This window comes from Panthera onca, chromosome C1, assembly GCF_046562875.1.
Source record: "Panthera onca isolate mPanOnc1 chromosome C1, mPanOnc1 haplotype 2, whole genome shotgun sequence".
Lineage (NCBI taxonomy): Eukaryota > Metazoa > Chordata > Mammalia > Carnivora > Felidae > Panthera > Panthera onca.
The window spans coordinates 184,908,315-185,135,641 of record NC_138346.1 but is presented as its reverse complement, the minus strand read 5'-3'; the positions used below and the strand labels follow the sequence as shown (position 1 = coordinate 185,135,641).

At 41.1% G+C, this 227,327-nt stretch overlaps 5 protein-coding genes and 2 long non-coding RNA genes across 11 annotated transcripts; 4 read left to right on the top strand and 3 right to left on the bottom strand.

The window, feature by feature from the left end:
- Positions 1-949: 949 nt before the first annotated feature.
- Positions 950-136,382, bottom strand: PIK3R3 (phosphoinositide-3-kinase regulatory subunit 3). 2 transcript variants are annotated; one of them, XM_078451971.2, is made up of 10 exons: positions 135,538-136,382; positions 49,146-49,254; positions 46,913-47,011; positions 32,253-32,433; positions 31,673-31,798; positions 17,406-17,548; positions 14,786-14,962; positions 11,489-11,563; positions 10,896-11,066; positions 950-4,473 (listed from the first exon to the last, which is right to left on the bottom strand). In XM_078451971.2, the coding sequence occupies exons 1-10, from the start codon at positions 135,641-135,643 to the stop codon at positions 4,275-4,277; spliced, it is 1,386 nt and encodes a 461-aa protein (XP_078308097.1). In that variant the 5' UTR covers positions 135,644-136,382; the 3' UTR covers positions 950-4,274. The 2 variants fall into 2 exon arrangements, with proteins under 2 accessions (XP_078308097.1, XP_078308098.1); XM_078451972.2 differs by lacking the exons at positions 49,146-49,254; positions 135,538-136,382 and adding an exon at positions 45,876-45,930.
- Positions 136,383-139,407: 3,025 nt separating this feature from the next.
- On the top strand, positions 139,408-143,810 carry LOC132673177 (uncharacterized). The gene is made up of 2 exons (XR_009607897.3): positions 139,408-140,161; positions 143,458-143,810. It is a non-coding gene; the product is annotated as an uncharacterized LOC132673177 (long non-coding RNA).
- A 29,405-nt stretch (positions 143,811-173,215) lies between these two features.
- Positions 173,216-173,952, bottom strand: P3R3URF (PIK3R3 upstream open reading frame). The gene is made up of 2 exons (XM_060625602.2): positions 173,646-173,952; positions 173,216-173,362 (listed from the first exon to the last, which is right to left on the bottom strand). Exons 1-2 carry the CDS (start codon positions 173,890-173,892, stop codon positions 173,319-173,321), a joined length of 291 nt encoding a protein of 96 aa, XP_060481585.1. The 5' UTR covers positions 173,893-173,952; the 3' UTR covers positions 173,216-173,318.
- Positions 173,953-177,788: 3,836 nt separating this feature from the next.
- TSPAN1 (tetraspanin 1) lies at positions 177,789-182,694 on the top strand. Its single transcript, XM_060625600.3, has 8 exons — positions 177,789-177,931; positions 178,376-178,440; positions 180,900-181,106; positions 181,314-181,388; positions 181,505-181,603; positions 181,683-181,838; positions 181,939-182,022; positions 182,206-182,694. The coding sequence occupies exons 2-8, from the start codon at positions 178,384-178,386 to the stop codon at positions 182,251-182,253; spliced, it is 726 nt and encodes a 241-aa protein (XP_060481583.2). The 5' UTR covers positions 177,789-177,931; positions 178,376-178,383; the 3' UTR covers positions 182,254-182,694.
- Positions 182,695-185,620: 2,926 nt separating this feature from the next.
- On the bottom strand, positions 185,621-195,137 carry POMGNT1 (protein O-linked mannose N-acetylglucosaminyltransferase 1 (beta 1,2-)). 3 transcript variants are annotated; one of them, XM_060626324.3, is made up of 22 exons: positions 195,026-195,137; positions 194,330-194,499; positions 193,591-193,705; positions 193,321-193,439; positions 192,607-192,672; positions 192,404-192,517; positions 191,465-191,582; positions 191,173-191,271; positions 190,878-191,005; positions 190,453-190,523; positions 190,151-190,226; positions 189,887-189,970; positions 189,756-189,797; positions 189,485-189,543; positions 189,073-189,145; positions 188,856-188,984; positions 188,646-188,771; positions 187,369-187,433; positions 187,131-187,175; positions 186,764-186,899; positions 186,390-186,499; positions 185,621-186,290 (listed from the first exon to the last, which is right to left on the bottom strand). In XM_060626324.3, exons 2-22 carry the CDS (start codon positions 194,447-194,449, stop codon positions 186,203-186,205), a joined length of 1,983 nt encoding a protein of 660 aa, XP_060482307.1. In that variant the 5' UTR covers positions 194,450-194,499; positions 195,026-195,137; the 3' UTR covers positions 185,621-186,202. The 3 variants fall into 3 exon arrangements, with proteins under 3 accessions (XP_060482307.1, XP_060482308.1, XP_060482309.1); XM_060626325.3 differs by having other exon boundaries at positions 193,630-193,705; XM_060626326.2 differs by lacking the exons at positions 194,330-194,499; positions 195,026-195,137 and adding an exon at positions 193,930-193,957.
- On the top strand, positions 194,030-196,798 carry LOC144617253 (uncharacterized). 2 transcript variants are annotated; one of them, XR_013557612.2, is made up of 3 exons: positions 194,030-194,252; positions 194,561-194,663; positions 194,948-196,798. It is a non-coding gene; the product is annotated as an uncharacterized LOC144617253 (long non-coding RNA). The 2 variants fall into 2 exon arrangements; XR_013557613.2 differs by having other exon boundaries at positions 194,561-194,697.
- Positions 196,799-198,381: 1,583 nt separating this feature from the next.
- Positions 198,382-211,924, top strand: LURAP1 (leucine rich adaptor protein 1). The gene is made up of 2 exons (XM_060625487.3): positions 198,382-198,799; positions 208,296-211,924. Exons 1-2 carry the CDS (start codon positions 198,602-198,604, stop codon positions 208,815-208,817), a joined length of 720 nt encoding a protein of 239 aa, XP_060481470.1. The 5' UTR covers positions 198,382-198,601; the 3' UTR covers positions 208,818-211,924.
- Positions 211,925-227,327: the final 15,403 nt, after the last annotated feature.

Below are 227,327 nucleotides of genomic sequence, written 5' to 3'. Positions count from 1 at the left end.
GGTGAAGTTCAGAAGACAGGACTAGGCTGGAGACAGTAATTTGAGTGTCCTATACAGAGAGTGGGAACAACTCAGGATCTGGGAAGATCCTCTATCAGTTCCTAGCGTATGGGGAGAAAGGACATAGGCAAGATCATTTAGGGCAATGGACTACCCACTACCCAATCTGATTTGTAATTCACTACACACCTGGGTGGGGCCTGAGAGACTGCATGAAAACTGCAATGTCCTTTGGAAAGAAGTGGTCACATTTTGTTAATTATGTCCCTAACATAGAGAAATCTTAACAAAGTGCTGTGGCAGGAGGGTGACAAGGGCCTTGGGCAACATTTACCCCCAGAATAGACTCTGGAAACACTTTTATTTCCGGGTAGAAAGGTGTGATGAGAATCTGTAAGCTGGACTTTCTAGTAGTTAGGAATGGGGCGAGAAGGAAACAGCTCTCAGATTTAACTTTCTCGGGGTTGGTTTCTGAGTGTCCCTGTGTCCTGTGCTGGATGGAGATGTTGGCATCATGCCTGTTAGGGGTGACTTCCTCTTCTTGTTGAGGGGAGGAGGAGCGCCTTTCATGGCCCCAGTTCAGCCCCAGGACCAATCTTTTGGTGCTCATGACAGAGAAGGTTTGGGAGTTTCAGGACTTTCAACACCCTAATCCTCTGCTTGCCTCCCACCCCTAGGCCACCCCTTCATAGCATGAGGACAAAAGGTGCTTTATTGCAATGTTTTTATTGCATTACTGGAGCAAGTTGGCCAGACTGTTCCCTCTTGGGGAAGATAAACAAAAGACTGAAAAGTATCTCCCCCATCACTTTCCCCCCACCCTCCCCCACAACTGCACAGCAATGTCTGAACACATCTGGTGACAAGAACAATTTGCAAAAGTGGTCTAGGAACTACATTATGAACTGTCCCAACACAAGACATATAGTTGGCTTCTTTGTGAATCATATTTTTACATAAACTACATGGTTGGGATTTTTTTTTTGTTGTTTTTTTTGTTTTTTTGTTTTTTTTGTTTTTGACTACATCAAAGACAGTAGAAGAATAGTTTTTCACAAGTAACAACAGGGCACCAAAGTCACATGCTGGAATTTGTAAGGAAACAAGGTTTGTCACAAGTGGCTGCAGCTACAGCAAGGATGAGCAGTTGGCAGCAGAGAGCTCAGCCAGGCCTCCGTCTGCACCCTCTGCTTTGAGGCCACAGAAGCCTTAATAGAGGCCTACTCTGGAGCCTTAACTGGCAACAAAGACCACCTCAAAAACCAAGAATTGTCCAGATGCAATTCTTGGCCCAAGAGGACCCATGGGGCTGGTTCCTTGCAGCAAGAAGAGGAGACCTATGGAAGACACCACATTTGGCTATCAATGCCTTTAGAGCACATGAGGTCCAAGGTAAGTGGGAGGTCCCAACAAGGCTTGGAGATGGAGTAAAGGTGGTATTAGGAAGTCCTCAACCTTGGCCAAATCAGTGGTAAGGGGACAGCCTATACAGTCCTGAGGCCTGGCCAAAATTTAGCATCTGTGATCAGGAGGAGACCAAGAGGACTGTTCTGTGATGAAATCTGTGCCTGGAAAAGATGGGCCTAGGACCTGTGTTCAGCAAGCCTCAAGCTGCTTCCATGCTGGTGGCTGGCTTCCCTAGCCAGAAAAACAACAAGCCCCTCTGGTCTTTGTCTCTTTACTCCCTGCTTCAGTGAGGCTGTAGTTAAGATGCCGAGAGAGAGTCCCAGGGTCCAAATCATGGGACAGGACACAGAGCTACACTCAGATGAAGGACCATGGAGTAAAAGAGCTGCATGCTACCCCTCCAAGTGGCTAGTAGACTGGTCCCCTATGCCATTTCCACTGGCTCAGGATCAAGCAAGTCATGTGGCAACTAGTCAGAAAAGATAGTTTCCAATTTCTCAAATGATCCCTAAGGCCTTAGTTCCCACAAAGCAACAAATTCAAGAATAAAAAAACAGGGAAGAAAAAAGTGAAGGAATGTAGGACTAAAAAAGAAGAGTCCTTCTCTACAAGCCAGCCCTTATTCGAAGTGTAAATATTAGATGGTGCTAGCTCTCTCCCTACACACCCTTAATGTCTGCCTGAAAAGGAGCAACACATGGTTCAATGTCACAGGCATGTATCCTTACTCCTGTTTTATTTTAGAAGAGACACTTGGAACTCACTAAATTTTAGTACCAGAAAGGAGGGATTTCTTGCACCCAATCTTGAGCACCCAACTGCTTAAGCGGGTTCAATACCAGGTACAAGGCCTAGCAGCAACTAAGCTGATACTACTCAGTAAAACTTGCAAGATTTCAAGCTGGCAATGTGGAGAAGGGATGTGCAGTTGGCTATCGTTAAGGGCTTAAGTCAGAATGGGACACTGGAGGGAGGGGTTCATTTGTCTGCCTCACCTAATCCTGAAACTGCTATGTAACCAAAGAAAAACCAAAGATATGCCCTTTTCTTCCTATCCTCATTGTTAGTAACTCTGGAGGTCTTTCCAAAAATTGTAAGCTATTTTTGCATCATGGTCCATTCTAGACCCTGTCACCAAGATAAGTGCTCAGGAAAAGCAGTATTTCTTTCTTTCATCCCACAAACTAGAACTTTCCTAGGTAAGCCTTATGTACCAAGACCCAGATATTGGCTGCTTCTGTAGCTCAGCCAGGATGCCTGACTGCACAGCTTTGGACTCAAACAGCTGACTCACTCTGAACCTATTATGGTTCCAGGACTGGCTTGGAGGCAGCTGGACTCTATTTGTTGAATGAGTGTGGACTGATGGGGGTGGGGCATAATGGAGGTAGGAGTAGATGCCTGCCTCCAACTCTGCTCGCTAGCTTCACTCAGCTGGAAGGTTTAAACCACATGGAGCAGAAGATTCCTGGCCTAAAATCAGGGCCACTGAAGCATGAGGACAGTCTGTGCACATCATCTTAATGGCAGGCTCACAAAAAGGCAAAGTGAAAAACTTCCAGATGGCTTTTACTAACAGTCTAAACTCCAAGCCATTATTTCCTCTCCTTGCAAAAGTTTCAGAAACCACCGTATGGAAGCACATGGGTGATGTAGATGACCCCCAGCCTCTGGGTCTGTGAATTATTGAGGTCCCTGACAACAGTCTGGCTCCCTTCCTGCTACAACCTTAGCCACCTAGATCTCCCCTAAGCCTTACCCAGCAAAGGAGAGGGAGATGAAGGGAAATTAAACCACGTTTACTGTTTCTGCAGGGCATTTAAACTTGGGGAAGCACATGTAAGACTGTTGTTCTATATCATTATTTGGTATATCAAGCCATCTAAAAGCACTGGATTGCACCTTTTCTTTACTCATACAAACAAGTTACAAAGGTTTCAAACAATAGATCATTCTTTTAAGGAAACACCACACAAGCACCAACTTCATTTTATGATTCAAAGCTCACCATGCCCACAAAAAGAACACTATTCCTCATCTCTGAGAAACAAGGGTGGGGCAGAAGGAGTTGCACTGACCAATTTTAGTGTTTGCTAAAACTAACAAATTCTAGTTTTCCTTTCAAGTTTTGGTACAGAAGTGTGCATTCAGATACTAGTGCTGTCTTTTCCATCAGACCTTAGTCTGGCAACAAATATTATTCTGCTGAGATCAATTTGGTTTCTAAACATAATGCTTCTTTAGAGGAAGGAGCCACTGAGATGCTGACGCCTAACTTGTGTTAGTTAATAAAGTACCTCCAGTTGAAGGTGTTTTTACCCCCTTGACTAAGATTCTCTAAATGAAATCCCAAGCCTCCTCATTTTCCTTTGGTTGTCTTTTTCACCAAATGCCATTCTACCACAGAACCAAAACAGACTTCTTTTTGGGAGGAAGTTAAGAGAGACTGCCAGATCAAAACAGAACTCCCCAAAGAGCCATGCCCCTGCCACATTCTCAGAGTCGAAGACCAAAAGAGGACAAGGACTCTTCAGAGATTTCCAAGATATAAACCCCCACCCCCATCAAACCTAATACGTTCCGCTGAGGGTGCCTGGCTAAACAAAACAAAAACCCCAATGAAATAGGCTTTCCAGAAAACAACATCTGCTTCCAGCTCCCTATGTCGGTGCAGCGGCAGAGCGGAGTCTCAGAGAAGCTCAGGCTTCTTGTGCCCCCATCCTGGCAGGCTGCTTCTCGGCCTCTCCACATTCACAGGATCACTTCTTGTGCAAAACAAGCAGTCTACGTAGAAAGAATGCCCTCATAGTCTAATAAAAACTGTAGGAAAAAAATGCTAGAGAGCCACCTCTCTTCCCACTCCCTCTTTATCTGCAGAACGAGGGCATCTGTGCATGGACAGGGTAGGCAAGCCTGACATTGAGGGAGTCGTTGTGCTGAACAAGGGACGTCTGCTGGTAATGGAGCACCAGCTCCTTCAGCGAGCTGTACAGGTTGTAGGGCTCTGCGAAGCCATAGCCCCGAGCAGTACTGTAGATCACACAGTGCTTCACTTCCCCATCGGCACTGCCAAGACACAACACACAAACACCACAGGGAATTAGAGCAGGGATGATAAAGAGACCCTAAATGACCAAAAGTCTGAACAATTTTTCTGCAAAGGAAGAGGTTTAGCAGTAAATTTGTAAAATGTCACATCCATGTGTGTCCCCTCACCCCCCTTACAGACTTATCACAGCGGCACCTTTCACCTCCCACCAAGACATGGCAGAAGGAAAATGGATGGTGGCATATAATCACTAAGTTGTGAAGCTTCGTGAGGCAAGATTGCACTAGAAAGAGAACCTTTTTTTTTTTTTAAGTATACAAATCAGTGATTTTTAGAATATTCACAAGGTTGTGGAAAAATTTCCAGAATATTGTCACTACCCTAAAAGAAACCATGTACTCATTAGCAGTCACACTGTATCCCTCCTCCCCCTGGACCCTAGCAAACACTAACCTACTTTCTGTCTCTATATGGATTTGCCTATTCTGGAATTTCACATAAATAGAACACACAATATTGTACAACCTTCTGTATCTGGTTTCTTTCACACTTAGCACATTTTCGAAGTTCGTCCATGTTGTAGCCTGTATCAGTTACTTCATCTTGTGGCCGCATAATATTCTGTCTGGATATACCACATTTTATTTATCCATTCATTGACTGATGGGACAAGTGGATTGTTTCTATTTTTTACTATTATGAATAATGTTGCTCAAACATTTGCCAAGTTTTTGTATGGATTATGTTTTTAATTCTCTTGGATACAGAGCTAGGATATAGAGCTAGGGGTGGAACTGCTGAGTCATATGGTAACTCTTTTTAACTTTTTGAGAAACTGCCAAACTGTTTTCCAAAGTGGTTACACCATTTCATATTCCTGCCAGCAGTGTATGAGGGTTCCAATTGCTTTACATCCTTGTCAACACTTGTTATTGTCCATCCTTTTTATTATAATCATCCCAGTAGTATCTCATTGTGGTTCTGATTTGCACTTCCCTAAGGACTAATGATGTGAAGCATCTTTTCATAGACTTACTGACCATTTATATATCTTCTTTACAGGAATGTCTATCCATTTCCTTTGGATAAGTACCCAGTAGTGGAATTACTGGATCATATGGTAGTTCTATTTTTGAGGAACCACTGCCATACTGTTTTCCAGAGTAGCTGTATGAATTTGCATTCCCACCAACAATGTATAAGGGTTCCTTTTTCTCCATGTCTTCACCAACACTTGCTGATTCTTGCATTTTTTATTTTAGCCATTCTGACAAGTGTAAAGTGATAGCTCATTGGGGCTTTAATTTGCATTTCCCTGATGATGAGTGGTGTTAAGCACCTTTTCATGTGTCTGTTGGCCATCTATATTTCTTCTTTGCAAAAATGTCTATTCATGTTCCCTGCCCATTTTTAATTGCATTATTTGGGTTTTTTTTGTGTGTGTGTGTTGAATTGTATAAATTCTTTATATATTTTGGATATTAACCCCTTATCAGATATGTCATTTGCAAATGCCTTCTCCCATTCAGTAGGTTGCCTTTTTGTTCTGTTGATGATTTCCTTTGCTGTTTAAAAAGACAGGCTTGGGGCGCCTGGGTGGCTCAGTCGGTTAAGCGTCCGACTTCGGCTCAGGTCACGATCTCACGGTATGTGAGTTCGAGCCCCGCGTCAGGCTCCGTGCTGACTGCTCAGAGCCTGGAGCCTGTTTCAGATTCTGTGTCTCCCTCTCTCTCTGACCCTCCCCCGTTCATGCTCTGTCTCTCTCTGTCTCAAAAATAAATAAACGTTAAAAAAAACAAAAATTAAAAAAAAAAAAAAAGACAGGCTTACTGCAGCATTATTTACAATAGCCAAGATATGGAAGCAACCCAAGTCCATCGATACATGAATGAAGAAGATATGGGAGATACATACACATACATACAAAATGGAATATTAGCCATTAAAGAACGAGATCTTACCATCTGCAAAAACATGGACGGACCTGGAAGGTATGATTCGAAGTGAAATCAGAGTAAGACAAATACTATATATGATTTCACTCATATATGGAATTTAAGAAACAAAACAAATGAACAAAGGGAAAAAAGAGATTAAAAAAAACCCCAGAACCTTAAGTACAGAGAACTGGTGGTTACCAGAGGTAAGGTGGGTAGGGGGATGGGTGAAATACATGAAGAAGATTAAGAGTACACTTCTCTTGGTGAATTTTGAGAAATGTATACAATTGTTGGATTATATAATACACCTGAAACTAATAACACTGTATGTTAATTGTATGTGACATTTTGTTTAAATGTCTATCCAAATCACCCATTTTTAAATTGGAACATTTGTTTTTTTCCTGTTAAGAGTTATGATTTAGACATTAGTTGCTTCACAGATATATGATTTACAAATATTTTCTCCTATTCTGTGGGTTTTTTCACTTTGATAGTGCCCTTTGATATAAAAAGTTTTTAGGGGTGCCTGGGTGGCTCAGTCAGTTGAGTGTCCAACCTCAAGCTCTGCACTGGGCTCTCTGCTGTCAGTGCAGAGCCCACTTGAGATCCTCTGTCCCCTTCTCTCTCTGCCCCTCCCCTGCTCATGTTTGCTCTCTCTCAAAAATAAAACATTAAAAAGAATAAAAAAGTTTTTAGTTATGGTGAAATCGAATTTATTTCTTCTTTTTTTATTTATTTTTTTAAGGTTTATTCATTTTTGAGAGAGACAGCACAAACAGGGGAGGGGCAGAGAGAGAGGGAGACACAGAATCTGAAGCAGGCTCCAGGCTCTGAGCTGTCTGCACAGAGCCTGACGCGGGGCCCAAACCCACAAAACACGAAATCATGACCTGAGCCGAAATCGGATGCCTAACCAACTGAGCCACCCAGGTGCCCCTATTTATTTCTTCTTTTGTTGTTTGTGCTTTTGGTTTGTAAGAAACCATTGCCTAATCCAAAGTCACAAGGATTTTTATGCCTATGTTTTCTAAGTATTCTGTACCTTTAGCTCTTACATTTAAGTCTGTAATCCATTTTATTTATATTATTTTTTAATGTTTATTTATTTTTGAGAGAGACCACAAGTGGGGGAAGGGCAGAGAGAGAGGGAGACACAGAATATAAGGCAGGCTCCAGGGTCTGAGCTGTCAGCACAGAGCCCCATGTGGGGCTCAAACCCACGAACCATGAGATCGTGACCGGAGCTGAAGTCAGACACTTAACCAACTGAGAGTCACTCAGGTGCCCCACTGAGTTATTTTTTATATATGGTGTGAGGCAAGGGTCCAACTTTATTCTTTTGCATGGCTCTCCCATTGTTCCAGCTCCATGTGTTAGAAATGACTATTTTCTCCACATTGAATTGTCCTGAGACCCTTACTGAAAACCAACTGACCATGAATGTAAGAGTTTATTTCTTGTTTCTCAATTCTATTCATTGATCTACATCTGTATCCTTGTTAGCACCTCAGGATTTTTATTACTAAACCTTTGTTGAGTTTTGAATCAGGATTTCAACTTTTTTCTATTCTTTCAAAGACCATTTTGGCTGTGCTAGATCCCTTGCTCTCTCATGACATTTTGTCAATTTCTGCAAAAATCCAGCTAGGATTTTTTTTTTTTTTAACTTTTTAAGTTTATTTTGAGGGAGAGAGCACACACGTGTGCACAAGCAGGGTAGGGGCAGAGAGAGAGGAAGAGAGAATCCTAAGCAGGCTCCATGCTATCAACACAGATCCCAATGCAGGGCTCGATTTTGCGAACTGTGAGATCATGACCTGAGCCAAAATCAAGAGTCAGATGCTCAACCAACTGAGCCACACAGATGCCCCTGGGATTTTTGATAGGGATTACATTGAACATGTAGATCAATTTGGGAAGTTATTTCCATCTTAACAATATTAAGTCTTTTAATCCATGAGCAGAGGAGGTCTTTCCACTTATTTAAGGTGTCCCTTTAAGTTCTTTTAATAACATTTTATAGTTTTAATCCTAGGTATTTTTGATGATATTACAAATGATATTATATGCCTTCTTCATTTTGTTTTCAGATTGTTTATTACTGGTATTTAGAATCCTGATCTTTTAACCTGCAACCCTGCCGAACTTTAGCTCTAATAGTTTATATTTTCTTTACCAAACTGGATGCTTTTTATTTTTATTTTTCTTGCCCAATTACCCTAACTAGAACCTTGTATACAATGATAATTAGAAGTGGTGAGAGTGGATATCTTTGTCTTCTTCCCGACCTTAGGGGAAAGGATTCTTTCACCATTAAGTATATTAGCTCTGGGTTTTTCATAGATACCCTTTATCAGGTTGAGGAAGTACCCTCCTATTCCTAGTTTGTTCAGTGCTTTTTTAACTTGAAAGAACACTAGATTTTGTCAAATGCTTTTTGTGAGTCTACTGAAATAATCATGTAATTTTTGTCCATTATCCTATTAATGCAGTATATATTCTGTTGATTTTTTTTTAATGTTTGTTTATTTTTGAGAGAGAGAGAGCACAAGCAGGGGAAGGGCAGAGGGAGAGAGGGAGACACAGAATCCTAAGCAGGCTCCAGGCTCTGAACTGTCAGCACAGAGCCCGACACGGGGCTTGAACCCACGAACTGCAAGATCATGACCTGAGCTGAAGTCGGACATTTGAGGATTTCCCAAATTTCTGTTTTTGATTTCCAGTTTCTTTGCATTGTGGTTAGAAATCATATTTTGTGATATTTCAACATACCTCACAATGTTTGAGACATATTAACATTTTAAACATACTCTGAGACTCGTGACCTATGGTTAGGCTGAGTCTCTTGCGAAGGTGTACTCTTTTTCTCCTTCCTTTAGCCTCAGACTTGACCACATTGAAGTCCACAGCAATGTAGAGCTCCCTTGCTTATGAAAACTACCTGCAGTCAAATATCATGCTGGCATTCATGCTGAGGATGGCTGTAAGCAAAAGTCTGGCAACACAAAGACTTCCACTTGTTTACCAGCCATTCTGCCTACAGTAATCTCCCAATATACCTAGAACATTTGCTTAAGTAGTTTTTTAGGAGATTCTTATAGCAAAATTCACATGATTATGTAGTAGGAAGTCACACATGGAACTCACTCGTTTTTCCATTTTAATTTGTTAATGACATCATAAAGAAGCTTAAGAAGAAATTGCTTAACTCTACAGCCTTCTCAGGCTAAAGACCTGCAGCCAGCAATGCCTGTATTCGTAGGTTAGGGATTCAACTCTGATCCTTATTGCCATTTGGGATAAAAAATTTGATTAGGGGTAGATCTAGATCAAAAAGGAAGCAGAAGGCTTGAACAATACTATAAAACAACTAGACCTCACTGATCTATCCAGAACACTACACCTAACAACTGCAGAATACACATTCTTCTCAAGTGCACGTGAAACATCATCCAGGATAGACCAGAGGTTAGGCCACGAGTCTCAATACGTTTAAAACGTTAATACGTCTCAAACGTTGAGAGATATGTTGAAATCTCACAAAATATGATTTCTAACCACAATGCAAAGAAACTGGAAATCAAGCGTCCAACTTCAGCTCAGGTCATGATCTCACGGTTTGGGAGTTCGAGCCCCACATTGGGCTCTGTGCTGATAGCTCAGAGCCTGGAGCCTGCACTGGATTCTGTGTCTCCCTCTCTCTCTGCCCCTTCCTCACTCTCATTCTGTCTCTCTCATAAACATTAAAAACTGTTTTTAAAAAAGGAAACTAATAGAATAGACTTTTCCAAACAAAGTCATAAAATCATCTTATGGAAAATACCCAATATTTTCTATCAGTACCCCAACAGAATACTATTTAAGTATAAAATTTATATAGTTTTTCTTCTGAAGTAAAAACAGTTCTTAATCAAGCCTTACTTAAACTGACACTGAAGCCCAAATTAGACATGAGGAGACTACTAAAGAATTATGTGATCTTTTCAATTGAAGAACTCATTACTTTTCACAAATACCTGAAATCCAGTAGTAACATTGCAGGGCCTAATCTACTTACCATTTAAATTAAATTCCCCCAGGCGTGCCTGGGGCTCAGTTGGTTAAGCTCCGACTCAGGTTATGATCTCATGGTTTGTGAGTTGGAGCTCCACAGCATGGGACTCTATGCTGACAGCTTGGAGCCTGGAGCCTGCTTCAGATGCTGTGTCTCCCTCTCTCTCTCTACCCCTCCCCCACTCATTCTCTCTCCCTCTCTCAAAAATGAATAAACATTAAAAAAATTTTAATTTTTTCAAAAAATTAAAATCCCCTAAAGAATTTCAGATATCATTTCTCCTAAAGCAACAAACTGTTTTCCTTGTACAAATATTAATGGTCTAAGCCATGGGTCCTCATTACTGTACTTGAAATAATTTTAACTGAATTTGATGAGGGGCTGAGTTTCTATTAATCAATGCAAACGTTTTCAAAAGGTTAACCCCCCAGAGAAGACTTACACCACAGAGCAAGCATAACATCCTTTCTTGCTACTCTCACGAATTAAGAATGCACCATCAGGTTTCCCATAAAGCAAGTCCTCTGCTTGTACTCGATTGATATCCTCAACAAACCAGGTTTTCTCATCATAATGGGGCAGGTTTTCATCTTCCTCATTGATAAAATAGGTCCTAAAAATTAAATGTTAAAATGTTATTCTAACAATCAGGTTACTTTATATCTAAAAGCAAACTCATGAATAAGACACTCTTCTAAATCTTTAACCACAAAATGACAAAGTGAAACAATAATTACTTATATGGTTTTTAACAGCTTCATTATTTGCTATGGTGCAGAAAGCACAAAATTCACATGTCTCATCCAATCAGCTGACACATGAATGTCTGAATGAGCAATGCTTATGCACCTAGGTTTCATGTGGCTCAGCAGGTCTCTGACCTTAAGTACTCTTCAAGTAATTCAATTCAAGAGGTGCAAAGTTCTTGATTCAATGTCCTCAAGTGACAATGAGAACCAACATTTAGCATGTATGAAGAGGGCTCATGTCTTATATTGGGAACAAAACCCTCTGACAGAAAGGTAAATAACTTACTCATCAGCATCTTCATTCTTGATTCCCAGCCAGGCATTTAGGCGTTTCTGTCTGACTCCTTTGTGATTGAGCCATCTGCCAGAGGGAAGACACCAGTGTCAGTATCTGTGCCAACTCTGCCCAAAGTAGACATGTCCAAGCCAACCAAATTTCCAGAGTCCAGGAACCTTTTATTTTAACCCATTCCCACTAAGAATGGCCAGAGATTTCCTTAAACTAGTTTCTCCTTAACTTTTCCTTCAACTTTCTGCAAAAAAGCAGAAACACAGGGAGGTACCTGAAATTAGGCACTTACCTCATTTTTCAATTTTCCTTTTCTAGAAGGCCATAAGCACACATACCATAAGCACATATGTACCACCATAAGCACACATACACTTGCACTCAAACAGAGGGTGACACGTGTTTCTGAAATCATTAGTTACATGAGCATGGTGTCACATTAGCAATCTCCACTAAGCCAGAAGACTGAAGTCCTGGATGGCCTACTATATTGAGTTAAACATTCCAAAACAATTTCAAGGCCTATTATTTGCACCTAAGCAAGCCACAAGAAATTCAGGGTGACAATCTGAGTAATTAATACAAATTTACTTTATCACTAGGCAAATCATAGTATTTTTAAATATACCAAACCAACACTTTAGATGCAAAACAACATAAACCATTACATTCAGTTCTTTTGACATGGCCACTGGTCTAAAACTTGAGTATAAAAACTCTTTCATCACCATCCTCCAACCAGGCTCCTGATCACTCAGGTCTCATCATAAACATATCTCTCTGGGAGGACTGCCCTAATCATCCCAATGAATGCTATCCCCTTGCTATTCTCTATACTTTACCTTATCACCTTCATAGCACTTTCCTGACATTATTTTATATTTTCACTTATGTTTGTCTTCCCCACTAAAATGTAAGCTGCTTTAAAGAAAGGAGTCTGTCCTGTTGTTCATGTCCCCACTGCTGAAAACAGTGCCAGCATCTAGTAGATATTCAACAAATACCTCCCTAAAAACCCTATGTGTCTTTACCACCAGGTGATGATTTATCACACATGATGTGAGCTCTCTTTTATATTTAGCCTACATTATTTGTTAAAGGAGCTTTCAAGGTTTAGTTTGCCATACTTATTCATGCCTCTTGGGATGGTATATTTCTTTTTTTTTTTTTTTAACTTTTTTTTTTTTTTTTATTTTTGAGACAGAGAGAGACAGAGCATGAATGGGGGAGGGGCAGAGAGAGAGGGAGACACAGAATCGGAAGCAGGCTCCAGGCTCTGAGCCATCAGCCCAGAGCCCGACGCGGGGCTCAAACTCACGGACCACGAGATCGTGACCTGAGCTGAAGTCGGACGCTCAACCGACTGAGCCACCCAGGTGCCCCAAGGGATGGTATATTTCTTAATCTCATCACTTTCCAGAGAAAACAAGGGCTTCCATTCATTCCATTGGTCCATGGCATAAGTCTTCTTCTTGGGCCTTTCTTCAGTTTCACTATGTGACCAGAACCACATAAGCTTTCCAAGAGCAGACACACCCTAAATTTTAGACAAGGGTACTTCCTTGCCTTCTTTCCAAAGTTCTTCTGTATGCTAGGTGTACTTGCTGGACTTTTTTTTTTTTTTTTTTTGGCCACAATAGCAAACTGAAATGATCCCTAAAGAGGAGTTACTAAAAACTATTCAGCACAGCATAGTTGTAATTGTTTGCCCTCAAAACTTATCACCTTAAATTTTACTCTACTGAAACTCAACAGCTACTGTTCCAACCTCTAAGCTTTTATTTTCTCCCCACTCTCTTTCTCACACAAAGAAACCCTGAAGCCTACAGAAAACCCAGTCAGAGGTTTTTACTCTGTCTTCTGCCATGAGTTTGAATAAAGTTATGTTACATGCTTGAAAGTCACCCATAAACATATTTCATAACAGTCCATTCATTACCTAGAACAAAACCTATTTTCCTTTTTCATGGATTCTTTCCTTCTATAAAAGTCATTTGTTCTAAAAATCTAACACCTTGTTCTGATGATATATCTTTCAATCTATATTTAAATAATGTCCCTATATCTAACTAAACCATGTAGTTTTCCATAATTTTAAATAGTTGGGTTTTAACTATTTAAATCCTTAGGTCAAATTATCTTGCATGCCTGCCATCAGCACATTTCTATTACTTGACTACAGAGTTTCATTTCTTAAATATAAAAACCCTTTAATAGACTGTCCTATATACTTATTTGTAGGCCCCCACTATTAGTGTCCTTGTCTATGCCTATGAGGGGTAGTTTCTATTTCTGTGGTTCTATGTAATCAAAGATTCTGGTTTTTGTATGTAGGTGTCACAGATTATGAGTCTGGAGTTCTCTCTTGTGCAAGAGAGTGGACACAGAATTGAATATGAGGAAGGCTAATGTCCAGGAGAAGACAAGAGCCCTGAACAGGGGCTTCATCTCCGTATTTATTGGGCTCACAAGATATTACCCATGTGGTGAACATGAAGAAAACAAAATCTTACACACATGGCCATGGAGAAAACAGTCAGTAATCGTAAACTTGTGTGTGTAAGAAGCAAAGGATCTGAGGGGCAAATGGAGTTTGTGATTAAAGTACAATAGTATTCTGGCGTCAGACAGAAATTTCACTCATGATCCCATTTACAGTATCTCGCTAGCTAACCTCGGGAGTTTTCACCCCATGGTGGTGGCTTTCCACCCTAAGCCCCATTTATAGGCAAACATTATTTCCCCACATATAGGCAAACATTAACCTGTACTTTTTAAGCTACACCACACTGCCCACACCACACCCACCCTCTGAAATTTCCATTTGTATGGACTGGAGTCTAGAATGCTACATTCTGATTTGCCCCACACGCTGACTTTAGGTAAACTCTGGTATTGCCAACTACTAACCAGGATTGCTTTCCTAAATTCTTATAATCTCACTGGCTGGTTTCTTTTTTTTTTTTTTTTTTTTTTTTTTCAACGTTTTTTATTTATTTTTGGGACAGAGAGAGACAGAGCATGAACGGGGGAGGGGCAGAGAGAGAGGGAGACACAGAATCGGAAACAGGCTCCAGGCTCCAGGCTCCGAGCCATCAGCCCAGAGCCTGACGCGGGGCTCGAACTCACCGACCGCGAGATCGTGACCTGGCTGAAGTCGGACGCTTAACCGACTGCGCCACCCAGGCGCCCCAGCTGGTTTCTTAATTACAAATCTTTTCTACCTCTAACATGTCTAGTGCCAGCAGTAATGTGGTGCTGGGGTTTTCTCCCATACGGGCTCAGATTACTCACACAAGGTGCTGATCTCGGATCTTGCGCAGCTGGATCAGGTCAGGTTTGATACTGTTCATTTTTTTATCTATTTCTCGGTTGTCCAAAGCTTGTTTCTTCAAATCTTGCTCTAGACGCATTTTGCTATCATGAATCTCACCCAGACGTGATTTCAATTTGTCATAATTCATCATAATTCTGTGAAAACATTTGACATATTAAGGCTAAACCAGGAACCAAACAGAAGCATTCTATAGTATGAGCATAGTCCTAGTATCTTAGGTGTGGTGGATATTTGTTGTTTTTGCCTGGTCCATATCCATTCTCGCTCTTGGTAATGGCACCTTGATGTTCCCTGTAGGTAAGGGCTCCCTGCCCCCATCTCAGAGTCATGATGAATATTCACACAACCCAGCCTGGGCAATAAAAGTATTCCACCATTACATCCTATTGCCACACTCAGACCACAGTGACTAGTTCACAAATGAGAATAATACCCGAATTGACCCAATGAGAGTCAATTCTAGGACTTTTGCTAGAACTATTATAAACAGAGATTCTCTCTTTCCACTCAATTGCTAAGTTATAAATATGTGATTCTAGGACTCCCAGCAGCTATACCACCAACCTCATAGGGAAAGCCTGCCTAAGGATGAAGCCAACACAGAGAAAACCTAAGGCAAAATACAGGGTATAAGAGAGAATACTGATGACCTTGTTTGGGCCCTGGATCCAGCCATGACTAAACAAGTAAACCTCTATGTATGATATTCAAGAGGTAGCACAATATAACAGTTAAGAGCAACAGCTTTGGAGTCAGGCTGCCTAAGTTTGAATCTCTGCCCTGCCACTTGTGTGGCTATGGGCAAGTTACCTAACCTCTTTGTGCCTTTATCTCCTCATTTGTTTAAATGGGCCCTATAATAGTACCTACTTCACTAAATTATTATGTGAATTAAATGTAGTAATACATCTAAAAGGACTAAACAGTGCCTGGTACATCCTGGTAAGCACTCAGCAGATAATGGCCCTAAGCTTTTCTAGCACACAAAGTTTTGCTGTGCTCTGAAGACAATTTCTGTGTCACTCATTTGTCACTTAATATAATACATGGTTTTATATTCATGTTAAAATTTCTTCTTCAGATACTTTACCTCCCTTTGCAACTGAACCACAAGTTCTTTTCTATTTCTTCATCTTAATAATGCCATTTATTGATATCATATGCCAAGATACATACATACACACACATGCCTTTCTGCAACATAAGTATACATGTATGTGTCTATCACTTGATTCTCAACGCATTTCAAAAAGATATTATCCAGTTTACGGAGGAGGAAATGGGCTTAGAGAATTAAGTAACTTACCCAAGGTTACACAACTAGTAAGTGGTCAATACAGAATCCAAGCCCATGGTTTTAATGGTTTTAACCATTAAGCTATCCTGCCTCAACAGCACTTAGCCCTATTCTTATGCACACAGAAGTTCACTGACACTTTGATACTAGTATGAGAAGTAATTATGCCTTTCCCTTGCAAATGATTCATTTTTATCTACTATCCACTTTTTCTTTCCTCATCCCACTGTTACTTGGCTCGGTCTCCCAATATTCCACTAAATTTACTATGATAAAGGCTTCCAATATCCTTTTAGTTGCCAGACCCAATATTTCTCATGCTGCACACTCTCTGTGTAATCTCATTCTTAGTATAACTTTACACTTATAACCTTAGTATAACCTACACACTTATGCCTCCCAAATCCTTTCTGTACCTTGAGTTCCAAAACCAAATAACCAGCTGCCTGCTTCTCAGACAACTCCATTTGGTTTCTCACAGGAACTTCAAATTCATTGGTTCCAACCCTGAACTTTCCTCACGTACTTTCTATTTTAGTAAATAACACCATTCCTTAGTCTAAGAAATAATCTAGGAATCCTAGAAATCTAGGAGTAATCTTTGACTTCTCCCACACCTACCATATCTAGTCAGGTATCAAGTCCTCAGTATTTCCATTAATTCCCCCTCCTTTCCTGCCATTGCTCTGGTTCAGGCCCTCACCATCATTTAACCTGATGACCACAAACACTGCAGTCACCTGCAAGAGTCAAGCTGGTCTTCCTGCCCATAGTCTTGTTCAGCCTCCAATTTATTCTCAGACTGCTGCTATTTATTTTCAGTTCAACAAATATTCAGTGAGCATCACCATGTGCGTTCAGGTACCATAACAGATGCTGGAGCTATCAGGGAAAATAAGCCACCATCCTTATTTCACCAACAAGCTTGCAGTTTAGTGGGTGTGACATCTGGCAAAGTCACGGTAGGAATCAGGACCAGATACTGTAGGGGTAGGGACAAAAAGCTCCTAAACCAGTCTAGAAAATCAGGGAAATTTTTCTTAAAAAAGTCACGTGTAAGCTAAATCCTAAAGGATGAGCAGGAGTTAAAAATTTGGAAGGACATAGAAGGAACACAGAACAGAGGCAGTTCAATTTGGTGCCATTAGTGGGAACAGCAAATAGTTCCATATAGCAGGACTGTGAAGTTTACAGGGGTAAAAGCAGACACAACAGAGATTATTGGGGAAGAAAAGAAGTCTCTTCTCATTGATGCACTTGGAAGTGTTAGATAGATTTACCGTTCAATTTCCTTTTCATTCCCCTCTCTGCGAAATCGCTCGATATATTCTTTGCTATGCTGTTCTTGTGTGTGACACTGCTCTTCAAATATTTTAATTGTTTCATTAAAAGCTTCAATTGCAGTCCTTTTCATCTGTATTTCCTACAAAGGAGAAAAAGAAAAGACATACACTTTATCTTTTTTTTTTTTTTCTGGTAACCTTGGTCTTAAATCTTGTAATTCTAATTACAATTCCATAGAAAATGAAAGATGGCTAAAACAACTCTTACTTATTTAACTCCCACTCTTAATACTTATATCAAAATACATCACTCAAACCCTAAAATAGAAGAAAAAAAAACTATTACTTGAAATATAGCTGAGATCCACAAAAAGGCCTGAGTTGGTTAGATTAACCCTAAACACTTTCAGATATTTTTTTTTAATGTTTGTTTATTTTGATATAGAGAGAAAACATGTGTGCACAAGCGGAAGAGAGGAAGAGAGAGAATCCCAAGGAGGCTCCATGCTGTCAGAGAAGAGCCCAACAAGGGGCTCAATCTCACAAACCGTGAGTTCATGACCTGAGTTGAAATCAAGAGTCCAATGCTTAACCGACTGAGCCACCCAAGTGCCCTGAACACTTTGAAGACAAAGATAAAATTATGTTTTTGCACTTATTGTAGTGCTGACCCCCAAAAGGCGCTGAAGAAGTGAATGGATACAGTGGAGGAGTCCATACACCAACGTACAAAGTCTTATTCCCAGAAAAGTCCTATAGAGTCTATTTATTCTTATTATCATTTCTAAAACATGTAGTTTTTCTAAACAGATTCATCAGTAGATTAATCTCAGAAGCAGAAAATGAGGGGTGCCTGGATGGTTCAATCAGTAGAGCATCAGACGCTTAACCTCAGGGTTATAAATTTGAGCCCCACATTGGGCATACAAATTACTTAACAATAAAAAAAATCTTAAATTTTTTTTTAATGTTTATTCTTGAGAGAGACAGAGACAGAGCATGAGTCGGGGAGGGGCAGAGAGAGAGGGAGACAAATCTGAAGCAACTTCCAGGCCCCACACTGCCAGCACAGAGCCCGACACAGGGTTCAAACCCACAAACTGTGAGATCATGACCTGATCCAAAGTCGGACACTTAACCGACTGAGCCACCCAGACGCTCCCCAAAAAATCTTTAAAAAGAAAAGGAAAAGCAGAAAATGAAAGGGGGAAGAATAGCAGCTAAGTCAGATGCAGAGGAGCATCTGGGTGGCTCAGTAGGTTAAACGTCTGACTTCGGCTCAGGTCATGATCCCAAGGTTTGGGAGTTCGAGCTCTACATCAGGCACTCTACTGTCAGCGCACAGCCCGTTTCTCTCTCTGCCCCTCCCCTGCTGGTTTGCTCTCTCTCTCAAAATAAATAAACTTAAAAAAAAATAAAATTATATGCAGAATAAGATGAAAAACTAAAAACTTCACAAACAAATGCCCAGTAGGCTAAGCCATTTAGCACTAGGATAAGTAGTCCTATACATTTTGATGAGCTCTGAGGTTTTTTTTAGACTTCAGCATCTGAACTCAGATTCCCCCAAGTCTTCAGAGCGTTAAAATTTTGTACAATTTATATTAGAAAGTCAAGAAATATTTTAAAGGTCTAGAAAATTGCTATCCTGAATATTTACAGTTTTTAAAGTTGTGGTGTTTATGGGATAATTCCTCAAAACTATCCAGCATTGATTAATTTTAACAAATGATTACCGAGAATCCACTATACAGAAAGTACAGTGTGGTGGTAAAGAGATTAATAAAACATGAAGTCTGCCCTCCAGGTTTCAGAACACACAGGTGAAACAGATTTCCGAACTCTGATAAGGTTTTGTTCCATGTCATGGCAGAGACAATCAAATCAGGGTGAATTACTTCTTTACAGAGGCTTCATGGAGGCTACAAGAACCTTATGATGTTCCATGTGCTTGAAGTTATACATATCTCAAATAGTGCTGTAAACTTATTGGAATGCCCATATCTAAATATCTAGCTACAAATTCTGCAACTCTTAAATTACAGTGGAGGGTCTTGGCTCCCTTGCAAGATCAAAAATTACCTATGAAGCCCTGGCCCTATATCCTTAAAGAAGACACTAATAATTTAGACTTTACTATAACTGGTGTTTGTGTTGGTAGGTAAAGCAGCAAAGGGAAAAGTATTTATAGCATTGCCGAAGCAGCAGCTGCCCCATAAACAATGTCACAATACCTACCACAAAAAAACTGTAAATCTACCTATATCTACACCCCTTCTCTGCTTTCTCCTCTCCAGCCCTTCTTATGGTTCCTTCTCATCAGCATACAAACAGGTTCTAGTAACACCACTTTGAAAAAATAATCCCTTAACCCTAAATTCTCTTCCAGTCAATTAAGTTCCTTGAACAAACTATCTATATAGGCTGTCTCTCTTTCCTCATCTCTCATTCTCGCTCCAACTCACTCTTTTCCGGCTTCTGTACCTACCATTCCACAGAGACTGTCTTTCCAAGGTTATCAATGATCTCATTGCCCAATTCCTGTCCCCTATCCCAATCCATCCCTAAATCCTATCAATTCCTCCTAATTACATGTAATCCAGATGTCAAATATCCCCACATGCAATCTATTCTCATCCTGTGCCAACTATGACTCAGGATACACCATCTCTTCCCATTCTCTGGGAAGAATTCACTTCCAACAAAGCAATCCAAATTTTATCTAAGGTTTCAAGAAACCTTAGGCAGTCTATAACACTTATAAATATTAAAACATTTATAAACAGAGGAGATCAATTCTTTAAATTCCCTTTAACACTCACTATCCTCACTGTCCCAGCACATCTCCTGTACTGCTAATAATCACTGGATCTTCCTCTTCCTCCACCTCCCAAAGCCTTAAACCTCATGGCTCTTCTCTGCTCAGCCATCTTACGTCTTTCTCTCAGTTCTCGCACACCCAGATTTAGCCCTCTCCTAGCTTCAACTTAGTGGTTTTTGCAGTTTCCTCCATCTACTCCCATACCCAGCTCCCCAACCAAGGATTCCAAGTCCAGAATGCAGTCTCACACCAGCTGCTCAGAACTCATACTCTGTGGTTAAATCCCCAGTATTACTGAGCATGCGGACAACACGTGGAGCCTTCTTTGCTTCCTCCAGTCATGACAAGAAAGCGGAAATGCAGTTCTAGGGGCACCTGGGTGACTCAGTCACTGAAGCATCTGACTCTTCATTTCAGCTCAGGTCATGATCCTCACAGTTGGTAAGATCAAGCCCCACATCGGGCTCTGAGCTGACAGTATGGCACCTGCTTGAGATTCTCTCCCTCTTTCTCTGCTGTTCCCCAGCTCATGTGCACACCTTGTTGAGATGACAACCTTTGAGCAAAGACTTGAAGGAGGGGAGGGGGTTAGCCAGCTGACTATCTGGGCAGGCGGTGCAGTGGGGGAGTGTTTCAGGCAAGGAAGTGGCCAGTAAAACACTCAAAGGTAGGAAGCAGGTCTAGTATATTCGAAGAACACCAAAGAGGATAGCATGGTTGGAGAAGAAGAGAGAAGTAATGAGGCCAGAGAGGAAGAGGAGCACAGATTATGCTGGGCACTGTAGAAAGCACTCTGGCTTTCCTATGTGTAAACCGTGGAACCACAGACAGGTGTTAAAGGAGTACTGTGATCCTACCTAGGTTTTACAAGTATAGGTTTCCCCTACATAGAGTTCCTATGAAACCTTTCACAAGCCAAAATGGCATAAAGCAAAGAAACAATTAACATTAATTTACATGGAAAAAATTTTTGCAGTGTTCCCAAACTCAAAAATAACTTCTCTTGGGCTTTTTTTTTCCGAATACCTTAGGATACATCTTACTAACAGGTGCACAAAGTAAATGGAGAGAAGCACAGATGCTCACAGACACAGTTCAAAGCTACAGCGGCTTGATGCTGAGATGCTGAGTGTAGTTCCCGGGGAGGCAACTTGGCAGCACCATTCCCACTGCTTGGGGTGCACACTGCCTTTGTAACAGCTTGATGCAAAACAAACTCTGAATGCTATTGTCACTTTTTGCCTTTTTTTGTAAAAGCAGAACTCTTCAGATTTATTTCAGTTAGTGAAAACAAGTACTAATGTAGGTCTTTCATAAAAGCCAAGTGGTGTAATGAGAACTTGCAAAATGCAGGGCACACCTGCATCTCCTAGCTGCTCTGTTGAGAATTGATCAGGGAGAGTGAAGCATGGATAAGGGCAAGAAGATCAGTTAGGAGGTTTCTGGGGTAAATCAAAGTAAGAAATGATAGTGACTTAGATCAAGGTATCAGCAGTGGATGTGAGGAGAAGGGGTTGCATTCTGGCTATATGCTAAAGGTAAAGTCAACAGAAATTCTTACTGGATTTGATGGAAGGTGTACAAGAAAGAGTCTGGGATGGCTTCAAGGCTTTTTACCTAAGAGAGGACATGACTTCTCTCAACTCCGACAGGTAAGGCAAAGGATAGAACAGCCCTGAGTTCAACTTTGTTCATGAATTCAGTTTGACATGTTAAGTCTGAGAGATATCTATTAAACATCCAAATGGAGCTGTTGGAAAGGCAATTGGATATATATGAGTCTACAATTAAGAGAAGTTAGAAGAAGCAGAGACATAAATTTGGGAGTTACCAGCATATAGATCATATGTAAAGCCATGAGGCTGTTTGAGATCACCAGACAGTGAATAAATAACCAGAAAAAAGAAAAGGCCCAAGGTCAAAGATGAGAAATCAGCAAAGATGACCAAGAAGGAACCACCAGGGAGGTCAAACTCTCCGTTCTCAGTTGTCTCTGCTTATTTCCAGATCTGCAAATTCCATTTATAATTTTTATTATGGTTTTCTGTTCCACCTCTTATCTACAGAAATAATCGTATTGTTTTTGCATACAGCCATGTGTTTTCAATGTTTACCAATTTTTTAGTATGAGATAATGTAAGTGCATAAAAAAAATGCAGAGCTTAACAAATTATTATAAAATGAACATTCACTACCAGCAACCCCAGAAATTCCTTATGTATCCTTTCTGGATCATAACTCCCTGTCTCTGCCCACTCTACTTCCCCCACCTTGGTAATAACACTATCCTGCCCTTTATGAGGATCATTTCCTTGTTATTCTTTATGATTTTACCACTTTATGTTCCCAACCAAAATCAAAAAGTTAACGTTTACCTTGTTTTGTACCTTCTATGAATAGACCCATAGAATACGTATATGTATTCCTTCACTCAATATTCTTTGTGAGATTAAACAGTGTTATATGTTGCCCTTTAAATAAATATACATACACAAATATAGTCATCCATCAATGTTTTGTTTGATGGAGAGAAAAGGGATCAAAACATGCCTTTTTGGCTAATGTACATTGTGTTTGACAAATGCTGTCAGAGTACTTCAACCTTGTGTAGAACAGAGTCTCATCTCTCCCTCTGTGCTTCTAGAGTCAAGCACAGTATCATGCCTAGATGCTACAAAGGAACTGAGTTTGAATTTAGGAGATTTATAATCTAATCTTGGTAATGTTAAAAACTGGTTATGTCCCTTAAGAGAGTCTTTCTATGCTTTAAGTTCCCATCTATAAGATGGAGATAATGGCAACCCCAACTATATTTGAGAGAGAGAGAGAGAGAGAGAGAGAGAGAGAGAGAGAGTGAATGAATGAATGACAAAAGGATAGAAAGAAATGGAAACAGGGAATCAGGAAAAAAAAAAAAAAAGGTGGGGTGGGGGGACTATACATCCAAAAACATTTACTGAATACATTAGTCATGATATATTTTAACAATAAATGATAGTATACCACATACATTTTTTTCCTACCTTGCTTTTTTTACTTAATGTATCTTAGAAATCACTCAGAATCCGTAAATATAGACCTTACCTCATTTTTTTGATGGTAATAGAATAACTGCATATCATTTTGTTTTTTTAAAAAAGGTCATTTTTGTTATATATATTATTGTTATTAATGTGTATATTATTTCTATTATTTCCTCCTTTCTGTTTTTAACTGTAGTTTTCCCAAATCCTGTTAATTCTATCACCCCAAACATTCCAGCATATTTTTATAAAGTTTTCCTTCAGATTAGTGAGTACACCCACAGCTGAAATCACTGTTCACACACTTCTACATGCTGTTTCCTTTGCCTGCAACTATATCATAAGCATTTCTCAGGTCATTAGGAATTCCTAAAAAGCACATAGTTAGCAGCAGTTGACTCCAAGAAATCAGGACTTTTATTCTGTATGCAATAATTCATAATAATAATTCAGCAATAATTTATACTGAATTTAATAATTCAGCAATAATCTATATTGAATTTAGCATACATATTTATATAACCTTTGTACTTTTTAAAAATCAAAGTTAAAATAATTTCTGAAAACCTATTTTAATAGTTGTATAATGTTCTATTATATGTATGATCATTTCACCATCCCCTAATGTTGCCCACTTATGTTGATTCAATCTAAAGAGGCTTCAGTAACTTTTTCCCCATTCTACCCCAAACACTGGCCTCATCACAGATAATTCATCTGGAAAAGCTAAAGGAATACAGAGAGAAAATGAAATTAGCAAGGTAAAAAAAGCATACACACACAGGCACACCAGAGATATAGCTCAAGTATCATGAAGAAAGAAAAAGTATTAAGATCATTCTGAATAACTAACTAATAAAATTCAACCTGAAAATAAAATGGAAGTAAACTTCTCATATAGGAAAATAGACCATTACAGCATTTCTGGCTGTAATCCCATACCTTTTCCCAGTCAGTACTATAGCTCATTCCTAATCTGTAATCCTCATAGGGTAGTATCCCCTAATACCCTGAAGATCCAGTTGCAGTATCTACCTTAACACTGCCCACCATGGACACTACCCTGGAAATAAGATCAGTGGCTATGAGGCTGGAAAAATCAATAATATAAATACTAGGGTCAAACAGGAAACCGTGAGTTACGGTTATACTAGAATAGCTCCCTGCTGACTACACCTTCCACAGATAACTATAAACTATAGACAAAGATATAAGAAACATGTATTTCACATTATAGTCAAATTGTCAAAAGAGAATCTTGAAAGAAGCAAGAGAGAAGAAATGTGTCATGTACAAAGATCTTCAATAAAATTAATAGCTGTTTTCCTGTCAGAAACCATGGAGGCCAGAAGGCGGTGGGATGGCATAGAAATCTTAAAAGAAAAAAAACTGTCAACCAAGAAGTCTATATTCAAGCAGTACTATCCTTCAACTAGAAAAAGAAGAGCAAACTAAACCCAAAGCTAGCAGAAGGAAATAATAAAGATTAAAAAGGTAAATGAAATAGAAAATAGAAAAATAGAGAAAATCGACAAAACTAAAAAGTGGTTCTTTAACAAGATCACCAAAATTGACAAACCTTTAGTTAGATTAAGGGGAAAAAAAGACTCAAATTACTACATTGTTAAGTTTAAAGGGGGCCATACTACCCACTTTACAGAAATAAAAATTGTTAAGAGAATGCTGCATAAAATTTATGCCAATAGACTGGATAACCTAGATGAAATGGACAAATTCCTAGAAACACACAACTACCAAAACTGACTCAAAAAGAAAATCTAAATAGACCAATAATCAATAAGAAAATTGAAGCAGTAAACAAAAACTTCCCAACAAAGGAAAGCCCAGGATCAGATAGCTTCACTAGTGAAGTTTACCAAACATTTAAAGAAGAATTAACACCAACCCTTCCCAAAAACTAGAAGGAGGAAGGAACACTTGCTAACTCATTCACAAGGCCATCATTACTCTGATCCTGAAGCTAAATCAAGAGACTGCAAGAAAACTACAGAACAACATGCCTTTTGAATACAGATGCAAAAATCCTCAACAAAATACTAGTCAACTAAATTTAGCAGTGTATTGAAAGGACTTTAACTGTATACGATTACCACATGGAATTTATCCCAGGAATGCAAGGGTGGTTCAACATATGAAAATCAGTCAATACACAACATTAATAGGCTGAAGGAAAAAAAAACAAACCACGATCATCTTAATTGATGCAGACAAAACATCTGACAAAATCCAACATCCTTGCATGATAAAAACCATAAACTAGAAATAAAAGGAAACTTCTTCATCACATAAAGGCCATTGTTATAGATTGAATTGTGTTCCCACATAAGATATGATCAGTCCTAATCCTCAGGACCTTGGAATGTGATCTTACTAGGAAAGAGAGTCTTTAGTGAATTATGATGAGGTGATACTGGAAGTGGATGGGCCCTAATCCAATGACTGGTTAGTATCCTTATAAAAAAGAAAGCAGAGACACAGAGGGAGAATGCTACTGATAATGAAGGCATAAACAGAAGTGGTATGTCCAACCCAAAGAATGCCAAGGACTGCCAGCAACCAACAGAAGCTAAGAAAAACAAGGAATGGTCTTCCCCAGAGCCTCCAGAAAGAGAGGGCCCTACCAACACCTTGATTTTGGACTTGGAGTCCCTAGAACAGTGAAACAATAAATTTCTGTTGTTTTAGGACACCCAGTTTGTTGTACTTTGTTTTCGTTTTTTGGGTTTTTTAAAAAAAAATTCTTTTAATGTTTATTCATCCTTGGGAGACACAGAGTGAGTGGGGGAGGGGCAGAGAGAGAGGGAGACAGAATCCAAAGCAGGCTCTAGGCTCTGAGCTGTCAGCACAGAGCCCAACGCGGTGCTCAAACCCACGAACCACGAGATCATGACCTGAGCTGAAGTTAGATGCTCAACCGACTGAGCCACCCAGGTACCTCTTGTGTGTTGTACTTTGTTACAACAGACCTAGGAAACTAATACAGCTATATATAAAAAACACAAGCTTAACATCATACTCAATGGTGAAATGGGCTAACTTTCTCCTAAGTCATGAACGAGACAAGGATATCCATCCACTTTCTCCACTTTTATTTAACAAAGTACTTAAATTTCTAGCCAAAGCAATTAGGCAATGAAAAGAAATATGGGACATTCATGGGGCATCTGGGTGGCTCAGTCAGTTGAGTGTCTGACTTCGGCTCGGGTCATGATCTCATGGTTTGTGGGTTCAGGCCCTGCGTCGGGCTCTGTGCTGACAGCTCAGAGCCTGGAGCCTGCTTCGAATTCTGTGTCTCCCTCTCTCTCTTCCCCTCCCCCACTCACACTCTGTCGCTCGCTCACTCTCTCTCTCACAAATAAATAAACATTAAAAAATTAAAAAAAAAATACAGGACATTCATATTGGAGAGGAAGAAGTAAAATTATCTCAAATGACATTATCTTATAGGTACAAAATCCTAAAGAATCCATCAAAAACTGTTAGAGCTAATAAATTTAGCAAAGTTGCAGAATACAAAATCAACACACAAAATCAACTGTATTCTATACACTAGCAACTGTGTATAGAATATTCTGTATTCTATATACTAGCAGGGAAAGTAAGGATATAATCCCATCAACAACAGCATCAAAAAGAATAAAATATTTAGGAATAAATTTAACCAAGGAGGTAAGAAACTCATACACTGAAAACTATAAAACAATACTGAAAGAAATTAAAGAAGACCTACATAAATGGAAAGACATCTCCTTGTTCATGGATTGGAAGACTTAATATTGTTAAGATAACAATACTTACCCAAAATAATATACAGATTCAATGCAATCTCTATCAAAATCCCAACTGCATTTTTTTTAGAAACAGAAAAACTCAACCTCAAATTCATATGGAATTGAAAGGGACCTAGAATAGCCAAAACAATCTTGAAAAAGAACGAAGTTGGAAGATTCACACCTGCTGATTTCAAAGCTTATTAAGAAGCTATGTTAATAGTTTAACATATTTTGAATATGGTAACGACATAAGGATAGACATGCAGACCAAGAGAGTGCAATAGGAAGCCCAAAAATAAACCCTCACACCTATGATCTATGTCTCAATTCAGTAAATATCGCAAGACCATTCAATGGAGAAATGGTGTTGGGACCACAGTGCAGGGAAAATGTATTTTCACATGTACAACAATAAAGCTGGGACCTTAACTCACATCACATATAAAAGTTAACTCAAAATGGATCAAAGACCTAAATTTAAGAGTAAAAACAATAAACTCTTAGAAGTAGACACTGGAGAAAATATGACATTGGATTTGGCAACAACTTCATGAATATGATAACAAAAGCATAGGCAACAAAAGAAAAAAATTGGACTTAATCAAAATTAAGAACATTTGCACATCAAAGGATGATATTAAAAAAGCAAAACAACCTACAAAATGGGGAAAATATCTGATAATCATAGATCTGATAAGGGATTTAAAAAAAAAGCTCCAAGGGGGGTGCCTCGGTGGTTCAGTCGGTTAAGCAGCTGACTCTTGGTTTCGGCTCAGGTCATGATCTCATGGTTCACGAGTTTGAGTCTCACATCCGGCTTTGCACTTAGCGTGGAACCTGCTTGGGATTCTCTCTGTCTCCCTCTCTCTGTGCCCCTCCCCCACTCACATTCTCTCTCAAAATAAATAAACATAAAAAAAAAAAAGAAATTCCTTTAAAAAAAAAAAAACTCCTAAAACTCAACAATAACAAAAACAATATTACTTCATGACTACTAGGGTGGCTATAAAAAATTAAAGATAAAAAAAAATAGTAACAAGTCTCAGAATGTGGAAAAACTGGAATCTTCATGCATTAATGATAGGAATGTAAAATAGTTTTGCCAGCGTGGAAAACAGTTTGTCAGTTTCTTAAAAGGTTAAACATAGTACCATATGATCCAGCAATTCCACTCCTAGGTATATATCCAAAAGAAATGAAAGCAGAGACTTGAACAGTTATTTGCACAGCAGGTTCATAAGCAGGATTATTCACAATGGCTGGAAACTGGAAAATGACCCAATGCCATCAACAGATGAATGGATAAACAAAATGCCATATTTCCCTTCAAATGCAATATCATTCAGCCATAAAAAGTGACATTTTGATATATGCTACAACATGTATTTTCCTTGAAAACATTGTAATTAGTGAAGTAAGCCAAAGAACAATTATTATATGATTTCATTTATATAAGGTACTTAGAATAGACAAATATAACAAGAATGAATTATGGGGGGTAACATAGGTAAATATAAAATATATGATAACAATAAGAGATAAAAACAGAATGATATAAAACAGGGTTATTATATTTATATGCTACATGACACGATATGAAGTTAAATAACTATGATTAAGAATGCATGCTGTAATCCTTAGAACAACTTCCTATGGGGGAAAAAAAAAAAGACAGTCATAGCAAAAAAGCCAGATGAGGAATCAAAATGGAATACTAAAAAATGTTTGACCCAGGGGTGCCTGGGTGACTCAGTCAATTAAGTGTCCAACTTCGGCTCAGGTCATGATCTCACAGTTTGTGGGTTCGAGCCCCGCATCAGGCTCTGTGCTGACAGCTCAGAGCCTGGAGTCTGCTTCAGATTCTGTGTGTGTGTGTGTCTCTCTCTGCCCCTCCCCTGCTCATGCTCTCTCTCAAAAATAGACATTAAAAAAAAAAAATGTTTGACCCAAAAGACAACCGTGAAAGAGTTGTTGAGGAACAAAAAACAGATAAAGCAAATAGAAAACAAATAGCAAAAAAGTAAACATAAACCCAACCATACCAATAATTATAAGACATACAAATGGATTACACACTCCAATTAAAAGGCAGAAATTGTCAGGCTGGATTTTTTACAAAGCCATACCCAACTATATATTATTATCTATAAGAGATGCACTTTAACTATAATATAGACACAAACAGATGGAAAATAAAAGGACAGAAAGAGATATATCCTGAAAATAACAAGTATATGAAAGCTGATGGGGATATATTAGAAAAAGTAGACTTTAAGACCAGGAGGATTACCAGATATAAAGAGGAACATTTCATATTGATAAAGGAAAAAATTTACTATAAATACGTAAGCACTTAATAGAATTTCAATACACATAAAGCAAAAGCTAACAAAACTAAAAAGATAAATAGACAAACCTACAATTGTAAGTAGAGACTTTAAGATTCCTTCTAATTAACTGAAAGTACAGGCAAAAAAGAAAATTCAGTAAAGATATGGAATATCTGAATGACACTATGAATCACCTTGACCAAACTGATACTTGGAGAGGACTACACCAACAACTACAAGGGCACTATCCCAACAACTTTACTAGTCTTTGTCAGTGCACAAGTTTACTAAGATAAGGCAGATTAACTAGGTCGTAAGTCAATAAATTTCAAAACACCATAACCTTAATGAATATGTTCACTGACTACAATGAATTAGAAGATATACTAGAAGTAATATATCTAGAGAAGCCTCAAATATTTAGAAATTGAAGAACATATGGCCAAAGAAGAAATCACAAGGGAAATTAGAAAATATTTAAAACTGAATAAGGAAAATAACAGTATAACAAAATTTGTAGGATGTACCTATAGCAATGCTTAGAAGGAAATTTATAGCTTTAAGTGCTTATATTAGAAAATAAAGTTTTGGGGGCACCTGGATGGCTCAGTCAGTTAAGCATCCGACCTCGGCTCAGGTCATGATCTCGCGGTTCACCCACTTCAGGTGAGCGGCAGCCCTGCTTTGGGGGAACTTGAGCCCCACTTCGGGGCTCCGTACTCTCTCTGCCTCTCTGTCCCTCACTCACTCGTGCTCTCTCCCTCTCTCAAAATAAATAAATGAATGAATGAATAAATAACTGTAAAAAAAAAAAAGTTTTAAAGCCAGTGAACAAAATTCACCTCAAGCTAGTAAAAGAAGAGCAAATTAAATTGAAAGCAAAAATAAAAATAAAAAGGAAATAATAAAGAGCAGTAATAATAACACAATAGAAAACAAACACTAGAAAAAACCCACTTACTGTTATGTTCGATAAAGGACTTAGGCAAGTTATTACTGCACTGAGGATTCACTATGAATTTAGTAGAATGGACTAATGCCACCATAACATGGACTAATCAACATAGACTAAAGCTTCTGTAAGTTATTTGACGTTCAAATAACCTGTGTTTCAAAAGAATGTGCATAAGAAACCCAGTTAGATATATTTTCTTAGGCCACCAATGACCCAAATACTGCAATGGATAAACTCCCCTGAAGACTTGCACCTTCATAAAAATTCCTAGCACCTTTTATATATTATATAATAACTTAGGGCAAATTAAGCCAATCCAAATGTAACTAAAAAAAATCAAAAACATTTCTAGGAAAAGAACTAGGAAAAAACAGATCTAGGAAAAGAACTAGATTACTCTTCAGAATTTTGTTCTATCACATATATAAGATAAAAGAAATATTATTAAGCTTTATGATCCAGAAACTGTGTGGTTAAGACTAGTAGTGGTCTTGGGCGTCTGGGTAGCTCAGTTGCTTGGGCATCTGATTCTTGATTTCGGCTCAAGTCATGATCTCATGGTTTGGGAGTTCGAGCCCCGAGTCAGGCTCTGCAGTGATAGAGGATTCTCTCTCTACCCCTTCCCAGCTCATGGCATTTTCTCTCTCGCTCTCTCTCAAAATAAATTTTAAAAATAAATAAAATAAACAAACAAACAAAAAAAAGACTACCAGTGGTCTCATAATTACATTAGTTCCTTCTTCCTCAGAAAACTCTCAAATGTTAGTCGGGCACACCTGACCAAATAACTAGCTTTCTTCACCTCCACTACAGCGTTGTGACCTGCAGCTGCCTTGCCAGTAGGATGAAAGTAGAAGCAGTGTGTACTTCTTCTAGGAAGTAGCCTTAAAAACAGGAAAGTGCTTTCTGTTTCTATTCTTCCTTCTTGTTTGCTAGAATATTGTTGTGATGACTGATACTGGAGTAAGCCAACTTCTACAGATAGCAAAGCATCAAAACAGAAGAACCCTAACCCCTAATGACTGTGGAGTTGACATAATATCCTTGGCACTGCCTATACATGACAGAAAAATGAATTTCTATCTGAAGCCTTTGCTATTTTGTTATTTTTTATCACCTGCAGTCAAACCTTATCCTAGTTAATACTAACTGAAAAAAAATTATGCCCTTAACCAATAAGAAAGTGATTTACAAATGAGAGAAGAATTTGTATCACTCCAAAGTCTCAAAAAGGTTGTGTAAGATATTAAAACAGCTAAAGATTGTCAGGTGAATTACAGAAAATCTAATGTAACTATAACATTGCATACTTGCTGGGCTAACCAACAAAAATATACTAACCTGTGATGTTCTGGTATATTCCTCATATAGCCTGTCATACTCCTTACTCTTTTCCTGATACTGAGAGTGGTACTCTTGGAGTTTTTTACCTACTGCATCAATGTTATCTTCTTTTACCAATTGATCCTATACAGTTAAAAAAAAAAAGAAATAAAGAATGTTAAGAATTCTGACACATGAATTTTTCCACACCTATTTATTTTTAAATTGCATTTCTACTATAAGTTTAAGTCACTGTATTAATATCAAGCATCCAAAAGCACTAAATTCTTTTGTTAACACTATTATCAGCCTTTAGATTATATCAAAATAGTTAATATTTTAAAAATTAAGAAATGAAGTATAAATAGGAAACAAACAGAAGTATTTTTATATAAAGTTAGTAAATACATGCAACCAGCTATTAAGGAATAGTAGCCACAGAATAAGTTCCAAAAATACCTTACATATTAAGTAGGAAATTTAAAATGACTACATTTCTTTTTTTTTTTTTTCTTTTTTTAAACTGATAAGCCTGGTAAATTAAAATGAAATGATGTTAAAAATGACTTGTTGAATAACTATCAAGAACTAATCATACCTGTTGGTATCTGGACACTGGGTACATGAGCTTCACATCAAGTTTGGGATTGTACTGAGCAAGAGATTCATGATGATAGTGGTTAATGAGCTCCACCACAGAATTAAATGTCAGAGGATCAGAAAAGCCGTATTTACCATCTCGATGATAGATCTTTATTAACTTATTATTGCCTCCCTTCCTGTGAACAAAACAACAACTGTAGATTTTTTTTCCAAAAATTCTATCAAAGTACTATTTTCATATATATTTCCATATAATTATGTGTGTAAAAGTACATACAATATCTTATCATTTTAACAACTATTTCTTTTGTCTATAAAATATCTTGGTTACTAAAGGTCAATATACCTGACCAGAGAAATAACTAAAACAAAAGTAAATTATATCTTTTGTTTATTTTCTGAATGAATTTTTAAATTTAAATTCGATTAATATTTTTTCAGGAAGAACAGAGATAATCTCTTTAGGACCTAAAGATATGTGATTGTGTGTCTTTGAAGGGAAGCAGAAGCAATTTCTGTATGAAGGGGGATGATAAACATTTGTCACACAGAAATCACCAACACATTCAAGGTTTTATTGTGAATGCCCAAACATAATTAAGCTCCTTGAATGATTTATAACTGAGTAATTTAATCTAGTACCTTGCATTATTTTGTCTTTTATATTTGCTTATAATTCTTGGAAGTGACTATTTATTTAAACCATCACAATAAGTAAATGATTCAATTGTCATTCAACTGTTTTATAAGGTATAGCTTTTGAAGAATCGTTTATATTAGAATGGGGTAATTTGACTCTTAAATAGTTTAGACCACTTTTGTTTACTGAGTCATATCCAATGTTTCCTTAAAGATAATATATAACCAAAGCTTAAAATGGCAGTGTTTTCCAAGTCCCACACAGTATAATCAAACCACAGCAGGTTGATTCATTCTATCAAGCAAAACACTGCACCATTCCCACTCAACTCTTCTTATAATACATGCGGACTTAATGGGGGGAAAATATGTCTCTACATCTCTTTCTGCCATGCTCTTACACATGATAAAAGAGACACTGGGATTTGTCAATGCCTCATTGACAAATGAAAGGTCAAACACAATAGGTTCAATCTATGGATTGATTTAATAATGCTTATAGAAAGTCAAGATTTAGATGGATGAAGAACTATTCCTACAAAATACGTATCGGAAGGACCACCTAATCTTATGTAGTTACTACAGGTGTGTACACCCACACATATATTCACAATAAATACAACCTGGTCTCTCTAGAGAAAAGTAAAAAAGGCACTCATTTGTTCAAAAATTTTGAATATCTGCTATATGCCAGGAACTGTACAAGGTACAGTGCATATAATGATGAACAAGCCAGACTTCCAATTTAGGAGCATGAGGAACGTATTTCTATCTTTAAGTTTATAAAGAAGATGAAGAATTTCTCATTAAGATAGAATATAACAACAAACAGCTAGATATATCAAATGGTAATACGTCCTACGGAAAAAAATAAAGCAGAGTAAAGGCAAGAGATAGTTCTGGGGGTGCAGGGATTTCTTTTTTATATATATTGCACAAAGAAAACCGCTCTATTCAGGTGACATTTAAGCAGAGTCCTAAATGAAGTGAGGGAACTAGCACAGCAGGTATATAAGGGTCCAAGCAGAGGGAACAGCAAGTGCAGAGCCCCCGAGGTAGAAGCATGTTTGGCATGTTCAAGGAACAGCAAGGAGGCCAATGACACTGGGGCTGAATGAGCAAAAGGGAGAATACTAGTAGGAGAGAAGTAAGAGATGTAAAAGGAGCTCATATCATGTAACAACCTGTAAGCCATCTTAAGGGTACTGACTTTTACTGAATAAGATGGGAAAACACAAGAGGATTCTGAGCCGAATGATACCATCTCTCATGTATTTTAAAAGGCTCACTCTAGCTGCTGGAGTGAGAAGAAACCATTCAAAATGAGCAGGTGTAGAAGTAGAAAGATCAGTTGGGAGACTATTAAAATAATCTAGGCAAGAGAGACGGCATCCATCCTGAACAAAGAAAATATAGTGAGAAATGGTGGGACTCGGAATATATTTTGAAGAGAGAGCCTACCAGACATGCTGATGGCATAGACATAGATGGGTAGAAGAGAGAGAAACAACATAAGGATGATTTCAAGTTTTTTATCTTAAGCAATTAGAAGAATGGAATTGTTATTTATCAAAATGAAGAAGGCTGTATAAAAAGAACATGTTTAAAGGGGAAAAATATTTTGCTTTTAGACATGTTAAGATTGAGATGCCTAATGAATGTACAAGAGTAGACAATCCAGCAACCTATTTGAAGAATCTAAAGTTCAGGAGAAAGGTCTGGGCTAGAGTTATAGAATCAAGAGCTGTCAGTCTACAGATGTTATTTGAAATGAGTACAGTCAAATAAGAGAAGAGGTCCAAGGTCTAAGTCCTGGGGTTCACCAATGGTTAGCAGTTAGGAAGATGAGGAAGAACCAGCAAAAGAAACCAAGAGAGAGCAATTAATAAAGTAAAAGGAGAACTAAGAACATGATATATATATATATAATATATATCATGTGATATATATATCATATATATATGATATATATCATATGATATATGATATATATCATATATATGTGATATATATCACATGATATATATATGATATATATATCATATATATTATTTTGAAAGAGACAGGGTGAGTGGGGGAGGGGCAGAGAGAGAGAGAGAGAGAGAGAGAGAATCTCAAGCAGACCCCACACTGTCCATAAACAAGATCATGAGCAAGCCAAAACCAAAAGTCAGACCTTAACAGACTGAGCTACTCAGGCGCCCCAGCATGGTACATTTTTAAGAAAGCATTTCAACCCAGAGAAAATGATCAACCAGATAAATGATCACAGGTTTTGATAAAGAAGGGATCATTAAGTGATCTGGACAAAATGGTTTCAATGGGATGCTAAGGTGAAAGCCTGACTAGAATGGACTAAAGAGAATGAAATAAGAAGGAAAAGAAATGCCAACAGACAACTGTCTTGAGGAGTACTGCTGTAAACAGGGAGCAGAGAAATAGGGAAGTATTTGGAAAGGGATACGGTCAAGGGAATTTTCCTTCTTTATTATTCTTAAATGGGAGATAGTATCACATATTTATATGCTGATGAGAATGGCTCAGTAGAGAGATAAAAACTGATGATCACCAAGAGGACCGACAAGATAATTCCTAATGTATGTCCTTGAGAAGAATAGAGGGATTTGGCCCACAAGTAGTGAGATGGATCTTGGACAAAACTTGAACAGTCATCCACTGGAACAGGAGAAAGGGTATTCACATTCAGATGCAAATATGTTGATAGCTGTGGCAACAGGACCAATGGGGAGTTAGGTATCTTCCGACAACTTCAATGTTACCAGTGAAACAGGAAGCAATTTCCTTAGGTAGAAAGGGGAAAATGAGTTGTTCAAAGAAAAAAAAAAAGAAAGAATATGTGAAATTGTCATCTTGGGGGGCACCTGAGTGGCTCAGTCGGTTAAGAATCGGACTTCGGCTCAGGTCATGATTTCACGGTTCATGAGTTCGAGCCCTGCTTTGGGTGAGCACGAGCCCCACTCTGGGTGAGCTTGAGCTCCACTTTGGGTGAGCTCCGCTTCAGGTATGCCCCTTTTTTCTCTCCCTCTCCCTCTCTCACTTTTGCCCTCTCTCTCTCTCAAAAAAAAAAAAAAAAAAAAAAAAGAGAGAGAGAGAAAAATTGTCATCTAGGAAAGTGAGAGAGCAAACAGATTGCAGAGATGCAGAAATTCAGCTAAGCAGTACTAAACGCCCATGTAAGATTAATAGTCATGAATTTTAAGTGAAGCCAGTGAGCATAGTGTATTTTTCTTCACATTCAGCTACTTAGGTATAGGCAAGGAATAGATAAAGAGTTGAATTTAACAAGTGTAGGAATACAGTTAGGGAACTACAACGGAGGGGAAAAAAGAGCAAGTTTATTGAGGATATATTCATAAGGCTAATTTTAATAATAGACCATGGACTCTAAGCAGAGAGGGAAGAAAGTGAGGACATGAAGGAACTAAATAATGGTCAATTTTTAATTATATGTCTCTCTCCCTCACTATACCCTTCTTATACAGAAGAATTATGCTATCCCTTCTTGTATTCTACCACCTGGCCTAATGCCTGGCATATAGCAAATTCCTAAAGATTTAACTATCCAGATTTTCTACAATGAATTCTATTTACGATGGTTTACTAAATTGGAAAACTTCTATTTATTTCCTTATCACCTACCCTTTACAGTCTGATTTCACTCTCATTTGAGAGTCACCAACTTTTATTAAATTCAGACTCTGCCTGCCTCCTCCCTCCACCCCAGGCTTAGATTCTTTGCAATGGCTTAAGATTTCTACTCTCCCTACTTTCTCTCCCTACCCATTTAATATTTTGTCCTCCCATTACTTATACGACATTACAGTTTTTTAAATTTTTATTTACTTATTTTGAGAGAGAGAGAGAGAGTGAGCAGGAGAGGGGCAGACAGAGGAAGAGACAGAATCCCAACCAGGCTCTGTACTGTCATCATAGTGCCCAATGCAGGACTTGAACTCATGAACTGTGAGATCATGACCTGAGCTGAGATCAAGAATTGGACAGTTAGCCAACTGAGCTACCCAGGTGCCCCATTACACTTTTGCCTCAACTTCTTAGACTGTTCTTCCTCAGCTCCTTCCTGTTGGTAAACACAGTCTCTAAAAATACTTGCCTTCAGCCTCTACCTTTTCTTCCCTATATATATTCTTTCCTTAAAATCCCATTTATTCTATGGAGATGGTACCTGAATCTTTTTCTAGTTCTATGCTCTCCTCTAAGCATTAAACCTACATTTCTAGCTCTACTCTAGATACACTTTTTCTGGAAGTTCTGGAGCAGCTAAAAACCAACATCTTTCCCCTGTTCTCTATAAAACAACTGCTTCTGACTTGCCTATTTCTATAAATGGCACATTCATTCTAAGCCCAACAGGCTCAAATGAATCATCTTTAACTACTCCACCCCAACCTCATACCTACTCTATTATTAAATCCCTTGGCTCTTAGCTCCATATTGCCTCTTACTTTGATTCCTCAACTCCTTTCCTAGAGCCACTATCCCAGCTAATAGTGTATTCCATCTTTCCATCATATCATTCCCCTGCTTAAAAAACCATTCTTGGGTTTGATTTTTTGGTTGCTGTTGTGTTTTTTTTTTTCACTTAGAAATAAAATTAGGGGTGCCTGGGTGGCTCAGTTGGTTAAGCATCTGACTGTTGGTTTCAGGTCATGATCTCACAGTTGATGGGCCTGAGCCTTGTGTTGGGCTCTGTGCTGACAGCATGGAGCCTGCTTGGGCTTCTCTCTCTCTCTGCTCCTCCCCTACTCCCACAAAGGAAGGAAGGAAGGAAGGAAGGAAGGAAGGAAGGAAGGAAGGAAGGAAGAAAGAAAGAAAGAAAGAAAGAAAGAAAGAAAGAAAGAAAAAAGGAAGGAAGGAAGAAAGAAGAAAGGAAGGAAGGAAGGAAGGAAGGAAGGAAGAAGAAAGGAAGGAAAGAAGGAAGGAAGGAAGGAAGGAAGGAAGGAAGGAAGGAAGAAAGAAGAAAGGAAGGAAGGAAGGAAGAAAAAAGAAAGAAAGAAAGAAAGAAAGGAAGTGAGGGAGGTAGAGAGAAAGAAAGAAAAGAAAGAAAATAAGGAAGAAAGAAAGAAAGAAAGAAAGAAAGAAAGGGAGGGAGATAGAAAAGAAAGAAAAAGAAAGAAAGAAAGAAAAAGAAAGAAAGAAAGAAAGAAAGAAAGAAAGAAAGAAAGAAAAGAAGAAAGAAAGAGAAAGAGAGAGAGAGGGAGGGAGAAAATTCCTTACCATGGCTCACAAGGCTCTGTGCATCTGTCTCCTTTCCACTTTCAACTTTATCTTCTACCACTCTATGGTTCACACTGTAAGCCAGTCACAGCAGTCTTTGTATTCACTGGATCCACCAAATCTTTCCAAAATTCAGCGTCTTTGCATTTTCTGTTCCCTCTTCCTAGAACACTTTTCTGGCTGGTTCTCACATATCCTTCAGTTTTCAGAGGTCACATCCTCAGAGAGGCCCACCTTCTCAAAACTATCTTAAATTCCCTTTCCCTATATTCTCTATCACATAACCCTGTGTATTTCCTATATAGCATTTCATATACTGGAAGTTATTTCTTTTTTTTTTTTTTTTTTTTTTTTTTTTTTTTTTTATTTTTGGGACAGAGAGAGACAGAGCATGAACCGGGGAGGGGCAGAGAGAGAGGGAGACACAGAATCGGAAACAGGCTCCAGGCTCCGAGCCATCAGCCCAGAGCCTGACGCGGGGCTCGAACTCACGGACCGCGAGATCGTGACCTGGCTGAAGTCCGACGCTTAACCGACTGCGCCACCCAGGCGCCCAAGTTATTTCTTTTTTATGTGTTTGTCTCCTCTCCTCTACTCCTATCTCTACCTCCAAATATATAGAAGACCATGTATAGATAGGAAATGTTCATCGTTTCCTTTTCCTAGAATAGTACCTAGAACATTGTGGGCACTCAATAAATATTAAATGATTAAAGAATAAATTCTATTTTTGATCACCATTACCTCTCAATTGATAATATTCTACGGTTTTTTGTTTTGTTTTTAAGTAAGCTCTATACCCAATGTGGGGCTTAAACTCACGACCATGAGATCAAGAGTCACATACTCTACCAACTGAGCCAGCCAGGTACCCTGACATTTCATAATATCCTAACTCTTTGCTAGTATCTATCCTCTTTTATTCTTTCTATTCAAATATAGTCTGATCACATAATTGCTAAAAAAAAAAAAAATGCAGTGGTTCCCTCTGCCTACCTATGATATTAAATGCAGGGGCACTTGGGTGGCTCAGTCCATTCGCTGAACATCCAACTCTTGATTTCAGCTTAGGTCATGATCCCAGGGTCATGGGATCAAGCCCCATATCAGGCTCTACACTGAGTATGGAGCCTGCTTAATATTCTCTTTCTCTCTCCTTCTGCCCTTCTTCCCGCTCACTCTCTCTCTAAAATAATAAAATAAAATTAAAATGAAATAAATGCAAACTCCAAATTTTAGAATTCAAAGCCCTCTTCAACATGACCCTTTTCCAACCATCCATCCCCTACCACTTGGTTCCTCTTTATGGACTTTATCCTCTGGCCAAATTGGGACTGCATCTTTCAAGAACAGGGCACTCTAGTTTCTCACCAGCTTATCTCTGTTCCTATTGCTACCTAATCCTGCAACCTCCCCTCCCACTTTCTACATGCCCAAATCTATTCCCTTCTTCCAGATACACTGCAATGCAATTTCTTCCATGAAGGACACCTCTGTATATCCTCTCAACAAGATATTTCTTTCCCATTTTTTGAATTTCTCCTATTATTTTAGTTTAATTCAAAGCAGTTTTCTTATTCCTATTGCCCTCAACACACTATGGCTTCTTTGAGACAAAAATTTTTAACTCATTATCAGATCCTATGCAGAGTAACTAGCACTGAACTATGGATTTTACTAAACTCCAGTAAGACCATCACTTTTCTGTCTAACAAAATCTGTCAGGGCTCAGTTAAACTATTATTTCCTCTGAGAAAACTTCCCTTTACCTTTCTCTCATTTATTTTTTCCTTTCAGATATTCACTGAGTACCTACTACATGTCAGACATTTTGCTAGATACATGAAAGCTTTAAAATATTCTTGCTGGGGAGCCTGAGTGGCTCAGCCAGTTAAGCGTCTGACTCTTTATTTCAGCTCAGGTTATGATCTTATAGTTCACCAACAGCGTGGGGCCTACTTGGGATTCTCTGTCTCTCTGCCCCTACCCCACTTGGCTCTCTCTTCCTCCTCTCTCTCTCAAAATAAATAAATAAATAAATAAATAAATAAATAAATAAATAAATAAATTTATTTTAAATAAAATATTCTTGCCAATGTCCACTGAACAATGGATAAACAAAATGTAGTATACATATGCCTTAAAAAGGAAGAATATGCTACAATATGGATGAACCTTAAAACTATTATTCTTAAAAATAAGCCAGACACAAAAGGATAAATATTGTAGGATTCTACCTTTTTTTTTTTTTTTTTGGTATGATTCTACTTATATGAAGTACCTAGAATAGTCAAATTAAATTCACAAACTAAAACAATGGTTACCAGGAGTTAGGAGAAGGAGTAAATGGGGAGAACTCAAATATAACACCACAATGTTATATTATGTGTTATATTAAAAGCATTCAAGTATAGTATATATGTGTCTCTCCTACACCATTACACATTGGGATTATGAACTCTTAAGGGTAAAACCGCATCTTCTTATTCATGTCCACATTCCTGGTCCTACCATAATATCCACCACAAAGATAACCCTCTAAATTTTAAAGCTGCCCCAAAATAAAATGGGCTGTCTCAAAGGAAGATGCTAGCTCCCTCTGACTGAAAGATCACATGGAAGCTCAGTGGCCCTTTCTGAAAAATGTTATGCAGAGAATTATTACATCTGCAGAAACCCCAGCTGAACCAAGTAGTATTAACAATCTTCCAGCTGCAGGTCTCTAAGCATAAGAATTCTCAAGGTGGTTCTAGACTAGACTGTCATTGGGACCCCTTTCCAGCCTTTGTTCTTAAACAGTGCTGCAGGGGCGCCTGGGTGGCGCAGTCGGTTAAGCGTCCGACTTCAGCCAGGTCACGATCTCGCGGTCCGTGAGTTCGAGCCCCGCGTCGGGCTCTGGGCTGATGGCTCGGAGCCTGGAGCCTGTTTCCGATTCTGTGTCTCCCTCTCTCTCTGCCCCTCCCCTGTTCATGCTCTGTCTCTCTCTGTCCCAAAAATAAATAAAAACGTTGAAAAAAAAAATTTAAAAACAGTGCTGCAACTTCAGGTAAGTAATATAACTTCTGCAGGCTCTTTTCCTCATCCCAAGATGCAAAAATTGTTGCCTTTAGTTAGCTGCACTTAGGAATCTACCCATCATAAAACAACTTAGTGTGGGATTAAAACCATTTTTCAGATCAGACATTTATCTGTTAGTATTTATTATCCACTGTCTAATGTCTATCCATTATCACACACTAAAGTCTGGAGATGCAACAATGATTAAACAATGATTATCAGAGAACTTAAATTCTATGGGGTGAGATAGACAAGGTGGAAGAGGAAAAGAAAATATAGGAGCAGATTATAGAGAATTAAATTGAGGCAATATATATCCTTGGATGGCTACTTTGGATTGAGAGTTTAAGAGAGTTTAAGAGTTAACAGGTGGCAACTGTGCAGAGATCTGATCGACAAAAAGGAACCGAGGATGCGAAGACCAGAAAGAACAGCTATTGCAAAGGCCCTGAGACAGGAATAAGCTTCACTTATCTGAGGTACAAAAAGGATAGTGGGATTGAATGTAGTGGAAGGGAGAGAAGAGGGCAAGATATGAGGTGTAAAAAGTAGACTGAGACCAGGGTGCCTGGGTGGCTCAGTCGATTAAGCGTCCAACTCTTAGTTTCAGCTCAGGTCATGATCTCACGGTTCGTGAGTTTGAGCCCAGCATCAGGCTCTGCTCTGACAGCACAAAACCTGCCTGGGATTCTCTCTCTCCCCCTCTCTCTGCCCCTCCTCTGCTCTGTCTCTCAAAATAAATAAACTTAGAAAAAAAAAAGTAGACCAAAACCAGGTCAAATAGAATTTTGTAAGTTAGAATAAAATCCAAATTCTTTTACCTTAAGTGCAGTAGGGAAACTCTTAAAAAAGAATTTTAAGTGGGTGCCTGGGTGGCTCAGTTGGTTAAGCATCCAGCTTCAGCTCAAGTCATGATCTCACAGTTTGTGAGTTTGAGTCCCACATCGGGCTCTGTGCTGACAGCTTAGAGCCTGGAGCCTGCTTTGAATTCTGTGTCTCCCTCTCTCTCTGCTTCTCCCCCACTCATGCTCTGTCTCTCTCTCTCTCATTCAAAAATAAATTAAAATATTTTTAAAAATAATAAAAAAAAAGAATTTTAAGCAAAGGAGTAATCAGACTCATACCTTAAAACGATCACTACGGGTTGCTGTGCAGAAAATGGTCAAAAAGGGTGGGGAAGACTAGAAATTATAAGATGCTGAGAGGCCTGTCATGAAATGACTGTAAAAGATCAAGCAAGATGATGGTGGCTTAGTGTTGAGTGGCAGACAAGTGTGACAAGATTATGAATATAGATTTGGAGGTAAAGTTGAGATTACAAATACAGATTTGGGGGTAAAGTTGGCAGGATTGTTTAATGATGGATTCTAATGTGTTAGGGAAAAAGAGAGGAAAAAGAGTTGTGACTTGAGTACTGTAGAGATGGTGGTTCTATTTCTGTTTTTTTTTTTTAATTTTTTTAACATTTATTCATTTTTGAGAGACAGAGAGAGACAGAGCATGAGTGGAAGAGGGGCAAAGAGAGAGGGAGATACAAAATCTGAAGCAGCCTCCAGGCTTGAGCTATCAGCACAGAGCCCAACACGGGGCTTGAACTCACAGACTGTGAGATCATCACCTGAACTGAACTTGGATGCCTAACTGACTAAGCCACTCAGGTGCCCCAATGGTGGTTCTATTTCTGAAAGAAAAAAAAAAAAAAAACAAAACAAAACAGAGAAACAAAGAAAAGGAAAGACTAAAAGAGAAATCGTTTGAGTAGGAGGAGTCGGGTTAGAAATAAAAAATTCTGGGACACCTGGGTGGCTCTGTCAGTTGAGCATCTGACTTCAGCACAGATCATGATCTCACAGTTCCGTAGGTTTGAGTCCCACATCAGGCTCTGTGCTGACAGCAAGAAGCCTGCTTCGGATTCTCTGTCTCCCTCTCTCTCTGCCCCTTCCCCACTTGTGTTCTCTCTCTCTCTCTCTCAAACATTTAAAAAAATAAAGAAATAAAAAGAAATAAAACATTTTGCTTTGACCATGTTAAAATTAATATGTTCCCTAGTTATCTAAATGGCAAAGTCAAATAGGCAACGGGATATATGCATGTGGAGTTCTGGAGGTCAGAGTTGGAGATGAGGTTTATGAATCACCACCATATAACTGCCTGTTAAAGCCATGGAATAGGACAAACTCACCTTGGGAGAATGAATACAGAGACCCAACTCTGAGCCTTGAACACTTAAAATTTAGATACTGAGCAAAGGAGTGGCTAGTCTAGAGTTAGGAAGAAAATCAGAAGAGTGTGATGTCACCACAGCCAAGACAATAAACTGTTTCTAGGAAAAAGTGCCTAGGACTAATGCTACTAAGAAGTCAGGTGAGTTAAAAAGAGAAGTGGTTGTAGACAACATGATACTCTATAGAAAAAACCCAAAATATTCCACCAAAAAACTGCTAGAACTGATCCATGAATTGAGCAAAGTTGCAGGATATAAAATCAATGCACAGAAATCAGTTGCATTCCTTTACACAAATAATGAAGCAACAGAAAGAGAAATCAATGAATCGATCCCACTTACAATTGCAAAAAACCCCATAAAATACCTAGGAATAAACCTAAACAAAGAAATGAAAAATCTAAACACTGAAAACTATAGAAAGCTTATCAATGAAACTGAAGGCACAAAAAAATGGAAAAATACTCCATGCTCCTGGATTGGAAGAATATTGTTAAAATGTGGACACTACCCAAAGCAATCTATATTCAATGCAATCCCTATCGAAATAACACCAGCATTCTTCACAGAGCTAGAACAAACAATCCTAAAATTTGTATGGAACCAGAAAAGACCCCGAATAGCCAAAGTAATTTTGAAGAAGACCAAAGCAGGAGGCATCACAATCCCAGACTTCAAGCTATACTACAAAGCTGTAACCATCAAGACAGTATGGTACTGGCACAAGAACAGACACTCATATCAGACTACAGAACCCAGAAATGGACCCACAAAAGTATGGCCAACTAATCTTTGATAAAGCAGAAAAGAATATCCAATGGAATAAAGACAATCTCTTCAGCAGTGACATGCAGAAAAATGAACCTGGACCACTTTCTTACACCATACATAAAATAAAGCCAAAATGGATGAAAGACCTAAACGTAAGACAGGAAACCATCAAAATCCTAGAGGAGAAAGCAGGCAAAAACCTCTTTGACTTTGGCTGCAGCAACTTCTTACTCAAGGGAGGCAAGGGAAACAAAAGCAAAAATGAACTACTGGGACCTCATCAAAATAAATAGCTTCTGCACAGCAAAGGACACAATCAGCAAAACTAAAAGGCAACCAACAGAATGGGAGAAGATTATTTGCAAATGACATAACAGATAAAGGGTTAGTATCCAAAAGCTATAAAGAACTTCTCAAACTCAACACCCAAAAAACAAATAAGCCAGTGAGGAAATGGGCAAAAGACATGAATAGACACGTCTCCAAAGAAGGCATCCAGATGGCTAACAGACACATGAAAAGATGCTCAACATCACTCATCATCAGGGAAATACAAATCAAAACCACAATGAGATGCCACTTCACACTAGTCAGAATGGCTTAAAATTAACAACTCACGCAACAACAGATGTTGGCGAGGATGTGGAGAAAAAGAATCTCTTTTGCACTGCTGGTGGGAATGCAAACTGGTGCAGCCACTCTGGAAAACAGTATGGAAGTTCCTCAAAAAGCTAAAAACAGAAGTACCCTACAACCCAGCAATTGCACTACTAGGTATTTATCCAAGGGATACAGCTGTGCTGTTCGAAGGGGTGCATGCAACCCCAATGTCTATAGCAGAGCTATTGACAATAGCCAAAGTATGGAAAGAGCCCAAATGTCCATCGATGGATGAATGGATAAAGAAGATGTGGTATATATATACAATGGAGTATTACTCAGCAATCAAAAAGAATGAAATCTTGCCATTTGCAACCACATGGATGGAACTAGAGGGTATTATACTAAGCAAAATTAGTCAGAGAAAGACATATCATATGACTTCACTCATATGAGGAATTTAAGATACAAAACAAATGAACATAAAGGGAGGGAAGCAAAAATAATATAAAAACAAGGAGGGGAACAAAATATAAGAGACTTTTAAATACAAAAAACAAACTGAAGGTTGCCGGAGTGGTTGTGGGGTGGGAGGATGGGCTAAATGGGTAAGGGGCATTAAGGAAGACACTTATTGGGATGAGCACTGAGTGTTATACATAGTGGATGAATCACTGGAATCTACTCCTGAAATCATTATTGCACTATATGGTAACAAACTTGGATGTAAATAAATAAATAACATTAATTAGACACACACACACACACACACACACACAGAAGAAAGAAGTGGCCATTGGTTTTGTAGTCCCTGTAGACTGGAAGAGACAGAAGCCTGACTGGAGCGGTGGGGGGGGGGAAGGGGGGGGGTACAGAATCAAATGAATCATTGTAGCACACTGATTATTCCTCAGCACAACTAAAAGTCCCAAGGTATTAACTTCTTATAATATCTTTACCAGAAACTCCAAATTTCTAGCATAAACTACATGATTTTTCCTAAAGATAGTAGGTAGAAAGACAATAAAGAGTCAGATAAATCTGGATCTGTACCCATCCTCTGCCACTTACTAGCTATGTGTCTTCAGGTAAGTTTCTTAACCAGGTTAAGCTTCAGTTGCCTCATCTATAAAATGGAAATATGAATAATACCTATCTCATAAGGTTGTGAATAATAAGATATTGCACGTAAAATGTTTAGTACAAGGGAGCTATTATCATTACTGTTTTCATTATATTTTTCTTTAGATAGTTCCTTTATAAAAAAATCACAATACTTTATTGTAATTAGGCTATTTTAATTGTTAAAATTGAATATAAAAAAATTAAATGTAAAAATATCTAATGCCGTTTTCCTAATCTTTTAAAATATATTTGTAAATATATCTTTGTAAATATAAAAGGTGATACACCCACCACTTAGAAAATTCTAATATGCCCATATGGATGGCATGATATAGGCTGAGAATTGCCTTATCTTCTACATATCCTCATCAGCCTAAACTATGTTGAGTTTTACTCTCTGAAGTCTGCATTGAGAAAAATAATAGGATTATTAGAGGGGTGGATTCCCAACATATCATTAATAACCTCAAACTGTGCCCAGGACTTCTTTTTCACTCACAGGTCTTCTTCCTTCCTTACTTTTAGGGATCTTAGCCTTTTTTTTTTTTAATTCCTTCATAAAAATAAAAATTGTGGCCATTTTCATATAAGACATTTAAATATTTAATGTACAGAGAAAGAATAGTCAGCCAAACAATTAAAAATTATGTATCTAGGGGCACCTAGGTGCTCCCTGGTGGCTCAAATAGGTTAAGCATCTGACTCTTGGTTTCAGCTCAGGTCATGACTTCACGGTTTGTGAGTTTGAGCCCTGCACTGGGCTCTGCACTGGGCTCTGCACTGGGATTCTTTCTGTCTCCCCCCCTCTCTCCCCTCCCCAGCTCGTGCTCTTTCTCAAACTAAATGAACTTAAAAAAACTATATATCTAAATTAACTTCTTTTTAAATGTGTAAATAAACATTTAAATAAATACAAAAATCTCTCTATACCCAGAAATAAATAATGGTAGTAGAACACTAGTCAAATGCTGAAAAATACTCACCGCAAAGTCAAAGTGTAATCTCCCTGCATTTTTGTTGAGGCATCTCTGACCAAGAACGTACCATCTGGCATATCCCGTAATTTGTCATTTACCTCCTCCCTGAAAAACAGAATTATAGGAAAACAAAAAAAATGTAATCACTGATTGTTCTCTTCACATTAATCGATTAGTTGATTAGTCAATTGTTTTCTTCACATATTACTACTAAGACTAGTTAGGAGGGGATATGTCTAAGGTCACAGAATTATGGGGGCCCTCAGAGGTCATTTAGTTCCTCCCACTAGATATGATCTTTCTGTTTTGATTTTTGGAATTATGCAACCTAAGGACAGGCTATTTGCTTTTTAAACTCTTCCAGATTTCAAACGTCTGTAGGGGATAGTGTTTCCATTAAGCCTTTAGGGCTTCCTTAGGCAAGTCTGAACTTGTACAGTTTCAGGAGAAACCAGCAGCTGTTTAGAAAGAAGGTTATGTTTAAGGAACAGTGGCAGCTGTGTCTGATCAGAAGGGGAAAATTTCACTAAGTTCACAACCTTTCAATATAATCTTCTCCAATTTGAATTTATACTGATGATAAACTCCTCCCGCAGAGTTGGTTTAGAACTTTAAGAATACTAGAACACTCAGGAAAGGAGGGCATAGAAGACTCTTGAGTTACAGACCCACATGGTCTTAGAATGTAAGTTTAAGGGATGACTGGGTAGCTCAGTCAGTTAAGCAACTGACTCTTGGTTTTGACTCAGGTCATGATCTCACAGTTCAGTTAGTGGGTTCAAGTCCTGTGCTTGATTCTCTCACTGCCCCTTTCCCCCACATGCTTGTGCTCCCCCTCCTCTCAAAATAAAACTTAAAAAAACTTAAAAAAAAGAATATAAATTTAAATGATATTTAAATCTAAAATCATTTTATTATATAATTACAAAATAAAAATTTTCTGATCCATTTTAATATAAAAATATATTAAGTCTCCTCCCAAAAATTAAACATAGAATTACCATATAACTCAGAAATTCCACTTCAGGGCATGCACCCAAAAGAACTAAAAGCAGGGACTTGAATAAACATTTATACACCAATGTTCATGGCAGCATTATTCACAATAGCCAAAAGCTGTAAACAATCCAAATGTTCAAAGCCAAATGTCCAGATGAATGAATAAATAAAAATGTGGTGTATATACACATAATGGAATATTATTCAGCCTTAAAAAAGAAGAAAATACTGACACATGCTGTAACACGGATGAACCTTGAAGACATTTTGTTAAGTGAAATAAGCCAGTCACAAAAGGATAAATATGGTAAGATTCCACTTATGTGAGGTACCTAGAGTAGTCAAATTCATAGAAACAGAAAGTAGGATGGTGGTTTCCAGGCGCTGGGGAGAATAGGAGGAAAAGGCAGTTAGTGTTTAACGAGTACAAAGTTATGCTTTGGGAAGATGAAATAGTTCCAGAGACGGATGGTGGTGAGGGTTGAACAATACTGTCAATGTACTTTATGCCACTAAGCTGGACATTTAAAGATGGTTAAAATGGTAACAAAGGGGAAAAAAAAGAAATGAGTGGCACTCTGGGAATTAAAGAAAACAGACAAGAGAAAGAGAAACACAAGCATATTAAAGAATACACCATCAGCCTGGAACCTAATTTGACAGAAATGGATAGGTCTTTTCTAAAACAAAATTCAAGAAAAACAAGAAATTTGAAAATTCAAATTCAATATATATATTTCCCTTCTCTAGGCTCAGATTTTTCCAAAACCACATTTTACCCAAAAAGTAAACCTGTTCTAGAGTCCTGTTTCTCAAAATGAGGTATGTGAAGACTACATCAAAATCACCTGGGGAAACTGTTAAATGCAGATTCCTGGGCCCCACCTCAATTGGTTCTTGTGCATGCAAAGATTATGGAACCACTGACTTAGACACAGAAAGGTAAAGAAAATTAAGTACCTGTAACTATCTTTTATCCTAAAACACATGTAGCCATCCTATTCAGAAATCTATCCTCAATACAGTATTAAAAGTAATGATCACACCTGTAATAAAGATTTTCTTGTCACTTTTTTGGGAAGGACAGCATTTAGAAACTTTTGAAATGTTCTCACATATGATTTTCAAAATGGTAATCTTTAACAACTAGTAGTGCATTAAAATGTTTTATCTTTAACTAATTCTCAAAAATGATTTGTTTTTCAACTGCATTGAATTATAGTAGTATTCTAGTTATTACCTTGAAATATCCCCCCAGTACCATTCTGCATCCTGAAGAGAAACAGAACTGTCCTTCATTCCATTTGTAACAGCTGAAGTCATTGGCTTAGGTGGCTTTGGTGGAAGAGCTAGAAGAAAAATGAATATTATTTTGTAGATGTAAATTACTATTTCTTTTCTAATTTCCTCAGTCAGGAACAGCTCGTTAACCAATGTACATTAAGATTCAGATAATTATAAATCAAGTGCTATTTTATATTAAATGTTAGCCAAAGAAGGAATCCTTTTAGAACTCTACCAATAACTGCCTAAAATGTGAAATTTTCAAGCTACCTGGGTTTTTTTTTCCTTCTTATAAAGTGCTAACTTTTAATTCTGAACAGATGCCACCCAAAACTTCATCTTCTCTCAAAAGACAGTATGAAGCCCCTTCACCAACAATTCAGCCCAAAAGCCATTACATGAGACTGGTCATGATGGCCAAGAGTTAGTATCAGAGCCCAAAGCAGGTGAAGAAGGATTATGTCCATATAAGGGGACAGCAGCACAGCACAGGATCTCAGAGCCAGAGGAGGGTAAGAAGGAGATCCTCACAGGGACAGCCTGGCACAAGGTGTTAAATAAAGCTAAATGAAATAAGAAGCACAGCAGCACAGGGCCCGGTGGCACAGTGTAGTGGAGACCAAGCCAATGAGGACACAGTCCTCAGAAGTGGGCATACCAGTGCAATGAGACAAAGCCAGATAAGGGTGAAAAGAGTTTCTACTTGGGGGAGGGGAGGCTGGGAGGGGTTGGGGGAATGCAGCAATAGCTGTAAGAGATTAGGTACATACAGAGATATGGACCAAATAAGTAAAACTATTAAAATTAATAAGACCCAGTTTTCTCATAGTCTAAAAAGGAAGTTACAAATATGGAAAAGTGAAAAAATAGAACGATCCCTCGAGTTTGAACTGGAATTGCAGCTATTGATAATGAACTCATGAAATTCAATAGAAAGAGAGATGCAAATGTCTGTACATACTGGGAATGAAATTATTCCCAAGCTCTGTCCTGAGAGGTCCTGAGATCAGCCACACCCCCAATATGCATAACCAGTACCCGTATCTTTATTTCTAGTGCCATCCTCTACTAAAAACAATCTGGGCTCTTTGAAGAAAGGCTGATTCCAGGGCTGGGGCAGAGCAAGAACCAAATGAACCTCAAACATCATGTTAAGCCAAAAAGCAAGCAAGTGCTCAAAGAATGAGGGGCCACGACAAAAAATAAAGGAGCCAACTGAAGGGGCTCCCACTACCAAATATGGAGCATCAATATGAATAATGATAGTAAGGAAATATAAGTCATCAAACAAAATAAGAATCCACGTGTCCATGCAGGCAGATATAAAAAATAAATAAATAATTGAAAAATTAATGAGGAGGATTTACAAAATCTCAGAAGGCTTTCCTACAAAATGCTTATTAGTCACAAAAGTAGAAAGACAAGAAGTGGAGAAGTCTGGCAAATACCACCTTAATCAAATAATCAATTAAGTTAATACCACTAGTAATGATAAAATCTTGGGCCCCCAACAGGATGCAATGAGAAGGATAAAACATCACTTCTGTGATATTCCTGCCAAATACGCACAAACTGAATTTAATCATGAGGAGACATCAGACAAGCCACCATTGAGAGATATTCTACAAAAAAAAAAAAAAAAAAAAGGCCTGTAATCTTCAAAAAAGTCAAGGTTGTGAAAATCAAGAAAGATTGATGAACTGTTCCAGATTGAAGAAAACTAGAGAATTGTGACAATTAAATGCAGTTTGTGACTTTGTTACAAAGAATATTACTGGAGGAAGGACAAAACTTGAATGGGAGCTGAGAATAAGATTGGTGTTATAATACATCAACGTGAATATTCTGATTTTGTATAGGAGAATGTTCTTGGTGGTGGGAAATACAGACAAATATGATCATTGTGGGGTATCATGTCAGCAACTTACTCTCAATGATTCAAGAAAATAAATTATTTGTACTATACTTCTTTTTTTTTCAATATATGAAATTTATTGTCAAATTGGTTTCCATACAACACCCAGTGCTCATCCCAAAAGGTGCCCTCCTCAATACCCATCACCCATCCTTCCCTCCCTCCCACCCCCCATCAACCCTCAGTTTGTTCTCAGTTTTTAAGAGTCTCTTATACTTTAGCTCTCTCCCACTCTAACCTCTTTTTATACTTCTAACTTTTCTATAAGTTTGAGATGGTTTCTAAATATTTTTTTAATAAAAAAGAGACAATATAGAGGGAAAAGGGGGAAAATGTGAATATATTCTTCAAAACAGAAACTGTTAAGTATCTCTCAATAAGAATGTCAAAAAATTCAATGGTAGAAGAATAGTCTTTTTAACAAATGGTGCTAGGATAACTGGTTATCCTTATTCAAAAGAACACAATCAGACCCCTATATCACACCATATGCAAAAATTAACTCAAAATGAATCAAAGATCTAAAAATAAGAGCTAAAACTAAAAAACTTTTCAAAGAAAACAGGCTTAAATCTTCATGACTCTGGATTAGGCATTAGTTTCTTAGAAACCAAAAGCACAAATGACTAAAAGAAAAAAAACAGATAGACTGGAGTTGATCAAAATTAAAATTTTTTGTGCTTCAGATGACATCAAGAAAGTGCAAAGACAACACACAGAACTGCAGGAAATCTTTGTAAATCATGTATCTGATTTTATTTATTTAAAAAAATTTTTTAATGTTTATTTATTTTTGACAGAGAGAGAGAGAGAGAGAGAGAGAGAGAGAGAGAGAGATGGAGCATGAGTGGGGGGTGGGCAGAGAGAGACAGGGAGACACAGAATCCAAAGCAAGCTCCAGGCTCTAAGCTGTCAGCACAGGGCTCAACGCGGGGCTCAAACTCACGGACCGCGAGATCACAACCTGAGCTGAAGTCGGACAATTAACGGACTGAGCCACCCAGGTGCACCATATATCTGATTTTAAAAACTGTATCCAGAACACAGAAAGAACTCTTGCAACTTAACAAAAAGGCAAATGATTAATTAAAAATGGGCACCGGATCTGAATAGACATTTCTCCAAAGACAATATACACATGGCCAGTAGCACATGAAAAAATAAGATCATCAGCCATCAAGGAAATCAAAATCAAAATAACGGAGCACCTAGGTAGCTCAGTTGGTTAAGCGTCTGACTCTTGCTTTCTGCTCAGGTCATGATTTCACGGTTCGTGAGACTGAGCCCCAGGTGGGGCTCTGCGCTAACAGCATGGAACCTGCTTGGGATTCTCGCTCCCTCGTTCTCTGTCCCTCCCCTGCTCTCTCTCTCTCTCTCTCTCTCATTCACTCCCTCTCTCTCTCTCAAATAAACTAACTTAAATTCAAAAAAATAAAATAAAAATCACAATAGATATCACTTCACACCCTCTAGGATTTGACTATACAGTTCACCCTTTGACAACAGGGGTTTGAAATGCACAAGTCCTCTTTTTTTTTTTTTTTTTTTTCAACGTTTTTTATTTATTTTTGGGACAGAGAGAGACAGAGCATGAACGGGGGAGGGGCAGAGAGAGAGGGAGACACAGAATCGGAAACAGGCTCCAGGCTCCGAGCCATCAGCCCAGAGCCTGACGCGGGGCTCGAACTCACGGACCGCAAGATCGTGACCTGGCTGAAGTCGGACGCTTAACCGACTGCGCCACCCAGGCGCCCCGCACAAGTCCTCTTATACACAGATTTTTTGGAAAATTTCTTGGAGATTTCCAACAGCTTGAAAAACTTCACAAACCACATAAGTCTAGAAACATAACAGCCTGAGAAAACATTAGATATGTCATGAATGCATAAAATACATGTATACACTAGTCTATTTTATCATTTACTACCATAAAATATACACAAATCATAAAAAGTTAAAATTCATCAAAATTTTGTGCCACCACTTACAGATTGTACATGGTGCCATTTGTGGTTGAGAGAAATGTTAAACAAAGGTAAAAATATAGTACTAAATCATAACTGCATAAAATTAACTGTAGTACATGTTGTACTACTGTAATAATTTTGTAGCCATCTCCTGTTGCTATTGCAGTAAGCTCAAGTGTTGTAAGTATCCACTTAAAATGCCCTGTGACACTAATCATCTCTGCATGAACAGTTCATTTCTCTCTAGTGAATTACATATCACAGTAAAAAGTAATCTCCCGTGGTTCTTGCATATTTTTTGTGTTTAGTGCAATACCTTAAACCTTGAATAACACCAAAGGACCCACACAAAGTGCCGCTAGTGATGTTGGAAGCTCCCAAGAAGCAAGTTGGAAGCTCCCAAGAAGCAAAGAAAAGTCGTAACATTACAAGAAAAAGTTGAATTGTTTGAGGTCTGCAGTTGCCCACCAGCCTAAAAGACCATTGTTTTAAAAAAAAAAAAAAAAGGATATTTGTGAAGCCGTCACTGCTGCTATGCCAGCAGATGCAAAAACCTCACACTTCTTGCAAAATACTTTTTTATCCTGTATTGCAAGTGCAGCTTTTATAGCAGGACAGCTATAAGAAAGGCATACCTATAGACTCTAATATTATTCAAAGAAAAGCTAAGTCTTTATATGACAACTGAAAGCAAAAGGAAGGTGAAGGATCTAAAGCCAGAGAATTTAACCAGCAAAGGATGGTTTGATAATTTTAGAAAGAAGTTTGGCTTTAAAAACATTAAAATAACAGAAGCAGCAGCTTCTGCCAACCAAGAGGCAGCAGACAAGTTCCCAGAACCATTAAGAAAATCATGGAGGAGAAAGGAGGTCTGCCTGAACAGGTTTTTAATGCAGACAAAAGTGCCCTTTTCTTGGGGGGGGGGGGGGGGGGGCGCGGGGGAGCCACAAAGGACATTCATTAGAAAGAGAAGTGAGAGCCAGGATTTAAGACAGGAAGGGATTAAAAAAAAAAAAAAAAAAAAAAAGACAAGAAGGGACAGGCTAACTCTATCCTTTGGTGCAAATGCAGTTGGATTTATGATCAAGATCGGGCACCTGGGTGGCTCAGTCGGTTGGGCGTCTGACTTCAGCTCAGGTCATGATCTTGTGGTCTGTGAGCTCAAGCCCCACGTCAGGGTCTGTGCTGACAGCTCAGAGCCTGGAGCCTGCTTCGGATTCTGTGTTTCCCTCTCTTTGGCCCTCCCCACTCACACTCTGTCTCACTCTCTCTCTCAAAAATAAGTAAACATTAAAGAAAAAAAAAAGATTGTCCTTATCTATATAAAGCTGCTAACCCCAAGCCTTGAAGAGAAAAAATAAATACCAGATACCAGTCTTTTGATTATACAACAAGAAAGCCTAGATAATAAGAACACTTTTTCTAGACTGGTTTCATCAATGCTTGTCCCTGAAGCCAGGTACTTTCCTGGCTTTTACCTTGCCAGGCTTTTACCTTGCCAGGCTTTTACCTTGCCAGGCTTTTACCTTTTACTGGCTTTTACCTTGCCAGTAAAAGACTGCCTTTTAAAGTTCTTTTGATATTGGACAGCGCCCCTGGCCACCCAGAACCCAACAAATCCAACACCAAAAGTGTTAAAATGGTCTACTTGCCCCCAAACACAACATCACTAATTCAGCCTCTAGATCAGGGGGTCATAAAGACCTTAAAGGCTCGTGATGCACAGTAGTCTTTGGAAAGAATTGTCAATGATATGGAAGAGAACCCTGATAGAGAGAACATCATGATAGTCTAGAAGGATTACATCACTAAAGAGGCGCCTGGGTGGCTCAGTTGGTTAAGCGTCCAACTTCGGCTCAGATCATGATCTTGGCAATTTGTGGGTTTGAGCCCCGTGTTGGGGCTCTGTGATGACAGCTCAGGGAGCATGGAGCCTGCTTCAGATTCTGTGTCTCCCTCTCTCTCTGCCCCTCCCCCACTCATGCTGTCTGTCTCTCTCTCTCTCAAAAATAAACATTAAAAAAATATTTTAGAAGGATTACATCACTAAAGATGCCATCACTGTTACAGAAAAAGCCATGAAAACTATCAAGCCCAGAACAATAAATTCCTCCTGGAGAAAATAGTGTCCAGATGTTGTACATGACTTCACAGGATTTACAATAGAGACAATCAAGGAAATCATGAAAGAGATCGTAGATATGGGGGGGAGGGGGAAGCAGCGAGTGAAGGGTTTCAAGATATGGATCTTAGAGAAAAAATGCTATCACAATGGAGGAATTAACAGAAGACGTGATGGAGATGAGTGCTTCTGAACCAATGTCAGATGATGAAGAAGAAGATGAAGCAGCAGCAGTTCCAGAAAACAAAGTGACATTAGACAATCTGGCAAAAGAGTTCCAAATATCCAAGACTGCTTTTGACTTCATTTAGGATATGGACCCTTGTATGATACAAGCAACGAAACAAAACAAATGGTAGAAGGATTGATACTGTATAGAAATTTTTAGAGAAATGAAAAAGCAAAAATGTCAGATAGAAATTACTACAGGGGCGCCTGGGTGGCTCAGTCAGTTAAGCGCTCAACTCTTGCCCTCAGCTCAGATCATGGTCTCATAGTTTGTGAGTTCAAGCCCCGCATCAGGCTCTGTGCTGACAGCATGGAGCCTGTTTGGGAATCTCTCTCTCTCCCTCTCTCTCAAACTAAATAAACTTAAAAAAAAAATTACTACATATTTCTGTAAAATTACACCGAGTGTGCCTGCCTCTCCTGCCTCCACTTCTACCTCCTCCTCCACCTCTTTCGCCTCTGCCACCCCAGGGCAGCAAGATCAACTCTCCTTCTTCCTCCTCCTTTTCAGCCTACTCAACATGAAGATAACATGGATGAAAATCTTTATGATGATTCAATTCCACTTAACAGCAAATAATCATCATACTGTACAGTTAATAAACTGTTGTGCATGTGTCTTGATATGAAAACTTAGTAACTGTATAGCAAGAGCTATGACATTTTTGTCATCATTGCCAATCATATTTATGTTTCATTATCAATGCATGAATTGTTATATCTGTAAATAAATGAGTTTTTTCACATTATCTTTTCATTTTTGATGTCTAGTGTAAAAGGTATAACATCTTATAGTATTTTTGTATCATATAATATTAATGTAGTTACTGAAAGACAGATGATTTATCTTATGAACAGACAACATAAACTCACACTGTCAATAAATATATTACAGTACTGTAAATGTATTTTCCCTTATGATTTTCTTACTAACATTTTTTCTCTAGCTTATTTTATGGTAAAAATGCAGTATGTAATACATACAACATACAAAATATGTGTTAATCTGTTTCTGTCATCAGTAAGGCTTCTGGTCAACAGTAGGCTATCAGTAGTTAAGTTTTTGGGGAGTCAAAAGTTATACACAGATTTTTAACTGCACAGGGGATTTGCACCTCTAACTCCCACATTATTCAAGGATAAACTATAATCAAAAAGACAGACAAGTGTTGGTAAGAATGTGAAGAAACTGGAACTCTCATACACTGCTAATAGAAACATAAAATGATGTAACTGTTTTGAAAACAATCTATCAGCTCCTCAAAAGGTTAAACTTAGAGGGGTGTCTGGCTGGCTCAGTCAGTGGAGCATGCAACTCTTGATCTTGGGGTTTTGAGTTCAAGCCCAACGTTGGGTGTGGAGATTACTTAAAAACAAAAAAATAAATAAATATTTTAAAAAGGTTAAACCTAGTAGGGACGCCTAAGTGGCTCAGTCGGTTAAGCATCTGACTTCGGCTCAGGTCATGATCTCACAGTCTGCAAGTTGGAGCCCCGCATCAGGCTCTGTGCTGACAGCTCAGAGCCTGGAGCCTGCTTCAGATTCTGTGTCTCCCTCTCTCTCTGCCCCTCCCCCACTCATACACTGTATCTCTCTCTCAAAAAAAAAATAAACATTAAAAAATAATTTTTTTTAAAAAGGTTAAACCTAGAGTCACCATATTACCCAGCAACTTCAATCCTAGCTATATACTTAAGAAAAACAAAATCTACATCCACACAAAAACTTGTGTATCAGTGTTTATAACAGTATTGTTTATAATAGCCAAAAAGTGGAAACAACCCAATATCCATCAACGGATGGATAGGGGTGCCTAGGTGGCTCAGTTAAGCATTCAACTCTTGATCCCAGCTCAGGTCATGATCTCATGGGTTCGTGAGCTCGAGCCCCACACTGGGCTCTGTGCTGACAGTGTGGAGCCTGCCTGGGATTCTCTCTCCTCCTCTCTCCGCATCTACCGCATTTGCTCGCTCTCTCTCTCTCTCAAAATAAATAAATAAGCTTAAAAGAAAGATGAATGGATAAATAAGATGTATATATCCATACAGTGGAATATTATTTGGCAGTAAAAAGGAATGAAATATTCCATAAAATGTATGAACCATGAAAACATTTAGGCTACCTGAAAGAAGCCAGTCACAAAAGACCACAAATTAGAGGATTTCACTGTCTAGAACAGGCAAACTTACAGAGAAAATAAATTAACGGTTGCCTAGGGTGGTATTAAAGGGGAAAGGGGAAGGAGAGCCAATGTGTGCAGAGTGGGGCAATGAAAATGTTCCAAAATTGCTTGTGGTGATGGTTGCAGAACTCTGTGAATGTACTAAAACCTATGGCATTATACACTCTTAAGTGGGTGAATTGTATGCTGTGTGAACTTTATCTCAATAAAGCTGTTCTTTTAAAAAAACTATCAGGCTTCTGAAATTGTTAGATGAAGGAAGAACTTGTTATAATCCATACTTTTTTCTAAATGCTACTTATTTATACCTATCTTGTTTGGAAAGGATTTGATGTGGCTTACAAAAAATAGCTACAATTGGAACTATAATTTTGCAAAATTTAAAATTCTTCTACTTCTCCACTTATAAGAATTAACAGTTTAAACTTGTGCTATACAAAGTATTGTGCTATAGCTATGAAAGGTACAAAGACAAGGTGTTCCCAGCACTCAAATGAACCAACCTAGAGGGAATAACACATAGAAACACCTAACCGTACCACTCGGCAGAGTGAAGTAAATACTATAATAAAGGTAAAAGCAAAGTGTAATGGAAACCCAGCAAAAGGAGCATTTGATTCCCTCCTGGGGAAACTTCAGTTCAAACACTAAGCTTCTCAAACCTAGAACTTCCTGAACTAAGAGCTGTGACCAGCAGGGCCCAAAAAGAACCAATATGCTTCCTTGAGTCAGCAGTGGGTTACACTCTAATCACCAAAAGGAATCACAAAGACTTGGTACTATCTATATCCCTTCTCTGGAAGAGCTCTATGCTAAACTGAGTTGACCAAGCTGCATGGGGAAGATGCTATTTATGGATAATAATAGTTCACTGGTAGCTCTACCACCAACAAACATATAATGACCATTTCATCTATTACAGAGGGCTGCCCAGAGCCTCCTTGTATCTTACTTTTCTTATCTACAGAAATAAGAATGAAATGACTACAAAGCAGTTTCTACATAAAGTTCTTAAAACAACACAACTATAATGAACTATAAGATCGGAAATGAATGCAATACTGGCCTATTTATATATTCTTATCTATCATTATATACATAAAATATTCAATACCTCCTATGTTCTATAAGTGGGGAATTATAGCAATAAACTAGAGAGACACAGTCCCTATACTTACAGACTTTATAGTCCAAAAGGATAAATTTCAAGATAATTCATTATTCCTAAAATCTGAGTATGTTCAAATTTATCCCAATTAGAGTCTTCAAACTAAATGTCTTGCCTTCTCTGGTATTTGATCCCCATCATCATGTAAATTATAGAATTTACTGAACACAAGCAAAACAAAAAAATTATCTTAACCTTGTAATTCTATGGAGACAAGGAGATTTATATCTATATGTTGCTTCCAAATTATGATATTATAAATAATATGATATTATAAATAAGGCTTAAAAAATTCCAAATCACTTAACACTTTAAGTAGGTCAAGTGGAACATATGGAGAGAAAAGCTAATTAGGGTACATTAATGATCTTTTAACCACTTGATAAGGTAGTTCTTGCACTGGTGAGCACTGCAGTGCTAGGTGATGTTAAATACACCTGAACAAATATCTTCCTAAATAAGTATTCATAAAATGCCTAGGAGTTTTATTTCTGTTTAGTAGATGATAAAAAGGACTTTTGTTTCCACTTTCATAAATTATGAGTTTTAAATTTAAGCAACACACAAAGATTTTTAAATTCAATTTTAATATGCAGATATACGAGCAAACATCTACACACAAATGTACATGTTTGCTTTGGGGTGTGTGTGTGTGTGTGTGTGTGTGTATGTGTGTGTGTGTGTGTATACATACATAAAGACATCTGGAAAAATACAGAAACTTAATAGTGTATATAACAGGGATGGAGAAGCAGCACAGGAGAGTATGTATGTATGTTTTCTTTAGGTATATTTTAATAAAAACAAAAAATGATGGTTATGAGTAACTTTTTATTTTAATTCATTGTGTTTTCTGACTTTTTTTCAGGTTTTCATTTAAATTCTAGTTAACCTAGGGGCGCCTGGGTGGCTCATTCAGCTAAGCATCCGACTTCAGCTGAGGTCATGATTTCGTGGTCCATGGGTTCAAGCCCCACGTGGGGCTCTGTGCTGACAGCTCAGAGCCTGGAGCCTGCTTTGGATGATGTGTCTCCCTCTCTCTCTGCCCCTCCCCCACTTACACTCTGTCTCTCAAAAATGAATAAATGTTAAAAAAAATTTAAATTCTAGTTAACCTATATGATAAAATTGGTTTCAGGTATAGAATCTAGCATTTCATCACTTATATGTAACACCCAGTGCTCATCACAACAAGTGCACTCCTTAATACCCATCACCCATTTAGTCCACCCCACCCACCCACTTCCTTCCATCAACCCTCAGTTTGTTCTCTATAGTTAAGAGTCTATTTTCCGACTTTTTAAAAGAAGTTTCAAAAATTCACTTTGGTATTTTTTAATTAAAGAAAGCATTCAGGATCTACAGCACTATAAAAAGATTATTTCTTTAGTCGTGGTCTATAATTAGTATTTTATAAATGCTATTTATAAATGAACAGTAAAGTATCAAAGTTAAAAGTGCTAAAGTTGATAACTGTAGCATACTGTGGAATGTAAAGGAACATTCCTATTCTTAGGAAATCTATATTAAAGCATTCAGGGGTTAAGGGTCAGGATGAATGTAACTTATTCTCAAGCAGTTCAGAAAAAAGCAGTAGGACTTTATATAATAAACAGAGAACACGAATGATAAAGTAAATGGAATAAAATGTTAGCAAGTAAACCTGAGTAAAGAACATATAGGTATTCTTTATATTCCTATTTTTGCAACTTTTCTGTAAGTTTTAAATTATTTCCAAATAAAATACTTAATTAAAAAAAAAAGAGTCAGAGTTAGGTACTTATTAAAACCAGGGAGGAATGACAGATCTCAGCCCTAATAGTCCATGCTGGGATTTGACTTTACAAAGGATGGTTTCAAACAAAAAATGGTAGATAAAAGGCTAAAACGACATTCGAATGTATGTCTCCAGTCTGTGCTGGGGGGAGAAGGGGCACATCTAATTATATAAGCATATAGGCCTTTCAACCTTTTAATTCCAAATACTACAAAACTCAGAGCCAGCTATATTTCCCTCATCTCAGGGTGAAGTTTTTTGTTGTTGTTTTTGTTTTTTACATTTATTTGATAGAGAGAGAGCGAGAGCACAATCAGGGTAAGGGGAGAAAGACAGAGAGAGAGAATCCCAAGCAGGCTCTGCACTGTCAATACAAAGCTCAATGCAAGGCTCGAACTCATGAACTGTGAGATCATGACCTGAGCTGAAATCAAGAGCTGGATGCTTCACCAACTGAGCCACCCAGGCTCCTCTCAGGGTAAAGTTTTAACTAACATTCTGTCTGAAACTCTGACCAAAGACTTTCTTAACTCTGTAACCCAAAATTACAGCACAGTGCCTGATACACACAATAAATGTTCATTCAACAGTGACTGACCTACTTATTCTAGGCCTTTATTTCCTCCATCCATAAAATAGGGCCAAAGTAGTACCTACATCCTATGAGGGTTAAATGAGTCAATACATTTGTAAACTTAAAACAGTGTACAACACACAGCAACCAAGAAATATTAGCTGTTAGATATAGGTGCTAGGTTAGATGCCAAAGATAGTAACAAAACAAACAGTCCAGTGGGCAATTCAAGTAAGTAAAACATATAATTATTGGGCCAAGATTAAACACAGTGAAAGTATTTTTTTTTAATTTTTTTTTAAACGTTTTTATTTATTTTTGAGACAGAGACAGACAGAGCATGAACGGGGGAGGGTCACAGAGAGAGGGAGGCACAGAATCTGAAACAGGCTCCAGGCTCTGAGCTGTCAGCACAGAGCCCGACGCGGGGCTCGAACTCATGGACCGTGAGATCATGACCTGAGCCGAAGTCGGACACTCAACCGACCAAGCCACCCAGGCGCCCCGAAAGTATTTTTAAAGTATGATTTACATCTTAATTTTTAAAAAAGACACAGAAAGAAACGGATGCCATGGAACACAAAGTAAGGGCACTGAATCTAGAGAGTCAAGGAAGACAATCTAGTGTCCCAGACTAAAGGAACAGTGTTTATATAAAAGAAAGAAAGAAAGAAAGAAAGAAAGAAAGAAAGAAAGAAAGAAAGAAAGAGAAAGAAAGAAAGAAAAAGAAAGAAAGAAAGAAAGAAAGAAAGAAAGAAAGAAAGAAAGATCCAAGAGACAATTTAAACAAATGCCTGAAACATGGAGAGAAGAAGGTAGGGAACAGTGGAAGTTCCTTTTAGCTACTTGTCGTCTCCTATGTTCTCACCCCAATATAGCTGCCTCCCCACTAACTAAACCATCTTCTCATTCCTCATCATTCCATTATATACTCTGGGGCTTCCTCCCTGAACATTCTCCCTACATTGTAATTAAACTATTTTATAATTTCAGTATGTTCCCAGAATGTGTTTTTTCCCTAATTCCTAGCCTTCTCTGAAATCTGGCTCTCCCTAAAGAACACTACTAATCTTGAAGCCCTTGTTCTTGGAAGGTTGCTCATTTTCCCACACCTATGTACTCTGGGCTTCTTTCTTCCTTAGCTCTCAATTTTCTTCCTTCATCCACACCTTAAAACTGGTATTTCCTTGATCCACTGTTCATACTCTCATCTACTCCCATAGCTTCAAATAATACCTATACTCTGACCCCAAAACAGTATTTATAACTACAAGGTCCTTCCTAAATTTCTGACTATGCCACAGAAGACAGTGCTTCTCACACTTCATTAAATTATAAATCACCTAGGGATCTCGTAAAAATGTAAAATATGGTTTTCTAGGTATGGATTGGTGCCTGGAATTCTGCAATTCTAACATGCTTCCAGGTGATACCAATGCTGCTGGTCCAAACTGTAGCAAGAAGCTTACAGATGTCTCTTGGAAAACTTCTATGGGGTAAGGAAAAAAAAAATTAGGCAAGTAGATTATAGCAGGTAATATACAGTTGATTAAATACATGTGATTCTTCACTACATCTAAAATCATCCAAATTGGCAATAAAAAATATATATTTATTTAAATTCCAGTTAGTTAACATACAGTGTAATATTAGTGTCAGGTGTACAATATAGTTATTCAACACTTCCATACATCACCCAGCGCTCATTACAAGTGCAATCCTTGGGGCGCCTGGGTGGCTTAGTCGGTTAAGCAGCCGACTTTGGCTCAGGTCATGATTTCACGGTCCGTGAGTTCAAGCCCTGCGTTGGGCTCTGTGCTGACAGCTCAGAGCCTGGAGCCTGTTTCAGATTCTGTGTGTCCCTCTCTCTGACCCTCCTCCATTCATGCTCTGTCTCTCTCTGTCTCAAAAATAAAACTGAAACTTAAGCCTGAAGAAAGTCCAATAAAAAAACAATCTGAGTCGCATCACTGTACTCTGGGAAGGCCAGAAATTGAAGGCACGATGCATCTCCTAAAGGCAGGAATGAGGGATGGGGCCATAACCAGAAGGACTGGCTGACAGTCTACAGAAAGAGCAGTTAGATCCTTAGTTCTCCACCCCAACCCCCAAGCAACTGGGCAACTACCCCTGCCCCACCCCACACAAAGGCTGCCTGTCAACTCAGGGAACACCAAGCACAGCTGAGATTAGGGGTAAGTCCTTTATTGAAAACAGAATTATCCCCCTTTCCCACCTCAGTTTTCTGAACACTGAACTACCAGCCTTCTATTTCCAGGGAGAAGTCACAGAGATTTTTCTCTGGAGAAACTGACAAAGACCCCAAAAAAGATCTAAAAATATGGATATTTGGGTTACCAATGAAAAAGATATTCATCTTATCAACTTTCACTAAAGGTCTCCAATTAACAAGCTGGCCACTGACATGGAACTTCCAATCAGTTTTTTAGTATGTCACTTTTAAATAAGAAAACACTTTATAAAGGAAGGAAATTGACACATCCTACAACATGGATGAACGTTGAAGCCACATCTTCATGAAGACATGAACAACTTAGAGAAATAAGCCAGTCACAAAAGGACAAATACTGTGTTATTTCTCTTATCTGAGGTAGCCAGAGTAGTCAAATTCACACAGAACGAATGGTGGCTGCCAGAGGCTGGGGGGAAGGTGAATTGGAAGTTAGTGTTTAATAAGTACAGAATTCCAGGGGCATTCACTTTTGGGTATTCCCTCTCTGTAAAGAGAGCGTTCCTAATATTCTTTCTTTCTAATCTTATACTCTAATAAAATTTTGCCTGCTGCTCAAAAAAAGAAAAAATAGACTCTATGAAGCCAGCATTACCTTGATTCCAAAACCAGACAGAGACCCCGCTAAAAAGGAGAACTACAGACCAATTTCCCTGATAAACATGAATGCAAAAATCCTCGACAAGATATTAGCCAACCGGCTCCAACAATAACATTAAAAAAATTATTCACCACGACCAAGTGGGATTTATACCTGGGATGCAGGGCTGGTTTAATATCCACAAAACAATTAACGTGATTCATCACATCAATAAAAGAAAGGACAAGAGCCATATGATCCTCTCAATAGATGCAGAGAAAGCATATACAGCATCCTTTCTTGATAAAAACCCTCAAGAAAGTAGGGATAGAAGGAGCATACCTTTAGATCACAAAAGCCACATATAACGACCCAACACTAATATCTTCCTCAATGGGGAAAAACTGACAGCTTTCCCCCTAAGGTCAGGAACAAGACAGGGATGTCCACTCTTGCCACTATTATTCAACATAGTATTGGAAGTCTTAGCCTCTGCAATCAGACAACACAAAGAAATAAAAGGCATCCAAAAAGGCCAGGAGGAGGTCAAACTTTCACTCTTTGCAGATGACATGATACTCTATATGGAAAACCCAAAAGATCCCACCAAAAAACTGCTAGAATTGATTCATGAATTCAGCAAAGTTGCAGGATATAAAATCAACACACAGAAATCAGTTGCATTCCTATACACCAACAATGAAGCAACAGAAAGAGAAATCAGGGAATCGATCCCATTTACAGATGCACAAAAAAACCATAAAATACCTAGGAATAAACCTAACCAAAGAGGTGAAAAATCTATACACTGAAAACTATAGAAAGCTTATGAAAGAAATTGAAGAAGACACAAAAAAATGGAAAAAGATTCCATGCTCCTAGATAGGAAGAACAAATATTGTTAAAATGTTGATACTACCCTAAGCAATCTACATATTCAATGCAATCCCTATCAAAGTAACACCAGCATTCTTCACAGAGCTAGAACAAATAATCCTAAAATTTGTATAGAACCAGAAAAGACCCCGAATAACCAAAGTAATTTTGAAGAAGAAGACCAAAGCAGGAGGCATCACAATCCCAGACTTTAAGCTATACTACAAAGCTGTAACCATCAAAACAGTATGGTACTGGCACAAGAACAGACACTCAGATCAATGGAACAGAATAGAGAACCCAGAAATGGACTCACAAACGTATGGCCAACTAATCTTTGACAAAGCAGGAAAGAACATCCAATGGAAAAAGACAGTTTCTTCAACAAATGGTGCTGGGAAAACTGGACAGCGACATGCAGAAGAATGAACCTGGACCACTTTCTTACACCATATACAAAAATAAACTCAAAATGGATGAAAGACCTAAAGGTAAGACAGGAAGCCATAAAAATCCTCGAGGAGAAAGCAGGCAAAAACCTCTTTGATCTTGGCCGCAGCAACTTCTTACTCAACACGTCTCTGGAGGCAAGGGAAACAAAAGCAAAAATGAACTACTGGGACCTCATCAAAATAAAAAGCTTCTGCACAGTGAAGGAAACAATCAGCAAAACTAAAAGGCAACCAACAGAATGGGAGAAGATATTTGCAAATGACATATCAGATAAAGGGTTAGTATCCAAAATCTATAAAGAACTTGTCAAACTCAACACCCAAAAAACAAATAAGCCAGTGAAGAAATGGGCAAAAGACATGAATAGACATTTCTCCAAAGAAGACATCCAGATGGCCAACCGACACATGAAAAAATGCTCAACATCACTCATCGTCAGGGAAATACAAACCAAAACCACCATGAGATACCACGTTACACCTGTCAGAATGGCTAACATTAACAACTCAGGCAACAACAGATGTTGGTGAGGATGCGGAGAAAGAGGATCTCTTTTGCATTTTGTTGGTGGCAATGCAAGCTGGTACAGCCACTCTGGAAAACAGTATGGAGGTTCCTCAAAAAACTGAAAATAGAACTGCCCTATGACCCAGCAATTGCACTACTAGGCATTTATCCACGGGATACAAGTCAGCTGTTTGGAAGGGACACATGCACCCCCATGTTTATAGCAGCACTGTCAACAATAGCCAAAGTATGGAAAGAGCCCAAATGTCCATCGATGGATGAATGGATAAAGAAGATGTGGTATATATATATACAACAGAGTATTGCCAAGTAGGCAATCAAAAAGAATGAAATCTTGCCATTTGCAACTACATGGATGGAACTGGAGGGTATTATGCGAAGTGAAATTAGTCAGAGAAAGACAAAAACCATATGACTTCACTCATGAGGACTTCAAGTGACAAAACATGAACATAAGAGAAGGGAAACAAAAATAATATAAAAACAGGGAGGGGAACAAAACAGAAGAGACTCATAAATATGGAGAACAAACTGAGGGCTACTGGAGGGGTTGTGGGAGGGGGGACGGGCTAAATGGGTAAGGGGCACTAAGGAATCTACTCCTGATATCATTGTTGCACTATATGCTAACTAATTTGGATGTAAATTTAAAAAATTAAAAATTAAATTAAAAAAAAAGAAAAAATAGGTACAGAATTCCAGCTACATAAAATGAAGAAGTTCTAGAGATGAAGGAGTTATGGTTGCATAACAACATGAATGTACTTAATGCCAAAGAACTGTACACTTAAAAATGATTAAAATGACAAAATTTTGTTATGTATGCTTACCACAATTTAAAAAAAAAAACCCACAAGACATTTAAAGAAAGCTATCAAAATTAAAGACCAAAACAAAGGAAGTAAGGAAGTTAGGAGATACACAAAAAAGTGTAACATCTTCAGAAATATAAAAGGAAATACTGCATCCATGAAACACAAGATCTACAATAAACATTAAAGAACAACAGCCCTGGGGTGCTTGGGTGGCTCAGTCGGTTAAGTATCCAACTTCCATTCAGGTCATGATCTCACGGTTTGTGAGTTCAAGCCCCGTGTCAGGCCCTGTGCTGACAGCTCGGGGCCTGGAGCCTGCTTCAGATTGTGCCTCCCTCTCTCTGCCCCTCCCCCGTTAATGCTCTGTCTCTCCAATAAAAACACTAAAGAAAAAAATTTAAAAAAAAAGAACAACAGCCCTTATATATATTAAAAGAATGACAGAGGCTTTTAAAAAAACCTCAATTGACAAGCTGGCAGATAACATTGAGGAAATCTCCCAAGAAGTGCAACAAAAAGAGAAAGTAATGAAAAGTAGATGGGGCACCTGGGTGACTCAGTCCATTGAGAGTCCAACTTATTTTTATTAATATGTTATTTTTTCTTTTTTTAAGGTTTATCTATTTATTTGGAGAAAGACACAGCATGAGCAGGAAAGGAGAGAGAAAGGAAGAGAGAGAATCCCAAGAGAGATCTGCACCATCAGTGCAGAGCCTAATGCAGGGTCAAACTCATAGACTGAGATCACGACCTGAGGCGAAAACCAAGAGTCAGACACTTAATTTAGTCACCCAGGTGCCCTGAACGTCCATCTCTTGATTTTGGCCCAGGTCATGATATCAGGGTCGTGAGATGGAGCCCCGCATCAGGCTCTGTGCTGAGCATGGAACCCTCTTGGAATTCTCTCTTCCTCTCTCTACCCCTCTCCTGCTTGTGCTCTCTCAAAATAAATAAATATTAGGGGCACTTGGGTGGCTCAATCAAAGTCTGAGTTCAGCTTAGGTCATGATCTCATGGTTTGTGAGTTCAAGTCCTGCATCAGGCTCTGTGTTGACAGCTCTGGAGCCTGCTTCAGATTCTGTGTCTCCCTCTCTCTCTGCCCCTCCCCTGCTTGTGCTCTTTCTCTCTCTCAAAAAATAAAGATTTAATAAATAAATAAATATTAAAAAAAAAAAAAAGAATTAGAGGATAAACCCAGAAGACCCAACATTGAACTAACAGAAGTTCCAGAAAGCAGAAACTTTTAAAATAAATATGAGAAAAAAATGTTCAGAAATTAAGGACATACATATCCAGAATGAAAGCCCACAGCATGTGGATCTCACGTCAGGTCATAATCTTACAGTTCATGAGTTTGAGCCCTGCATTGGGCTCTGCACTGACAGAGTAGCGACTGCCTCTGTCTCTCCCTCTCTCTACCCCTCCCCCACTCTCTCTGTCTCAAAATATATAAACTTTAAAACCCACAAATGTTTAAAAATTATGGCAATTTGGGGTGCCTGGGTGGCTCAATGGTTAAGTGTCCAACTCTTGGTTTTGGCTCCGGTCATGATCTTGCAGTTTGTGAGTTCAAACTCCACATCAGGTTCTGCACTGACAGTGTGGAGCCTGCTTGGGATTCTCTCTCTCCCTCTCTGCCCCTCCCATGCTCTCTCTCTCCCTCAAAATAAACTTAAAAAAAAAAAAAAGCAGAAAAAGAGTTTACAGTTGCAAATTTAAAAATAAATAAAAATTATGGCAATTATTAATTCTAAAAAATTATGTAAGAAGAACATGTAATCATAATATACTAATGGCCTGTCTGTGAGCACTGGTTACATGATCATAACACATAAATACTAAAGACAATTTATGGGGCTCCTGGCTATCTCAGTCAGTACAGCATGAAAATCTTAATTTCAAGGTTTAAGCCCGAGCCCCACGTTGGGTGTAGAAATTACTTAAAAATAAAATCTGGGGCACCTGGGTGGCCCAGACGGTTAAGTGTCTGACTTCAGCTCAGGTCATGATCTCATGGCTCATGAATTCGAGCCCTGCGTCAGGCTCTGTGCTGACAGCTCAGAGCCTGGAGCCTGCTTCATATTCTGTGTCTCCCTCTCTCTGCCCCTCGCCTGCTCACACTCTCTCTCTCTCCAAAGTAAATAAACATTAAAATATTAATTAAAAAAAAAAATCTCAGGGGTGCCTGGGTAGCTCAGTCAGTTAGTGTCTGACTTCAGTTCATGTCATGATCTCACAGTTTGGGAGTTCAAGCCCCATGGTGGGCTCTGCACTGACAGCTCAGGGCTGACAGTGTAGAGCCTGCTTGGGCTTCTCTCTCTCTCTCCCTCTCTCTCTCCCTCTTCTCTCTGCCACTCCCTGTCCTCCCTGCTCACTCTTTCTCAAAATAAATAAATAAAAATAATTTTTAGGGGGGATCCTAGGTGGCTCAGTTGGTTAAACTTCAGACTTCGGCTCAGGTCATGAAGTTGCAGTTCACAAGTTCCAGACTCATGTCAGGCTCTGTGCTGACATCCTGGAGGCTGGAGCCTGCTTTGGATTCTATGTCTCCCTCTCTCTCTGACCCTCCCCCGCTCACTCTCTCTCTTTCTCGAAAATAAACACACAAAAATAAATAAAAATTAAAAAATAAAATAAAATCTTAGGGCCCCCTGGGTGGCTCAGTCAGTTGAGTGTCCAAGTCTGGATCTTAGCTAAGGTCTTGATCCCAGGGTTGTGTGTACAGGCATGACACCTACTTAAAAAATAATAATAAAATAAAATCTTAAAAAGATAAATTAAGAAGCAATTATAATTGTCATATAAATACATTGGAAAAATGAGTAAAGGAGAATAGCATGTATGACATAAGAGACCTAAATCCCCATCTAAGAAGGAATCAGTAATAAAAGTGAAAAAAATTAAAATAGAAGTATAAGCACATTATGAAAAATAGGGAGATAAAACTAGAAGAAAAAGCTGAGTTAAATGTTGGCTCTGTAGACTAGAAATGGAGGATAGAGAGGGTAGATCAGGGAACTGCTGGGATTTTGGCGGGAGGGGTCCCACTATAAACCTTGAAGTACCTTTTGACTTTTTAAATTATGAACTTATATTGCTTTGATGAAAATGAAAATCAAATTAAAAGAAACTTAAGAGCTTATCTGATTCTGGCACTTAAAATCGATTTGGTAAATGATCTCACCTAAGCTCTAGCTTCAATGATATGTTTAAGTCAACTCATATAGGCTAGCAAGAGCTGATTGTTACAGTTCCAAGAATTTTGCAAGCCACAGTTATACACAATCATTATTAAGAATTAAATCCTATGAATGCATAATGAAGTTATATTAAAAATAAAGGGGGGAGAACCTGAGTGGCTCAGTTGCTTAAGTGTCCAACTCTTGATCTCAGCTGAAATCTTGATTTCAGAGTCCTGAGTTCAAGCCCATGTTGGGCTCTGTGCTGGGCTCGGGGCCTACTTAAAAAAAAAAAAAAAAAAAAAAAAAGGGCGGAGCACCTGACTGGCTCAGTTGGTAGAACATCCAACTCTTGATCTTAGGGCTGTGAGTTCAAGCCCTACATGTAGAGTAGAAATTACTTTTTTAAAAAAGAAAGGTAATAAGCACTCAAAATTCATTATTTCATTAATATCTTATTACTATGTTTTACTACCTATCTATAACTGTTGTATTATATAGTAGAAATACTTCATGCACATCTTTTTCAAACTCTGCATTCAGTATAACACATGGGTAGCTTAAAACCAGCCACAGTGGGAGTATTTACATTTCAGAAATCAGCAAACGCTACAGGTCAGAGTTTATTGTTGTATTTATTATCTACCAGGGGTCAGCAAACTATGGTCCTCTAACAGTTTCTTTACAGTGTAAAGAATGGTTTTTATATGTTTTAATCACTGGAAACACACACAAAGAATATGCAACAGAGACCACATGAGCTACAAAGCCTAAAATTTTCACTATCTGGTTCTTTACCAAAAAAAAAAAAAAAAAGTGTCCAGTCCTGATCTAAACTTGAGAAAATATTAATTCAGTATAATAATCTTACTCCATGGCTGCAGCTTTAGTGTAATAAGAAATTAGATGGTGTTTAAAAATAAATATCTTCCTCACCAAAACTATTCCTCCTGTCTACTCTATCCTAATAAAGGGTATCACTGTGCATTTGTCAAACTCCTAGAACTATACACCAAAAAGAGCAAATTTTATAATATGTAATTTTTAAAAACTTTAAGTCACATGTGAAACTTTTTAAGTTTATTTATTTATTTATTTTGAGAGAGAGTGCACACATGCAAGAGCTGGGCAGAGAGAGGGAGAGAGAGAATCCCAAGCAGGCTCTGTGACATGGGGCTCAATCTCACAAACCATGAGATTGTGACCTCAGTCAAAAATCAAGAGTCGGAGGCTTAACTGACTAAGCCACCCAGGTGCCCCCACTTGTGACACGTTTTAAATGAAGGTGTCTCATTCCAACTCCCTAGAAATTCTGATTTAGTTGATCCAGAATGAGTCCTGAAGTTTTTTAAACACAGCTGGCAATTCTGATTTAAAAAAAAGAACCCTGTTCCTTTTTTTAATTTTTATTTTAATTCCAGTTAGTTAGCATACAGTGTTATATTAGTTTCAGATGAACAATATAGTGATTCAACAATTCCATACATCACTTGGTGCTTATCACAAGTGTGCTTCTTAATCACCATCACCTATTTAACCCATCCCCCCCCCACCTCCCCTCTGTTATCCATCGGTTTGTTCTCTATAATTAAGAATCTATATCTTTGTCTTTTTCCCTTTGCTCATTTTTAAATTTTTTTTTTTCAACGTTTTTTTATTTATTTGTGGGACAGAGAGAGACAGAGCATGAACGGGGGAGGGACAGAGAGAGAGGGAGACACAGAATCGGAAACAGGCTCCAGGCTCTGAGCCATCAGCCCAGAGCCTGACGCGGGGCTCGAACTCACGGACCGTGAGATCGTGACCTGGCTGAAGTCGGACGCTTAACCGACTGCGCCACCCAGGCGCCCCAGCCTTTGCTCATTTTTTAAATTCCATATGAGTGAAATCATATGGTATTTTTTCTTTCTCTGAATTAATTAGGTTAGCATTATACTCTCTAGCTCCATCCATGTCATTGCAAATGATAAGATTTCATTCTCTTTTATGGCTGAATAATATTCTATTATATTCTATTATATATACATACATACATGCACACACATACATATACCACATCTTCTTTACCCATTTATCAATCAATGGACACCTGGGCTGATTCCATAACTTGGCTATTATAGATAATGCTACTATAAACATCAGGGTGCATGTATCCCTTTGAATTAATGTTTTTGTATTCTTTGGGTAAATACCTAGTAGTGTGAATTGTTGTAGGGTAGTTCTATTTTTAACTTTATGAAGAACCTCCATACTATTTTCCAGAGTGGCTGCACTAATTCCCACCAACAATGTACAAGTGTTCCTTTTTTTCCACATTCATGCCAATCTGTTGTTTCTTGTGTTGTTAAGTTTAACCATTCTGACAAGGGTGAGGTCATATCTCATTGTAGTTTTGATTTGCATTTCCCTGATGGTTAGTGATGATGAACACCCTTCATGTGTCTATTGGCCATCCAGATGTCTTCTTTGGAGAAACGTCTGTTCATGTCTTCTGCCCTTTTTTAATTGGATTATTTGTTTTTTTGGTGTTGAGTTTTGTAAGTTCTTTATATATTCTGGATACTAACCCTTTATCAGATATGTCATTTACAAATGTCTTCTCCCATTCCATAGCTGCTTTTTAGTCTTGTTGATTGTTTCCTTTGTGTACAGAAGCTTTTTATTTTGATGTAGTCCCAACAGTTTATTTTTTGCTCTTATTTTCCTTGCCTCAAGAAACACATCTAGAAAAACACTGGTACGGCGGCCAATGTCAAAGAGGTTACTGCCTGTGTTCTCTAGGATTTACATGGTTTGAGGTCTCATATTTTAATCCATTTTGTATTTAATTTTGTATATGGTGGAAGAAAGTGGTCCGGGGGGGGGGGGCGGGGGGGGGGTGCCTGGCTGGCTCAGTTGATAGAGCCTGCAACTCTTGATCTCAGCGTTGTGAGTTTAAGCCCCACTGAGTGCAGAGTTTACTTAAAAATAAAATTTAAATTAAAAAAAGTGGTCTTCTTTCTTTCTTTTGCATGTTGGTGTCCAGTTTTCCCAACAGCACTTGTTGAAGAGACTGTCCTTTTCCCATTGGATATTCTTTTCAATTTGTTGAAGATTAATTGACCATATAGTTGTGGATTTATTTGTGGGCTTTCTATTCTATTCCATTGATCTATGTGTCTATTTTTGTGCCAGTTCCATACTGTTTTGATTACTGTGTAATCAACTTTGTAATGTAATGTAATGTGATATAATGTAATGTAATGTAACTTGAAGCTTTATAATGTAACTTAAAGTCCTGAATTATGATGCCTCCAGCTTTGCTTTTCTTTTTCAACATTGCTTTGGCTATCTGGGAGGAGAACCCTGTTCCTAATCCCACAAATATACTCTGGCTTCTATCTCTACAGCTTTCTCACTCCAATACTCCCCTGTTCTCTCTAGGAGACCTCCAATTCCTCAAACTCATTACTTTCTATACTATACTGGTCTTCACACACACTCTCTCTCTCTCTCTCTCAACTAATGCCCTCATTTCTTTTGTCCTTCTTATCCTCCCAACAGCACCTGCCTGGCAAGACACCACCAAAAGCTCAATCCATTTTCATTTTTCTGCTCTTTCCTTCGGTGGTTACAGGGGGTGAAAAAAGCTATACCATTTTCAGTTTGGTTTCACTAGTAATGACCTTCAATCACAAGTAGACCCTCCACATGATCCAAATATCTTTCTCTAGATTTCCCTCTCTCCCATTCTTTACTACTGGTATTTCAAAACTTCTCCACCTTTCTCAAACATGATATTCCACCTCTCTTCACTTTTTTTTTTTTAATCAAACCCCATTACACCCCCTATATAATAGAGAAAATAAAAATTGTGTGCAGAGAGCTACTTCGGCTTCCTGTCATTCACATATAAATGGTATGCATCTACACCCATTTTTTTTCTTTCCTATCTAAATTAGTGCCTCTATCAAATGCTCTAGATCTCATCTCCTTTTACCACCAGAGAAACTTCAGCCCTCCACCAACCTATTCCTACTCTCTCGCTCTCCTGCTTTACTGGCTCCTTTTCCTACCAGTTTATAAGTATGCCCAATCCATTCAATTACATGTCCCCTGACAGAGTTGTGCTTTTGGGTTATAAACTCTTTTGAAGAACAAGGGCACCTGGGTGGCTCAGTCGGTTCCATATCCAACTCTTGATTTCGGCTCAGGTCATGATCTCACAGTTCATGACTTCAAGACCCATGTCGTGCTCTGCAGAGACAGTGCAGAGTCTGCTTGGGAATCTCTCTCTCTCCCTCTCTCTCTGCCTCTCCCCCACTTCTCTCTCTCTCTCTCTCAAAGTAAATAAACATTAAAAACATTCAAAAATTTAAAAAAATAAACTCTTTTGAAGAACTGATAAAAGCTTTATTCCTTCTCTCCAAAAAAATGTACATACACACAAAATTTGCATGTAATACTGAGGGTGGGGTATCCATAAATACCTGGTTAAGAACCCATATTCTTTAAAAGTTTTTTAAATGTTACTTAGTTTTGAGAGAAATAGAGACAGTGTGAGTAGGAGAGGGGGAGAGAAAGAGGGAGACACAGAATCCAAAGCAGGCTCCAGGCTCTGCACTGTCAGCACAGAGCCCAATGTGGGGCATGAACCCATGAGCCATGAGATCATGAACTGAGCTGGAGTCTACTGAGCCACCCAGGTGCCCTGTTAAGAACCCATGTTCTATAACTTCTGGTCTCTTATCTCCTTCATACCCAAGTTTTTTCAAAAAGCTGTACACTCTCTCTCTCTACTTAAATTCTCTCATGAATCTATTGCAGTCCTGCCTCCCAATCTCACAACTCCACTAACAACACTCTTGCCAAGAGTCAGTGACCCTTTTTGCTAAATTTAGTAGACATTTTTCAGTCCTCACCTGCAGAATTTGATGCTAATAATTCCCTCCTTTTCGAAACACTATCTTTACTCAGCATATGAGACCCTCTACTCCCCTATACTTTTTCCACTTCTCTGGAAATTCCTTCTAAACCTGTCATAAGCAACTTTTCCCAGGCCAACTGAGGTATCATCAGGGATTTATCTTTGGTTGCCTCCTTACCCACCACTCTACAGCGAAGACATCACAGACTGGCAGTCCACAAGGCTGATTTTAATGGTCAGAACTATATACCTTACAAAGCATTTTCTCCCCCACCAACTCCACTCTCAGAATGTTTTGATTTGCCAACACTTAAAAATTAGGGAATTCCACATAAAAATTTTCATTCATGACTTCTCTCAAAAAACAGGTCTGGAAATCCAGAGCCCATTACCACAAAGAAACATTCCCTAGAGACTCCCAAATACCTAAGGCCAAGAATCAGTTGTCATTTTCATTTTGCTGGTGTAGCATTTTTAAAAAATATTCAGCCTGTTTCCCTCATTGTTACTTATAGACATGCAAGTTTGCAACACTATGCTCTGTATACTTTCCTGGGGTGATTTCATGCTGTAGACCTCCAAATCTTATCTCCAGCCATCCAGTCTAGCCACTGGCTAATTTCTATGTGAATTCATTCTCAGTACCTCTTTAGGGAATCTTCTCAGATATCCCCTTCCACTATAAGGCTAAAGTGCCCCTCTATTTGATACCATAAGTATTTCCTACTTACCCATAGTACTTCTCAATCTCTATAAAAATAATTTTTTTTTTGTGGTCCTTACTAGCCTGCAAGCTCCTAGATAGCAGTGTATACTGGTCATCACTATAACCTCTGTACCTAATATAGTGCTGAATCTCCACAAGAATTTTGTAGTTAGTAATGCAATTTCCTGATATACTAATTCACCCTAAGTTTATCAAATCAAACAATGACTAAAAATCCACTCTATAGGGCTTAATAAAAATATTTGGACCAATATTCCTCTTCATTGGGGACATTGTACTACCATTTACTAAATGTTCACTCACTATATCAGACATTGTTCTAAATGCTTTATACTATTAATTTATGCCATGTTACAAATGGAAAATTGAGGCACAAAGAAATTAAGTAACTAGCCCTTGCCCGACTAGTAAGGATTAGAGCTGGGAAATTAATCCAAGCAGTCTTGCTTTGCTCCGGATTCTATCACTTTAACCATTTTGAAGACCACTTCTTATTCGTACAGAAATGAATGATGCTTTTCTAAGCCAATAATTTACAACATGCTTTAGGAGAGGACTTTGAATGAAAGTGGTCATTTCTTCATAAGTCAACATCTTGAACAAATAAAACAATTAGGAAAATGTTTAAACATGAGTACCAAAACGAAGTTTTGATACTGCAAGAATGTCATGAGCAATTCTTACTGGATGGAGAGTAAAAACTTAACATAAAACGCTATATACACATATTCAACATAAACTTTTAGATTAATTTAGGGGCCTTTGAAAGAATTCAACATTACCCATTAAGTTTTTCTATGTAATAGAAAATGCTGTTTTAAAACTATCTCATTAAATTGTGTAAACTGTTAACCATGAAAATTCAAACCTATTGAACTATTCTAAGAAAATTAATTTGTGGTTAAAATGTAACAAAGAGGGGCGCCTGGGTGGCTCAGTCGGTTGAGTGTCCGACTTCGGCTCAGGTCATGATCTCGCATGAGTTCAAGCCCTGTGTCGGGCTCTGTGCTGATGGCTCGGAGCCTGGAGCCTGCTTAGGATTCTGTGTCTCCCTCTCTCTGACTTTCCCCCGTTCATGCTCTGTCTCTCTCTGTCTCAAAAATAAATAAACATTTAAAAAAAAAATTTTTTTTAATGTAACAAAGAATGCTGGAACACTGGACAAAAATATGGCCTATGAATCAAGAAACCTGGGTTCTGGCCATAGATTTGCCATAACCAATTAGGACCAAATAGGGCCTTGGAGTCAACAGCTGTTTGTTTTCTGGCTACTGAGCATCCATGTCCCCTTCTTTGGTAACAGTACCACAATTTCATCTAGTAGAATAACCCTTTCCCTATGTACACATCTTGGTAAATCAAGGTCTCCACCTCTCCCCTAGGCTAAGGGGCTAAGGGAGAGGCACATAATCTGAATAAAGCAAACTAGATCTTTTCTTTCTTTTTTTAAATGTTTATTTTTGAGAGAGACATAGTGTGAGTGGGGGAGGGACAGAGAGGGAGGGAGACAGAGAATCTGAAGCAGGCTCCAGGCTCCAAGATGTCAGCACAGAGCCTGCCTGACACAGGGCTCAAACTCACAAACCATGAGATCATGACCTGAGCCAAAGTCAAACATTTAACCGACTGAGCCACGCAGGCATCCCTGGATCTTTTTTCGCAGGACTTTGAAACCTGAGCAAATGATGCAAAAATGGAATGGGACTGGAAGTTCTAGCCAAAGTAATTAGGCAAGAAAAAGAAGTAAAAGACATCCCAATTAGGAAGGAAAAAGCAAAACTATTTCTATTTGCAGATGACACAATCCTAAATATCCAAAAATTCAAAAAATATTATAGGGCTCCAAGATCAACACACAAAAATTCATGTTTCTATAAATAGCAATGAATTCAGCAATGAACAATTGTAAAGGAAATTAAGAAAGCAACTCCATTTATAACAGCACCCAAAAGAATAAAATATCAACCCTCATGCAGTTGGAAATCTGTGTTAAGCCAAAAGCTTAACTACTAATAGCCTACTGTTGACTGAAAGCCTTACTGATAATATAAACAGTTGATTAATACATATTTTGTATATTATATGTACTGTATACTGCATTCTTACAATAAAGTAAGCTAAAGAAAATGTTATTAAGAAAAGTATAAGGAAGGAGTAACAAATTTACAATCCTGTACTGGATGGACCCACACACTTGACACTTGAGTTCTTCAAAAGATCCACTGTATTTGCAAATCATAAATCTGATAAGGGCTTAATATCCAGAATATACAGAGAACAAATCAAGAAGAAAAGTAAGCAACTGAATCAAAAAATGGGCAAAGGACTTGAATAGAATTTTCCAAAACACAACATACAAAGGGCACAGAAGCACATGAAGAAATGCTCCACATCAATAGTCATTAGGGGAAATGTAAATCAAAACCACACTGAGTTATCAGTTCACACCAGAAGAATGGTGGCTATTATCAAAATAATGGAAAATAACAAGTACTGGTAAGGGTCTGGAGAAACTGTAACCCTGGTGCATTGCTGGTGCATTACATTCGTAAAAATGGTGCAGATGCTGTGAAAACAGTTTGATGGCTCCTCAAAAAGTTAAACATCAAATTACAATATGATCCAGCAAGTCCACCTCTAAATATATGCCCCAAAGAATTAAAAGCAGAGACTCAAACAGATACCCAAGATACCAATATCCATAGCAGCATTATTCATAATCACCAAAAACTGGAAACAACCCCATTTACATCAGAAGAACAAATAAAATGTGGTATATACATATAATGAAATATATGTCTTAAAAAAGAATGAAATTCTGATAGATTACAACATGAATGTATCTTGAAAACATTATCCTAATAAGCCAGACCAAAAAAAAGAACAAATATTTTATGATTCAGCTTATATGAGGGACCTAGAAAAGATAAAATTTATAAAGACAGAAAGTAGAACAGAGGTTACCAGGAGCTGCAAGGTAGGGAAAATGGGTAATTATTAATCCATACAGAGTTTCTGCTAGGGATAATGAAAAGTTCTGGAAATGGATAGTGGTAATAATGGCGCAACATTGTAAATGTACTTAATGCCACTGAATTGCACACTTTAAAAATGGCTAAAATAATAAATTTTACATTTGTATATATTAGAAAAAATCTTTTAATTCACAACCAGAATCATTTCATCTTCCTATACAGTACCAAAAAAAAAAAAAAAATTCCCAGGGTGATTTTTCACTAAAACAGTCATGACACAGATAAAGAAAGCATTCTTCTCTTGATTTGGTGTAGCAGTTTTCAAAGTATTCCACAAACCCTTGAGAGTCCCTGGGACTTTTTAGGGAATATACAAGGTCAAAATTATTTTCATATTAATATTTTCTTTTTCAATGTGTCATGGTTCAGAGATAGCGTAAAAGCACCTTGGATAAAAATGAATTCAAAGCAGTGGCATCAAACAACTATTTCATCAGTATAAGCACTCTATTCTTCACTATCACACACCTGGAGTTTGTTTGTTTGTTTGTTTTAAAGTCAATGGCCTGGGTGGCTCGTCAGTTACACTTCTGACTCTTGATTTCAGCTCAGGTAATGATCTTGTGGTTCATGAGATCACGCCCCACGTGATCTGCACCATTAGTGCAGAGCCTGCTTGGGATTCTCTCTCTCCCTCTCTCTGATCCTTCCCCACTCAGACTGGCGCATGTGCTTTCTCTCTCTCAAAATAAATAACTTAAAAAAAAAAAAAAAAAAAAGAATGCTAAAGACAATGTTTGTATCCCCAGAGAATTCGTATGTTAAATCCTAACTCCCACAGTGATGTTATTTGGAGGTGGGGTCTCTAAGAAGTGGTTAGGCCATGAGGGTAGGGTCTCCATGAATGAGATTAGTGCCCTTATAAAAGAGAACTCAGAGAGCTCCCTTGTCCCTTCCACCAAGTGAGGATACAGTGCGAACACAGCCTGGAAGTGTGCCTTCATCAAATACCAAATCTGATGGCACCCTGATCATGGACTTCTCAGCCTCAAGACTGTGAATAAATGTCTGTTGTTGATAAGACATACAGTCTACAGTATTTTTGTTACTGCAGCCCAAATGGACTACAACAATGACCAATTCATTATGTTACAAAATCAGGCATGGGTAAGAAATCCATTAAAGTGTAAGACAGACCAATGGATTATAATACAACAGAGTATGAAAAGTTCTTTGATATAGTTTCTGATTCCACATTTCAAATAACCTTTAAGAAACTACAACTTAGAAAGTTTTGGTGTAGTATCAAGGAAGAATTTAAATATTAATATTAATAGATATTAAAATAGTCCTCCTGTTTGCAACTATGTATCTGTATGAGGCAAGATTTTTCTTCACAGACTTCAACCAAAACATCACAACAGATTGAAAGAAGCTATGAGAATCCATCTGCCTTTTATTAAACCAGAGATTAAGAGATTTGAAAAAATGTAAACTGGGGCACCAGGGTGGCTTAGTTAAGCATCTGACTCTTGATTTTGGCTCAGGTCATGATCTCACGGTTTGTGAGATCAAGTCCCAGGCTGGGCTCTGTGTTGACAGCACGGAACCTGCTTAGGATTCTATCCTCTCTCTGCTCCTCCCCTGCTCATGTTCACTGGACTCGCTTGCTTTCTCTCAAAATAAACATTAAAATAATAAAATAAAATAAAATTCTTTTAAAAAGTGTAAACCAATACCACTTTTCTAACTAATTTGTTTTGGAAATTAAATTATTTTTTATTAAAAATATGCCATTTATGTTACATGTAACAGTTTTATTATGTTATTTATATATAAAACATTTTAAAATTTTCTCAGTTTTAATTTCTAATATAGTAACAACAGATATAACTCACATAAACAATAAGTATGTAGGGTTTTTGGTAATGTTTGGTTTTCTCAAAATGTTTGAGAACTGCTGATCTAGTCAGACCTTTGTTTCAAAATGGCACTTTTTTCATTACCTCCATTGTTCAGGCACTAAAAGGGTATATGTATAACTGAACTGTACCCTGAAACCAAAAAACAGGGCGGGGGCGGGGAGCGGATAGAATAAAGAAGAGGCTGAAGTTCTGATCCTACAACCTATTCAGAAAGCTGTATTTGTTAAGGAACAAAACATGTTCAGCGAAGGGGATGATAATATGCCCAGGCCAAAATATGCCACTTTGGCATAAGAATTACTTTGAGCTAATGGCAATTAAGAAATAGCAAACACAGGAGGAACTCTGTGCCCTCCTCCTTTCAGCCTAAAAAGCAGGGCATATATTTCCATTTATAAAGATGTCTCCCTCTCCCATACCAGGAAGAGGAGAGTCTTACTCAGTGGAGATGATTCTTATCACAGATGACAACCAACTTGTGTCCGCATAAAACAAACTTTACTGAAATAACCCTTATCTTCCGTTAGTTTCTCCTACATTTTCTACCCATAGTTTACTGCCCCCACAAGCCTAAACCTCTTTTACTTTGTTTAATCACTTCTCCACAATTTATCACTCTTTCTTAAAATGATATACAAATTCTCACTGTTTGTTTTTTTTAAAGATAAACAAAATGGACAAACCTTTAGCTAGTCTTAGAGCTAAAAGAGTTCAAATAAAATCAGAAATGAAAGAGGAAATGTTACAACTGATACCACAGAAATACAAAGGATCACGGGAGACTACTATGAACAAAAAATTGCCCCCAAAATTAGGCAACCTAGAAATATGGATAAATTTCTAGAAATATATAACTTGTCATCACTGAATCATGAAGAAATAGAAAACCTGAACAGATTGATTACTCAGTAAGGAGACTGAGTCAGTAATCAAAAGCCCCCCAACAAAAGTCCAGTACCTGATAACTCCACTGGTGAATTCTACCAAACATTTAAAGAAGAATACCACTCCTGAAACTCTTCCAAAAAACAGAAGAGGGAATTGGGTGCCTGGGTGGCTCAGTCCATTAAGCATGCAACTTCAGCTCAGCTCATGATCTAGCAGTTTGTGAGTTTAACAGTCCCACATCAGGCTTGCTGCTGTTAGTCTGGAACCCACTTCAGAACCTCTGTCTCCCTCTTTCTGCCCCTCCACCACGTGTGCCCTCTCTCAAAAATAAATATTTAACAAAATTAAAATAAATAAATGAATAAATAAATAAATAAATAAATAAATAACATTTTTAAAAAACAGAAGAGGGAAGACATCTAAACTCATTTTTCAAGGCCACCATTACCTTGATACTCCAACTAGACAAGGATACTGAAAAGAAAATTACAGCCCAATATCTCTGATGAAAATAGCCACAAAAATCCTCAACAAAGTATTAGCAAACCTAATTCAACAAGACATGAAAAGGATCATACACCATGATAAAATGTGATTTATTCTAGGGATGCAAGGATGGTTCAATATGCAGAAATCAATGTGATATACCACATTAACAAAATGAAGGATAAAAATCGTACAATCATCTCAATAGACGCAGAAAAACATCTGACAGAATTCAACATCTATTCATGATAAATTCTCTCAATAAAGTGGGTATAGAGAGAACAAAACTCAATATAATAAATACCTTATATGATAAGCCCATAGCTAATATCACACTCAATGAAAAGCTGAAAGCTCTTCCTCTCAGATCAGAAATAAGATGCCCAACTATTCTTTTATATTTTGCTTTTTTTAAATTAGAAATGGGTCATTATATATAATTAAAAAAAAAAAAAAGATGTCCACTCTTACCACTTTTATTCAGCACAGTATTGGAAGTCCTAGCCAGAGCAATTAGCCAAGAAAAAGAAATAAAGGTATCCAAATCAGAAAAGAAGTAAAACGGTCTCTATTTGCAGATGACGATGTATTATATATAGAAAACCCTAAACTCTCCACAAAAAAACTGTTATAATAAACAAATTCAGTAAAGTTGCAAGATACAAAATCAGAACACAAAAATCAGTTGCATTTCTATGTACTAACAACAAGCTATCAGAAAATTAGGGAAATACAATTTACAACTACATCAAAAAGAATTAATTACTTAAGAATAGATTTAACCACAGAGATGAAAGCTCTGTATGCTGAAAACTATAGGGCACTGATGAAAGAAACTGAACACACAGATAAATGTAAAGATTTCCACGATCATGGATTAGAAGACTTACTACTGTTAAAATGTCCATACAAACCAAAGCAATCTACAGATTCAGTGCAATTCCTAACAAAATTCCAATGGCATTTTTCATAGAACAAACAACCCTAAAATTTGTACAGAACCACAAAAGACCTCAAATAGGCAAAGCAATCTTAAGAAAATCACTTCCTGATTTTTAACAATATTACAAAACTAAAGTAATCAAAACAGTATGGTATTGGCATAAAAACAGACACACAGATCAACAGAAAGGAATAGAGAGACCCAAAATAAACCCACATATATATGTCAATTAATTTAAGAGAAAGGAGCCATGAATATACAATGGGTAAAGAACAGTCTCTTCAGGACAGCACTGGGAAAATTGGACAGCCACATGCCAAAAAATAAAACCGGACCACTATCTTACACCATACACAAAAATCAAGTCAAAATGGATTACAGATTTGAGTCTAAGACCTGAAACCATAAACTTCCTAGAAGAAAACACAGGTGGTAAAATCCTTCACACTGGTCTTGGTGATAATTTTTTTTTTTTTAATTTGACACCAAAAGCAAAGGCTACAAAAGCAAAAGGTGGGACTATAGCAAACTAAAAAGCTTATGTACAGCAAAGGAAAGCATCAACAAAATGAAAGAGCAACCTATCAAATGAGAGAAAATATTGCAAATCATATATCTGACAGAGGGTTAATATCCAAAATATATAAAGAACTAACGTAACTCAATAACAAAAAATAATCTGATTAAATGGGTAGGGGATCTGAATAGATATTTTCCTAAGACATACAGATGGCCAATAGGTACATTAAAAGGTGTTCAACATTATTAATTATCAGGGAAATGCAAGTCAAGACCACAATGAGGTATTATCTAACACCTGTTAGAATGGCTGTTCTCAAAACGACTAGAAATAACAAGTGTTAGAGATGATGTGGAGAAAAGGGAGTCCTTGTGTACTATTGGTGGGAATGTAAATTGGTGCAGCCATTATGGAAACAGTGTGGAGATTCCTTAAAAAGTTAAAAATGGAATTATTGTATGATCCAGCAATTCCACTTCTGTGTATTTAGTGAAGAAAACAGGAACACTAACTCAAAAAGGTATCTGCATTCTCATGTTCAATGCAGAATTATTGACAATAACCAAGATATGAAAACAACCTAAGGATGAATGGATAAAATGTGATATATATACCACATTTGTGTGTACACACACACACACACACACACACACAAGAATATTATTTGGCCATTAAAAAAAAGGTAGTCTTGCCATTTGTGACAACATGAATGGACCTCAAGGGCACTATGCTAAATGAAGTCAGACAGAGAAAGACACATACTGTATAATCTCACTTACATATGGAATCTAAAAAAAAAACTCACAGATACAGAGAACCAATTGGTAGTTGCTAGCAGGGGGTGGGAGATGGATGAAGGTAGTCAAAAGGTACAAACTTCCAGCTATAAAAGAAGTCACAGGGATATAATGTACATCATGGTGACTATAGTTAATAATACTGTATTTGAAAGTTGCTAAGAGAGTAAATCTTAAAAATTCTCATCACAAGAAAAAAAAGTCTGTTGGGGCGCCTGGGTGGCTCAGTCAGTTAAGCGTCTGACTTCGGTTCAGGTCATGATCTCACAGTTCCTGAGTTTGAGCCTCACTTCGGGCTCTGTGCTGACAGTGCAGGGCCTGGAGCCCGCTTTGAGTTTTGTGTCTCCCTCTCTCTCTGCTCCTCCCCTGCTCATGCTCGCTCTCTCTCTCTCTCAAAACTAAATAAATTAAAAAAAAAAAAAAAAAAAACCTTTCCTTAAAAAAAAAAAAAACTATTATGAGATGATGCATGTTAACTAGACTTACTGTGGTGATCACTTTGCAATATATACAGGTATCAAATTGTTATGCTGTACACCTGAAACTAATATGTTATATTCAATTATAGCTCAGCAAAAAAGAAAAAATGGCATACAAACTATCAATCTTAACTGCTTCTTTGGGTTTCCACTTGTTTCCTATGAAGCTTCCTGATATATGAGTAGTAAATCTTTTCTCCTGTTAACCTAGTGTTTGTCAGTTTAATCTGCAGACCCCAGAAACAACCTATGAGAGTAAAGATTTTTTTTTCCTCCACTACACTTAAGCAAAGTAGTAGACACCAAAAATACTAGCCATTCATAGGATATTTCAGTTATCACTAAACCAGACCCAAGTAACACATGCACAAACAGAAAGCCATCATCTCTGTATTAGTAAAAGCTCCAAGCACTTCTGGCTTAGTTACTGGTAGTGCAGAATAACTAGAAATGGTGAACAAGTAGAACAGAAATTATCTTTAATTTCATAAAAAGGAAGAAATAAAGAAACCCCTATTAATTTATGTTTCCCTTTTGCAGTTAAGTCATTTAAGCTACTTTTAGTTACTGGTTCTGACCAATCAACTAAAAAGAAAGGAATTTGTAATGCTTTAATATCTCCCTTTCTTTTTCAAATTCTTACATTTGATTCTAATTCTTAATATTTATCCTCCAAATAGTAAATCCTATCTTCTACAAATATCCTTGACATAAAAATTCTCAGTTTAAGAAAAGTATTTCATTTATATAAATGTTTGCTATAGGGTACTGATGTATTATACCTAAATACTAAGTACAGGGGCGCCTGGGTGGCTCAGTCAGGTTGGGCCTCTGACTTTGGCTCAGGTCATGAGCCTGAGTTAGAGCCTTGTGAGTTCGAGCCCCACGTCCACGTCAGGCTCTGTGCTGACAGCTCAGAGCCTAGAGCCTGCTTTGGACTCTGTGTCCCCCTCTCTCTCTTCCCCTCCCCTGCTCACTCTCTCTCTCTCTCTCTCAAAAATAAATAAAACATAAAAAAAAAATTTAATACTAAGTACATAGAGTTATCCTGTTAAATATTGCCAAAGTCAATGACATTATCAAAGACACATGACAAACCTGAAATATTTTATTAGATGATAAATTGTGTCTACCTGAATAGAAAGTTTTAATTCTGGTACTCTGACCACATTAGTAGAAAGGTATTTTAAATTTCTGGAAATGTTAAACCAGCTTTGACTACCCACTGCTAAGGGAAACAGGGAATGAGAAAAACAAAAACAAAAACAAAAAACCAGTACATATATTTGTGAATAATCAAATTATAAGGCTTCAAATACAAAAACAAAACTAAATAATTTCATTAGAATAAATTTCCTAAACTCACAATCTATTTTATTTTAGAGGAATACAAATAATTATACTGAAATTAATAGAACACTATGTCAATTACACTTGAATAAAATAACAAGAAGAAAATAAAATAAATTAAAACTATCCTAGATGTTATGATATAATCTTAGATGCAGAAAAATGCTTAGAAAAAAATGACTGGCTGATAAAACTATCCAGAGGAAAATAACAATTATCTTCAGGGGAAAGAAAAAAAATTTATTTAAATCTTCAGCTTTTTGAAAGGCTAAAAATAAAATTAGGAAACGGGGAAATAAAAACATTTTTATCTCTCTAAAAGGGAAACAACTGACAGCTTTAACAAACTTCTTTTTAAAAGACAATGATTAAACACAATTTCCCCCCCAGCATCAGTGAGCTGCCACACTCAAATCCAGACTTCACCATTTGGCATGCAGTACTGAATTACTGAACAATTTTGCTCATGCATGGACAAATGCTATTTTTCCCCACTGAAATGATTTATCTGTAGCTGCTCATTAGTAAGACTAACCCCCCTTCCTATGTCCCAACAACCAACCTGCTTTGTGAGCTAAATCCCAATCCCAAATCAGATGTTGTTGGCAAAACTAATCTCTGAATGAAAACAGTACAACAGCCAATCAGAACACAGACTTCGGATCGTATGTTACTGACGTTGACAGAGAAAACTATGCGGTTTCCAGCAGGTAATTTTAGTTGCGTTTCTTGGCTCAGCAAAATTGAAATATCATCTTATCTTTGGAGACATACGTGATATTTCCTTAAAATTATATTGCTGATTTTTTTCTTTGAAAATATTTTTCTAAAAGACGGTCTCACAACCAAAGTAATGATTTCAACAATTAGGAGAAATAATATTTAATAATTAGTTAATTAAAAGTTAAAAGATTTAGGTTGAAACAGTAATATGATTTTCTCTCCCTCTGTGCTTTTCCCCAAAATAGAAACAGAGCTCCTTCGGATTTCAATTTATTTTGACACTGCCTTTTTTTGCCCACTCATGTGATATAATTTAGGTAAACAGAAGTTTCTTCAGTTAATGTTAACTGCTCTGAAGATATAAAAAATGCTAATAATAATTTCTTCCTGAGAGCAATGAATTAATTATATTTTCAGGGACTTGTGCAGCTGAGGAATAGGATGATTATGGTATGATAAGTCTTAGACATGTTCCATTCAAATAAATAGAATACTGTTTCTTACCACTGCTCACAAACACACAGATGGAAATGAAACAATTTTTTTTAACTTATTCTTTTCACAGATTACTAATCACTGGTAAATAAAAGCTACCGGTTTAAAATAAAATCTCCTGGGTCGGCCATAACCTAGCAATGTAATTTTGGACAGTTCTCTTAAACTTTCTTACCTGCTTATCTATAAAATGTTTGATTACATCTACATAGTTCCTCCTGGCCCTAATTTTTATATGAGCCTTTGTAATTGGCCAACCAAGAGAGATAGTATAGTAGGCAGATTTCACTGGAATTTCAGAAATTTCATTAAAACTTTACTGAGTATCACAAGTCATATTCCCAACTAGTAACCTAAATACAATTATGAAGACCACAAAGTTTTTCTGGGTGTTCATAAAAAGAATAACCAGAACCCAAAAGAAAAGCATAAATATTTTTTAATGGGTAATAAAACTGAAGAAAACTGGGATTAGACTTGGAAGTAGGGGAATGGAGAAGCAAAACAGAGGAGGGAACACTTTCCAAATTGTTGCATGAGGCCAGGATTACCCAGTGCCAGTACCAGAAAAAGACAATATAAGAGAAGAAAACTATAGACCAATACCAATATCCCTTAGGAAAACAGACACAAAAATCCTCAACAAAATACTAGCAAACCAACTCCAGCAAGACATAAGAAGGATTATATATCATGATCACGTGAGGTTTATTCCAGTAACACAAGGTTAGTTCAACTAACAAAGATTAATCAATATATACACTACATTAACAGAACAATAGAATAAAGGTTTGGTTATCACAATAGATGCAGAAGAAGCATCTGACAAAAATCAAACACCCTTTCCCAATAAAAAAAAATGCTCACCAACTAGGAAGAGAAGGGCATTTCCTCATCCTGATAAAGGGCATCTACAAAAATCCCACAGCTATCATACAAAATGGTGAAAAACTGAATGCTTTCTCCTAAGGTCAGAAACAATACAAGGATGTCTTCTCTTGCCAATTCTATTCAACACTGTACTCAAGGTTCTAGCCAGAGCAATTAGGGAAATAAAATAAATAAAAGGCATCCAGATTAGAAAGAAGTAAAACTATCTCTATCTCTATTTGCACATAGAAAATTAAAAAGAACACACACACACACACACACACACACACACACACTAGTCAATAAACAAACTCAGCAAGATTGAAAGATACAGAAAATCAACACAAAAATCAATTGAATTTCTATACACTAGCAATTAACAATCCAAAAATGAAATTAAGAAAACAATGGTCTTTGTGATAGCCCTCCCAGAGAATAAAAAATTGAATAGATATTTCAACAAAGAATACAAATGTCCAACAAGCACATGAAAAAATGTTCAACATTATTAGTCATTAGGGAAGTGCAAATCAAAACCACAATGGTATGCACTTCACAACCACCAGGATGGCTATAATAAAAAGAGAGGATAGACTGAAAAATATAAAAATAACAAGTGTTGGTGAGGATACAGAAAAAGTGAAACCCTCATAAAAACTGGCGAAAATGTAAAATCATACATGATTTTACTGTAGTAAACAGTTTGGCAGTTCTTCAAAAAGTTAAAGGTACCATCTGACCCAGCAATTCCACTCCCAGCTATATACCCAAGAGAACTGAAAATGTCCATACAAAAATTTGTACATGAATGTTCACAGCAGCATTCTTCACAACAGCTGAAAAGTGGGAACAACCCACATAGCCACCAACTGATAAGTGGATAAACAAATGTGTTACATCCATAAAGTGGAATGTTATTTAGTCATAAAAAGAAATGAAGTACCGTTACAGGCAACAACTGGTAGAACCTTGGAAACATTATGCTATGTGAAAAAAGTCAAACACAATAGGCCATATACTGTACCATTTCACTTATATGAAATGTCTGGGGGCACCTGGGTGGCTCAGTCGGTTAAGCAACCAACTTCAGCTCATGTCATGATCTCATGGTTTGTGAGTTTGAGCCTCAAGTCAGGCTCTGTGCTGACAGCTCGGAGCCTGGAGCCTGCTTCAGATTCTGTGTTTCCCTCTCTCTCTCACTGCTCCTCCCACCACTAGCACTCTGTGTTTTTCTCTCAAATAAATAAACAATAAATTGTTTTTAATTAGAGGGGAACCTGGGTGGCTCAGTCAGTTAAGCATCCGACTTTTGATTTCAGCTCAGGTCACAATCTCACAGTTCACAAGTTCAAGCCCTGCATCGGGCTCTACACTAACAGTGTGGAGCCTACTTGGGATTCTCTCTCCCTCCCTCTCTGCCCCTCCCCACTTGCATTCTCACTCTCAAAATAAATAAATAAAAATAAATGTTAAAAAAAATTCTTTTTTCAAAACTACAAGGCAACCGACAGAATGAGAGAAGATATTTGCAAACAACATATCAGATAAACAGTTAGTATCCAAAATCTATAAAGAACTTATCAAACTCAACACCCAAAAAAACAAATAAGCCAGTGAAGAAATGGGCAAAAGACATGAATAGACACTTCTCCAAAGAAGACATCCAGATGGCCAAACGACACATGAAAAAATGCTCAACATCACTCATCATCAGGGAAATACAAATCAAAATCACAATGAGATAGCACCTCACACCTGTCAGAATGGCTAACATTAACTACTCAGGCAACAACAGATGTTGGTGAGGATGCGGAGAAAGAAGATCTCTTTTGCATTGTTGGTGGGAATGCAAGCTGGTGCAGCCACTCTGGAAAACAGTATGGAGTTTCCTCAAAAAACTAAAAATAGAACTATCCTACGACCCAGCAATTGCACTACTAGGCATTTATCCATGGGATACAGGTGTGCTGTTTCGAAGGGACACATGCACCCCATGTTTATAGCAGCACTGTCAACAATAGCCAAAGTATGGAAAGAGCCCAAATGTCCATCAATGGATGAATGGATAAAGAAGATGTGGTATATATATACAATGGAGTATTACTTGGTAATCAAAAAGAATAAAATCTTGCCATTTGCAACTACGTGGATGGAACTGGAGGGTATTATGCTAAGTGAAATTGGTCAGTCAGAGAAAGGCAAAAATCATATGACTTCACTCATATGAGGACTTTACGAGACAAAACATGAACATAAGGGAAGGGAAACAAAAATAATACAAAAACAGGGAGGGGGACAAAACAGAAGAGACTCATAAATATGGAGAACAAACTGAGGGTTACTGGAGGGGCTGGGGGGGGGGGGGGATGAGCTAAATGGGTAAGGGACATTAAGGAATCTACTCCTGAAATAATTGTTGCACTATATGCTAACTAATTTGGATGTAAATTTAAAAAATAAAATTAAATTTAAAAAAATGTTCTGGAATTAGATGGTAGTGATAGTTGCACAGCTTCGTGAACATACTAAAAATCACTGAATTATATACTTTAAAAGAATTAATATTATTAAGGTATGTAAATGAGATCTCAATAAAGGAGAGAAAAAGCCAAACAAATGTACTTTTTTTTTTTTTAATGTTTATCTTTGAGAGAGAGTGAGTGAGCAGAGGAGAGAGGAGAAGACGGGAGATCTGAAACAGGCTCTGAAGCTGTCACCACAGAGCCCAATGTGGAGCTCGAACTCAAAAACCATGAGATTACGACCTGAGCTGAATGAAGTCGGATACTTAACCAACTGAGCCACCCAGGTGCCCCAGCAAAAGTACTTTTAAAATTCCATCTGGGTAACATTAACAACTCAGGCAACAACAGATGCTGATGAGGATGCCGAGAAAGAGGATCTCTTTTGCACTACTGGTAGGAATGCAAACTGATACAGCCACTTTGGAAAACGGTACAGAGGTTCCTCAAAAAATTAAAAATACAACTACCTTACGACCCAGCAATTGCACTAGTAGGTATTTATCCAAGGGATACAGGTATGCTGTTTTGAAGGGACACTTGCACTCCCATGTTTATAGCAGCACTATCAATAACAGCCAAAGTACGCAAAGAGCCCAAATGTCCATTGATGGATGAATGGATAAAGAAGAGGTGGTATACACACACACACACACACACACACACACACACAATGGAGTATTACTTGGCAATCAAAAAGAATTAAATCTTTCCATTTGCAACTACGTGGATGGAACTAGAGGGTATTATGCTAAGGAAATTAGAGAAAGACAAATATATGACTTCACTCATATGAGGACTTTAAGACACAGATGAACATAAGGGAAGGGAAGCAAAAATAGTATAAAAACAGGGAGGGGGACAAAACGTAAGAGACTCTCAAATATGGAAAACAAACTGAGGGTTACTGGAGGAATTGTGGGAGGGGGGATGGGCTAAACGGGTAAGGGGCATTAAGAAATCTACTCCTGAAATCATTGTTGCACTATATGCTAATTTGGATGTAAATTAAAAAATAAAATTTAGGGGCCCCTGGATGGCTCAGTCGGTTGAGCATCTGACTTCAGCTCAGGTCATGATCTCACACTCTGTGAGTTCAAGCCCCGCATCGGGCTCTGTGCTGACAGCTTGGAGCCTGGAGCCTGCTTCAGAATCTGTGTCTCCCTCTCTCTCTGCCCCTTCCCTGCTCATGCTCTGTCTCTCTCTGTCTCAAAAATAAATAAAAACATTAAGGAAAAAAAATCTTTAATAAAATTTAAAAAAAAAAACAAACAAAAAAAGATGTGGTATATATCTACAACGGAGTATTACTTGGGAATCAAAAGGAATGAAATCTTGCCATTTGCAACTATGTGGATGGAACTAGAGGGTATTATGCTAAGCGAAATTAGTCAGAGAAAGACAAATATCATAGGACTTCACTCAAATGAGGACTTTAAGATACAAAACAGATGAACATGAGGGAAAGCAAAAATAATATAAAAACAGGGAGGAGGACAAAACTTAAGAGACTCTTAAATATGGAGGACTAACAGAGGGTTACTGGAGGGGTTGTGGGAGGGGGGATGGGCTAAATGGGTAAGGGGCATTTAAGGAATCTACTCCTGAAATCATTGTTGCACTGTATGCCAACTAATTTGGATGTAAATTAAAAAAACAAAATTAAATAAATAAAATAAAAAATAAATTTTAAAAAGGAATCCTTTAAAAAAAAATTCCACCTAGGGCACCTGGGTGGCTCAGTTGGTTGATTGTCCAACTGTTGATTTCAGCTCAGGTCATGATCTCCCAGTTTGGTTTGTGGGATTAAGCCACACATGGGCTCTGCTCGGACAGTGCAGAGCCTGCTTGGGATTCTCTCTCTCCCTGTCTCTGCTCTTTCCCCTCTCATGTTCACTCTCTATCAAAATAAAAAAATAGACATTTTAAAAACTTTTAAATTCCACCTCATTTAAAACAGCCTTTTTTAGACCTTTTAAGTACTAGCAAAGAAAAAATAAAAATACATAAGAAGACCATGGGTGTCTGAGTGGTTCAGTTGATTGGCATCCAGCTTTGGCTCAGGTCAGGATCTCACTATTCACGAGTTTGGGCCCCACATCGGGCTCTGTGCTGTCAGCGCAGAGCTCACATCAGATCCTGTCTCCCTCTCTCTGCCCCTCCCCTGCTTGTGTGCACAGGCACTGTCTCTTGCTCTCTCAAAAGTAAACATTTTTTAAAAAATACATAAAAAAGACTAATCACAGAGAGGAGGATGTTTCAATTCAGGGCTTACTTTCAACCTATTACCACAATTTTATATATAACAGAAAAACTACCTGGTTCTAAACCTTTTTAGTTATATGTTTAGTTATATGTTCTGGTTGCTCCTTTTTAAGCTCCTAGCCTCACTTTCCTTCCTCTGCCACTGTTTTTCACCTCTCCCAAGTCTCCTTATTGTTCCCCAGGAGCTCTATCTCCTAACATACTTTGTTTCCAGAGGAACCACTACATAATATTTCGTTCTTTTTAAAAACAATTTTTTTAATATTTATTTATATTTGAGAGAGAGTGCACAAGTGTGGGGGAGGGGCAGAGAGCGACGGAGACAGAATCTGAAGTAGACTCCAAGCTCTGAGCTGTCAGCACAGAGCCCAACGCAGGGCTTGAACTCACAAGCTGTGAGATCATGACCTGAGCCAGTCAGACACTTAACCGACTGACCCACCCAGGCGCCCCCATAATATTTCATTCTGCATTGTTTTTAAGATTCATTTACACTGATATTTAACTGTGGTTATTTTCAGTGCTCTCTACCATTATAGGACTATTCTTTAATGTATTCATTCTATTACTGATGGATTTTTTAGTTGTTTCCAGTTTTTTGCTTTAACAAATAATGTTACGGGGCACATAGATGTCTCAGTTGGTTACGCATCCAACCTTGGCTCAGGTCATGATCTCACAGTTCACAAGTTCAAGCCCAACGATGAGCTCTGTGCTGACAGCTCAGAGGCCTGGAGCGTGCTTCAGATTCCATGTTTCTTCTCTCTGTCCCTCCCCCCACTCGCACTCAGTCTCTCTCAAAAATAAACATTAAAAAAATAATAATGTTGCTATGAACTTTCTCCTAGTCGTCATAGGTACAAACTCTGCCCACTTCTGGAGTTAGCACTGGGTGTATACTTTACCAGATACTGCTAAATTATCCTCTAAAGTGGGGTTCCAATTTGATAACTCCACTCCCCACAACAATGTATGATGAATTTTCATTATTCCACATCTTCGACAAAATGGTGGGATTAAAATATTGAGATTTTAACCTACACTTTCAAAACAACTAAGGAGACTGAAATCTTTCACATGTCCACAGGTCATTTGTGTTTCCTCTTCTATGAATTTCTAACCCGCTATATATTATTATTGGTTTATAAAATCCTCTTTATACATCTGAATATTAATCCTTTTTACTTAAATGTCCTGCAAACATTATCTCCCAGATAGTATTTTTCATTGCATATTGTCTTTTGATAACTGTACTTTTTAAATTTTGATCTAGACCTATTTATTGATCTCTTCCTTTACAATTCAAATTTGAAATCTTATTGAAGAAATCCTTCCTACCTTCACTTTGATATCATAAAAACATTCTTCCATGTTTTTTCTGTAAGTTTTGCTTTTCACATTTACATCTTTAATCATTAGAAACTTACTTGCATATATGGTGTGAGTAGAAATTGCATTTTGTTATTTCCCATATAACCAATTGTTTCATGAGTATCGTGTATTGTTTAGTCAATCCATCATTGCCTCAGTTGTCTGCAAAGCTCTCACTATCCTATATTAAGTTTCCTCATATGAAGATCAGTTTCTGGCATCTTTTTTCTGGTAATGGCACAAGTGCCATTACCACATTGTTAGCATGGCTTTAAAAGTCATACTATCGGGGCGCCTGGGTGGCTCAGTCAGTTAAGCGTCGACTCCGGCTCAGGTCATGATCTCGCGGTCCGTGAGTTCGAGACCCGCATTGGGCTCTGTGCTGACAGCTCAGAGCCTGGAGCTTGTTTCAGATTCTGTGTCTCCCTCTCTCTCTGACCCTCCCCTGTTCATGCTCTGTCTCTCTCTGTTTCAAAAATAAATAAACGTTAAAATTAAAAAAATTTAAAAAAAAAGTCATACTATCTGTATAAGTAAATTCTTATTTTTCTTGCCAGTTTGCTCTATTATAAATTTTTGGACAGGACTTTTTACATTACATGAAATACCCTATCATTATATTAAATAGAATATTACACTTATAAATTAATTTGGAAAGAACTAATGTGTTAATGATACTAAGTCTTCCTATCCATTAATACAGTATCCCAATTTAGATCTTCTCTAATGTCTTTTAATAAAATTTTATAATTTTCTCCATAAAAGGTCATATGCATCTTTTGTTGGTTGTGTTCCTAAATACTTTTTCAATTGTTGTTGTTGCCGTAATAAATTTTATCTTTGTAGGGGCGCCTGGGTGGCTCAGTCAGTTAAGCGTCCAACTTCGGCTCAGGTCATGATCTCACGGTTCGTGGGTTCGAGCCCCGCATCGGGCTCTGTGCTGACAGCTCAGAGCCTGGAGCCTGTTTCAGATTCTGTGTCTCCCTCTCTCTTTGCCCCTCCCCCACTCGCACTCTGTCTTCCTCTGTCTCAAAAATAAATAAACATTAAAAAAATAAATTTTATCTTTTTAAATTACATGTGGGGGGTGGCACCTGGGTGGCTCAGTTGGTTAAGCAACCAAATCTTGATTTTGGTCTGGTCATGATCCCAATCTCAACCATGGGATTAAGCCCTGTGTCAGGCTCTCCACTGAGCGTGGAACCTGCTTAAGATTCTCTCTCTTTCTCTCCCTCTGCCCCTCTCCCCTGCTCACACTCTGTCTTGCTCTCTCTCTTAGAAAGTAAAAATAAATAAAATAAAATAAAATTACATGTGTTGTGAAAACACAAGTGTCCATCAACAGATCAATGGATATATAAAAGGCAGTGTACATGCATAATGGGAGTATTATTCAGCCATAAAAAGTGAAGTTCTGATATATACTACAATATGGATAAACCTTGGAAACATTATGCTAAGTGAAATAAGCCAGACAAAAAAAGACAAAAATTTATGATTCTACATTTATGAAATACCTAGAACAGGCAAATTCATAATTATTTTTCTAGACTAAGGAAGAGTTTATCTTAAATTATGATTATCCATAAATATTTTATTGCACTCACTTATAGAATTATATAAACCTGATTAGGGTGACTACTATTAAAAAATAAATAAATAAAACAAGTGTTAGTGAATTATGGAGAAATTGGAACCCTGATGCACTGTTGGTAGAATTGTAAAAATGGCACAATTACTCTGGACAACAGTATGGAGGTACCTCAAAAAATTAAAAATAGAAATACCATATGGGGGGCGTCTGGGTGGCTCAGTCAGTTAAGTGTTTGACTCTTGATTTCAGCTCAGGTCATGATCTCACAGCTTAGGAGTTCAAGCCCTGCATCAGACTCTGCACTGACAGCACAGAGCCTGCTTGGGATTCTCTCTTCCCCCCTCTCTCTCTGCCCCTCCCCTGCTTGCACTCTCACTCTCAAAATAAATAAATGTAAAAAAAAAAGAAAGAAAAGAAAAAAGATACCACATGATCCAGCAATCCCAATTTGGTCTATCCAGAAGAACTGAAAGCAGGATCTAGAAGAGACAGATAGACGCCCACGCTCACAGCTGCACTATTCACATTAGCCATTGGTGGAAGGAATCCAAATGGCCCTTGTTGGGATGAATGAATAAACGAAATGTAGTATATATGGACAACGGAATATTAGCCAGCCTTAAAAAGGAAGGAAATCCTGTCACATGTTACAACAAAGATGAACCTTGAGGACATTATATGAAGTAAAATAAACCAGTCACAAAAAGACAATCACTGTATGATTGCATCTATATGAAGTAACCAAAGTAGTAAAATACACAGAAACAGAAAATAGAATGGTTTTTCTGGGGGCTGAGAAAAGGAGGAAAAGGAAATTAATGGGTACAGCATTTCAAATTTGCAAGATGAAAAAGTCCTAGAGGTATGTTCTACGACAATGTGAATATGCTTAATACTACTCAACTGCACACGTAAAAATGGTTAAGATGGTAAATTTTATGGGTTTTTTTTTTATTACAATTAAAAAAAAACCTACATGGCCCTGGAATTGTTTTGGTAGGCAGGTTTTTTTTTTTTTTTATTACTAATTCAATTTATTTTATGGTTAAAAGACTATAAATTGGTTTTTAGATTAGACTTCTAATTTCTTCTTAAGTCAGTTTTGGTAAGTTATTGTTATTTTTTTTAAATGTGCTTTTGCTATTGAAACTACCTTTTCATAGGTCATTAAAATGTCTATATTAATTTTACTTCTTTGTAGTTATCAGATGAGCCCTATTAAAAAGTATCAAGTATTCATGCTGAAAACTATAGAAAGCTTATGCAGGTAATTGAAGAAGATATAAAGAAATGGAAAGACATTCCCTGCTCATGGATTGGAAGAATAAATATTGTCAAAATGTCAATACTACCCAAAGCTATCTACACATTCAATGCAATCCCAATCAAAATTGCACCAGCATTCTTCTCGAAACTAGAACAAGCAATCCTAAAATTCATATGGAACCACAAAAGGCCCCGAATAGCCAAAGTAATTTTGAAGAAGAAGACCAAAGCAGGAGGCATCACAATCCCAGACTTTAGCCTCCACTACAAAGCTGTCATCATCAAGACAGCATGGTATTGGCATAAAAACAGACACATAGACCAATGGAATAGAATAGAAACCCCAGAACTAGACCCACAAACGTATGGCCAACTCATCTTTGACAAAGCAGGAAAGAACATCCAATGGAAAAAAGACAGTCTCTTTAACAAATGGTGCTGGGAGAACTGGACAGCAACATGCAGAAGGTTGAAACTAGACCACTTTCTCACACCATTCACAAAAATAAACTCAAAATGGATAAAGGACCTGAATGTGAGACAGGAAACCATCAAAACCTTAGAGGAGAAAGCAGGAAAAGACCTCTCTGACCTCAGCCGTAGCAATCTCTTACTCGGCACATCCCCAAAGGCAAGGGAATTAAAAGCAAAAGTGAATTACTGGGACCTTATGAAGATAAAAAGCTTCTGCACAGCAAAGGAAACAACCAACAAAACTAAAAGGCAACCAACGGAATGGGAAAAGATATTTGCAAATGACACATCGGACAAAGGGCTAGTATCCAAAATCTATAAAGAGCTCATCAAACTCCACACCCGAAAAACAAATAACCCAGTGAAGAAATGGGCAGAAAACATGAATAGACACTTCTCTAAAGAAGACATCCGGATGGCCAACAGGCACATGAAAAGATGTTCAACGTCGCTCCTTATCAGGGAAATACAAATCAAAACCACACTCAGATAACACCTCACGCCAGTCAGAGTGGCCAAAATGAACAAATCAGGAGACTATAGATGCTGGAGAGGATGTGGAGAAACAGGAACCCTCTTGCACTGTTGGTGGGAATGCAAATTGGTGCAGCCGCTCTGGAAAGCAGTGTGGAGGTTCCTCAGAAAATTAAAAATAGACCTACCCTATGACCCAGCAATAGCACTGCTAGGAATTTATCCAAGGGATACAGGAGTACTGATGCATAGGGGCACCTGTACCCCAATGTTTATAGCAGCACTCTCAACAATAGCCAAATTATGGAAAGAGCCTAAATGTCCATCAACTGATGAATGGATAAAGAAATTGTGGTTTATATACACAATGGAATACTACGTGGCAATGAGAAAAAATGAAATATGGCCTTTTGTAGCAACATGGATGGAACTGGAGAGTGTGATGCTAAGTGAAATAAGCCATACAGAGAAAGACAGATACCATATGGTTTCACTCTTATGTGGATCCTGAGAAACGTAACAGAAACCCATGGGGGAGGGGAAGGAAAAAAAAAAAAAAAGAGGTTAGAGTGGGAGAGAGCCAAAGCATAAGAGACTGTTAAAAACTGAGAACAAACTGAGGGTTGATGGGGGGTGGGAGGGAGGGCAGGGTGGGTGATGGGTATTGAGGAGGGCACCTTTTGGGATGAGCACTGGGTGTTGTATGGAAACCAATTTGACAGTAAATTTCATATATTAAAAAATAAAAAAAATTAAAAAAAAAAAAAAAACAAACAACAACAAAAAAAAAACTCCACAACCAATTTGGTAATTCCTTCCATTAATCTCCTAGGAGCACAGGATGATGGTTAGAACTTTGGAGCAGATTGCCCAAGTTGGAATTCTGGCTCTGTGTGCTTGCTGTCTGTGTGACCCTGCCTCATTTTCCCCATCTGATAATTTGGAATAATAAAGAAACCTGACAGAAAGAAAAAAAAAAAAAAATAACATATCACACTATAATACTAATAAAAATTCTGTCTACCAAAGTGTACAGGGAATCATGTACTAGTGGAAATTATACAGGATTAGTCAAATACCAAGTAAACAGAAGACATTGAGAAATCAAGGGTTAAAAGTACCTTAAATAATACTTATTGCTAATAATGGTAAGTTGTAGTGGAAGTAGTTCCTCACCAATATGCCCATCTCTTACTCCACCTCTTAAAATGAGGTGTACCCATGACATATTCTGGTATAGGTCACTTTACTGGAGAAGCAGGTTAGCACATAAAGAGCATAATTCAAAACACTCACACTGATGAATGGATAAAGAAGTTGTGGTTTATATATACAATGGAATACTACTTGGCAATGCCAAAGAATGAAATATAGCCTTTTGTAGCAACGTGGATGGAACTGGAGAGTGTTATGCTAAGTGAAATAAGTCATACAGAGAAGGACAGTTTCCATATGTTTTCACTCCTATGTGGATCCTGAGAAACTTGACAGAAGACCATGGGGGAAGGGAAGGGGGAAAAAAAAGTTAGAGAGGGAGGGAGCCAAACCATAAGAGACTCTTAAAGACTGAGAATAAGCTGAGGGAAGATGGGTAGTGGAAGGGAGGGGAAAGTGAGCGATGGGCACTGAGTAGGGCACCTGTTGGGAAGACCACTGGGTGTTGTATGGAAACCAATTTGATAATAAATTTCATATTAAAAATTAATAATAAAAAAAAAAAAAAGTATCAAGTATTCATTGAAAGCCATAGCCATTACATATGAACTGGATCTAAAAACTATACAAATTACAAAGGTGACTACTTTTTCTTCTTTCAAGTTTATTTATGAGACAGCAGCATGCATATGTGAGTCAGAGAGGGGCAGAGAAAGAATCCCAAGCAGGCTCCCCAATGTCCGCACAGAGCCCTACACGGGGCTCAATCTTATGAACCATGAGATTATGACCTGAGCCAAGATCAAGGGTCGGATGCCTAACCATCTGAGCCACCCAGGTACCCTATAGTGGCTACTTCTTGTAGAAATTTACAGATGCCAATTACAGACATCTTTAAATATAAAAACTGATAACTGTATCTACACATAGTGATCCCTACTTTATGAGTAAAGTGAGATCATTCTTATTAAGTACTTTCTGATAATTCTTAAAAATTCCTTATATGTAAAATGCCTTATATTCAAATGCCTCTTCCACTGAAACCACAGAATGAAAAGTGCTAAGACTGGAGAAAAAGGTAAGTGGAATTTAAACTATCCTACAAAAAGCCCTACTTTTCCCATTTCAGCTCAGCATGAAAGAACTAAATCCTTGATTTCAGTGGCCTTTTAGCTGTTGTATCAAATGAAATGTTTTCTTCCATTAACCAGAATACTCAAATATAAATGATTGTGTAAGGGGAAAAATAACTAGGCAGACAGATTTATATTTATTTTGAAACCTATTCTAGAAGGCCTACCAATGAGTTCATGATTCAACTTGCAAAGTTAGTTGGAAGACATTATTTCTTCCTTTCTCTCCAAAGTAGTCTCAAAACTGATGTACTAGAGATCCAGAAATTATGGTGGTTCCCTTTATGACATCTACCAATAGCCTTGATCTTTCACTAAAAATAAGAAAAGGGGTGCCTAGCTGACTCAGTTGGTGGAGCATGTGACTCTTGATCTTGGGGTTGTGAGTTCGAGCCCCATGCTGGTATGCAGATTGCTTAGAAATAAAATCTTTAAAAGTAATAATAAGCAAGCAAAAAAAAAAAAGGCAAGAATATTTTTTTCTTACCTGAGCAAAAGGCTTTAGAAACATGATATTCTAGACTATTATAGAGAACCTTTTTTAAACATGAAAAAAGCAATCCAAAGAGACCAAAAAAAAATACTACTAGCCTACCTGTCCTTCAGTCCAAGTTCAAATATCATCATTTCCAAAGTTTCTCTTCTATCCTATTCCACAATACCTTCTTCTGCTACACTTCTAAAGCACTTGTTGACACTCTTTTGATAGTTATCTATTGCTCATATTATTTACTTCTGAATGTTTTATTTTATTCATTTATTTTAGAGAGCACACCCATGCACTCAAGTTGGGGAGGGACAGAGGGGGAGAGAGAGGTTTTTTTTTTTGTTTTTTGAGAGAGACAGAGAGAGACAGAGTACGAGCAGGGAGGGGCAGAGAGAGAAGGAGACACAAAATCCAAGCCAGGCTCCAGGCTCCGAGGTGTAAGCATAGAGCCCGACTCAGGGCTTGAACTCACAAACCATGAGATCATGACTTGAGCTGAAGTTGGACGCTTAACCGACTGAGCCACCAGGCGCCCTGAGAATTTTTTTAAGTTTATTTAGAGAGAGCATGTGAGTGCGAGCAGAGAAGGGGCAGAAGGACAGAGAAAGAATCTTTTTTTTTTTTAATGTTTATTTATTTTGAGAGAGAGAGAGAGAAAACATGAGAGAGAGTCAGAGAGAGAGAGAGAGAGAGAGAGAGAGAGAGAGAGAGAATCCCAAGCAGGCTCCATGCTCTCAGCACAGAGCCCAATGTGGGGCTCAATCCCAGAAACCACGAGATCATCACCTGAGCTGAAATCCAGAGCCCGAGGTTTAACCAACTGAGCCACCCATGCACCCTGACAATCTCTGTTGTTGTTTTTTTAAGTTTATTTTGAGAGAGAGTGTGCACACACACAAGCACAAGTGGGGGAAGGGCAGAGAGAGAGAGAAAATCCCAGGTAGACTCTGCAAAGCTATGGCAGCGCAGAGCCCAATGCAGGGCTTAATCCCACAAACTGTGAAACCATGACCTGAGCTGAGAGTCAGGAGTTAACCGACTGAGCCACCCAGGTGGCCCTGAATCTATCCTCTTTACTGGAAAATAAAAATTAGAGCAATACATGAAGAAAATATTAAGTAAAACTGAATATATAAAACAAAGCTTGACACAGTATCTATTCAATAAGTACTATAAAGGACATCTCTGCCATTTATCAAATTTATGACTCTAAACAAGTCATTTTATTCAACTGTAAAGTAGAAATAATAATCCCTGTCAAATGGCCTGCTTTGGATTCTGTATCTCTCTGCCCCTCTCTCTGCCCCTCCCCAGCTTGTGCTGTTTCTGTCTTTCAAAAATAAATAAATGTTTAATAATCCCTGTCAAATGATGGTCTATGTGCTAATAGGGAAGATCAATACTCTCTGGTTTTCAGACTATTTTTTCATCATTTTCATTCACAATCCCTTGACTATTACAGTTGATCATTACTAAACCTTAGTACAACATAACACTGTTTTATGTTTTTATTTAAGAACTCTCTAAACCCCAGTGGAGCTTGAACTCATGACCCCAAGATCAAGAGTCTCATACTCTTCCATCTGAGCCAGCCAGGTGCCCACAACATATAACATTTTTATTACCTTACTATTATAAAATAAGCATTTTATAAACTCTTTTTAATTTTTTTTAATGTTTATTTATTTTTGAGAGACAGAGGCAGTGTTAGCAGGGGAGGGGCAGAGAGAGAAAGAGAGTCTGAAGCAGGCTCCAGGCTCTAAGATGTCAGCACAGAGCATGACGGCGAGGCTCCAACTCATGAACCACGAGATCATGACCTGAGCTGAAGTCAGATGCTTAACCAACTGAGCCACCCAGACACCCCTAAACTCTTCATAAACATAAATTTCAATAGCTACAAAATAGTTTACATGAATGTGTCATAATTTACTTAACTATCCCCTCAATGTTGGGCATCAACCACTCTCTTGTCAATATCTCCACCAAGCTTTTTTTTTTTTTTTTTTAAACCACACCAGCCCAGTAAATCTCTCAACCATGGGGAATCAATCTAACCATCTGCTTCTGCTGTTCCCACACCACAGCTGCAAATTCTGAAGAAAATCACAAGCTGGAAATTTGTGCCACTACAAATTTAGTCTCTAATCTGAGATCAACTATCCTATTAGTATTTATCTACATGCCTCTCATCAGTGACCTACTCCATTCCATACAGTGATCAGTGACTTCCCCATATCTAAAACCTAACACTGTATCTACCTCCTCTCACAATTGCCCTCTACCAGAAAAAAGAAACCTGACCTCCTCCAATTTTCCAATCCACACTCTTCTTCAAGCCCATCTCTTTCCTTCCAAGTCTTAGACAAAAGTATCTCTCCTCATTCCCTGGGGTCATAATCTCTTCAACAACCAAACCCATTATCTTCCTGGTCCATCAAATCACACACTCCCATATACTCAACCTTATCTCTAATTTATCATCTCCACTAAAACATAACACATGTAGAACTTTTTTTTTATCTTTAAAACAAAAAAATGTTTCTCAGATCTACATCTCTCTCTAGCTACATCTTACTTTTGCTTCACAGCAAGTTTTCTAAGAGTGGTCTATACTTGTAGTCTTTATTTTCTTACCTTTCATTCACTCTTCAATCTGTTGTAATTTGATTTCTACCCCATTCACTAAATATAGTGTTGTTAAGGTTTTCTCAGTAAGAGTCCAGCAGAAACTTTACTATCTTTATTTCACAATCACTTTAAGTTTTACACTGTTAGCCACTTTTTCCTTCTTGAAAATCTTTCCCTGGGTTTCTCAGAGACCAATGTCTTTGTTCATTTCCAACCTTCCCTGATTCTTAGGAGTCTCGAATCTAATCATGTTAACTTAGCATATAATTATTCCAAGAGTTCCCCACCACCTATAGTATAAAGTACAAACTCTTCATTCAGCATGGCATATAAGGCCCTTCATGGTCTGGTCTCCACTTATTCTCCTAAGCTTATTCTATTACTTTCCCACAGGCACCTTTCACCCTAGCCACAACAAAAACACCCAAGCTCATCCAAACATCCAACATTTTCTCATGTATTTGTACCTAGGGTTCCCTGTACTTCACAGAACACCCATTCCTTCCACCCTCTTCTCCACGCCTCTCCCTCACCACACTCCCTTATATCCAGCTACCCTTTTTTTCCTTTTTTTTTTTTTAAAAGGACTCATGTCATGCGTACTTTTTTCTTGAAACCTTCTCACATCTTTAGGTCCAAACACTGTCTCTTCTTTGATTCCACAGAGCTTTTCTCAACCTTCTAATATAAAGCTTATGCATTATAGTTTAGCTATTGACCTGTCTTTGTACTAAAACTGTGAGCTCCTTGAGGACACACCTTTTTTTATTTATTTTTTTGCATCATCAGCACCAAGTGTCTCACAGAGAGAAGGTACTTAAATATTTGTTGAATTAATGCATGAGATGATCAGCATTTAGGCTTACCACAGAGAGGAAGTGAATATCCAAAAACAATCATGCTGAAAGTATAGCAGTGGAATTTTACTGAAGGCAGTAAAAGAAAAAAGATCAGCCTAGAGAAACAAATGTTATATTTGAATTTCCCACAGAAAAAGGTAAAACGAGCCACAGAAAAAGAATGATAATCAGTCACAAGGTTTAAACCATTGGTTCTTTTTGCCCAAAATTTTACCCATACTGATTTTAGAGCCAGATACACATTAGAATCAGGTAGCTTCTAGGAAGTGAGATGTGCAGCAGACTCTAGCAAAACTTCTAGCATAAGCATAAGCCCTTCACCTTAAAAAAAAAAAAAAAGAAAAGTTAGGTTAAGTTTATCTATTTTGAGAGCGAGTGAGCAGGGAAGGGGCAGAGAGAGAAAGGAGAGACAGATTCCCAAGAACGTTCCACACCAGCAGCCCAGAGCCCGACATGGGGCTCAAACTCACAAACCAGCAGATCATGACCTGAGCCAAAACCAAGAGTCAGATGCTTAACCAACTGAGCCATCCAGATGCCCCTTTCTAACATTTTCTCATCACTGTATCACAAAAACATGGACCTTCCAGAAAAGTGAGTACCTGCTATATACCAGATACAAGCTAAGTATTACTTCATTATATGTATATTTGTGTATATATATTTTTATAATTGTTATAAAAATCTTTGTTAATTATTACTACTCCCATTTTATAGATGAGAACTGTTCAGTGCCATACCATTGTTAAGACCAAATTCAAACCAGTGTTCTAACAAAGTAAAGGGGTGCCTGGGTGGCTCAGTCGGTTGAGCGTATGACTTCGGCACAGGTCATGATCTTGAGATTCTTGAGATCAAGCCCTGCGTCGGGCTCTGTGCTGACAGCTCAGAGCCTGAAGACTGCTTCAGATTCTGTGTCTCTCTCTCTCTGTTCCTCCCCTGCTCACCCTCTGTCTCTCTCTCTCTCTCAAAAATAAATAAAGATTAAAAAAACAAAGTACAATCCTCTTTCCTCTCATGGGACTTGAAATTTTCCAGTTGTCTTTCAGGCATCCCTCACATCATGTGTAAGGCTAACTTTAAGCTAGCCTCTATGGCAGATGTTGTAGAATATTCAAGATAGGACACTGACCAAGTTTATTCTCTGCTAGTAAGGGTCCTCTCTCTTTTATCTGTACTTCCAATTCCTCATTCATCAAACCCTAAGAAACAGGGTTAGTGAAAGTTTTATTCCCAAATTTACAGTCTGTAATGTAGATAGAATAATAGCCCGACAAAGATGTCCACACCCCGACCCCTGGAACCTGTGAATATATCCTATTACATGGCAAAAGGGCTTTGCAGATGTGATGAAGTTAAGAACATTGACAAAGGAAGACTATTTTGTATTATTCATGTAGGCCAAAAAAATCACAAAAGTCATTACAAGAGGGAGGCAAGAGTATCAGAGTCAGAGAAACAGATAGGACAACAGGTGCAGAGGTCAGAGAAAGAAATATGTACTACTGGCTTTGAAATGGAGTTAGCGGCCAGAAGCCAAGGAATGCGAGCAGCTTCTAGAACATGGAAAAGGCAAGAAAATGGATTCTTCTCTAGGGCCTCCAAAAGGAATACAACCTGCTGACATCTTGATTTTAGGACTTTTAACCTCCAAAACTGCAATATGATAGATTTGAGTTGTTGTAAGCCATTAACTTTATGGTAATTCATTATGGCAACAATAAGAAACTAACAGAGTTTCTACTTATCAGTGCCTGAGAATAAAAGGCAGCGCTAAGCCTATCTTTCTGAAGATTAATTTTTTGTATTTAGTATTTACTTGCCAATCTTTTAACTTTTTGTACCTATTTTTAGCATTGTTTTTGCTTATATAAACAAATCTAAGACAAAAATTGTCCACAATCCTTTCATCAATGTTTTCATTTGATCATATGCTAGTTCTTTTCCTCCACCATATTCTATTTTTACATATTTGTGATAATATCAAGGAATGGATTTAATAATCTATATTTTTACTAGTAACATGCCAGAAGATTTTTCCCATTTTGCTTCATTTTTTTCTGAGATCTTCTTACCTGTTCTCCTTTCCAACCTCAGGTAAGCATCTTTTTGCTGCTCCTGCAACATTTCAAAAATACTCCTCCATCAAGTTCTTTGTAATTGCCTTTCACCCTACCTCAAATACCCTTCATTCAGCCATCTCCACAACCCACTCCTTCACTTCCTCCAGTTCTCTGCTCAAAATGTCACCTTAAGAGAAGATATTTGCAATACATGTAATAGACAACAATATCCAGAATCTTTAACTCCCATAAACAAATTAAAGACAATCCAATAGAAAAATAGGCAAAAGACATGAAAAGGCATTTCATAAAAGATAATAACCAAATGGCCAACATATGAAAAGATGACCAACCTCATTAGGAATGAAAAAAATGCAAATGAATTTAAACCATAATGATATACCACTACACACTTACGAGATTTGCAAAAACGTAAATGTCTCACAATACCTACGGTTACTGTAGATGTACAGTTAACTGTCATATGCTATTATAGATGGAAATAATTTGGCATTCTCTAGAAGGGCTGAGATACACATATTTTATAAACCAGAATTCTGAATCCTAGATATACCATACAAAAATGCATTCATGTAGAACATATATGCAAAATGCTCACAGCAGCATTTTCCATAATAGCCAAAATAGAAACTACCCAAATGTCTATTAAAAGTAGAAATAAACTGTTCTACAATATCAGATAACAAAAAAAAAAAGGAAACTACAGCTACATAAAGACAGTATAGATGACTCAGCATAATGGTGAGCAAAACCCACAAAAGAATAAATACAGTGTGATTCCATACATATCATATTCAAAAACAGGCAAAACTAAAATATAGCATTTAGGAATACAACTATAAAGAAAAACAAGGAAATAATTACCATTAAAAGTTAAGTCAATGGGAATGCAAGCTGGTGCAGCTACTGTGGAAAACAGTATGGAGGTTCCTCAAAAAACTAAAAATAGAACTACCCTACAACCCAGCAATTGCATACTAGACATTTATCCACGGGATACAGGTGTGCTGCTTCGAAGGGACACATGCACCCCCATGTTTATAGCAGCACTGTCAACAATAGCCAAAGTATGGAAAGAGCCCAAATGTCCATTGAGGGATGAATGGATAAAGAAGATGTGGTATATATATATACAATGGAGTATTACTCGGCAATCAAAAAAAATGAAAACTTGCCATTTGCAACTACATGGATGGAACTGGAGGGTATTATGCTAAATGAAATTAGTCACAGAAGGACAAAAATCATATGACTTCACTCATATGAGGACTTTTAAGAGACAAAACAGATAAACATAAGGGAAGGGAAACAAAAATAATATAAAAACAGGGAGGGGGACAAAACAGAAGAGACTCATAAATATGGAGAACAAACTGAGGGTTACTGGAGGGGTTGTGGGAGGGGGGATGGGCTAAATGGGTAAGGGGCACTAAGGAATCTATTCCTGAAATCATTGTTGCACTATATGCTAACTAATTTGGATGTAAATTTTAAAAAATAAAAAATAAAAAAAAATAACTGTGAACAAAAAAAAAAGTTAAGTCAATGGTTTACTCTGGTGCAAAGAAGGGGGTTATAATTGGAAAGGGGCATGATTTTGGCTACTGGGAAGCTGGCCATCTTCAGCATCTTTATCCAGGTGGTAGTTACATAATTGTTCACCAATGTCAGTAAACTATGCTTATTAGCATATGTTTTATTTCACAATAAAAAGGTTGTATCACCATATCAGTGAGGCTTCCTCTGACTAACCAGAATAAAACAGTCATTCCTCTCTGCCCCCCATCCCCTTTCACCAGCAGGGGTTTTTTTCTCTATATTATTAATCTTCACCTAACATACTATATATTTACTTCTTAATTTGTTTGTTGTCATACCTCCTCTACATAAAGCAAAGACTTTGTTTTGTTCACTGCTATATTCCCAGCAATGAGAAGAATACCTAGAATAAAATGCACCTTGGGGTGTCTGGGTGGCTCAGTTGGTTAAGTATCCGACTTCGGCTCAGGTCATGATCTCACAGCTCGTGAGTTCAAGTCCCGCGACAGGCTCTGTGCTGACAGTGCAGAGACTGGAACCTGCGTTGGAGTCTGTGTCTCCCTCTCTCTCTGCTCTTCCCCCACTCCTGCTCTTTCTCTCTTTCAAAAATAAATAAACATTAAAAAAAAATTTTAAATGCACCTTTACACCTTTCTCCATGTTCATACAATCCCCAAATAAAACTACATATTTATATCTTTATTTTATAAAAGATATATATTTTTTTAAGTTCGTTTATTTTGAGAAAGAGCATGCACGAGGGGGAAGGGGTGGAGAGAGGGACAGGGAGAAGGAGAGGGAGAGGGGAAGAGGGGGAGAGAGGAGAGGGAGGGAGGGAGGGAGAGGGAGAGGGAGAGGGGGAGAGAGAGAGAGAGAGAGAGAGAGAGAGAGAGAGAGAGAGAATCCCAAGTAGGCTCCACACTGTCAGTGCGGAGCCCAATGCAGGGCTAGAACTCCCAAACCGCGAGATCATGACCTGAGCTGAAATCAAGAGTCAGACATTTCACCAAATGAACCACCTAGACTCAAATGTATAAATGTTATTATACACATTTCTTTATAATTTTCCTGTCTTAATCTACAACCTAGCACAGATATTCTTCTAGGTCAAGATATACAGATGTAACTCATTCTCTTTGAGTTGCATAATATTCTACAATATAAGTACGTCACAGTCTATATATTCATACCCCCTACTGATAGACATTCAGGCTGTTTCCAATTTTTGCCATTAAACACAATATTGCAGGCATTCATTTTCAAATTCCCCCTCTCTGTAGAGAGCTTTCATGTTATTCTTATTTCCTGATCTTATACTTAATAAACTTTTTCCTGCTGCTCATTTAAAAATAAAAATATGGGCACCTGGGTGGCTCAGTCGGTTGGGCATCTGACTTCAGCTCAGGTCATGATCTCACAGTTCATGAGTTTGAGTCCCACACTGGGCTCTGCACTGAAAGCTCGGAGCCTAGAGCCTGCTTCAGATTCTGTCTCCCTCTCCCTCTGCCCCTCCCCCGCTCACGCTCTGTCTCTCTCTCTTAAAAATAAACAAATTAAAAAATAAAATAAAAATAAAAATATTGCATACATATACTTTTCATGTTGATACTTTCATTTCCAGAGAATAGATTTCTAGGAGAGGAATCTAATTATTATTGCCTTCCACCAATTTTTATAAACCTTCCAAAATGGCTATAGTAATTCATATTTCCACCAATACTGAACCTAACTCATGAATCAAGCTTCCTTGCTGGGGAAGGTGTGGCAGATGCCATGTCAAATCGCAAAAGTGTCAAGAAGCAGCTCCTGAAGCAGCTCTAGAAGCAGGCCAAAGAGACAGATGAGGAAGAGAATGCATCCAACCAGAAACAGAAAAGAGGAGCAGAAGAAACTTGAGGAGCTAAAAGCCAAAACTGCAGAAGGGTCCCCTGGCCACAGATGGATTTAAGAAATTTGGCAAAAAGTAAGGTATTCCTTGTGCCTGAGGGAATGGTGATCCTTAATTCCATTCTTGTTTAAACATCTGGACTCCCTGACATAGCATCTGTTACCCCTATAGCTAGAATAAAGTATTGTCTTAGATGCTGCTGTACATTTAAGAATAAACTTTAGTTAAAAAAAATAATAAATCAATCATAAAAAAAGTTTTCTTATAACTTATGCCCACTTGTGCTGCAGCAAAAGTGATCCTAAGAGGAAAGTATATAGCAATACAGGCCTACCTAAAGAAGAAAAATCTCAAACAACCTAACCTTACACCTAAAGGAACTAGAAAAAGAACACCAAATGATGCCTAAAGCCAACTGAAGGAAGGAAATAATAAAGATTAGAGCAGAAATAAATTGATACAGAAACAAAAAAAGAACATATCAATGAAACCAAAAGCTGGTTCTTTGAAAAGATTAACAAAATTGATAAACACCTAGTCAGACTTATCAAAAGAGAGAAAAAGGACCCAAACAAACAAGATCACAAACGAGAAAGAAATAACAACCAAAGAAATACAAACAATTATAATATTATAATAAACTATATGCCAACAAATTGGACAACCTACAAGAAATGTGTAAATTCCTAGAAACATATATTACCAAAACTGAAACAGGAAAAAAATAGAAAACGCGAACAGACCAATAGCCAACAAAGAAACTGAATCAATAATTAAAACAAACAAAAAAAAAAAATCACAACAAACAAAAGTCCAGGACCAGATCGCTTCACAGGTGAATTCTACCAAATGTTTAAGTCAGAGTTAATACCTATTATTCTCAAATTATTCCTAAAAAGAGAAAAAAAAGGAAAACTTCCAAAATTTCTTCTATGAGGCCAGCATTACCCTGATTCCAAAACCAGATAAAGACAACACTAAAAAAAAGAGAAATACAGGTTAATATCCCTGATGAACACAGATGCAAAAATTCTCAATAAAATATTAGCACATCAGATCCAACAGTACATTAAAAAAAAAATCATTCACCATGATCAAGTGGGATTTATTCCTGGGTTTCAAGGGTGGTTCAGTATTTGCAAATCAATCTGATATATCACATTGATAAAAGAAAGTATAAGAACCATATGATCACTTCAACAGATGCAGAAAGAGCATTTGACAAAGCACAACATCCATTCATGATAAAAACCCTCAACAAGGTAGGTTTAAAGGGAACATACCTCAACATAATAAAGGCCATATATGAAAACCCACAGAAAACAGCATACACAGTGGGGGAAAACTGAGAGCTTTCCCAAGATCAGGAGCAAGACAAGAATGTCCACTCTTACCACTTTTATTCAACAAAATACCGGAAGTCCTAACTACAGCAATCAGACAACAAAAAGAAAGAAAACGCATCCAAATCAGCAAGGAAGAAGTAAAACTTTCACTAGCTGCAGATGACATGACATTCTATATAGAAAACCTGAAAGACTCCACCAAAACACTGCTCGAACTGATAAACAAATTCAGTAAAGTCACATGATACAAAATCAACGTACAGAAATTGGTTGTATTTCTATACACTAATAATAAAGCAGCAGAAAAAAAAATTAAGGAATCAACCCCATTCACAACTGCATCAAAAATAAGAAGATACCTAGAAATAAACCTAACCCAAAGAGGTGAAAGACCTATACTCTGAAAACTATAAAACATTGATGAAATTAAAGACGACACAAAGAAATGGAAGGACATTCCATGTTCCTATATTGGAAGAGCAAATATTATTAAAATGTCTAAGCTACCCAAAGCAATCTATACATTTACTCCAATCTCTATCAAAATACCAACAGCATTTTCACAAAGCTATAACAATCCTAAAATTTGCACGGAATGACGAAAGACCCTAAATAGCTAAAACAACCTTGAAAAAGAAAAGCAAAGCTGGAAGCATCACAATTCCAGACATCAAGTTATGTTACAAAGATGTCATAAACAAAACAGTATGGTAATGGCACAAAAATAGACACATAGATCAATGGAACAGAGTAAAAAGCCCAAAAATGAACCCACAACTATATGGTCAATTAATCTTCGACAAAGCAGGCAAGAATGTCCAGTGGGTGGGAGGTCTGGGTGGCTCAGCTAGTTAAGTATCTGACTTCAGCTCAGGTCATGATCTCACAGTTCACGAGTTCAAGCCCCGCATGGATCCTGCTTCGGATTCTGGGTCTCACTCTCTCTCTCTGCCCCTCCCCCACTCACACTATGTCTCCCTCTCTCTCAAAAATAAACATTTAAAAAAAAAAAAAAAAAAAAAAAGAACATCCAATGGGAAAAAGACAGTCTCATTTTTCCAAAGAAGACATACAGATGACTAACAGACACATGAAAAGATACTCAACATCATTCATCAACAGGGAAATGCAAATTAAAACTAAAATAAGCTATCAACTCACACCTGTTAGAATGGCTAAAATTAACAACATGGGTGGAGAGGTGTTAAGATGGAGAAGAGGTAGGGGGACCAGGATTTCCTTCATCCCTCAAACACAGCTGAGGTCAAATCACTTGAAACAACCCAGGAAATCAAACTGCAGAGTGGCAGAAGGACCTCTACAGGTGGAGGGAGACAGCTTGGCAGGATGGAGATACTTGTATGTGAATTTGGAGAGATAAAATGGCGCAGGCACAGAGGGAAGGAAACCCCTTCTGTGGAGAGGCTAAAGGAAGAGAAAGACGGAGGGACTCTGGAATTGCAGCATTGAGTTAGCACAAGAGGAAAACCTCTGCAGACCATGGACTAGGCAACAAGAAGTATGGAGAGTTCCAACTTTTATTACAGTTTTAGGAGCTGAAGATCAGAAGTTTCAAAAGTGCATGACTTTCTCTGGACTGGAGCTGACCCTGTGAACACACCTGGGGGTCAGGGGGAGCCAGCGCTGGGGCGTGACAGCAATCTCATACTCGGAGAGGAGTCCCCTTCCTCAAGGACTGTAAGAGGGCTTATTGCCCCCGCAAGGAGAAAAGACCCTACAGGTGCCAGCCAAAGGCCTTTTATCAGCAGGGAGGAGTGGCACTACACCAGAATAGGGTCTGTGCAGTACAGGGACCTTTAAAACATTGGGTTTTGAATCCCGGCCAAGGGCCTAGGAAGCCTAGGAGAACTGTGAAGCAGGGCAAGTTGACTGCCTGAGCTATTCTGTGAGGGCTGCCTGAACAGGGTGGTTTGAGATACTCAGTCTGGGGAGGAGGAGAGATTGGGGTGTCACCATTTTTCTTCCCAACACCAACACAGTGGGACTTCAGGGAGCAGCACAGAGGCCCCCAGTGGAAGCAGACCTGCTTACACCAAACCCCACCCCTCCATGCTTGCTAACCACTTATGTGCTGGAGGAAGACTGACACTGAGCCAACCAGACTGCCTCTTCTCCAGACCAGCACAGCCACAGGTCCCAGGCACCAACAGACAACTGTTTTTTGTTTTTGTCTGTCTTTGTTGGTTCTTGTCTTCTTTCTACCCTCTTCTTTTTTCCTTTTGGAATCAGGCTCATAGTTTCTGATTTGTTTTTGGTCAATTCTTATTTTATACCTACACACACACACACAATTGTTTTTTCTTTTTATGTTTTGTTTGTTTAATCAGGCATTTTTACTCCATTCTTTTTACGCCTTTTCTATATCTTTTTCTTCTTCGTTTTCCTTTCTCTTTCTCTGGATTAAGCCTTATGGGTTTTTTGACTCTCTGCTTGGTCTTCTTTTCCCCCCTTTCATTTTTCTCTTTATATGAGATTGGGCTTCTCCCAACCCTTTCCCTTTTTTCCAGAGTTATTTCGATGAACAAATCAAATTACACCTAGTTGAAGATCCAAACACTCCACCACTACAAGCAAAAAGGAACTTTGCAGGGGACTGACCAGTGGGATAGAGCAACCAAAACCCACCAGTGGAGTGCATGCAACACACTCCAAAAACACTTCCTGAAGTGCCAGGCCCTGGACAGTGTATGATCCCTTTTCAATGTAGTAGTACTCGCAGGTGCAGGACATATAACAAGCTATTAAAACACATAAAAGACAAAAACCTAGCCAAAATGACAAAACAGAAGAATTCTCCTCAAAAGAAAATTCAGGAAGAAATGACAAAGAAATGCTCAAACAGATATAAGCAATATATCTGAACAAGAATTTAGAATAACAGTCATAAGACTAACAGCTGGGCTTGAAAAAAAGCATAGAAAACAGCAGAAAATCTATGGCTGCAGAGATCAAAGACCTAAGAAATAGTCATGATGAATTAAGAAATGCCATAAATGAGATGCAAAATAAACTGGAAACAGTGACAGTGAGGATGGAAAAAGCAGAGGAGAGAATAGGTGAAATAGAAGATAAAAGTATGGAAAATGATGAAGTTGAAAAAAAGAGGGAAAGGAAATTACTAGATCATGAGGGGAGAATTAGAGAACTAAGTGATTCCATAAAATGAAACAATATCCATATCATAGGAATTCCAGAAGAAGAAGAGCAAGAGAAAGGGGCAGAAGATTTATTTGAACAAATTATGGCTGAGAACTTCCCTAATCTGGGGAAGAAAACAGTCATCCAAGTCCAACAGGCACAGAGAACTCCCTTCACAATCAACAAAAACAGATCAACACCATGGCATATCATAGTGAAACCAGCAAAATACACAGATAAAGAGAGAATTCTGAAAGCAGCTAGAGACAAATGGTCCTTAACCTACAAGGGTAGACACATAAGGGTAGTAGCAGACCTATCCATTGAAACTTGGCAGGCCAGAAGGGAGCGGCATTTCAGGAAATATTCAATGTGCTCAATAGGAAAAATATGCAGCCAAGAATCCTTTATCCAGCAAGGCTGTCATTCAGAATAGCAGGAGAGATAAAGGTTTTCCCAAACAAAAACTAAAGGAATTCATGACCATTAAACCAGTCCTGTAGGAGATCCTAAGGGGGACTCTGTGAGTGGAAAGCAGCAAAGACTACAAAGGACCAGAGACAGAGACATCACCACAAGCACGAAACCTACATATAACACAATGGCACTAAACCCATATCTTTAAATCACCACTCTGAACATAAATGGACACAATGCGCCAATGAAAAGACATAAGGTATCAGAACGGATTAAAAAACAAGATCCATCTATATGCTGCCTACAAGAGATTCATTTTAGACCTGAAGACATCTGCATATTGAAAGTGATGGAGAACCATATATCCATGTTACTGAATGTCAAAAGAAAGCCTGAGTAGCCATACTTATACCAGACAAAATACATGTTACAACAAAGACTGTAACAAGAGATGAAGAAAGACGTTATATCATAATTAAGGGGTCTATCCATCAAGAGGAGCTGACAATTATAAATGTTTATGCCCCTAACATGAAAGAACCCAAATATATAAATCAATTAATCACAAATGTAAATAAATGTATAGACAATAATACCATAATTATAGGGGACTTTAATACTCCACTTACAACAAAGGACAGATCATCTAGGCAGAAAATCAATAAGGAAATAACAGCTCTGAATGACACACTGGACCAGATGGACTTAACAAATGTATTCAAAACTTTTCATCCGAAAGCAGAATACACATTCTTCTTGAGTGCATATAGAACATTTTCCAAAATCGATCACATACTGGGTCACAAAACAGCCCTCAACAAGTATAAAAAGATTGAGATCATATCATGCATATTTTCAGATCACAACACTATGACACTTGAAATCAACCGCAAGAAAAAATTTGGAAAGCCCCCAAATACATGGAGGTTAAAGAACATCCTATTAAAGAATGAATGGGTCAGCCAGGAAATTAAAGAAGAAATTAAAAAATAAATGGAAGCAAATGAAAATGAAAACATGACAGTCCAAACTCTTTGGACTGCAGCAAAGGCAGTCCTAAGAGGAAAATACATTGCAATCCAGGCCTACCTCAAGAAGCAAGAAAGGTCCCAAATATACAACCTAGCCTTACTAAAGAAGCTAGAAAGGTAGCAACAAAGAAAGCCCAAAGCCAGCAGAAGAAGAGACACAATAAAGATTAGAGCAGAAATAAACAATATAGAATCCAAAAAAAAAAAAACAAAAAAAAAAACAGTAGAACAGATCAATGAATCTAAGAGCTGGTTTTTTGAAAGAATAAATAAAACTGATAAACCCCTAACCAGACTTCCCAAAAAGAAAAAAGACCCAAATAGATAAAATCATGAATGAAAGAGATCAGAACCAACACCCCAGAAATACAAACAATTATTAGAGAATCCTATGAAAAATTATATGCCAACAAACTAGACGATTTGGAAGAAAAGTACAAATTCCTAGACACTCACACCCTACCAAAACTCAAATGGGAAAAAATTGAAAATTTGAACAGACCTGTAACTAGCAAAGAAATTGAATCGGTTATCAAAAATCTCCCAACAAATAAGAGTCCTGGGCCAGATGGCTTCCTAGAGGGAATTCTACCATACAATTAAAGGAGAGATAATATCTATTCTTCTCAAACTGTTTCAAAAAATAGGAACAGAAGGAAAACTTCAGACTCATGCTATGAAGCCAGCATTACCTTGATTCCCAAACCAAAGATCCCACTAAAAGAATTACAGGCCAATATTCCTAATGAATATGGATGCAAAAATTCCCAACAAGATACTAGCAAATTAAATTCAACAGTACATTTAAAGAATTATCCACCATGATCAAGTGGGATTCATTCCTGGGCTGCAGGGCTGGTTCAATATTCACAAATCAATCAACATGATACATCACATTAATAGAAGAAAGGATAAGAATCATAGGATCCTGCCAATAGATGCAGAAAAAACATTTGACAAAATACAGCATCCTTTCTTAATAAACACCCTCAAGAAAGTTGGGATAGAAGGAATATACCTTAATATCATAAAAGTCATATTATGAAGGCTCACAGCTAATATCATCCTCAATGAGGAAAACTGAGAGCTTTCCCTGAGATCAGGAACATGACTGGGATGTCTGCTCTCACCACTGCTGTTTAACATAGTGTTGGAAGTCCTAGCCTCAGCAGACAACAAAACAACATAAAATATGGGGAAATAGGTTCTACTTCCATAAATCAGTTAGAAAAAAGCTTAGGGCAGAAAGCCACCACCACGGGGTGAAAGCGCCCAAGGTTAGCTAGTGAGATATTGTGATGGGATCATGAGTAACTTGTTATATCACCTGCAGGAACTTACTTCCCATCTGGCACCAATGTATGTTAATCACAAACTCCACTTGCCCCACAGACCCCTTACTTACACATACAAGTTAATGATTACTATCTGATTGTTTTCTTCACATTTACCACGTGTGTAAGATCTGGTTTGCTTCATGTTCCCCATGTGTGTAAGATCTTGTGCGCTCAATAAATACAGAGACAAGACCCCTGTTCAGGGCTACTGCCTCCTCCTGGACATTAGCCTCTCTCGTATTCAATTCTGTGTCTGCTCTCTTGCTGGACGAGAGAAGACTCCAGACTCACAGTCTAAAACAATAAAAAGCATCCAAATTGGCAAAGAAGAAGTCAAACTTTCACTCTTCACAGATGACATGATACTCTACATGGAAAATCCAAAAGAGGGGTGCCTGGGTGGTTCAGTCAGTTAAACATCCGACTTTGGCTCAGGTCACGATCTCACACTCTGTGAGTTCGAGCCCCGTGTCAGGGTCTGTGCTGACAGCCCAGAGCCTGCTTCGGATTCTGTGTCTCCTTCTCTCTCTGCCCCTCCCCAGCTTATGCTCTGTCTCTCTATGTCTCTCAAAATAAAAAAATAAATAAATGTTTAAAAAAAAAATCCAAAAGACTCCACCAAAAAACTGCTAGAGCTGATACAGGAATTCAGCAAAGTCGCAGGATATAAAATCAATGTACAGAAATCGGTTGTATTTCTATACACCAATAATGAAGCAACAGAGATATCAGGGAATCAATCCCATTTATAAATACATCAAAAACTATAAAATATCTAGGAATAAACCTAACCAAAGAGGTAAGAGATCTATAGAAAACTATCCAAAGCTTATGAAAGAAATTGAAGAAGACACAAAGAAATGGAAAAACATTCCATGTTCTTAGATCAGAAAAACAAATATTGTTAAAATGTTGATACTAACTAAAGCAATCTACACATTCAATGCAATCCCAATCGAAATAGCACCAGCAGCCACTCTGGAAAACAGTGTGGAGGTTCCTCAAAAAATTAAAAATAGATCTACCCTATGACCCAGCAATAGCACTGCTAGGAATTTACGCAAGGGATACAGGAGTGCTGATGCATAGGGGCACTTGCACCCCAATGTCCATCAACTGATGAATGGATAAAGAAATTGTGGTTTATATATACAATGGAATACTACTTGGCAATGAGAAAGAATGAAATACGGCTTTTTGTAGCAATGTGGATGAAACTGGAGAGTGTTATGCTAAGTGAAATAAGTCATGCAGAGAAAGACAGATACCATATGTTTTTACTCTTATGTGGATCTTGAGAAACTTAACAAAACCATGAGGGAGGGGAAGGGAAAAAAAAAAAAAGAGAGGGACGGAGCCAAACCATAAGAGACTCTTAAAAACTGAGAATAAACTGAGGGTTGATGGGGGGAGGGAGGGAGGGGAAAGTGGGTGATGGGCACTGAGGAGGGCACCTGTTGGGATGAGTACTGGGTATTGTATGGAAACCAATTTGACAATAAATTTCATATTAAAAAAAAAACACCTACAAATCTTAAAAAGTTACTGATAATCTAATTAGAATAAACAATGCAAATAAATAAACACTTTAAAAAAAATAGCACCAGCATTCTTCACAGAACTAGAACAATCCATCCTAAAAACTGTATGGAACCACAAAAGACCCAAAATTGCCAAAATGTTGAAAAAGAAAACCAAAGCTGGAGGCATCACAGTCCCAGACTTTAACCTGTATTACAAAGTTGTAATCATCAAGACAGTAAGGTACTGGCACAAAAACAGACATAGATCAATGGAATGGAGAACCCAGAAATAGACCCACAAATGTATGGCCAACTAATCTTCAACAAAGCAGGAAAGAGTTATCCAATGAAAAAAAAGACCATCTCTTTAAGAAATGGTTTTGGGAGAACTGGACAGCAACATGCAGAAGAATGAAACTGGACCACTGGACCACTTTCTTACACCATACACAAAAATAAATTCAAATTGGATAAAAGACCTAAATGTGAGAAAGGAAACCATCAAAATCCTACAGAAAAAAACAGGCAGCAACCTCTTTGACCTCAGCCACAGCAACTGCTTACTTGACATGTCTCCAGAGGCAAGGGAAACAAAAGCAAAACTGAACTATTGGGACCTCACCAAGATAAAAAGCTTCTGTACAACAAAGGAAACAATCAACTGATGGAATGGGAAGCTACTTGCAAATGAAGGGTTAGTGCCAAAAATCTATAAAGAACTTATCAAACTCAACATCCAAAAAACAAATAATCCAGTGAAGAAATGGGCAGAAGACATGAAATAGACACTTTTCCAAAGAAGACATCCAGATGGCAAATAGATACATGAAAAGATCCTCAACATTGCTCATCATCAGGGAAATGCAAATCAAAACTACAATGAGGTATAAACTCACACCTGTCAGAATGGTTAAAATCAACAACACAAATAACAGGTATTAGTGAGGATGTGGAGAAAGGGGAACCTTCTTGCACTGTTGGTGCGAAAGCAAACTGGCGCAGCCACTCTGGAAAACAGTGTGAAGGTTCCTCAAAAAATTAAAAATAGAATTACCTTATGACCCAGCAATTGTACTACTAGGAATTGATCCAAAGGATACAGGAGTGCTGATTGGAAGGGGCACGTGCACCCCAATGTTTATGGCAGCACCATCAACAATAGCCAAATCATGGGAAAAGCCCAAATGTCCACCAACTGATGAATGGATTAAGATGATGTCATACAAGGGTGCCTGGGTGGCTCTGTCAGTTAAGTGTCCAACTTCTGCTCAGGTCATGATCTCGAGGTTCGTGGGTTCAGGCCCTGTGTTAGGCTCTGTGCCGACAGCTCAGAGCCTGGAGCTTGCTTTGGATTCTGCGTCTCCCTCTCTCTGCCCCTCCCCCACTCATGCTCTGTCTCTCAAAAATAAATGAAAACATTACAAAAAATTAAAAAGATGTCACACATACATACATACGTTGTAATGCTACTCACCAATGAAAAACAATGAAGTCATGCCATTTGCAACAACGGATGGAACTGGAGGGTATTATGCTAAACTGAAATAATTCAGTCAGAGAAAGACATTTATCACATGATTTCACTCATATGTGGAATCTAAGAAACTTAACAGACAATCGTAGGAGAAGGGAAGGAAAAATAAGGTACAAACAGAGAGGGAGGCAAACCATAAAAGACTCTTAAATACAGAGAACAAACAGGGTTGATGGGGGTAGGGAAAATGGGTAATGGGCATTAAGGAGGGCACTCGCTGGGAAGAGCACTGGGTGTTATATGTAAGTGATGAATCACTGGATTCTACTCCTAAAGCCAAGACTACACTGTATGCTAACTATCTTGAGAATAAACACACACACACACACACACACACACACACACACACACACACACACAGGAAACAACAGGTGCTGGTGAGGATGTGGAGAAAGAGGAGCCTTCCTGCACTACTGGCAGGAATGCAAACTGGTACAGCCACTGTGGAAAACAGCACGGATGTTCCCTAAAAAGTTAAAAATAGAACAACCCTACCATCCAAAATTGCACACCAGGTATTTGCCCAAAGAATACAAAAATACTAATTTCAAGGGATACATGCAACCTGATATTTACAGCAGCATTATCTACAATAACCAAATTATGGAAAGAGCCCAAATGTCCATCGACTGATGAACGGATAAAGATATGGTATGTGCGTATGTATACGTATATAAATATCATATATACAATAACGAAATATTTTTCAGCCATAAAAAAAAACAATGAAATCTTGCCATTTGCAACAACATGGATGAAGCTAGAGAGTATTATGCAAAGCAAAATAACGCAGGTCAGAGAAAGACAAATATCGTATGATTTCACTCATGTGGAATTTAAGAAACAAACATAGGGTGAGAAAAAAAAAAAGAGAGAGAGGCAAACCAAGAAAGAGATTCTTAACTATAGAGAACAAACTGATGGTTACTGGAGGGGAGGTGGGTGGAGGGGATGGGTTAGACAGGTGATGAGTATTAAGGAGGGCACTTGTGATGAGCACTGTATGCTGTATGTAAGCGATGAATCACTGAATTCTACAACTGAAACTAATATTGCACTGTATGTTAACTAGCTGGAATTTATTTTTTTAATGTTATTTTTGAGAGAGAGAGAGAGAGAGTGAGTGAGAGAGAGAGGGCACAAAGGAGGGGCAGAGAGAGAGGGAGACACAGAATCCGAAGCAGGCTCCAGGCTCTGAGCTGTCAGCACACAGCCTGACATGGGGCTCGAACTCACAAACCGCGAGATCATGACCTGAGACGAAGTCAGATGCTTAGCCCACTGACCCAGGCGCCCCTTAACTAGCTGGAATTTAAATAAATACTTGGAAAAGAAAAAGATGGGTTTCTTTAACAAATGGTTCTGGGAAAACTAGACAGCAACATGCAAAAGGATGAAAGTAGACCACTTTCTTACACCATGCAGAAAAATAAATTCAAAACGGATTAAAGAACTAAATGTGAGACCTGAAACCATGAAAATCCTAGAGAACGCGGGCAGTAACTTCTTTGACATCAACTATAGCAACTTCTTTTTAGATATGAAAGAAGATATTTCTTTTTTTTTTTCATTAAAAAAATTTTTTTTTAACATTTATTTATTTTTGAGACAGAGAGAGACAGAGCATGAACGGGGGAGGGTCAGAGAGAGGGAGACACAGAATCTGAAACAGGCTCCAGACTCTGAGCTGTCAGCACAGAGCCCAACGCAGGGCTCGAACTCACGGACCGTGAGATCATGACCTGAGCCGAAGTCGGCCGCTTAACTGACTGAGCTACCCAGGCACCCCTGAAAGAAGCTATTTCTAGACAATGAAAGAAGATATTTGCAAAGGACATATATAAAAGGTTAGCATCCAGGGGTGCCTGGAGTTTGGCTTGGGTCATGATCTCCCAGTTTGTGAGTTTGAGCCCCACATTGGGCTCTGTGCTCACAAAGAGGAGCCTGCTTGGGATTCTGTCTCCCTCTCTCGGCTCCTCCCCAACTTGAGTGCACACACAGAATCTCCCTCTCTCTGCTCCTCAACTTGAGTGCACACACTTGCTCTCTCAAAAATAAATAAATGTGAAAAAAAAAAATTAGGATCACCTGAGTGACTCAGTTGGTTAAGCATCTGATGTAGACTCAGGTCATGATCTCATGGTTTGTGGGTTGGAGCCCCAAGTTGGGCTCTGTGCTGACAGCTCAGAGCCTGGAGCCTGCTTCAGATTCTGTGTCTCCCTCTCTCTCTGCCCCTCCCCTCCCCTGCTCAGGCTCTGTCTCTTTCTCTCTCAAAATAAACATTTAAAAATTTTTATAAAAAAAAGTTTTTAAAAAGGTTAATATTCAAAATATATAAAGAACTTATTAAAATCAACACGAAAAAACAATCCAATTAAAAAATGGGCAGAAGATATGACATTTTTCCAAAGAAGACATTCAGATGGCCAACAGACACATGAAAAGATGCTCAACATCAGTCATCGTCAGGGAAAATCCAAATCAAAACTACAATGAGATATCAACTCACACCTGTCCAAATGACTAAAATCAACAACACAAACAACAATGGGTACTGGCGAGGATGTGGAGAAAGGGGAACCCTCTTGCACTGCTGGTAGGAAAGCAAACTGGTGCAGTTGCTGTGGAAAACAGTACGGAGGTTCCTCAGAAAGTTAAAAATAGAACTACTCTTTACCCAAAGAATAAAAGAATACTAATTCAAAGGGATACATGCACCCTGATGTTAATAGCAGCATTATCTATCACAGCCAAATTATGGAATCAGCCCAAGTATCCATCAATTGATGAATAAAGAAGATTTTTATTCATCCATAAAAAAAGAATGAAATCTTGCTATCTGCAACAACATGGATGGAGCCAGAGTATTATGCTAAGTGAAGTAAGTCAGAGAAAGACAAATACCATATGATTTCACTCATGTGGAATTTTAGAAACAAAACAAATGAGCAAAGAGGGGAAAAAAGAGATAGAGGCAAACCAAGAAAGTTCTTAACTATAGAGAACAAACTGATGGATACCAAAAGGGAGTTGGGAGGGGAGGGGCAGGATGGATAGGTTAAACAAGTGATGAGGATTAAGGAGTGCACTTGTGATGAGCACTGGGTGATATATGGAAGTATTGAATCACTATATTTTACACCTGAAACTAATACTACACTGTATTATTAGAAATATTACACTGCAATTTAAATAAAAACTTTGTTTTAAAGTTTATTTATTTTGAGAAAGACAGAGACAGCCGTGAGTGGGGGAGAGGCAGAGAGAGAGAGGGAGACAGAGAATCCCAAGCAGCCTCCGAACTGTCAGCGAAGAGTCCATTGCAGAGTTTGGAACTCACAAAAGCGGGAGATCATTACCTGAGCCGAAACCAAGAGTCGGATGTTTAACCTACTGAGCCACCCAGGTGTCCTTAAATAAAAACTTTTTTTAAAAGACCATACAAAAAAAGTTATGCATACTTGCTTTCAAAAAGCTGCTTAAATAAGATGAGGCAGCTTAAACATCTGGGAAAAAATTTTTTTAAGTAAACTCTATCCCCAATGTGGGGCTCAAACTCATGACCCCATAATCAAGAATCACATTCTCTAACAACTGAGCCAGCCAGGTGCCCTACATCTGCAACTTTAAATTGACCTCAGCAACTAATACCCTGGGAGTAGTCAAAGACCTACTGCAAATCTCTCCCACACCTTTAGTTTTTTTTTTTTTTTTTTTTTCTTCAACGTTTTTTATTTATTTTTGGGACAGAGAGAGACAGAGCATGAACGGGGGAGGGGCAGAGAGAGAGGGAGACACAGAATCGGAAACAGGCTCCAGGCTCCGAGCCATCGGCCCAGAGCCTGACGCGGGGCTCGAACTCACGGACCGCGAGATCGTGACCTGGCTGAAGTCGGAGGCTTAACCGACTGCGCCACCCAGGCGCCCCTCTCCCACACCTTTAGGAACTCAAAAGCATCTGATTTACTACCATCTGCTCTGGGTTCAAAACCTAAAAGCAATAGAAGGCATTTCCCTTTCCTCCCCCACTAAAGCCTAAGAGAAAAAGAACCCCTCCAAAAGAAAAGCTTTTTTATTTAACCTCTGTCTCACTTTAAGAAGCCATATGATCCAAACCTGTCCTTCCTTCTTAAATTGCGTCTCTTGGTTTATAGTACCATCTCCTAAGCCAGTAAAATAAGTCATTCTAGATTCTTTCATTTTTCTCAAGATAGTCTCTATGTCCCTTCAATTCTACTTTTTAAACAACTCTCCTATTTATTCTCAATGCCGCTACTTTATCTTAGGCTTTTGTGGGGGGAGGGGAGGGGGAGGGAGTATATTTCTTTTATTTAATGATTAGAAAATAAAAATACAATCTCCAGTTACAAATATTAAGTAGGTGTGGATGCAGAGCTAGGGTCAGTAGTTAAGACTGGCTAATACAATGTCTCTGTTGCTAAAACAAATTTACAGTGGAAACCTCCATATGAGTCCACATGAATTCTGTGCACAGGGTCTCCATCTCCCTGCTTCTTGCATATTTTTTTTTTCGCCTTACGTTTTCATAGCATCTTTCATCTCTACTGAAATACCCTCCTAACCAGTTTTCCTTCTTTAATCTCACTTTCCTCCCATCTATTTTTCACTTTGCAGCTAATATATTCTTTTCCCTAATTGAAATCAGTCCATGGCTCCCCAACCTGTAGGTGTAAGCATTCAGGGCTTTTCATGATTTGGCCCTCACCTACTTCTCCACACTCCTCTACCACCACTTCCCACCTCATACATCATGTTTTAACAAAACTGAATTACTTTCAGTTCTCAAAATACATCAAGTGTTTTAATAACCCTGTGCCTTTTACCTAGGCTGTTCTATCTGCGGTACCCACTAGTAAACCAATCATCCCCTTTGTTTCTATATTTTTCGATTATAAACATAACTTAAAACATTCATTCATATTTAAAACATTCATTCAATCCTGGGCTCCTCTATGTGCCACAGACAGTGCTAGTTACAGGAGATCCAGCAGTTAATTATGGACTCAGCCCTTATCCTGATGGAATTTATAATCTAATGACTATAATCTAATCTAGTGCCTAAAGACACTAAACAACTGATAATAAATGTGGTTAAGAATTATAAAGGAAGCAATACAGTATATAATGGAAATGTATATTAGATGAAAGCCAGGAGAAAGGGAGTTATCAAGAGAAATACTACATGCATTTGTCTACATCCTTCTTACAGTCTGAACTCCTTAAAGGCAGGGATTATGCTATCTTTATATCAATAACCAGGACAATAAATAGTAATGTATAGTAATGTGCATTGACTATCTTATAAAGATCACTGCCCTATTAGAGATATCACTGAGGCCAGGTGAATGCAATAATCTTATTGGCCAGGCCTGAATCATGTGCCCATCATTAAAGCCAATGGGTTAGATCAACTCTACTCAAGCCACACTGATTACAAATGGGGAATGAGTGGTTCCAAGAGAAAAATCAGGAAGCTGTTATCTAAATAAGAGGGCAGGAAAGCTAGATAGACAAAAAACAGCAGCCCTTTCCTTAGTGGACATTGTAATTATCTCCTCAAAAGGTATCTAATTCCTTCCCACACTAGTAAGGTATTTATGTGGGACTGACCCCTTCCCCAGCTCCAGGAGTAGGCCATGATTTGACACAACAGTGGTTCTCAAAGTGTTTGCAGACCAGCCAAATCAGTAAACCTGTTGCAGCTACAAATTCTTACAACCCAATCCCAAACCAACTAAAACCAGAAACTCTGGGGGTACGGCCTACCAGTCTGTGTTTTAACAACTTCTCCAGGTGGTTCTGATGCATGCTCAAATTTAAGAGCCACTGGTCTAGACAGAGAAAGCTGTAATTAATAGTTGAGATTTTAAGAGTGATCCTTGGGAACATGGGGATAATCTAATGTCAAGCTCAGGATTTTTGTGTTATATTTGTGGGAACCATCCTTTTTATCCCCGAGAAATTAGGAAACATGTAATCCCAGCAGCCAAAGGCAGTTATCCTGTCCTGGCAAGGAAGCCTGCCTGAGAAAGAAGCTGATAGAGAATGCAGAAAAAAGAGAAATGCAGAAAAATAGGACCAAAGCCTGATAGTCTTGATCCAACTATGTCAGGGGCCTTCATTCCCTTAGGACTTTTCAATTACATGAACCTATAAATTCTCTTTGTTTAAACCAATTTCAGTTGGATTTATCATGTAAACTGAAAGTATCCGGATACCCACTACATCAAGTTACACATCTATCCCTAAACACCATAGGGAAAGTAGACTAGGAAATACTGTCAACTGTCTAGCCTCTCTCTATATTAGGGTTGCCAGATTTAGCAAACAAAAATACAGGACACCCAGTTAAATTTGAATTTCAGATAACAACAAACAATTTTTCAGTAGAAGTATATCACAAATATTGCATGGGACATTACATGTATTTTATCCAGCAACTCTACTCTAAATGCTCATGGTTGATCCCTAGCAATCAAAAAAGTAGCTCTGGTCAGTTTCAGTCAGACAGATGTGATAGCTGCTCTTACAGTTTATTACTAGTAGGAGAAAAGACTACACCCAAGTCCTGAACTAATGGCCTGCAACAGGTTTGAACCACCTGATAGTCCTTTTAAAACTAACCAGACTTCTTTCTAAAAGCCAAAACAGGGGCACCTGGGTGACTCAGTCAGGCATCCAACCCCTGATATCTGCTCAGGTCATGATCTCACAGTTCATTTTTCCAGCCCCGCATCAGGCTGCTCTGAGAGTGCAGAGCCTGCTTGGGATTCCCTGTCTCCCTCTCTCCTTGCCCTTCCTTGCTCACCATCTCTCTCTCTCAAAATAAATAAACATTCTTAAAAAGTTAGAATATTTCACATGAAAGAACAAATTCTAAAGTAGTATTTTTCAAGCACAAACATTTCCATATGGCATTTCCAAAACAATTCACATACAAATTTTAAATTTTGATTTGTGATTGGGAGCACCTGGGTGGTTCAGTGGGTTAAGTGTCCAACTCTTGATTTTGGCTCAGGTCATGATCTCACAGTTCGTGGAATCAAGCCCTGCTTCGGGCTCTATGCTGACAGTGTGGAGTCTGCTTGGGATTTTCTCTCCCTCCCTCCCTCCCTCCCTCCCTCCCTCCCTCCCTCTCTCTCTCTCTCTCTCTCTGCCCCTCTCCTGCTTGCACATGCACTCTTGCTTTCTCTCTCTCAAAACAAATAAACTTAGAAAAAATGTGTAAAAATAAATTTTGATTTGTGATTGAATTTTCTTCTTAGAAAATTTAAACATGAAAACTAAAACAAAAAACGAAAAAACAATAAATGGCCATCACCTGGGTGGCTGACTCTTGGTTTTAGGTCAGGTCACAATCCCAAGGTCATGGGCTTGAGCCCCATATTAGGCTCTGCGTGGAGTATGGAGCCTGCTTAAGATTCTTTCTCGGGGCACCTGGGTAGCTCAGTCGGTTAATCGGCTGACTTCAGCTCATGTCATGATCTGGCAATTCGTGTGTTTGACCCCATGTGGGGCTCTGTGCTGACAGCTCAGAGTCTGGAGCCTGCCTCAGATTCTGTGTCTCCTTCTCTCTCTGCCCCTCCCCACAAATGCTTGCACACTCGCTCTCTCTCTCTCTCTCTCAAAATTAAAAAAAGATTATCTCTGTCCCTCTGCCCCTCTCCCCCATGTGCATGCTCTCTCCAAAACAAATATAAAAATAAATAAAAACTGTAACAGTAAGTACTTAAGACGACATAGCCACAAGCTCTGGAGGTGTAGCCCTATACCCTTAGACAAGGGTAAACAATTAATCTGGCCCACAAACAGAATGTACAAGGCTGGATAGTGGTGGATGGTATGACATCATGGTATTGACTTTAGTTTTGCATTGGCTTATGTTTACAGGCCCCAGAGCAGTTTTTATACTGACAAGACACATGTAAAATAGTAGGATGTGGCAGACTGGACCTAGCCTACTGTCTCTTTTATAAAAAAAATAATAAGATAACCCTCTTACTTTATACAAACTTACAAAATATTTGCAAAAAACAACAAATATACCATTTACCAGCAATTTGGAAACTGATCCTATAAGGCTACATGGCAGACCTTACCTTTTAATCCCAAATCAAGTCCTACACATTCTAAATTTAATTGGTGTAACATACTGGGAAACTTAAATCTACATTTTGCCCAGTGCTATGTAAAACTAGCCGAACAAACGTTCAAAAACTTACTACTCACTTCTAATTCTTCGAAATTTCAAAAATGACTTTTACTCAAAACCATAAAATTTTGCTAACAATATTAAGTATTGTACTTTTTCATTATTCCCTTTGTTAGAATAAATTATAAGTTTGAAGGTCCACGTTGATTAATAAATATTATCAACATTTTAAAACTTAAGCCACAAAATGAAGCTGGTTGGGTCCACAGGTCTAAGACCACAAAATATTTGGGAACAGGGTATTTAAAGAAAAAAATACAAAAGAAATTTGATAGCTTGACCTCAAAAAGCTGATCTTGTTTGGGAGAGACAAAGTATACTCACAAAACAATTAAATGCCTTAACATATGATTTTATGTCAAAACAATAGACCATTGCCCCAGATAATTACAGGATTCAGTGCTAGAATTTTTAGAGGAAGAAAGAAGACTTACAAAAGATCCTGATTTGTAGATTGGAGAGGGATGGACACAATCTAACAGAAGATGCAGCATAAGCAAAAGGTTGGAGATGGGAATAAGCAAAGTGTAGTCAGTGGATAGCAAGGAACTGGGCTAAAAGTAAGAATGAGAATAGATGGGGGCACCTGGCTAGCTCAGTCAGTAGAGCATGTGACAATCTCAGGGTCATGAGGTTGACGCCCACGTTGAGGGTAGAGTTTACTTAAAAAAAATGACAATAGAGGATTAATAATTAAGTTGGAAATGTAAATTGGTGCTAAAGACCATGTATGCCTAGTTTAAGAATATGGCCTCTGCTTAAAAAAATGGATAGCTGCTAATTATGCCAAAAATTATTTCAAAATAACATTTGAGCAGGATTAACCTGAAGAGTTCAGGATAAATTTACGGGGGAGGAGAAGAAGAAATTAAAAATAGAGCAACCAGTTTTAGGAGGTACTGGTTAAGAACCAGGGTGTTAGCAAGACAGACCTGCTCTGCCACTTGCTAGCTGTGAGGCTCTTGATTAAGTTATTAAACACATCAGAGTCTCAGTTTCCTGTCTGTAAAGTGGGGTAATAATAGTGCCTATTTCATAAGGTTGTTATGTAGCTAACAGAAATAGTACAGGTAAAAATATTTAACACAGCACTTGGTCTAAAATAATTATTCAACAATATTGAACAAATAATTATTCAACAAATTATTCAACAAAAGTATTACCTTCATTATAAATCATTTCAAATGTGTGGTGATGAGGAACCAGACAAGGGCAACAGAAACTAAAGAGAAAGGATGACTTGGAGTGACATTTCCATAGACTCATGAGATGCCATAATTAGAAAAGACCCTAGAGAACTCTTCCAAGAACAAAATGGCCCCAGTTTAAATGTCAGGGATGAAGAAAAAAAAATGGAGCAAGTCAAAAGGTTTTGACTGCAAGATTATTCAAAGAGGTAGACCTGAAGTAATTACATGTTATCAACATACTTTAAGATACAGGCTACAAGTAGGGTGCCTGGCTGGCTCATTCAGAGGAGTATGTGACCTTTGATCTTGGGGATGTGAGTTTGAGCCCCATGTTGGGTGTAGTGATGACTAAAAAAAATAAACAAACAAACTTAAAAAAAAAAGACATGTTACAATGAATTGGGTACAGTAGGTGCCAAACACTGTGCTAGATGTTGATATAGTACATCTAATCCCCAGAACAACTCTGAAAAGTAGAGTATTAAAATTCAATTTTTCAAGAGCACTGGCATCTTGCTTCTCAATGCTCAAAGAGGTTAAGTTCTAGCCATATAACCTTGGTAATCATAAGACACAGAGCTAGGTTTGGAACCCATATTATGTTTCCAAGCCTGTGTCCTTTCTACTCCACTCGTGCTGCATCCCCCTTTAAATCAATAAGATTATACAGTATCACACAGACATACTTGTAATTATTTTTCTACCTACCTTCCTAAATATGGTGACCATAAACACGTCCAATCTTTTCTACATTCTAAGAAAAATATAAAGGTATTCAGCATGAAAACAATGATGAGAATGAATTTAAAAAGCATTATTAAATGGAGAATTACCATATTCTAATGAAATATAAGTATACTATAAACTATGTTAAATGAAAGGAATGACTAGTCTTTTTCAATAAGAAATTGTAAACAAATTTGGCATGGCTTTTACATCATTTGATTATACTAACATTTGTCCCACACTACAGTATTATTTTAAAAAGGACACTAACCTCATAAAAGAAATATCTTACCACACAGAGGAGAAGAATTTATATAATATTAGCTCATCAAATATGTTTTCACTCTTATATGGATCCTGAGAAACTTAACAGAAGAAACCCATAGGGGAGGGGAAGGGAAAAAAAAAAAAAAAAGAGATTAGAGTGGGAGAGAGCCAAAGCATAAGAGACTCTTAAAAACTGAGAACAAACTGAGGGTTGATGGGGGGTGGGAGGGAGGGGAGGGTAGGTGATGGGTATTGAAGAGGGCATCTTTTGGGATGAGCACTGGGTGTTGTATGGAAACCAATTTGACAATAAATTTCATATATTAAAAAAAAAAATTAGCTCATCAAATGTTCAGTTACAGGGAAATACTCAACCACAGAAGTAGAATGACCAACCTGCTAACAGTAAGGACCACATGGTGGCAGGTGACCTATTTATTCAGTGTGTTTCTCAGCAAATATTTTCCCAACCACAGGGCCAGTATGCCAGTTCTCCACCAGAATGTTACTTAATCTACATTTCACCAGGATGAAAATACCAAGTATGCCAGAATAAGCAAGTAAGTTTCCTGAAACAACCTTTTCATCTGACTTCAAAAAAGTCAGAAAATACTTTCCTAGGTTGACCATCAAACTATGTAGTCACAAACTATGTAACCTCTAGACTAGTAGTTCTCAAAGTGTAATCCAGAGACCACTCTGTATCCCCAAGACTCTTTCAGAGGGTCCAAGAGGTCAAAAATATTTTCATAGTAATACTAAAACATTATTTGTCTTTTGCACCCTCATTCTCTCACATCTGTACAGTGGAGTTTTCCAGAGACTAAGACCTGTGGTATCTCAACAGATTGAATACAGGCAGAAACATGGGAACTGAGAGGTCTTCTATTAAGGCAGACATTAAAGTTATTTGCAAAAAATCGGGGTGCCTGGGTGGCTCAGTCGGTTAAGCGTCTGACTTCAACTCAGGTCATGATCTCACAGTTTGTGGGTTCGAGCCCTGCGTCAAGCTCTGTGCTGACAGCTCAGAGCCTGGAGCCTACTTTGTATTCTGTGTCTCCTTCCCTCTCTGCCCCTCCCATGCTCATGCTCTGTCTCTCTCGGTCTCTCAATAATAAATAAACCTTTAAAAAAAAATTTTTTTTAAAGTTATTTGCAAAAAATGTAAAACAATGCCACTCTTCTTACTTTTGTTTTTTTAATATAGTTATTTTTACATTAAAAGATGTTAACATGTAATGTTTTTAATGAATTAAATTTTTTTTAATTTCTGTTTTTGCTAATTTCTCAGTTTTGTTTTACTGTATTATGCTAATACAGTAAATATCAGTAAATAGCTCTTTGAGATCCTCAATAATTTGTAAGAGTATAAAAGGGGTACTGAGACCAAAAAAATATTGAGAACCACTTTCCTAGACCTTCCTATACATACTTTACCAATAAATGCTTTTAATTTTCTAATTACTACTGAAGAGATGTTGCTGCCGTACAGATAATTTCAGAAATTCTTCTTGATAAGAACAAAAAAAGTCTACAATCTTTAGCAAAAGAATTCATTTAAATAATAAAATCATTTGTTAGATCTTCCCCCCAAAAAACCAATAACAATGTCAAAACTACAGTGCTAGCTAATACACCACTATCTATAAGCTTTGGATATGAGTTTATGATCAGTTGTATATCTGTAATCTTCCAATAATTCCTATACCAGAGACAGGGCTCTTTGAGAAGCCTACCCAGCAACTGTTCTATCACGGAATAATCCTGATTCCCAAATCACAACAGGACTAATCAAGATGCTCATAAGCAATTCTCTGTACCACACTCTTAACATTTCCAAAATAAAAACTTTTGTTTCATCTAAACAGTTCAGTATTTCTATTGCTTCTGAAAAATACATAAAGATTGACATCAAACTCCCATTTGGAGTTTGTCTTACTTACATTGTCAGTAAATTATAGTAGATATAGCAATCCATGCAGTTATTAGAAACCTTTAGGATGTATGGTAATGGTAGTTTTTGAAAATAGGCTAAAGAAACACCTTTGGAAAATAGTTTTTCAGGCAACTGAAAGCAATAATAGGTAAATTATAAACTGCATTTATGGTTTAGTCTAAAATGGAGATGAAAACCGTATTTTTAAAACTGTAATATTTGTTACAGTTAAGGGCCCTAAGTCAACAGCTGTCGAAATCAAGTCCTTTAACTATAGGCTACTGCAATAGCCAAGGAATGCGATGACCAAGGACCTTAAGTAGAAAAGCACTTACAGGCTAGAAAGAAATGGTGCTCCTTAGGTATTTATTAATTCAACACATATTTATTAAATTGTCTATGCTTGCGAGACCCTGAGCAAGCTAAGAAGCTCATAATTTGATGGGAAGACAATTCCACTGGGGCAAGTATACGTAAATGCAGAAGCTAGCTACTCCACAGACAGAATGTAAAGTTCTGAGAGGTGCTAGAAAAGAAAGGAAAAGGAAATGATGTCTTCTAACAGAAGGGATCAGGAAACATATATCCTGGCAAAGAAGGCATATAATGTAGACCCTAAACATATAGAAGATTTCAACAAGTAACCAATGGAAGTGAAAAGCAACACCAGAGGAAAAAGCATACATTCAAGAAACAGCAAGTATAAAATAGCTTCCACAGAACTTGTGATGGACTCCACAAAGAGACCAGACTAGAAAATTAGGTTGGAAGCAAAAAAGACGGACTTATATGACAAGATAAGCAATCTGGGACTCTTTTTAATAGGCAAAGGAAAGCCACTGAAGCATTTTCAAAGTCATTGGAAGATTTACCACTGGGACGCAAATCATCGGATGGTACTTTAATGATACTGTGGATTGAACAAAGTAGAAACAAGAACAGTTAGTACACTATCAGTCCAGTTCAGGGAATAATAAGAGCTTGATCTGGGATAGACGGTAGGAAAATGAAGATACAAGACATGCTGCAACCTACTCACTAATAATTTACTTAGTTTTAAATGTTTCAAAACCTTAATTTACCACACAAAACAAGGCCGGCGTCCACATTATTTCCATTAAAAACCATTTACATCACAGAAAATATTCCAGCATACTCAAGTGTGCATCCTTTATAAAAAGCTGTTAGGCATAACCAACCATAATCTACATTAAGGTTACAACATGGGTAATAAAGAAGAGCACATGCATATTTCCAATATTCTGAATAGAATCTCTGTATGCAAAATTTTATCCAAGGATGATCATTTTAAAACTCAAAAGTTTATTTCTATGTAATGCACAAAGTTTGGATCAGAATTTTATATGCAACCTTGTAAGACCCACATCACTACATAATTACAATAGTCAACTTTTTTTAAAATCATTTTTGGACAACTCGGCAGATATTTTTCTGAGGCCCATATTTTTCAAACATTAGTGCCTTCTTCATTTTCTCCCCTCCTCCCCACTCACCTCTCCGCCCAACAAATTCCCTTTGTATGTCTGCAAGGCAAGATACTAGGATACAGTATGATTCTGAGGCAGTGTGAATATATAATTCTTATAACAGAAATCTAGAATTATTAACTTTACTTTTTACAAGAGGAACCAATGATGTACTAAATTTCCATTTACATGAATGACAAATGCATCTAATAGAAAGGATGCTTTACCGTTAAGGGGGAACAAAGAGGAAAATACACACAATAGATGGGTGGCAAATCTTACAAACTTTGCAAAACACTGAAAAGCTGCATCTGGATTGCAGTCACAATTACAAAAGCAAATAAAGAAGGCTCCAAAATGAAGGGAAAAGAGAAAAATTCTAAGGAATCATTAAGAGTAAAAAAGGTTGATTTAATATTAGTTTTTATATAGCATCATTCAACACTCTAATTGGAAAAAAAACAAAGGATAATTTACTGCTCACAAGAACACAAGAAATAATTTCTATATACATTCTACAACAGTTATACCTCATTACACTTGCATGGGCTCCAAATCCTTTCAAAGGTTCCAGAAATATACAGTCTTATAATGATTGAGGTTCCCCAATGACACATGATTTATATTGTAAGCTTAGCTATGACACATTTTTAAAAGACATAATCAAGTCATCCTAAACAAAAATAAGGACTCACAAAGGCCCTCTACTTATTCAAAATCATTATGTAAAGCACTATCTATAACTGCAAAAAAGGGTTTGAAAATCTGACAATTAATAATGATAAAACGAGGTTAGACTTTAAAGAAAAAAAATGACCCAACTTTTCCATTTTCTCTTCCTTTTCCTTTCCTACCAGATACACAAAATGTCTGTAAGGGTCTCAGACAAAGCTCTGAACTAAAAATACAGTATATGTATACTTTACATTATGTGTATTTGAACCTATAACATAGATGTACACATCACATATATTCACACACAAAAAAGAAGGTTCCTCCTTTTTTTGCTCTAAGAATTGAAGTTACATTAAACCCTAGCCCATAAATTAAATTACCATAAATTAAAGAGTAATAAAATACTGCACGCAGATCTCTCTAAGCGACTATATTCCGAGAAGAAAAACCTCACGCTAAGACCATGACTGAATAAAAACGCCCAATCCCTGAAAATCACTAACCAGCATTTGGTTTCTGTAAGAGAAAAAAAAAAAAGGGCGGGGGGGTCTTAAAATGAATTATCACATAGGCAACCCAGTTTCAGAAGTTAACGAAGGTAGAACACAACGAATCAAATAAGACGAACGTATGAAACGACAAGCTTTAAAGAATTTCCCTAAAGGGAAAGGCTGACTTCAAGGCTCCGATATAAAGCATCCTATGCAGGTAGAAGATCTTTAAGGGGGGGGGGGGGGGAGGACCGGGGGGTGCACAACAAAAACCTGAACGACACGCATAGGCAAAAAGAAGTAAAAGAAATGAGTCTCTCCTCCCACCCCCACTCCAGCCCCCACCCCCACCCTCGCAGGACAATAGGATCGGGGTCCTAACTGCAAACTTTAAACGGGTAAACCAGAAGCAGTTTTACTGCAGCTCTAACTGCAAATCTGCCCCTCATCCCAAACCTAGAGCTCCCAGGAACACTTCTGCCCTGAAAACATCACTAAGGTCTTGTTATATACCAATCAGACCCATCACAAGATTCTTTTTCTCTCCCAAGTACCTGGAGGATCCATTTCAATATAAAATATCAGTTCTGTCGAATAGGGCATCATCACCTCCCTCCAGTCTGCGTCATCGCGGTCCATACTCCACACCGTATTGTACATCGCGCTGTCAGGGGCAGGTCGTCAGGAAATATATAGAAAGCATATATATATATATATATATTTTTTTTTTTATCTGATATTTAAAAATCTAAAAATATAGATCTATAAAAGTCCCACACGGAAATGCACTTCGGGGTTTCCAACGGCCGGTACAAGTCCAGCCAACTACCGGGACGAGGACGGGGTCCTCCCCCACTTTCCTCTTACAGCACCCAGCAAGATGCCCCCCGAACTTTCAATCTACGGGCTTTTTCTCCTCAGAGAGGTAAAGAGAGGCTCGGGGGGGGGCAGGAGGGCTGAGGTGTTAGAAAGCTGCTTCCCAAAAATCCTTTCCACACGGTCGCTCTCCGAAGAGAAAAGCTCCCACTGCCTCCAAATCTTTCCTCGGCAGCCACTTTTGTGTCCTTCGAGGGAGGGAGAACGAAAAGGGGGGAAAAAGAACGCGCTGGGAGAAAGGTGAGGAAGTGACAAAGGAAGGCATAAAAAGGGAGTAGGTATTGCGTTCAAGTTTCGGGGTCCCACTGGTCTGCAGAGAGCGATCCCCTCAGGGGCCGGGACTCGGGCTCCGTTCCAGTCAGTCTCGGAACCGAAGCTGCCGCAGCCTCGGGATGGGGGCCCGTCGGAAAGTCCAGCTAGTTCTGCCCGGCTGGCCGCTCCCGCTGGGCTGCAAGCAAGCCCGCCTGTGCCGGCTCCCCTCACGCTCTGCCCTGACTCCAGCCACTAGAGTTTCATTTTAACGGCGCGGAGGGGGACACCCTCCCCCGCCTCACGCTCCCCCGCTGAGGCGCCACCCAACCGCACCCGGCAGGGGGGACAGGCAACATAACTACTGTTCCTCCCCTCTATTCCGACCGAAGTACTGGGGATTCCATCAGGTGCCTGAGAAATTGTTCAGAAAACCGTCCTTCATCTCGACTTTCAACTCTCCCCAACGATTTCTGGGCTTTGGCTTCTTAATCATCGATCCTCTCTTCCCCCCAGCCTCAATCAAAATGGTACAGTCCGGGCGCTGGCCGCACGCCAGGAGTCAGTGCCGGGAGCACGCGAGCCAGGCCGGGGGGGAAGCTGCGAGAGAAAAGGAGGGGGTAGAAAGAAAGGATAAGGTGCGTGGTGATTGGCTGAGCCGGGTTGCCGGAGCCCGGAGCCTGCGTCTTTTGTCTGCCTTGCTCCAGCGAAGGAGCGGGAGACGGCTGCGCGCCCCAAGTAGGCCAATCAGGATCCAGCCGGCGCTGGCCGGTAAGGCGGCGATTGGTCGAAGCCCAGTTACTAAGCGGGACAAAGGCAGAAGGGGGAAAGAAAAGAAGAGGAGGAAAAAAAAAAGAAAGAAAGAAAGAAAGAAAGAAAGCGCAAACGGCGGTTACTGACAGGCTGGGCGAGTGCTCAGGGGCTCTGGCTGCCCGGAGACAGGCGGGGCTCCCGCTGAGGCTGGGACGGGCCGGACGAGTTGGGGAGGTGGGGGGGAGGGAGACGGGCTGGAGCAAGACACCTCTGCCCGGAGATTGGCCGCGGAGGAGGGGAGCGGACGGAGAGAGGCGCCTGCTGTCACCTGGAGGGATTTGGGCTCCTCCGGTCCTTAGGAGGTCCCCGGGCAGAATCCCTCCCCACAGACCTCTTCACTGTGCTGGGCAGCCCCCACTCCTCGCGATAAGTTGCCATATAAAGAAAAGGTCCCCCAAACCCACTTGCAGGACTGTTACCACTCCGTGAGATGAGATGCCCATGCCCCCCTGTAGCTTTCCCAGGCAGCTACCGGAACCCAATCCCGGCTTCTCCCCTTGAGCGGTTAGACTTTTCTTAAGGAGGTATTTCGCAGTTCCTCTGCGCTTCCCACGCAAGGACTTTTGAACTCAGAGGTAACTCCCCACACCTGAAATAAATAGTGAGGAGCCACAGCAGGCCCCTCAGCTCGAGTGCTCACGGCAGAAAACATGCCTTGAAATTACAGTGCGTCTGTGATTTAAGACAAATCACAGGTGTTAGAATCCCCAGCCAAAAAGGCTTTATTCTGTTTCCCTGACAGACCCCCTTCCACATACACCGAGGCCCTTCCCCAAACTTAAAACTATGATAGACTATGAAAAACTGTGACTATTTCCATGCATTTCAGAGACAGCTAAATAACTTGCTGGGGAACACTGAATAGCCAAAAGCAGATTTGTGTCTCCTAAAGGTTATGCTTGGAATTGCCATCCTGCATACCGTACAATACAGTCTGTGGAGGCCAAAAACTGTCCCATTTCCTCTTTACACAGGAGTAACAAAGCCCATTGTGTTTGGGTTGACAACCCGCTTTAAGCCCTAGCAAAACCTCCTACCCTGAATGGCTCTGCTATATTGATTCGTTCCTGTCGAAAAGTTGCCACGTTTCACCCTCTACCTCCTAAAGTGATTCTGCCTTCCCTAACGGTGCTGTAAGTTGAGACAGTTCCTGGAAGCAGTCAAAATATGTATAGGCTCTGTATAGAGTCTTGGATTAAAAAAGGGCTAGTAAGACTAAATGGACAAGGTTGAACTGACAAAAGACATCAAGATTCTTACATGCTTTCTTTTTCACATTTCTGAAATCCCAAACATGATTCAGAAGCCAGATCAACTTTGGGGCAGGGCATGTTGTTAATTTGAATGTCCTGAACCATTTCTCTAGGTAGAAGATACTGGAAGATCAGCTCTAATTTGTGTCTGGCTTCCCAGCAGTCTCTTTACTTCACCATATCTGGGAGCCAGAAGTACTCACATGTGATAACTCAAAAGGCAGAACAATCAGTCAAGGGCAAGTTGGTTTATTTTTGTTCACGGGTGTCCCTGTGCATTCCCAAACAAAATGAAGGTGAAGAGAGGAAGTGTGGAAAAGATAATGGCTTTCAGATGTCCACAGCAGTTTTTGCCTGGACCATTTTTCACCATTTAGTGGTGGGGTTTCAATTTCTAATATGCAGAGCAATCACCCAGCCTTTCCCACAGCTAAGACTTTGAGAGATGTAGTAAAGCAGCACAGTGTATAATCTGGTCCTCAACACTGGCACACAGAGTAAGGCTTGATTCAACCTTGCCACCTAAAATTATATGCTCCAACTATCCAACAAATAAAGCTTTGAATAGGAGACCTCCAAAAAATAACAGTGATGCAAGAAGCAATGATGAATCAAGGGGAAACACATTTCCTTTGGATGGGCTTGAATCAGTGCCCTGTCATGGTGGGAAGTGCCTGTCATATGATGCTGGCCTTACTTTCCTTCAGTTGAGAAATAAAAGTGAGGTTCTGACTGCATGTCATCAAACCGCCTCAGGCTCTTTGGCAAAGGTAGAGAATGTTAGCTCTGGTGTCCTGGACCGTTTCCATCCTGGAGAATTATATTTGGCCTGGGCATGGATTAAATTCAGCTCTAAGAGCTCAAACTCCTGGGTCACAACCTGCTACTTTGGGATTTTTTTTCCCCTTTGCCTCCCTCCTTTCTTTTTTTAATTTAAAGTAGTTTTAGATAAATCACAAAATCTGTATGCCTTTATTTATATATAGGAGATTTATATGAAATAGGAGATTGCCTTCAGATTTATACAAGCTTCTTAGCTTATTCTGAAACACTAAGAATGAAAACAAAAATGCCACTTAACTACTTAGAATTAATAGTACCTTTCTGTAGCTCCAAATAGATAGGGTGTCCTTCACTTTTCACCCTGGTATGGTCTTGCTATCAAACTGTTCAAATATGCTCCATTTCCCCCTCTTTATTTCAGAGATGGATGAAATATTTCTCTTCTGCACTGAATATAGGGTATGATCTCAGAGCTCTCTGTGCCAGCAGAATCAGCCTGGAACTCAGCCAAAAGTTCTTCGTGATTAAAGGTGCCATCTGAGCACACAATATTTTTTTAAAAGCCTTGCAAAATGGAAACACACTTTTATTATTTTTTTAACGTCACTAGCTTTAACACCAGGACTGACTTGAGCCTTTAGGGAAGGATCACAGGCCTTAATCCCTCTCTTCTTTCCCCCTGCCCTCTCATCATGTTTCTTGATCAAATGTCTTATGATAAGGCCAAGTCCATACAGCTAAATAAACTCAATAAATGGAGTTCCAAGACAACTCCACGAATCATCAGTTGCAGATTCAAGGACCTCCTGAACCACATGCCTTATAAGTTGGGATACAGCAAGATTTGATGGTAAAGTTGGCCTTTATTTATTTATTTTTTTAGCTTATTTTTTGTAATCTCTACACCCTATGTGGGGCTCAAACTCACAACCCTGAGATCAAGAGTTGCGTGCTGTTCCAAGAGAGAGCCAGCCAGGTGCCCAGAAAAGTTTGGCTTTATAATGCAAACAATGCTAGTGGATCTTCTAGAAAGACCTCTCACTTGAGAATTGATAGTCATCTCTTGAGATGGTAGTGTCTACAATCATGATTTTCCATTTTTTTCAAAATGGTATTCCTTTTACTTGCTTTTGCAATTTTTTACCTCTCTTGTACATCCCAAACTATGTGATGGGGATTAAGGAGTGCGCTTGTGGTGATGTAGGTAAGTGTTGAATCACTATATTGTACACCTGAAACTAATATTACACTGTATGTTAACTAACTGCAATTTAAATAAAACTTTTTTAAAAAAGGAAAGAAAAAAGAAAATCTCTGATACTGTTAATTACATCATCCCAAGGCACTGAAAAATTGTAACATTGGATGAATGAATGGTCTTCATGGAAGTGGCATTCCTCCAGATGCTGCTAAACTCCTGGGCTTAGGGGGCACTGTTAGAGGGCTTCCTCAGACCCCTCAGCACATGATAATGATCTTCTCTGCCTCCCTCACCCTACTTTGGGTCCTCCCACAGGTTTAGGGGTCACAAAAAATCAGATCTCTCTCTCTAGCCTAACATGCTCCCCTCTTTTTGTCATCTGCCCTTCCAGCAACACAGGGGTCACCTGGATGATCCACATGCTGCTGCCCTAAACTTCCCCTCCATCAAGGCAACAGCTTTCAGCTCAGCTCTCACCAGGAGAGAGAGAGCAAATGAGATCCAAATGACAGGAACAATAGTCTAGGCTGTTTGACAAGGGCAGGGCACAAACAGGGCAGGCAGCTGGTGAGTTCTGTTACCTCATTTAATCTCCATAACCCTGAGGAAGAGGGTTGTATTTTTATTCTCATTTTACAGATGAGGAAATTGAGACCCAGAGCAGTGAGGGGACTTGTTCAAAGCCACTCAGGTACTTAGTAGCAGAGCCAGTATTAGAGCCCCAGGTCCCAACAGCCAGGTAAGTACCTTTTCCAATGTACCACAGCTTGCCTCTCCTTTTCATTCGCTTGGCAAGTGTTAATGGATGCTTCTAAACACTGGGGATACAAAAATGAATAAGACAGAGTGTCTAACATTGAGTCCAGAGCTCACAGAGGAGGGGCCAACAAAGGAATAAATAATTATAGGCATGTAAGGGCTATAATAGAGAAATTGACAAAGTGCTATGTGAGCCTCCAAAACAGTGATGATCTCTTCCCACATGCAGGTAATAACATCAAGGAGGTGACATTTGAGCTGTCCCAAACTTATATACACCTGCTTTAAACATTTGGTCTGTTTGTTTCTGTTTTCCGAATCTGTAGCATTAGCTCCAAGCCTGAAAACGTTTCAGTGAAAGCTGACCCAAATATCAGGTCACCAAAAAGTCCCTCATCATCTTTGATCAGATTGCAACAACCTCCTCATAATCTTCCTGTCTTGTCCTCCTCCAGTCCATACTCTGCACAGAATGATGGCTCTAAAAAATCTGATCATACTACTTCCTTGCACAAACCCTGCCGTGATTCCTTTTGCCTATAGGCTAAATTTTGAATCTCTCAGACTGGCATTCAAGGCTTTGATGATCTAGCCCCTGTCTACCTCTTCCATCTCTTCTCACACAGTTCTATCCTGTCACTCCTAAGACTAATCATACTGAAGTACTGAAGTCCTCAGAACAGGAGAAATTTCTCCTCACAAAACACACTCCACTGTCAAGTGGCAAACTCCCACTTCCATGCATCTGATCGTGCAGACTCTGCTCATGCAGCCCCCTGTACCGGCCTCTGCACAGCCCTTGGCACACCATGTTCAAAGTGTCTTTTTCTAGGTCTATCTCTCCCCCACCATGAGGGAGATCTTCATGGGTGGAGAATGTGTTCTTGAATCATTAATGCCAAATATCAGGCCTGGCACACAGTGGGTAGCCAGTGAATGTTCTTTGAGCAAATAAACAAAAATTGTAGAAACTAAACTCTCCAAGAAGTTTCTGGGGCAGTCTAAGTTCAGGTTACCCCGATAATCAGAAAGGATTAGGTCTTCAGCTGATTCCCGTTTATTTAAGAGGACAAAAAGAAAATTTAAAAATTGTACAGTTTTTGGTTACAGAAATCCAAGAGGCAGACAGTGACCCTTCTCTCCTGCTGGCTGCCTCTAGGGTCTTCACCACAGACACTCAGTTCTGCTGCTCTTTTATTTTATCAGCTGTGAATTGTTTGCAAAATTCCAAGCAGCTTGTAGGAAATTCAGGAAAACTCAGCAGCGAGAAGAGAAGCTGGTTTCACTTTCCAACCCAGCTCATTTCTGAAATGTAACACCATATAGGGTTTTTAAAGTATGCTCACTTCCTGTGGCCATGATTTCAATAGTTTGGAACAATTTGCAGTTCATGCCTCCCTTCTGGAATGTACAATAATTACCCTATCATTCCACAGGTCTCAAATCTAAACTGTCTTATATGTTTCATTGTTAGAGGGCAAAATCAGTCCAGTTCCTGTTTTGGACATTTTGGTTTAAAAAATTTTTTTAAATCAACAACTAATAGCATTTTTCTTTGCTTCTATGAACAATAAAGTCACAAGCATCCTCTAGAAGTATTTTATAAAATCGATATGTTAAGACAAGGCCTCCTGCATCCTCCTCTGACACATTTACGGGAGCATCATCCTTGAAATCTGAGAAAATGATGCAGCCTCTGGGGCTTAAGGATCACCACTGAGTAAGAAAAGTACAAGTATAGAATGTGAAAGACCTCATCATTTATATCTTCAGCTCTGGGAATTTGAAAAATGATACACCCACAGTGAAATTCTTTTCATTCAAGGATAGAGACTACCTTGTGCTCTGCTCATCTTATGCTTCTTGCAAAGGAGGCACTCAGTGAGGATCACTGTTATTCCCCAAAATCATTCAGGATCGTGTTTCTCCCCCTCTTGATGCCAATTTGTGAAATTCTAAATTATGTAATGTTGGGGCTAAGTAAAGGTACCTAAGGTGCTGGGGGTATGTATTCAAAATCAACATCTTTTCTTATTGTAAACAAAAAAAAAAATGTAATTGGTCATCACATACACCAAGTATGTAATATGGTAGTTACACTTAAAGTAGATTTATCAAATGTTAAAGATAGAAGGGAAGAACTCTCCAAAATGACAAGCCCTTTCAGTTCAGTTCACCCAGACCCTTCATGGGCTAGACCTTGTGCTGAGTGCTCAGTAAAACACTATTCCTGTCCTTGATGAGCCCACCACTGAGTAAGAGGCTCAAGTGAAAAAGCAATAACAGTTTCATTGACCCCTATGCTTTCAAACTGGCTAACTCCCTGAGGCTGTAAGATCAGGGCAAGATAGCATCCTTTATTTACCCTCTCCATCAGGTTTCCTCTCCAACAAGTTCACTCTGTTTCCTAGCCTCTTCCTGACCTCCTGGACTGCTGAGTCTTAACTTCACACTCCTCACTGATTCTGTACTTATAGCATGGACTGCTGGCTTGTGTTCCCTAACCACAACTCAAATCTGTTCCTTGTCTTCTTTTTCAGGACAATGGAGAAATCTGGCCCATTATCCTACCCTAACACAGGGCCTGTGGTTGGTGTTTCTCCTGAGTTCCCCCAGAAATCTGCAAACAAGAACCAGACAATACTATACCCATGAACCGCTCTCTCTTTGAAATCTCAACTCTAATGATGCCACTCTCTGACCTTCCTCCACCTCTTTTTTTTTCAAGCACAGACATGAGGGAAAATAATTACCATCTAATACCACTGTAGTGAGTTGAACAGTGGCCCCCAAAAATGATATATACAAATCCTAACCCTTCAGAAGCTCTGAATGTGACCTTGTTTAGGAAAAGTGTCTTTGCAGATATAAATTAAAGATTTTGAGACAAGGAGCTCCTGGGTGGCTCACTTGGTTGAGCATCAGACTCTTGATTTCGGCTCAGGTGATGATCACACGGTTCATGGGATTGAGCCATGTGTCAGGCTCATGCTGAGTGTGGAGCCAGCTTGAGATTCTCTCTCTAACCCTCTGCCCCTCCCCAATTGGCTCACACACTCTTTACAATAAAATTAAAAATAAAAAAAGATTTTGAGGGGCACCTGGGTGGCTCAGTCAATTAAGCTTCCAACTTTTGGTTTCAGCTCAGGTCATGATCTCATGATTCATGAGTTCCAGCCTCGCACTGGGCTCTGTGCTGACATTACAGAGGCTGCTTGGGATTTTCTGCCTCCCTCTCTCCCTGACTCCCGCCCCACCCCGCCCCCGCCCGCACACACTCTCTCTCTCTGAAAAAAATAATAAATGAACTTTAAAAAATAAAAAATAAATAAAGATTTTGAGATGAGAGCATCCTGGATTTAGGTGGGCCCTAGATCCAAAGGCAGGTGTCCTTATAATGAAAGGCAGAGGGGGCGCCTGGGTGGCTCAGTCAGTTGAACATCCAACTCTTGATTTCGGCTTGGGTCATGATCTCTCAGTTGGTGGGATCAAGCCCCATGTCAGGCTCTGAGATGCCAGTGGAGAGGCTGCTTGGGATTCTCCCTCTCCCTCTCTGCCCCACCCCTGCGCGAGCATACATGCACGTGCTCTCTCTCTCTCAAAATAAATAAATAAACTTAAAAACAAACAAACAAAAAAAGAAAGGCAGAGGAAGATTTGAGACACAGACACAGAGGGGAAGGCAAGATGAAGACAAAGGCAGAGATTGGAGGGATACATCTACAAGCCAATAAACACCAACAATTGCCTACAATCAGACTTTCAGACTTCTAACTTCCAAAACTGTGAGAGGATATCTGTTGCTTTAAGCCACCTGGTTTGTGGTAACTCATTATGGCTGCCCTAGGAAACTAATACACCCACCATAATTTAATTTTTTAAAACATTTTAATATCAAGATGTAGGGAGAATATAATTTCAAAATAAAAAAGCATCTTTCCCAGATAATTCTAAATCACCTTAAACTAAACATGGTGCTCAAACTGATGAAATTTTGTCATAGACTAGCTCCAGTACTAGAAACCACAGTCCCAACCCCAAGGTAGATATTTGTAACCATTTTCTCCCAGTTCCTTCAACTGTGCCTCCCTTCTGTCCTTCCAAAGAAGTCATCCTGCCAAAGCCAAATCCCAGACCAAAACAAGAGTCCTCTGTCTGCTCTTATACGCAGGCAGCTAGGCTTTGGTAAAGAAAAACCAAATTTACCGACTTCACTCTGGGCTGATCTCTGGTGATAACTGGGATTCCTTTTGCTTATCCTGGATCTGCTTCCTCTGACATTCCAACCCTTCACTCCTCATCTCAAATGACCGCCCTCCATCCTCAGATCAGTAAATTTGAGCTGGCCTTTTACTCCACAGAGACCAACAGGCATAATGCCTTCCACCCCTTAAATCCCCTCCAGAGCCTATAAACTGGACCCATCCTTGCTTCCTCCTCTCTGAGGAGGCCTGTCTTTCCTCCAGTAGAAAGTTGATCACCCATTCTGGCCTCTGGATGCCACCCTCTTTAGCCTCCTAAAGTACCATTCTTGTCCATCTCCTATCTATCCAAATGCCTACTTTTGGATGTCCCCAAAATACCTCCAAAATCATCATATCTTAACTCCTTTTCTAGTTAGATGACAGGACCAGAAATATGGGCCAACAGAGAGAACAGCACGTGTAAAGGCCCAGAAGAGAGCATATGTCTCTTAAAGGCACTGAAAATTGTGCAGGCTGGTCTAAGATTGAAGAAGATGGTGAGCGATGAAGCTACAAGGTAAGCATAAAGAGTCTTGTAAACCAAGATAAGGCATGTGTGCTCAAAGCAAGGGAGAAAGGGGGTAAGGCATTGGACATTAAAGAGTTAAGCAGAGAAGTGGCACAGTCAGATTTGCACCTGAGAATCATCATAGATTGCAGAGTAAAAGGGGAAGACTCTGGGGGCATCTGGGTGGCTCAGTAGGTTAAGTGCCGACTCTTGATTTCAGCTCAGGTCAAGATCTCATGGTCATATGTGAGATCTTGTTGGGTCCTAAGCTGGGCGCTGGGCATGGAGCCTGCTTAAGGTTTGCGCGTGCTCTCCTTCACTCTCGGAAGAAAGAAAAGAAAAGAAAAGAAAAGAAAAGAGAAAAGAAAAGAAAGAGGAAGAAAAGAAAGAGGAAGAAAAGAAGATAAAGGGGCAGACTCTAAAAACATTTGAAGACAAAATACTATTGAAACAATGTAGGCAAAAAGGTGGAGAGCCCTGTGTATATCTGAGAGACATTTAGAGGATAGAAAAGCCCACACTTGATGAATGATTAGGTAACCAGTATACCCCTATTCTAAAAAATAGATCACTGCAGGGGTGCCTGGGTGGCTCAGTCAGTTGAGTGTCTGACTTCGGCTCAGGTAATGATCTTACAGCTCATGAGTTGGACCCCGCATTGGGCTCTGTGCTGACAGCTTGGAGACTGGAGCCTGATTCAGACTCTGTGTCTTCCTCTCTCTCTGCCCCTAACCCACTCTTATTCTGTCTCTGTATGTCTCAAAAATAAATAAACATTAAAAAAAATTTTTTTTAAATAGATCACTGCAAAATGAGATTACAACCTTTCTGGTTGAGAATCTTTCCCTTTATTGGTAGTATTCTCCTCTGCTTCTGCAGATGATTCACTCACTACCAGGACTCCATTGGGTGGATCAACCAGCCCCAAGAGCACTGTTTATGGGTTAAGACCTAAGGGTGTGAGTGGATTAATGACCCAGGGTGGTTGGTCAATTGCCTCATTTTAATGGACACATTTTAATACCTCTGCCCAGTTCACCATGATATTCTTCTTCCCAATTTGTACATGACCTGCTTGCCCCTGTCCATAGTTGATGGGACACAGGCTGAATCAAAGTTTCTTTCATAAGTATTTAGGGGCATCAGGGTGGCTCAGTCGGTTAAGCATCCAACTTCAGCTCAGGTCATGATTTCACGGTTCATGAGTTTGAGCCCCTCATTGGCCTCTGTGCTGACAGTTCAGAGCCTAGAGCCTGCTTCGGATTCTGTGTCTCCCTCTCTCTCTGCCCCTCCCCTGCTTGTGTTCTCTCTCTCTCAAAAATAAATAAACATTAAAAAAATTTTTTTTAAGTATTTAGAAATAGTACCTCAAACAGGGACTGGTCTCTCCAGGGGTCTAGACCTATAGCATAGAATCTCTGGAGCTGACTGTGGCCACTCTACTATGAGAGCTGAGTTCAAAGGAAATCAGTGTTCAAAGTGAAGAAAAATGAAGGAAATGCTCTGAAAGGGGTAGGGATGAGGAATGGAAAGGACACAAGCAATGGTCAATCTCTTGAGTCTGTGGCTCCCTAATACCCAGCTTTGTCCCTGTCCCTGTTACAGGCTTACCTGTAACCTTTGCAGGGCCCAGAGCAAGAATGTAAATGGAGGCTCACATAAAATATGTCAAAATACTTGAAAGTTATAAATCAAGTTAACAAACAATTAAATAAAATATATTAAATCATCTTATCTTGACAAATATACTTTCATACAAAGGTTCTGGAAGACCTTTTTTTGGAAGACCAGTTCAAATTCAGGATTCATGGGTCCTTAGAGTTCTGACAGATACAACATGGTAGTTGGGAGAGAGCAGACTCCCATCTCTTCCCACCCCTGGTTTCATCCTGCACTGTGAAGAGGGCCCTTGTGCATATGTCCAAGCCTCTCCCATCGATCCACAAACAGCTATCCCTTTACCACCCCTGTGGTCTAAAGGTATTGACACTGACATTCCTGTCCATCCTTAGGAGAACAGATCCATGGAAAAGGCCCAATGCAGATCTTGAAACAAGTTTCTTGCGGTCATTTGGGCACAATTCCAAGAGTATGATTAAGAAGAGGGAAGTAAGGGCTCTGGATGAATAAATTTCCTTGACTCCACTGATTTCTCATTGTCTGAGGCTAGGTGGGCTTAGAGCCCTTTAGATCCTGTCCTGGGCCTCCTCTTACCCAGGTCTATTAGGGGTTCCTTGTATGAATTCTTTGTTTAAACAGGGTCTGACTAGATACTACTACTTGCAACCCAAGAATTCTAACTAAGGCCATTACCTTTATCCTCTGAACCACTGTCCAGTTTTCTCACTCTTTCCCGAAGGGGCCTGTAGTAGTGCCTGAGAGGGCTTTCTCATGAACCCTAATGCTTACCAAGTGGGCCAGAAACAGGGAAGCAGCTCTTTTCATAGGTTCTCCCACCAGTGGTAAGTTATTTTGATCAATCTCTGTGACTTCCTCTCCCTCTTTCAGGTCATACATTATACTTCCAATTAGCCACTTTGAGTTTAATGGGCAGCCCCAAATCCTAAAACAGCATTGTATTTCATTCTTGTCTCTTCTGGCACCACACTCAACATCATATTAGAGTTTATGGGCCTCGCCTCCCATCTGATTTGGGAGTCCTCCAAAATGGGAAGGGTGTTCAAATGCTAGGCAGCCAAAAATGTCAAATTTCTGTATAACCCTATTAATCAGGACTTGAAGCCATCTCCTTTGGAGGATGCTCTGGTCCTCTCCCTTGGGAAACTTTGAGCATTGTCTTTGGGGACAACCCCCATACACATATACTTGGCTTGGATCCTACCCATCACTCCTCTCTCCAAACTCTACATTCACAGTTAGGGTAGTAATGATTTGCTCTGGACTATACAGTCAAATGCTACCATAATAAGCATGGTACCCAAGGCTTCCTGATAGACCTCTTTCAGATCCTGACTCTCAGTGGCCTAAGTATAGCTAGTGAAGAGAAAGCACCAGCCTGCTCACAGGCCTATAATAGCCAGTTGCCAGAAGCAACTAGCCTAGCACTGGGAAACAAATGAGCAAGTGAGGTGTATGTAGTCTAATACCTGACTCACGTGCTCTGTCTCAGAACTTACCTGTGATTTCCCACTTTTGATCCAGGAACTCTTTTTTTTTTTTAAGTTTATTTCTTTATTTTGATAGAGAGAATGTGAGCAAGGGAGGGGCAGAGAGAATCCCAAGCAGGCTCGGCACTATCAGCTCAGAGCCCAACGCAGGGCTCTAACTCACAAACTGTGAGATCATGACCTGAGCCAAAACGCTTAACCAAATGGCCCACCCAGGCACCCGCCCCAGGAATTCTTTTTTTAATAGTGTTGTACCTCACTATTAGACAAAGTAACTTGACATCCCTGGAAGCAAAGTTAACAAAACTATAAACACTCTCTCATCTTCATTTTTCTAACATAGTACCTACTCTGATGCCCTTAAAATTGATATCAATGCAGGGGATCAATTGCTAGGACAAGCCTGAACTGAGTAGCTCACCAAGGTTACCAAGGCCATGGACTCCAGCAAGGGGTCAAGGGAGTGAGAGAATTGATTTCCTTCTGGATTTTAAGCTGACTTCTGAATCGGTGCTCTGGGTCTGTCTTGATAATGCCGAGTTAGAAAACAAAAGATGTGTGTAGCCCTGGAAGAATTTTTCATAAACATAAACATTGTGAATATTACTAGTTTTCCATATTTGATAGGGTGGGACTAGTTATTAAAAATGGATATCTTCTCATGGCCTGTGTTTATCCCCATGTGATATTACATGCCATCCTCTTTTATTGAGATCAAAAAAAATGACTCAAGTTGCAAAATCTCCCACATGGTCTAGTATCACCATTGTAATAGCATGACTTTTTTAGGTATAAGTGACAGAAAACTAACTTAAACCAAATAAAAGCATAGTCTTACTTGACAAACAGCTAAGTAAAGGTGCTCAAACAACATTATCAGGAACCAGATTCATTCTCATTTCTCATTCCCTCTGATGTTTCCCCAGGTGGTGCCAAGGATAGTCTCCAGCAGCTGCAGGCTACATTCCATCTGCTTAACAACCCCATCCAGCAGAGTGCAAGTTTCTCCACAGAATTGTGGGAAAATTCTGGGGGTTAAGTCTCATTGGCCTAGCGTGGGTCACATGCTCACGCCTGAACCAATCACGAGTCCAGTAAGATGGAATGTTCTAATTGGATGGGCCTAGGTCATGTGGCACCCTTAGAAGCAGAGTATGAGATCAGCTGCACCCAAGCTACATAGATTGAGAACTGGGGAGGAGGGGCAGTTTCTCAGAGAAAATATGGGCAGACCAAAAACACTTTACTCTTGAAGAGCCACTGTTTATGCTTTTTCAAGGTTTTGGAGAATTTACATATGTGTGTATATGCATAATGAATATATAAATATTACATATAAATGAGTAAATAAAACACTTCAGATAAATTCACATGACCAATCATGTTCTCCAGTAACCTCTGAGCAGTAACAGGAGTTACTGAAATGACCATCCCTTCATTTTGGTAGACCTACACAAAATAGATAAAATCCACCCTGTTTATGTCCTCCACAGTCATAGGGATTTTATAATACCTGCTCTGACATCCAATGCTGGAAACAATGGACTCCATAGGAAGTGGCTAAGCCATCCTGTATAAGGAACACAGTGTGCTGGACTATTTTGGACTGTCTATTCAGAGCCAAGAAATCCACACAAACCCAGATCCTACATGATTTTTTTTCTTCACTATCACAAAAGGAAATCTATGGGGTATGAACCCCAAAGATGATGCAGTTCATCAGTAGGTCTTCAAAATGATCTAAAAAATCATCCATCTCAGACAATATAGGCTTCCTGCACTGTTTTCTAAAGAGCCTGGGTTTCCAACCTCAAGCTTTCATTACTTACCCTCAGCCCAGTCAGTCTCCATTCTTGGAGAGAGAAAACTGTTCCTTAAAGCTTTAAGATAGAGGACCCAGAGTGGAAGCAGACAAGTTGGGAATTTTTGGCTCTTCCTTGCCTTGATTTTCCTATGGCTTCCACATCTGAATGAGGGTAGAACATCCCAGATGCTCTGTCCCTGCATACTTCTGATAAACACTTTAAAGAGTCTAGACTTGATCCCTACCAATATACCTAACTCTCCTGAACACTGTGAGGGTCCAACATATAACTATAGATTTTTCACCTCTTCCCTTATCTCCATAAGAACTGGAGCCCCACAATCAGTACTAAAACCACATCTGACCCATTTGATTTCTGTCATGGAGGGTGGCTTGGGTGCTTGCTACTTGTGAATTCACCATCAAACAGAATTTATGACTTGATGCTTTTCTTGGCTGCCCCTCTTCCTAGGATTCTGCCTCCAGATGACAAAGATGGGATCTTCTAGGAGGCCTTGAGCCTCCTGTTTTGAGGGTTGAAAATAGCTCAAACTCCAAGAACATCTTCACTTCCTCTTTCTTTGATGCTCTTCAGCTTTAGGAATGCTATAGCCAGGATTTCTTCTTGGCCAAGAGCCCCTTCACCTCCAACTTCCTCCAGTGTTCTGCCTTTCAGAGGCTCAGAAGTGTCCATTATGATACCCTTTCCCTAAACCTATAGGGCCATCATTAGTGCTTTCATCTGTCCCATTTAGTCCTCATGTATGGTAGTCATTGGAGTCTTTGCTTGATATCTACAATCACCTCAGCTGATTGAGTTTCCTTTACTCCAAGACTTGAGCTGCCTCCCATCCTCCTTTTCCCATGTTAGTTGGAAGAATCTAAAAGACCACTGTGAGTCTGGCAGCTGGAATTTTCCCCAAAGCCTTACCCTGGGACAACCCTAGTCCTTGCCTGTTATGCAGGGGACCTGATTCATACTGTTTGGATCTTTGGCTCCTATTTCCTCTGCCTTCTATAAGAGTGTCTCCGCCCCCAATTCAAAAGCAGGTATCTCTTGTCACACTCTCTGATAGAGCAGAGGGGAAAAAATCTGAGCAACTCTGTGGTTATAAACCCTCCAAACTGTTCAATTGGTTGGAACATTCAGTACTCGACCAACTGACACTGAAGCCTCGGTAGCCTTGAAAATGTCCCTGTCACTCAGACGTTCTGCTATCACTGCTCCACATCAGGTATCCACCACTCACAGCATCTCAGCAATGTGCCCAACCAAGAACACACTTTCCTCATGCCAGGGGTGGCCTTCCTCAAAAATACTCCCAACTTTTGGATCCTCATAAACCTCTGTATTAGCCAAATGGAGTTTCCTTTCACCCATCTCCAGTCACTAGGCCAATAATTCTGGTGGCAGGTGGGGCTCTTTCATTAGAGGAGAACTTCTAATCATATCCAAGACTGAAACTCTGTTCCCTGTTATTTCCCTGAGACTGCAAACTAGTTAACATCTTTAGCAAACTTGAGGAGGGCTGTGTTCTCACCGCTCCTAAAGACCTCTTTGGGCCCTCTTTATCTGCTCAAAGACCTAACAGAAGTTCACACAGCCTCTTCAATTTCAGGTTTTTCATGGTTCTTTTTGAATCTCACAATTCATAGAGGCTTCTAGTCTATATCTACCTCCGTGTGCAATTTTCTAGTGTTATCTTGGTCACTGTCCTAAACATTTAGTTGGCTTTATCTTTATTAGTGATGAGTCCATGGTACAGATATAAACTTAAGTTAGATAAAAAGATACACAGATACAGATATACAGTAGCATGTAGAAATCCCAGATAGAACCCCCAAAGCATAACCCACATGTCTTCAGGTCATTTGCCTGTAAAAAAAAATGAGATTATATTATTTAATAACCTTTTTATACCAAAAGGTATAAACACCCATTTCCCTACGTATGGGAATTAACCCCACCTCAAAATGTCTTTCAGCTATTTCTGAGGGTCTCTCCAGGGCCCCTTGAGTCCTCAAGAATAAGTTCAAAAGCTAGTCATCTTGCCACCATACTTTTTCAGCTTTCGTGGCAGATGACTCCCAGGAGTCTCCAATAGTGGCCACAAGCAGGGACCCATTCTGGCCTCCAGGAGAAACAATGCATTCTATCTTGGCTGTTGCCACCTTTGCTGACGGTGCTGGAATCTACCCTCTCGAGGCTGGTATGACTTACTACTGATGTCCTGATGCCACCTACCTTCCTCTTTCTCTCCTTCCCATTATGTTAGTTTCCCAAGATCTGGGTTATACAGCCTTACTCTCCCCGATATCTCGTTAGAATTGGATGTGGGAGTTGAGGAGGAAGGAAGAATGAGGGATACCTGTGCTCCCCTACCACTCAATCTTCACAGAGAGTGTACTATCACTACTTTGCAATTATTCCATCACGTGTCTGTTTTTCTCTCTAGACCATAAACTCCTTATTTACCACAGTGCATGACTTACATTAGGCTCCTAGTCAGTGCTCACTGACTGAACAGAATACGATGGTAGCTGTACATGCAAAGTACTATGAGGTCACAGAGGAAGAAACAATTAACTTTCCCTGGAGAGGATGCAAAAAGTAGTACTTAAGGCTTGGTCTTGAAGGATAAATAAGCGTTCAAGAGGCAGATGAGAAAAAGGAAGAATAGAGGCTAAAGTGCTATAAGTCACCAAATAGCATAGCAAACAAGACAGAAGTTTATTTGTCTGTCATGGAATAGTCTGGAGGTAGGCAAGTAGTCCAGGTCGAGTAGGACTCTCTATCCAAATGCCCGGCTAAAAACTCAGGGAAATCCTATTACTCAAAGGAATGGGAGAATGGATCCAGCCCCACATTCTGACTTGAGAGGACAGACTATGCAAATCTCAAGAAAAGAACAACTTGTTTGGAGAACAGAAAAGTTCAGGATGCCTGGAAAGTGGAATGTGAGGGGCAGAAGAGCAGGAGATGAGGAGGAGGCACAGTGGAGGTTTGATTGTGAAGGTCCACTATCTATCTCTTGCCTATCTTCTTACCCATCTCCCCACACACACTCAGTCCTTTACATCAGCTTTGGTCTTTTCCCTGTCAGAGTCAGAAAGGTCTCAGGGAACCTCTATGTGGAATATTCTTTATCCCAGATCTTTACTGTAACCTTTCATCATTCATCATCAGGTCTCAGCTCAAACGTCACCTCCTCAAAGTGGCCTTCCATGATGATGCTAGTCTAGCCAAAGTTGTTCCCTCCACATCAGCTTTTATTCCATTACTCTATTTTCATTTATTACTATCATTTACCAAACCTGAAATAATGTTGCTTATTTTTGTTTATTGACTATATCTCCAGATAGAAAGTAAATTCTATGAAGTCAGATATATGGTTTGTATTTCTATATAACCAATACCTAGAACACTGCTCCATAAATGTTTAATGAGTGCACTTAGTTTAATTCCTTTGTTTTTTCTAAGTTTACTTATTTATTTTGAGAGAGAGAGAAAGAAAGCAGGAGAGGGCAGGGAGAGAGGGAGAGAGAGAGAGAGAGAGAGAGAGAGAGAGAGAGAGAGAGAGAATCCCAAGCAGGCTCCACACTATCAGCACAGAGCCCAACATGGGGCTCAGTCTCACAAACCGTAAGATCATGACCTGAGCAGAAATCAAGAGTTGAATGGGTAACCGACTGAGCCACCCAGGTGTCCCTCCTTTGTTATTTTTAATTGTGACTTAGAGAAGCTATGGGATTTGCTTGAAGCCAAAGGTATCTCAGTGTCCTCTCAGTGCCCTTACATGTCTGAGTCACCAACTCTGTCACCCTCCAACTTTGACCCAAGATTCCCACCAAAATAATTGTTTTGGGTTTTAAGTATTTCACAATATTGAATGTGTTCAGCATGCCAGAACACTTATCAGATACATAATTGTTCCAAAAGAATTCACCTTTAGGAATTTTATTTAAAATGTGAGATTAGACAGTTTGGTGTTAGCAAAATTAGCATTGACACATAGATCAATGGAAGAGAATAGTGATCACAGAAATAGTCCCACACATATAAGCTCATTAACTTTTGACAAAAGTGCAAAGGCAATTCAATGGAAAAAGGATAGTCTTTTCAACAATGGTGCTAGAACAATTAGATGTCCACACACCAAAAAAAAAAATGAAAAAAAGAACCCCAACACACACCTCACACCTTATATAAAAATTAACTTAAAATGGATAACAGGGGCTCCTGGGTGGTTCAGTTGGTTAAACGTCCGAATTTGGCTTAGGTCATGATCTCACAGCTTGTGGGTTCGAGCCCCGCATCAGGCTCTCTGCCCTCAGCACAGAGTCCTCTTCAGATCCTCTGTCTCCCTCTCTCTGCTCCTACCCCACTTGCACTCTCTGTCTCTCAAAAATAAATAAACATTTTTAAAAAATGGATCATAGACCTAAATGTAAAACCTAAAACTGTAACATTTCTAGAATAAACATAAGAGAAAATCTTTGTGACCTTGGGTGAGACAAAGACTTCTTAGAAATGACATAAAGTACAATCTATAAAATTAGAAAATTGATAAACTAGACCTCCTCAAAATTAAAATTTTCTGCTTGCAAAGGATAATGTTGAGAATAAAAGAAAAGAAAAAATATTGGGAAATCACTTACCCAACAAAGGTCTTATATCTAAAGATTTCTTTCTTTCTTTTTTTTTTTTTTTTGATGTTTATTTTTGAGAGAAAGAGAACATGCAAGTTGGGGAGGGTCAAAGAGACAGAGAGAGACAGAGACAGAGGATCCAAAGCAGGCTCTGTGCTGACAGCAGTGAGCCAGATGTGGGGCTCAAACTCACAAACTGCAAGATCATGACCTGAGCTGAATTCACTCAACCGACTGAGCCACCTATGTGCCCCAAGGTCTTATATCTAGAGTACATAAAGAACTTAGCAATAAGAAGGGTGCTGGGGGGGTCTCGGTTAAGCATCCCACTCTTTTTTTAATTTTTTTTTTTTTACATTTATTTGTTTTTGAGAGACAGAGCACAAGTCGGGGAGGGGCAGAGAGAGGAGACACAATCTGAAGCAGGGACCAGGCTCTGAGCTGTCAGCACAGAGCCCAACACAGGGATTGAACTCACAAACTGTGAGATCATGACCTGAGCCGAAGTCGGACACTTAACCAACTGAGCCACCCAGGCGCCCTGTGTCCCACTCTTGATTTCAGCTCAGGTCATGATCTCATGGTGGTGAGATTGAGCCCCGCATCGGGTTCCACGCTAACAGCCCAGAGCCTGCTTGGGATACTTTCTCTCTTTCTCTCAAAACAAACTAACAAACAAACAAACATTAAAAAAAAGAATTTAAGGTACCTGGGTGGCTCAGTTGGTTAAGCATCCAACTTCAGCTCAGGTTCGTGAGTTGGATCCCTGCATCAGGCTCTGTGCTGACAGCTCAGAGCCTGGAGCCTGCTTTGGATTCTATGTCTCCCTCTCTCTCTGCCCCTCTCCTGCTCGCACTCTCTCTCTTTCTCAAAAAAATAAAATAAAATAAATTTTTAAAATGTAAAAAAACTTTAAAAAAAGAAGTTAGGGGCGCCTGGGTGGCTCAGTCGGTTAAGTAGCTGACTTCAGCTCAGGTCATGATCTTGCAGTCCGTGGGTTCGAGCCCTGCGTCGGGCTCTGTGCTGACCGTTCAGAGCCTGGAGCCTGTTTCAGATTCTGTGTCTCCCTCTCTCTCTGACCCTCCCCTGTTCATGCTCTCTCTCTCTCTCTCTCTCTCTGTCTCAAAAATAAATAAACGTTAAAAAAAATTTTTTTTAATAAAATAAAATAAAAATAAAAAAAGAAGTTAGTAATAAGAAAACAAACCACTTCATTAAAAATGAGCAAAATTATTAACACTTCATCAAAGAAGATATGCAGATAGCACATAAAATGATGCTCAACATCATTAACCATTAGAGAAAGTTAAATTAAAACCACAATGAGACACCACTCCACACGTATTAGAATGGCTACAAAGAAAAACAACCCTAATAATACTGAGGGCTGGTGAGAATATGGAGCAGATGAAACTCTCTTACATGGTCAGTGTAAATTTAAAATTGTACAGCCATGGGGTGCCTGGGTGGCTCAGTCGGTTAAGCGCCTGACTTTGGCTCAGGTCATGATCTCGCAGTTTGTGAGTTTGAGCCCCATGTCAGGCTCTGTGCTGACAGCTCAGAGCCTGGAGCCTGGTTTGGATTCTGTGTCTCCCTCTCTCTCTGCCCCTCCCCTAATCACCCTCTGTCTCTGTCTCTGTCTCTCTCTATCTCTCAAAAATAAACATTTAAAAAATTTAAAAAAATAAAAATTAAAAAAGATAAAATGGTACAGCCACTTTGGAAAACAGTTTAACAGTTTATTATAAAATTAAACATACAATTATCATATGACCCATAAATTCCACTCCTAGGTACTTACCTAAGAAAAATGAAGATTTACATTCACACAAAAACCTGCACACAAATGTGTAAAGCAGCTTCATCATAATCACAAAAAACTGGAAACACAAATATCTTTTAACTGGTGAGTAGACAAACTGGTATATCCATATAGACAAATACTACTCAGCAATAAGAAAGAATAAATTACTGATACACTCAACAACCTAAATGAACGTCAAATGCATTACACTGGGTAAAAGAAGCCAAACTCAAGGGGCATCTGGGTGGCTCAGTTGGTTAAGCAACCAACTTCGGCCCAGATCATGATCTTGCGGTTTGTGAGTTCAAGCCCCACATCGGGCTCTCTGCTGTCAGCACAGAGCCTGCTTTGGATCCTCTGTCCTCCTGCCCTGGCCTCCCCCACTCTCTCGCAAAAATAAATAAACATTTAAAAAAAGAAGAGACCAAACTCAAAAGACGACTTGCTGTATGATTCTATTTATATGTTGTTCAGAAAATTATAAAATTATAGGAACAGAAAATAATGACTACCAGGAACTGGGATGAAGGGAGGTATTGGCTATAAAAGGGTAGTACGAGAGACATTTTTCTGGATAATAGAACTGTTCTGTATCTTGAGAGCTTGTTTGGAGGTTCTAGCACAGGAGCTCAGCTACTCGTATACTCTTGACCAAAAATCTCTCCTCCTCTATTGGGGAAGATTGTCCTCTTCCACTGAGTGTGCAGCTTCTGGAGGGATGCACCTGGAGCAGTGAGGGTGGAAGGGGACACCCGCCAAGCTACCCAGATCAGCCAAATCAACCCTGGAGATAAATGGAGTGACAGATGTCGCAGCCAGATCATCCTAACATCCAAGAACTGCTCTGTATCTTGACTGTAGTGGTGGTTAGATGGCTGTATACAATTGTTTAAACCAATGATTCTCAACTGGGAGCAATTCTGCTCCTTAGGAGACATTTGGCAAGGGCTAGAAACATTTTTACTTACCACAACTCAAAGGGAGAGGGGATGCTATTGGCACCTTTGGGTAGAGGCCAGGGATGCTGCTAAACATTCTACAAGACAACAGAGCAAGCCCTGCAGCCAAGAATTATCTGGCCCCAAATGTCAATAGTGCCAAGGCTGAGAAACCCCGGCTTAAGCCAGAGGTCAGAAAGCTATAGCCCAAGGGCTAAATTCAGCCCACCACCTGTCTTTGTATGCCCCACAAGCTAAGAATAGTTTTTAGATTTTTTAATGATTGGGGGAAAAAAATAAAAAAATCAAAAGAAGAATATTTCATGAAAATTATATAAATTCAAATTTCAGTGTGCATAAAGTCACGCTCATTTATTTATGTATTATCTGTGGATGTTGTGGCATTCCAAAGGCAAAGTTGAGTATTTATGACAGAGATTGTATATCCACAAAGCCTAAAATATTTACTACCTAGCTCTTTATAGTTAAGTTCGCTAACGCTTGGTCTATATCCATGGAAATGTACACAAAAATTGGTAGGTTTTACTTACATAAAATTTTTTAAAGTGAATTTTAAAATGTGAAACTATAGATGCCTACACTGATTTAGTATGAGCTGTGCTAACACACTCATTTCTGTAAATGTGCATGTCCTTTCTGGTTTTTCTGACAGAAGATAAATAGTGAATAATAGGAATTTATCACTGACTGGGTTCTGATGTGAAATTTTCCTATTTAAAAAAAAATCATATGCACCATCTCTGACCGTGAAGAATCTCATTCAGTTTCCTGGACACAGAGACAGTTCTCCAGAGAAGACATCTGTGATGAAGCAGCTAATACCCCGTGCACTTGTCATCAGATCAGTAACGGGGTCTGACTGGGTCTCTCTGACCGTGAATGCTCCCGGACTGAATGGGGCATTTATCACCCTGTCTCGGGCAAACCAGCTGACCATCATGCACATGGGCCCAAGAGCCTGTGAATTAGCTCCTGTCCATTAGCCCCTGTCCAAACACTCTGGCCCTAGTACTGCAGTCACGTTATCAGTCCCCTCCAGACCCTGGAAGCGTGATCAGGCATGAGCTCCCTGTCTCCTGCCATCCCTCATCTCCACTTGGACAAACCGTCAGTTAATTAGCTAATGTGGGTAAAAATGCTCGAAGCTGAAAAATGCTCAGCTGGGCTATTATGATTATCATCTGCCGGATCCCCTCCCTCTAATTCCTTCCACCCCAGAGTCAGCCCACACGACACCTTGCCGTCTGTGGATGGGAAAATTCCAGAGGAGGTCACTAAGTAGTCACCCATGTTTAAGGCCAGAGCCCCCCAGCCTCCTGATACTGATACTATGCCAAATGGTACCATAAATCCTGAAGCCCAGGGTCTGGCTTGACTTTCCTCATTTAAAGGAATTGCAGCATGGCAGATCTCGGATTCCCCCAAATTATCGAATTTTGGATGATCTTTGATTTCTTTCTTCAGCTAGATAGATCATTTAGAAAGTCAAAACAGCCTTTTGAAAAGATTATGTGGGAATCATAGCATTATCTGCTCCCAGTTTACAGAGATTTAAGCCTGACATTCCTAGGGCCAAAACTCAATTCCCCACATCTCTCAATTCAAGCCGCTTCAAGAACTCCCTGTCCAGAAAGTTGACCCCTGAAGGACAGAGTGATGGCTAGAGTGCCCCAAGCTGCTAAAGTTTCATGCAGTTATCAAATCCCAAAACAGGAAGGTGCCCGGGCAGACACATGTTACTCCTATCCATCTCCCCTTTCTGAAAAATCTTTCTGTGGGGTGGGACTGAAAATAGCTGACCTTAATTGCCAAAGCCCGATTTCAGAAGAGTTAAAAGCATAATTTCATTGTAACCATATTTGGGTGATTCCTATATGTTCCCTGATGATCCTTAGAGACCAGTTAGAGTATCCTGTTTCTCCCTGCACATCTATCATCCTTCCTCTCCATCTCCATTTCTAGGTCTCATCAGTTCTCACCAGGGCAGCTGTTATAGCCTCTGCACTGGGTCCCTGCTACCATCCCTTGTATCCCTGTAAGCTGACTTAAGCCCTCCTCCTTTATAGCCAGACAGATCATTCTAAAACACAGTCATGACCATATCACTCCCCGCCTAAAAATGTTTAACAGCTCTATATCATTGACAAAGTCCAAACTCCTTGACAGTAAATCCCTTCAAAATTTTGTCCCTACTTCTCACCTTCCAACACATTATGCTTACACCATACCAGGCAATTCCCCCTTCCCCATGTGACTTGGGCATGCCAGCCTCTGTGCCCATGCTCATACCTTTTTCTTCCTTCTGGAATGTCCTTTCCTCCTCATCTGCATCCATGAAAAACCTTTCTTCAAAGGTCAGCCCAAATGCCACCTCCTCCAGGAAGCCTTCCATAAACTCACCCCTGAAGGGCCACAGCACTTTACCAGTTATTCTCTTGGGCCTGTTTTGCTTTCTATGGTGGTTATTAATGTACAGATGCCCTCTCCCTCATGGAACAATAAGAATATTAAAAAATCCCTATAACCTAGTGTAGCATATAGTAGGTGCTGGTAATCATTAGTGACTGATGAACAAACTGCAACAGACCGATTATAGGTTAATGAAAGCATGAATCAGAGGAAGGGAACTGGGATGCAGGGAGAAGCGCATGTCATAAAAAAAAAGTGGTCAACAAGGTCGAAGACTTAGCTGTCATCTTAATAACAACAGCTTGCAAGCCCTTGGTAATTATGCTAAGCATTATCACATTTATTCAACACATCACTCTAAGACCAGGTACTATTATCATCTCCATTTAGTAGGTGAGAAACTGAGGCTCAGAGACACCAAATTCATTGTTTCAGCCACTGGCCTCTTTGTTGATCTTTAAATACATCCCACATACTCCCACTTCTGAGTCTTTACACTTGCTCTACCCTTTGCCTGAAACATTCTTCCCCCAAATGCAGGCAGGGCTGGCTTCTTCCCTTCTTGTAGGTCTCTGATCAAATATCACTTTACCAATGAAGTCTCCTCTGTCCACCCTATATAAAATGGCATATATTCCCCTGGTTAGGGGCAAAGCCCAGATTTAAAACCAGTTCTGACTCCAAAGCCAGATGACAAGGTAATAGTCATGAGGGTCAAAGGGAATAGAAGTCTCCATCACTAAACCAATCACTGTGATGATTGGTCAGGCCAGGGTCTCAATGCTCATTCCTGGAATTCAGGGGTGGGGCAAACCCATTTAAACCACATGGACCAAAATAGAGAAGGGATGTTCCTCAAAGGAAAATTGTCCTTTCCACCTCATCTGCATCCATGAAAAACCTTTCTTCAAAGGTCAGCCCAAGTGCCACCTCCTCCAGGAAGCCTTCCATGAACTCACCTCTGAAGTGCCACAGCACTTTGCCAGTTATTCTCTTGGGCCTGCTTTGCTCGAAAAACCTTTCTTCAAAGGTCAGCCCAATGCCACTTCCTCCAGGAAGCCTTCCATGAACTCACCTCTGAAGTGAATGAAGACTATAACCAAAAGGAAGAGAGAATTCCAGGCAGGTAAAAGCAATACATGTTCACAACAATGGCCAAACCCTACCAGTTTCTCAACAGTAGATGAATTTGCCAGATTGGACCAAATCATTGACCTAGTAGATTTATGTTGCTCTGACCTTCAAGAAACTGCTCAGCACCAAAAAACTGAGATTCCATTTTTCACTTAACAAATTAGCAAGATCTTTGTTTTTAATGTTAACACTTCTGTCAGGGTGATGGAGTGTAAGTGGCAGAACCATTCTTTCTGGAAAGCATTTTGGAAATACATATCAAGATCTCTAAAAATATTTTTTAAAGTTTCTTTATTTATTTTTGAGAGAGAGAGAGAGAGCATACAAGCAGGGGAGGAGCAGAGAGAGAGAATCCAAGCAGGATCTGCACTGTCAGCACTGAGCCTGATGCAGGGCTGGATGCAGGGCTTGGTGTGGGGTTCAGTGCCAGGCTTGAACTCATGAAGCATGAGATCATGACCTGAGCCGAAATCAAGAGTTGGATATGCTTAACTGACTGAGCCATGCAGGTACCCCTAAAAATACTTTGATCCTCTAACCCAGTAATTCCACTTCTAGAAAAATTTGTAAAAAAATTATATATATATATATATATATATATATATATATATATATATATATATGTCATCTGAGGGGCATATAATATATAATTATATATAATTATAATAATGCAAAATACGGATAAAGATTTATGCATCAAGATTTTCATCACAGAGTTCTTATAATAACAAAAAAGAAAGAAAGAAAAAGGGAAAAGAAGGGCACCTGGGTGGCTCAGTCAGTTAAGCATCTGACTCTTGATTTTGGCTCAGGTCATGATCTCATGGGTTCGTCAGATCGAGCCCCGCATTGGGCTCTGAGCTGATGGTGAGAAGCCTGCTTGGGATACTCTCTCTCCCTCTCTCCCTCTGTCCCCCCCCCCCAAAATAAATAAACATTAAAGTAACTTGTTTTTTAAAAAAGAGGGAAAAGAAGAAGGAAAGAAAATCTCTAATTGTAAGAATTAGAGATTGGTAAAATAAAATATAGCAACTCCATATAGTAGAAGATTGTGCAGTGACCAAATTAAATGATGTGAGATAGTTCATATAAATTCATTGAGTAAGAAAGCAAGATACAAAATTGTCTACACAGTGTATTAACCATGTAGAAGAAAGCCACATGTGCCCAGAAATGAAAAAGAATAAATATATAAAAATGCTAGTACTGTTTATCTCTACTTGCTGGATGCTTTATATATATTTTTTTCTTCTTACTTGCTTATGTTTTCCACAATGAGCAAAAATTATTTAAACCTTGTTTGAAAGTAACCCCTTCTTAGCTCCCAAGAATTTGGCTGCCCACTTACCATGTCAGTCTGTCTCAGTCATTTGGACACCTGGGGAAAAACACTTGGTGGGTGACAGATTAAGATCAGCAATATTTAGGGGCGCCTTGGTGGCTCAGTTGGTTAAGGGTCTGACTTCGGCTCAGGTCATGATCTCACAGTTCATGAGTTTGAGCCCCGCGTCGGGCTCTGTGCTGACAGCTCAGAGCCTGGAGCCTGCTTCAGATTCTGTATCTCCCTTTCACTCTGCCCCTCCCCTGCTCATGCTCTGTCTCTCTCTGTCTCAAAAATAAACATTTAAAAATTAAAAAAAAAAAAAGATCAGCAATATTTTTTGTGTCTTACAACTTTTCTCCCATCATTCACAGGAAGATCAGTTTTTCCTGTATTTGCCAGTCCTCCCTTAAAATCCATCACTTCATCACATGATGCCTCTTTTTTTTTTTTTTTTTCTAAGTAAAACAAAACCTGGGAATGGAACATAAACTTGTGCTGAACCCTGATATGAAAATGAGTAGGCACTGGGCTTCCAACTGCCAGTGAAGTGCCAGTGCAGAAGGGCTGTCCAGGCTGATGGATGCCAGAGACAGGTAAATGTGCCCCCATTTCAGGCCTGAAATGCCTGCAAGAATTCCAACCTACCACTTTTTGGGTTCTGTGGACACATTCTACCTAGAGGCCCCTCAGATGACAAGGTCTCCCTCACTGCAGGCAATGGCTGGTTGCCAAAGATTGCTGGACTGGGAGACAGAAAACTAGATTATGTTTCTATGACAACACAAATGGTACCACCTCCAGGAAGCTTTCTGTGCCTCCTTCCCTGATCCCCACTGCCTCTCCATATTACATTTCTCCCCCAAGGAGTCATGGCTCTGGGTACTTTCCTTGCCCCTCTTAGAGCAAATGTGGTGATGTGGCAGCTGGTACTGTGAGAAGACATCACACAGACCTTGGTTCACTTCCTGACTCTTGTCACTCAATTCCTGAACCTCAGTTTCCTCAGCTGTAAAATGGAGACAGTAATCTCAGCAGCACACAGAACTGCCCCCATCCCGGGACCTGACAACCCGATCCTCAAGCTCCTGTAACATGATTGTGCCCAAAGAAACTGCCTAGCAGCCCAGAACCACAAGAGAATACTCACTAGGCCCAGCATTGTGGTGGCAGGCACCCCCCCCCAACCTCCCCACCCAGATCTCCAGCCAGCCGCAGCCAGGGAACAGACAGCCAGCAGTGGCTAATGATACCTCTCCCATCTTCTGGACAGAGTAATTGCCAGGTGGGATGGCAAGACCCCAATTATTAAGGGTCTGTCCAGGGGTGTGGCCACAGACATGTCCAAAACTGAATTCAGCTTCCCCTCAAACGTATTACCCTTCCTGCTCCCTATCTCAGAGAATAGCATCACCCAGGGCACTCAAATTGGAGATCAGGATATGGTCCTCACAACTCCTTCTCACTTATGTCTCTCATTCCATCACCAAGTCCTGTCATTTCTACCTCTCAAATCCATCCATTTCCTCCCATCCCAGGGCTGCTGCTGTAGTTCGTGCCACTACCCACCTCTTCACAGGTCTCCTGGCCTCTACCCTGCACATCTCCTCCTGCCACTGATGAAGATGCCTCAATAGCTCTCAGAAAACCAGCCTCAGTAATTGTAAGTCCCCCACCTTGCCCCAGTTTGGTCCCAGCTTACCTTTCTAACCTCATCTCCACTCCTTGCCTCATGTCTGTAGTTTCCCCAAATTCACTGTCCTGTTTCTCACCTGCCTGTTTTTGCTCATGTCATTCCCTGTCATTAATGTTCTTCTCTTCCTCTCTTTTCCACTGACTAGCTCCTTTTCATATAAGACTTAGCTCAGATTTCCATTCTTCCAGAAGGCTTTTTGCTCCTCCATTCCCCACACACTCCCAAACTAGATTAAGTGTTCCCCTTGTTGCCACTTACTGAGCACTGTTCCAAGCACCTTTGATGCCTTAACTCATCTAATCTTCACAGCAAACCCTGTGTCTAGGCTCTCCTATTACTACTTTACAGGTAAGAGAACTGAAGCTTATAGAAGTTGAAGCAAAACTACCAAGGCCAAATAAGTGCCTAGTAGTCTATTTACTTTTTTTTTTTCCTTAATAAAAAAATCTGCATTGTTCTTTTCTGATTATGAAAGTACCAAGAAAAAGGTAAGAATTACTCTTCTTTTTGTCATTTTGGTGAATTCCCTTGGTCTGGCATGCAGTAGGCAAAGTAAGCGCCAGTTCTCTATGCCTATATATACATGCTGATTTGGATAGCATTTTATATAAACTGTTCACACCCTTCCTGCAGTTTCCTGAATCTGGAGCTCTTGGGAGTGCACCGAGCACCCCCCTCCCGCTTCCATCCAGTCCCTAGTAGTACCAGGCTCTCGGTCCTCTGAGGTGTAACTACAGCTTACTTTCCCGGCGAGATGAGGACAGGGACGGGTCGAATTGGTTCTTAGTGCACAGACCACATCTGTACACAAACCAGAGTCCAGAGACCAGGCGAGGTGACGAGCGGCGCTCAGGCTTGGGGCGGCCCCTCCCAAGGCCCGGGATTCCCCCTCGCTCCACCCCCACGCTCTCCAGCCCCACACCTTCTCACCTCTGTACCCAAACCTCAGGCCCGGACCTCGAGGCCACGGTCCCGCCCGCCCCAGGTGCCCCCCACCCCCACACTCCTACGCCTCGGGTCTTCCGCACCGCGGCTTCCGGCTGCCCACTCAGCGCACCTGAGGCAGCCGGCTCGGTTAATTACAGCCCCGCCCCCAGGCCCCTGGCTGCCTCAGCAGCCCAACTCCCGGGCTCCCACCGCGTCCCCGGCTGCAACCGCGGAAGCTGCTAACTGGGAAACTACCGGCCCCGTCCCCCACCCAGTTCAAGGCCCTGGCGCCCTTGGGTCAGGGCCGGAGGAGGCAGGCACTTCCAGACAAGTGCTGGCGCCGGGTGCGTCGCACTTGACGGAAAGGACGCCTGAGAATAAATCCGGAGCGGATTTGCATCACATCAGCAGGGGAGGGCTCGCTGCCACCGAAGTTCCAAAGCGGAGGACGTCCCCGACCTGTCCCGGCCCAGTGGCGGGTTTAGGAGCAGTGGGGAGTGGGAGGGAAGCTGCTTAAAGGGAAGAGGTGTGTGCCCTGGCCGCGAAAGCTGGGGCAGGAAGCCAGCTAGTGGGGAGTAATCTCCTCTCCTTGGCTGGGCTGGACCTCAGCCTGGGCTTGGGTCCTCGTGGAAGGAAGTGGGGACAGAGGTTTTCTGTGCATGTGTGTAACTTGGATGAAAGGAAACAGCGCGGCCCGGACTGGTGGGAGAGCCTAGCAATCCCCACCCATACTGCTAAGACTCTCCCAGCCGTGGTCTTCTGAGATCCCCCTACCGCCGCGGGAGCCCTTGTATCCCGGTGGCCTGAACCTCTGTGACTACTGTGTGCTCATAGAGCAGACAGTCCTGACCTCAGGTCCTAGCCTTGGCTTAGACTATAGGCCATCAGACTTCCACTCCACCCACATGGCCAGTCTTTGCAGGGCAACTCATTCATGTCTTTCTGTGAGGCTGCTCATGCTGTCTCTCAGCCACAAAGTCTTTTACCCCTTTTTATCAGCTAAAATATTGCTCCCTCTTTAAGCCCAGCTCTAAAACCACCTAAAGATCTTCACTGAAGCCTAAGGGTCAGTGCCCCTGCCTCTCTAGGCCCCCAGTGTACAAAGTCTGGACTTCTCTTTTAGCCCTGACACTTCTCTTGGTGTATCTACCAAGCCTGTTTTCTCTGTTAGACTGCAAGTTTTCAAGAAAAAGAGTCAGGACCGATTCAACTGTGTCCTCAGTGCCAATGGGAGTGTCTGGGACTTGGTGGGGACAGCACTGGCTGCTGTGTGATCTTTGGCAAGTCCTCTCCCTTTCTGAACTTCAAACTCCTCCCTCACCCTTACAGTGAAGGATTTGGATGAAACCGTCCCCAGGGTTGCCTCCAGCTCTGACCCTGTGAGCCAGTGACTTCCTGGATCCCCAAGCCTCATATAATGACCAATATTGGGAAGGGCAGGGGTCAGGGTTCCATTTGAAATTCTTCCACTTCCACTTGAGTCAGTTAACAGAGGCAACTGTAGGAGCCCCTGGGTGACTCAGAGAGTTAAGCATCAGCCCTTGGTTCAGTTCGTGATCTCATAGTTCGTGAGTTTGAGGCCTGCATCGAGTGAACAAGAGCTACACTTCTCTCTCTCTCCCTCTCTCTCCGTCCCTGGCTCACTTGTGCCCTCTCTCTCTTAAAAAAAAACAAAACAAAACAGAAACAAAAAAACAGAGGCAACTGTGCAAGGTTGATGAAGCTTAGGAATCCAAAAGTTTCTAGGAACTTCAAGGAGGTGAGTCTAGTGACAACACACCATGATGCTAACCCAGCTGGAAAGTCCCCTGCCCCCAAGGTTCCAGGGGCCTGACAACCAGTGCCAGCAGGGGTGGGGGTGTGTAGTGGGGGTGGGGGTGTGGGGTTGGTTAGGCCATCCCAGAAAGTGAAGAACCCCCCCATTCACAGCCCCTCTCCAACCGATACACACTATCTCCAGGAACAGTGGCAGCAGTCCCTTAACCCCCTGAAGACCAGCCCAGGACCACCCTACTCTCCACTCCAACCCCCTACACACCCACCCCACCCCAGCTCTCTCCAATCTGAGTTGAGAATACCCAGAGTCCCCAAGAGGAGACTCAGTTCAGCTCTCTCATAGCACAGGCTGTCAGCCCCCATTGCACACTTCCTTAAAAGGAACTCCTTAAATTCGGGGTCAGCCACATGGATTACCTTCACTTTACCCGTTGAAGCCACATGGATTAATGCTAATCTGAAAACACAGCCCTCAAATTAGGACAGACCTAGCTGAGTTTCCAGTCCTCCCTAGCTGAATGACCTTAGGCATGTTATTTATCTTCTTCGAGCCTCAGTTCCTTCATCTATAAAATGGCAGCAATGATTTATATACACAGTGGTTGTGAGCATCCTATAAGATTTATAAAACACCTGTCATAGGAACTGACATATGTAGGATGGCAAATGTAAGTATTATTTATATTCCCTATTCCCTCCATTTTCCCTGAAGCTGCCTGACCCTTTCTCTGGAAGCTGGGAATGCAGACGTCTAAAATGGAACTGATCTGGACAAAACCAGGACTATGAAATAATAAAACCTGTGCATAGGACTCAATTATAGACTTCAAAAGAAAGCAAAGGATGTTTGAGGGACACAATTTGCCAAAGGTCATATAGCAGATGGAGGTAGGTAGAATGGCAGGCAAGCAGGGAGAGGGAGGCAAATGGGGATGTGGGCCGAGGTCGGGGCTGAGGTCGGGGCTGAGGTATTGAGCTGAATCCAAGGACTAACAGCCGAACAAGAGGGTCTCCAACTGACATTGCCCTGTTTCCCATGCCCAGAAGGGCTTGGCATTTGCCTCTCTCTGGAACTGCTCCTTCTGGGTTCCTGAGTTTGCAGTAGTTTTCCAGAAATGCTAGGTAAATATCCCTGTTGTTTACTGAGTTCCCATACTGACAAGAGTCCCCATACCAAGTGCTGCCTCATCTTTGGCTCCTTCTTCGGAGATACTTCTCCCAGCACCACCCCAGGCAGATGCCCTCCACAAGGTCCCTTACCAAGGCCTTGCTAGGGGCTCTGCACCCCACCTACCCCACAGCATGATCTTGTTCACGGGTCAGCATCTTCTTTGGAGAGTCTGCTCTTCCCAGCAGCTCCAAGAAATTGTGGTATATGAAATATTTTCTACTTAGTACTTTTCTTCCCAAAAAAGTCAGACGTGGCTTGCCATTCCATTACTAACCTTTGAAAATGTCTTGGGGCTGGTGTTATTCCCACTCTTGGAGAAATCGGAGGAATTGTGGCTGGTGTACTTGCGACTTGATAATTTTTTCTCTAGGCTAGGTTTTCTTCTTCTTCTTCTTCTTCTTCTTCTTCTTCTTCTTCTTCTTCTTCTTCTTTTAGTTCCCCTCTCTTTCTCCCCCTCCTGCCACCCCACCCCCCTCATCGTCAGGAACCAAGATATGTCCTCTTGGAAGTTGTCTGTTCTGTCTGGTTTATTACAGGCTTCTTAACTTATCCTAAGCTCATATGTCCTGAGCTCTCCGCCTCCTTCTTAGTGTTCATGTGTGAACTCCTTTGCCCATCCCCAATGGGGGAACCTCTAGTTTATTTATTTATTTTTTAAGTTCATTTATTTTGAGAGAGAGAGAGAGAGAGAATGGGCAGATAGAGGGAGAGAGAGCGAATCCCAAGCAGGCTCTGCACATCAGCACAGAGCCCCATGTGGGACTCAAACCCACAAACTGAGAGATCATGACCTGAGCTGAAATCAAGAGTCAGAGGCTTAATGGACTGAGCCACTCAGGTACCCGGGAATCCTCTAGCTTAGACATTCACCTGAAGGTAAGGATTTCACTAATTGATTTCTCAAGACTTCTAATTCAAGGATACTCTAAACTTGTGATCTGGGAGTCAGTGATGCCAGAATTCTATATTCCTGATTCTGTAACTCAGATTTCACCATGCTAGAATTCTGTGATGCTAAGATTCCATGACTCTGGATTCTATGCATTTAGAATTTTATGTTTTTTTGTGTTTCATGAATTTGTCATTGACTTAGTGACAATAACCAGGATTCACTTGTCCTGGGTTTCTGTGTTTGTTTTCCACAGGATGGAAGTCTCAGTTCTGGGCTCCCTCCTCTGAATTCACTGAAGGCAGGGAAGGAGATGATTATATAGGTAAAGGTAACATTCCCACTTCCCCTGGGGCTTCAGGGCAGCCCAGCATTCAGTCCACCTCCCTCCCCCCAAGTCATTTGGGCTGCAAGTATTTGAGTGTAGCAGGAAAAGCAGGCTCCTTTGCAGCCCTTCCACCCAGCTTTCTTTCCTCCCTGGCCTGCCCCGCCCCAGGATCCGGGAAAGAAAGTTAACTGGGAGGCTGGCCCGGTCAAATGGGCAGAGGGGGAGGGAGGGCTGAGTACAGGGCAGGGCAGGTAGCCAATGAAGTAGGTATGGGAGATTCCCCAGGGAGCCCTGTAGCTTTCTCCGAAGGTGAGGAAGGAACAGAGGACGGAAGTGGGGGTGTGGGTGAGGGTACTGGTCAGGGTGGGGTGACCGGTATTGCATTGTAAGGCTGGAGCTGGGCTTCCTGCCATTGACCCATTGGTGACAAGGGACCTCCAGCCTGGCGCCCTGGGAGTGGTCTGGTCTGGTCCCTACCCATTGACTTTGTGTTTCTGTGTCTGACTCAGACTCCCAGGAAAACCCAGAGGGCAGAAATTGGGGATGGAGAAACTGATCCTCCAGGGGTCCTTCCTGGGAGGGCCACCTGAGGCCAAGAAAGGGGACAGGACTTTCCAAGGATCACACTAGGGTTTGGGACAGAGCAAGGACTGGAATTCTGAGCTCCAGCTTGCAGCCCAGAGCTGTTCTCCCAACACTCCAAAAGGTCCCAGTTTTACAAAATGCTCCCACAACAGGACAGCTTGGCCGGACTCTGGGATGGAGGACGGGCCCGCCCCCAGGCAGCCTCCCCAGAGCTGTCTGGACCCCTCCTCCAGCCCCCAGGCGCTTGGCTGAAGCTGCCAAACCCGATTTTCCGGTGGCTGCCCAGAAGCTGGCTGGAGCGGGAAGCCTTCTCTGGGCCGGGACCCCTCAGGCCACTGTCCTCTTCCTCGTGCCCTTCTGCCCCCACCACTTGCTCTTACTCGGAGCTGTGCCACCACCACTTCCTCCTCTGTCAGCCAGCAGTCTCCCCTGCCCAGCACCAGGAGGTGTGATCCAGCACTGCCCCTCTCTGTTTCAGTTTTCTCATCTGCAGATGGAGGACTAAGGACTGGCTTGACTCCCAGGGATCAACTGTGAGGAGGCTCCAGAACAAAGGGGCTGTGAATAACAGTGGCTCCCCACTTGGGTGGTGGGTTGGTGCAATGTTGGAAGCACAGCCTGGGGTGTGAGAAGGAAGCTCTGTTCTGGAGTGTGCTTTTGGGGTAGAAGGTGCAAGGTAAAGGAGGGTGCCCCTCTGGTGTCCTCAGGCTATCTCATGAGACAGAAAGAGACAGAGAACATCCATCATCCCGGACTGAGTCCCCTTGTTACTAATGTTCAGAGTTCTTGCCACAGTTTGGTGCCGTGCCTGTGTGGTCTGTTTAATGTCTGTCTCCCACCGAGCTGTAACACCCACCAGGAAGAACTCCTGCTGTCTTGCACACTGCTCTATCTCCAGAACTTGGCACCCTCCCTGGCACATGGCAGGCACTACTGCCTGAGACAGAGTTTCAGACTGAAAAGCAGAAGCAGAGGCACCCTAGGGGCTGGAGACCAGCCGGGTGTGCTCACCTAACCAGGCTCCTGCTCCAGGCTGCCACATGGCCCAGGCCTCTTCCTCTGGGGTTCTCAACCTCCAGGGAGCCCTGCTGGGGTGGGAATGAGTGAGCTGTACCCAGTCATCTAGGGGTCACCTAGACTGGAGTGGTGGGTGCCCTCTGGCTGCAGCTGCCTCTGGGAGCCTGGAGGGGGAGGGGCCAAGGAGAAGCCCGTCATTGCAGAGGGAGCTAAAAATAGCCAGAAGAGATGATGTCATCAGGTTCCCACAGCTCAGCACCCCCCTCACTCACACACACACACACATCCTCACAGACACAGATACACACAGACACAAGTGTGGACATACACACACACACACACACATACATACACACACACATACACACACACACACACACACACACACACACACACACACACTCTGCTAGGGGAGGGAAGTTTCTGGGTTCCTGGGCTGCAGGGGCAGGGAAGTCTGGTGAGTGTGTCTGCACGTGTGCAGGTGTCTATGTGTGCCTGGGTTTGCATGAGTGTGATTGCATGTTTCTATCTATATGCTTATGTGCTTGTCCAGATGCATGCATGTCTGTGTGTTCATTTGTAGGCATGTGTATGTGCTGTTACATATGCCATGTGGGGAGGGCCATGTGCATTAGTGTCAGTGTTTATCTCTGTTTATAAGTATGTACTTGCATGCACCTGTGTTTGTTGCTTTGTGTGTCTGTGAGTCTACTTATATTTACATGTCTGCATATGTTCATGGACTGTGGCATGTGTCTTTATATGTGTGGGCCCCTCTGTGGATCTTGGGCACTAGCCCAGCCACCTTGCTGCCTCCCCCTTCCCCCCACCCCAGCCAGCACTGTCTGGGCATGATGTGTCAGTGAATTCTCTGCCGCTTCCTCCTCTCAGGGTCCCAGTCTCCGGCAAGCCTTAGAGTGGAAGGACACAGACACAGTTCATTTTTTCCTCACAGGCTTCTTAAACCCCAGGAGGCCAGGCCAAAGCTCTCAGACTTCACTCTCACCCCCACCCCGCAGGGAAGAGAGCCCTGGACACACACCCAGGCATAAAGTGACACCTCAGAGACCGAGTCCCTCACAACGTTTCCCACCACTGAGACACAATTCCATGGAGATACACCCCACAGAAATGCAGCTACACCTGATGACACATGGGCACACACTCAGAAATCCAAATGGAAAATCCCCAGGCCAGAGTGCTTAACACCCTCCCCCTTTCTGGACTCAAACTCAGTCTTGCCCCACCCCTAACCACCACAGCTCAGCTGACAGTCCTGGAAAACACTGGCCTCGGGGAACAGCTAGGGGGCTGAAGGTGACCAGTCCTCCTCAGAAGCAACCCTCTCCTCCTTCAGGCTGCCCCTCACCCTCTCTCCTGACCTTCATTCCTCTTAGCTGAAGCCTCTGTCTGGCACACCAGTAGCCTTACCCTCGACACACAGACGGCCACAAAGTCACAATCTATTGCAGAGGCACACTCAGCCACATGTCTGCTCAGACTCCCATCTCCACACACACTCAGACACACACACCAACAGCTACTTCTGCACACTGGCCATCATAGGCACAGAGCCACATAACATCTCACATTCAAGCACTCGTGGAGTTACACTCAAGTAGTGAAATCTCTTTCATCCTATCTCTTTCTGATCTGTGCCTCTACCTCCCTCCTCAAGGATCTGGCTCCCTATAACTTCCAAGATGTCTATGGAGACCCTTTTCCCTGTGCAGTGCAGGAAGGATCCCTACCTCCCAGGGCAGATCAAAAGCTGAGGCCAAAGATGGAGAAATGGTGTGTGTTGCCGACCTTGTCCTGTCCTTCCATTGCCTAACTGTGATCCCTGCTGTTGTCACTAAAGCCCGCCCCTGGGAGCATTCAGCCCCAACCCTGCCCTCATACCCTGATGCATATTTATCTGGAAACACCTTGGAATGGAGTAAGGCAGTTGGAGCAGAATTGATTGTATTTGTCTGCTGTTAACCACCCAGGGCCCTTAGGAGATGCAGGTCCGGAGACAGCCAAGCTTCTGGACTAGTTTCTGGACATTTCTAGAAGATCAGAAAGCTGCCAGGTTGACAGAGGTGTCTGAGAACTAAGGAGAAGAAGGAAAGGGAAGAGTGTGAGGAAGACAGCAGTTCTGGAAGCTCTACTGCTCTTAGATTCACAGTCTCCCAAGCCCTCTGCTTTTAGTCAATATGCCCTCCATTAAGGCTCTGAGCCTTTAGGATGTCTACTATCAAGACCCCACCATACTTTTGGGGTGGTATTTCTCACAGAGTGTGCCTCCTAGAATGCCTATGCGGGGCTAAAGTGGGGGAAAACTAATGGCTCTATTTTGCCAACCCCCCCACCCTGCCTCAGGGCCCTTGGCTAACCTGGTGGTGGAAGGATCCACACACTGGTGGTGGTGACGGTGTGAGTGTTGTTGATATCTGTGGCCAGGGTGGCAAAATTGGTGGCTGCAGTGGTAGGAGTTCTGCCTTGGGGTTTCTGCCGATACCTTCTACGGCTACACTTGAACATCCTGGGAAATTGAGGCCTAGGCCAGCCCATCCCTGGCCTGCGGTAGCGGAATCTTAAGCCCCGGGGCCGAGGGGCACGGGCAAGCTGAGAAGGGCCCATGGGCACAGGGAGCTTCTGTAGTGTGCCTGAGGGCACTACTGGCCAGGGCAGCTGGGGCCTCTATGACATAGAGTCTGCATAAGGGCGGTGCTCTTTATTATAGGTCCTGGTCCCCAGCCCATCCCCATGGGTCAGACTTCCTCACAATTCTCTCCACAGGTCCAGCCCAAGGGCCAGAAAACCTCAGCTTGGCCCCTAGGGAAAAGGAACTCTGAGTAGGGGAAAATTACTCCCTCACTTTCTCATTTATCCGCATTAACAATATTAACAATATTTATTAAGCATTTACTGTGTGTCAAACAGTACTGACTACTTTACAAACACTATCTCTTTAATCCCACAAAGTTTAAACTCTATCATTATTCCTATTTCATATACAGTCGATTCTCATTATTCATAGTAGTTAATAAAGTCGTCACCACAAATAGTGCATTAGTAAATTGAGCCAATGCATCTACAGGGTTAGATTCCTACCAGTCTCTGGTCACAATTTTTTCGTCAACTGATCAATCAGAACATGACCTTGTTTTATGTGTTTCTGTTTAAAGACACCTAATTCAGGGGTGCCTGGGTGGCACAGTCGGTTAAGTGTCCCGACTCTTGAGCTCCGCTCGGGTCATGATCTCAGTTTGTGAGTTCAAGCCCCCACATTGGGCTCTGCGTTGATGGTTCAGAGCCTGCTTGGGATTCTGTCTCTCCCTCTCTCTGCCCCACCCCAGCTTGTGCGCACTCTCTCTCTCAAAATAAATAAATAAACTTAAAAAAAAAGGTACCTAATTTAAAATATACTGTTGAATCATTAACATTGAACTCATAGCCAACACCACTATAGCTTGTACCTGGATGACATATCATATGTCCTCTGTAAGGCACATCACAGGCTTCTTGTGCTTAGCAACACTAGACAACACTTCAGCATTATTTGATAAATGGCAAAATCATCAACAAAACACAGAAATGCATAAAATGTGACACTAAATAGCCCACAAGAAGAACATGTGTTTATATTATAAGAGGTGAAACAAGAAGGTAGAGTATCCTCTTGTTCAACCTCAGCTGAGAACAAGAAAATGAGGCAGCTCAAAATTTTTACAAATGTCCATGAATGACCACCAAAGTGACACGAGTATTGGTTTGGGGTTACAGATGAATTTTAGTCAGTAGGCAAATTCACAGATATGGAAGCCATGAATAATGAGGATTGACTGTATAAGGAAACTGAGGCTCAGTTAGGTGAGGTCACACAATTAGAGACAGGGAGGGGTTCAAATCCATGATGGCTCTAGGGCCCAAAGCCCAGACAGTTAACTCTTGCTGTTCTGCACTCATTTATTCATTTAATCATCCAGGAGATGTTCACTAACAACTTCATATGTGCTGGGCTCTGGGGATGTAGATGGAGGTGACATGGCCCCGATTCTTCTTGAGTGGGAAGAGAAAGCCATGTGGATAATCAGTGCAGGTGGAGGAACAGCTAGGTCCCCAGGGGATGTAAGTTGCGTCAACCCGGGGTTTATTTCCTTTCTTGTAGGTGACAGTGTTGTCAATGGTTCTGCCAGGCCTTGCACTGAGTTGTTGTGGGACTATGGACTTGTCCTTTCTCCCTCCACAATCTCTTTCCCTCCTATTTCACCTCTAGTCCTCCTTCCCAGCCTCTGCTGTTTCTCTGTTCCTGCAGGAGCCTGCCAGCAGATTTTAGGGTCCTCAGCACCACCCTATACAGCCTCACACCTACCTACTCCCCCTCTAGCCTCTTCTCTTGCTATCCTCAGTCTTAGAAAATGGACCTTTCTCCCATCAACTTCTAGCCACTACACCCATAAACCCACTTTGCCCTTGGCCTTCTTCCTCAAGTCCCAGACCAAGGCCTCTTCCTCTGCTCTTTCTGGATGTCAGCTCTTCCTGCCTTCTCAGAGATTCTATCAATATAGACAGTCTGCTTGGTGGTTAAGATACAGACTCTGGCACCAGGCTGACTAGGGTTGAATCCTGGCTCTGCCACTTATGAGCTGTGTGATCATGGCAAGTGCCTAACCTTCCTGTGCCTCTGTTTCCCCGTATTTAAAAAGGGGATAAAAGAGAATCTATCTCATAGAATGGTTGTGAAGAGGGGAAAAAAGACTATATATGTAATGCATTTAAAACACGATCTACACAACTATTAGTGTCATCAGCCCTCCTCTCTCCCCTGTTTCTTCACTGCCTCTTCCCATTATAAAAAAACAAAACAAAGTGTCAACTATATTCAAATTTTTAAAAAAATTTTAAAAGTCCACTTCATCCAACTCATACCCCCTCTGGTGATGATTCTTCCCACTCTGACCTCCCACTCTGTGGTCATTCTCATTTGTCCCAGAGTGGTGAGAAAATCTTATTTTAAAACTCTATATAACTATTCTGTTATACAGACCAGGACACAGAGGCTTGAAACTGAGTCTAAGAAGGGGCGCCTGGGTGGCTCAGTAGGTCAAGTGTCTACCTCTTGATTTCGGCTCAGATCATGGTCTCACAGTATTAAGCCCCGTGTCTGGCTCTGCGCTGATAGCATGGAACCTACCTGTGATTCTCTCTTTGCTCCTCTCCCATGCTTTCCCTCTCCCTCTCTCTCTCTCAAGATACATTTTAAAAATAAAAAGAAAAATAAACGAGTCTAAGAAATGCCCCTGGGGTTGCACAGCTAAGAAGCAGTAGAACCAGCATTGGAGTACCTGGTCTGAGTGATTCCAAGGCCAGAACTTCCCCAGCACCTCAATGTCGGGCGGCAGCATTAGAGTGGAAAGTAGGACCAGCAGCGGAAAGAGGCAGGCAGGAGTTCAAATTAAACCCTGAGGGATTAGGGGCGCCTGGGTGGCGCAGTCGGTTGAGCATCCGACTTCAGCCAGGTCACGATCTCGCGGTCCGTGAGTTCGAGCCCCGCATCAGGCTCTGGGCTGATGGCTCGGAGCCTGGAAACTGTTTCCGATTCTGTGTCTCCCTCTCTCTCTGCCCCTCCCCCGTTCATGCTCTGTCTCCCTCTGTCCCAAAAATAAATAAAAAACGTAAACCCTGAGGGATTTTTGTAGAACGGGATTGCTGAGCCTTCAAATTGGGGTGATGTTTTTGTGGGACCACGGTGCCACCTGCTGGCAGAAAAGAAAAGGGTGCTTAACGCAGATTGCTTAGAATACTGGATCGCAGCGGAGGGCGGGGGAGCAAGAGAAAGGATGGGAAGGGAGCCGAGTAAGGAGGAAAGAAGGGAGGAGAAAGATGGGGAAATTGAGATTTTGCAGAGGGAAAAGGACTAGGAGTCATTTGCTGCTCAGAAGAGGGGACAGAAGCTACTAAACCTTGGCCATTTCCTTGAAAGTATAGATGTGCTTGAGTGTGTGTGTGTGTGAGAAACAGAGACAAAGAAACACAGAGAGACTTTAAGAATGTACCTCAGATGTTGCTTTGTTGTTTCTTAGTTGCTGGGATCCGTCCACACATAGGTCAGAGTATGTGTGTTTGCATGTGTTTGTGTGCACGCTCACGAGAGCTGGTAGGTGTTTATGTACATATCTCTGTGTGTGTATACAAATGGCAGCTTGGGCAGAGGTGTGCGTGCCTGTGAGCACACAGGGTGTATGAATGTATCAGCAGATGAGGGCTAAGAAGCATATGTGCCCGGTGGTGGTGGAGGGCACCCAGAAATTCTGTGAGCTGCTTGTTTACCCTCAGATTTCTCTTCCTTCTTCAGATCAGGAAAGGTGTTGCTGCGGTTGGTGTTGCCAGGCCGACGAGGCCCGCTGCTCCAGTGGCTGTGGGGACAGATCTCCAGGCAGCAGGGGGCAGCAGGGCAAGAGGAGGCTGAGTGACTGCTGGGTGGGGCAGACGGGAAGGCAAGCAGAGGAGGAGGCCTTGAAAAGCCCTGCCCCGCCTACAGGTGAGCAGTGGTGTGTGAGAGCCAGCCCCTTCTCACTGCCTGCCCACTCAAGTGGCAATTCCCTGGAGTTGCCTGTCCCCTCTGGAGCCTCAGCAGATTCTTCTTTCAGAACTCACTACCAAGAGCCCTGAACAGGTGATGGTATAGGATAGGGATTATCCTATAAAGTGAAATCAACCTGTAAACAGGTTTGGGAAGCTGGGAGGCCAATGGAGAGGGTCCGGAAAGAGTCTAGGGCTGGGTTGGGAGAGAGGTCCAGGACATAGTGGTGCCAAGGAAGGGCATGAAGTAATCTGTAGTGTGGGGGCTAGGTTTGGGGCGCCAGCGGGGAAACCTGGGTGTTAGTATCTCAGAATGTCAGGTGCTGGTAGAGGTCTGGGGCAGTACAAAGAGGTAGGGGTGTCAGGAGGATTTGGGAAAAGTCCTGAGGTGTCAGAGTCTAGATTCAGGGGAATTTTGGTGATTTATGGGTCCTGGATGCTGGAGTCTGCTATGTCAGGGTCCAAATGGCAGAGCCAGTCCAGGGGCCAGTGGAGGCACGTGGCACTAATTCCTAACTCACACTTGTCTGCCTCTCAGGAGCCACCATGCAGTGCTTCAGCTTCATTAAAACCATGATGACCCTCTTCAATTTCCTCATCTTTGTAAGTATGGGGGTTGTGGGCTCTTCGGGGCTCCCTATAAGAGTGGGTCACAACCTAAGCAGAGCCCAAGCTGGGAAATAGGACACTGCTGTGTCCAGACTCTGTGGTGCAAATTTCCCATTATGATAGGGTGCAGAATTCTCCCCAAATGCCAAGTCCTGGTCTCAGGAGCAGCCTGGCTGCTACACAAGTTGGGGAGGAGAAGCGTAGGAGAAGGTCCTCCCTTCCAGGAAGCTTCAGCCCAGATTTAGCGCAGGGCAGTGTAGGCTAACAGGAGCGATTGTCCCCTTTTATAGGGACTGGGGGCCCAGTGAGAGGGAGAGGTTTGCCCAAGCTTACCTAGTGATCAAGGAAATTCAGTGGCCTCTGTAGGACAGGCAGCTGAAAGGAGAAATGCCTGAAGACCTCAGAGCAGAGAGTCGGCCTCAAGCAGCCTTTATTCATTCAACAAACCTCAAGCAGCCTTTATTCATTCAACAAACATTTATGTGCTAAGACTGTGCTAAGTGCTGGGGTGAAAGGTGAGCAAGCCCTTTCTCTGCCCTTGAGGATCTCAGATCCAGCAAAGCAGATAGGCAGACGGTGGCAACGTACTGTGTCTGGCCTTAGCAGAGGGGCTATGGGAGCCCACAGGAGGGGCCTGAACCCTGGTCAGAGAAGACTATCTGGAGGAAATAGGTGAGGCTGGGAATTTGCACTGGGTGAGGAGGTTGTAAAGCATGCAAAAAGACCCAGAGGCAATGAAATTGGATATTGTTCAGAAAACCAGGAACAGATTGTATAGGGCATGTTTGAGGAAGCTGAGTAATGAGGCATGAACCCTGGAGATGGTGGTGGAGATGGGGAGAGATGGACAAAGACAAAGGCCTCAGATGGTGGCCAAGGGGCAGAAGGGGGGCAAGGCAGACAGAGGTTTTGGAGGTAATGTCTGTGGTTCTGGTATGAGCAACCTGGGGGATGTCCCACAGGCAGCTGCATACCCAATGGGGCTGCAGCTCTGGTTGGAGCTGGACATGGATATTTGGAAGTCATGTGACCACAAATGGTCAGTGAAGCCACTGAGTGGGTAAGAGCACTCAGGCAGAGTGACCTCTGAGAAACCCAACTTACAAGGATTATGTGGAGAAACGGCCACCAGGAAGCAGATAGAGAAAGAGCAGTGGAAAGAAATCAAGGAGAGCACAATCTCAGAGAGATCAGAAGGGCATGGCACATGAAGTGTCCACCAGATTTAGCACAGCATGGCACCACAGACCTTGGAGCCACACTAGAGTGGCTTAGAGTCAGTGAAAAGTGAGGAAGTAGAGACAGGAAGTGTAGATGGATTTTTGGAGAAATTGGGCTAGAGGTGAATAACCTGACTCCAATATGGTCCATGCCTTGGGCTTCTTTTAGCTTCAGGGCACTAGCCTTTATCCATATATCTGGAGAAGGCAAAGGGATCCCAGCAATATGGAGATAGTAGGGGCTCCGGTACGAGGGGGTTAAAGGCAAATCCGGTTTGGTTTCTGGCCTCTGTTGGTCAGGCTTTGCCAGGCTGGGCAGGGCAGGGCAGGTCTCAACCTCCTTGAAATTTGACCCTTGTAGGCTGGGAGCCCAGCTCTCTGTCCTTGGGCAAACATGCCTGGGATCCAGCCACAATCTGCCACCTGGTTCTAGCCTCAGTTTCTATAGCTGGGCACCAAGGTGATGTCAGGCTGATTCATCTGCTAATACTCTGGATCAGGATGGCTTTGCTCTAAGAGGTGTGGCGTCTGGACAGTGTACCTCCTGCCCAGTCTGGGCCTCAGAATCCCCTGAGGTTTGGGGTTGAGCAAGAGAGAGCCTCTAAAAGAAACCCTGGCTGTACTCCCCCTCTGGTGCCTCAGTTTTCCTGTGAGGCAAAGAGAGGTCTAGGTTAGATGAAGGGCAGGCCTGGAGTTTGATCCTGGAGAGGGGCCAAATGGGGCCTCAAGGTAGGTGTCCCTTCTCCCAGAGTCCCTCTCCAAGGTTGGAAGCAGGTGTAAACCTCAGCCCCACCTCTGTTGCCATGGTGACTGTTGAGCCTGCTCAAGCTACAACCCCACTGTTTCACCTATCAGAAGACAGAGGCGTTTCACTCTGCAAGGAAATGGGGTGGGGGGGGGGGGCGGGGATACCCTGCTGCCCTCACCTGCTTGTTTTCACTCCTAGCTATGTGGCTTGACCCTGACAGCAGTGAGGAAAAGTCTTGCCCTTCTCCCATCCTGTAGATATTTCTGAACCCCTGATCCCATTTATATCTGCATAGGTGCTGGCTATGGGTGGCCCAGCTCCCATTTTTCTGGCTCTACAGAATATTTTCCTCCGTGCAGGATGAGTTTTTAAGACTCCTTAGCCAATAAAGGGAGAAACTTTCTCATTTCCCATCTTCCTGACTCAGCTGCATGGTAAGGAGCTGCTTGCCCACACTGTTTTATGGTCTGCCTCTCTGTCCCCAGCTGTGTGGTGTTGCCCTGTTGGCAGTGGGCATCTGGGTGTCCGTCGATGGGTCATCCTTCCTGAAGATCTTCGGGCCGCTGTCATCCAGTGCCATGCAGTTTGTCAACGTGGGCTACTTCCTCATCGCAGCTGGTGCTGTGCTCTTTGCTCTTGGTTTCCTGGGCTGCTACGGTGCTCAGACTGAGAACAAGTGTGCCCTCATGATGGTGTGTCAAACCCAGCTCCATAGGCCCATAACCGAGACCCGGGGCCCCCTCACCCTTGACACCAGGCTCTGGGGATCCCCAAACCGTGCTCTGGACTCCAGACGCCTCAGCAGAGGGGGCAACTGCCTTGTTTTAATGGGTGGTGGGTTACAATAAGTGAGGCAGGAGGGACTGTCTCTAAAATTCAGACCTCTGTTCCCCATTCAGTTCTTCTTGATCCTCCTCATCATCTTCATCGCTGAGGTTGCAGCTGCTGTGGTTGCCTTGGTGTATACCACCATGGTGAGGAGTGGGGATAGGGCAAGGGGGAAAGATCGGGAAAAACCCTGCAAGTGGGCTGTGGCCTGTGAATGGCCACCTTCCCTACCAGGCCCTAAGCATTGACCTGCCCCATCCAGGCTGAGCACTTCCTGACGTTGCTGGTAGTGCCTACCATCAAGAAAGACTATGGTTCTCAGAAGGACTTCACCCAAGTGTGGAACACCACCATGGCAGGGGTAAGGTGGGCTGGGGGAGATTTTGGAGTGGGGAGAAAAAACGAGGCCCCACTGACCACCCTTCCCTCCTCATTTCCAGCTCAAGTGCTGTGGCTTTAACAACTACACGGATTTTGAGGGCTCTCCCTATTTCATGAAGAACCATACCTTTCCCCCATACTGTTGCCTTGACGATGGCAATGGCACAGCCACAGAACCCTGCACCAAGGAGAAGGCTAATGACAACATTGTACAGGTGTGGTATGGAAGGTTGGGGGCTGCTTTAATGTCCTCAAAGTGCTGAAAGAGGGAGGGGTGCAGCTGCTGACTATAGCCCCTCTCTTCCCTCCCCCAAGGGCTGCTTCAATCAGCTTCTGTATGACATCCGAACCAACGCAGTCACTGTGGGTGCTGTGGCAGCTGGAATTGGGGGCTTGGAGGTAAGGGGCATGAGGAGGTTGGGGCAGGATATCCCCACTGGATCAGGGTGCTTGACCCATCTTGGAGGCCTTGCAGGAGACAGACTTCTAACAGAGCTTCATGTAGAGTGTCTGGGAGGCAGGAGACTGAAGCGTAAGGACCCTGATCATATCCCTCATCTCTACCTATTCCTTTCCCACCAGCTGTCAGCCATGATCGTGTCCATGTATCTGTACTGCAATTTGAAGTAAGTCTGCTTCTGCCTCCGCCACTGCTGCTGCCACATAAGAACTGGGAAGAGGCATCCTGGCACTGTCAAGCGGCAGTGCTTGGGCTGAGGACAGGATCTAACAGTTTCATTTGGGCCAGAGTGGGCCCAGCCTTGCTGCTCTGGACTTGGGGCCAAATAGGGGACCACCCCCTTCCAGCTGTGCCTCAGTTTTCCTTCCAATGGTGGGGTTGGGGTCAGAACCTCTAAGGCAGTCAGTTCTCCTGCCCATACTTCCAGTCTGTCCCTTAAACCCTTGACACCCTTTCAAGCCAACGGGGCTCTCAGTGATCCCAGCAGCCCCGCTGCGGGATGAGAGAAAGGCACCCTAAAACATGGGCACATGCAAAATCAGCAGTCACCAGGCGGATGTGTAGAAGGCTCTTCAGAACTCATAACCCAATTAAAATGTCTCTGTTTGGAACTCTTTTCGCGTATCCTTGGAGAGGCAGGCCCATCTTGCCTCACTTGGCCTCAGATTCCTATGGGGCTGGTGACTCAGAAGGCCCCTGGAAAGGTCACAAGGGTGGAGGTAGATGCCTATTTTCCCCGTTCATTTGGATTCCAGGCCTGGGAGGGAGCCTAACAGGGATGACCAAGAGGGCACTCGGGGAGGAACTGGGGGCTGGGCCAGTCTGCCTTCCCATAATGTCGGAGGACTTTGGCCTGAAACTACCCCCTCCTGGGTGGGGGCAGTGGACTGGAAAGCTATGAAAATAACAAGCCTGTGCCCAGGTGGGGGTGGAGAGACAAGAAATACTGCCAAGGCAATGGGAGGGTCACTTCTTAGGCTCTGGAATCCCTCCAGAAGCCCCCATCAGAGGATCCAAGCTGCCTACCCTTCTCACTCAGGCAAAGCCCATACCTGTCCTTGCCTTGGGGATTTTAGAAAGAACTTTGTTTATTTTGGTCTTGGCTTGCCTCTGGGACTCTACAGATCTGATCTCTTAATCTTAACCACCCCCAAGCTCTAGAAACTGTGCCTAGAAAGGCCAAGTGACTTGTTCCACGTCCACAACCTTCCCTGAAGGGCTGAGCCTTGACTTGGGCCCAGACTGTCTGACTCCAGAGTCTGGTGGGGTCCTGGCTGATGTGGAGTCCAATTTACCTGAAGGCCAGAATATCCCAGACATAGATCTGATTGCTGCTGAACCAGGACGGACAACACTAAGGAGGGAGGCTACAGCCAGCAAAACCCAGACTAGCAAACCAGTCCTCCTTACTCCCCACCTGGTTTTCCTAGGGCAGTCCAGAACTATTACCCCTTGCTGAGCCCACGAAGGAACAGCAACCTGGACAGAACCACACAGTGCCTGAGAGCTAGTCCCAGGTCCAGATCAGGAGCCTGCTGGGGGGCTGGGCAGGGAGAGCAACTAGTCCCTCTCCCCACCTTCACAACCTTACCATCTCTCACACACCACCCTTCCCCAGGTACCTACATGGAGGCTGCAGGGGATTTGTTTGCCCAGGGCGGGCCTCCACCACCTCGTGAGCTAACTGCTCCTCAACTTGACTGTTGTGGCACCTCAAGCAATATCTCTAGCTCCAGCAAACACTGAAGGCGTCAGGGTGGCGAGAAATGTCGGAGCACCTGTGCCATGGTGGAGGGAGGGGTAGAGCTGATAAAAGGGCAGGAGTTCTAGTCAGTTCCTGCCTCCCTGGCCAAGGCTCTACATAAGGCACTCACCACTTACCTTGAACAGACTCTGCAGGCTGACCCATCTCAAGAGGTGTGGTCTACACTAGATCCCTTAAATGTCCTGCCACCTGCCTTAGACTTTCTTATCCACTCCTTCTAGACAGTCCTATCCATTTCCTGGTGCTTCTATGACTAAGTTAGATCTTTCTAACTTCTTTGGATCACTGGCTAGGTGAGAATCTGATGAAAATGATGGCTTTTCAGGCTATCTGGGTGGCTCAGTTGGTTGAATATCCGACTTCGGCTCAGATCATGATCTCACAGTTTGTAAGTTTGAGCCCCACATCAGGTTTGCTGCTGTCAGCTCAGAGCTGCTTCAGTTCTTTTATTCCCCCCTATCTACCTCTCCCTTGCTCATGCTTTCTCAAAGATAAACATTAAAAAATAAGAAGAAACGGGGGTGCCTGGGTGGCTCAGTTGGTTAAGCATCTGACTTCAGCTCAGGTCATGATTTTATGGTTCATGAGTTCGAGCCCCACATCGGGCTCTGTGCTGACAGCTCAGAGCCTGGAGCCTGCAGCCTGCTTCAGATTCTGTGTCTCCCTCTCTCTGTCCCTCCCCCACTTATGCTCTCTCTCTCTCCCAAAAATAAACATTAAAAAAAATTTTTTTAAGAAGAAATTGATAGCTTTTCTCCAGAAAAATTTATAGATATGGAATCTGCTTACAAAGTACCCAAAGGGGGGCGCCTGGGTGGCTCAGTTTGTTAAGTGTCTGACTTTGGCTCAGGTCATGATCTTGCAGTTCATGAGTCTGAGCCTTACATCAGGCACTCTGCTATCAATGCAGAGCCTGCTTATGATACTCTGTCTCCATCTCTCTCTGCCCCTCTCCCACTTGCTTGCTCTCGCTCTCTCTCAAAAATAAACAAACATTAAAGGGTGCCTGGGTGGCTCAGTTAGTTAAATGTCCGATTTCAGCTCAGGTCATGATCTTGCGGTTCATGGGTTTGAGCCCCGTGTCGGGCTCTGTGCTGACAGCTCAGTGCCTGGAGCCTGTTTCAGATTCTATGTCTCCCTCTCCCTCTGCCCCTCCCCTGCTCATGCGCTCGCTCTCTCTCTCTCTCTCTCTCTCAAAAATAAATAAAACATAAAAAAATTTAAAATAATAAACATTAAAAAAAAAAAGTACCCTAAGGACCACAGATCCTTGTTCCTACAACTCCATCTTCAGCCCAGTCATAGCCTCCTGAATGATGCCACCCCAGTTCTGTTTCACTCACTTCCTTTCCAACCCCCTTAGACTCACCTGCTCTCCCATCACCTCCCCTAACGCCAAGTATCCCTTTTGCTCTGTTGCTTCATCTCTGGAGACCGGTACCTAAACAGACAAGCTAGGCAGGTTAACTGCCTGATGGGAAGAGGCTTGGGGTGGCTTCTGTAAGCTCAGCCCCAAGTACAGTGAGGCTAAGGTCAGGCTCAGCTGTCCTAAGGTGGAGCTTAGGGAAAAACCTTGGTGTTTGAGACTGGGGCATCCCCTGGTGGCCAAATGGTGCCAAATGGAAGCTAAACTCTGTGGAGGACAGTAAGGAAAACTCATTATCCATCATGACCATTCTCTCTCCTACCCATCTCTCTCTCTTCCCCCTCCCTCCCCCTCCCCCCCCCCCCCCCCCCCCCCCACAGTCACACCATCATAAAACACATCCCCAGAGGTTTTCTTCTTTTTTAATCAATGACCACCTTATCCAGCTTTGGAAACCTGGACAAAGAGGAGGCTGAGAAGAGGCCTGGTTCAGTGTCTGAGGGTCTCTGAGTGAGTCTGCATCAGCAGGTGGGCCCCAGAGGGCCTGTCCATGGGTTGGGCACAGCAGTTTCCTGAGTAAGAGCCAGCCCCACCCTCAGGGCAGCACCCAGCCAAGAAAGGAATCAAGGCCCTCCAGGCTTCAGCCTTTTCCCAAGGTCCTCAGGACAGTCAATAAATAGGTTAGATTCTGAGCCAGGCTTGGGAGGAGGGAGTGTGCAAAGGGCAGGATCAGCTGCCCAGGGACCCCGATGATTCCCAGGTACTATCCTGCCCCTTCCCACAAGGAAGTAAATAAATAGACCTCCAACTCAAGAACAGGGGCGTTGGAGCAGGGGAAGCCTCCCCTTGAGTTAGTAATTAAGTCTCATGTTAAAAACAAACCAGCCCCAATCCCTGCCAGTGTCTACAAAATCCTACAGGATGGGGTGAAGGGCTAGCCTGCCTGGGGGTACACAGTACCCAGCCCTGCAGGGTCCTGGAAGAGGTCTCATGTCTGTTCTGCAGCTCCTGGGGCTCCCTCTTCCTTTGGGGGTGGCTCCAGGAAAATTGGGATGATGGATGGTGGCTTCTTCACCCTGGAAAGATAATTTGAAAATGTATAGGGAAAAGGTAATTAGCTATGCCTGCTAATCCCACTAGACTCTCATGTCCCAGGGCAGAAAAGAGTCACTCACGAGTAGGGGGAGGCTGGGACGCCCACCACCAGGAAGTGATTCTTCTTCCGAAACAATCTCCACAGGCCCCGGTGGTTGCCACGCACATCCAGGTCCCAGATATGGAGGCACTGGTAGGAGTGGGACAGAGTGAGAGGCAAGGGTCAGAGAGCTGTGGGGAGGGGCCACTGAGGACCCTTGGCTCAGCCTCCAGCCCCTCAACAGTCTCAATTTGTAAAAGGTAGCATCTTCTAGAATATGGAATTGGACAAAGGGTTTGAAAGAGGGGTTCCCAGAGGATGAAGAGAAGGTTCTGAGGTAGAAGATTCCAGAACAAAGGCTCCCTGTATCTGGTGGGGAGGAGTAAGCCTGGGGTGGGTATGTTAGTGGGGCACCTTGGCAAGCTGGGTCCAGGTGATAAAGTCATCATCTTTCTCCATTCGGATGAAGGCCACATAGGTGTGGCCCTCTGTGTCTGGCAGGAAAGAGTCTTCACAAGGGTTCTTGCTGTGGTCCAGAACCTCAGCTTCGCTGCAGCAGAGGGTAGGGGAGAAAGGCCACGACAGAGCCTGCTTCATGGGTGTGTTTTACAAGGCCCTGTGCTTAGTTTAAAGCTCTGCTATTGCTGCCTTGAAATTCTTAATTTTTCAACAAGGTGTCCTGCTTTTCATTTTGCAGCAGGACCCAAAAATAATGGGGCCAAGACCCCCAGTATTTGCCTCCTCACTCCCTGCCATATATCCCTACTGCCATAGGCCATACCTGAGCAGCCTGTGAATTTCTGCTTCATAAGCTTCCTTCTTCAGACTGAAGGAGAAGGAAAAATGGGTCAGGGGAAGGGGTAACCCCTCAGTTCCAGGGGCAAGGCAAGGGATTACATGGGAATTGGGTGGCAGCAAGCCTGGGGTAAACAGCAGGCCCCAGGGTTGGAGGGGAATATTGGGGATTGGTCATCAAGGCTCCTAGATATCCTCCCCTCTGTTCTGTCCCCATCCCTGACCTGTCCACGTTCCTGAGCTGGACACCTGGAACCGTGTTGAACTTGTGCTTCTTGAAGTAGGCCTCCTAAAGTGGGTGTGAGGGTGAACATCAGGGCATTACACTGTCAGGCCCACACCCGCCCATTGACCCACCACGTAGCCACAAGGCCCACAGATGAAGTCCTGGACCCACAGAGGTCCCCCTAATTTCCCTCCATCTTCCCTATCCTCCTCTTTGTAGCATCCTTGGCCGGCTCTCATAGCCTTTTTTTTTTTTTTTTTTTAAGTTTATTTATTTATTTTGAGAGAGAGAAAGACTGTGAACAGGGGAGGGGCAGAGAGAGAGGGAGAATCTCAAGCAGGCTCTGCACTGTGAGTGCAGAGCCCAATGCAGGGCTCAAAGAAACTGTGAGATCATGACTTGAGCCAAAATCAAGAGTCAGATGCTTAACTGATGGAGCCACCCAGGCGCTCCTGCTCTTACTAGCTTTAATTTCAGCTCCCCCATTGCTAGAGACCTCATGCCCACACCAGCAGCTCATGCTCCTGACCCCTGGGTTAGTCCCTATTCCCAGTGGTTCTCCCCGGGTCTGCTGTTGTAGAGCCACAGAAGCCAGAAGCAGGCCCTGTGGGGACCAGAGGGCAAAAGGCCAGGCTGAGCTGAGACGGAGGAAAGTGCTAAGACCAAGTAAGTTACTGAAAGTGTCAATGCCTGCCCCTCTCTGGGAGATGAGCAGGGTCTTGTATAAGCCAATCTTTCAGGGTCCTTCTGGAATCTAGGAGGTTCTAAGCTGACCATATGTTCCTTTGGGCTGGCCTGTCTCAATGCATACTCTTGCTTAACCCTAACCCTTTGGACACAGCCATGTAAAGCATGGAGGCCTGGGGACCTCCCTGTTCACTTTGGGCTGAGGCTTGGGCCCCTCCACTTGCAAGGACAGGAGAGGGCAAAGCTTCCAGGGCTGCATAAGCGCCTGGTGGCAGAAATCCCCTCCCCACACCCACAGTCGGGTGCTAAGAATAGTAATAATAAAAAATATACGAGCTAACCCTTATATAATGCTTGCAGTTCAAAGCATTTTACATATATTAACTCATTTAAGCCTCGTAACCTGGAACCCTTGTGATAGGTAGTATCTTTATCCTCATTTTACAAATAAGGAAACTGAGGCCAATGAAGATAAGGAATTTTCCCCAAAGTTAATAAGTGGCAGAGCTGGGACTGCTCTAGAGTCCATGTTCTTGCTCTATCTACTATTCTGTGCCCACCTCCACAATATCCCTGCCTCCCACTCACATGGAAGTAGCCATTCATGTTGAGGCCAACAATGCCGAAGTGGTAGGATCTGGAAACATCAGGGATGATGCACTCTCGGCCTCGGCGTTGTTCAGGCATCCGCATCCACATGTCCCAGTCCCAGAGCTGGGGGCATGGAAGATTATAATGGTTAAGAGGTTTGGAGCTGGGAGGGGACTCCAGCCCACTCACCCTACCCTGCCAGGGCACCTTTTCCGGTGTGGGCCACTTGGGCTCAAGCTCCTCCTTATACAGGGACTTCCTGAGCACCCAGCCCAGGCCAGGCATGGTCTCCACACGGTACAGCAGTGCTGGGTCCTCAGCTGTGTGTTCATATCCCTGGGGACAGGGGTGTCGTGGTGGGAGGTATCAGCTTGGTGCTTGTGCTGTACCAACACCCCAGCGGACCCCTGGCCACTTGGCTTACCTGGTCGTTCCAGGCAGAGATACAGTACAGGCTGTCATCCTCTTCTAGTAGGTGGATGGACTGGCTCAGGAAACTGAGACAGGCAGGGTCCAAGGGTTCAGGGAAGGACAAGGACAAACCCAGTCACACAGTGATGCTGGAGGAGCTAGAGATGGGACTCAGGAGTCATGCCTGCTTGTCCCTTTCCCCAAATCCCCACTGTCTCTACCCATCCTTCTACTCTCTACTCCAACCCCAACACCTGCTGTCCTACCTTTGCAGGCTTTCCCCCCACTTTTAAGCTTATTTCCCTCAGAAAGCTCTCCCAGACACCCCACTGTCTTCTTCCCTGGAGACCCAGTTAAGCAAAGAGGCCCAAGGAAGCCTATAGGAGCTGAGTGGAGAGGTACTTATGGAAGGGCACTCCCCTCACCTGAAAAAGTCCACAGCAATGTCCAGGTCCTCTTCCAGAACCACGGCAAACCTGGCTTCCTGCAGGGGGAGGGGGACAGCATGACCCCAAGGGGGCCTTTCCCATCCTGTGCCTCCTCCACCCCCATCTTATTTCTCAAGCAGCACTACCCCTGTTTTCCAGATCAGGAAGCTGAGGTCCAGAGAGGAGAAGAGCTTGCTATATAATAAGACCAGAACTTATACCCATGTTTCTCCTCCCTAGGTCCAAGGACTTTGTCCTTACTACTCACCGGAAACAGGTTGAAAGTGGCAGTGAGGCTGGCTTTGTAGTGCTGGGTGGGGAGCGGAAAGAGGGCACGTGAGCTTTGGGGTGGATGGCAGGGTCAGGTGTCTGCCCCTTCCATCCTTGCCTAGGCAGTACCTGAGACACACGGGCATTCTTGATGCTGATAGGAGTGTGCTGGATGCCCCTTAGACCAAACAGGGCCACCACATCCATTGGCTCCTAGAAGGCATGGCCACTGGTCACCATGTGAGCCACCTCCCCCTGCCCACCTTGCAGGCTCCACCATGCCAAACCATTCACATTTCACAGCCCTTGCCTCGGCCGTCTCTTGTGATCATTGCTACTCAGCACCCACGGCCCTGAGCTCTGCTCTTCCCATAGCCCCCAAACCCCACTCACCTCATAGTAGCCATCGATGAAAACCGTTATCATCTGGGGAGACACCCCCTGGGCTGAGAGTAGAGAGCGCAGCATCCTGGGGAGCCCAGGGATGGGTTAGGTCTCTGTCACCCAACTCTGGGTTCCCCTGTGCTTATAGATGGGTCCACATCCCCCTGTTCACCCACATGGGTGAATGGGCCTAGAATCTGTTGCCTTTCTGCCCACCTCAAGAGTTCCTCCTGCAGGCAGATAAGCTTGAGGGTCCCACTTGCTAAGCACCCTCCTGTTCAGTGCTGGATACAGCCCACTCCCAGGCTCACCTGTACAAGTAATTGGGCCGGTTCCCTGCAATCACAGCCACAGGCACATTAAGGACCTTGTTGTCTGGGAGCTGAGGGAGAAACAGCTTTTAGTTCTTGCCTCACTCCCTCTTCACATTGGGATGCCCACCTAGGGAAGAGTTCTTTGGGGAGAAGGCGACTCCAGAGTAGAGAGGGAAAAGGCAGAGGGTCTCCCTGTCCTGGCCCTCCCATACACTCAACCCACATCCAACTCCAGGCCTTTGTTCACATGGCCTACTCTTCCCCCCAACAGGATGCCCCCCCGTCTTTCAGAGCTCAGCACAGATCCTCAGGTCCTGGTTCCCTCTCAGACTGAGGTAGGGAAAGCCCAACCTGGCTCTTTCCTAGGGCCTCTGGCCAAGTTGAGAAGGAGTCCAAGCCTCACTGTCTAAGGCTGCACTCACTGGGTCAGGGCTGAACTCGATGGGTGTGGGGTCCTTGCAGCTGCACACACTCCCATAGCCTTCAACTTTGCTGCAGAAGCGCCGGCGGCGACGGTTCAGCTCTGTGTCTGCCCAGTGGCACTCAGCCTCTGAGGGAGGGATGGGGTCAACAGGATGAGGCATGTAGGGGCAGAAGACCAGTGTGGTTTACAAAACCCCAGGCACTCAGTCAAGAGAATAAAGCTCCATTAAGAGGACCCAAATCCCCACCTCCAGCCCAGGCACTGCCCTGGAGCCCAGACCCCACTAACCCCACCTTCAGCTGAGCTCAGCGGCACATCTGTCTTCAGCAGGACTGGGTCCCCCCAGGAGGAGAGGGCAGGTGACTTAGAATGTTTCTCCCCAAGGACAGGACCTAGCAGGGGGCAGGAATGAGGGGCAATGGGGGCCCAGGCTCCAGTTTGAAAGCTTCTTCCCAACTCTCTGCCCACTTTCATCCAGCCCACCACTTCTGGCTCTTATTTGCCCCCAACCCCACCCCATCTCTTGGTGTTCTGTTCCTTCCAGACCCGTGATACTTTAGGGTGGATGGCCCATGGTGCCGGTACCTCCTTTCCGTCCCACGAAGGCCCAAGTGTCCCTCCAGCCCAGGGCAGGGCCAGCCTGACTGCCCAGGCTCCTCAGCAGAGCCTTGGCCGTGTCCTTGAGGTGGAAGGAGCCCTCGTCCTGGGAGACCAGAGAAAGTGGTCAGCCTGCCTGCCATGGTTCCAGGTGACCTGGCTTCATGGAGCACTCGCTATGTGTCAAGCATCACACAAAACCTTTTATTTAAATTAGCTCGTTAAATTATCCCAACAACCCTCTGAGGATAGTAACCACAGTTAAGAAAACTGAAGGTTTAGAGAGATTCTGAGAATTATCCAAGACGGCCATGCTAGTAAATCCTTACCATGATCCCATACAATCTGCATCTCTCTGCTCTTTTCCCACCACTCCCCTCCCCTCCCTTAGTTTGCTCCAGCTCCACTGGCATCCCTGCAATTCCTCAAGCATGCTAAGCACCTTCCCACTTCAGGGCCTTTGCACTCGTCAATCTTCTTCTCTAGAACACTCTTCCTCCAGATAGCCACCTGGCCCTCTCCTTACTTCCTCCAGCTTTCTGTTCACATGTCACTTAACAGACACCTTCCCTTTCTAAAATGCATCACCCATTATTCTGTCTTCCCTGCTTCACTATCTTCAGTAAGTTATCATTTCCTGACATCACACGTTTATCTGGCTTTTTTGTTGTTGATCTTGCCCCGCAGAATGTAAGCTCCATAAAGGTTGCTTCTGATTGTAGCTCTAGCACCCAGATCAGTGCCTGGCATGCAGTAGTTGCTCAATAACTATTTGCTAAATAAAAATGACAAGGCTAAGATTGGAACCTGTATTACCTTCCTCCAGAGGTTCTTCCCACTATGCTTTATGAGGGGTATAGAACCCAGGGCCATGAGCAAAGTTGGAATTGGGGGCATTGGGAGAAGGACCAGGGCAGAGTCACTGACCTTGACAGTGCAGATGAGCACTCGGCCAGGTGCCACCATGTTGAGGAACAGCACCATGGCCTCATCCTCATGAGGTGAGTATGTGTCAAACACACGCTTTGCCATCACATGGCCCTGGCAGGGACATACCTCTCATGAGTTAATGTCACCAGCAAGGTGGGCTCAGCTTCAGCCCTCCAGGTCCCCCACCCCTAGAACCTCACCGTGGCCTGGTTGAGAACGATGACATGGATGCCCCGGCCTTGCTCCCGAGCCTCGTCCTCTAGCACCTACAGAGTGGCAGAGACAAAATCCAACTCTTCATGGTGGCATTCAAGGTCTCTCTGTCTTATGGGAATTTAAAAAATCAGCTGCATGAAACCTCTCCTCCTGCCTATGCCTCTGTTAACAGTTCTTTTGTGACCCAGCCTGAATGCCACCTCTTCCAGAAAACCTCCTTAAGTTATCCATTAGAGAGATCAGATCTTTCTAGAACCCTCCTCTCTACGGCTTTCAGACTCTTAGAGCCCTAACGTCTCTTCCTCGTGCTGGAGATATTATAATCCATCAGATTAAGCCCCTCGAACTGGGGCCAGCTCTGATTACCTCTAGGTCCCCAATGCCTGGAACTAGGCTGAGGTCAAAGAAGGGACCAGAAAGCAGTTATGGGATAAGTCAATGAATTATCTACCTACTGATACTAACGATCACTTTGCATAATATTCCACTACATGCAACACATTTCACATACTTTTCTTTTAATCCTGACAAGGAGAAATCATTAGTCTCAGCCTTTAGATAAGGAACTGAGGCCTCCAGAGCCACATAGTTTGAAAGTGGCAGAGATGCAGTACCCACTTAGGCAGTGGATCCCAGAGCCACGGACCCACACCCTGAGTAGAATACAATGACTGTACACCCGACACTGGCCCACTTACCGTAGTGCCATCCACAGCTACATATACTTTGCTGCGGCTTGAGTACACCTCCACATCCAGAACCCGTCGGGGACCACTGCCCCTGCGCCGTGACGGCTCTAATCGGCCCAGGGCCTCATCTGTAGAGGTGCAAAGGTCAGGGAGATGGTCTTTCCAGCAGCATCTCATCCCTTGGGATCTGCCTACCATTTCAGCTGTGAGATCCCGGGGGACCCCTCCCCCACCACCACTCCACCTCAACAGCCAATCCCATCCTCAGCCTGGCCCCACCATAGTCTTGTTCTGGCTCCGAGTCTCCATTGGCCTCACTGATTGCTCGACGCGTGTCCAGGATCAACTTGATGTTGACAATGACGGTCACCAGTAGGAAAAGCACTGCCCCTGTCTGAGAGGAGCGGTAGGGATGACTAAAGAGGGGCACCCCCTCCAGATCATTGAGGGTCTTCCTGAAAGGAGGGCCCTGGCTGCAGTGAGGACACAGGGAGATCCTGGGGCCTCTTGTCCCTCTGTCCACCCAGTTCTACTCCCCCCAGCCAGGGTCCAGTTTCACAACCACCTCCTCCTGGGAACCACCCCTGACCCTTCTCTCTTCATCAGGGCCCTTCCTACCCAGAGCTCCTGTATTCTTCCATTTGAGGCCCTGATTTCCTTGGTCCCCTCCACAATTAGTTCCTAGAGGTGGAGCCAGTCCCAGAGAACCAAGCTGGGGATCAGAAGACCTGGGTCTTAGCTCTGACTGCCTGACAGGTGTGTGTACCCCTGGGCAAAGCCTTCCTGATTAGACTTCAGGTTTTTGTCAGAAGCCTAGGAGGTTGTACTTGGGTTCTGATTCTAGAACTCTGGGCCCATACCACCACCTCGTAGCGACGTGACACAAAGAGGTTTCCTCTCTAGGAACCTGCCGCCCCTTTCCAGGGTTGGGGGTAGCCAAGGTAAGTCCCAGTGCCAATAGTCTAGGCTAGGGTAAAGCTGGGAGGGAACCCCTAGGAGGTTTGGTACATTTCTATACCTGACAGAATCTCCGCAGGGCCCGCTGGTTGGTCAGTTTATACTTCCAGGTAAGATACCAGCTCCGCTTCTTCCGAGCCCCAAAGGGCTTGATGAGGGAGCTGGGGTTCCAGTCGTCCATGCCGGATTGGGGAGTCACCACTGTCCTGGCCAACCCATGCCTTCAGGAATCTGAGAAGACCAGAGGGTCACATGGAGTAAGGTGTTCCTCCCAAAGTCTGATGCCTTCTAGGGAGACCAGGGAGGACCTCCCAGCAACGCTTCCCTGAAGACATCCACGCTGTGTGACCTGAGAAAAGTGGCTCAACTTCTCTGGAGAGGAAACCTTCAGAGGGGTCAGATCACCTGGAAACTCCCCCTGGGGCTGGGGTAACTGACACAGCTGCTCGGGGACCTTCCCCCCCCCCGCCCCCCCCCCCCCCCCCCGCCGCCCCCCGCGCCGGAGAAGGGGCCAAATAATCGGCTCTCGAGGTTTATCAGCTCCTAAAAGGGCCAAGCTCCAGGTCTTCCTAGTCCTGTTGTGGGCAAAGGGCGGAGACAACCCCCTTCCCCAGCCCCCAATCCTCCACCCCCTTGCGCCCTCGCCCTCTCCTATCTGGCCCCATTCTTCTCCTCCCAGGGCTCGGGCCGCCTGAGGACTCGGGAGACCTGCCCCGGCCGCGCCACCCCTCCCGGACTCTTGCCCAGAGGCACTCACGGCTCAGAGGGCCCGGGCCCCACTCGGGCCCCTCTCGGGCCCGCACTGCTCGGCCCGGCGCGCCGCGGCCTCCGCCTCCTCCATGCCGTTCGCGGCCCCGCCCGGACCCGGCCCGGCCCGCCTCCCCGCTTCCGCCGCCGCCGCCGCGGGGTGAGAGGGCGGCGGGCGGCGCTTAGGGCGGCGGCGACGAGTGTCAGCAGCCCACGAGTGCCGCGAATACTCAGCAGCCCCTGGCTCGCAACCAGCGGGCGGGGTGGCTGCTGGGGGAGAGCAGATCCGCCCCCCCCCCCCCCCCCACTCCCGATGTCTTGGTCCCCAGCATCGCCGATGGCAAACTGGATTAAAGTCGGAGTCCTAGAGCTTTGGACTAGACCACTCGGGATTCCAGGGTCATAGGGCCTACAGGCCTCGGACACAGCTACCTGCTCCCCTTGCTTGGCCAAGGCTGCATGCACCTAGGTCTAGGGTATGCAGGCCTAGGGTATGCGTTTGGAGGCTGAGGGGAATTAAAAACCTGCTTCTACCACGACCCGAGACCTTGGGCAAGTCACTGCAAGTCTCAGCCTAGGTTCCCTCATCTGTGAAATGCTTACTCTATATGATGCTTACTCTATGCCAGTCACTGTTCAAGCACTTTACTTCCATCAACTCATTGAATTCCACAACCCTATGAGTTAGGTGCTATTACTAATGAGGCCCAATGTCACAAAGCTGGGAGAGCTAGAATTCAAACCTAGGCATCCCAGCTCCGGATTTTACTCACAACCCCTGCCCTATACTGACAAGAAAAATACAGAGTTGTTGTGAAGGTTTAATGAGATAATACATATAAAGCACTTAGCTTAATATAGTAATTCTCAAACTTTACCTTGCATCAGAATCAGTTGGAGGGTGTCTTAAAACACAAATTGCTGGGCCCCATTCTAAGAGTTTTTGATTCATAGTCTGGGGTAGAGCAGAATACTGCATTTCTAACAAGTTTCTAGGTGATGGAGATGCTTATTTGAAGTGAATGGGTAGCTATGCAAGTTGTAAGCAGAGGAGCAATATAGTCCCATTTAAGAGAAGCTTTACTGTTTTGTGAAGACTGTTTTAAAAGGAAACAGAGGAAGCCAGACCAGTTAGATTTTTTTTTTTTGAGCTCTCCATATTCCACCTGCTCCCTACGTGGTGGGATGGTATCCCCCCACACACACACACCAAATGTTAACAGTACTTATCTTAGAAGCTAAGATAATAGGTGATTTTTCCTAATAAGTATGTATTAGAGAACAGAAGAAAATGCAACACATTTTATTAGCATTTGAAAAAGATGTCCCTCAGGGCTCCTTCCTGATCTTCACTCCTCAATCTCACTTTCTATGGAAGATCATATCCACTCTCTTGACCTCTGTAACCACCTAGATTCTTACACTCATATCTGCAGTCCTAATATTTCCTGAGCTCCAGGCTGACCTGTATCTAATTGCCTGCTGGACATCTTCACAGGCCCCTCCAACTCAATGTGACCCCTGCTGTAATCATCTCTTCCCACTCTTAGATCTCTTTTGGGGTTCCCTTCCTTGGTGAATGACAGCAGGAACAGCTGAAATCATCCTTGACTCCTCATCTCCAACAACCAGCCGAGGTGTCTTTACTCACCAGCATACTCTCTGCACCACGCGCAATGGCTAGCAAATGGTAGATGCTCCATAATATTTATTGAAATCACTCGTTTCCTGAGCAAATACTCATGAATGCCACTATAAACAAATAAATGTAACCAGTCACCAACTCTTGTCAGTCTTACCTCCTTAAGAGTCCTCCATTGTGGTCTAACTGTTCTCCAATCTCACAACCTGCCCCTCCCTGGTCCAGGACATTTCAGTTTCTTCCCTTCCAACCAGGTTCCTTGACTCCAGATTTGTACCCCTCCAATCCTTTCTCCTTGCAAAATCCAGAGCAGTTTTCCAAAAAGGTAAAATCTGATTTTTAACCTCTGATTTAAAACTCTTCTGTGGATCAAGAGATATCAAGGAAAAACACATTACTTAAGGTTACAAGGTAACCATTAGATGACCTAAAAATAGTGATAGAAATATTTAGGGTCAGTGGAAGAAGGGAAGTACAGAGTGTGAGATAAATCTATATTTATCATAATAGAAGTCAGTAGATGATATTTAAAATTAATAAATAGTAGTACTATATAAGCATATGTAGAGTTATGTGTATAAACACCAGAAAAAAAAAAAAAGCTGAACATCATTGTCTTTGGGGTGTGGGTATAGAGGTGGGAAAAGATAAAGCAGGGTTTGCATTGTAAATCCTTCTGTGACCATGGGCTGAAATAATTTGTATTAAAAACCCAAATCAAGCCAAAACAACAACAAAAAAAGTTTTTTATGGCTCCTCATTGCTTATAAAACATAATCCAAGCACTATAGAACTATCTTCTACAGTTCTACAGCAGCATGGCCATTGCCTGGGAGCTTGTTAGAAAAGAAGAATCTCAGACCCCATCCCAGATCTACAGAATTACAATCTGCATTTTAACAAGATGTGCAGATAATTCATATGCACAGTCAAGCTTAAGAAGCATCAGTCTACAGGATCTGATCTGGCTGGCCCATGTGGACCTTTCATCTTTCATACTGATTACTTCTCAGTGGCCAGAAGAACGTTACTTTCTTTCTTTCTTGTTTGTTTGTTTGTTTGTTTGTTTGTTTAGAGCAAGCAGGGAAGGGACAGACAGAAAGGGAGAGAGAGAATCCCAAGCAGGTTCTACACTGTCATTACAGAGCCAGATACGGGGCTTGAACCAACAAAACGTGAGATCATGACCTGAGTCTAAACCAAGAGTCCCTTGCATAACCAACTGAGCCACAAGGCACAGAATGTTACTTTCTATTTCTTTAATCTAAACTCAGTGGCTGGGAGGGGTGGTGGTGGTGCCTGACTGACTCCCTCTTGATCCCCGGTTGTGAGTCTGAACTCCACCTTGGATGAAGAGATTACTTACAAACAAACAAACAAACTTAAAAAAATAAATTCAGTGGCTACACTGAAAGTGGTGTGTGTGTGTGTGTGTGTGTGTGTGTGTGTGTAGGTAGCTAAATTCTGACCACTGTTTTAGACCCAGCCCTTCTACTCCAGGAAGTCTTTCAAAAACCTCTGCAGATCTCTTAATTTCCCAAATTCCTGAGGATGCTTATTTAGCCTTTGTTCTGCAACACTTACGGGGCGCCTGCTGTGTGCCTGGCTAGATTTAGTTGGAAGAGTGGGCAGAAGGCACTGAACTCTCCTAGCGCCCCTTCAAGTACAAATCCAAGTACAAATCGCCGACCCCCACCCATTCCAGGGCCAGACGTTCAGACGTGTGCACAGCCCTCGACCGACACACACACATACACACGCACACGCACACGCGCGCGCGGCTCTGCGCTGCTTTTCTGAGTGTTACGGCGCCCTTCGACCGCCCCCGCGCGGCGCGGGCGGGGACCCACCGGTTCCGCTCGGCGCTAGCCGCGGAGAAAGGAGGACCCCTGGGAACAAGATCCCGCCGTCCGGTCTCCCAGCACTTTTAAGCGGTAGGCCGGCATGGAGGGGACTGCGGAGTCCCAATCGCCTGACCTTCGAGATGTGGAGGGCAAGGTGGGCAGGAAGACCCCTGAAGGGCTGCTCCGCGGGCTGCGAGGCGAATGGGAGCCAGGAACCTCTGGCGCCCTGCTGCTCCCGGGGGCGCCCAACACGGGCCACGGCCTGGGGGACAAGATCATTGCGCTGAGGATGGAGCTGGTGAGTGTGGGCTCCATGGGCCAGGGGATGGAATCCCCAGCTAGGGCTGAGGGACAGACTTATGCCCCCAGAGTTGGACAGGAGAGGAGAACATTAAAATTCCCCACCTTACTCCTCAGGGTCCCTTCCAGATCAATCCTTAAACCCTGGGGTCCATTAATTGCCCCTCCCAAGGGTAAGTGGGGTGTTGATGGGTCCTGAAGACTTGAGGTGGGAGGCATGGGCTCTAGGAAGTTTTTACTGCCAAATAATTGGGAGGGGAGAGGTGAGGATTGGGAAACACTGAGAACCTAGCACAGCCCAAATCTCCTCCACCCCACCCCTCCACCAGGTGCCGTCTATCCCCCGGCCACCATTAAAGGGCAACCAGTTTCTTCTCTTCCTGCAAACTGGGTTGCTCCTCTGAGGCCTCAGTGTTCATGACAGGATTTAGCACAGAAGAGATCTGGGTGAAAACCTCCTGGACTAGGGCCACTAAAGACATCCTCCCTTCCTGCAATGTTCTCCCACCCCCACTTAAAATATTTGGAAGTTCCTAGAACCTGAGCAGTCAGAGTAGCAGCACCATCAGCATTGGCTCCATCATCTCCGAGCCCCCCAAGGATATTTATATTTTATCTGTAACTTCTTGGGGAGAAGAGAAGGAAACAGGCACCCTCCCCCTCCCCTGTTGCTGCTGGTCTAGATTCAGAGCCAGAAGGGCATCTGGGGCTGCCTAGGCTCCCCAAGGCCCTGGTTCCGGTGAAGGGGGTGATTCACACCTGCCACCACTTTGCAGCCAGTTCTGGGGATCCGAAGAATTTTCTCTGGCTTAGAACCAGGAGGCCATGGTGAGTGTGTCAGTTAATAGGTTTTCCTGGAGCCCTACTGTCTGCCCAGTTCTGTGCCAGGCTGGGCTGTGAGAGAGCAGAGAAGGAGGGCATGGGAGCTCCTAGACAGCCTGCAAGTCTGAGAGGAGAGCCTTGTGGGCAGAGTAATCAGGGAAGGCTCGTGGGGGAAGGATTCGAATGCCATGTGTGCACTTGGCCCTGAAGGTTGGAGGTGAGTGCCAGATTCTTCAGGGCAGGGCTGTGACTGCCCACCTAAGGGAGGGGCTCGAATTTGCCTCATTTTACAGAGTGGTGCCAGGTATCATGTTGAGCACTTTACAAAATATTCGCTTAATACTCACAGCAACCCTATTTGGCAAGTGATCTTTTATAGATAAAGAAACTGAGGCACAGAGAGGTTAAATAACTACTCAAGGTCATATAAAAAGTAAAATGCAGAGCCAGGCTTTGAATCCAGATGATCTGCCTGCACTTTACATTTTTACCGTTGAGATCTGCTTTGTGCCAGACACTTTAAAGACATTTTACGTCATTGAAGTGAGAAGAGCAGTCATCATTCCTCCATAGGATGAAGCATGCTTGCAGGTGTTCAGGGGCTTGCCTGGGCTCACTCAGGAGCTCCATGGTGGAGCCATGCCTCCTCTCTGGCTCAGAACTCTTCTGCCTTTGATGGAGATTTTCTGGTTGTAAACTTTAAGGGGGTGCATTTAACTTCTGATCAGGTCTCTGCATTCTGTTTTTTAAATTTTTTAATGTTTATTTTTGAGACAGAGAGAGAGAGAGAGAGAGACAGGGTGTGAGTGGGGGAGGGGCAGAGAGAGAGGGAGACGCAGAATCTGAAGCAGGCTCCAGCCCCAGCTGTTGGGCACAGAGCCAGACCCTGGTAATGACCTGAGCCTAAATTGGAGCTTAACTGACTGAGCCACCCAGGAGCCCCAGGTCTCTTGCATTCTTGACCCAGCCTGGTCTAGGACCCTAGGCTGCCCATTAAAGGCACAAAGGAGGGCGCTTGCTTGGGGGCCCAAACAGTGAAAGGTCACTACCTACCCCATTCCTTTCTCTCCTTGGTCAAGGTGTCATTGATATATTTGCGTACTCTGCCCTGCCCACTGGGTTGCACCTAGGGAGGACAGGACAGGGCAAGGGGTTTCCCTTGGAGCAACTGGTGGCAGTACTGGTCCAAGCCCTCTAAGCACTGTCTTTCAACTGTCCCTCTCCCAGCAATCCTGCAGGGAGGGGACAGGCCTGCTCTTGAGGCCAAGGTTATTCCTGCTTCTAGGCTCCTTTCCTCTTGGTTCCCTCCCCCTCTCACACGTTGAGTGAACCAGCCAGAGTCTGGGGTATGTAGGAAAGGAAAACAATAGCAACCTTCCCTACTTAATCCACCCAAAGAACTGTTGCCCCCACAGAGCCCCCACAGAGCAGCTTGAGAAAAAGCTTCAGGCAAGAAGGGGGAGAAGACCTGGGTTCAAGTCCTGGCTCAGCTCCTGAATCATTTTGAGATCTTGAGCAGGGCCCTGACTTTCTTTTGGCCTCAGTTTTTCTGCCTCTTGGAAGATGAGAGGACAGGAGCTTGTGGGACCAGATAGTCCTAGTAAGAATAGTCTGAGAATCTCAATCTGTGGCCGGGGAGCTGGGCCTGGAATCTCCGGGCTTTACCCCAGGGCCTGATTTGTATTGAGTGATGAGGGAGCCATACTTGTGACCCCAGGGCTGGGCCGAGAGTCTAATATGTATGTGTTAAGTTGGGGAGTGGGGAACCTGAATCCCCCTGGGAAGAGAATTGGATTGTGGTGGCCTTTAAGGCTGCATCTCTCTGAGCTATTTATACCTTTCTGTTTCCAAAGAGACGGTGTGGAATGAGTGTTTCTTTTTCTGGCAAGAAAAGCCTTGCTTTTTTCTATTCTGGGGAGTGATGCTGTCACAGTCAGGGAATCCCACTGTCACAGAACTCATTTTTCATCAGCATGGTAAAACCCAACCCCCTGAATCCTGGAGACCTCCAGAGGGGCCAAGGATGGTAAAGGCAATAGAATCACAAAGTCTAATATGACCTAGGCTAAGCACCATAAATGAACTGTGCAGGACCTACTCTCGGGGAGCTCACAGTCTGAATTCACAGGAAGGAGGGAGAGAGACTAATAACTCTGGTACAGGACCATAAGTGTTATTGGAACACAGCATGGGCTTCCTGGAAGAGTTTTCATTAAGGAGTGACATGGTCAGATTTGTACTCTGGAAAGGCTACTTTTTTTTTTTTATGATTTACTTTTTAAGTAATGTCTGCATCTATCATGGGGTTTGAACCCTCAACCCTGAGATCAAGATCCTTACACTCTACTGACTGAGCCAGCCAGGCACCCCTGGAAAGGCCACTTTGAATTGGAGGGGTTACATGCTGTTTACTCTGGTTGGAATGTCTCTCTCCACCGCTTAGTCTGGCTAAGTCCTACTTAACCTTCATGCCTCGGCTGATGTGCCTTATTCTAGGAAGCATTTTCTTACCTCCCTTTGTTGGGTTAGGGCCCTCTAGGTACCTGTGACCCTCTATATAGCAGTTGTTTCCCCTAGCATTTACTACATTGAATTTTTAGTGCTTGTGTCATTGTCTTATCTTACCCATAGATTGTGAACTCCCTGAAGCTAAGAAATGGTATCTTTTCTTCCTTTAACACAATGCAATGCCTATAAGAAACACCCAGTAAATATTGTTTCATAACTGAATGGATTAATTACATCGTGAGGAAGAGCAGGGAAGACTTCCTAGAGGAGGTGGCATTTGAGGCTGGGGCTTGAAAAATGAATAAAGTCAGTGGGAATTCCAATTCAAGATGGCAGATTGAACACATGCATTTACCTTCATTTCCTTCTGAAACTTCACTAAAAAGCCAATAGAAGGATTATTTTAAAGGCCATGAAACCATTATGACAACAAAAATAGGAGAGAAGATGATAGGAATAAAATTTTGGAAGCTAAAGATCAGAAGGAAGACTTGTAACTTAGTAGACCTGAAAAAAAAAGCTGAATTTCAAGCTAGCAGCAAGGAAAGCTGAAAAGCAACACATTTTGCACTACAGAAACCCTCAAAGGTCACAGGAGTTGGAAGCACTGGGTATTTCTAGAACTGAGGGGCACAAGTGAAGCTGAAAACAGAAGGGTTTGTGAATGTCTGTTTAAGAATCATATTCTAAGATGGGGCGCCTGGGTGGCTCAGTTGGTTGAGCGTCCGACTTCGGCTCAGGTCATGATCTCACAGCTCGTGAGTTTGAGTCCTGCGTCGGGCTCTGTGCTGACGGCCTGGAGCCTTCTTCAGATTCTGTGTCTCCCTCTCTCTCTGCCCCAACCCACTCACATTCTGTCTCTGTCTCTCTCAAAAATAAATAAACATTAAAAAAAATTTTTAATAAAAATAAAAAAAAAGAATCATATTCTAAGATCTCCTCCCTAACTGGGCAACCAGGTGCCAGCCACTTCTTTATCCTAACAGAAGATTGGAGATGTAAGTTTTGGAAAAGAATAGTACAGAAGGAAGGGAAGAAGGGGAAGGAAGGAGAGAAGAAAGGAAGAAAGGAGGAATTATAGCAGGAGAAGCATTTTTAGTATGAGAAGTTTTATTTAATACATCTAGTTTGGTTTTGGACTAGGGCTGTTGGTTTCACTGTTAACTTATTTGTCCCCAGTATGAAACAATTGAAGATAATCTTCTTTATCATATGTCAATAATCTGTATAGTCTGTGGCATTTCAGTTGTTCATGTTTATATCTCTTTATTTAAAAAAAAATTTTTTTAATGTTTATTTATTTTTGAGAGACAGAGACAGAGCATGTGCAGGGGAGGGGCAGAGAGAGAGGGAGACACAGAAGCTGAAGCACGCTCCAGGCTCTGAGCTGTCAGCACAGAGCCCGATGTGAGGTTCGAACTCACAGACTGCAAGATCATGACCTGAGCAGAAGTTGGATGCTTAACCAATTGAGCCACCCAGTTGCCCCTGTTCATATCTCTTTATTGAAACTGCAAGTTTCTGTTAAGTAGGGACAGTTTCTCCATTATCTTTGTAATCATTAGACAACTCAGGAACCAAATAACCATCTGTTTCATTGAATTAGAGTTGTGATATTATTCCAAAGTCACAAATAATTTCAGGTACAGAATTTTGTTCTGTGCTTATGCCATGGTAATTAGGTTTACCATAGTAATATGTAAAGTTAAATAGCTACCATTTATGAACTAATACTTGTCAGGCAGTATCTTGTGCATGTTAATGCATTCCTTCCATTTATTTTTATTTTTTAAATGTTTATTTATTTATAATGAAGGAGAGAGAGCAAGAGGGGGAGGGGCAGAGAGAGAGGAAGAGAAAAATCCCAATCAGGCTCTATGCTCAGCACAGAGCCCAACACAGGGCCATCTCATGAACCATGAGATCATGACCTGGGCCGAAATCAAGAGTCAGACGCTTAACTAACTGAGCCACCTAGGGACAACCTTCCGTTTTTTAAAATAAACTTTTTAATTAGGTAGTGTCCTCGGTGCACCTGGCTGGCTCAGTTGGTAGGGCATGTGACTCTTAATCTCAGGGTTGTGAGTTCAAGCCCCATGTTGGGTGTGGAGACTTTTTAATTAAAAATAAATAAGTTAATTAATTAAATAAAAATTTAAAAAAATAGTATCCTCATTTTACAATGAAGAAATGAAGGTTTAAAGGGGAATAAAAATTCCAAAATCATATGGTTCATTAATGGCATAACTGGAGTTTGAATCCAGATCTGTTTAATTCCAGTGCCTATATTTTTCTCAGTGTACAAATACTTGGTTATATTCTGGTTTATCATTCTAGATGTAAAACAATCATTTACTGAATAATTCAATAAACATTTATAAATTGTTATTAAAAAAAGAACACCTAGAACCAAAGGTCTCCAGATTGAGAGACAACAAAGTTGAAGGCAAGAGGGATTAAGTAAAAATGTATTAAATGTTATGATATACCCTTCTAGCATTTCCCCCTACTTGGCAGCTTTCCTTATATTCTCAAGATGGGTATAATATGGTGAATATGGTGAACCTGAGAGAAAGTAACCATAAGAGATACTGACTCAGGGCTAACCCAAATAGCCCAGCCAGATAATTGCCAGTTTGCAACCAGCTTTTTAGAGACCACTCTGAAGTATGAGCAGCTACTAAACACTGTAAGAGACCTGATGAGACCCTCTAACTGTACAGATGTAGATAAACAGAAAAAAACAACTTGAATGAAATGGAGATAATATTGGAAGATGAGAACTTATAAAAAAATCATTAACTATATCCCTAAAAAGATAAGATAATATTGCAGCCATATCAGGAAGCTATAAACAGGAAAACATTCAGAGAACTAGAACAACTCTTAGAAATAAAAACATGATAGGAAAATATGAAAAACTCAGTAGAAGGGTTGATAATGTTGAAATATTTCAGAAACTAGAACAAATATAGAAAAAGATGGAAGAGGATTAAAAAAAAAAAAAGAGAGAGGATCTGTCCAGGACACCCTCTATTCAAATAATAGGATTTCCAGAAAGATCATAGAAATAGTGGAGGAGAAATCAAGAAAGAAATAAAGAAAATCTCTCAGAACTGAAGGATATGAGCCTCCAGATTAAAAGGACCCATCAAGTGGCCAATTCAATGTATGAAAATAGACCCATGCCATGGCAAATTATTGGGATAATTTAGAACACTGGGAACAGGGTGCCTGGGTGGCTCAGTTGGTTAAGCGTACAACTCTTGATTTCAGCTCAGGTCATGATCTCACAGTTCATGGGATCAAGCCCCACTTTGCTAGCACAGAGCCTACTTGGGATTCTCTCTCTCCCTATCTCTCTGCCCCTCCCTCACTCATACTCTCTTTCTTTCAAAATCAATAAATAAACTTAAAGACAACAAATAAAAATTAAAAAAAAAAAAACAACATTGGGAACAAAGAGAAGATCCTAAAAACTTCCAGAAAGAAAAGGAAGATGGATACATACAATCAGGAATCATAATGGCATCATACTTTTAAGTTTAACACTGGAAACTAAAAGACAATGGAACAATGCCTTAAATCCTGAGGAAAATTTATTTTCAACCTGGAATTCTATACCCATCAACTGTCTATGAGGGGAGGGGAGGAAAACAGCATTTTAAACATGTGAAGCTTCAACAAATGTACCTCCTATGTAGATTGTTGCAGGAAGCTACTGAAGGAAAAGCACCACACACACGATAAAGGAGTGAATCAAGAAAGAAGAAGACATAGGATCAGGAAACAAGGGATCCAACTCAGGAAAGAGGCAAAGGGAGTCCCTAGGATGAGAGTGAAGGGGGATCCCTGGAGGATAGTTGTGCAGCAGGTACAGATTGGGGCAGATCAGAAGGCTCCTGGGGCGCCTGGGCAGCTCAGGTCATGATCTCATGGTGCATGAATTCCATCCCCACTTGGGATTCTCTGTCTCCCTCTCTCTCTGCCCCTCCCCTACTTGCTCATGCTCTCTCTTTCTCAAAAATAAATAGATAAGGGCGTCCTAGTGGCTCAGTAGGTTAAACATCCAACTTCAGCTCAGGTCATCATCTCACAGTTCATGGGTTTGAGCTTCAGATTCTGTCTCTCCCTCTCTCTCTGCCCCTCCTCCACTCACACGCTGTCTCTCTCTTTCAAAAATAAATAAACATTAAAAGTTTTTTAAAAATAATAAATATTAGAAATTTTATATATAAAAAAGAAGGCTCCTGAAGAGCTGTCTCTAAGAACATGGAATAGATGGAAGATGTGATATGTTTAAAAGCCTTGAGAGGAAAATTCAGACAATTGGGAGAGGGTTTGAGGCTGACTTACTGATGATTATATAGCAAACTAAGCAAAAGAGTAGTAGTAGTGTATGTAGTAGTAATAATATGATAATAACGTAATAATTATGTAAGATGATATATATCATTTATTATTATTCTAAGGCATAATTACAATAATATTATTATTCTAAGGAAAACATGAAGTAAGAAATGAAAAGTAGCCATAGTAAACTGTACAACTTGGCCGCGAATAGCATTTCCAAATCCTAATAAGGTAAATACTGAATAATTCATTTTATCGCGTATGTTGGAATACAGAGAGAAAGGTGTCTGTATGGCAGAGGATCGGGGAGTAGGATGAAAAAGTTAAATCCTTAACCTTCTATCGTATGGGAAGGCAGTAGAAAACACCTAAAACTTAAAAGTCAGTAAGTGGAATGTTATTTGGAGATTAGAATCTAAGTACCAAAATAAGCAGATAAAAAAATGAATAATGGTTGTTTCTGGGAAGAAAGATTTAGGATTAGGATGGGGGACTATTACTTTCATGATAAATCTCACAGAACTCTTTGTGTCTTTAATCTATGTGCATCCATTACTTTGCCTAAAAGGAAAATTAAATAAATATGAAATCAGAAAGTCATGTGTGACGGGACTGGGGGGCTTCCAGGGAAGTATGCTAAAAGTGAAGCGGAGAGACAGGCAGGGGATGTATTATGACAGCTTTTGAATGCCTGCTGCTAAAATATTTAGATTTTATTCTCTAAGAGCTGTGCAAAGCCCAGAAAGTTTCTTGAGCAAGGGAGGGACAGATTCAGATCGGTATTTGCGGAAGATAACTTAGGGGATCTGAGGTGGGAGGGACCTAAAGATTACCTGGTAAGTCAGATTTACTCCCAGTACAGACACCCTAGACTAGTGTGTGGTGAAGAGAAGCCCTGCATCTGTAGCCAACAGGATTCTGACCCTTTGAACAACTGCTACCCACACCCTGAAGGGACTGTGGGGCCAGGTGAGCTCCCTCTTTATTCCCCAGCTCCTGCCTCCTTTTGGCTCAGTCTACTTCCTAATTAACACCAGACTCCCTATCAGGTTATTCTTTGATTCTGGACTGGTTCAATAGTTAATGCCCTATTCTATGAAGTTCAAATCTCAGTGGGATCGGATTTCGATACTAAACATTTACTGAGACCTAACTCTGTGTCACGCACTGTGTTGAATACTTAAATTATTTTTTAACGTTTATTTTTGAAAGAGAAAGAGAGAGACAGAGTGTGAATGGGGGAGGGACAGAGAGAGAGGGAGACACAGAATCTGAAGCAGGCTCCAGGCTCTGAGCTGTCAGCACAGAGCCTGATGCGGGGCTTGAACTCATGAACTGTGTGATCATGAAGTCGGATGCTTAACGGACTGAGCCACCCAGGTGCCCCCAGAACTGAGATTTTAAACTGCAATCTGCGGCGTCTGGGTGGCTCAGTCTGTTGAGCATCCGACTTCGGCTCAGGTCATGATCTCACGGTTCATGAGTTCGAGCCCCGCATCGGGCTCTGTGCTGACAGCTCAGAGCCTGGAGCCTGTTTCTGATTCTGTGTCTCCCTCTCTCTCTTTGCCCCTCCCCTGCTCACGCTCTGTCTCTCTGTCTCTCAATAATAAATAAACGTTAAAAAAAAATTTTAAAACAACAACTGCAATCTGTCTGCTTCTAAAGCCCACACTCTAAATCAACCATACTTCTATTCCCATGCTTCTTAAAATTGAGGCATGGTTGGTTGGACCACAAAGTGGGGTCTCTAGAAACATTTGGGAAACCCATGGCTCTGAAGCTCAGACTGATTCCTTCTCCTACTCCCCCAGGCTTACCTGCGAGCCATCGATGTGAAGATCCTGCAGCAGCTGGTGACTTTGAATGAGGGCATCGAGGCTGTGCGCTGGCTGTTGGAGGAGCGGGGGACATTGACCAGCCACTGCAGCAGCCTCACCAGCAGCCAATATAGTCTGACAGGCGGGAGTCCAGGCCGCTCAAGGCGAGGCAGCTGGGACAGCCTGCCAGACATCAGCTCCACTGACCGGCTGGACAGTGTCTCCATCGGCAGTTTCCTAGACACGGTGGCCCCCAGCGAGATGGATGAACAGGGCCCCCCTGGGGCTCCCCGTCCTGAGATGGACTGGGCAAAGGTTATACCCAGTGGGGACAGGGCCAGGACTGAGGTGGACCTGACAGCCACCAGGCTAGGGAACTTGAGGGCTGTATGGAAGCCCCCAGGGGAGGGGCTCCAAGGTGGACCTCCTGAACCACTAGAGGATGAAAGTGTTACGCTTGGCTTTGAGGCCCACTGGTATTGGGGGCAGTGCCAGGATGATGTGACCTTCTTGTAATAACTTTCCCGTCCTTTCATATTTCTATAACTCTTTCATCACTAGGTCCTGGTCTCCCTAGAAATTTATTCTCCCTTATTCTGGGTCTAGGAGGAGGCTGCATTGAAATCCAGTTACCGTGGAAACCTGGCCTTACCATCCTTCTGGCCCCTAAGGAGGCTCTGCCTTTATCCTTCAATTATTGGGACCCTAGAGCTATTTACATAGATACAATGACTCTAGAGGCTTGACCTGTAGCTTCTGGTGTGATAGTATCTCTTCCCCTTCCCCCTGCACCTATGTAAGGATTTGAGGGATTTAGGACCCATAGGAGATCACTGATGAAGAGATGGGGGTGTAATTACCTCACCCAACATCTAGGAGTCTTGGCCCCCCTCTTGGCCAAGATGGAGAATTGTGGAGGGACATGGACATTCAGGGCCAACCTTCCATGGATTGGCCCTCCTAGAAGCCTCTGGGGTTGGTAGAACCATCCCTTCCTGTCTGGTGAGTGATGTCATTTCCTGCCAGGATGGAATAGACTTTCCTCTGTACCAGTCTCTTAGTGGTGATAGGGCAGTATAGGGTTGTCTGAGCCCCTGCTGCTAAGTGAGACCACAGCATTTATTCTCCATACCGTTACTTCTTGCTAGGGGGATCATATCACCCCTCCTGGTAGGAAAGCTTCTCACTGTCAGATGTTTGTGTTCCTTTTCAGAAAGGTTCTTACTTTTTAAATTGGGTGTTCTCATTTTGTTCTAGGGGGTCTCACTTCCTCTGTGACCACATCCCTATCTGATGCCAGTATTCCTACATCTGTACTTTTAGGGAGGGAAATTCAGGGGCCTCTACCCACGGCTCAAAAGTTTGTTTGGCCTGCCCTGCCAGTCCCCTGTCTTACCCCTTCCCTGGGTTGCCCCCATTTTTGTATTCTGGCTCCAAAACTGTCTGCCAGGAGGTTTAGCCTTTGTGTCTCCACACCTTCTCAGTTTCCACTTCCACTTCTTCAGGGCCTCCGGCCTTTTATATGCAGATGAGTCCCCCATCTACCCCCCTCTCTCCCCATTGCTGATGGGAATCAGAGGGAGAAGAAGCTTGAAGAGCTCTGGGGGTGTATCATAATTTCCAAAGAGGGGAGGTATCTTCTCTGATCCTGTGATTTCCCTTCCCCCATCCTGCCCCGGACCTTCTACCATTTGGTCACAAGGATGCCTGCCAGAGGCTGAGACACAAGAAATCTCCTTGTCTGGATTACAATGGGAGTGTGGGGGTGTGGCAGGGAAAGACAGAGGCTCTTTGGTCCTAAGCCCCACATCCTATGAGGGGCAGAGATAGAGGGGAAGGCTGCTTTCCTTCCTCCTTTAGAGCAAGCCCTAGACCCCTGGGACCTGAGGTGGGAGCAGGGAACTGGCTCTGAGCCTAGGTCCTAAGGCCCTAGTGAATTACAGCAAAGAAGGAATTCAAGGAGGCTGCCAACCTGGGGCCCAAGGAGAGGACAAGTGGGGGTAGTGGGGGGGGGGGTGCAGTTGTGAAAGAAGGGTTGTGGCTGCTGTCAGAGAATGAATTCTTGGAGATTAACCCTTTGAACCCCAGCTAACTGCCTATATGTTGGTCTTTGTTTTTCCTGGGGCCTGAAACTAATCATTGGAAGGCAAAAAAGAGAGAAAAGGATGTCAGGTGATCCTTGCCTATTTGCTGTGCCTTCCACCGTGGAGGAGGAGCTTCCCCAAGTGCTATAATAACTCCTGCAATTTCTCTACCTTTTGTTCTATGCTGGAGAAGGGAAAGAAGACAAGTTAATCTCCACTTTCCCTAAATTTCTCAAGTTTTGTTCTGCAACTCCCACCCCAGTCCTTTTGGGGCAATGTGTTCATTCCATAGCTCCCCCCTAAGGACTCGCTCTTCTCCCATCCCCTCAAAGTGATCAAAATCTCTAAAGCATATTCTTAGCCTTTCCTCCTTTGCTACTTACCAGCCCTCTCCTTAACACCTCTTCTGGTCTTGGGGCTCCTGACTTCCCCTTAGGGTGGCAGTTCAAATGCCCTTCTCCAGTTCCTACTCTGTTGCCATTTTGTAGCATGCCTCGGGTAAACTACCTTTTCACTTAGAAGCTTTGTGTTCTTTTTTGAAGCTTACTTGTTTGGTTAGGCTACAAACTTCTGAGCTGAAGAGGATGTGCGCCATCTTGTGGCCATTGTGTGCCATAGCCGGGGTAGCTGCCTAGAATCTCAAAGCTCAAGTATAGCCTTACAGAACACTGGACCTTCAGTGCACAGACAAGCTAGAGAGACAGGCCTAGAGAGGGCAGAGATTTGCCCAGTGTCACCCATTGTAGATCCAAGGCAAGACTCTAGAGAACCCAGATTTCTTGCCTGTCTGCCCACAGTGCCGTCACTTGGCTAGACTGTTCCCCCATTCCACCCAGTTAACACCACCCAAAGGACAGAAAGCAATTTTTCCTTGTGTTAATATTTAGGTTCTTAATCCTACTCTAGAGAGGCAGCTCAGGGTTTAGAGAAAGTGCTATAGGCTCTGAGGAAAGAGAACCTTGGACCTCGACTAGGTAAAAGCTGCATGAATCTGGACTGCAGATATAAGAAAAATCATCCTGGACAAACCCTTTTCCTAGGGAGGGCCAGTAGGCCCAGACATTATGGAGGAAGAGCTCAGCATTTCAGACCTGGAGGTTAGAAGTAAGGTGGGGGTGGGGAGCTTTGAAATTAGGAAATCCGGATGGATCCTGTGGAGTTGGGGAGCTCCGCAGGTCTAGGGAGTACAGCACAGTTGGATAGGTACAACTGGGTAAAGGCAGAGATGAGACTGCTCCTGGAAGCTGCAAAAACAATGCCTGGGAGGGTAAAGGGTGGTGCTGACAGGATGAGCCCATCGAGGAGATATGAGACCTTGGGAGTGGGCAAGTGTAAGAGCCTGCATTTAGGATGGAGCAGTAAGGTTGAGTATTGGACTGATTGGAAGCTCGGTGGCAGCTTAGATGAGAAATGCTTGGAGCTTGTAGCAGACAGGCTCACTGTGTGTATGGGTTCCAGGCACTACTTGGTGTTCAGTGACACCTGTTGAATGAATGGAAGAACGAATGTGTGTAAACCCACAAGGAGATATGACTTGTTTTTTAAAAAGTAGCTAATTAGGTCATAGTAGGTAATATAAATATTATTCTATTTAATTCTTAGCAACCCTCTAAATAATGCATTATTAATCATGTATTGTTGCTTAGATATATGTTCATGGTGAGATAGGTAATAAATCAACTATAATAGGAACCTGGGTCAGTCTGGCTGCAGGGGCTTCCCAGAAGTCTTTGATTCCCCACTCCCTACTGTCACAGACCTTACTCCCCTAGGAGAACAGGTTATGCTGCCTAGCAGCAGGGCTAGTATGCTAGTTTCCTCCTGCTGCTATCATGAATTACCACAAACTTATTGGCTTAAAACGACATAAATTTATGGGAATGCAAGCTGGTGCAGCCACTCTGGAAAACAGTATGGAGGTTCCTCAAAAAACTAAAAATAGAACTACCCTACAATCCAGCAATTGCACTACTAGGCATTTATCCACGGGATACAGGTGTGCTGTTTCGAAGGGACACATGCACCCCCATGTTTATAGCAGCACTATCAACAATAGCCAAAGTATGGAAAGAGCCCAAATGTCCATCGATGGATGAATGGATAAAGAAAATGTGGTATATATACACAACGGAGTATTACTCGGCAATCAAAGAGAATGAAATCTTGCCATTTGCAACCATGTGGATGGAACTGGAGGGTATTATGCTAAGTGAAATTAGTCAGAGTAAGACAAATATCATATGACTTCACTCATATGAGGACTTTAAGAGACAAAACAGATGAACATAAGGGAAGGGAAACAAAAATAGTATAAAAACAGGGAGGGGGACAAAACAGAAGAGACTCATAAATATGGAGAACAAACAGAGTTACCGGAGGGGTTGTGGGAGGGGGATGGGCTAAATGGGTAAGGGGCATTAAGGAATCTACTCCTGAAATCATTGTTGCACTATATGCTAACTTGAATGTAAATTTTAAAAAATAAAAAATAAAATTTAAAAATAAATAAATAATAAACACTAACAAAAAACAAACAAACAAAAAAATGACACAAATTTAGCATCTTACAGTTCTGGAGGTCAGAAGTCTGAAATCAGTTTCACCGGGCTAAATTAAAGTCTGTATTCCTTCTGGAGACGCCAGGGGAGAATCCATTTCTTTGCCTTTTCTAGTTTCTAGAGGCTGCTTGCATTCCTTGGTTCATGGTCCCTTCCTCTATCTTCAAGGTAACAGGATAGCATCTTCTCTCCTTGTGTTAATATTTAGGTTCTGACCTCTTCTTCCATTCTTTCATCTTCTTTAATTCTGTCTTTTGAGGATTATATTGTGATTACATATGCTTGTGATTATATTGGGCCCACTGGGATGATCTAGGATCATCTCCTCATGTCAAAATCCTTAATTTAACCTCTTCAAAGTCCCTTTTGTCACAAAAGGTAAAATATTCACGGGTTTTGAGGATCAGAAAATGAACATCTTTGGAGTAAGAACCATTATTCAGCCTACCAAAGGCAGAGATGGAAGGTGGGCAGATGGATGCACCCAGGCCCAGAATGAGCCTGTATGCTTTGTCCAGCCTCCCTCAGCCTGGAGTGAAGGGTGGTGGGAAAGTGGTGGCCAAGGGGAAGGTGGCCAGGTGCAGGCCCCATGTCTGGAGAATGGCAAGTGCCTCTTGCATCATCACTACCAGGCAGAGCTGAGATTAAAGGGAGAAATTCTCAGTTTAGGGAATTTTCAGGCTTGACACTCTCCTAGTGAACATGGTGGAGGTTCCAGCAAGCTCTGTCTTCAACACTGCCTCCTCTCCAGAACCATTCTGTGCAAGGCGGAAGGTAATTACCAGCGAACTAGGCTGGGCTCTCTTTAGAAAGGGTAGATTTGTTCTCTCCTTTTTAAATTAGTTTTTATTCCTTAATAAGTTAAACCATGCTCCTCATAGTGTGATGAACTCTCACCCTCAGTTGATATTAGGCCCCTTTATTGCTTTATTTTCTTCTTTTGATCCCTGATCCCTGTTCTCATTCCTCTTCCTGACCTAGGCATATACTCTGATGTGTTTAGTATGTGTTCGGATATGTTTGTATCTTTAAAAAAATAGATAATTGTGCGCTTATATGTTGAGATATATATATATATATACACATATATATATATATAAATGGTATTATTTTACAATAAGCTAACTTCCATAACACATTGCCCCATATTTCAGTGATTTAATACAATAAACATTTCCTTTTCACTTACACAGGAGCACAGGTATTCCCGCTTGGACGGCTCTCTTCCCCTGGCCATTTCAGGTTTGAAATGGCTCCTTCCATTTTCAGGTGGTGATAGCCTGATTCTGTGTCATAAAATTCCTGTCAACTTTTTGGCAAATTGTTTTAACATCTATTAATGACCATTTTATAAATTGGTTATTTTATTAGAGATTACAAAATGATGCCTTTTCTAGTAATATTATTCCCTGTTATTCTAATTCTACACATAAAACCTTTTTCACATCCTCTAGGACCATTACATCCTCTAGGACCATTTGGTTAACCTAAAATAAAGTTTATACTAGAATAGCAAGATGAAGGCTTAAATGCTTAAATTCACCACCCAGGGGGGTGCCTGGGTGGGTCAGTTTTGGCAGTTCATATCTATCCCTTTTAAAGTAGTGAATTGATCCCCTAGCAACTTAGAGTTCGATGATTTTGTTTTGTTTTGCTCTCACTTTGTTATTATTGTGAATTTGTAGTTTTTAACATATTTAATGTCTTTTAATCACTTGCAGTTACTTTTTGTTTTATATCACATAAAATTTAAAACATAGACACAAGTAGAGAAAATAGTACAGTTGACCCTTTAATAATGGCATAGGTTAGGGGCACTGACCCCCAGCGCAATTGAAAATCCACATGTAACTTTTGACTAAAACTTAACTGTTAATAGCATACTGTTGACTGGAAGCCTTAGCAATAATATAAGCAATTGATTAATACATATTTTGTATGTTATATATTTTTCTTACAATAAAGCAAGCTAGAGAAAAAATGTTATTAAGAAAATCATAAGGAAGAGAAAATATAATTACAGCACTGTACTGTATTTGTAAAGACAAAATCCGGGTATAGGTGGACCTGCATAGTTCAAACCTGTGTTTTTCAAGGGTCAACTGTATACTGTATACACCCACGCACATACACATACATATATACATGTACGCACAAACATACATATGGTGAAATACCTCATGAGTACATATTGATACTTTCGCTTCAAATTCAAGATTAAAGAGCTTTTACTCAATTTCTTGTCTAGCTTCTTTTTTCTGTACCAAGAATCCTGGTTTTCAAGGACATAGGTGATAATAGAATTAGAATAATCCATAATTACTCATTTCTTTTATCTCCTATACAAAGCACTCTCAGAATAACAATATTTTTAATTTTATTTTTTATTTTTTAAAATTTACATCCAAATTAGTTAGCATATAGTGCAACAATGATTTCAGGAGTAGATTCCTTAGTGCCCGTTACCCATTTAACCCCTCCAGTCACCCTCTGTTTGTTCTCCATACTTACGAGTCTCTTCTGTTTTGTCTCCCTCCCTGTTTTTATATTATTGTTTCCCTTCCCTTATGTTCATCTGTTTTGTCTCTTAAAGTTCTCATATGAGTGAAGTCATATGATTTTTGTCTTTCTCTGACTAATTTCACTTAGCATAATACCCTCCAGTTCCATCCACGTAGTTGCAAATGGCAAGATTTCTCAGAATAACAATATTAATACTACCACTGATATGATTACTGAAAACATTAAGGAAGTATTTTGCAAATGCGTTTCCCATTCTCTACATTAAAAAACTTTGTAGTAAGTCTGTATTTTCTTCTTCTTAGCCCTTATATAGTTTTAGTTCCACAAGTAATCTTATAATTAATACTCATCTCTAGTCTTTGAGTCATTCTACTCACTTTGGTTGTCTGAAGCTGATTTTCTTTTTCTTCTTCTTTTTTTAAAAATTTATTTATTGTGCGTGTGTGTGTGTATGTGTGTGTGTGTGTGTGTGAGAGAGAGAGAGAGAGAGAGAGAGAGAGAGAGAGAGAGAGAGAAGAGAGAGCACAAAGTGGGTAGGGGCAGAGAGAGGGAGAGAGAGAATCCCAAGCAGGCTCTGTGTTGTCAGTGGGGCTTGAACTCATGAACCATCATGAGTCATGACCTGAATGGAAATCCAAGAGTCAGACACTCAACCAACTAAGCCACCCAAGTGCCCTTGTAGCTAATTTCTGGTCAGATTCCTCAGGCAGGGCACTTGACAACAGTATTCTTTGAGATCTTTCATGTTGATATGTTTGTGCCCTTTATACTTATAAAGTCTGTTTTGCTAGGTTCACACTTTTCTATCTTGAGTCTCTTAAATGTTCATTTTCTTCTGGCATAAAGTGTTACTATTGAAGTCTAATGATCATTTAATTTTTTGTGTGTATGGGGTGCGTGTATTCAGATGCCCAAAGGATTTTTTTCATTTTCTTTACAGTTCAATCATTTTAGGGGTGCCTGGCTGGCTCAGTTGGAGGGCATACAACCTTTTTTAAAAATTTATGTATTTATGTATTTATTTATTTAATTTGAGAGAGAGAGAGAGAGTATGTGCGCACAAGTGTTGTCCCCATCCTAATACATTTTGATTCAACTCCAAGCAACTTCTCCTCAGTGTGGGGCAGGGTACTAGAAGGCAGCCCTGGTGGGTCAGTTTTGGCAGTTCATAGGAGCCAGACCTGCCCCAGCCCCTTAGAGCTTCTCACTGCAGGCCCTCTGCACTCACCTGCTATTTTAGACAGCAGATCCCTCCTCATTTCATTTACTGTTCTCAAATGGCCTGTCTTGATTTCAGTGAGTACCTATAGGCTTGTTCAGGTTCTCCTGTTCTTATTCTGTCAGAGGCCATTCCTTTATTTTCTTCTTTCTCTTGCAGATGCTGATCCTGTATAGGTCTGGTGGCTGTTGGTGGTTTGCTCCTACTTGCTTATATTTGGGGGCTGTGGAGATAGCTTGGTCCCCAAATTTTGTTGTAAATGTTGTCCATGTTTTTTTCTTTCTAATTTTACTCTCTAGTCCTTGCGTCGATTTTTATGTGGGGATCTGAAGAGATAGAAAAACTATAGTGTCACCGTTGCCATCATCTTCCCAGAATCCTCTCCCTATTATCCTTTGATGTCTGTAAAATCTGTAGTCACATCCTCTCTTTCATACTTGATATAAATAATTTGTGCTTCCCTGTTTTACTCTTGATCAATGTTGCTTGGCGTTTACCCATTTTATTAATATTTTTAAAGAACCAACTTTTGGCCTTGTTAATTTTCTCTATTGTTTGTTTTGTACTTCATCAAATGTTACTCTAATCTTTATTTCCCTTATTTTATTTTGGGTTTAATTTGTTCATCTTTCTCTAGTTTTTTAGGTGAAAACTTAGATAATTGATTTTTTAAGCCTGCTTTTATAATATAAGCTATAAATTTCTAAGCACTGATTTACTTACATACCACACATTTTTTATATATTTTATTATCATTCAGTTAAAAGTGTTTTGTGATTTCCTTTGCTATTTCTTCTTTGGCCTATGAGTTAATTAGAAGTATAATGCTTACCAAATACTTGGGGCTTTTTATTTAAAAAAATTTTTTTTATAATCTTTATTTATTTTTGTGAGAGAGAGAGAGACAGAGCCTGAGTGGGGAGGAACAGAGATAGAGGGAGACACAGAATTGGAAGCAGGCTCCAGGCTCTGAGCTGTCAGCACAGAACTTAATGTGGGGCTTGAACTCATGAACCGCGAGATCATCAGTCAAATGCTTAACCACTGAGCAACCCAGGTGCCCCACTTGGGGCTTTCTAGAAAGCTTATTGTTATTGATTTCTAATTTAAGTCCAGAAAATATACTCTGTAAGGTATCAATTTTTCAAAATTTATTGGGACTTTTTTATGTCCGGAATATGACCTTTCTGGGTGAATTTCCATAGCCCCTTGAAAAGAATGTGCATTTTGCAATTGTTGTGTATGATGTTATGTAAATGTCAATTAAGTCAAAGTATTTGATAGTATTGGTTTAGTATATCCTTGATGAATTTTTATCTGCTTGTTCCATCAACAGATTAGACAAATAGAAAACAAATAGCAAATGGCAGTCTTACAGTGTAAGTGCATTTATAATTGCACTGCAATTAAAAAACAGAGAATAGGGGGGTGCCTGGGTGGCTCAGTTGGTTAAGCGGCCGACTTGGGCTCAGGTCATGATCTCGCGGTCCGTGAGTTCGAGCCCCACGTCGGGCTCTGTGCTGACAGCTCAGAGCCTGGAGCCTGTTTCAGATTCTGTGTCTCCCCCTTTCTCTGACCCTCCCCCGTTCATGCTCTGTCTCTCTCTGTCTCAAAAATAAATAAACGTTAAAAAAAAATTAAAAAAAAAAAACAGAGACTATAAGTCTGAATAAAAAAGCAACATCCAAATATATGCTGTCTACACGAGATGCATTTTAAATACAAAGATGTAAATAACTTGAAAGTAAAACTATGGGAAAAAATATCCCATGCAAACACTGATCCAAGGAAATGTCAGGCAAAATAAATTTAAGACAAGGAGAATTACTAGAGAAAGAGAGAGACATCTCACAATGATAAAAGGATCAATACATACGTGGTTTACATGTAAGCCACGTATGCACCTAATAAAAGAGCTTGCAAATTATGTGAAGAGAAGAATCGGCAGAAGTAAAAGGAGAAAAACCAAATTCACAATCCTATTTGGAGTTTTGTTTTTTAAGTTTGTTTATTTACTTATTTACTTATTTATTTGTAAGTAATCTCTACACCCAACGTGGGGCTGAACCTCATGACCCTGAGGTCAAGATTCACATGCTCTTCCTACTGAGCCAGCCAGGTGCCCCCCCTATTTAGAGATTTTAACACCCCTCCCTCACTGATTGATAGAATAGGTATTCTACTCCTTTACAAAACATAGAAATCTTGCATCAGTGTGGGTTCATTTTCCAACTTTGGTCCTGTCTTTTGAGCTACTATAGTCAGATGTACTATATCTGCATGTGTTGTTAACTGCAGAATATGGCTTATAGTGATCATTTTAACATGTAATAAGCATTTTAAAGAGATTAACAGAAGAAAAAAAATTTAAGCCAGACTTTTATATTAAACCACAGTATTAGTTTCCTATGTCTGCTGTAACAAATTACCACAAACTTAGTGGTATAAAACAATGCAGACTTAACTACTTTACAGTTCGGGAGGTCAGACAGTTTTGGAGGTCAGAAGTATGAAATGAGTCTCAGGCTAAAATCAAGGTGCCAGCCAGGTTGCGTTCTTTCTGGATGCTCTAGGGGAGAAACTGTTTCCTTTCCTTTGCCAGGTTCTAGAGGGCATCTGCTCTTTGACACAGACTCTTCTGCCTCCCACTTCCATTTATAAGGATACTTGTGATTTCTTTGGACCAGATAATCCAGATGATCTCTCCATCTCAAGGTCATCTGATTAGCAACCTTAATTCCCTCTGCAACCTTAGTTTTCCTTTGCCAGGTCACCTATCATATTCACAGATTCTGGAGATGAAGCCAAGGACATCTTTGATAGGCCATTATTCTTCCTACCACACCCACCTATTTGTCATTTCTGGTGATCTTCATTCCTTCCTACAGATTATTTGGTGTAATTTTCCTTTAGTCTAAGGAAATTTCCTTAGCATTTTTTTGTAGCACAAGTCTGGTGGTGGTGATTCTCTGTTTTTGCTGACCTGAACTTGTATTTATTTCGCCTTCATATTATTTTTAAAAAATTAAAATTTATTGAGGTATAATTTACATATAAGAAAATGAACCTACTTTAAGTATATAGTTTGATGAGTTTTGACAATGTATACATGCACGTAATCATTATTACAATCAATACGTAGAACATTTTTATCCTTTCCAAAATGTATCACCTGCCCCTTTGCAGTTAGGCTCTCTCCTACCCTGGTTCCAAGCAACCACAGATCTGCTTTGTGTCAATCAAGATTAGTTGCTTCTTGTTTCAAAATTTCATATAAGTAGAATAATAAATTTTTAATCTTTCATGTCTGTATTTTTTTGTTCAGCATCATGTTTTTAAGATTCATACATGTTGTATTTATCAAGAGTTTGTTACTTGGTACTGCTGAGAAGTATTCCATTGTATGAATATACCACTATTTGTTAATCCATTCACCTATTGATGGATATTTTAGTTGTTTCCAGTTTGTTTGGGTTTTTTTTGCTCTGAATTAAGATTATGTGAACATTTATGTACAAGACTTTTTGTCAACTTTTTTTTTAAGCATGTGTTTCTTGAATAAATATCTCTCTTGAAGAAATACCTAGGAGTGTAATGGATAAGTTATATAGCAAGTATAAATTTGTAAGACATTGCCAGTGCTTTACCATTTTACGTTCCAAAAGCAATGTATGTGAGTTTCAGTTGCTCTGCATCCTCAGCAACCCTTAATATTGTCAGTCTTTTTTAATTTGAGCTCTTTTAATAGGTATGTAGAGGTATCTAATGTGCATACATTTTCCTTTTTGTCTTTGAAACTATTAATAACAGCTGCATTAAAATTCATGTCTGCTAATTTTAATACCTGTGTCATCTGGGGGGAGGTTTTTATTTTTATTTTTACTTTTTAAGTTTATTTATTTGGAGAGAGAGAGAGAGCACATGTGCCTGCTCACAACTGGGGGAGGGGCAGAGAGAACGGAGAGAGGATCCCAAGCGGGCTCTGCACTGTCAGCTTGGAGCCTGATGCAGGGATTGAACTCACAAACCATGAGATCCTAAGCCAAAATCCAGAGTCAGACACTTAACTGACTGAGCCACCCAGGCACCCCTTGGGGAGGTTTTTATTAACTGACTTGTGAGTCACATTTCCTGTTTCTTTATATGTTTACTATTTTTTGTTGGATGCTGGGCACTAGGAATGATATGTTTTAGAATTCTGAATTCTGTTATGTTCCTTTGAAGAATGGTTTTTGTTTTATCAGGAAGCTAACGTGGCTAGACTTTGACTCCAAATTTTGTCTCCAGCAGTGGACAAAAGCTGAAATCCTCACCCCGTCTGAAATGTTGAGAGAATTAAAAACATGTGACAGACATGAAGTGAGCAAATGCTGTTGGAAAGGTGGCACTGATAGACTTGCTTGACACAGGATTGCAAGAAACCTTCAATTTGTAAAAAACCCAGTATTTACCAAGTGCAGTAAAGTGTAGCTCAATAAAATGAGGTATGCCTATGTAGTTGGAGACTTTAACACCATTCTCTAACAGAACTAGACAGAAAATGGGCAAAAATATTAGAAATAATAATATTGTCAACTAACAGGATCTAATGGACATGGCATAACAATCCACCAAACAACACTGAAATATACGTTATTTTAGGGCACACACTGAACATATACCAAGACATGTCCTGGGCCATAAAACAAATTTCAATAACAAAAAAAAAATTGAAATCATATTGAGTGTATTCTGTAGTCATGGTGGAATCACTAGAAATCAGTAACAGATAACAAAATTTATTAATACTTGGAACTAAACACATTTCTAAATAATCTATTGGTCAAAGAGGAAGTTTCAAGGAAAAAAATATATTGAATGGAATGAAAATGAAAATACAAAATATCAAAATTTGTGGGACACGGCTACAGCAGTGTGGAGAGGGAAAGTTATGGCATACATTAAAATGTTTTTTAAGTAGGCTCCATGCCCAATGTGGGGCTTGAACTCGTGACCCCTAGATCAAGAGTCACATGCTTTACTGCCTGAGCCATCCAGGCACTCCTGGATACATTAGAAAAGAGGAAAAGTCTCAAATCAATACATTTCTACCTCAAGCATCTAGAAAAAGAAGAGCAAAATAACCCAATGAAGGCAGAAGTAAGAAATAATAAAGACAAGAACAGAAAACAGTATAGTTGAAAACTGATTAACAGGTCTTAATTTATAAAGGTGACTGATAATACAGAGAAGTCAATGCCACTAAAAGAAAAGTTTAATGTTACTATTCATAATTCCCATAGAACAAGAAGCACAGCTCATCATTTAGGACCATGGGGGGAAGCACCAGTGTCAATCAGAGGCAGAAAGGAGCAAAGGGAAGGAATAGGCCATAGTCTTCACTGGAGTTTCCATGGAAATGTAGGGCATGTTGGGGTAAATAGTTAAGGATCGGTTAATTTGAATAATTCTGGTGGGCTCTAGGGCATAAGAGCTGCCTCTGGTTGTCTGGTACCTGGCCCCAGTTGATTTAGGGTAGGGCAAATATTGGTTTGATGTGTGGTTAAATAAAGGAAGTGGTTGGGGGTATAGACTTGGGATTACGGTTTGTAATATGATTTTCACATGCCTGTGAAAGCTGGATTGCAGAGGCGATGTAAACTTTGGTCATTAGTTTGGCCCTGTGATTAAAGGGTGCCAAAAAAACAAATGCAGAATCTAAGTAAACACAGAACAAAAACAGAAATAGAGAAAATCAATTAAACAAAGAGTTGGTTCTTTGAAAAGATCAATAAAATTGATAAATCTCCAGCAAGACTTATGAAGAACAAAAAGAGAAGACACAAATTAATAATATTAGGGATGAAACAGAGAATATCACTATACACCCTGTAGACATAAAAAACACAGTAAGGGTATACCACAAACAACTCTACACACATAAAGTCAACAACTTAAACAAAATGGACCAATTCCTCGAAAAATACAAACTACCACAATTTATTCAATGTGAAATAGAGAATTTGAATAGTCCCTGGTGCGCCTGGGTGGTTCAGTTGGTTGAGCATCCAACTTCGGCTCAGGTCATGATTTCACAGTCCGTGGGTTCAAGCTCCCCATTGGGCTTTGCACTGATAGTACAGAGCCTGCTTCAGATTCTCTGTGTCCCTCTCTCTCTGCTCTTCCCCTGCTCATGCTCTCTCTCTCTCTCTCTCTCAAAAATAAACATTAAAAAAATTAATTGAGTAATCCAATAATTATTAAGGAAATTTAGTTCATAACTTAAAAACTCACGTAAAAGAAATCCCCAGGTACAGATGGTTTCACTGAAGAATTCCACCAAACATTTAAAGAAGAATTAACACCGATTCTACACAATTTCTTCTACAAAATAGAAGAGAAGGGAACAGTTCTCAATTCATTTTATAAAGTTAGTATTACCCTTATACCAAAACCAGACAAAAACAGTACAAAAAAAGACACACCACAGACTAATATCCTTCATGAATGTAGATGTAAAAGTCCTTAAGAAAATATTAGCAAATAGAATTCAATAATATATAAAAAGAATTTTACATTATGACAGAATTGATTTCAGGGATGCAAGTCCAGTTCAATATTCGAAAATCACCATATTAACAGTTTAAAAAGAAAAATCACGATTGTATTAATTAACACAGAAAAAGAACTTGACAAAGTTCAAAAGCCATTCATTATAAAACCTCAAATAGGAATAGAGGGGTACTCTTCAACTTGTTAAAAAGCATCAACAAAAACATAATGGTCAAAGATTGTTTTAAGTTGGGAACAAGACAAGGATGTCTTCTTTGACCACTCTTACTCAACATGGTGCTGGAAGTTCTAAGCCAGTGCAATAAGGCAAGAAAAGGAACTAAAAGGCATACACACTAGAAAGAGAAATAAAACTGTCCCTGTGTGTAGATGACAAGATTGTCCATGTGAAAATCCCAAGGAATCTACAAAAAACCTAGAACAAGTAAGTTCATCAAGGTCACAGAATATAAAATAAACATAAAAAACCAATTGCATTTTGGGACACCTGGCTGGCTCAACTGGTAGAGAATGCAACTCTTGATCTTGGGGTTGTGAGTTTGAGCCCCACATTGGGTGTAGAGATTACTTTTAAAAAAGTTAGGGTGCCTGGGTGGTTCAATTGGTTGAGTGTCCAACTCTGGATCTCAGCTCAGGTCTTGATCTCAGAGTCATGAGTTTAAAGTCCATGCTGGGCATGGAACCTACTTAAAAAAAAAAAAGAAAAAGAAAAAAGTCAATATACTAGCTATGCCCACATGGCTACTGAAAATAAAAATATAATATTGTTTACAATTAAGAGAAAAAAGAAAGAAATACTTAGGTGTAAATGTGAAAAAAACATGTACAAGGTGTGTGTATACTGAAAATGACACAATGCTGATGAATGAAAAAAAGAACATCTGTATAAATGGAGAGATATACCTTGTTCGTGGATTAGTAGCTTCAACCCAGTAAAGATGTCAATTCTCCACAAACTGATACATGGATTTAATTAAATTCCTATCAAAATCATAGCAAGATTTTTTTGTAAACATTGACAAGACTATTTTCAAATTTATATGGAAAGGCAAAGGAACTAGAATAGCCGACATAGCTTTGAAAAAGAAAATAAAATGAGAGGAAGAAATCTACTCAGTTTCAATACTTACATACACCTACAGTAATGAAGACTGTGAAGGGGTACCTGGGTGGCTTAGTCAGTTGAGCGTCCGACTTCGGCTCAGGTCATGATCTTGCACTTGGTGAGTTTGAGCCCTGTGTCGGGCTCTGTGTTGACAGCTTGGAGCCTGGAGCCTGCTTCAGATTATGTGTCTCCCTCTCTGTCTGCCCCTCCCCCGCTCATACTCTGTCTCTCAAAAATGAATAAACGTTAAAAAAAAAATTAAAAAAAAAAAAAGACTGTGCAGTGTTGGTGGAGGGTTAGACACATAGATCAATGGAATGGAATAAAGATCCCAGAAACATACCACACAAATATCCACAATTGATTTGTGGCAAAGGGGCAAAAGCAACTCAGTGGAGGAAAGATAGACTTTTCTTTTTTTTTTTTTAATTTTTAAATGTTTATTATTTTTGAGAGACAGAGAGCAAGCAGGGAAGGGGCAGAGAAAGAGGGAGACATAGAATCGGAAGCAGGCTCCATCCAGGCTCTGAGCTGCCAGCACAGAGCCCGATGTGCCCCAGACTTTCCTTTCTTTAAAAAAAAAAAGGGGGCGCCTGGGTGGCTCAGTCGGTTAAGCAGCCGACTTCAGCTCAGGTCATGATTTCACGGTCCGTGAGTTCGAGCCTCGCTTCAAGCTCTGTGCTGACAGATCAGAGCATGGAGCCTGTTTCGGATTCTGTGTCTCCCTCTCTCTGACCCTCCCCTGTTCATGCTCTGTCTCTCTCTCTCAAAAATAAATAAACGTTAAAAAAATTAATTAATTAAAAAAATGTTTTTTAATGTTTATTTATTTTTGAGAGAGATAGAGCGCGAGCAGGGGAGGGCAGAGAGAGAGGGAGACACAGAATCCGAAGCAGGTTCTGGGCTCTGAGCCATATGCACAGAGCCCAACATGGGGCCTGAACACACGAATCACGAGACATGATCAGAGCTGAAGTCAGATGCTTAACCGACTGAACCACCCAGGCACCCCAAGACAGACTTTTTAACAAATGGTTATTGAAGTAAATTTCTAGGCCCAAGTTGGAGCCAATCCTGCCCAGGGTGCCAGATCAGCAAACAGAAACTTAGATAACTTTCATGTCCCTGTAAATGTTCTGCTTGACCAGAAACACAGTACATCCACTCAGCCAATCTCTAAACACCAAGCCAACTCTGGGCTCTATACTTATTTCCTTGTTCCTTCCCACCCCAAATAAGTTTCACTATGTTACCCCAGCCAATCAGATATTTTATATTTTTCTCTTCCTTGTTCTTTAGTCTTTATCCTATAAATGCTTCCTGCCTTCTGTCCCATTTCACAGTTCTCCAAATGGAGACTGTCCACTTCATGAAGTATTAAATTAAGTTTGTTTGTATCACCTAAATCGTCTTCTTTAATGATTTTTTTTTTTTTTTAACATGGTACTGGAGCAATTGAACATCCATAGGCAAAACAGTGGATTTGTACCTAAATGTTACGTTATAAAAAAGCAATTCAAAGTGGATTACATATTTGAATGTAAAATATAAAACTATAAAACCTTTAGGAAAAACATAGGAGAAAAATCTATGGTTAGATCTAGGGTTAGACAAAATGTTCTCAGACTTAACACCAAAATCATGATCCATAAAAGGAAAAATTGATAAATTATACTGTGTCAAAGTTAAAAATGCTTGTTCTGTGATAGATTCTGTTAAGAGGATTAAAAAAAAAAGCTACAGAATGGGAGAAAATACTTGCAAACCACATATCTGACAAAGGACTAGAACATATAAAACATGCTCAAAACACAACATTAAAAAACAAAGAATCCAATTAGAAAATGGGCAAAACATATGAGATATTTCACTGAAGAGGATATACGGATGTCAAATAAGCCCATGTAAAGATGTTCAATGTTATGAGCAATTAGGGAAATGCAAATTAAAATCACAAGATATTACTTCACACCTATCAGAATCGCTAAAGTAAAAAATAATAACAGGGTGTCTGGATGGCTCAGTCGCTTAAGCCACCCACTCTTGATTTCTGTCCAGGTCATGATCTCATGGTTAGTGGGTTTAAGCCCCTCATTGGGGGTCTGTTGACAGCGTGGAACCCTCTTGGGATCTTGGGATCTTGAGATTCCCTTTCTCTCTCAAAATAAATAAATAAATTTAAAACAAATCAGTAAAGGGGTACCTGGGTGACCGAATCGGTTGAGCTTCCAACTCTTCCGCTGGAGTAATGATCTCTTAGTTCATGGGTTTGAACCCCAGATCTGGCTCTGTGCTAATGGTGCAGAGCCTGCTTGGGATTCTCTCTCTCTCTCCCTCTCTCTGCCCCTCTCCCATGTGCGTGCGTTCCCTCTCAAAATAAATAAATAAACTTTAAAAAATCAGTGAGTAAAACATTATTGCCCTCCACCGCCCAAATAGTAAAATTATCATCAGAGGCAGATTTACCATCAAGCTAAAGGTAAGCTTAGACCCTTAGACTCCTGTCTGCATAGCCTCTGGGAGTGCTGGAAGTTACTAGAGATTTGTAACCAGTGTTCTAACTAGGAAGAAACCAGACTGCAACAGGAAGCATTTCTAATTGCCTAAAGAGGTTTCAGAAGAAAGGGACCCACATTTCCAAGATTCCATAATTGGGTATTTTTTCCTTTATTCTCAGTAAATATTAATATGTGTACCTAATTTTAACGTGTGCCTAATTTTAGAGGGTCTCAACAAGTACTTACAAAAGCTTTAGGCCCCACAAAACCTGGCTCTGACCCTCCTTAGCATGGTGGCTAAGAACAATGACTCTGGAGCCACACACTACGTATGTGGCTTTAGACAAGTTACTGGTTTCTCCGCACCTGTTTTCTTCACCTATAAAATGGGGGCAATAATAAACCTATCTCATAGTAATGAGCATTAAATGAATTATATGTAAGAAGCTTGGAAGTGCTTGTAGTAAATGTTATGTATACCCTTATT

Excerpts from the sequence above, each read along its gene's own strand:
- PIK3R3 (XM_078451971.2), bottom strand. The coding sequence starts at position 135,643 with ATGTACAATACGGTGTGGAGTATGGACCGCGATGACGCAGACTGGAGG. Across the intron at positions 47,012-49,145 it reads TACTGGGGGGATATTTCAAG|GGAGGAGGTAAATGACAAAT; the intron begins GTAATAACTAGA and ends TCTGTTTTTCAG. Across the intron at positions 32,434-46,912 it reads GATTACACTTTGACTTTGCG|GAAGGGAGGCAATAATAAGT; the intron begins GTGAGTATTTTT and ends TTTTGTTCACAG.
- P3R3URF (XM_060625602.2), bottom strand. The coding sequence starts at position 173,892 with ATGGGCCCTTCTCAGCTTGCCCGTGCCCCTCGGCCCCGGGGCTTAAGA. Across the intron at positions 173,363-173,645 it reads GTGGATCCTTCCACCACCAG|TTCTCAGACACCTCTGTCAA; the intron begins GTTAGCCAAGGG and ends TCTTCTCCTTAG.
- TSPAN1 (XM_060625600.3), top strand. The coding sequence starts at position 178,384 with ATGCAGTGCTTCAGCTTCATTAAAACCATGATGACCCTCTTCAATTTC. Across the intron at positions 181,389-181,504 it reads CCTTGGTGTATACCACCATG|GCTGAGCACTTCCTGACGTT; the intron begins GTGAGGAGTGGG and ends TGCCCCATCCAG. Across the intron at positions 181,839-181,938 it reads CTAATGACAACATTGTACAG|GGCTGCTTCAATCAGCTTCT; the intron begins GTGTGGTATGGA and ends CCCTCCCCCAAG.
- POMGNT1 (XM_060626324.3), bottom strand. The coding sequence starts at position 194,449 with ATGGACGACTGGAACCCCAGCTCCCTCATCAAGCCCTTTGGGGCTCGG. Across the intron at positions 193,440-193,590 it reads GGAGCCAGAACAAGACTATG|ATGAGGCCCTGGGCCGATTA; the intron begins GTGGGGCCAGGC and ends GCACCTCTACAG. Across the intron at positions 191,006-191,172 it reads GCCGCTGAGCTCAGCTGAAG|AGGCTGAGTGCCACTGGGCA; the intron begins GTGGGGTTAGTG and ends TCCCTCCCTCAG.
- LURAP1 (XM_060625487.3), top strand. The coding sequence starts at position 198,602 with ATGGAGGGGACTGCGGAGTCCCAATCGCCTGACCTTCGAGATGTGGAG. Across the intron at positions 198,800-208,295 it reads TTGCGCTGAGGATGGAGCTG|GCTTACCTGCGAGCCATCGA; the intron begins GTGAGTGTGGGC and ends CTACTCCCCCAG.